This window comes from Canis lupus, chromosome 28 (genome assembly GCF_011100685.1).
Source record: "Canis lupus familiaris isolate Mischka breed German Shepherd chromosome 28, alternate assembly UU_Cfam_GSD_1.0, whole genome shotgun sequence".
NCBI lineage: Eukaryota > Metazoa > Chordata > Mammalia > Carnivora > Canidae > Canis > Canis lupus.
This window is the reverse complement of record NC_049249.1, coordinates 14,117,114-14,379,250: the sequence shown is the minus strand read 5'-3', so window position 1 is coordinate 14,379,250 and position 262,137 is coordinate 14,117,114. Positions and strand designations below refer to the sequence as shown.

Below are 262,137 nucleotides of genomic sequence, written 5' to 3'. Positions count from 1 at the left end.
AGGGAAATGCCTGCCTGTTGAGGGATGACTAAAGAACGTGCTTTAGGGAGGATGCTTCTGCCCAAGCCAGGAGAAGGCCAGATGGATGGGGCCAGAGGATGGGGAGTCAGGCTAAGGGGCTTAGTTTGAGAGAGCAGGTAGGAGCCAGTCAGCTGGCGAGACCAGGATGGTGCCCGGAACTTGGCCTTTGCAGGATGGAGAATTTGGTGATGGGAGCAGAGGGTGGGGAAGAAGGTTTGGGCCTACCAAGTGTGAAGAATAATGAGCACAGGGCAGGAGCGGGCAGCTGTGTTGGAGGAGCCTGGAGAGGCCTGGGGGCATGGGGGTTTGGAGGCTTCAAGGATAGGCTTAAGCTGGAGCACGCTGGCCAGGAGGCGGGGCGGGGGGCAGGTGCTGAGTCCTGTACCTCCGTCAGTAACTTGAGAGTCCCAGAGCTGGTCTCTGTTGGTGTGATTTTCGTCAGGGGATCCTGGCAGTCTCCCAAGAAGGCACCCTAGTTCAGAAGCCTGAAGTCCAAACCTTGGGGCCCACCTGCATGCGTCATGCTGGGGAAGGAATCCAGAGCTCATGGAGTCTGGGGCCCTTCCACAGCTTTGTACCAACCAAAGAGTCACATCAATTCCACAACTTCGAACAAACCAGAGTCACGTCAAAGGCCTAGAAGTCTTTGAGGGGTAACTTCCTCAGAGCTGCTACTCCCAGGAGGTGTGGCTGACTGGGGCCTGGAATGAAGAAACTGGGCAAGTTCCTGGGCCCCCGAGGCTGCTTCTGGCCCCCCCTCACAAGCTCTGCCAGTTCTACTCGGGACTGGGCCCCCAGCATCTGCCGTTATTCCCAGCAAAGTCAGAGTCGGTAGGATCCCAAAGCCTGGAGTGTCTGGGTCCGGATGTGGAAGTTGCTTCTCTCTTGCTCCCCACTTCAGTGCCCTGGCCTGCTTAACAGCCTCTTCAGGCCCCGAGAAGAGGGCTTCCTGGGCTACAGGAGGGAACCCGGGGGTCATGGGGTAACTTGGCCAGTTAACCCCTTCCCACACACAGGAAGTCCCCAGAACCACTGGAAGGACAGTGCTGATTTCTGGGTCTGAGAACAGGGACCTCGCACCGCCGCCTCCTCCTCCCAGCAGATTCAGAATTCGGGAGATGACCTTCAAACCATGTGAATTCGTGTTTCTACCTCCTGGCAAGGACAACAGGAAGTCAGGATAGAAAGGGAGAGCGCCCACACCCTCCAGAGAGCCCCGCCGCGGAGGTGGTGGGTTTACTCTTGGCTGCTCAGTCTGACCCAAGCCCAGGAGAAGAGCTGCTGGAGGGATTTCTATCCTGAGAAAGGCTGCCCAGTCTGAGTCCAAACTAAGCACAGTGTGTTGGAAGGTTCTCCAAGTACTTCAGAGTCCAAACTTGGTTTCTGAGCAGGCTTGCAGCCTCATGTCCCATTCTACTGGAAAGGGAAACTGAATTTTGGACACCTGGTGGGAACTGGCATCCTGTCTAGCAACTGAGTACCCCCAAAACTACCACCCAGCTTCTGCATGGTCCTGAGGAGAAGGGGAAGGGCCCCACAAGCCTACTTTCTGCCCCTAGCCCAGCCATCATCACTCTACCCCTGTGCCAGAGTTGTCCCTGGCCAGACCACATGAATGGTAGGCACAATAGCTGTCCCCCAAAGATGTCCTCATCCTAACCCTTAGACCTTGTGACTATGTTACTTTGCTTGGCAAAGGACATTGGAGATATGATTAGGTTTAAGGATTTTGAAATGATATCATCCTGTGGACCCAATCTAATTATGAGTCCTTGAAGTGGAAGGAGAGAGGTGTGACAACAGGAGGATGGTGAGAGAGATGTGATGCTTCTGATTTTGAAGATAGAGAAAGGGGACCACCAGCCAAGGGATGTGGGCAGCCTCTAGAAACTGGAAGAGGCAAGGCAATAGATTCTACTCTAGAGCCTCCATAAGGGAACACAGTCCTGCCAACACCTCAATTTTATGCCAGCGAAACCTGTGTCAGACTTCTAAACAGTAGTACTGAGTGGTGATAACTTTGTTTTAAGTCACTACGGGTTACTGCCACTGCAGGGAACCAGTAACCTGGGTATGTCTTGGTCTCCTTTTATAGTGAGTGGAAGGGCCTTCTGTGAGGTAGAGGAGGTCTCCCCACAAGTGCAGCCGGGTGTGGGGAAGGATGGGAGCTTCATATGCCTGGAGTGGGGGAGGGTCAGGTGGTGGGCAAGGCGGTGGGTCCCAGCCCTCTCGGACTGGCCTGCCGCTTGGTCAGTGTGAGCCTCCCTTAATTTCCGTTTCCCTCTGATGCTTTGTGACCAAGATACAGACCTTTCTAAACTGCTCTGCCCCAACCCCACCAAGCTGGGAGCCTCGTCTTTTCCCAGGGGCTGGGGGAGTGACATTGGCCTTGGCCCCAGACTTGCACTGAAAGTGGAACAAGGAGAAGTTCAACCTCTCCTCCTGGGTTCTGGGTGCTCACGGGGGAGCAGATGTGGGCACAGGAGCCTCCTGCCCTAGAGTGGACACGGCAAAGGTGGGCGAGTCCAGCTGTGTCCTACCCTCCAGGTTTCGAGGGCTGGGAATGGAAACTCCAGGCCCTTTGTCTTGCTTCTCCAGGACAGTTATGGGATTTTCGTCCCTTTAAATGGGATGTGCTGGGGGCACCTGGGTGGCTCAGCCGGTTAAGCAGTTAAGCAGTTAAGTGTGTGCCTTGGGCTCAGGTCATGATCCCAGAGTCGTAGGATTGAGCCCCACCTTGGGCTCCCTGCTCAGTGGGGAGCCTGTTTCTCCCTCTCCCTCTGCATCTGCCCCTGCTTGTGCTTTCCCTCTCTCAAACAAAATTCTTTAAAATGAAGAATGTGATGGGCTGCCTTTTGTCAGGACTAGGGACTACAACATGGAGAAGATGTTGGCCTCACTCTCTTCACTCCAACAGGAGAGCCCCTTCAGCCCCTCTCACCATCTCAGAGATTAGCGGTTAGGGCACCTGCTGCTGCCCTGACTCTGCAAATACCCAGGAGCTGCCCTGGGCCTTAGTTCAGCCCTGAGACCATTAGCCACATTTCCACTTTGCCCTTCCGCCCAAACACCAGCCAGCTAGCTTTCTAGAACCCCCTAGAAAAGGGCAGCTCTGCTCTGAGCTCTGGAATAGGGGGACCCTGAGGGCTGAAGCCCCGAAGCTAGCCTGCAACTCTGGGCCACGCCTCATTCCTGTCGTCTGAACCCAGCCCTCCACAAGCCCTGGCCGTCCCTGCCGGAGGTCAGTGCAGATGCTGAGTCCCCGTGAAAGACCCAAAGGGGTCAGCCCGGGTGGCTTAGCGGTTTGGCGCCGCCTTTGGTCCAGGGCGGGATCCTGGACCCGCAGGATCGAGTCCCATGTCAGGCCCCCTGCATGGAGCCTGCTTCTCCCTCTGCCTGTGTCTCTGCCTCTCTCTCTCTCTCTGTATCTCTAATAATAAATAAAATCTTAAAAAAAAAAAAAAAAGACCCAAAGGGAACAATCCCGAAGAAGAGCTTGAAGATGAGGACAGGACAGGATGCCCTGGAGGACACCTCCTGTATCCAGGGGCACCACATAAGGGGCCACTGCTTGCTGTTTGAGTGGCTGTGGACCTCACTGGGCCCTTGGCTCCGCAGCCTCTGGCCTGGCCCTGACCAAGCAGACCCATAGCCCTAGACACAGTGGTCCTGCCAGAGAGAACCCTCACCCACCAGGCTCCAAGTCCCTCAGTAGAGCTGTCCCTGTGCCTGTGTCCCTTCTACTGTATGTTCATTTGCCCGTGTGTCCCATGTGCATCCTGGGCCGTGTGTTTGTGCTCTGCGCATTGGGGATTTTGTATCCGTGTGTGTGTTGGGGGGGGGGGGGGCGGGAGGCAGCCCCGCGTGTGTGTCAGCGCGCACGGATCCAGACCTCAACGTGCAGGCCTCAGGGTCGTCAGGGGCTGCGGCAGGGCCTGGGGCTGGAAGGGTGGTCCTTGGAGCCCCCGTGGCGCGGGCAGGGACTGCAGAGGGTGGTGGAGCCCGGGCTGGCTCCGGACGCCGGTCCTCGTGTCCGCGGAGGCGGCCGCAGGGCGGGCCGGCGGCGTCAGCCTTGAGCGGCCATCAATAGCGCGCGGTTAATTAATTTGATGGGAACAGCAGGGACCGCCGTTTGCATTTAGTGAAGTTCCAGGAACTTCCAACCTCATCTTCATAATTGGCCTCATAAATTGTAAGAAAGAGAGAGATCAGCAAAGCGGGAGGGAGGAGGGGTTGCTCGTCCGTCCTTATTTAATTTTATTGCTGAAATTCATCTTTTTAGCCTCCTCCGGAATCGGCTCTCCCTGCCGGATTTGCCTAATCATGATAAATTAATATTCATTTCCCCGCCTCTTACCCGGCTCCCGCGCTTGGATGGAGTCGGATGCAGTCGGGGAGGGTCTCCCTCCAGCCCCTTGGCCAGGCCTTGGTGGGAGCCCCCAAGGGGAACTTGTGTGAAGAAAGGGAAGTGGAGCCTGGGAGTGGGGCTGGTGGGGAGCCCCCCCCCCGTTACCCTGGGGGGTGGGGGGTGCAGGGTGATGGACTGGGGCTCCCAGATGAGGGGCTCTTGAGGCCCCCTGCAGGTGCCTGGGCAGACAGCCCAAAGAGTCCAGGGTGTGAGGCTCAACCACCCCTGCCCAGGTAGGGTTAGGTGGGAGGGGCTGGAAAAGTCTGAGAAGGCCCTTCTGGAGGCCCAGAGGCCCAGACTGGGGCAGACAGGATAGCTAGTTCCCATTGAGAAGTGGGAGGGGGGGGGGACGCTGGGGGGAGAGAAGGGATGGCTGCCCGCCTGACCTGGTCTCTGCAGCACACCTCTGCTGACGAGGGGTGCCCCAGGAAGACTCCAGTGGGAACCTGGCCTCCTCTGTGGGGCCTCACAGGTGCCCAGGGTCTCTGGGCAGCAGAAGTGGCACCTCTGCTTCTCTACAGCCTAGGTCAGCTGGGTGGCAGACCTCTGACATCTCTGACGCTGGATACTTTGGCTAGGCCACGTGATTGCCCCAGCTCCCTGTTCTTCCTTGGTGAGGCCCTTTCCTGTGGCCTGCAGCAAAAGTGGTTGGAAGGGTAACGCAGGGCTGCTCTTCTCAGTGGGGTCTCATGGTCCGAAGGGGCAGAATTCTCTGTCTTCTTTAATCACAATTAGTATGTGAAACTAGGAGGGATTTAGACTATATCCAGCTCCTTGCCCTATCATACAGACAAGGAAACTGAGGACCAGAGATTAGAGGTGACTGGCCCAGCCAGAGTCTCACAGAAGTCAGGGGAGTGGGATGAGGAGTGAGGGATGCTTTGGAGGCTGGGTGTGATGGGCAGGATTTGAAAGAAGACCCTCAGTAACCTTCACCCCCTCTCTCTTGAGTGTGGGTAGAGCCTTCAACTATGATGAGGTTATGTTAAGTGAAGGTGCAGTCAGATTTGAAGCATGATGAGGAGTCAACATGCCTTTGCTAGCTCTGAGGATGGAGGGGGCTGCATGCATGGAGTTGCTGAGAGTAGCCTCCAGCTGACAGCCACAAGGAAACGGGACTATAGTCCTACAACCACAAGGAACTGAATTCTGCCAACAGTGAGAATGAGCAAGGAAGCTGATCTTGCCCAGAGCTTACAGCCTTGTGGGGCTGTATGCAGACAATTCAGCTGAGCCTTCCTGGACTTCCAGCCTAAAGAACTGAAAGTAAAGGACTTTGTTTTTAAGGGCTAAATTTGTGATGATTTGTTGTACAACAATAGAAAACTAATACACAGACTTAGGGGAAGGGTGTCTTGGGGGGCTTCTATGATGGGAAGGAGGGAGATGAGGTTGGAAGAAGTCTAGGGCTCTATCCTAATGCCATTTCCCTTTCCCCATATTCCCCACAGGGCAACATTGAGTGGAGCTGCTCCCCAGCTGCCAAAGTCTTCACCACTCCCTATTGTTTTACCTGAGACCCAACCCTTAGAAGCATTTAAATCTGTGTGACTCCTGCCAGGTGAAGCCTGGATCCCTGAGTTATGAGGAGCAGGGATTCACCTCTCACAGGAAAGGGTCTTTGACAGGAGAAACTTCTATGGAATTGCCTCAGGGAGAGCCTTTCAGGATGTAGGTAGTGGCGGGCTGATAATTCAATATACTTGCAAACCAGAGATTCCCTCCCTATCCCAAATCTGAGTTTTAAAAAATATTTATTCATGGGGCCTGGGTGGGTGCTGGGAGGAGATATTTTTGATTCCTACTGGAAGGCATTAGCTTCTCTATCAATTGGAGAAGATTGGTTGACCTTTTGCAAGTTATGGCAAGAGTCTCCAGTGAGGAGGCATAGCTGCACCATATATCTGGTTTGTTTTAGCAACATTTTAGCAGTGTTTATTGATTGAGCCTGGCCAGTCCACCTCTAACCTAGGCCTGCATATATCATGTAAGCTTCCCAACAGTGCCGTGGGTTATTGTATTATCCTCATTTTGCAGAGGAGGAAAGGGAGACCCAGAGAGGTGCATTCACTTGTGCTCAGTCACACAGCACGTGAGGAACAGAGCTAGGTTTTAGCTTTGATCTCTGTGACCCAGAAAGCCCAGTTGGTTTCCCTGGCTGTTCTCTAGCCAGATCTCACTGGGCCTTCTTTTAACCTCTCTGTCCTCCCATGTATCTAAATCCAAAGTTGTCAGTCTGTGGAGGGTTCCTAATACTGCTGTTGAAGGACATAACTGCTGGCCCTGAGTCCTGGGATTTTGAATCAGCCAATGCCCCCTTGCCCCCAGATGGGAGCCCCTGATCTCTAACCTCCATTAGGGAATTAGTGGTGTGGGAGGCACAGACTCTAATCTCCAATCCTGCTGGAAGCAGGGGTCTTGGCTGTATAGCTCACATATATCCCTATACATGCCTGACAGATGGCCCCACACATGTCCCTGCACACACCTGACCCTTCTCTGTCAGCTCCCACCTCAGAGCTTGAGAGCCAAGGTCCCCCACCCACCCACCCACCTGGCGGTCCTCCATGACCCTTCATCCAAGTGGCGATGGAAGCTGTGGGACCAAGTGAAGGAGGAGAGCTCCAGGAAGATGCACTGGAGAAGCCCTGCTTGCTGCTGCCCAGTCTGTAGTATGCAACCATGCAGCTTCTCAGTCTCTACTGTGAAGTACAGACTCAGACCACAGATGCCCGCCCCCCGGAACCTGACTCCATGAGCAAGAGGAAAGCTCTCTCTTCTCCATGCTTCAAGTCCTATTTTTCTGGACCTCACTCCCTCCACCTAGAAGGAACAATCAGGCTTCTCTGGGATCTGGAATGGGAGCGGCTGTCCCGACGCAGAGGGATGGTGAGACAGAGGAATGCTCCAGGAGTCATCTTTAGGGACAGGGGTATCGCCGCAAACGGGTATCCTGCCGGACGGCCTTCGGGTGAGCTGGGTGGCCGCTGCCAGGTGTCCAGGGCGCGGACTGGGCAGGTATTGAGGCCGATGGGCGCGTTTCCCAGAATAGGCCAGCAGAGGGCGCGCGAGGACCAACGAAGAGGACCCTTCGGAGAAGCGGGGTAGTGTGCGCAGGCCGAGTTGGGGGTGTGGCAGAGAGGGCTCCAGCTACCGCCCAGCGGAGCTTCTCTGAGGTCCAGGAAGGCGAGGAGGAGGCTAGGGCCGGAAGGGTCCAGAATAAGCTGCGGCTACACAGTCCCTCGCTCCTCCTCTGGAGGCAGCCACTGGGGATGTGGCCTAGCACCCCTTCTTGGTTGGCTAGACCCTCCCCATCACCTGGCAGGGAGCAGGGTCCTGGACTGGTGGGTGACCTTGACGCTGAATCGGGTGGGACCCTTTCCCCAGACTCACCTCTGGCCCGGATTCTGTGCCTCAGTTTCCCCTTGGGTGAGTTCTGTCCTTGCTTCTGGAAGCTCCAAACTGGGAGACCAGGTGAGATGAGACCACTCAGTAAGAGGGTCCCAGGAAGACCACTACCTCCCCACTCCCCCCCCACTTCCTTCCTGAACCTTGTACTCTGAGCTTGGGGGAAAATAGAAAACGATGGAGAGAGAAGAGTGAGTGATGGAGGGAGAGGTGGTGCTGGAGAAGCAAATGGAAGGGAAGCAAATGGAGTGGGAGGGCGGTGGTGGTAAGAGCAGGTATGAAGAGGGGTCTAGTCTCTGGGCAGAAGCCCTCCCAGGGCTTGGGCAATCTGTGACTCTCCTGGCTGTCCTGGGGGCTGAGCTCCCCACTGCATCCCGGGAACCATTGCTCCGCCCGCCGGAAGCTCGGCTCCAGCCACCAAGATTTATAGCTAGGCCAGGCCCAGCGACCTTGGACGGATAACTAATGACAGGTCAGTAACGCTACAGAAAAAGTGAACTGGTAGGGGAGGAGGGACAAGGCCTATCAGCCCACATTTCTTACTAGTGCTGCTGCCTCTCACTGCAGTCTCCTTGCTGGGGGTTTCTCTGTGGGCCTCCCTGAAGGGTGATGGTTAACGGCTAAAATAGGAGAGAACAGGGAGGAGGAACCAATGTGGGTCACGTGACAGTGAGGGAGCCAAGTGTCCTGTCCTGGAATACTTTCACTCCCCGCATTCCAGAGAGAGAAAGTCACATATGCTTGGGGAGCCCAGGTTAGCAGGTCAGTTCCTGTCAGGCGGAAGGCAGAGCGCCCTGGGAGAGACATGGTGGGGGGGTACCTAATATTTGGCCTGTGTTCCTGCTTGTAGGTGGGTTGGGGAGGCAGGGAGGGGCCTGGGTCTCAACAGCTAGGTCATCTGGTCCCTAGTGATAGTGGACCAAAGCCTTTTCCTCCAGCCTGGCAACTCCCCTCCCCCTCTTTGAGGTCACCTGGGTCATCCTCCAGGTTCCCAGTCTATTTCTGACACCCCAGGAACTCCAGAGTTGAGAGGAAGGAAGCAACTCTCTCAATACCTGGCCTCATAGATCTCCCCTAATAATCTCTGTGGGCATCAAGGTGCTTGTACAAATGCTTTTCCACTTTATAGTCCCATTTTATGGGTGGAGAAGTTGAAGCTCAGAAGCAGTCACCAGAGGTAGGAGCTGAGACTTGAATTCAGGTCCTCTGGCTCCAAATCATAGCCTCTCCCTACCCTGTTACCCTCAGGTCCTGGGCTCCTCCCCAGTCAGCTCGTCCAGAACTCCTGCCCCACTTTGTCGTCAAAGGAGACACCTAATAAAGGGACCACTGTGGAAAGGGTGTTCTTTTGCCAAAGTAGATACAGGGTAACATAACAACCCTGGACAAAGTATAGGGCAGTCGCAGTGGGATAGGGGAACATATCTGGGCTGCATATACCCTTCATCTTGGGGGACTTGATGCCCAGTGTTTGTACATGTGGAGTCCTGTGTGCTCATTCACACTATTACTTATTCCTTCAACAAACAGGTATTGAGTGGAAACCATGTGCCATGCCCTGGGGATATAGGGGCGGCACTGGGGAGCTTATATTCTAGCACAGGGAGTACATAGAATAGGTATGTTTATGGTGTGTGGTAATGAGTGGATTCCCTGCAGAGTAGAAGCAAGCATGAGCAGAGACATATGCAAGGCACCAACTCTCCTTCTGGGATAGAGACTAAATCTTCACCCATCACCTCAGCCCCTTAGTCCACATCCAGACCCTCACATAACCAAAACCTGCTCCTTATACTGTTTTACTCGATCAACTTGGAAACCTGAGAGATCCTTGACTCCAGGAGTGGCTACATAATTTCCAGGGCCCGTGGCCAAATGAAAAATTCAGACTCCTTATTATAAAATTATAAAGAATTTCAAGAGAGCATTAAACCAAGTATGGGGTCCTTCTAAATGCAGGGGGCCCCCCTGGGACTGTGCAGTTCATATGCCTATGAAGTTGGCCTAGTCTGGCACTTTCCCATTCATTGACCTCCTGGTCCTCTCCATTTTTTTTTTTTTTTTAAGATCTTATTTGAGAGAGAGAGAGCACATGCAGAGGGGGGAGGGAGAGGAAGAAGCAGATTCCCCACTGAGCAGGGAGTCCTAACATGGGGCTTGATCCCAGGACCCCGAGATCATGACCTGAGCCAAAGGCAGGCACTTAACTAAGCCACCCAGGCACCCTTCCTTATTTTTTTAAGTTTATTATTATTATTTTTTAGTAGTTTCTACATCCAACGTGGGCTTGAACTCATGATCCCAGAGATCAAGAGTCACATCTTCTTTGGTCTAAGCCAACCAGGTGCTCTGGTCTTCTCCTTTTCTATGTCTGTGCTGGCTCAGGCCTCACAGGTCACATTCCTGTGGACCTGCCCCAGCCTCCTTGGGGGCCTTCTAGCCTAAAGCCTCTTCCCAGCTCCAGCATCCTGATCCTCATTTATGTAATGAGTCTCATTCCCACCATACTCAGTGCCATTCTCTTGGACTCTTGACCCCTTAGACTCCATGGCCCTAAACACCACTCCCTACAGGTTCCTATTTCCATACTTTTTTTTTTTTTTTTTTAAACAGAATTCAATTCCTTTTAAGAATTTATTCTTCCTTTAGCCACCTCCTCCAGGTTGGCTCCAAAAATCTTTCTGATTTTTGTGTTGGAAATCTCACATCACAACTAGGTACTCGGATCAAAGCACAAATCATCTTTCGCCTTCACTCAGAGCCATTTGTCTGCTCCTTCGAGTAGACTTAAAATTCCGGAAGACAGGGATGGTGTCATATTCATCATTGTAACTCCACAGCACCTAGCTGACACATAACTGAGGGGCTCAGTTAATATTTGTTGATACAGTTTGTATGTGTTTGTAAGCCCTGAATTGTGTGTGCAGGGCTGTGTCCACAAATAAGCATTTCTGCTTATGTGTGTATATACTTCCATATCCATGCATGCACAGGGGTATTGGGATCGTATGTGTGCACAGACATAAGGGTTGTTTCTGTAGGCATGTGTACTGATCACAGATGCATGGCTATGCATGCTCCGTGTTGCATGCGTTTATGTTAGTGGATGTGTACCTAGATCTGGGTGGCAGATGCAGAAAAACATGTGTCTGTGGTCCTGTGAGGTGGGGGTTATGCCTGGACAGGAGCTGCAGGTGCACCGTGCAAGGACACAGGCGGCTGGCGCGTGTGCGGGCCATGTGTGTGCACAGCTGCGTGTCCTGGCCGCGGGCAGGCCTGCCGCCCAGTGGGCCCAGCGCTCCCGCTGAGCTCGCCGCTTTGTTCCTCCGCCGCGGGCGGCTGCGTGGGCTCCTGGCTCCTGGGCCCCGGCGTCTCGGCCCCGCCGTGATTGGCGGCCGGGTGGGCAGCTCGGCTCCCTCCAGGGCGGGCGGAGCCGGATCGGCTCCCGTTACCGCGCAGGGGGTAGGGGTGGGGGTGGGGGTGCGCCAAGCCATCCATCTTCTGTTATTACAGCGTAATGGGGCTGCTCGGGCGCCCGCCCATTTGTCATCGGCCTCGTTCGCTGATAACGGGCATTTGTCATCACTTTCCTCTGCGCCAATGTCATCAGCGCCGCTGACAGGCAGGGCGGGGGTGGAGGGGGGAGTGTCGTGTGTATGAGCACAGGCGCGTACACATGCGCATGGGCCTGCTGGACACACAGTCCTGCACACACAAACAGGCACACCCCCAAGAGGGCACACCAAACCTGTGGGGACACATGCCCCTGTGTGTGGATCAAAGCTCCCCAGAGACGGATACACACATGCACACACACACTCAGAACAGCCTCATCTGTCAAGCAGCTATTCCCAGCTGGAGATCTCTTCCCCAGTCGAGGAGACCCGGGCTGGGGGAGGTGCTGGTTCGTGGTTAATGGCAGCTTGAGTGCAGGTGGCCCTCTGCCAGCTCCCTGTGTGCACACGTGTGACATCAGCCACCAACATTTACTAAGCCCCTTACAGTCTCTACAGGCTTGTGTGGGACTGTGTGTTCTATTGGCAAAGTGTGACAGCGCAGGTACCGCCACATAGACTCTCAGACACAAGGACTTTGGGGAAGTCTGCAGGGCTGGGTGGTGGGATGGTGGGTGGTGGGAATATAGGTGGTGGTCCCCATGATGCCTTCTTCCTGACCCTCCAGAGACAGTGTAGCTTGGGAGTCATCTTCTTTGACCAGACTCTGAGCCTAGGCTGATTTGCAGCAAGAGGGACTCAGGAAAGACTCCAGAAAGAACTTCCTCTCTGGACCGGGTGTGAAGCAGTTTGGAGTAGGCATGACACTGGTAGCCAAGAAGGGAGCTTGGAAGGGAGAGACCTCTTGCCCATATCCTATGCCCTCTGGACTGGCTCAGGTACCAGCCCAGCTGGGGCATCGATGATGTGTTTCCTGGTGCTGCCTTCTGGCATAGTCACTTCAGGATGGCATAGGGGACTCCATTAGCCCATATCAGTCTCTCTCCCCAATCTCTCTGGTTCCTAGTTGTCTGGCACATATTAGGTGCTCAATAAATAACTGTTGAATGACTAAATGATTGAAGATAGGGTATGTGGAGGTAGGGAGTCTTCCTAGTCCCTTCCACCTGCCACTGATGGGCCAGATCTCATCTCTTGCCTACCCCCCTAACTCCTTTCCTCATTCCTTTGTAGTCCCCCCAATTCCCCTTCTCCCCCAGCTTCTCCCTCCTGGGCTGAGGGGGAGGGGGTGGGGGCAAGGTCCCCTGGCAGAGCAGGGCTCGCTTGTTCCTTGTAAATGAAGACCATAATTAACATTAAATTAAGGTAATACAAATGAAGGCAACATAGAGGCTGACAAGATGAGCGTTTGGGGAGGCAGTGGGGAGAAGTGATTCATATTTTTAATTTACTGTACGGATGGGCCGTGTGGCTGGGGAGCGGGCGGCTCGCGTGGAGGGGGTGTCGCCCCGCAATGTTTGCTGGGCTCTGAGCAAGCACACAATGACTATTAAACTCAACTGTCCATATAATGGGACAGATTCGACATGACGCCCACTGGAGCACCAGGAGCCTGGCCGGCCAGGCTGTAAATCCTGCCCACACAGCGCCTGGCTGTCCACTTGCTGACCTAGCCCGGCTTGGCCCAGGCCTGTGGTCTGGTGGGCACAATTCCGAAAGGGCCTGAGAGGGGTGTTTGACCTAGGCAGTCACAGGGGCCAAGAGGGTGCTGGCCCTTGGCCCTGACTGAGCTCAGGGTTGGGGCAAGGTGTCACTGGCAGGTCATGTCTTAATCATGCTGGCGTTGAGGTGGGTGCTGGTAATGCCCTCTCAGCTCAGGACCTTGGTGCCGGGATGGGGCCGGAGCTCTGTGGTCCCACATGTGGTCTGATCCAGGAAATGAAGACACTGGTGTCCTCTTTCAAAGAGGGGAGCTAATTGTTTGCATTATCACCATCATAGCACATTTACCAAGCACCTACTCTGCACTGGCCCCCCACTTCTGACTCATTAACTGACGCCTCACAACCATCCTATGAGGAAGAATTATCCCCATTTTACACATGGGTTAACTGAAGCTGAAAGACAGGGAGTAACTTGGTTCCAGAGCAAGCAAGTGGCTACTGCCCCATCCCATCCCTCCAAACCTCAGAGCCCGGGTCTACCCCCCTTGATCTTGTAAACTCTGTATACAGAATGAAGGCTGCATCCCAGGCAGCCCTCACCCACCGGACCCTGGAGCCTTCAACACGGAGTTCTCTGGGGACTTGGGTGTGGGTGCCCATCCGCCACCCTCCCTCCAGGAGTAGAAAGGTGCCAACAAGTCCCAGGCAGGCAAGGAGGGATCCCTGCTTACTCACTCTGCAAACAGAGCCTAAAGATGCTCATCCCTGGGATGAGAGACGCAAGTGTAATTTAGGTTTTGATATTATGAAAGTCTCGCTGCTCTAAAACAGCAGGGCACTCGGTGCCTCATTAATAAAGGATAAACTCGGAGTCTATTTACAAGGCGCTTTTTGGGGTTATTTACTCTCCAATATACATATGTAATGTTGCGCATACTTACCGCTAGGTATGGCTCATCTTTCCAGCCTGGGCCTTGGAGTTACCCTGGGGAGAAAGGGTCCCTGCAAGGTGGAGAGGATCACTGGGGACGAGGGACTCCATAGGGAGCCACCCCTGGCTGTAGGGAGGCTCTGTGAAAGATGACAGGGCCCCATTGAGGGAGGGAAGTCATAGAATTTTAGAGCTGGGAGGTAGAAGGGGCAGAGGGTGGACTTCATCTGTTTCCCCTTCCCTTCCTCCACCCCGAAGCTTAGTACCCTTAATGATAAGGTATAGGCCAGGCTCCCCTGCTGGGCCCCCAGGCTCTCCCTCCCTCCCAGCCCCTCCTATGTGAGGCCAGGGCATGCTGGCCTCCCTCATTAGGGCCCCTACTCTGACCAGATTCTGACCACACTGGGGAAGAGCCCCTGAAGTTGTGAAAGGCAGTCAGCCAATTCCTATCAGCAAGCATGTCCTGGGCAACTGCTGTGCACCTTAACACCACCCTTATCACAGCCCTCCCGCTCCTCCCACCGTGCCCAACAGTGCCTATAGTGGGCAAGGCCTTCCTCAAACCAAGATGGAAGCTACCTCCTAGCTCCTGGTGCCATTAGCTTGCCACAGTAGAGGTGGGTTCTCTGCAGCTGCTCAGTTGCCACCCTTCCTTGCAGCTGCTACCACCTTAGCCTAGACTTGATGTGCAGTAGCTTCGTGAATCTGCAGTCATCTTGTGCAATAGGGCACTGCTTTCATCTCCATTTTATGAGTAAACTGAGACATAGGTTAGGGAACTCACCCAATGTCATATAGCCAGTAGGTACCACGCTGGAATTATAACTCAGATTAGGGTTTTTAATCTCCCGAGGCCTCAGGAGCTCAAGAGGCCTGGGCCTTAACTGCCCATCCTGGCCCCTCTGCGAAGCTGGGTTTCCAACCAGCCCAGTGCATCTAAGCCCTGCCTTCCCAGAACACATCTCCCCTCACTGACTGATGGGTCATTCATGGAGTCATTGAGCATCCACCACCACATGCAGACTTGGGCCTGGATCTATCGCCTGGACTAGTGTAAGCTTATGGCAGTGGAGGCCTTGGTTGGAGATCCTGGTTAATGTACAGGAGAGCATGGAGATAAGACTGCCCACCCATATATTCCACAGCTTAGAGTTGGAAGGCTCTCTGCTGGTCAGCCTAATGGATGATGAATGCGTGGCCCAGGGCCCAGTCTAGAGGTAAAGATGAGCAACACTGCACCACCTCCTTCCCAACCCAGCCAGTTTGGACCACGGAGATATCTGGTGGCCTCACCTTTTTGTAAGGGAGCCCTGGGTAGAAGTACCAGGGTCCAACCAGTCCCTTAGGAGTCCCCAGGGGTCTAAAGGGACATAATCATTATTGGGGTGGAGCTAATGGCTGCTCTGGGCCTCAGTGAGATAAGAGCAGGTTTTCATATTCTTCCCAATCTCAGAGTCGGGGGAGAGCTGACCTGGATGGTGCTGGACAGAGGGAGGATGGCAAGCAGGAGGATCTGATCCATCATTGTTGGTGAACAATGAGCCGTCACCACCCTAATTAAAGATGTAATTACAGCAAATACATTCCAGGCTGAGAATGAATGACGGATGGTAGGAAGGCACCTTGTAGCCAGCAGCCAGGACATGCTGCCCCTGAAAAGCTCCCTACTCTAAGCTGGGAAACCCTCCTCTCAGCAGCATCCCCCAGTGGGTACAGGATGTCCTGGTGCCTCCTGGCAGGACAGACAGGCAGAGACTGAGGCTGGGGCTGACGGGACAAGCAAGGGCCAGGGGCTGGGAACTTGTTGGAGGATTGAAGGTGGAAGGAGGCCAAGAAGCCAGCATGAGGGAGTATGGGATGGTGTGCAGCAGGCAAGGGAGCCGGGTCAGGGAAGAGCAGGTATCTCTGTGAGAGTTATCACACATTCCTCATTGGGGAGCACAAAATAGGATTTCAGGGCATATCAGCTTGGGGGTAATCAGGCCCCTGCAAAGGCCAGAGGGACCCATGACATTGACCCTTGGGCCAGGGGCAGGCAAAGGGGACTCAGTGTGGATACGGTAACCATAATGGGGAATCTGGTGGGCCATATTGGCTTTTAGGTCTGGCTCAGGTATCAGGGACTGGGGTGGGGGGGAACTATCCTGAGGGCTTATTTGTCCTTATCTGGGGTCAGGGCAGGGGACTGGTCACATGAAGAGAAGAGAGGGGAACTCCTCCCAGTGACTTGGCTGCTGCTGCTCCCTCCTTCAGGAGGAAAGGCCTCCACCTACTCCCTCCACATCCCCTATTGCTGCCCAGGGCCACCTCAAAAGCTGTGGGCACTGGCTGTCCAGAATGCCTGGCCTCAGGACATCTTGTTTTGGGATCTGAGCATCTGGATTCCAAGGCCTGTTAGCCCTGGGCCCCCACCCTCACTTACTTTCAGGGAATAGGAAACACTAAGCACAGGGTCAGGTCACTCTGAGGCCAACCTGAGCTGTGACCGTCCTAGGGTCAAGGCAGGAATGCCAGCCTGGATTGGGAGCTCGATGGCTCTAGCCTCCTGGCTCTGTCTGCTGGGGTGGCCCCTGGCCAGGGTCCCTTGGGGTGTGTGGGCTGACCCCAGGGGAGACCGAGCTTGGGGTGGGGAGGGTGGAGAGTCCAGGCAGGCAGGCAGAGGGGAGGGAGGGAAGACCACTGACAGCAGAACAAATGCTTGTAATTTTATAACCAATCTCAGTGTGTCCGTGGGGGGCCGTTTGTGCCTCCACTCAGGACCAATCAGCCTGACAGAGCTATGAGTCTGCCTGAGTGAATGTGAGCAGCTTCCCCCCCCAACACCACTTACTGCAATCTCATTACCCGCCCAGCCCAAGACTGGCCAGAGTGGAGGGGAGGCAGGGACGAGGGATCCAGCCCACGCTAGAGCATAGCCAGGCCAGAGCCAGGGCTGGGCCTGGGGCTAGGAGGGCAGGTGGGCGGCCTCCAAGGTCCAGGGGCTCAAGGGGAGGATGGGGAGGCAGGCTTAGGAAACATTTACTGAACCCATTGGTGGTTGGGCATGTAGAAGTGGGCAGGGCACAAACCCCTGCCCTCAAGGGGCTTGCAGTCTGCTGGGAGCAGATAGAAAGATTACAGAGGGATGGGCCCTGGTGAAGGTGGAGATGGCAAAGTGACCCGAGAATGAGGAGGGGTAAAGCCCTAGAACAGAACTGGCACTGGGCACGGGGCGGGAAGGTGAATGTAAGAAAATCAAGGGAAGAGGAACCAGAGGAACCTCAGTAGTCCATGTAGAGCCCTGGCAGAGAGGTACAGGGCACAGGAGAGAAATGCCCACTTGGGGAAAGAGGAGGGCGGCCAGAAGGAGCCGGCTGGGCAGTGGTGGATATTAAAAGACAGCCTTGCTGGATATCTGGCTCTGGGGATGGCTATGTGCCCATTAGTCTCTCTAATTGTCAAAAATCTAATTTAGTGTCTGGAGCCCGGGCCGGCCTCGGGTTAAATGGAGGGAGGCAGGCCTAGCCATAAATCTGCCCTCCCAGTCTGGGCTGGTGCTAATTCTACAGTTAAGTGAGGGGGTGAGGAGGGCAGCAAGATGGGACAGGGAGGGTTCTGGAGAGGGGCTAACTCTGACTCTGCATGCCAGACCCCGTGTGCTAAGTCATAGCCAGGCCCTCCTCTCTTGCTGGAGGAAGGGGACTTGCCTGGGCTCATTTGGACCATGCAAGGCAAGTGCCTCAATGTGTGATGAACTCAGGACTAAAGTCCTCTCAGATCTTTGTGGCTGGGATTGTATACCCATCAGCCCCTCCTCCCCACCGGGCCCACTCTGGGTCTATGGGGGCTCAGCTCCTGCAAAGTGATCAGTAGGAACATTACACTTCCTAATAACATAGTGAGAGGCCTTTGGTGAGGAAGGGGGCATGGGGATTCACATCATGTGATCAAGTGACCAGTCATCCTATTCACCAGGTGACCACAAATAGCAGCCTCAGTGATGGGGACCTGCGGGCCATTCCTCATTAGGAAGAACAAACACAAACCTTTGGGTGGCCTAGCCTCTCCTTGACTGGGTCACTCCAAACATGGTGCATGGACAGACGGGCAGCTGGACTCCCCAAGGGCCTCATGTGTCCTTAGGCAGGGGAGGGCTCTCCACCTGGGCTTGGTAATGACCTCACTCCCCTCAGAGCTGCTAATTGAAAGCAAGGGGTGTGGCAGGCGCAGCAGGAAATGTTGGGGGGACTGAGAGGGCTCCCTGAGAGGCTCTGCTTCCGTGGGGGGAGGAAAACAATTTCTCCTGGCTTCAGCTCCATCTCACCAGGCACCCACCCGGCCTCTCCCGCTGCTAACGAAGTGCCTTTAATTAGCAGCCTAATAAAATGCTCTTAATTGGCAAGAGCCAATCAGGAAGAAGAGAGGTCTCCTCCCTTAGTCATTGCCAAGGGTGGTGCAGTTCTAGGTTTCAAGGCAGAGGGATTCCAGACCAGTCCTGCTTTAGGACAGTGACTTCTGGGCTGAGTCTTCCAAGGGTATGCCCTAAATGCCAGCTCTCCTGACACTGGTTTGAAGGTGAGACCCATAATACCCAGGCCCAGCCTCTGCTCAATTATGGGCTCAGGAGACTGGCTGGTGAGTGACAGCTGAGTAGATGCCAATGGCCTGGGTGGTCTAGTTGTTAGGGAGGAGACTCTAGTGTCCTCTCAAGCAATGTGAAGAGCCCCCTTTCTTGCTACCCAGGTTCCCCACCTGCAAAATGCCAGGTGCATCTGAGGCTCTGACGTGTCTTTGGTTCTCACAGGGCAGTTCTGCACTGGAGCCTGGATATTTAACAGTCTGAGAGCTCCCATACCCATGTTGTCACTCCAGGTAAGACAGGCACCGAGTCCAGAGGCTAACAGATCCAAGGAGTCTCTAGTCAAGCACTGAGGAGCACTACCACTAAAAGCCCACAGATGTAAAACAAGAGGGAGTAGAGGGGGTCTGTCTATGCCTAGAACCATGTACCCATCTGCCAAGATTTGGTTTAAGGAGGGAAGGGGGTGGGTCCACCTGGAGTAGCAGTGTTCTCCCTCAGATGGTCAATGTTCCTCCCTTCATTAAAAAAAAAATTTCTTTTAAAGGTTTTATTTTTAACTAATCTCTACACCCAACATGAGGCTCCAACTTAAAACCCCAAGATCAAGAGTCACATGCTCTACCTACTGTGCCAGCCAGGAGCCCCAGTCCCTTCATTTTTTGTAGCTTGTTGGAGTTTGCTCCTGAATGTGAGCTCATCTTTCCAGAAACTGATCAAATGGGATGCAGGGGGAACCCATCTTCTCAGTCCCTGAGGAAGCAGAGGAAAATCTAAGTTCTGGGCCCTGGTTGGGTTGTGGCAGGCTGAGGCTATAGTGACCAGTTCCTAAATTAGACATCACTTTGGCTTCAATTTAATTCATCATGGACCATTACTTGTCTGCCAGGGGTCCCGTATTTTTTCACACCATTTGGCCCTGACTTCTCTAAATGTTTTCCCATGTCAGATTATCTTAAAAGGTATCTGTGTACTCTGTTCAATTTATATATCAAAACTCATTGTCATCTTGATGTTGGGGCAAAGAGACAAGACACTTAGAAAACTCACTTTAATCTTATATTTGTAATTTAAGTTACTTTTTTTGGAACAGTTAAAAAAATTCAGAACACACTATTTTACCATGATCCTAGGTTGTGAACATATTTGTACCTTGACTACACATCACGATAACATAACCACAAAAGTCAAAGCAGTCAGTACTTAAGAGTCTAGAGAACAGAGGGCTGAGCCAAACCAACTGAAAGCTCTCAGGGAAGCTCACACTCGTTGCCAGGCCTGCCCCACAGCTGAAGTCCAGCGAACATGCCTTACAACAGTCTGGATGGGCTTGGGTGATCACTGATTTGGGAAGGTGTTAGTTTCCTTGGTACCCAAAGGTCTAACCCTCCTTGTTGGTCTTTTCCTTCAGTGTCCAAGAAGAGAAATGGATAAGAGAGGAAGGGACACTTTATAATGCCATTTACCACCCTGATCCTTAAATATACACACAGCCAACCAGAAGCTGGGTGAGCTGGAGAGCATATTTTAGAGGTCATCTGACTTCAGGAAATTGTAGATCAATTTTGCACTCAATTTCTAACAGAAGAGGTTTCTGGATATCAATGCATTAAGTTCCACTAGAAATCAGGCAGCCATAATTGTGCTCTTTTGGTTTCTCTCCTCAGTTCCAAGTATCCTTAAGTCACAAATGAACTACAGACAGAACCAGCAAAACTCAGCTTTATTACCCTAAGAGATGGCTATCTTTCTGACACTGATTATGTTGTGCCAATGTTAAGTAAGCAGCTCTGGTCTGTACGTGATTAGCTGTGTAAATGAAGCCCAGAGAGATGAAGTCAGCCTGCAGGCTTTAGGTGTGCTGATTGTAAGTGAGAGTTATTCTAGGAGGGAAAAGAGGAAGGCAAGAAGAAGCAAGGGCACCTTTTCATGTTTTCCAGCTCTTGGGATATCTGTTCAGCTCATCCAAATAGGGAAGGAGATCAGAAATGTGGATTAAAGTCATATGGTAAACCTGATCATCAAAGAGTGTGATGGTCACAGGTGGTGGGTATCTAAGCATCCCTTTTTCCACTAAGAAGTACCTTTGGATTCCTCCCAAATTAAGCTTGCAGCCTAGGCTCTCATGCCTGCACCATTCTGGGTTGGACTGCTCGCACTTCAGACAGGAAGATGTTACATCTAAAATGGAAGATGCCAAGAAGGTCAACAATACCAAGGTATCTAATCTACTTCTAGGAAAGAAAAAAAACCACTCTATTTTCAATATCCCTCACCACCCTCCACCCCAAGCCCTTGGTTTCCACATACAGTCAAGTGCTAAGCAAGGAGTAGACCAACCACAGCTGTTCTGACCAATGGGTACCAGGAGACGGCAGAGGAGAAAAGAGTGCATATTTTCTTCTCTTCAGCTTATGACTTTACAAAAGAAAAATAAAAAAGATTTTTCTTAAGCAGAAAACAGAATGATTTAGGGGCCTAAGGGTTTTTTTTTTTCCAGTTCAGAAACAAGTTATGAGGGCCAGACTTTATTACTTGACAATAGAGTTCCAGAGAGTCCTGTCTCTGAAATTTCTGGTGAAGAGTCTCCAGAAAAAATTTTGCCAAGGGACAAGTGTAAAAGGCCTCCATTCACAATTCATGTCCACTTTCCAATTGCACATAAGAAAGGAAAAGGGTGTTCTCAGCAGTGAAAATACATATATGTGCAGCAAGGCATGCTGGTTTTGTCCAAGCAGCCCCAGTGTGACTGGAGAGCTCCTGGGTGCAGATGCATGCACATGCTCCTTGTGTGCCCACCTTTGAAGGGGTTTCCTCCCATCTTTAAGAAACACCGTTTTCAGGCCCACACTGGAATTTTAGTGAGAAGTGACTAATCTACAATGGAGACATGCCATTTCAGAGCCAAGAGACTCCTTCAGCTCCTTTTCTACCATTCCTTTTAGTTGTATTGAGACTTTCTTTGTTTCTCTTTTCTTTTTAAAAAGGTCAAACTTTACATTTATTCTAGCCCAGTTGGGGATTAGTGATAATCAATTCCCACCGAAATCATGCAGAGATGGTAAGTGGGGTTTACCTTCTCTGGAAATGAACTTCTACTTACCTGATTATTTCTTCTACAATGAACTGGTAAATGACCCCCAGAGCTGAGAAATGTGACTGACTCAGTTTTTCAGACCACTTAACTTCATTCCCATTTCCATCAGCAGCAAAGGACAACTTGGGGAGAACATGCTTGATGGAGCTAACGGCTCCAGACTGCAGGCTCCACCCTCAATCTCATTTGTGATCGTACTGGACAAGCTTCAAAACAATCTTAGAAATTATCTACCTTCAACTGAACCTAAATGGGAGAGCAAAACCCCGGGCACCAATGAATATTCAACAGCTCCCACTTTTAAATAGCAGCATATAAGAGAAGGGCTAGTAAAGTTATGGCTATTGGACAATATTTTCAAACAGCTTGAAATCCATGCCTCTTTAATGCCTGATCTTACTCAGGGCTGATGAGTTTTACTCCCGGCTGATGGCCCTCTGCCTCACCTGTAGCAAAATCTGTAACCAATCAAAAAGCCAAAAGTAGCCAACACAATAGACAAGGAACTCTGATGATGGCTACATAGAAACATTTCTCTGTAGCATTTGGGTAGTTGGGAAGAGAAGATACTTCCCAGGCAATGCCATATTATACTGGGAAATATTTCCTGAATATATCCTGGAATGAAAAGCTTAAAAGCACTCATGAAGTTGGAAAGGAAAAATGCATGTGCATAACTTGCCTCTCAATACATAACAACAACATTCAGTTAAATCAGAAGGGAAGGGGGAAGATGGCGTTCTCTTCCTCTCCCCCTTGCTGAACTAAAGGTAGTCTGGGTTAGAGGTCATCTGCAACTGGCTCCCATTCTGATGCTTTTACAGCAGCTGGTTAAAAAGAGGCTTTCTTTTACTCAACTGCTTTGCTTGGGAACAGAAACAGACCTGATTGACTGCTCAGCTTCCAAGAGAAAGTAGAGACTGCAGTGTGGCCTTGGGCCGGTGATGGGTGTGCCCATGCTACACGAGAGGGCTGATGCAGCTCCGTGCTGCCCTGGGAAACAAGCTGGGCACATGCTGGTAGTAAGAACTGTGTTCCCAAGTTGGGGTGGCATATGTGCCCTGCCCGACACTCATACAGCTGCCTTTTAAGCGGTCAGGGTGGCCTGGCCCTTGCTGAGGTCCATTTGTTTATGTTGTTTACCAACTTCCAGAGAAATTTTATTGACTGGGGAAAGTGGAGAGTTAAATAAGGCCAGGGAAGGAATAAAAGGAAAGAGAAGGCAGTTTCTGCCCCATTTAGCAAACCCTGTGTGCCAAACTTCACCCTGATCCTCTTTCTGGCAGATTTGCCCTTTTGTAAAATACCATGTTTGGGAAAAGCAGGAGGAAGGTTCTGCAGTATAAGGTTGAGATGATTAGCTTGCTTTCTGAGAGATGATATATTTACTATTCTAAATGAGAAAGAAATCCACTTTTACCCCTGACTACCTCTTTAGCTTCTCTGATTGTGGTCTTGGCAAAGACACAGGTGCTGGGTGCTCACAGACCCCGATGAGCAAATCAGAGGTGTGAACCATTATGCAGAATGCACCCAGAAGCTGGCTCTGGCCATTTCAAACCTTTCAGCTGAACCTTACCAGTGATTTAAGATGAAGTACAATGCTTTTTATTACACATCTAATTGTTAATGAGAGGAAATGCAATCAGCAACTCTTTTCTAAACTCTACATGGAATCGAGGAGACTGCTGAGTCCAGAAAAGATGCGGCCATTGATGGAGCCCAGGCAATTTCTGCCCTTGCCCCCACCATTTTTGGAGGGGGGGTGGTGTTAGAAGAGAGAGAGAAGAGTTGCAAATATGATGGGAGTACCTTCTAAGAACCCACTGCTGCCATACAAGGTCACCTGCAGCAAAAGCCTGCATTTGAAATTTCGACTGAACAGCATTTATCTCTTCCAAGTGTGGCATTTTCTCACTGATTTGCCTCATGTTAACTGAGAACCTCTCTTCATACTCTTTCTTCTCAGGTGCAGCAGAGAAACAGGTTGAAGGAGAGTGGGGGATAAGGGAAGAGGGACAGAAACAGAAAGAGATTTAAGGAAAGAGGCCCAGATCTTCCAGTGTGTATTTTTGTTTTCTTTCTCTCTCTCCTCAAAGGCTATATAGACAGACAGCTCCTCCTAAGCACAGTGGGGCTGGGCTGATACTGCCGGGTGCTGGGCATTCCTAGGTGCTGTCTGGCTTGAAGTTATACCCCCTGTACCATAGAAGTTGGTCTCCCAGAAGGCTATATAGGGAAACTAGTTCTTCTGCTTAACAGCAAAGCAAGAGAGATTCTGGCAAAACACTAAATATATTTATAAGTCATCTTTGTCTGGAACCAAATAAGGAAAAACAGGTGCAGAGGAAAGGAGAGGAGGTGAGGTGAGGTTTAAAAGTTCCAATCATTCACAAAAGATAAAGACATCTTCTGATAGCAGCACGGAAGCAGTCAGCTGTGCTGAGTAGACCATCCTGGGTCGACTGCAGACCAACTGTGTCCCAACAGGAGTCTCAAAGCCCCATTCCTCGGCTAGTCCGGGGAAGTGGGTAGTAGTTTGATTGTTACTGTTGTTGCTCATCCTGGTATTGGCAGATATGTTAAATACCGCAACTTTAATGAGTCCTGTGTGAAAACAGAGCACAGTCATTAGTCCCTTTCCCTACATTCCTCACTTGCTCTAAGAGGAGAAGAATGGTAACTTAGCTGTCAATTGGGAGAAAGGCTCAGAGGTCCTTCCAACACCTGCTCTCTGCCCATGTTCAAAGCAGGAGCTTCTGTCAAAGGCTACATAGCCTGCCTGGGGTCATGGTGGGGCTCACTGACATGCTCAGGCTGCAGCACTCATGCAGAGTAGTTACTCTGACATCGTGAGATTAAGAGTGACTCTGGTGGGTATATCAAGATCTCACCTGCTCCCTGTAATGATGGAGTAGGCAAGGCCAGCTCTGAGGTTCTGGCCCTGAATGGCCAGAAGCACAGCTGTGCCATCAGCAGAAGTGGGGCAGCTGGGTAAAGCTGTCTGGCCACTTGGCTGGAGGGTCCTGGCACAACAGATGTGGAGAAAGTCTGATTGTTAAAAATGTGCACTAGACACACTCCTGGTACCTTCAAGAACAGATGTATAGATGGTGGCTGGTAATGTGGCCTGGAGATTAAGACAGAAGTTGGGATTTGAGATATAAATTTGAGAGTCATCTACACTGAGATGAGAGCTGAAGCCTCGGGAAGAGAAAAAGCAGCCAAAGCAGGAAGCTTTGATAAGGAAGAAAAGCCCGAGACACACTCTTAGGGGTGAGAGGAGAAAGGAGACATAAACAATCAAAGAGTCAGGAAGAATATTAAAAATGGCAAAATGCCATAGCAATCTAATGAAGAGAAAATTTTGGCAAAAAGGGGATAGGTACATGACGATTACAGTATTACTAACAATGACCACTTTTTACTGAGGGCTTGTTCTGAGCTAGGTACTGTGCTAAGCACTAAGAATTTTACATAGGACATTTCAAAGCAGTCCTTACCACAACTTGGTGAGGTAGGGACTGTAACCCATCTTACCAATAAGTAATCTAAGGCTCTGGAAGTTGCTTGCACAGGGGCACACATCTGGATTTTCACCTGAGCCTGCCTGTGTGACCTGGCTGAGGGATAGGAAGCAGTGTGTCCTCTGTGAGAACTGTAAGCACTAAAGTGAGCCCAGCAGGGCCTGGACCACCACACTTAGAACCTCTACAAAAGATGTGCAGAAAAGTGAACTAAATCTGTACTTCTGCCATAGAGCTAAGGTAAGTGTGGGAAATAAGCAATCATAATGACAGCAACATTCCCTAGTAGTGCAGTTTTCCCAACCCAGTGATATCCTAATTAGTGGATTTGAACTGGTTGACACTGGGTGTTATCTGAATATATCATCACATAGATAAAGATGAGATGTAAACTGTTCTCCTGCCTCAGAGGGAGGTTGGAGACTTGAGTGGGAGAATACACGGAGTTTTATCAACCCCAGAGCTACTTTCAAGGTCAAAAGACAGTTTCTTTTATTTTTTGGAAGGGGTGGGGAGTGGAGATGAGGGATAAAAAAGCCACATTTTGTAATCAAATGACACTGACAAGGCAGAGCTGTAAGAAGTCAGCCAAGAGATGTCACCAAGAAAATTGTCTACTCACACATTGTTTACTTGGTTTAAAGGGTGTCTGTTACATAAACTGGTTTGATCTAGGAACTACAAAGTCACAGGCTTATAGGTCATTACTCTTAGTTTTGAAGCTGCTTTAAATATTATTTTAACAATCCTATTAGGTAACTGGGGCAGAAATTATTCTTTCTACTACACAAAGATCATTTAGATCTAGATCAAAAATCATCTAGAACTAGCTACCTTGATGAAAGACACTGTCCAGTGTGCAGCCCCAACCCTGTCTCATGTTGGCTTCACCTGCTTTATAGGAACTGGAGGGCTAGCAACAGCCAATATTCCATCTCCCACTCACAGTGCTATGTATACAATTCTTTTTTCGTACCTGGGCAAGTATGAGGTCACTGTATGATTATTTATCTGGAGATATAGGTGTATGTTCGAGAAGGGGAGCGAGGGGGTTCAGCTTGGGCAGCTGGATCGTTTAGGAAGTCCCAGATGAGGATTGTGTCATCATGTGAACTACTGACAATCTGGAATTCATCAAACTGGAGTCGGAATACTCTTCCAGAATGCTCCTAAAGCAGCAGAAACAAAAACTTTTGAACTACTCAAAATCAAAAGGACCCAAATTCAGCAACATATCAAAAGAAGTCTATAGAAAGACTACGGTATGATGATAATTTTCTCTAATATTTAGCTGTTTCAAGAACAGAGAAAAAGCAATTTGGAGTAAAGGCAGAATGGAAAAAGTCAAATATTGGGTAGCTGATTTTGTACAAAGTTATATTCACTAGACCTGAGCCATGCCAAAGAGTATGCTAGCTTCTCACTGCTAACTCTCCTTGGTTTAGGCTGAATGAGAACATTCCTCAGTACCTTCCTGGTCTTTCTGTATCTGTTGGATTCTTCTACAATCAGAAGCCAAGAATTGATGAGCAGTAATACGAGGTGTGCTGGTAAATGTTTATCAACTAATTATCCCCAATTTGTAAAAGTATTCACCTATTTTTATGCTGTAAAAATTCCTACAGTGCCTAATTTCAAACTACCCATGTGAGGTAAAATTCCTGAAAGCCTGACAAGTGTCTTTCATAAGCAGGTACAAGCCTGCTCTAGCACACACTGGCAGTAACTACCACCTTGATCAAGATGTAGAATATTTCCAGCACCCTGGAAAGTGCTCTCATGCTCCTTCCTTCTCAATACTACCTTCATCCCAATGCTTTCATCGTGAATTCATGGATTTCTGTTCCTGAATTTCATATAAATACACTCATATAGCATGTATTCTCTGGTGCCTGGTTTTTCTTACTCAACAATGCAAGGTGCCTTTTTGTTACTGCATGTAATGGTCTTTTTAAAAATTACTGGTTGCCATGCCCTTATATGAACACACTGCATTTTATCTTTTCTCCTGTGGCAGACATAAAGGCTGACTGTAGTTTTGGCTATTTAATAAAGCTGCTCTGAACATTTATGCCCATGTTTTTTGAAGGATATATGCTTTCATTTCACCTAGAACTGCAGGGCTATGAAGTAGGTATATATTTAGCTTCAGCATGTATAGAGAAACAGTTTTATTTACTTTTTCAGTTTTATAAAAGCTGTGCCAATTTATACTCCCACCAGCAATATATCAGAGTTCAAGTTGCTCCACATCTTCACCAACAAACTCATGCTGTCAATCTATTAAATTTTAGACATGGTGGTATGTTATTGGAGTTTCAATTTGCAGTTTTCTTTATGAAATTGAGGAAGTTCCCCTCTATTCCTGCTTGTTGAGAGTTTTTATCATGAATGGATAATGGATTTTGCCAAATGCCTTTTCTGCATGTACTTATATAACAATGTGATTTTTCTTCTTTAGCTTTCTGATGTGAATTAAATAGTTGATTTTTTTTTTTGAATATTAAACCAGTTCTGTATACCTGGAATAAATACCACTTGGTCATGGTGTATATGTGTATTTTTGTGTTGTTGGATTTAGTTTGCTAATACTTTGATGAGGATTTATTTTATTTTTAAAAGATTTTATTTATTTGAGAGAGGGAGAGAGAACACATGCACAGGCAGGGAGGAGAGGAAGAAGCAGGCTCTCCACTGAGCAGCCAGCCCAATGTGGGGCTGGATCCCAGGACCCTGAGTTCATGAACTGAGCTGAACGCAGATGCTTAACCAACTAAGCCACCCAGGCACTACAAGAATTTTTTTAAAGAGTTACTTCATTTTATTGGCATACTGCTGTCTTTTAAATGAGTTTAGAAATTTTCTTTATTGTGAAATAACTAAATATAGGGAGAGTGACAAGACTACACTTAGATTTTAAGGAAAGTGTTTGAAATATTACCAAAAAAATCCTGCCTAATAAACTCACCTTAGTCATACAATTGTGTTTGCCTATTACCTTATCTAATACTTTATTTTGAATTATGGTAAAAACCACATAAAATTTACTATCTTACCCATTGTTAAGTGTACAGTTCAGTGTTGCTAGGTACATTTACACTGTTGTACAATCAATCTCCAGAACTTGTTCATCTTGCAAAACTGAAATTCTATATCCATTAAACAACAATTCTCTATTTCTCTCCCCCTCAACCTCTGAGAACCATCATTCTACTTTCTGGGTTTGACTACTGTAGATACTTCATGTAAGTGGAAGAATACAGTATTTGTCTTTTGTGACTGGCTTGTTTCACTTAATGTCCTCAAGTTTTATTCATGTTGTAGCATGTGACAGTACATCCTTTCTTTTCAAGGCTGAATCATATTCTATTGTACAAATATACCACATTTTTTCATGCATTCATCTGCTGATGAACACTTGGGTTGCTTCCACCTCTTGGCTACTGTGAATAATATTGATATGAAGATGGGTGTGCATATCACCTTGAGATCCTGCTTTCAATTCTTTCACTCAGAAGTGAGGGTGCTGGATCATATGGTAATTCTATCTTTAATAGTTTCAGAAACCCATACTGCTTTCTTTCTAAAAAATATTTTATTTATTCATGAGAGATACAGAGGCAGAGACATAGGCAGAGGGAGAAGCAGGGATGTGGGACTTAATCCGAGGACCGCAGGATCATACCCTGAGTCAAAGACAGGCACTCAACTGCTGAACCACCCAGGCGTCCCCCCATACTGCTTTCTGTACAGGATGCACCATTTTACATTCTTTACAAGAAGTAAATGAGCTCGCAGATGAGACATACTGATCTGTACTTTTCTTTCTTTTTTTGCTTTTGGTATGAGGGTAATGCTAGCCTCATAGGATGAGTTAGGAACTATTCACTTCTATCTTCTGTAAAAGACTGTGAAGAACTGGTATAATTTCTTAATTTCCTTAAACATTTGGTAGAATTCACTAGTGAACTCATTTGGGCCTGATGCTTTGTTTTGTAAGGTTATTAATTATTGATTCAATTTCTTTAATAGGTATAGGCCCATTCAGATTGTCTATCTCTTATGTCAGTTGTAGAAGATTGTATCTTTCAAGGAATTGATCCACTTCATCTAGGTTATTAAATTTGGGGGCATAGAGTTGTTCATAGTATTCCTTGATTACTAACCTTTTTTTTGTTCATGGGATCTATAGCGATGCAAAATTGGGTTTAACATTTGGATACACATAAAAGGGGTTAGCAAAATCTATTCCTAATAAAACAAAATCCATTCCTAGTAAAAACTCCCAGCAATCTAGGAACTCAAAGAAACTTGCTAATCCCCTGATAATGGGTTATCTACAAAAACCTACAGCCAACACAGATCTACGTATATATGTGTAAACAAAATGGTGAAAGACCAACTGTTGTTTCGCCAAGATAAGGACATCCACTCTTACCAATTCTTTTGAACATTGTATTGAAGGTCTTGATCAGTACAAGAGGACAAAAGAAGTGAAAGGTATACTATTGCAAAAAAGTGTATTTCTATATGCTTGTAATGTACAACTCAGAAATTAAAAATTTTAAATACCAAAAAATTAAAGTATCATTTACAATAGCATTAAAAATATGAAATACTTGGGGATAAATATGACAAAAGATGTGTCAGACCTTTACAGTGAAGGCTATAAAACACTGTTGAAAAATTTAAAGACCTGAACAAATGGAGAGAGATAACTGTTTCATGGACCAGAAAAAAGTGTTAAGAACTTAATTCTCTCCAAACTGATCAAGATTCATCACAATCCCAGTGAAAATCTCATTTTTGTTGTTGTTGCAACTGGCAAACAGATTCTAAAATTCACATGAAAATTCAAAGGACCTTTTCAAACTTTGAAGAAGAATGAAGTTGAAAGACTAATCCTTCAAAAGTTAATAAAAAGCTGCAGTAACCAAGAGAGTATAATACTGGCACCATGAAAGACAAAAAGATCAATGGAACTGAATAGGTCCTTAAGTAGACTCACGTAAAGGAGAGTCTTTTGAATAAATAGTGCTGGAACAACTAGATATCCATATGAACTTTGATCCATACCTGTATGATCTACAAAAATGAACTCAAAATGTAAAGCCTATGGGACGCCTGGATGGCTCAGTGGTTGAGCGTTTGCCTTTGACTCAGGGCATGATCCCAGGGTCTGGGATTAAGTCCCATATTGGGCTCCTGCGGAGAGCCTGCTTCTCCCTCTGCCTATGTCTCTGCATTTCTCTCTCTCTCTCTCATGAATAAATAAAATCTTAAAACAAAACAAAATGTAAAGCCTAAAACTATAAAAATTCTAGAAGAAAACAAATGGGAAGATCTTTGTGATTTGGGATTAGGGAAAGATTTTTTTAGATATAATTGCAAATTACACAATCCATAATAGAAAAAGTTGATACATTGGACTTAACAAAAATTAAAAACTTTCAAAAGGTACTTTTAAGAGAATGAAAAACAGGGATCCCTGGGTGGCGCAGCGGTCTGGCGCCTGCCTTTGGCCCAGGGCGCGATCCTGGAGACCCGGGATCGAATCCCACGTCGGGCTCCCGGTGCATGGGGCCTGCTTCTCCCTCTGCCTGTGTCTCTGCCTCTCTCTCTCTCTCTCTCTCTCTGTATGACTATCATAAATTTAAAAAAAAAAAAAAAAAAGAAGAGAATGAAAAACAAAACATAGACTGGGAGAATAGATTTGTGAATCACCTATCTCATAAAGGACTTGTATCCTGAATATGTTAAAAGAAATCTCAAAACTCAATGAGAAACCCAGTTAATTAAAAAAATTGGCAAAAGATTCAGATACTTTACCAAAGTAGATATACAGACAGCAAATAAATGCATAAGAAGATAACATTATTAACATTAGGTATATGCAAATTAAAATCACAATGAGATACCATGACGGGTGTGCACACCAGGCAGCGTGTAAACAGGTGGCGGGCACGCACACCACGTGGTGGGTGTGCACACCAGCGCAGGTGGGTTAACCTGTATTTATTAGAATGACTCAAAAAAAAAGACTGTACTAAGTATTAGTGAGGATGTGGAGTAACTGGTACTCTAATGCACTGTCACATGATACAACTGCTTTGGAAAACAGTTTGGGGGACACCTGGGTGGTTCAGCGAGTGGTTGAGTGTCTGCCTTCAGCTCAGGGCATGATTCCGGAGTCTGAGATCCAGTCCCACATCAGGCTCCTTGCGAGAAGCCTGCTTCTCCCTCTGCCTATGTCTCTGCCTCTCTTTCTGTGTCTCTCATAAGTAAATAAATGAAATATTTTTTTAAAAAAAGAGTCTGGCAGTTTCTAAAAATATGAAACATACACTTAACATACAACTTAACTATTCTGCTCCTATGAATTACCCCAGAGAAACTGAAGCATTTCATTGTACATAAATGTTTACAGAAATTTTATTTATAATTGCCCCAAAATGGACACAACCTAAATTTTCATCAACCAGCAAAAGGATAAATAAATTATGGTAAAACCATATAGTGGAGTACCTACTCAGCCAATTTTAAAAAGAAGTGAACTATTGATATAAATCAACAACAAGGGTGAACCTCAAAATAACTATGCTTAGCGAAAAGAGATAGACAAAAAAGAGTAAATACTGTACTGTATGATTTCGTTTATAAAACCTAGAAAATGTTGGGACTCCTGGCTGGCTCAGGAGTTAAGTGTCTGTCTTCGGCTCAGGGCATGATCCTGGAATCCCGGGATGGGAATTCCACACTGGGCTCCCTGCGTGGAGCCTGCTTCTCCCTCTGCCCCCAAGTCTCTGCCTCTCTCTCTCTGTCTTTCATGAATGAATAAATAAAATCTTAAAAACAAACAAACAAGCAAACCTAGAAAATGCAACCTAATCAATATTCACAAAAAATAGATCAGTATTTGCCTGGGGATTGGAGTAATAGGAAGTGGTGTGGGATGGGAAGGAGAGATTAGAGGAGGGATATGAACATATGAAGATATGTTCATATCTTGGTTGAAGTAGATGGTTTCACTGGTGTGTATACACATCAAAATTTATTGAGTTGCACATTTTAAATATCTTGATTACATACCAATAAGTCAGTTTTTATTTTTATCTTTATTTTTATTTTTATTTTTTTTAATAAGTCAGTTTTTAAAAACTTAAGACAACTCAATAAATAAATGAGGACAAGACTTGAACAGACACTTCATAAAAGATAAGCAAATAAAAAGATGTTCTACACCATAAAATTTCAAAGAAATGCAAATTAAAACTACAACCGCTACACACTCAGTCAAATGGCTATAATTCTTAAAAAACTGACAATACCAAGTGCTGTCAAGGATGTAGAAAAATGGAAAAATGGGACTCTCAAACATTACGTCGGTGGAAATACACAATGATTTGCATTTGTGAACTCCCAAAATGCCACTTTGGGAAACAGCTTGGTAGTTTCTTTTAAATTTGAACACACACAAAAAAATAAAAATTAAAAATAAATAAATAAATTTGAACACACACACACTTTTATGATGGGATTCAGAAACTGCACTCCTAGGTATTTACCTAAGAGGAATGAAAACAGTATGTATACACAAAAACCTGTATGGGAATGTTTTCAGCATCACCCTAAACTGGAAGTATTCCAAATGTCCTTCAACTGGTAAGTGCATAAACAAACTGGCTCATTCACACAGTGGAATACTACTCAGCAATACAAAAGAACTAAGCACGAACACATGCAACAACATGAATGACTCTCAAATGAAGTGAATAAAGCCAAATGCAAAAAGCTACATACTGTATGACTTTATAGGACATTCATAAAATGGCAAAAATCAGAATAGTGGCTAGGGGTGTGGGAGAGGGTAGTGCTATGAAGCGGTATAATTTTTGGGGTGTTAGAAATGTTCTAGATCTCGATCAAGGTGTTTACACACTGCAAAATTCAGAAAAACACACTGAAAAAGGGTAAATTTTGCTGTATGTAAATTACACCTCATTTAGACTTAGATTAATTTTAAATGAATGAAAGTATACATTTTAAAAAACATGTCTGAAACATGCAGGTAAAGTAGGTCTGATGCTGCAACAATGAGCTTTAAATCCAATCAGGAAGACAAAGAAACATCTCTCTCTCTCTTCTCCAGAGCAGAGGCTGCCAAATGTTGAGAGTTAGGATTCAGAACACTGGGCTTCAAATGCTAGCTCTCATCTTTACCCTGAGTTGTGCTCCCTGGTGCCCCACCTAATTTTCTTTTTCCAATGGCAGCAGCTTTTAACCTTAGGCCATTTTCTCATCCGGGCCTTTGGTGAACACCATGATAAAGAATTTAGCACTTTCAAAGGTGACTTTCTTCCTTTTGAGTCACTTCTTTCCTCAAATGTCAAGATGTTTATGGCAAGGAATAAAAGAGATGGGATTCATGTTGCTGGAGGCAGCATGCCTTGAATAGGCTGCAGAGCCAGGGGGCTGACCGGGGGTTCACACAGACTCCCATGACACTTTTTGCAGGCACAGGTGTGTAGGTCCTCAGCTTCTGGACAGGTTCCAATTTGAGTAATTATGTTCTCTCTCCCTAAGTACCCCCTACTGTTTCTGGTGGATACAGAATCCTTATTCACTTCCTGTACTAAACTGTGGTGTAGAGTTGCTGTGCAGCTGTTAAACAGCTGCCACATTCCTTTCTATACATAGTCTCTAAAGCACTTTTGGATGAAAGGCGCTAAAAAAACATATTTTATTGTCATGTATTAGTTGCCTTTCCACTTAGTAGTAGGTTTCGTGAGCTTCTAACTATCAAATCCAGATCTGTATTCCATACCACATCAATGTTTCATTTCTTTCCCTTCCTGTTCCCCAACCCCCTCTAAACAGCAAGGTTCTTACCACAAGGGTCCGTAGACAGAGAGTCCCTGCAGGAGCACGGGGGTCCAAAGCAGCTACAAGATCCCACACTTTAATTTTTCTAAAGATCCAAAAGGGGACAAAAATCTTAATTAAAAGCAAAATTAAGGGACCATGGGAAAAATAGCAAAAAGTCATGGCAATAAATAGGTATGATGAATGTAATTTTTTTTTTGATGAATGTAATTTATATGATAAATGCAGCTCACAAGAATATATAAGAACTTTTTTTTGTTTTGGAGACTTGGTTTTTGCATTCATTCTTGGGTAGAGGTTATTGGTCTTAACAGGGGAAAAATGTACAGGTTTAACCTAAAAATGAGAAATAGGTTAGCTCTAACCAAGCTTAAGTGAATGGTAAAGTTATACCATACTTTGGGGCCAGGAAGAGATCTTATATATTAGACTCTTAAAGACTGATAGAAGAGATCACTTAGACCTAGAAACCTACAATTGTGAAGTATCTTCTTTCTGGTCAATTCTAAGAATGGCCCAGGTAACCTGAACCAGAGGACTAGAGCCCATTGAAATACTCTGGAGTTTATACAAATTCCCATATTTTGATTAAAATAAGAAAAGTTTAGCTCTTCCAAGAACCAAACATATGGTCATGTCTCCTCAAGGTAAATAACAGACAAAACCCAAGAAAGGTGGGTACAGATAAAAACCAGGGCAATCAGAAAATACCATGTAACTGGAGTATGTTCTCACACCCTGAACAATCTCCCACAGGGTAGAACAGTGATGGATGACTCAAAGCAGAGAAAATGGTCTGTTCCTACTGTATGAGTTGTCTTAATCACTGCCAGCTCCTAAACTAAGGTAATGTAGTAAGGTAGTTTCTAATATTTAAAAAGCTGCCAAGATGTGAACTATAGCCTTCCACTCCCTCATGTCAGGCATCCTGACAAGAAGAAATAATAAAGAGGCCTTCATAAGTAAATACACTTTTATGTGAGTTTACTATGTGCTTAGCATTGCCGGACATGGGATCCATTCACAACATGAATGGATTTTAAAACCATTGGAAATTAGACCGAAGAAAATAAAGATTACTGAACTTGTCACTAAAATGTTAAGAGAAGTGAAGACAAGAGAGCTGCGCTTTTAGGAATTACTCAAAGACATCAAATTCAAGAGCCTACCACATTATGCCCCAAAGATACTGCCTCCAATATTTCAGTTTTATTAATAAGTCATTATTTTACACACATATCCTGGCATACTGTGTTTTCCTAGTTCTTTGCTTTATAGGTGAATCAAAACAGATGAATGCATAACTAAATAACTAAACTGTTAATGAAAATCACCAGGAAACAAGTGCAATTAAATGACTGGGAAAAATATCTTAGAAAAGTAAACAAAGGAGAGGGGAATACATAGATGAGACACAAGAAATATTGTATCAGATCCTTTCTGTAAAATCTATAATCTTTTAGAGTCAGGGAAATACTGTATTTAACATCCTCCGGTAGGAGGAATCAAGATGTACATTTTGTTTTTTAAACCCTGTTAGCAAACTCACCCATCATAGGCCCCACTGACTATCCTCTTGTTATCAAATCGAATACAACGCACCAGTTCCTCGTGGCCTTCTAACACTCGTAAACATGCACCACATTCTATGTCCCATAATCTGGAAGAGAAAATTGAGTCAAGTGAATTTTCATGTATTCTTTTCTAAGCTTGGCATGTTATAATACACTTCATATGTCTTCAAAAAATTCCACAAAAATAAAATCAATCAATACTCATACCAAATGTATTGCTTTCAATGTAATTTATTTCCTTTCTGCTGTATAACTCAGACAGAAAAATGTATGATTTAAGTTAAAATGAAATATATATTTTCAAAGCACAATGCTTTATATAAGTCTGTAACCAGGGTCTCCAAGGCATAAAAAGGATGAATTCAATGTACCCAGTTGCCTGTGAAGGAAATGACCAAGAAAAGAAAAGTAATGCTTCCTGAAATCACCAGTAAGAATGAGATACATGGGGTAGCCCGGGTGGCTCAGCGGTTTAATGCCTCCTTCAGCCCAGGGCGTGACCCTGGAGACCTGGGGTCGAGTCCCACATCGGGCTCCCCGTGAGGAGCCTGCTTCTCCCTCTGCCTGTGTCTCTGTCTCTCATTCTCTCTATGTCTCTATGAATAAATAAATAAAATCTTAAAAAAAGAATGAGATACATAGTGTCAGTGATATCCTGCCCTCACAAAGTATGTCCACCTCTGTTACTAATGACACTTTCTCTTTTCACCCATTGTTCAGGACAATTTTTCTCTATAATGGAAACAAAAGCAAGTTCTCAAAAATGCTTACATGCTAATTAAAAAAACTGGGGGCACCTGGCTGGTTCAGTCAGAAGAACGTACAACTCTTGATTAATCTCAGGCTTGAGTTTGAGCCCCATGTTGGGTATAGAAATTACTTTAAAAAAATAAAATCTTAAAACTATATGCTTTTGGACCAATCCAAATGAAATGAAAATTTCCTTAGACCTAACAGTAGCTCTGTTGTTTTCTAAAGGAGCCTTTTTATCTTCTTAGTACTTTTTGAAGGAAGGGAAAGGATTGATAAATCTTCCAAATTCTATTCATATCTCTCATTCATCTTTGTGAAGGGAAAACACCAAAAAGTACTTCAATCTGTGGATTCTTCATAATTTCAAAGGCTAGAAACTCCCTGGATAATTATGTAATGTGAAGAAAACAGTGTACAATTTCTAGTAGGGAAACAAATCTTTTTTCTTTCTTTCTTTTTTTAAGAATATTGGTGGAGAGAAAAGGCCTTTGGCTAGTTATTAGCACTTTTTAACTGTACACAGGAGGAATTTAAAGAGGAAGGCCTTCAACCTCCATCTACTTATCACTCTTGTCCACTTCCTCGTTACCTTTAAAACAGGTAATAAAACTATTATAGAAAGGAAACCCATCAACAAAAGGCTTTGCTGTGCTATCTTTCTGCTTGGGGCAAACTTTATTTTTTTGTGGCAAACTTTTAACCTAGAAGAAGCTACAGAAAGGAAAAACACCTGGGATGCCCAGCTAGTGTTTGACTCTTGATCTCACAGTTTTAAATTGGAGTCCCATGCTGGGGTAGAGATTACTTGAAAATAAAAATCTTTAAAAAAGAAAAGAAAAACGTTATAAATATCATACACTTGAAAATTTGTTTCCTCTCTCTAACAATGAATGGCAGGGTAAAAGTGATCCCTTCTGGGTAAAGGCACTTGCTGCTCACCTGATAGTATTGTCAGATGAGCCACTCACAACCAGTCTGTCTCTGTACTGCAAACAGGCAATGCCACGTTTGTGTCCATTTAAGGTCCTTACAAATTCACAAGTACTTGTGTTCCATACCTAAAAGAGAAATTGCATTTGGCAGTAGATTTGATGCTTTTACTAGTAAGATCTATGGCAACTGGAGTCTTGGAGAAGCAGAAAACAGCACTGAGCCAACAGCAGTAAGTCAACTTCTCAAACCAAACCAAACCAAATCAAAAAGAGAAAAGAAAAAAAGGACAAGTTTAATTCACAATAACATAGGGCTAATTTGTACCTGGCTGCTATCACATGAGAATTCCTCAAATTAATTTACTCTTAGGGGGTTAGTCTGGTTGGCAGACAAATTTTCTTAAAGCTAAATTTACCCCTGCCCTTCTAAACTCACCATTATTTATAGGAATAGACACCAACCAAAATTTTCACACAGCTTGTCTCACTTGTTGCCTTTTTACACATAGACTAGTATCTGAATTAAATATTAAATTACTCTACACTGACATTTAATATGAAATTTCCTTGGACCAGATTTTTTTTTTTTGGACCAGATTTTTACATGAACTCCCTTACTCTAAGTTGGGGACTTACTGAAAAATGCCTCATTACCTTTATAGTCCTATCTCCAGATGCAGAAACGATGTACTTGTCATCAAAGTCTACAACATTGACAGCAGCTCGATGTCCAACTAGTACCCTCCGGAGGGTAATGTCAGTTGGGGAGGCCATATCCCATACAGCAATGGAACGGTCTTTAGAGCAGGTCACCATCATGCCATTATTGAAACGTAAGTGCAGAACTGCTTCACAATGGTGAATTAGCGTGTTTAGCATTTCACCTGTATTTACATCCCACACCCTGGAACAAAGACATTTAGAAGGTTATCTGAGGTTTCGATGGTGTTCCTGGCTATAATCTATTTGACCACCACATTCCCTACCCTTCCAGAGAGCAGAGTGTACTTTAAGGCTGAGCTGAGGTGAAGAGTTTTGATGGCCAATGCGGAACTGATAGATAGAGGGCTGGACTAGGAGAGTAGGAAAAGGAAGGGATAGGATGTTGCCAATGTGAAATTCTTCAGACACACTACTGAGTGTGAGTTATGAGGGTTATGAATGAGGATGTAACCACCATCACCTATAAGTTGGGCCCAGATTTCAAGGTTATTATAAAACTTGACATTCAATCTGCTATCTTTAATGAGATACATTTTAAAATAGGAATCTGAGTAATAGCAGTAGCATTAGTGTCCCATCAATAGCCCTCAGGAAATAGAACTGACATAGGCCAAGAAGCTTCTGTAACAGACTGACGTAGTACTGTGGATTCGAGCTTAATAATGCTGGGTTTTCAGTCTCACCATACAGGTCAGCGCCAAGATGAGCTATACTCTAAATCTAAGGCCCCATTTCTGTGCCTTGAATGGGGGTAAAGATCAAGAATAGCCATCCCATTGTAAATGGGGGCTTCCAGCAGCAGAGTGTGGGACCTTTGGATAGCTTGAGAATTTTGTGTAATGATATATTTTACTTTGATTACTCTATTTTTGTATTTTTACTTTGATTTCATAACACATTTCCTTTTTCAATTTAACCCCATTTTTAGAAAATAATTTTGTCCCTTACCCTATAAATGATGTTAGTCTCTACAATGTTTTGGCTTCCTTGAGGCACTCCACAGCATCAATAAATGTTAAATGTCGATAACTCTAAGAACTGAGTTTGCTATGCCTTTAAGTCAAAAGATAAGAAACAGGAGCAGCCTTTCCTATTCACAGAGGATAATTTTGAATGGTAAACATTTAACTTCAGAGAATCTAACAATGCAGTTAACTGCCTTTTTTTCTTTTTTCTTTTTTTTAAGTTACTTTTGATGCATTATGTTTGCTAAATCCTTTGGCTTAAGGCAAAACTCCTAACAGAGGGTTCCAGCAGTGCTGCTGGTACCCAGAACTCAAGCTACACTGGACTCCAGCAGCATAATGGCTGCGTCATCAAGTCACTAACGCCTCTGGAAATTGAGGGCCCCTCCCTGAATAAAGCTTGCAATTAAAAACTGCAGGGATAACATGGGAGGTGCTGGCAAAGAGAGCGCAGTGCTCACCTGTACACATTTCAAAGGAGATAATGCATGCCTATACCACAGTTATAACCACCTAAAAGGAAGCTTTATTCCATTCACATCATTTCCCTGTGAGGTGGTTTTTCTAACAAATGCAAGGTTTACCAAGTTTCTATAATGGATGATTCCCCCAAATTAAAATAGAATATGTAGTTTCTTCAATGGGAAAAAAATGTAAACTTGCCTTAATCATTCCTAAATCAAGTTTTCTAGTTCTAGGTGGACAATGATGTGGAGAGCTGATGGTTTATTCTTCTTAAGTTATGAAGTTTCAGAACTGTGTTCAGGCAGCTATACACAAAATTACTAACTTTCTATGACAAAAAACAGAGGAGATATGGTATTCCAGAGTTCAAAAGATCATTTGAAATTTTCTACCTGACCGTAGAATCCGATGATCCCGTTATGATCACCCTCTCATCATACTGGAGACACAGGACAGAACCCGTGTGGCCTGTGAGAATTCGCTTGCATTCCAACGTGCTTTTATCCCAGATCTAGGATGGCAAACAAGATCCTTTTGATCAATGTGATAATGGGGTGCTGCTGAGACTTGTTGGCTCTATTACGTGTTTGATTCCCCGAAAGAATCAAAGCCCAGAGCAATGTGGAATGCATTCTTTTCTATAGGTATAGCAAAGCACCTATATATATGTGGCTTCAATACTAATGCAGACTTTATCCTTTTCATTAAGGAACAGAGATAGCCTATAATTATGTGAGGCCCAAAGGAGTAATAGCACACTCAGTGCACTTTAAGAAGAGAATTTAACCCAGGACGTGCTTCTGGCAAGAAGCAGGTAACTGTCCTTTAAGGAAATGATTCTGGCTTTGGGACTGAAAAGAACCTAAAACTCTCATTTACTTTCTTGAAATAATGCTTAGAGATGATGCTTGGACTGCTTTATTAATGTGGACACTCTTGCTCATTCGGCTACCCTCCCATAACTGAACAGACCTCACCTTGATTGTGTTGTCTCGAAGGCCGCTTACTATCTTCTGATCATCATACTGTAAACAGTAAACTCCTTTACTTGTTTCACTTCGGCAGTGGATTCTCTGTAAACTATGTCTTCCACATCTCCAATTAGATTCTATTGTCTGAGGAGAAGGAACAGTAAAGAGGCAGTAATTAGGAAAGGACCAGGACTAAATTCTTATCTGACCTTCTTGGCAACCAATGACAAATGTTCAATGCTTCACTCTATTAAATATATAAACCTTAAGGCAAACTAAAAATGTTTTTAAAAAGCTACTGTTTAAAACTGCATAACATTTTTCCATTTGCAAAACTATTAAAGATTTATTTTCTAGAACTCTCCCACATATAACTCAATTAAATGATAAACCTGGTGAAAAGAGGGCAACAGAGGGCAAGCTATATATGTACTACATGAGATTATGTACTTAGTGCTTCTCATACATATGTGGTAGCCATTTCTACTAGTGAACTTCCAAAGAGGCTCAATTCAGAAGATATTTGAATATCAGATAATAAGTGCAACTTCAACAGTCTTACTGCTATAACATTCTTTAAACTTTTAACCTGGCAATTTACTATATTTTACCTCCTCTATTTACTTAAATTTATTTTTAACCCACATTAATAAACCTTAATGGGTTTGCAGAAACAATGCTGTTACTGAAGAATGTTGATGATTCTCTAGTATTTGGCAAATACCCAAATATACATACATACATAGATTCTTACCTCAATGTCTTGTATAATTTTAGGATAAAGTGCTCTATAAAAAGAGTTGGGAGGAGCGTTCCCATCAGGAGGTTTGTTTTTGAACAAATACTGTCCCCTAAAAAAACAACAAATATTTCCCAATAAAAATCACAAAATTACACATTTACAGGGAGCTTCATTCATATTGCTTCAAAGTATTTTCACAGTTAAAAATCCATATAATCGCTATAACTAGCCTGGAAAAGTGTGAGGTTAAGCCTAATTTAAATACTGTCCCCTAAAAAAAAAAAAAACAAATATTTCCCAATAAAAATCACAAAATTACACATTTATAGGGAGCTTCATTCATATTTCTTCCAAAGTGTTTTCACAGTTAAAATTCCATATAATCGCTATAACTAGCCTGGAAAGGTGTGAGGTTAAGCCTAATTTTAGGAGTCCTATGTTAAGGAGTAACTTTCTGGGTTCTAAGGAACTTGGTCAATACTGATTGTAAACACAATGATTTGCAATGCAGCCATCAGAGTATAATGTTATTAAGGTAAACAAATAGCATACGTATAATCAGAATTTATCAACTGATCTATCAGACATCTGTACACAAAGATTCATTAGTCTTATCTTTTGAAAATTTTATTAGTGATGATAACTACTACCTCTGAACTGGGCAAATGCCCCACAGTTTGTTTTTCTTTCTTTCCCCCATTGGGTAAAGCTGTGCCCATGTCAGTAAAGCCTAGCATTGTGGGCAGTTAAGAATGCCTCTGTGTTGGGGATCATGTTTTCTAGTCTTCATTTACATGGGGTAAGGTGTAGTGGCAGCTCAGGCACCCAGGCTGATGGTTATTGGTGTAGCTAAGCTTTAAAGGAGCAATTCATTTTGACAGCAAGCGAAAGGAACAAAGGAGTACCCAGCAGTAGGTATAGAAGAAGATGAAAAGATGCCTAAGAGCACTGTGCTGTCAAGTCTAAGGCATGACATTCTTTCACAGGTGTGTTCCTGGCTATGTACATACATACATGCATTTTACTGCCTATCCTTGATTCCAGTGAGCAACATTTGTTACCATCTCCTTCCTTATGACAGCACATCTCTGTAATACTCATATCCCAAGCTAGATCTTTGCTACAAAAAAAAAATCAGTAAATGGCAATCACTTCCTGCTGGGTAAAAAATTTAATTCCTCATCCTGAAGTTAAGAACCCACCAAACACGGTGTGGAAGCTAGTAAACCCCACTATGGGTGTACTAACTGCTGTTCTCACTGGCACTGTGCCTTGCAAAGTGGAGATAGGCAGAAATGCCTCTGAGTGTAATCCTGGCACCAGAGAAATCATGTTTTCTCTGGGCCAGTCATCCACTCCTCCCTCTATAGCTCCATTACAATATAATTAATTGTTCAATGTCTCCAGGAGCGCTTCTCCCCTGCCCTCTTCCTATTATACACCTTGAAAATTAGTTGAGAAAATTTCCTGTCAGGAAGGTAACTGCCTTTCACTTCTATGTTAATACAGGAAGGGAAATTTACAATGGTGGTGACGCTAAAATAATAGTTTTTAAAGAGGAGCTAATAGGAGCAAGAAACATGATACATCAACATAAAGGGCAAACAAGACACATTATGAAATAATTCTGGGTCACAAGTACACTTCTCTGAACAATGTTTTTTTTTTTTTTTAAGATTTTATGTATTTATTCATGAGACACACACACAGAGAGAGAGAGAGAGAGAGAGAGAGAGAGAGAGACGCGGAGACACAGGCAGAGGGAAAAGCAGGCTCCATGCAGGGAGCCCGATGTGGGACTCGATCCCGGGTCTCCAGGATCAGGCCCTGGGCTGAAGGTGGCGCTAAACCGCCGAGCCACTCCAGCTGCTCTTCTCTGAACAATCTTATTCTGCAAACATACCGCAAGCAAACAACAGATTTTGAATTAAGAGATTTTAAATCTGGTTAATAATTATAAGTTGATCATTTCAATTCCAACATCCTTTCATGAGGTGAGAAGCACTACAATTATTATTATGCAAATAAAGAAATCAAATGTCACGGAGGTCAGGTAACCTGTTCAAGGTCACATATAACCAGCTGAGTAGACCTGGAATTTGAATCTAAGTCTGACTTCAGAGCCTATGTTCTTAACTATTTTATTGTCTTCCAGGGCCTACCATCCCTCGTATATTCCTGTCCTCCTTTTTATCTCTGGCAGTTGAATACCAGCACCCCAAGATTTTTTTTCATATATAATGAAACTACATTCTAAGAAAAGAAAAACCATCTAAGAGTCTGATCTCATTTTTTTTACCCCAATGTATTTTTCATGCCTTGCTAAAGCATCTGAATTTTTTCTTAAGTTTCTGAATTTCTTTCAAATTAAATGTGCTACAAAAAAGGGGTGGCTAGGTGTTGAAAACCAGTTTTTCAGTCTAGATCTGTGTTGTAGGTCAAAACCTTTTTTGGATGGAAGCTCCTTCACAACATGGACCACTTCTATGCAAAATGCCTAATACCTTTGAGAATGTGAGTACCTGATAAGTGCTCAATATTAAATTCAGAATGTTATCATAAAACGTGATCTGCTGATTAAGAAAATGGAATTCCCCAAGTGATCTTTTATTATACTTTTAAGAGTTACCATTACTGAGCAGAGAGAGCACATTCAATATTATTGAAAATCAAAAACGACAGAGTTCTTGTCATGAACTGTCAAATTCATCTAGATACAAAATACAACAGTGGAATAGAAGTTAAACCCAAAGCTTCATTAGAGAATTATATTTATTTATTTACTTTTGGTTGGAGGAAACTTTCAAAGCCAGCATTTGGGGAAAGGTAGGACAGATTTTATTGACACAGTAGGCTTAGTAAAGCAATCTGAAAGAAGATGAGAAAGTGATCATACATTAAAAAATTTTTTAAGGGGGAGGACACTAACACAAGAAGAAAGGCAAGATTTAAAAATAGAAGCAGCCAGAGAAAGTCAAGGGGATATTAAAGGAGGTCTTCATGGGGTGGACACTTGTAATTTCACAGGACTCTATTAAGCTAAGATGGCAAATGTAGCTTAAGACAGGAATATGGTCTAAACTTCGAAGGATACTCAAAAGAACAGGAATGGGTTCCTGTGGTTGAATAGATAGAGGAAAGAGTGATAATTACTATGGGATTCTAGGTTATTTCTCAGCCATTCCTTTATATACTCCTCTTAAAAGGCCAAAAGGCCATCTTTTCAATGATCTAGTTTGTTTTCTTTCTTTCTAACTAATATAACAGATCTTGCTTCTTACTGCCACCCCCAACTAAAACTGTGGAGCCTACTCTTATCTTTGGCATTTTCACATGCATCTGTCCAAATCTGCCACCTATTCCTTGTTCTTCTTGCCTTCAAATAAAGAACCTGGAACTCCCAATGTCTGATAAAGGTTTATTGTTATTCACAGTCCAAATGGGAGCAAAGTATATTTTATCACTATGGGAGTGAATCTCTGTAATAGAGATTTCAGGCCAGATGTTCCAATTTGGAAGCAAGGGTTTTTCCCTTTCCTTTTTTTTCCCCCATGAGGGATAGTGGAATATTCCTAGCTACCCTAAAATTCTCCCATGTATGTCAGCAACTGCTCTCTATCTAAGGCTGGTCCTGACACACTTAGCAAAATGATGAACTCTGAATCCTATACAACTATATACTTTTTTGCTTTCTTTATATTATAAGGAATTTATTTCCAAAGTATAAGGTAAGTTATGAAAGGTTTTGATTTTTCTATATAGTGAAATAAGTGAGAATAAGAAAAACATATTTGGGAAGAATAACACTGTGCTTTCATTTATTCATTTTTATACAGCCAAAGAATTGCCTGACATTTGCTTCATTTAACTGAATTTGAGAGAAATTTTTAAGTCTTCCTAATAGCCAGAATGACAGAAATTTCTTGAAGCATTTGGTATAATATTTAGGTAATTATGTTTATTATATATTAATGAATTTCAAAGATGCAAAAAAAAAAAAAGAAGCCAACTATATTTTAATGAAAATTGCTAAGAAAAGCTAATCCTTTTTTCTTAACTGTTTTGTATCTCTTTATGGTCCAAGATAAATAATTGATAAAATTAATTGCTTAGGATATCCCTGAGCACACATATGGCTGCTGGTGCATATCTATCAGCTAAAATACTTAATATGTCACCTTTATTTTACTTATGAAATATTCACACCTGACTTTCTTATAGTGACATTCTAGTAACATCCTCTAAGAGCAAAGTACATATAGAAGGTATCTTCCAGAAGTTTGAATGAAATGGTACCTTTATGTTAAAAGAACAACAGCAAAATTGGTGAAATCTCTTAGGTTGCTAACTATATAATGCCTTAAGGAATTTAGGATTAAGCAGTAAAATCTTGAGAAAATATGGGTGGGCCTTATGAAGAAATGGTGGCTAGAGTTCTTTCTCTAGTTGAGTATAAAAGTAATTTTGATTACAAAGGTGAGAAACCACCTTAGACATGAATTAAAGATAAGAAATTTTCTGAATGAGAAAATACTTATTTGTATTTGTCCGGAACTGTTTCAGGTATCTGATGGCTTCTGTGTGATTTAAAGTCATCTGTCTTACAAACTGCCAACAGCCCTTTGTCAGGACACTAGTTTCTGCTCAGAAAACAAAATGCTCTCAACAGAAGTCAGTTTTTACAAAGTAGTATTAACATATTATTATGTCACTTATGAGTGGTCAGAAGAAAAACTGCTAAGTACCTGTACAACTATTTTATTTTACATTTTGTGCTATAAACCAGGTAAACATCATATTAAATGATAAGCAGTCTCACTGGTTCCCAGTGTTATTCCAATGATTCTGAATGGGCAGGTCCTGAAGATGATCTGTAATAGTAAGAAAGTTAAAAGGCTCACCACCCTCTTCGTTCTGCCAGGCCTCTCCACAGAGAATCTGTCCTGACCATTCTCTCGATGAGCTTCTTCCATAACATGCCATCAGAGGTCACTCGGTACCATTCCTTACATACAAGTTCAGCAGCACATAGCGATTTGGCATCCAGGTATGACAGAATGTTCTCAGCAATGTGATCCAAACCCCGGGCTGTTGGTAGGGGGTGGAGGCAAAGAAGAATATAGGTGGTGAATGATTTTTTACAAAAAGTCCTTGAAAACAGAATAGCATTTATTCTGCTCTGAAGGCACATCACTGTCCCTAGTGTGGTCCAGTTTCTTTTTCAAACAGAAACTTGGGTAAAATGAGTGTCAATAATTTTTCCATAAGGTTACAGAAATGAACAGTATTTTCCATCTTCCTTTAGATAAGGAAGTTAAAGCTAACAACCAGCAAACCCCCCAAGACATTAAAAATAAAAAGGATTCCAGAAAACAATTCACATCTATCTATATGGATTTCAGCACTAGGGGATGTTCTATGGATGGCATCTCAAAGTCTGTGATTCAGACCCCCCCAAATCTCTATATTAGGTCCATTTCTCATTCTGTTTCTATTACTGCTGCAGTTCCAAAGCTGTTCAGTAAAAGAAATATCCTTTAAACGTACTAGGGGAGAGGCACTAAGTCAGAATGTGCTGGGTTATAGAATTTTGGGCATGCAGAAGGAGAGAAGAAGGAAATACAGATTGGTAAAGGAACATCCCAAGAGGAAAGACAGAGAGGTATGTTTAAGTTCGAGTTTAATTTCAGATGCTTAAAAAAAGTATGTTTGAGAGTAGTTGCTGTTATAAAACCTAAATGACAATTAACCAAAAAATGAAAAAGCCCAGACCAATAAATAATTTGGTTAGAATTTCAGAGACCATTTTGTAGGATGTCTGACGGAAAACAGTGCAACTAGATCTTGGACTGCCTAAACTGGATGAGCTTCCCAATTAAAATATTCTATCACTCAAATCTGTACTGAGGCCTCAGAGGAATAGACCCCATAAAATAGGATGATCATAGTAATAAAGCTTTTGGCTGATATTCTAATTCACAAGTGAGACAAACATATTCAAAGTTATTCCTCTTTCAGTTTACTGATCAAAGGTTTGCTAAAGATTTAAATAGTGCAGAAGGATTCCTTCATACTTTGACTCCCTGAGGCAAAAAACTTAACAAATAGGAAAGAGAATACCACATTTCATTTTGTGCCTTTCCCCTGAATCATGCAAAGACACACTTGGACGCGATTAGCAACAATCCAAATGTGCTTAAACATTATTCTAATTATGAAATTGTATGGATATCAGTCACATTTTTCAGCAGATTTAGAAAAAAAAAGCATTAAATGGATTTTGTTTGGCTGGCATCACATGTTCATATTTAAGCATAAGCAGATGGAGACATCCATCACCTAATTCTTATTAAAGGAAAATGACTATAAGCCAATTAAAGATATAATAATTAGTTCTTCATGCAAAAAAACAGCGATGGTACAATTCCTGCATGTTTAAATTTGTTTTTTTTGTTTTTTTAATGACAGGTCTTTTTTTTTTTTTTTAAGATTTTATTTATTTATTTATGAGACAGACAGAGAGAGAGAGAGAGAGAGAGAGAGAGAGGCAGAGACACAGGCAGAGGGAGAAGCAGGCTCCATGCAGGGAGCCCGATGTGGGACTCGATCCCGGGACTCCAGGATCAGGCCCTGGGCCAAAGGCAGGCGCTCAACTGCTGAGCCACCCAGGGATCCCCTGCATGTTTAAATTTGAAACTTTCTACGCTGTCAGAAGTTTCCAAAATCCATTCCTGTTTTTTTAATGGCTATCATCAAATTGTTCCTGATCTTTCACTATGTCCGTATAGTAAGTCTTTGGAAGTAATTTCACCTAACACTCCAAAGAAACCCATTACATTAATGGATTATAGGCATTTTTTGAAGTAGTTTGGTTTACTAAATGTAGCCAGATGGTGTAGGTTTATAAGTTAAAATGGCTGTAAAACATTAGACTGATGATTTAATATTTTATAAAATGGTCAGCAGACAGACACAGGCATCAGGATTGGGCAAAGGATACACAGGTCTAATCAACCCCTGTTCAATTCTTCATGGTATATGCTTTACATAGTAGCATGCCTTGGTTATTGGGGAGACCACAATAATGAGGTACACAAAGATTGTTCACACAATGAAAACTGTTTGCGTATGGCTAAAACAAAATCCAGCGAGTAAAGCAGGGGCAGAAGTCTATTCTATTTAACAAAAGAAATATAGGTATAAATTTAGCTTTATGTTTAATTTTTAAAAAAATATTTTATTTATTCATGAGAGATAGAGAAAGAGAGGCAGAGAAACAGGCAGAGGGAGAAGTAGGGTCCCTGAGGGGAGCCTGATGGAAAACTCGATCCCAGGACCGCAGGATCATTCCCTGAGCTGAAGGCACATGCTCAACTGCTGAGCTACCCAGGCATCCCAAATTTAGCCTTAAAATAGTTATTTATTTAAAAAGAAAAAAAAAGTTATTTCTAAGCTATACATAGGTACTTTTTGCTTTAAAGGGTGGTTTAAATTCCAATTTTGGAAAAACAAATTTTAAAAAAGAACTGGCAAAGATTAAGCAAAGTAGTAACACAGTTTTGCAGAGGGTGGTATATTTTTCGTAGGACAGTTTGGTGCAAGTATTAGAAGCCTTGAAATGTACAGAATTAATATAGGAATCCCACTGCTGTTATTTTTTCCTAGGATGCCCAAAAGATTAGTGAGTAAGAATGTCCACCACAGCAAAGTTTGTAATAGGAAAAATATTCTTAACTACCTTAAAAAAAAAGGGTTAAATAATTATGTTTGAAAGAAACATTTAGGAAAATACATTGAGAGAACATAGTAAGAAACAATGTTACAAACACTTATGATCCCAGCTTTAGAAGGAAACATACACAGCTAGAAAAAATATTAAGGCTACAGGCCAAAATATTATATGAGCAGCACTCTCTGAATGGTGGGATTCTGGGAAATTTCATTTTCATATTTTAAACTGTTTTGAATTTCCTAAATTTCTTATAAATTCTATAATCAGGAAACTGAAAAAATTAAAATGATACTATATTTTAGAGATTCACTCATCTTTTATACTCTATTTTCTTCTTCTTCTTCTTCTTCTTCTTCTTCTTCTTCTTCTTCTTCTTCTTCCTTCTTTCTTCTTCTTCTTCTTCTTCTTCTTTTTTTTTTTTTTTTTTTTTTGTGAGAGAGTGCATGCATGCCAGCATGGAGGAGAGGCAGAGGGGAAGGGAGAGAGAATCTTAAGCAGACTCCACACTCAGCATGGAGCCCAATGCAGGGCTTGATCTCCCAACGCAGAGATCATGACCCAAGCTAAAATCAAAAGTTGGGCATTTAACCAACGGAGCTTCTCAGGCACCTCCACACTCCCTTTTCTTCTAAAATAAAGAGGACTACTTTAGGTTTTCTTGAGATAGTATATGCCCCAAATACTGATGTCTACAGAGTGTCCTAGGATCACTACCAAGCATTCAGTAAAATATCATATCATTTCCCCCACAAAAAAGTATTTTAAGTGTGTGTGTGCAAGTATATATTTAAACATATATAGTTTATGAGCTATTATTTGGTTACTAAGACCAGTGAGAATGCAAAGCCTGGAGTTTACATATTTACTGTCAGAAGGCTCCTGAGATATTTTGCGTTCTAAAATACTCAATTAAAAATGTTTCTTATTCAGTTCTATAATTAAATATTGTTGATAAATTCCTATAGAAATCCAAATCCCAAATACATGAGTTTGCATCTTACAAAACTTAGACATATAAAAAACTCAAACTAAAACAAAGACATGTTATTGATATGACATCTTAGAAAAAATATTATTTGCATCTCTCAGTGGGTAAAAACAGGATGACTAGAAGGGCATGAGATGGAGAAGACAGGGAAAAGAGGAGTCTCTATTTCCAGAGTGTAACTTTGGTTATTTATACCCCAAGAAGGCATGATAAAGGATGCAGTTTGTAAAAATCAAGCCAATAAAGACTCTCAAAAAAAAAAAAAAAGAGATGAAGATCCAGTTCCATTAGCATTGTAACATATCTTCCAGGCAAATTAATGGCTCACAAATACCCACAGACATACCTGGCAGAGCAGTTATGAAATCCCTCTGCAACATAGGTTTAAGATATGAGTTTATGTGCCCATGTTGGTAATGACACATTTGGGATATAAGATGTTCCACAAATTCCACTTGATCGGACTCTGACCACTGCTCAAAATATTTGACACACAGTTCCTTTTCCTTCTCATAGCTTGCTGAGAGTTTTCGTTGCTTGGGCACAATCATACTGGAAGTGCCATTGGCAAGTTTTGTCTGCAGAAGGGGTGGATTAAGAGAAACATAAAAAGTAAGTCTTGAAAATGAGGGAAATCTATAATTTTCTGGTCTGGCAAGCTATGTTATGTCTATATGATGGAGCTCACTCTGTTACTCATTAGTAATCGGATTTTTGTTATTATATGGAAAGCAACACAAATACCACAGTAAGTTGGTAAATCAGGAATATTGCTGGACAACTACGCATCCACTGCTAAAAGTTCACAGGAAGGTATTATTTGGAGATCTATAGATGAAAACTGAAAGCTGAAAGCATGTTAAGTTATTATTACTAGCAAGCCAAAAAGCTATTTTGCTTTTCCTTGTATATACCAGTTACTGGACATTTATACGATTACTTATTCACAACTTATTTTTTAATAGTCAAATAAGAAATCTTCTATGCAAAGAAAGGCTGATGAATAATTTGAGACTCTAGTACCTTTCGAGATAAAGCTTAACTGTAACATTTATAGGTTCAATCTACCCTTTTCCTTCTAAAAAGGAAATCAAAATTAAAAATCTTTTTATCAATTAGTTCATTCAGTAAACATCAAATGAGCATCTACAATGTGTCAAACACTGTCCTAGGTGCTAGGAATACAACACTGAACAAAAAATAAGTCTCTATCATCAGGCATTATATTGTAGTGTGTACAGTAAGATAAAACCATAAACAAATACATAGAAAATTTAATGTAGATAGTGCTATTAAGAAAAATAAGGAGATAGAAAAAAAGTATGTTATTGCAGTAGGCAAAATTCTAAGATTCTAAGATTCTTGGCCCCTGGCGTACATACATCTTCTCTCAGCTACTCAAACAAACACAGTTATTTTGATTTAATTAAGGTGCCAAATTAGCTGACTTTAAGATATGGAGATTACTGTGAGGGGCCTGACCTATCAAATGTGCTCTTTAAAGATTTTATTTATTTATTCATCACACACACACACACACACACACACACACACACACACAGGCAGAGACACAGGCAGAGGGAGAAGCAGGCTCCATGCAGGGAGCCCAACGTGGGACTTGATCCTGGGTCTCCGGGATCACACCCTGAGCTTCTGAAGGTGGCGCTAAACTGCTGAGCCACCCGGGCTGCCCCAAGTGTGCCCTTTAAAAGCAGAGAGTTTGCTCCAAATGGTTGAAGAAGGAGGATCACATGGTAAAGGACGTGGTCAGCCTCTGGGAGCTGCCAGTTAGGAAATAGGGACCTCAATCCTACAAAGGCAAGGAACTGGCTTCTGGCAACAACAATGATCTGATATGAGGATTTTTCCCCCAGAGCCTCCCCATGTGAACTCAGGCCTGGTCAGCATCCTCATTTCAGCCTTGAGATACTAGGAGCAGAGGGCTTCCAGCCATGTTGTATCAGAATTCTGACTGAGAAAACCATGAGCTGATGAATGGGTGTTATTTTAACTTGGTAATCTGTTAAGTAGCAATTAAAAAAACACAAAAAACCAATATAATTATTTAAGTCCAAGCGGTCAGAGACAGTTTCCCCGAAGGGATGACATTTAAACTGAGACATGAAGGAAATGAGGGAACTAGACATTTTGCTACATGGGGGGAGAAACGTCTAGGGCAAAGGGAATTTGAAGGCAAAGGTCCTGGGTGGCAGTCAGTACATTCAAGGAACATTCAAGAGGCCCAGGATAGTTTGAAACAAATGAACAAGGAGAAGAAAAGTTGTAGTAATTCAAGTCAGCTCATCTAGGTCATGTAGGTGGTGGTAGCTTATCTCCAATGATGGTTGAAACAACTCCATCCCTCCCTGAATATGAATGCCATTCCTCCCATCAAAAGGTAGAGTTTGACCTAGTCTTTGAATCTGGGATTTGGCTCACAGAATATGGAGAAAGTGACATTCTAGGACTCCTGAGCCCAGGCAGCTTACTTCTTAGAGCCCTGAGCCACCATATAAGAAATTCAGGCTACTTTGCTGGAGAGGGAAGTCGGGAAGATGAGAAGCTACACAGAGAGAGAGGTTACATAGAAAATCACCTAGAAGTCTGAGACTAGCATGATCTGACACCTTTTAAAAGGATCACTGTAAGAGACATGAATGAAAATCAGGAGACTAATTGAGAAACTACTTTACAATAGTCCCTGGAAGAGAACAACCTTTTGAGTGGTAGCAGTAGAGGGGGTCAGAAATAATTGAGACTTAATGTATATTTTGAAGGCAGAGCAAATTGGTTTTGCTGAAAGATTGGATATGGGGTATGACAGAAAAAAGGAGATGAGGGTCATATACATATGAAGTTGGGGACAATATGGAAAGATTTAGAAATCAACTGAAACTTCTACTACTCTGAAGAAACTTGGCTTTCTTTAAAGGATAACCACAAAAGTGGTACAACAGGGTACTTTTCAAAGTAATTTTATAGATCTTCAGCATATTTGCCTGAGGCAATCCCAATCAGCAGGAAGGCCAATGTTACTATGGAGCTCATACCTGCCTGGACATATTGAATGTGCCATAAAACTATCAAATTTGGATAATCAATTTCTGTTATCTAAGGCATAGGCTAGCTTAATTTCTAAATGTTAAATTCCGCCCATAGACTTCTTTACAAATGATTCCTGATACACATATCTGAAAGTATATTTTCAAAAATGGCATTAGCCATTCTGTTTACACAGAAAGAGCTGTAAGCAGCAAGCCCTGGTGTATGGACTTGGATGTTTTCTAGCATAAATGCCATTGTTGTCTATGATATAGACTAAAAATGATTAATAATAACCTTGTTGGACACAGGCCCTGGGGGACTTCAGAGCTGCTTTTTGTGTAGGTTATTTGTTTGCATTTCAGAAAAGGAAAACTTGTGAAATATGGAGTAAGACTGAGTGAGCTAATGAATAAGTGGGAGTACAAGCTTGACCAAATGCCACTTCAAATCTCAACAACCCAAACCTCCCATTTCATCATCTTTTGTAAATTTGTCCCTTTGTCTTTTAAAGGGTGGAAATGGACTGGAGCTGGATGCTACCCAGGGTATTGTTTTCTGGCTAAAGACCAGAAATGTCAGTAACAGAGAACAATAATCAGCATGGTAATGAAATGATTCTATTTATAACCTTCAACAAACCAGCTGTTTCTACAATCACAGGGAATCGTGCTTTGATCAGTAGTTATTCAGACTATTAGCAGATAAATATGCCTAAGGATTTCACAAGTTTGGTTATCCTACTGCAGAAGCTAAAGTTCAGTCAGGACCTTCATATATATATGCATATATGTATATGTAGTATATATATATTTAAAAGATTTTATTTACCTGAGAGAAAGTGAGGGCAAGAGAGATCAGAGGGAGAGGGAGACTCTTCACTGAGCAGAGAACCTGACTTGGATCTTGATCCCAGGACCCCAAGGTCCTGACTGGAGCTGAAGGCAGACATCCAACCTACTGAGTCACCCAGGCACCCCAGGACTTTCTTATATTTTCAATTATTGAATCATAAATGGAACCTGAAACATTTGGCTATTAGAAATGAAGTATAAACTGAGAGTTCATGAATTTACTAACTGTCTGGGCTACTCTAGCTGGTACTGCATTGTAGTTACCACCCTCAAAACAGAGTATTTCTTTATGAAGTAGAAAGACACACAGCTCAGATCCAACATCACTTTGAATGAGTTACTTACTCTTAACGACTACACCACACTTCATAAAGAGCTTTGGTCCTACAGTACAAATACCTGGTTTCAAATTCTAGTTCCTCAATTTACTAGCTATGTGTCATGGCATAAAAAATTTGATTTTTTTTTCCCAGAGTCTCTTTTTCCCTCATCTGCCAAATTCTAAGATCTATTTCACTGGGTTTTTGTGAGGATCAAATAGAATAATCTAAGAAAAGCATGCTTAGCTCACCACCTGACACACAGTGAAGTGCTCAATAAATCAACACTCTTAAAGAACTTCTGACATGGCTGGAGTTGCACTTTCGCTCTCCTTTTGAAAATTCATCCTTCTTTCTTACTAGGTATTATATATTTTTTTCTTTCGTTTTCAAGATTTTATTTATTTATTTGACAGAGAGAGAGAGAGAGAGCGCGCGCACACACAAGCAGGGGGAAAGGCAGAGTAAGAGGGAGAAGCCTAGCAAAGAGCCTGATGCGAGACTTGATCCCAGAACCCTGGGATCACGACCTGGGCCAAAGGCAGATACTAAACTGACTGAGCTACCCAGGCACTCATAATATATATTTTTCTATCTTAATTTTCACTGCAGTATAATACACATAAAAGTGCATAATCTCAAGTGTTGATGAATTTTCAAAATGTCAACATACCCATGTAACTAGCATCTTGATCAAGAAACAGATTATCATGAGCCTTATAAACCTTGCCTTGTGTTCCTTTTGCTTGGGTCACTAGCCCCACTCATTTATTATTTTTTTTTTGAAATGTACCTTTAAAAACTGTCTGCCTATACAATTTACCATAGCATTTGAAAAACTATAATACTTAGGAATAACTTTACAACATATGTGTTAATACCTATAAAAGTGAAAACAACAGAACAGTGCTAAGGGGAATTTTAAAAGTTCTAAATAAATGGAAAGAGATACTATCTTCACAAATGGGACTCAATATGGTTAAGATGTTCACTCTTTCCAATTAATCCACTGATAAGAGTCAATGTAGTATCAATGGAATTCAGCAAGCAAACTAACAAGTGGATTCTAAAATTTGAATGGAAATGCAAAGGACCTAAAAGTTAGCCAAGTGATCTTGCAAAATAAAAACAAAGATGGAGGACTCACACCATTGAACTTTAACAATAAAGTAATACTAAATAGGTAGTGTGACTTTGGTATAAGGATAAACATGTAGAACATCAATGAAACAAAAGACAGACTCCACAGAGACTTACATATGGCTAGTTGATTTTTGAGAAAGGTGCCAAGATTATTCAATAAGGACAAAATAATCTTTTCAAAAGATGATGTTGAAACATCTGGATATCCATATGGAAACAGTGGACTTTGTTCTTTACTTTCTTTAAAAAAAAAAAAAAAAGATGAGAGAGAGCAATACACGTGCGTACATACACAAATTGGGGGAGGGGCAGAGGGAGAAGCAGACTCCTCACTGAGCAGGGAGTCCAACAAGCGGCTTGATCCCAGGACTCCAGTGTTCTTTACTTTCAACCATGTAGAAAAATTAACTTAAGTGGATTCTGGATTTATATGTAGGAGCTAAAACAGAAATGTCTAGAAGCAAGCATAGGAGAAAATCTATGTACTCTTGAAACAGGCAAACTTTTGGTACACAGGGGACAAAAGCACATGGCATGTGGCAAAAATGTAAACTTCTGGTTTCTAAAATAAACAGTAGGGCAGCCCCAGTGGCGCAGCGGTTTAGCATCGCCTGCAGCCTGGGGTGTGGTCCTGGAGACCCTGGATCGAGTCCCACATCGGGCTCCCTGCATGGAGCCTGCTTCTCCCTCTGCCTGTGTCTCTGTCTCTCTTTCTCCCCCTCTCTGTGTGTGTCTCTCATTAATAAATAAATAAAATCTTAAAAAATAAAATAAAATAAAATAAACAGTAAAATAAAAATACAAACTACAAACTAGGAGAAAATACTTGCAATATATATACATTTGACAAAAGACTTGAATCCAGAATATATAAAGAACTCCTAGAACTTAAAAAAGAAAACAAATAACCCTAGTCTTTTTTTAATGAGCCAAAAATTTGATTAGACATTTCATAAGAAAAGAATACGGATGGCCAATAAGCCCATGGAAAGATGTTCAACATCATTAGTCACTAGGGATATACAAATTAAAATCACAATGAGATACTACTGCACACTTATGAGAATGGCTAAAATTAGAAAGACTGATCATACCATGTATTGGCAAGAATAAGGAGCAACTGGGTCTCTCACATATTGCTGGCAGTAATAGTTAAAGACACAATCACTTGAAAACACAGGGAGCAGTTTCTTATAAAATTGAACACATACTTATCATATGACCCAGCAATTCTACTCCTAGACATTTACTTCCCTTGCAAAATGGAAATGTATTTTTTAAATTTATTTTTAATATTTTTTAAGATTTTATTTATTTATTCATGAGAGACAGAGAGAGAGAGAGAGAGAGAGAGAGACAGGCAGAGGGAGAAGCAGGCTCCATGCGGGGAGCCCGATATGGGCCTTGATCCCCGGCCTCCAGGATCAGGCCCTGGGCTGAAGGTGGCGCTAAACCGCTGAGCCACCCGGCTGCCCTGAAATGTATTTTTATACAAAGACTTGTACATATATGTTCATGGCTGCTTTATTCATAATAGCCCCAAGCTGGAAAAATCTCAATGTCCACCAAGAGTTGATAAGAAGAAAAAAAAAGAATTCATAAGCAAATTGAGATATCTATAAAATGGAATAGTTTGTGTGTGTGTGTATATATATACATATATATATATACACACACACACACATATATATGAATTATAAATCTCAAACAGATGCTGAACAAAAGAAGCCAGGCACCAAAACTCATATTTTACGACTCTATTTATGTGAAACTCTAGGACAACAAATCTAATTTATGATAAGAACAGATCAGTGGCTGACTGAAGCTGGATGTGGGGATGGAATTGATTGAGTAAGGGTGCAAGATAAGTTTCTGGGGCAATAAACATGTTCTACAGCTTGATTGTTACACAAGTGTTTGTACACATTTGCCAAAATTCAAACTGTATACGTAAAGTAGGTGCATTTTATTGTATGTAAATTATATTTTAATAAAAGTAAAACTAAGGATAGAGTATTCCTTTTTTTTTTTTTTTGGATAGAGTATTCCTAAGGATAAACATTACTGCAATATTAATTTCATTTGTAACTAAGATATTACATTTATAGAGAGTTCAGGAGATAAAGGTCTTTGTTATCAAGCCTCTTCTCTCTATCATTCTCCCATACATATTTTTCTACTAATGGCTTAAGTAAAAGTAGCAAAATTTCAATTTGAGAACCTTTAAAAATCCACAAGGGCACAGTGAAAAGTTCAATTATTAAAAAATCAAAAGGCTGTATATTAGAGTGTATGGGAGAAAGGGTAATGGTTACTGGTGGCAATAGAATTGATTTGGCTTTCCCAACAAAAGCTTGATGACTCAACCACTACTGTTCAAATGTCTAGGAAAGCTGACAAACAACCTCTGTTTAATGGTAACACTAACTTTCTGTCACCCCTGCACATCTCTTCTGCTTTTCTGTTTACAATGAACAGTTAGCTCCAAAAGAAAGAAAGGAAGAAGCTGTCAGGTGACAGGTACATGAAATGACTTAAGTATTTATTTATAAGACTGTCCTTAGCTTAGTCCTCAAAGGCTAAAGGCTAACATTCCCCCCAACCTTCACCCCCCAAAACATATTATAAGCACCACTTTGAAATTACCATGAATTTATTTGAAGCTGCTGCCTGGGCCAGGAAGGATAAATATATACTTGCAGACATCAACTAGCTTAACCACCACCACTGCAATATCAAGTGTGCTGGCTTTGCTAACTGTATTGTGTATAGGTTGGAAGATGCAGTACAGACTGGCTGAACTTGATGGTGAAATGATAGATGTTTTTAGCTGGCAGTCAAACCCTGCTTTAACCACAGGGAAAGGTATGGTAAATAGAGAAAGAAAAACATTCCAGACAGACACCATTTGGAATTGGGAATGCAAGGACTAGATAAAGAGAGTAACAGTTATGACTAGAGAGAAGCAAATAATATTTAAAGATTCTGATGGTCCTTAATAAGGCCTTTGAGGAGGGGGGCTTGAAATAGTTAATGGGGATCAAGGAGTGCACTTGGTGGGATGAACACTGGAAGACAAAATAAAAACTTTAAAACAAGAAGGGCTTTGAGGAAAGATTCTGGCATTGAAACCATGGTAGAAGAAAGGGGATATAATGATTAAGATGATGAGTGAGTCTAAGAACAAAATGGGCAAGGGTTGTGCTGGGGATAAGGCTGTAGCCTAAGATGGGTAGGACAAGAACTTTGACTAAGGCTGGAACTTTAGAGTTATCAATTAACCAACAACCATTTACTGAATGACTACTCTGGGCACTTTTCTAGGTGATAGAAAAATTGTGGCACAGTTTCTTTACCTTCTCTAGGAAGGAGTGGAGGAAGAATATATAATAAATGTTAACTTCAGAAACCAATAAATATTGTCAAGATAATGAAATAAGGTAATATTAAAAAGGGAGGGAACAGTATATAACTGAGGTGGTCATGAAATGACACAGAAGGAGTTAACATTGGAGATGAGATCAGAATATGAGGGCCAGTCTAGTTAATATTTGGGGATAGCCCCTCACCCCCCACCCCAGAAATGAAGGAGACAAAGGTATGTTCAAGTGAAAGACAGAAAGAAGTCTAGTATGGCATGAGCAGAATGAATGTTGGGAAATGAGGTTAGTCAGGTGGCCTAGGCCCAGATCACAAAGGTTTTCTGGGCCACAGTAAGAAGTTTGGATTTCATCCTAAGTCTAAAGGAGAACCCCTGGAGGTTCTGAAGTAGTCAACCAAGACATCATCTGATTTATCCTTTAGAAATATTTATACAGCTGCCAGGTAGAGAATGGTGAGAGGAGAACAAGAACAAATTAAATGAACAGAGGAAGACCAATTAGTAGGCTGATAAAATAATCCAGGCAAGAGGTCCTCATGACTAAGATTAAAGGAGGTAGATTAGGAAGTACTAGGAAGAGAGATATTTTATCATCACAAGGAGGACCTGTTGAGAATTGTTAAATTTTGGTTATAATACACATTTACTTCAGTGTAATAATTTACTTCCTCAATAGTGCTGATCCTTCAAATATTTGATCTAGCATATTAACCTGGAAGGGGACAGAACTAGGGTTCTTGTTCCTGTGGCCAGAAGAAACAAGGTAAAACATTCAAGAGTTTCGAGGGAGGAAAAGGAGGATTTTTTAAAGGTCTATAACTATACTTTCCATTGGCTATTGCCAAGTTTTAGTTAAATAAGAATCTAAAAGCACTGACTTTAAAGTTTTTTGTTTTTTCCTTGATTTCTTTGTAAAAATATCTTATGGAAGTTCAATACTGTCTTGATTAAATTCAAAGGAAATGGTATTGTCTGCATTTTGATAAGGACGGAAAGAGATTAAGTAAGTACACAGAAAGATGGGGACATGGTGATGGCAGAATGGCTCTGGAGCCCTCAAAGAGTTAGGATAGAAACAAAGAGGAACCCAGAAGGGTTAGGGCCCACTGGCATTTGGGTTATCTTTATTTAACAGAATATTTCAAGAGAAACTCAAAGGACTTGGCCATAAATTGTACAGAATGAAAGGTAATGAGTGTTCAAAAGTGGGATCATAGCTTTTATTGTTCTGGTTTTCAGTTAAAAAACCTATATTATAACTTTCAGTGACCAAAGAAGTAGTCCATTATCCTATTCTCTTTTGGGAGGGAGGGTGAGGTGAGAGTGCAAATGAAAAGAAATTGGTGGCTCTACATATAGAATGGGACATGCATTTTAACAGAAGTAAACATCACATTTCTCAGTGGGATTATTATATTAATATTTTAACAGCTTCTACTAAATATGATTACATATTAGGTGAACTCATAAATATGTCAGATCTGATTAGTGAACATGGAAGACAGGAAGGGGTATATTATTCAGCAGAAGGAAAGTTCACATTATAAATCTGACTAGTTTCTAATAACCAACAAGAAAAAGCCTACAATCACTTCAATTCTTTCAAATAAAACTCACTAGAAACAAACTCACAAATATCTCAGTATATATGATTATTTAATGACTGGACACTTGACAATCTTTTTTCTATTTACTAAATATAGGAAAAGCCATATAAAAAATGCACAAGATCAAAACAAAGCCATTTTGATTATTTTCAGGCTCCTGGGGGGGGGCAGTTAAAGAGATAAGACAGTTACTTAACATTGTTAGGTTTCAAAAGTGGGGCTCTTGTTTCTGTACTGGGTTCCCTCATGCAACTTCATAGCTTCCAGGGCAATAGGTTCTTTTGTTCTAAACCAAGAAACTCACAGCAGTTTAATTTACTGCTGCATTATTGTAGCTACTAACTACACACATCTTGAAGGCTGGTAAACCCATTGATGTAGGCAGCGCCACCTTAAAAGGATTTTTGGATGGGTCTTAGTGATGGGGGGGGGGGGTAAGGACATAATGTTTAATTATAAGAAATGATTGAAATAGGCACAGACATACCCCGGGTGCCTCTGCACTGCAGCAAGCTCTAAACTTGTTATCGTTAATGGTTTAAATTTCACTGTGCTAATCATTTCAGGACACAAGCCTTTCTTGATAATCTAATGAATTATTCCAACATCCTTCAGCAAAAAAAAAATCCTCCATGACAGCACTAATTACAAGACGTTTTCCCAGAGCTTATGTAAAATATGACAGAGCAGCAGCTTAGGGAATTGCAGAAAACTGCTTCTAATTTCCACTGAGAAACTGACAAACACCTCTCTTTCATCTCTCCCAGCTCTCAAGTAAGATTTAACTTTCTCATTTAGTTAATTACCGAGTGAGGATCATCATTTCCCCGGATCGGAGCGGCACAGAGCCTTTATCGTGTTAACTTGTGAACTTGATCGATGGCTGCTGCTAAAACTTAATAACTTCACCCCCTGGCAAATTGTAAGATAAATATAATAGGAGAAACTCTGACAGTAAAAACCTGCCAGAAATGAGCGCTGTGTTTATGTTTCTTTGCAGGCAGCAAAAAAACAACCGACAGCTTATTACTGGTTGCGTGTTACTTATATTTAAAAGACTCCAGGCAGTTAACTTTCTATGTACTGTTAAAACTTTGCTCACAAGATGGGGAAAAATGGGAAAAAGCACAGTAATGCAGACTTGGAGAAGTGAGGAAATAGGAAGAAAACAATAAAACAAAAGGAACAAACCAAACAAACTGAGAGAAAGACAAGGAGAAAACAAATATACTGTGTAAAGTCTTTTAAAATGTCATGTTCATTGTATAAAATGTCCAACCTGCATATATAGGCATAAAATCCTTAAAAAGAATTCAGGACTTCTAATACACTGTATGAACCATATCTAGGAGCCAAGCAAGAGAATTTTGCTCACGCACATGTTTTCAAGTCCATGCCTGAAGAATTCAATTAACTGCATAATTCCTAGATCTCTTTTCGAAAACCCCTGCAGCTAGAAAACCATTCACGAACTACACCACCATTTAACCCTTTCTTAAATGAACACCCTATAGCTAGGAAATGTGTGAGTTTGTCTCAAATAGTTCATCTAATTTTACGTTCACCTTCCACACCTCAGCTAGCCAATGAGAAGGAAATCATCTGGAAGTTTTTCTTTTGGGTCAAACTTGAATTTGAACTTGGAATTTTAACATTTAAACTCTGTGAAGGGTTGGTATCACAGCCAGGTACAGCATGAAATTCATGCCTTTTATAACCAACAGTACTAAGGGCAGTAAACAAGGTCCAATAATGAGGTATTACAAAAATAGAATGGCTGTTCACCAATGCCAGTTCCGTCTATCCTCTAAAACTGGTAACAGGGCTGAAAACAAATCTATGTACAAATCAGCAAGTCTGTCACACTGATCACCCTCATAGCATAGAAGGAGTATGAAAAATAAAATATGAACTAAATTTTGGGGAGTGCAGAGAAAGGCAGAAAAGACTTAGGACTTAAAGTTAACCCAACTTGTGACAGTATTTACCATCCATCATGTGCTATGACAGTTGTCAATAACTGAAGGCTTCATGCTGCAGTCCAAGGGCCCACAGATTTGAAAGCTAAAAGGATTTGGAAAACTAAACATCAAAATAGCAAACCAAATTCATACTTGCTAGAGGGACAAATCTGATTCTTCATTGTTTTATTTTCCTTTTCATTAAATAAGGATGTAGTGGGGTCAAGTAGAGAAAGACTGATTTGTTTTTAAAAAACAGCATTTATAATAGACATATTAGACAATATGAAAAACAAAGACTCACAAAGAACATAAAAATTACCCATAATTGCCACTATCAACAAATAAAGAATGATTACATTTTGGTGGCTATGTATCTTTCTGGTTTTTAAAAATATATATACTAGTCAATTATTTGATGTATAGGGGAAGACCATATTTCTGTGTCATCTAGAGGATTTTTTTTCTATAACATCAAATTAATCAGGGCAGGCAAAATTTATCTCCTTTGCCTCAGAGAGGTCAAGATCTGATCCTGGAGGATACAGAATTACAGATCACTGTGACTGTGGAAAGGAGGAGAGAGATGAGGAAGAGGAAAACAGAAGAGGCAGGAGGGGAGAGAAGGTTGGAGGAAAGGGAAGAAGGGGAAAGAGAGAAGGGTCGTGAGAGAAGGGGGAGAGGGAGGAGGAGAGAAGGAAGAGGAATGACGACAGTGCCTGGGGACATAAGAAAGGAGAGAGTTGGGTGCTGGGAGGGGGGTAGGTGAGCCCTGAAAGAGTTGGGAGAGATAAGCAGGGGTAGTGAGAGATGGGAAGGGGGAGAAAGACAAGGGGCTACAGAAGAGATGGGGAGGTAAGTAGGGAGCAGGAGTGAGGTGGAGAGAGATGAGGAGGGACAAGAATAAATATAACCAAATGCAACAGGGACCCAGCATTACCAAGTTCACCTGCAATATGCTTGTTGGACAAACAGGTCCTCTCCCACACAATAAACAATAAACAGCAAGAGGGAGAAAAGATGAAAAACCATTTTCCTAAACCACTACTTAATGTTTCAGGCAGAGTAATAAAGTTTAATTGTCTGGAATCTGGTTGCTCTTTCTGTAAACTTCCTCAAATAAAGGTTGCTCATCTGGATGTTAAATAATGTTAATATTACCAAAATAAAATTTATGTTATGGAGAAAGTTTACACTAAGAGTCTTCTCCCCAACTTCCCCCTCACATTCTCCTCTTTATTTTAGCATTTGAAAGTTAAGTCCTACCACAAATAACAGGGAATGATGGAGGCATTGGTTGCCAGAGGAAAACAGCTTATAGCACAATTTAAAAGTACATGGGGAAAATATAGCCAGTTTTAAATAAAGAAAAAAACTGCTCCTCCTCTTTGTGCTCTAATCCTTACATTTTTGTGTCCAATAAAAAGGTCTCAATGACTTGGTAACACTTGCTTCTGAAGAAAGCCTTTGAGAAGGTATATCTAAAACCTGGATTAGAAAAATACAAGATTTTTGGATAGGATCTTAAGAAGCCAACTCAGCTTTCCAGAAGAAATTCAACTCTTTCCAAATGCTTGTTAATGCATGTTAAATGCAGCAGGAAATAATCCTATGAGGCAGCAGCACAGGCCTCTCTTAGCTGCAGTGAATGAAGTAAATGACTTGTAACTTCTGGAAGTATTGGTTATCTTCAGGTAAAACTTTAATAACCCTTGGAGCATCAAGGGACTAAAGACATTTCTCTCTAGAATACTTGGGTAATTGTTTTCTTAATTTATCCAGGAGAAGCTTAGTTTGGATGCAGCATCTGTTTTTTTAGCAGAGGTGATCAAAATAACTCGTGTAAGTTAGTTGAGTTCAGACTGAATTTCAAAATGCAGTTGTTATGTAAGGTGAACAGTTTTTCTAAAATGAAATTTTGGCCCTTCCTCTTTTTAATGACAATAAAGCTCCAAGTCAATGACTAAGACTAAATGTAAAAGACCAAGACTGCTTTGTACAGATGGATAAATACATTTTCTACAGTCAAAAGTGTTTTACATGAGTACCAAGACCTCAAGTGCCACACTGAAGCTAGTTCAAATGTAGTTTTGAAGGAATTTATATTTATGTAACGGAATATCATTGAAAAATGACACTGTAATTTGGCACTGATTCTATCCCAGCTCTACCATTTGCTCAATATGTGATCTTGGGTAAATTACTTAATTTATCTGTGCCTTAATCTCCTCACTTGTAAAAAGGGAATTCTTACAGTACTAGTTGGAGGGGTTACTGTTAGGATTAAAAATAAAATAATACATGTAAAGGCATTTAGAAGAGTACCTGGCACACAGTAAGGACATTGACTGTCATGCTTCTAACTAGGGAGGACTGCAATATACTTAGTTGTTGATTATAATTAGCTTAATGCTTTATCAAATACAATCTTCTTTGCTTTTACAATAATTTTATATTCAGAAATCTTCACTTTCACATTAGATTTTCAACTCTGAAAAATAGAAATTAACATAAAATGGAAGCTCAAAAATATTTGGTAGACTGAATTTTTAATCCAAACTAATATAAAGAGTAAATATCGCTTTTTGGGAGTACAGAGGTAAAACATATTTGGAGTTCCCCTGTCTCACCACAAAGATGCTACTATCAGTACACTGACACTTTGTCTATAAGTACTCTGATGTGGCAATCTTTAATCCATTGTTTTCTAAGGTTCGTTTCAATGTTTTTGTGTAGTAAAATACATAAAAAATTACTATGCAAAAATCTAAAAATCAAGGTAAGACTGAAGTTCCAAAAGGAATGACAATTGCCATTAGGTTGATGTTTCCATCAAATATAAGAGTTGGAAAGAAAGAGAAGAGCAAAAGAAAGACCTGGAAAAAAGTTCTACAATATGAATAAAAGGCATGTGCGCATGGATTTTTTTTTTCATTTCCAATCTTTCAGAGCAATTGTCAAAACATTCCCATAGCACTCCAATTTAGTGAGGGAAGAGCAATAAGGAAATTATTAGAATAGTAACAAGACTCTCAATACATTACTCTAATTTCTAAAATCCACTTTACTGGTATCTACCAAAGAGCTAACATCCTGTGTACAGAGTACATTTTGCTTCCTTCAGACTTTGTACTTAGTTTTAGTGATCAGCAAAGATAGTGCTAGCACTGAAACCAGACTGAAATTCCAGCTGTCATCAGCACCCACCCTCCTCTCTCTCAAAAACTGGCAGAAAGGGGTGCCTCAGTGGCTCTGTCAGTTAAGCAACCAACTCTTGACTTCAGCTGAGGTCATGATCTCAGAGTCATGAGACTGGGCCAAGTGCTGGGCTCCATGCTGGATATGGAACCTGCTTAGGAGTCTCTCTCCCTTTCCATCTGCCCCTCCACCACCTCAAACAAAACAAAACAAAACAAAACAAAACAAAACAAAAACAATAACAATAAAAACAAAAAACAACAACAACAAAAAACACGTGGCAGAAAAACTATTACCATGTAATTTTGTCAAAATAGTAGGGCTGCATGAAGAGTCTGCAAACAGATATGAAAAACCTATTGGGATCGTTCTCAATGCTTTATCAAGGTTATTGTGCTCATGATCAGGTTATTTAACTCTTCCCCACCAAGGGTACTATTTTTAATGGGGTTTTGTGGGCCAGTGACTATAGATTTTTTATGTTTTTGAGGAGAGAGTCACAAAAAATTTCTTTTCAGAAGACGACAAACTTCCACCAAGGATTTTGTGTGTGTATTTGTTGGGGGTGGAAGATGAAAATGAACTCAGTAAGAAATGAAAATCAAGATAGTTACTTCATAATATTTATGTACTTGATTTAGAAATAGAAATCATATCCTTTCTTTGTAAAATGAGCCTTTCTTAAAGCATGAAATGGCTTCCTAGTTTACTACTCAACTTTTTAACTTTACCTGGGTGTCACACTCACATGGAACCTATAAATATGAAACTCAAGGGTACCAACTTTTTCTCACAAGATTTTTCTGTGTCAAATGTTCTGAAGTTACTCTATTTTTATTTTCTGTTGAAGGAACTGAACTTGGATGCTCTGGAAACAAATCATTATGAAAAGTTTTCTATAGTTGACAGACATAAATAGCCCCATAGCAACAGTGAGGCAGCATGATGGCTCAGCCCTATCACTAATTAGCTATGTGATAATGGGTAAATTTCTCCTGTCATGGGACCACATCTGTAATATGAGTAGGTGGACGGGATAATCTGAGGCTCAGTCTGGCTTTTAGATTTTGAGTCTATATATGATTCAGTTCCATGGTAAATTAAAACAGAGATCCAGGGCAGCCCGGGTGGCTTAGTGGTTTAGCACCGCTTTCAGCCCAGGACCTGGTCCTGGAGACCCAGGATCAAATCCCACGTCAGGCTCCCTGCATGGAGCCTGCTTCTCCCTCTGCCTGTGTCTCTGCCTCTCTCTTTCTCTCTCTCTGTCTCTGTCTCTGTCTCTCATGAATAAATAAAATCTTAAAAAAAAAATAGAGATCCATTCTTTGTATTTTCTTACTAAAAAATTAACATATTAGAATTTAAGTGAATTAAATTCCCTCAAGTGAAAAGACATTATTTTCATAATATTATTTGGACAAGCAATATTTTCCAGAATCTGAAGAATGTCGACCTTTTCTTAAATGATTGAATTTTTAATGCAATGAAATGCTATCATTCTGAGTGACAGGTACACAGGTAACATTATTATCTTTTCAATTTTATACCTGCTAAAATATTCCATAATTAAGAAATTAACACTTTAAAAGGAATAACCTTTCTCAGGCTGACAGTAAAAACTGAAGACCTAATAATGTCATCTTGAAGTTTTCTGTGTCTTAATGTAACTTATTCTTTCATACTTACTCTCATTTCCTCCATCTACTCTCTCCATGGTTGCCAATATTTAAGGAAAGGTTTTCTAGAAAAATGTCAATAAATGAATGTATCTCTCTATTAAAAATCCCTTCATGCATTAGTAAAAAAATTTATCAATGTAACACACTGACTTGTCTTATTTAGGGGCAAATCAAAATAGTAGGGCTACATGAATAGATATGAAAAACCTATTGGGATCTTCTCAATGCTTTATCAAGGTTATAGTGCTCATGATCTGTTGTTCTCTACAAGTTTAATTTTCAGCACTATATAGCCCATAGCTCACTCTATCTTAGAGACCTTTATCTTTCAAATTCCAAAAGCCATCAAGTGTCCTCAAGGTCAAGGGGGTGTATTAGCTACTGTAATAAAAAGATAAATAAATATGGAAAAGAACTGGGCCTTAATTTCCATTTGAAAGATTAAGTTTCACTGGAAGTGGACAGCCCAGGTGGCTCAACGGTTTAGTGCCTGCTTTCGGCCTGGAGTGATCCTGGAGTCCAGGGATTGGGTCCCACATCGTTCTCCCTACATGGGGCTTGTTTATCCCTTTGCCTGTGTCTCTGCCTCTCTCTCTCTGTATCTCTCATGAATAAATAAAATCTTTAAAAAAAAAAAGTTTCACTGGAAGTTACAAACAGAATTTGTAGCACATCTTCCATGGAGATAGTATCTTTCAATGGTGAACAAACTAACAAGCATACATTGTAAGTTAAGTAAGGCTGTGAGAATAGGCTGGTATCAGAGTGGACATGGACCTACAGAATAGCAGTGACAATATGGGATGAGATAGGGAAAAAGACAGACTCAAGACATCTTGGTAGATACATTCTTAGGGATAACAACAAGGAGCCTGGGTTATTACTTAAGGACTAAGTAAAACAACTTACTATTTTAAACATAGTGTCAGACAAGCCTTAGAGCAAGCCTGTGTCTGCAATTCACAAATTATGTACATAGGCTTGAATGAGCTGGTTACCCTCTTTAAGCCTCAAGTTTTTTCACCCGCAAAGGGGAACAAATATTACCATCTATTTCCCAGGGTTATTAAAAGAAATAACAGGAGATTATGTGTAAAATGCTAAGCACAGGGTATAGCACATAAACACTCAATAAAGGCAGCTGTTATTGTTCACTAGCACATAAGAGCCATCTCAGCAATTCAGGTTGCATCAGCATCTGCCCACCAAACTTTGAAACTAAACTTTAATTTTTTTTTTAAAGATTTTATTTGCTTATTCATGAGAGACACAGAAAGTGGCAGAGACACAGGCAGAGGGAGAAGCAGGCTCCCCGTAGGAAGCCCTATGTGGGATTCAATCCAGGAACCCTGGGATCACACTCTGAGCCAAAGGAAGATGCTCAACTGCTGAGCTATTCAGGCATCTCTTGAAATTAAACTTTTAACCGAAACTCCATTATCAAATTCCCTAGGAAGGGAAATTATGAATTGGAATATTTTAAAACATGCTAACTTGTCTGGTCACCATTAGTTGATATGATTGGGGACAGAACTGTAAGGAAAGAACTAAAATTTAGATGTGATTAGATTGTAAGTGCAGCCCAGTAGAGCCAGGATCAAAGGCTCTGGGTGAAATCAGAAGAAACTACAATTCCAGGAATTTCCAAATGTACTGAGTTATCTTTTTTAAACAAATATATTAAAGACTTTCTATGTGTAAGTGCTCTACTAGGTGATGCAAATAGAGGGTAAATATTGACAAGTTGATTCTAAAATTTATATGGAAATGCAAATAGCCAATAATCATCAAGGTAATATTTAAGAATAACAACAAAACTGGAGGGCTTTTTGAATAACAAAACTGGAGGGCTTTGAACTTAGAGTTCAAGATTTGACAAGGACCTATACACACATGGTCATGTAATTTATGACAAAGGAAACTGCAGTAGAGAGGGAAATACACATTGTAATAAATAGTACTAGGTCAATGGATTATCACATACCAACAAAAAAGAACTCTTACCTCTACCTAATAATACCCAAACAAACAAAAATCAAATGGATCGTACATCCAAATGTAAAAGGTAAAACAATAACAATTTTAGAAGAAAACAGAGTATCTTCAAGACAGTGGAGTAGGCACAGATTTAAGTAGAACGTAAAAATCCTAACTATATATGGCAAAGATTGATAAATTAGACTATACTAAAGGACCTCTGTTCATCAGTAGACAACATTAATAAAAGTGCAAAGACAAGGCACAGAGTAGAAGAATATATTTACAACACAAATATCAAAGGATTTTGGATTCAGAATTTATATAGAACTCCTAGAAATCATTAAGAAAAATACATAAAACTCAATAGAAAAACTGGCAGAAAACCTGAACATCACTTCACATCTAAATGGTCAATCACCATATAAAAAGATGCTCAATTTTAGCTTTAAAGGGAAATTTAAATTAAAAAACACAATGTGACAGTATGCATAGACTTAACGCTACTGAACTATACACTTGAAAAAAATGTAGTTAAATTTTTTTTTTCATTTTTAACGACAATGGAAAAAAAATGAAAGAAGCCCACAACCAGATTCTGCTACACACTGTCAGAATGCTACAATGAAAAAGCCAAAAATCAGGTGTTGGTTAGTGAGGAAAAGGAACAATGGAACTTTCATTCACTATTGTCAGGAGTATAAATTGGTACGCCAGTTGGTGTCCTGGAAATTCCAATTCCACTCCTAGATACATACCCAAGAGGATACATGTATTCATTGTACATATTTACCAACAAATATACATAAAATTTTTGTGGTTGTCAAAATCTGAAAGCAAATCAAATGTTCATCTACGGCCAATGGGATAAATTTGGTATATTTATATAAGGAAATACTACACATCAATGAAAAATTAAAAATTACAACTACATACACTGTGACTCTCAAAAACATTATGTTGGGTGAAATAAGTCAGATAGTAAAGAATATGTGTTGTATGATTCCATTCATACGAGGTTTAAAAACCAGCAAAGCTAATGAATGATGTCAGAAGTGAGGATAATGTTACCCTTGGGAGGGGAGTGACAAAGAGGACAGAAATGGGCTTCTGGTAATGTTCTTTTTCTTTTTTTTTTTTTTCCTTAAAAAACTAACAAACTCAGGAAGCCTGGGTGGCTCAGCGGTTCAGTGCCACCTTCAGCCCAGGGCGTGATCCTGGGGGCCCAGGATCGAGTCCGCGTCAGGCTCCCTGCAGGGAGCCTGCTTCTCCCTCTGCCTGTGTCTGTGCCTCTCTTTCAATCTGTGTCTCTCATGAATAAATAAATAAAATCTTGAAAAAAAAAAACCCAACAAACTCAGTGGTAATTACCCAGGTGTGTTCACTTTGTGGAAATTCACTAAGCCAACTTCAGGGTCTCTTGAATACTCTATTAGAAGGAGATGATTATATTCATAGGAAGAGGGATAAGGGTGAATAAAGTCCTGTTTGATTACAAATAGGCAGTCCTAATCCTTATTTTCTAATATAAAAGAAGCAGGGAGTTCTAATAAAGATTTAAATTTTTGCCACGTAATAGCCTTAGCCTCTAGCTTCACTTGCGACCCTATGGCCACATACAGACAATTGTTCCCATATGCCACAACTCTGAACAAGGTTAGAGCTCCCTCTAGCACTTTTAACTTAGGAAACACCACAGGCCCTTCCAGAGCTGACACAGTTTGGCGCTGCCCACAGTTAAATGCAATATGGCGATTTTTATTTTTAATTTGCTTTAATTGTTGCTATGATATGAATAATTAATAGGCTGCCTAAGCCAGTTTTGTAAAGTTCACAACACAGAAAGCCAGGAGAGAAATATCTACTTAGAAAGGAGGCTTAAAAATGGTTATAACTGCTATATTATTAGGGAATTCAGAATATTCATTCATGATTTGTGGCAACATTATGTCTAACCAACAAAGAAACATGCTACCAAGCACTTCTTACTACAAAATTCTTCTGGTCTTCATCTATTTTTCTCTTCATGGCTGCATAACCATTGTATCTACAGTACCGTATAAGAGCAAAGTAGGTCAGTGCTAGGAGTAACCTTGCTCTTCAATGGAGAAGAGAAAGGTTTGGCTGTAAACACTTAACCTAGTTCCATCTATTCTAAAACAAGTATTTATTAGCATTAAATAAATCCCTGGACAATGGAGACCTATTCAAATTGGAGCCTGTACTTTTTTCCCATGCTTGTAAACTCCCTTCTCCACTGACACCTTAATCACTAGAAATTATGATATCAATGTTTCCACTTAGCAATATCTATTTCACATTTAAATACTGTCAGAAAGTATAATTTAGATATGATGTTGTAATCCTACACAATCCAGACAGAATGTGAGCAGGCTGTAAAAGTTCAGTGATTGTGATACACACAATCATCTGGGAATGCAGCCAGAAATGAAAGGGACTTCATTTTTCATTATTGGATTTCAAATCTTCCCCACCCTGAAACAAACACTGCATTTCAACATTCTTGTTAAAATACAAATATAAAACCTGCTAATGAATTAAGTTCCTTGAATGAAGGAGTGAGGATTAAAGAATGAAAGAATGTAAAGAGTCACCTTAAAAGTAAATTTATTTTAGCAAAGAATGTTATGTGTTATTCATTACTCTGCATTCTAAAAATTAAGAAACAGTTTTTTGAGTGATAATATGAAAACATTTCCTATCAACATTTTTTTTTTCTTTTTAAGCTTATGGGTTCCTCAAAAAAAAAAAAAGTGTGTCTATAATTAAAGGAGACTTTAGCAATTTCCAAGGGGATTTTTACCATTTTGTTTTTCAGCATTCTAAATAAAAATTAATACAAGTCAGTAGGATGTTCTCTCTTGTGCTCTGGTTACAGAGACAAGCACCTTTCAGCCAATGACAGTACACTATGGACATTAGCCTGGGCCTTTCCTGCACGTACCACAAAGCCATGATGCCACGTCACCAATTACTTTGGTTTTTGCATCACGTTATGCTGGTCACATGAACACAGCCACATTCATTCCAAGGGCAGCTCAAACTAGGGGTGAAATATTGTCTGAAAACAGTTCTTCATTAACCTACTGAGAGCCTCAGTCATGACTTGCGTTTTTCCTAAGACAAGATTCACTATTGCTTCTCTTCAATTCACCTAGTATCTGTTGGGAGCCTTATATCATGAAGTGAGACAAGAATGACAGATCTAAATTAACATGACAGAAAAGCTATTTGATGCTACCTCTTGGTTTCTACATTTCACTCTCTTTTGTGGCATCCAAAGGCTTCAGAACCCTGGCATTAATTAAGCAACAGTTTTATTACACACAATCAAAGCCTGCAAAGAAAAACCTAACAGACAGCAAGAGGAGATTACAAGGTTCAATTAACAGTTTTACTTTTTTGTGGTTGCTAATTGAGGTATTTTTAATTTTTATCATCTCGCATGAAAAGGAAAAAACACTACGTGAGAGAAGATTACAAACCTAAAATATATTACTATGTAATAATTTTATAGAACCAATTTTCATACTTCTGTGTTTTCCAAATCCTGACTACTTATTAGTAAATTGTTAACATTTTTTTAAAGATTTTATTTATTTATTCATAAGAGACACAGAAAGAGAGGCAGAGACACAGGCAGAGGGAGAAGAAGTAGGCTCCATGCAAGGAGCCCAATGTGGAATTTGATCCCGGGCAAACACTCAACCACTGAGCCACCCAGGCATCCCATAAATTGTTAACATTTAATAGGCACCACAGAGAACTTTTTTCAATTACCTACACACACACACACCCTAATTTCTGTGTACCACAAACCACAGTGGTTGAAAGTACACAGCTATAGGGCCGGTCTGGGTTCAAATTCCAGTTCTGCAACATGGGCAAGTTGCTCCTCTCTCTGAATTCTAATTTATTTGTATGCAAAATAGGGGTTGTACACTTCATGAGACTGTTGTGAGGATTTTTTTTTTTAAGATTTTATTTATTTATTCATGAGACACACACACACACACACACACACAGAGTGAGAGAGAGAGAGAGAGAGAGAGAGAGAGAGGCAGAGACACAGGCAGAGGGAGAAGCGGCCTCCATGCAGGGAGCCCGATGCGGGACTCAATCCTAGGACTCGCCCTGGGCCGAAGGCAGGTGCCAAACCGCTGAGCCACCCAAGGATCCCCTGTTGTGAGGATTTATGTGAGAGTGTAATGCCTTTAACCCATCATCTGGCACATTGTAAACATTCAATAAATAATGGTGCAAAAGGCTATCAAATTTGAAATTACAATCTCAATACTAAAAAAAAACAATTTACAGTTTTGTTTAAAAGTCAATTAGACTCAACAAATAGAATTTGAGAATTGATCTTCTGCAAGTGAACATTAGTTCCATTCAAACTCTACAATGAAGGAAATTTACTTTTGCATACCATTTGCCTTTGAAAAGAACGTGTTTTGCACATTTTTCAATTGAGAGGAAGCAGAGAATATATAATAATCTAAGTCTCAAACTTCTGAAGTTTCAAGAGCACTAAATAATAATATTAATTGGCAATCCACAGCAACCTAAAGAGTTGATCAAAAAATTAGTTATAAAAAGTTCTCACAATTTAACCTTACTGCATGTTCTCATGTTACAATGTTCAGATAATAGCTCCTGTAAGTGTTTCAGGCTAGCTGTAACTGTTTATATTACTCAGTACCCAAACCTTTCAAAACATCCTATATTCACAAAATTGTTATCACTGAAAATGGAATCTACTGCAATGTGGATACATGTGGAGCCTGTACCAACCCCTTAGTGTTCATAACAAAATATAAAAGATAGCTGTATTTCTTGGACTTAATTTCAGTATCAACCTCTTTCCCTTAAATATCACCCAGAGAAAAAGTTAACAAAAACTCCTCCAACCTATCGATTTTAAAGTCTAAAATGACACTATATTAATTCTACAAAAAACACATAAGGCAAGATCCAAGGAAACTAACTGATTTTTTTTTTTTGAAGTTCCCTAATAAAACTGTCAGGTTTGTAAGTACTCCAATCATAATAGAAAATACACAAAATGAAAAAGAACCTCACACATAGATGTAAATAAAACCACTCTTTAGGTTGCCCATTAATCCACAAGTGGCATATTCATCTTATTTACAGTATTATACCCCCTGCCACGATATTCCATTACAGAGTCACGCTACACACTCCATAGTTAACACTGTAGGAACCATCTCTTTTTAAACATGTTTTTCTCTATATATTTCCCTTTTGGCTTGCTCTCAGGTTAAAAAAAACAAAACAAAACAAAACTTTACAATTAAATTCCTTATGCTATTAGATATTCTAAGAAAATATGTATAAAGTTAAAGAAATGATATCTGACATATAAAACATAATTACATTTAGTTCACTCTTCTAGAAGTATTTCGACATTCCTGTTTGTCATGGTTTTAGTGTTCCACGTGAGCAAGTACTTCTCACATATTTTTATAAGTCCAAGCATAAAATTTATGTCAATCATAACTATCAAAAACTTCTATTCCTTCCATTAAAGAATATGCAGGGATCCCTGGGTGGTGCAGCGGTTTGGCGCCTGCCTTTGGCCCAGGGCGCGATCCTGGAGACCCGGGATCGAATCCCACGTCGGGCTCCCGGTGCATGGAGCCTGCTTCTCCCTCTGCCTGTGTCTCTGCCTCTCTCTCTGTGTGTGTGACTATCATAAAGAAATAAAAAAAAAAAAAAAAAAAAAAAATAAATTCTATGTGTGTGCATATGCTAATAGCCATGTTTGTTTGCTTTTTGTTTTCATTTGCTTTCAATGAACCTGTTTCTTTACAATGATTCATTCCTCTCCCAAGCTGCTTCTCTCTTCTCTGAAACAGGATTTTAAGGTCCAACTATTAATTCTGATACCTTACCATGTTTTGCAATCACCAATCTGTCTAGAGCATGCAAACAAATATAAAAATATTTACTGAAGTGTAATCACAGCCTGAGCTTGGAAGCCTTAAGGGACATTTTTTTAATTGACAAAATTAATTACCAAGCTTAGTCAGGAAAAATACATTTTTGGTATAAAAGGACTGCCAATATATACTTACAATGTAAACTCTAACACGGATAGTAGGATGAGATCTGTATTCTAAAATAATTAGGAAGGTGTGAGTCACCACCTTGAACTAGCTATATAGGACTCATACTGTCCTACTCATTTTATATGTAGAACAATGGATCATGGAGCCATGGAGCCATATGGTCATCTTAGATACTTTAAAGACCTATGTTTATAAGGTAGGTGATTATTGTTGAGTAACATTTAAAGTTACATAAGAGGATTACTGACTAGGTAGCCCAGAAGAGAGACACTTAAGTTTTCTGAATACAAGGTTTGGCTCAGTTCAGTCAGAACAACATTTCTGGGGCACCTGGGTGGCTCAGTGGGTTAAACGTCTACCTTTAGCCCAGGTCATGATCCTAGGGTCCTGGGATTCAGCCTGGTGTCAGGTTCCCCAATCAGTGGGGAGCCTGCTTCTCCCTCTCCCCCTGCTGCTCCCCCTGCTTGTGCTCTCTGTCAAATAAATAAATAAAATCTTTTTTTTTTAAATAAATAAAATCTTAAAAAAAAAGACAACATATCTTACAAGCAGTCAAGGAGACAGGGGAGATGAAGAAATAACATTTGCTAGATGTCAAAAGTGTTATAGAAATGAAATAAAAAAAAGCTATAGGTGCTTTGTAATATGAAGCCAAGTATAATGGTAGAAGAGATATAAAGGGCCTCCAAATACTATTTGAAAGGCAACCTGGTATAGTACAGAAGTGACTCTGTAGTCAGAGATCTGAGTTCAAACTTTGACCCTATAAATTAGAGATGTGAAAACTTGGGAAAAGGTTCAACTTCTATAAGTTTCAGGTATCTCATCTATAAAATAACGACTATGCATCCATCTTATCAGGTTCACTTAAGTTTTGAAATAGCTAACACAGCTAGCACTATAGTGCCTAAACACAGGTCTTAATAATTTTTTTTTAAGATTTTATTTATTTACTCATGAGAGACACAGAGAGGCAGAGACACAGGCAGAGGGAGAAACAGGCTCCATGTACGGAGCCTGACGTGGGACTCGATCCTGGGTCTCCAGGATCACACCCCTGGACTGAAGACGGTGTTAAACCGCTGAGCCACCCGGGCTGCCCACAGGTCTTAATAAATATTAACATATTTTCTCTCCTCTTCGAACTCTTGAGTATAAAGAGGAAGGGAAAAAAAAAAAAGATAAAGGTCTTCCATCCTGTAGATGAGTAAAAAAATGGACATTTTCCAATTTTTTTTTAAGATTTTGAGAGAGAGAGAGAGAGAGAGAGAGAGCATGAGCTGGGGTAGGGGGACAGAGAGTGAAGCAGACTACCCACTGGGCTTAAGCCCAGGACCCCAGGATCATGACCTGAGCCAAAGGGTGACGCTTAACTAACCTTACCACCCAGGCAACCCTTCCAATTCGTTATATAGGAACATATCCCTAAACTAAAAATGAGGCGATGGGGAACTTAGGAAGGATTATAACAGCATCAGAGATTCAACTGGTTCCATACATAAGAACTTTAAATAAGGGTGTACTGGGTGAGCTCCAAAGGAGTAGACTAATGAAAATTTCTCTAACATGAACCCTATTCATGAGATTTGGGATTAGTAGAATCTAGGGTGACTTGATAATTCTATCTCTGTTAGGAAACAAAAAGGAGTTTCTTGGTCATTCAGCCAGTTAGACTTCTCTGTAATTACTATATAAACAAAAAAAAGATGCCCTCAAAAAAGAGACATTTATTTTAACACTGATCTTAAAAGAGCCAATTTTACTGGAAAAGAACTCTAACAATAAGAACAAATATTGGCAAGATCACTAGGTCAGATGGAAATCCAGAATCATAGGGAAAAAGGGAGAAACACCAATGTTATTTTGTAGAAAGTTGATATAGAGTAGCACAGTTACTTAAATTCATAGATCATTTGCCTTACAAGCTGGAGTCATGACATAAGAATAAGATTTTACATGTATGGATCCTGAGCTCATGAGTACTGGGAGGTTTAAAAGGGAGAGCTCAAGTTACACTTGAGCTTTTTAAGTGATCTATTTACACCATATGACTAAGAATGTATTCCATGGAGAGCTTATGAGCCCAGGCTTCTGAAACTGTCAAACTAAGAGAAAGGAAAATGAACGGCCACAAAAATCCATAAAAGCTATAAGTATAAAAATCTCTCTTCCAGATTAAGTATTGTAGAAAAGTATCATGAAAAATTCTACAAGTGGGCTTTAAAATATTAATATGCACAGTAGCACCATTCCCTTAGAATGTATGTTTGGGGAGGTAAGGGCAAGTCCTACAGATTAGTACTAAGTCACTGATCCTAAAATACTGAATAGGAATATTTTCAAGAGAAGCTATCAATCAAAAATAAACAAAACAAAACCAAAAATAAGGTTTCTGACAGAATTCCAAAATGAATACTAAAGATTTTAGGGGCAAGGGGTAAGGTGATGGGTACTACACAGAAGTAAAGTACATTTATTCTATGAGTTTTGCACAGGGGTATAGTATTAGGGGCTTACCTTCTGTAAATATAGTATCTTAGGGCTGCAAGGATAGACTCTCCATTGGTTATACACATTTTGAAAAAAAAAATGAAAAAATTTCTATTAACTATGACGAGAAAAGATCACCTTACACCTAACCATAATATTTGATACTGTACTTTAGGCTCTTTACTGTTAATTCTGTACTCAGATGGGTACCTGATAACTGTTTTTTTATGTATTAGTATTTTATTTTTTTAAAAAAGATTTTATTGATTTATTTCAGAGAGTGAGCAAACGTTAGAGCATAAGCAGGGGAAGAGGGAGAAGCAGACTTCCCTGCTGAGCACAAAGCCCAACGTGGTGTCTTATCCAAGGACCCCAGGATCATAACTTGAGCTGAAGGCAGACACTTAACTCACTGAGCTGCCCAGGCATTCCTATGTATTAGTATTTTAAATAAATGCCTAAGTCAATTAATTATTAATATAAAAACCCCAAATTTATTTTACATATCTTTGGAAGATAACTGGATTCATTTACATAGAGTATATTATATTCTTGCTTTTACAGTGAGCAACAAAGCTTAAGGTATAAAGATTAAAATCCTGAAAACCTCATATTTTTCCCAAAGCTAGAGCCTATCAAAGTAGGTCTAGAAACAGACACTGATTTGGCAGAGAAAATCTGACTCATTAATGTCTTCCATAGCTTTATACCACATTTTCCAATATTACAGGGCTAATTAACAAGGTTTCAATTTTAGTATAACTGAGCTTTAAATGGATGAATCAGCCTTTAGTCCCAGTCACTGCATAGATTTCCACCTCCTTCCTCCTATAAACACTATACTTCATTGATATTCAATTCTTAATTATATAAATTGAAATAACACAGCCCTCAATACTAAGAAGTCAGGGACATGTGGGGGGAAAAGTGATTTTCCTAAAAAGCAGAATCGAGAAAGAATACAATTTAAATACACCACAGCTTACTGCCTGGACTTTGCTCCTCTTTTAAACAACTCAAAGTGACAAAAGTGCTCCAAACCAGAAAACTCTCATGCTACTTGCAAGAAAAACTCTATAGACTGGAGGGATTGGGTGGTGGGAGGCTGACAAGGCAGATCTTCTTAAAATTTAATTTCTTTACTTACTTGATTAAAAAAATTAAAAATTAAAACCCAATGTGCAATGCCAAAGAAAGTATACCGATATTCAAAACCCTGAATGACCCCTGAAAGAATTACAGCCTATAGATCACTAACACATCAAACATATTTATGACATTGTGTTGCAAAGTAGGCATTATTTGTTTAAAAGTCTATATGTGAGCTCTAGAATGGAAACACAATGCCTGTATAGAGCAAGAAAAGTATGATGTAAAACCCACAGATTTTTTCTTCTTTCTTTCCCCTTCCAGGAATTGTGCCTGGCATTGTGCAGCTGTGGTGCTGCCTTCATCACTCCCTGCTTCCAATCTTGCTAATTAAAAGGTTGATCACAGAACAATGCTCTTCTCATTAATTTCAGTGTTCCGATTGGGCAGGATCCCTGCTTACCCCACCTGATCTTTTCACACTGCTGAAGTTAATGTGACAGGAGCCCGAAGATGGATTACCTGCTGCCATATTGCCCATCGCCTCCAATCAGGAGCTATCTGTGTAAACTGATTGTTCTAATTTGCTCTCATTATTTTTACAATATCAGGAGAAAATAACGCACACAGCTCACTGTCAAAGCCATGAAAATCAGCCATTAGTTAAACCCAGACACTGAGTGGCTTTATTAGAGGCACTGCAGTTTATTGATGTAGCTCCAGTCAAACAAGGCAGCATTTGCCTCAGTAGAAGGAAATGTTTATACTGAAAGTAAATATTTATTGTAATAATACCCACAGAAGTATGATATTTTTGAGTGATTCTATTCTTATTTCAGAAGCTTTGTTTTGACACAAATTAACAACAATAAAGAGTTGGGTTGGCATAAGAAAGTAGATAACATTTAATACATATTCAGTAGCCTGAAAATCTGTCTATTAACTCAAATCTATGAGCACTCCTCACTTCCTATACCTTGTATAAATAAACTCTATTCTGTGAGCATAAATGCTAGTCAATCAATAAATAATGGAGGTTCTATTCTGCTCCACACAACAAATATTTTTCCAAAACAGAAATTTTATGACTTAGGAATCAAAATTATTTCTACAATGATCATACAGGTATAGTCTTAAATAAGAAAAACTGTATCCTTATACAATGTAAACATTCAACAAGAAAGATTACTAATCCTAGTATCATGGACATTCACAATATATTGTGGAATAGAAAATAAGCAATGAGTGAAGCCAGCTAAGCAAACAAGCTAGTTTTTAAACCCTCAGTAAGAGATGGTTTCAAAAACCAGAAGGCAGAACTCTACCGAAAGGTTTGCTATTCAGTGAGATAATATCTTTAAAAGATTTATTTGGGGCACAAAGAAAATCTATTTTCCTGTTGTAAAGAAAATGCTAAACTCTAGAAAAAAATAGATTTAAATCTGGCATTTCTAGTCTTACATGGCTATGGACATTTTTGTAAAAATGTTAGCTAAATGCTGCCCGAACAGCATTTTGGGGAGCTGGAGAAGGGGGTATAAATAATAGAAACTGATGCCTTTTAAATAAAGGAATTTAGTCCACATACTCTTCCCCCTCCCCCCCTTTAGTATTGAAGGAAACATGGCTTCCTCCTGTTTTCTTTCTACAGGAAGATTCCTAGGTAATGTGAAGGCATGAGTGTATGCCCTTCTTGCTGCTCCCCTTTTAATGGCCACTTTTCTTTTTCTAAGAAACGTGTGCCATGCTTTTCTCCTTAAAATTCCTGCACTAAAAGACTGCACCATACTGCACTCCGCAAAACGTGCTGATGGCGCCAATTACAAGCCCCCAGCCGAACGCTCCAGCCCCCACCATTCGGGCAGATTTATGCGGACTCTTGCCGACGTTATTACAAGTCAGAGTTTATTGGGAAATTGTTACATTATGCGGAGTGTCTAACAAATTGCTTATGCTGCTATAATTGGATTACAACAGCCGCTTGCTCCCACCGGTAAGATTAGGCAAGTAGGACTCCTGCCGATCTCTGAGCGTTAGCAGTAATTTTATTTGCCTTGCCTCTCTCTTTCCTAACAACATGCCTCTCTCCCTGCCAGCTGTCTGCTGAAAAGGCACAGGCTTGTTCCTTGGCCCTAACAATGCAATTACAGCCCCGCAGATCGCACTGTTTGTGCATTAAGTACAGAGCCAAAACGAGGCGAATTGATCGTTTGACTTTTGGAGAAGCCATGTGATCTCTCGATGCGGGTGATCCGACATGCATCAGCAGGCAATACTGCAGTCAATTCTTGATGAAGAACTTTCTTCCTTTACCCCTCTCTCTCCCAACCTTTCCTTTTTCACTGAAGAAAACACTGACTGGGCTCATCTCCTGCTAATCTGGACCAATCCACAAAGAGAAACTTAATCTTATTAGCTCCCTGGCTAGATAGAAATGTGAATAGGTTCTAGCATCTTGAAGTGCCTGAGTCAGATATACCAGTGATTCCCAACAGTTGAACCACTGCTGCTATCTTTAAAAAAAAAAAAAAAAAAAAAAAAAGGTTCATAAAGAGTTCACTGAGGGGAAAAAAGTTTACAGAAACACTGTAGTTCAAAAGAACTACAGAAAGTTTCAGGTTTTGGCAAATAAAACTGCCTTGGAAAGGCTTTGTTTGAAGCTCTGTCTCTATTCAAGGGCCCATCAAGAATCAGCACGGAAGCACGTGTCTGCCTTTCTCTGCAGGTCTGCCCTGCTGGAAGATGCTAGCGGCTAACACGTAGAATCAACGCAGCTGACTTCAGGCTTAAAAGAGCCAGTCTGATCCTTACTTGTGGCAAAGTTTTACACATATTTTGTTGACAGCTTTCTGCTTATCTCTTTCTTCTGTTTGTTTAGCAATGAGTGCAGGTAGTAAGGAGACTGCGCAAGCAGTTCTCTCAATCAAGGGCATAATTCAAGAAGATTCTCACTGGGGTCTGGACTTCTCTTTTTTTCTTTTGAAATTAACTCTCTTGAAATGGTTGAAAATGACTTTTAATTTTATCAAATTAATACAGACCAGGATTCCTGTTCATACTGTTCTCTCCAATAGCATATGCTGCTTAGGGTTCCTGATGATGATTATACAACAAATGTGCAGTCAATCCACTGATCCATTTTGGTGTCCCACGTCTGCATTCCTAAATATCATACACATCTAGGAGGTTATGTGTTCTTGTATCCTTAATCTGACAACACACAAATTCTTGTTTATAACAATGGTCCTTGATTATTACCTCAAAGTGAGCTGGGAAAAGTCACTTTACCAGTACTTCTCAGAACCTCTCTATAACTCCCATTAGCACTCATTAAAATCATATGAACATATGAAAATGAAAGAAAAAATAGTACTTCTGAACTTTATTCCTGACTTTTTGAAATAGTGATATGCTAATGTGTAACAACATTATATTCCAGAATTTTTCCAACCTCACTGGCCTCGATGATATGGTTAAATCTTAATATATCCTTCACAAAGCTAATGTTTTGACCCGATAGAGAGGCTGGTGCAAAGAATGGCCCATCTGACATGCTACTTGTGGAAGAGTATATTAAAGAAGCCTGTTAACATGTAGTTTAAAACTCAAAAGAAACTCTGAACAGCTGAAATGCCTTATAAATAGCGCAGACCCAGAGGAAGTGCAAACGTCTGCATTGTGAATTGTAGATCTTAATTACCGACGATGGCTGGTACAGCAAGTAGCACAGAAAAAAAGTGAAACAGTTGCACTGTTCATGGTTGGCAATAATTCTTCAGGAAAATATTTACTATCAATCAGTTATGAGAAAAGGGACTCTGTGCTCGTAAAACAGCACGTTGCTTCTCATACCAGGACCATTTTGCTTCAGCATAATCTGAATTTAAACAGCTTGTTTCCTGCGGATATAATTTTGGAAATAAATAAAACAAGTCTTCTATCAAAATCTGGAGTGAGTGGAAAAGGAACATCACATTTTTCTGTCTCAGTCAGTTGCAAACAGATTATTAGTCTCAAGTAAAAAAACAAGAACAACAACCAACCACAATACAGACTATCTACAAAGGACTACTGAAGAGGTTTATTTTCCAAACATAAAGAGGCAGAACTTTTCCTATCTGAGCAGAAATCTAGGTAGATGTGTTCAAACAACTCATTTTTAATTCTGTGCATGTGCACACACACACGTGTGTGTGTGTAAAAAGTAAATTAGGAAAAACATGAAACCAAAATTTTCAGTAAATATTTAAATAAAGTCAGCAAAAAGATAACAAAAATTAATGCTCTTCATTTTTTTTTTTGCTCTTCATTTTTCTAGTTAGTTTTCTTTATGAATTAAAAAACATCATGAAGGTTGACAATTAGGTACAATGTGATTATTGATTTTAAAGACTAAGTTGGCAGTCAATAATGACTGTCTGTTTAAAGCTACAATAAATACAGAGCTCATCATGTTCCAAACAAATCTCATGAACCATGGGGCTATAATTAGTAAAAGAAAGGCTTTGGAAGAAAATAAAAGACATTTCAATGCCTCCAAATATTACTTGGACTAAGTTACACTGCTAAAACAATCCCTCCTGCACTTTTATTTTTAAATCCTTTCTTAGATCTCATTCTTCAAGTTAGAAATTCAGAAAATTATTATTAACCTAGAGTCTTACCACTTTGTTTTCTTATATTCTAAAGAGGACAAATGGCTCCCTTTTCATAGGCCTATTATAAAACATTTATGGTAAGGTATTTCTAGCAAAGAAGATTCACATACCATATACTATAGGGTCTGAACGTAACAACTTTGCTGTTTTTCAGGGAATGACTGGTATTAATGTCTTCTCTAAAACTCATAATAAACAATATTCAGTAATAATAATGACTATCTTCACCCAAACCAAAGTCACTCTTTCAGCAATTAGCTCCTTTAAACTAGAGGACAAAAATGTTATCATTATATTATAGTTGCTCTCACAATGGAGATGTTGGACATTCAAGGCCACTTTGGAGTCCAACCCGAATCAACAACAGACACTTGTACCAACTTAAAAGCTACTGCAGGCATATCAAGTGTAGCAGATGAGACTATTCAGGTAAGGGCTAAAGGTGGAGAGCAGGAAACAGGGACAGGCTTGCAGACCTACAAAAACAATGGCAAGTCATTACCTTTCAAAGGTCAAGCAATAAAAGAGGCCAATAGAAACAGCACAGAATCATGAGATACATTCAATACATGTAAATAGAAAAGGGAAAACTTGTTGTCTATTCCCATGTTATTGGTACCTCACTGGAGGCTGTTACAAAAAATAATTTTTTTTTAGCTACGTATGTTTTTATTTGCCATTGTCCAACTGATTATTCCACTCAAATCTGAAGCAATGAACCAGAAGCCAGGATATGGACCAATAAAAGAAACCAAAAGTTAGGTGGGTTTCAAAGGAAATGATAGAAATCATTTTTAAATTAGGGTATTTAATGAGACGATGAAAGGATATAGGTGTCAGAATAGTGTTAAAATAAGCAAGAATGGGATGAGAGGGTCACCATCTGGGAGCAAAGGAAACAGACAGATGAGCAGCAATGAGCAAACTTATTTCCTCACCCAAGAGCATAGAAGAAATTATGCCATTATGCCAGATGCCAGAAGATTTCTAACCATGCACCACTGAAGTAGAGGGTGGGAGAAAAACAAAACACATCATACAGACACACACCAACATGACTATATAGCTTAGAGATCCTGGCTTACAAAGTATGGAGAAAACAAAAGGAACAGATGCTCACTTGGCCAGCTCTCAATGAAACTCATTAAAATTGTCACCCTGTCCTTGGATCGGTGCTCATGCTAAGATTTTACCTTGTTTAGCCAGAAGTCACCCACTTGTGATGAAACTAAGCAACACGGCCAAAAAGGAGAAAGATTATTTTTAAAAGCCCAAATAACTGGTCCCCCATTTCAATGTACAAATGCTGGGTACAATGAAAAAAAAAAAAAAAAAACAAAAAACAAATGCTGGGTACAAAATAGGGTCAATTAGTACTTGCTAGTTGTGACTAAATGACTGCAAAAATAAATATATGTAATTTGCTATTTTCATATTTTACAGCAAATTGCTAAGACACTCTAAGAAACACTTAACCAACTCTACCTTTTTAAATTATAATTTTAAACAAATTTTGACATTTCTTATATGGATCATTTCTAATGGTTATAGTTCATATGATATAGTTTCATTGATTAAGTAGATCCAGGAACTACTGCAAGTTTTCAGAAATAAAATAAAAATAATAACAAATACTACTGTCCTTTTATTTTTGCAGCAAAGGATGGAGACTGCCTGATGACCAGCTCCAGCTCTTATAATAACAGTAAGTAACTGAGAGACTGAGTGTATAATAAAATAGACTAAAGTAGTTAAAGTTGGAAATGTTCTAAGTGACAAAACTGAATAGTTACTAAGGTGGTAATTTTGCATATATGCAAGGTAAATGTCTAGAAACAGAGCCCATACTGGAATTTTATACTACTCTTGGAATAATCAAAATTGCTATTATCTAAATTTAGGTCAAAGTTCCTACATAGTTAGAGATACTTGAAAGATCAGAGCCATAGTTTATTATTATTAGACTGGAAGATTTCTAATTATTAGACTGGAAGATCTCTAATATGTGATTACTTTTGCATCTATAGATATGTATCTATAGAAATACATGAGAAAAGGTAGCTCATATGCATGATAAAACATACTTGTCCACTCAGATCAAAATCACCAAAAGCAATATTTCTATCACTGACCACTCAACAAATAATAATAGTGATAGAATATTTGGATTTTTCTCTAGCATATTTCTCAATCCTTGTAATGGTTACTCTATTCTCAATTATATTTAAAATCCATGAACAACCTTATAAAAATAACTGTATATTTTCTTTCATGAATCTTACTTATTTGTAATAATCCATAGCTAGTGTCAAGTAACAAATGTGAATTAGATGGGAGTGTGACCAGAATGCAGAACCAAAAATTCTTTTGCAAATCAAGAGATGAAGACTCCAACTTACAATCTGCTTTGGAAATGATGCCTGCTGTATTCTACTTTAAATACAAAATCCTGTGATAATCTTTAATAGCAATACTAAGTGAAGATGTTTATAGATAAAGCATTGTTATGATGCCATATAATAATATTGATGAGTAAAATTACTTACTTTGGCCACACAATTTTCAGTCTTCATAGCAGTACTTGCTAGACATACTGTTTCTTGGTTTAAGCAGAGTCTGGCACAGCTGTTATAAGTCTGTAAAGAGAATTTTTTGGAAACAGATTTAAATACCGAAATGCAGTCATGTAAAGTTTTCAAATTATTCTGTCCTATTATCAAAATCAACACATGAATAGACTTATGTATAAATTCCAGACTTACGAGAACTGGAAACAAAGAAAGAAAGGTGGAAGCAAAGAAAGTGAGAGCCCACAAGAGCCACTGATGAGTTCACAAACAAGGATGTGAGCAGCAGTGGTCTCACTGTATGTATGGAAGATGGGGTGCTACTCAAAAATGTGCAAAGGACTTGAACAGACATTTCTCCAAAGAAGATATACAAATAGCCAACAAGCACATGACAAGATGCTCAACATCACTAATCACTTCAGAAATGCAAACCAAATCCACAAAGATACCACCTCATACCCACTAGGATGGTTACTATTACAAAACAAAAAAAAACAAAATGTTGGATAGGATGTAGAGAGACTGGAACCACTGTGCAGTGACGGTGGAATGTAAAAGTATACAGCTGCTGTGGAAAACAGCATGGTGGTGGTTCCTCAAAAAATTAAAATTGGAATTACCACAGGATCCAACAATGCCACTTCTGGGTATATACCCAAAAGAACTGAAAGCAGAATCTTGAAAAGATATTTGTATATCCATGTTCCTAGCAGCATTATTCACAATAGCCAAAACACAGAAATGACCCAAGTGTCCAATGACACATGAAGGGACACACAAAATGTGGCATAAACATCAAATGAAATAGCATTCAGCCTTAAAAAGGAAGGAATTCGGACATATGCTACAATATGGGTGAACCTTGAGGACATTATGGTAGGTGAAATAAGCCAGTCATAAAAAGATAAATACGAAAAAAAAAAAAAGAGATAAATACGGTATGATTCTACTTATATGAAATACTTGGAGTAAGCAAAATCAAGAGAGACAAAAAGTGGAACAATAGTTGCCAGAGATGGGAGAAGAAATAGGGTGTTATTGTTTGATGAGTATGGGGGTTTCAGTTTTACAAAATGAAAAGACTGAGGGATGGATGGTGGTGACAGTTATGTAACAATGTGAATGTATTTAATACACTGAACTGTACATTTAATAATGGTTAAGATGGTAAATGTTATGTCACATGTATTGTATCACTATTTTAAAAAATGGCTATACTTTATGGTAAGCAAACATTATTAACAACAATATAGTAAAACAATGTTTTTTTTTAATAATCAAAGTTTTCACTAATGGTATAAATCATGGTTCTAAAACTTTAGCATATATCAGAATCATCTGGAAGGCTCGTTAAAGCACAGATTGTTGGAGTGCCTGGGTGGCTCAATCGGTTGGGTGACCAATTCTTGGTTTCGGCTGGGGTCATGGGATGGAGCCCCATGTCAGGCTCCGTGCTCAGCATAAAGTCTGTTTGGGATTCTTTCTCCCTCTCCTTCTGACTCTGCACCCCCCCCCCCCCGACTCCCTCTCTCTAAAATAAAATAAATAAAATCTGTTAAAAAAAACAAAACAAAACACCATACAAATTGTTAGGTCCCATCCCTAGGCTTCTGAGCTTTAATAATGAGCCCCCAGTTGATGCTAATGCAGTTTAGGAACACTCTTTGAGAACAATTATGTTGCAGAACTATACGTGTTGGAATTAAAAAGAAAAATCTTAAGACATAGGCAGGCAATCTCTTATAACCAACAATAGGAAAGAATCTATTTTTTAAATTTCTAGGTTACAGAATAGTTGCAAAAATGAGTTTCTGTATACCCTTCCCCCAGCTTCCCCTTACGTTAATGACTTACATAACCACAGAACATTTATCAAAACTAAGTAATCAACTAGGTAGAATATAAAGAATTCCTTTCGAGTTTCACCAATTTCCCTACTAATATCCTTTTTTCTGTTCAGGATCTAACCCAAAGATGCTGCACTGAATTTAGTTATCATGTCTCTGAAGTATCCTCTAATCTGTGACAATTTCTCAGTCTTGTCTTTTTATTTATTTTTTTTTAAAAAAATCTACGATAGTCACACACACACACACACACACACACACACACACACACAGAGGCAGAGACACAGGCAGAGGGAGAAGCAGGCTCCATGCACCGGGAGCCTGACGTGGGATTTGATCCCGGGGTCTCCAGAATCACGCCCTGGGCCAAAGGCAGGCGCCAAACCACTGCGCCACCCAGGGATCCCCTCAGTCTTGTCTTTTATGACTATCACCCTTCTGAAGAGTACTGATTGGTCTAGATAATGTCTCTCAATTTGGCTTTGTCTCATATTTTCTCATGATCACATGGGGGTTATACAATATTGGGAAAGATGTACCCTTCTCAATATATCAAATCAGGAGACATGTTAATAAGCATTTTCAGTGATGTTAACCTGTATCATTTGCCTAGGGTCCATGTCTGCCAAGATTCTCCAATATAAGTTTATTATTTTTTCCTTTAGGAATTACTAAATATATTGGGGGAAATAATCTGAGGCTACCCAAATTCTTGGTTTCTATTGCAACTTTTGCCTGCTAATTTAAGCATCCATTGGTTGATCTTGCCTATGGTAATTTTTACTGTGATGTTCTGATGTTTTTAAATTTCCCTCTTTCCTTCCACATTTATGAAATAGAATTTTTTTCTGTGAAGAAAAGCTATGATTTCTCTTATGTACTTACTTATGCTAGCAATGGATTCATAGATATTTTAAACTATTCATTTCTGGTCAATTATCATTCTTTGGAAAAACATAGGTTAAAAAAATAAGAACATGGAGAAAAAGTATTATAAAATTGATTTTCCATTTAGACAATTTAAACTTTTAAAAATTTATCCACTTAACTGTTTTATTCTTATATCATTTAAGTTGAAATTATTTCAAAACATATTTTAAAGGAATAAACTGGATCATTTGATCTCTGTGTGTAACAGCTACTGGTGCATTTATGTTCTGGGCTCAGGGTTCAGTACTTCTTTTCCAACTACTAATACCACAAACATTATTCATGTATAACAACATACAAGTTTTTAAATGAAACTTCCTATATTTTTAAAAGACACTTATGAAGTAATTGGTATATACTGAATAACAAAAAAAGTAAACCAAAGAATCCAAGTTCCAATAAAGGCAGAGATGCGTACATTGAATTAACCCTCATAACAATCATAAACCATGGGAAAAATTAATAATAACTATTTAAAGGCACTGGAGAATCACCTAAAGTACTAAGAAACTGGGGGGAGAGTAGCTTGAGCTTAAAAAAGGAGAAACACATGGGGTAACATCCACGTTTATGTGCTTTTTTCCTGAGGGTACTCACCAATCTACTTGGTGCAGGGTAACCGAAATTCAATTAGAAAACCAGTTTATTGGGGCAACTGGGTAGCTTAGTGGTTGAGTGTCTGCCTTTGGCTCAGGGGTGATCTCGGGGTCCTGGGATCGAGTGCCTCATCAGGCTCCCTCTGGGAAGCTTGCTTCTCCCTCTGCCTATGTCTCGGCCTCTCTGTGTTCCTCATAAGTAAATAAAATCTTTTTTTTTTTTTTTTAAAGCCAGTTTATTGGCTTGATATGCCAAAGGATGGACTTCAAGGCTGCCATAGTGGCTGGAGATTGAGAAGAGAAATCACAGAAAATAGAGAGAGCCATAAGTGAGGCTCAATTCTACTCTAATCCATGGCTAATACCCAAATTACATATATGAATGGGAGACTCTAAGGATTCCAGTGAGATTGGAGCAGGGATTCCAGCTGCTGCCCATGAGGGGAGACAGAATTTAGAACTTGATTAAGTTGGAACTTAAAGGTATCTCAAACTTTCACTGAAAACTTGGAATGACCCTGCAGTAAGAGTAAACAGGAAGTCTTAGGAGTAAGGGATCTACCTTGGGGGGCACGGGGTGTAAAATCAAAATGTACCTGCCATAACAAATGTAAAACCAACATTCTGTGAAGTCACAGTGATCAGGCACTAAGTTAATCAGTGAAAATAAAAGAATCCAGAGTCTCTGCAATGAGTCATTTATAATGTCTGCTATATAATGTAAAATTGCTAGGGATGCCCTGTGGCTCAGGAGTTGAGCATCTGCCTTTGGCTCAGGGCATGATCCCAGTGTCCCAGAATCGAGTTCCACATCGGGATCCCTGCATGGAACCTACTTCTCCCTCTGCCAGTGTCTCTGCCTCTCACTCTGTGTCTCTCATGAATAAATAAAATCTTAAACACACACACAAAACAAAACTGCTAGATGTAAGAAGAAGCAGATAAAAGAAACCCATAGTCAAGAGAAAAAAGAACCAGTAGAAAATGACCCTGAGATGATCTAGTATGGGAATCAGCATATAAAGGCTTTATAGAAGCTGTAATGAACACATTCAATATCTTAAATGAACGATATAGTCATAACAAGTAAACCAATAGAAATTTTCAACAGAAAAAATGAAAATCTAAAATGAACCAGATCAAAATGGAAAAGTATATTATCTCAAATGGAGAGTATATTATCTGAAAATAAAAATTTATTAGGTGGGCTTAAAAGCAGATTGGAGATGGTAGAAGAAAAGCTCAATGAACTAAAGACAGATCAACTGAAATTATCTAAACTGAAAGAGAGAATAAAAGAAAAAAAATGAACAGAAACCCAGTTATCTGTGGGATAAATGTTCAATGATTTAACATATGCATAAACTGGAAACCCAGAAGAGAAGTGAGGATGGGGCACAAAAAAGGTTACAAAAGTAGCAATCAAATATTTCTCAAATTTGGTGAAAACCACTGGTTTACTGATCTGAGATCAGCAAACTCTTAGGGAGATTAAATACAAAGAAAAGAACTAGGCACAAACAGTCAAAACTGCTAGAAATCAGTAACAAACACAAAACCTTGAGAGTAGCCAAACAAAAAAGGGATACTCCATACCTGACGTCAATAATATAAAGGCATGCATGAAAAGTTTCACTATAAACAATGAAGGCTAGAAGAAACAACATGTTTAAAGTGCTAAAAGGGAAAAAAATCTCAAACCAGGTTTCTTACTATAAGAAAAAAGAATTATAAATATGGAAAGGGAGAGTTTCTAAAAGAAACTCTATGGTACTGAATTAGAATTGCAGGTACCAATGTAAATCCATGGTTTTCAAAATATATTAATATAGATGTAAAATATAAGTTAAGGTATAAATCTTGGCTTCTAAATACCATTTTATGTTGAAAGGAACCATTTCTCTGGAGAAATGGCTGATTCTAAGATTGGACAGTGAAAATATAAGATGAAACTGGAGATATACAGGGAATGATGGAGATATGTCAGAGCGGTACAGGTGACAACCTAAAGGGGCTTGCATTAGCCCAATACAGAATAATCTGAGTACTAAAATAAAAAAAAATATGAACAGTTCACAATCTGTTGAATAAAATAGGGCACATTTCTTGAAAGACACAAATTACCCAAACTGACACAATAAAAAATAGAAAATCTGAATAGCTCTGTATCTGTTAAAGAAATTGACATTGTAAGTGAAAATTATTCGACATAAATTAAAAAAAAAAAATCTTCCCAAAAAGAAAACTTCTAGTCCAGATAGTTTCACTGGTGAATTCTATTAAATATTAGGGAAGAAATAACACCCGGACCATACACAAACACCTTTAGAAAATAGAGGAGGAGAGGAAGACTTCTCATCTCATTTTATGAGGGCAGCATAAACCTGACACCAAAATCTGACACAGATATTAGAAAGAAAAATACAGGGGTGTCTAGGTGACTATGTTAAGGATTTGACTCAATCTCAGCTCAGGTCTTGATTTCAGGGTTGAGAGTTCAAGCCCTGCACTGGGCTCCAAGCTGTGTGTGGAGCCGACTTTTTAAAATTTTTTTTTAAATGTGGGAAGCCTGGGTGGCTTAGCAGTTGAGCATCTGCCTTTTTGGCCCATGGCGTGATCCCGGGATCCAGGATCGAGCCCCACATCAAGGCTCCTTGCAGGGAGCCTGCTTCTCCCTCAGCCTATGTCTCTGCCTCTCTCTTACTGTGTCTCTCATGAATAAATAAATAAAAATCTTTTTAAAAGATTTTTTTAAAAAGAAGGAAGGAAGGGAGGGAGGGAGGGAGGGAGAGGGGGAGGAAGAAGAAGGAAGGAAGAAAGAAATCTATAGACCGTTATCTCCCATGAACACGGACACAAAAGTTCTTAATAAAGTCAACTAATGTAATTCACCATATTAACAGATTAAGTGTGGAGGGGAGCATTTGACAAAATTAAACATTTATTCATGATGACAATAACTACAAAAGCAAAATCTCAGCAAGCTAGAAATAAAAGAGAACTTTCTTAATCCCATAAAGGGAATCTAAAAAAATTTCAACTAACACCATACTTATTGGTGAAAGACCAAACACAGTCCCTCTGAGACTGAGAAAAAGGCAAAGATGTTCTCTTACTACATCTATTCAACATTATTTTGGAGGCCACTGCCATTCAAATAAAGCAAAAAAGGGAAACAAAAGGCAAATAACTTGGAAAGAAGAAATAAAATTGTCTTTATTCACAAATGACAGGAAACAAGGTCAAGTCAAAAATCAAATGAAAACATTTACAATAGCATTGGAAAACAATAAATAGGAATAAATATACGTGAGAAATATACACAGAAAACTAAAAACCACTGTTTAGAAAAATTTAAAAAGGCAATTAAATGGAGATATATACCATGTTTACAGACTGGAAGACTCAATATTATTGAGAGGTTAATTCTACTCAAAGGAATATATAGTTTCAATAAAAGCTAAATCAAAATCCTGCAAACTTCTTAAAAGAAATTGCTAAGTTGATTCTAAAATTTATATAGAAATGCAAAGTATCTATGATAGCCAAAACAATATTAAAATTAAGAATGTTGGGGATTCCTAGGTGGCTCAGCGGTTTAGTGCCTGCCTTCGGCATGATCCTGGAGTCCCCAGGATCGAGTCCCACATCAGGCTCCCCGCATGGAGCCTGCTTCTCCCTCTGCCCGTGTCTCTGCCTTTCTCTCTCTTTCATGAATAAATAAATAAAATCTTAAAAAAAAAAAAAAAAGAAATGTGTATAGGATACTCAGGGGAACATTATATAGATTTAGGAAACCAGTTCTAGACCTGGAAGAGTTTCCAGTAATGATATACATAAGCTTTTATTTTCTAGCCATCCCATCTGTAAAATGGGTATATTATCTTGCTTACCACTCAAGAAAGTCACATAAATTAGTAAACTAAAACTTGTCACAGTCCTAAAATCACTCTGGAATAAAAAGTTTAAAAATTCAGTATTTTACGTTCAATATTTTACTATTACAAGACTCCTTCCAGGCTAAAATTAAACTAGTGAGTCTAATTGCCCCTGGCAAGATAGGCTCTGCCCCATGAAACATTTGAAAAGGTAGCTTACATTGCTGAACCAGAGGCAGAGAGTTTTGCGTTGGAGTACTTTAATACATTTTTATATTGCATATAAAGCACATAAGCATAAACCAGTAAGATGCCTTGCTGAAAACTACCTTCTTTGTGAAAGCAGGCTGTAATTCTGAACAAGTTTTCAATTTTCACAGTGCTGCTAGGGTAAAACATTTTAAAGAGTTTAATTTTTTACAATGGATTCAATGACATAGGATTATCTAACAAAGTAATGGCTAATCAATAGAAGGTTTAGTTGTCAGGTGAAACATATAACACACTAAAAGGGATTGATTGCCAGACTTCTCCTTATTTACTAGAAGGTATATATTTAAAATGACACAAACTTGTTACCAAGCTGCATTCTTTTAACCTTGCAAAAAGCTGCTTAAAAAATCTGTTCAGCAGCCCTATAGCAAAACAAGATACAGTATAATGAAAATGGCTAGTGATTGGGGGGCAAGAAGAGGGGGAGACAGGGACCTTCAGATATATGGTAACATCAAATCAAGTCCCCAGGAAGAATATGGAATAGAAAAAGCAAACTACAAGGCAACATCTAGGGAAGCTAGAACGGGGCTTTAAAAATGCCACAATGATGCTACCCAATCTCATTCAATGGATGCAATGCTACATCTGATCTCATTCCAAGTTACTCTTAGGGAAGATTTCTAAAAGACTCCTACAAAAGGGCACAATAGGACTTCCCCAACCCCATCTTTTTCTTTTTTCTTTTTTTTTTTTTAAGTGGTACATCCACATTAAGCACTGAACACAAAATGAGGTCTATATGGACTTCGACCAGCATATAAGCTGTTTCCTTTATAATTTATTCACAATATCTCAAGTCTCTATATGAAAATACACTTTTTATGGTCATTGCAACCCAGGAGTTCAATAATATTTTTTTTACTAAGTCAGTGATTACACAATTCATCAAAGAATGATTACACTGAAATAAAAATAAAACAAAACACCAACCCCCTATACAGTCTTCCTTCCTCAAAGTAATTTTAAGAAGGCTGGTTATTAAATTGCTTCTTTTTCAAGAAGGGTTTTTGTAGCTAGACACAAATTGCCAAACCATGTTTAAAAAAAAAAAAAAGTTATTAGACTCTGAAGGATTCAGCCAAAGTGGGAAGTTAAATAAACAAATCACTTCATCAGACTTGGAAAGATCACTTTTGTCTTACTTAAGAGACCTACATTAATTACCTTTAAGGTCTTTTACATGGACTATTTAAAATAAGTACAATTTATTTATTTATTTCAAATGAGGTGCTTCTTCCAAAGTATTAAATAATGTCTACAAATGCAAAAGCATTTTTATAAATAGGTAATTAAAACAGATGACTAAAATTAAGTCAAGCTGCAAAACATTACCCAGGATGCACTGTGATTTTTTTTTTTTTTTTTTTTTTTTAATAAACATCTCTGGCAATTTTTTTCCATCCAAAGCCCAAAGCACTTGTGGGGAGGGTGGGGGGGAGATAGGACGTTTCATAGGGAAAAAAACACACATATATAATGAAATAATGCCAAACCCCAAACTGAAGTATTTACAAGATAGTCCCTTAAGCATAGTTTGTCATATTGCAATTACACCTTGCCTACTGCCAAGTCAAAGTGCTTACTATTGCCACTAGAGGGAGAAATGTCTTAACACAAAGCAACAGCAGATAGGGAATCGGTTTTCTTGAGCAATTATCAGAACAAAGCTCCCCTGGCTGTGTGTACCTTCTAATTACTCAATACAATTAAAATGACTAACCTAAAACAAATAGGAAAAAAAAAAAAAAAACTTGCCTGGCTAATATCAGAGACTTCATTAAACCCTTTCCCCTCATCAATCAAATCAAAAAGAAGGGAATGCCTTCATATACAAACATTATAGAGATATTAAAAGAAGTAAAATTTAGTGGGTTTCTTTTTTTTTTTTTTCTTTTTTTTTTCTAAGAAGAAAAGAAGTGTCTCTCTTGAAAAAAGAAATGTCGTGGTATTTACCCATCTGGATGCTGCCTGAAAACAAATTGTCCTCCAAAGAGCAGAAATACAGTGTGTTTTCTTTCAGTTCACTGGCTTATGAATGACTTGTTGTTGTTGTTGTTTTGTTAATACACACTATAATGTCATTTTCTGTCAGTGATGTGCTTTTTCCTCCTACTCATTCAACTGTATAAAGGAGCTATGCCAATCAGACCTCCATGCTTATATGGGGCTGTTTAAGTTCTTCACGGCTGTTTTTTTATGGATCTACTCTAAGGTAATGTTTAGAACAGCATAGGAATTTGGGGACATGGCGATAGGAAAGGAAAACATCTACTTATTCCTTCTACAAGGCTTATGTAGTTCCCTTTATAAGGCCCAGTCATTAACAGAAGATGACAACAGAGTCATTTTTCTTTCAGCTGACAATTGTGACATTTTTCCAGCAGCGTGCAAGGTGTTGAAAACCTGGCAGCTGTTACCTCCTGGGATGAAGATACTTTTTTATCCTCCCTTGACAGTTTAACTCAGTGGGTCAGCACCTTTAAAGACTGCAAAGTATCCTTGAAGAGGATGGAAGCTTGAATTACTGCTCCCTCCCTAATCAATGTAAACCCTCACTGCAGGTGAAGTCTCCATCTATAGAGGTGCATGGGGGAGGAAAATGTAATGCCCTGAGCCAGATGGTTTTTATCTTGTTTTTAAAGAATAAAGGAACAAGCTAACAAGGGAGACAGCTACTTTGTTAGCTTCTTGGCCTCTCTCATGGCTTTGCATCCCCAGGGTTCCAGCTACACAAGAGAAAGAATACAGAAAAACGTAAACACTTAAAGAAATATAACTAGAGGGCTGGCATCATGCTGCTTTCAAAGAGTTGAGAGAGCTCTACTCAATACTTTATTTATCACTGCCCACGTTCTCAGGATGGTAAGTGGACACATACACAAAGGGAATGGGGGATGGGGGAAGGATTAGACAGAGGTCACAATTTACTCAATTACAGAGAAAAGCAGGGCTGACAGATCCTATTAGCACCAATGTGAAGCAAAGAAGGAGTTGCATGTTGTAAGGCTACATTTTCAAAAAGTAATGAGTACTTTCATGTACCCTCCCAGGCCTTTGCCCTTGTTTGCAGATATGAATAAAAGCTATGAAAACAGTTGCTATGGTTTCCTTGGCTTCACATTTTAGAAACAAAAGAAGAAAGAAAATTGCACCCACTGTGTACATTCTTTAAACAAAAGTTCACACTTTACTTAAGGCAGGGAGGTAAGAAGATTATTCCAAAACTCAGAAATTTAAAAGGTTACATTGCTTCTCTCTCCCCAACAACTCTCCTGCCTTCTGATAGTGGAAATTAGATGGAAAGACAGGTATACAAAATGGCTTGGTGAGACAGAGTGTAGTGTCTCCTGACTTTTTCCTTCAATACTTTCTTTTTCTGCTAAATGTCTGTCAACCAGGTTTTGGAATTATGGTTATGGTGGCCTGCTTCACAATACAATCAGGAAGTGTTCTTTCCTTCTCTATTTTCTGAGTTTGTACAAGAGTGCATTATTTGATAGAATTCACCTGTGAAACCATTTGGAGTCTTTTGATGTGATTCCTTTAATAAACATCAGACAATGGTCATTTGTTTCACCTTTCAGTAAGCTGTATTTTTCAAGGAATTTGTCCATTTCATCTAAATTGCCAAAACTGTGGATTACAGTTGTTTATAATATTCCCTCATTATTCTTTAAATGTCTTAAGAATTGTTTGATGACTCTTTTTTCAGCTTCTCCAATTTATCGATAAAATAACTCAAAGTTACCACGCACTGGTCACAGTCTATCATCACCTGTGAAACTATACTTAGTTAGAACAACAAATGTAAACTATAAAATCAGTTTAAAACAATACTAAACTTGTTAGAATGTAACCATGCATTTTAAAATCAATAGTGTAAGAGTTCCTGAAATCCCATTAGAAATCTGGGAAAAGAACCTGCAAAAGAATCTCAAGAGATTGGTCTATATGATGCAAATCCTACTCACATCAACACTAGGTAAAAGGCAGCTTTGACATCCTTTTATCTGTATAACTTGAATAAAGTGGGGGAGGGGGGAATGGCCCTTCATTATTGTCATGCAACAGAGAAAAGAGGGAGTTTAAACAGCTTATATATTATGTCCTACATTTAAAAAATCAGCAGTGGGGTAATCAAGTTCAGGGCAGTCCTGGACAGCTGCCCTGTGACCTGCTTCTATTGACCCCTGCTATTCATCACTCTTCCCTAAGATTGAGAGGGCAAGCTCCTAGGGAGTGACCACCACAATAGACAGACACAAGCCAACAGTAATCTGGTTGGAGCAAAAAACCAGATGGCACTGCAATAAATTTACAAATCTGCATTCATGGGGCTGTTAAAACACCCAGAAGCTAAAAGATTCAGAGGGCCCCAGGAGGATCTCCTACTTCCCTGTTTCTAAAGGCCATTTCTCTTTCCAAGAACACCGAGTTCATGCTCTTCATAAAGAGAATAGAGATAAAACCCTTTACAAAGAGAGGAGGGGAAAAAGCCTCATGACCTAATTAATCTCCAGAGCCTGGATCTCAACACTGAATGACAGATATTAGAAAAACCATTTTGGAGCACTAAGAGGAAAACCAAAAACAAAAACAAAATGGTTGTTATATTAAAGTGGAGAGGGTGAAGTGAACCCTATAAAGGCAATGAAAAGGCCACATCAAATCTCTTTCAAATACTGCACACAACAGATCTTGCAAGTAGAAAATGATTCAATAATGTATGCATTTATTTTTAAAATGAATCAGATTAGTCCCATGTGTGACCTGCTGGTCCATCTGTATGTGCTGGACTTAATAGGCACGATTCTCTCTCTTGCTTCAGTTTGAAGTATGAGAGAGATAAATTTAGTTTAATTTTCAACAGATCAGCCTATCCATTTTCCAAATGGACCATCTGGATCAGCCTATTAAAATTAATTTATAACTTTGCAGAGTGAAAATTCGTTTGTTAGCTTAAATAAAGTTGCCAAAACTTTTTTTCGTGTCATTGTTTTCTGACAGTTGTTTCTGTATAGCGGGCATAGTCTTTCCACCTCTAAATTTATCTTACTCAATAACTGTTCTGTTTATTTAGACTTATAGATCAGGTGCTTGTCTCCAAATAGTTAAAGATGTAACTGCACAATGTCCATTACTGATCATCCAGGGTTCTTACAATGCTTCCTGAATGGATTCAATTCTACTTACTAAGCAATTATTTTTACAAAAAAGGAAAAGTGCCCATCCCCAAATTTTTAGCATACAGTAAATAAAAAATGAGTATATCAGAGTTTCACATATTCTTCCCCTATATTATCACTGTATACAAACTGGAATCAGAAGGAAGAAGCAGAAATGCTTGAGCTGAGCAACACTGAGATGTGGATTTTAAATCACTGACTACCTAATGAGCAAGTCATCCAACCTCCCTAAGTCTCCATTTTTTTCATCTATAGGAGACCCCATCTAGCAACTTTGTAGGGTGATTATGAGGCTAGAATGGAACAAATAGCGGGTTCGTGGTGGGTACTCTACCTCTTCTCCTTTTTCTTGGAATAATGCCATAAGTAAGGTAAATTAAAATTATTTTTGCTACTGCTGGTGCTCATCTTATCCAACTTTATATTAAAAGTGAAGAGGTGGTATACTTATTCTCTGGCAACACCGTACGAACCTGTTTCTATGTTACTGGGAGACAGAAGATGTAAGAGCTTGCAGCAGCAGGCAGTAAGAAGAGCAAATTTTTTAAACATAGTGTTTGGACCTTTTAATTTTAAAAAAGAGAGCACCATGGAATTAACCTTCCAAGTAAAATGTGTTACCTTTGGGGAGTGGGGTATGATGAGGAATAAAAATTTTTTTAAGTTATCATCAATAATGGCCTTTACTTTTTAGAAAAGGCAAACAAATACTGAGGTAACTTCACTAGAGGCAGATCCCTTTTGGTTAATTTTTTAAAAATGTATTAAGAATCTCAAAAAGAAAATAAGGTTTAAAGCCAACTATTCTACTATCTGCACTTAAGCACTTCAAGTTATTTTTCCTGAACAAGAAAACTTTTCTTTGGTGTTGTTTTCACTACTTGTAAGCAACCAACTTGTCCTACACTTGTACACCTAGGATATTTTTAAATGACTGGGAAAACAATGTTACCTGATTGAAATTGATGGCTATAGCCATCTCAACTTCAGAGTACTCTTAATTTAAGCTCCAGTGTTTAACGAATGGCAAATTGAGGGTTTCCTGTCTTTTGTTTTGTTGTTGGTAGCTTTTTATTTTAAGACAGACTGAATTTCATACCTGTCTAAGTGAATTCTTCTCTGGTATTATCTTCCTAGGGGGTTCGCCATTATTACAGTCTTCTCTCTCTGAGGAATTCTGTGAAAGAAAGTAAGCTTTAATTCAGTTCTCATTATCTTCAATCTTATTCTATGGGAGTAAACTGAATTACATTTATAATTCTGTAAGCTAGAATACCATGTATATTTATGCATTTATTCATTTGAAGATTTATATACATATAGACATACACTTAGGTAAAGGGAAAATATGCCCATGTATATAAATAAATGTAAGCAGGGACCTAGGTGCAAAGTATTTCATCTATATTTAAGCACTGCCCAGCAGATCACAGTCATTAGAAATTTAGTTTATTGCCCTTTGAAAATGCGGGTTGACACTGGACTCAACAAAGCTCCAGTTTATACTTAGCTGATAACAACTTAAACCATGATTATTATCTTCTCTTTTAAATAATTAAACTATAGTAAATATTTGGTCACTAGAAATTGTCAAAGTCTGGATCCTAGGGGGAAAAAAGTTCTTTCACTTCTTCCTCTTCTCATATTTGATTTTCTGTCATTAAGAATAACATTGGGGATCCCTGGGTGGCGCAGCGGTTTGGCGCCTGCCTTTGGCCCAGGGCACGATCCTGGAGACCCGGGATCGAATCCCACGTCAGGTTCCCGGTGCATGGAGCCTGCTTCTCCCTCTGCCTGTGTCTCTGCCTCTCTCTCCCTCTCTCTGTGTGACTATCATAAATAAATAAAAATTAAAAAAAAAAAGAATAACATTGTACTTAGCTCAAAACAATATCATTTTATCAATGGTTTAGGATTAGAGACCATTCTTGCCACTATTATCTCAAACAGCACCTAGAAGACCAGTAGGATTTTTTAAATATTTAAGAAGAGGGGAAAAAACAATCCAACTGAAAGAGAGTTCATAATTCTAAATATCAACAGAATAATAAGATAGCAACCCATGGGATGCAAGAAAATATTTGCAAATCATGTATCTGATGAAAGATTAATATCCAGAATATATAGGGGCACCTGGGTGGCTCAATAGGTTAAACAGCTAACTCATGATTTCAGCTCACATCATGATCTTGGGGTCCTGGGATAAGCCCAAATTAGGTTTCACGCTCAACAAGGAGTATGCTTTAGGATTCTCTTTCTTCCTCTCCCTGTGTCCCTCCTCCAGCTCATGAGTGCATGCGTGCACACACACACTCTCCCTCTAAAATAAATACATCTTGTTTAAAAATCCAGAATATATAGATAAATTGTAAAACTAAACAAACAAAAAAACCCCACACAACTCAATTCAAAAATGCACAAAGGACCTGGATAGACATTTCTCTAAAGAAGATATACAAATGGCCAACAGCACATAAAAAGATGTTCAACATCACTAACCATTTCAGGAATGTAAATCAAAACTACACAGAGATACCATATCACATTCATTAAGAAGGCTACTATCAAAAACAGACAAAAACCAAAATATAAATTGGCAAGGATGTTGGAAATTGGAACTCTTATGCACTGTTAGTAGGAATGTAAAATGATACAGCTGCTGACGAAAACAGTGTGGTGCTTCCTCAAAAAATTAAAAATAGAATTATCATATGATCCAACAATTCCACTTCTGGGTATATAGTCAAAAGAACTAAAAGCAGAGTTTCAAGAGCCATTTGTACACCCATATTCATAGCAGCATTCACCAAAACAGCTAAAACGTGGAAGCAATCCAAGCTTCCAATGACCGATGAAGCAATAGATAAAATGTGATGTATATACATCATGGAATAGTATTCAGCGTTAAAAAGGAAGAAAATTCTAGTATATACTACAAAATGGATGAACCTTAAGGACCTTATGCTGAAGTGAAATATACCAGTCACAAAAAGATAATTACTGTACGAATTCACTTATATGCGATACTTAGAGTAGTCAAAATCATACAGAAAGCAGAATGGTGATGGCCAGGGGCTCAGAGAAGTGGAGGAATGGAGAATTATTGTTTAACGAGTATAGAGTTTCAGTCTTACCAGAAGGAAAGAGTTATGGAGATGGGTGAGGGTGATGCATGCATAACATTATGAATGTATTTAATACCACTAAACTGTACACTTAAAAAAATGGTTAAGACAATAAATTTTATGTTATATGTATTTCACCACAATACAAGATAATTGGGGGAAATACTTTGGTAATCAACACAGGTAAGTCACTATCTGCAAGGCAAAATACAGAAAATACAAATACAAACTATTTGGGTTCTATTTTCTACAATTACATTTGTAGTGTTTAATATTTTAAAATTTGCAAGCTTAAAAATTTTTTGATATAGTCATTACATTACCTATATTCATCACATTCTAGCTGAGGAGCTACTTTATTTTTATCTATTTATTTATTTATTTTTAATATTTTATTTATTTGTTCATGAGGGACAGAGAGAGAGAGGTAGAGACACAGGCAGAGGGAGAAGCAGGGTCCTTGAGGGAAGCCCAATGTGGGACTCAATCCTGGGATTCCGGGACCACGCCCTGAGCAGAAGCCAGATGCTCAACCACTAAGCCACCCAGGCATCCCAGGAGCTACTTTATTTTTAGATCCAGAAATTATTTCTAACATGAGTTTATCTGAAAATTTTCATACAATTATGAAATTATTACTATAGGATCGTAACTGTATTTTAAGCTTAGATATATCTTTTGTGGTTTCTATCAAATTATATATTTTTAAATATTAAAGGATAAGTAGCATGAATATAGTATCATTTTAAGACCCTTGTACCTCTGTGGCTAACATTTATGTCCCTTGTATATTGCCAGTAGTTGGTGTGACAGGCCAGTACTATAAGACGTTCCTTTTGGGCAGAGATTTAACTTGATATTTTACATTTGTGATGACCACTTTAAGGTAATGGTTCCTAAAATTAAGACAAAGAAGAAGAAACATGCTATGCTACAAGCAAGGCACAGAGACTCAATAACTTCAGAGTTCTAGTGGTTTTTCTCCCCATTTTGGAAAAAAAATAATTTAGTCAATCTACAAAAAAATTAGAGAGAGATACAGTTGAATTAATGACTGTAAAGCAATCCAAAAAAAGGAAACTAGCAATATAATGTCACTGTAAAATAAACAAAGGAGGGAAAAGGTCAACATTAAACCCACAAAATCAACTTGTATATTTAACTTTTAAGAAAAATAAAGTACAAATCAATGTTTTAAATGCTAAAATTATTTTATGTAATACAAATGTAAGCCAGTATTCAACTATAAATTAAACTTAAAATTTGCAAGTAGCTACTCCTCAGTCCATGAAATTCTACCCCTATTTAAATAAAATATCATTTATAATCCAAACTGGCTTAATTCAATGTTAAAGTTCTATATTTCAACATCAATTACGTTTTGTTAAAATGTCATCATAATAAACTTGGAAGCCTTGTTACTTTTTGGTAGAAGTTTGTAATAGTGACGTTATTATAAATCACATTTTAAATAAATAAATAAACAAATCACATTTTTACCCAATAGGTGACTGGGTGAAAATTGATGGTAAACTTAGGTACTAAATTACATAGTGAAAACAGCAATGAGAAACTAATAGAGCGAGCAGCATCTAGCTCATAATCCACATTTTTCTTCCTTCCAACCCTCTATTTTATCTGATTTTGATGAGGAACCATTGAGTGGGTATCACTAAATTTGACTCTATTGTTACCATAAAATAGAGATAGGGAGGATAAATAGTCATGATATGTAAGGAGCAAGGTGTAAGGTACCCTCCTAACAATGAAGAGAAGAGCCAGAAAGCCAGCAAATAAGAGATGAACAGTTTACAGTCTTGAGGGTAGAGTGAAATAATGAAACATCCATTGTACTTAAGTGATCACGTCAGTGGTTCTCAAAGCCTGAATGCTCTCCAACACCCACGAGAGCTCAGCAGCACAGTTATCCCTTGTATCATATACCTATGATACATCCAATAAGCAATGTTCATAACTGCCCTGGGTCAATCAAGCTAAATTATGCCCAGTAAATTCTATTCAAGGGTCACTACCTGATGCAAGCAAGACTCATCCCACATATTGGTGGATTAAAGACAAATAACAGGATAATTACATAACCTTAAAATACTTCTCCAGAAGATATATAAGAATTACAAAAGGAAAAATAATAACCTCACAGTAGGAAGATCTGGTAGACACCACCTTAACATTATATGTCTCTTGATAGGTTGTACTGAGAACATTATGACTTCTGAGGTAACCTTGCCAAAAACATAAAATCTCAATTTGATCATAAGAAAACATGAGACTAAACCCCAAATTGAGGGATATTCTAAAAAAAAATTACTAGTCTGTGATTAACAAAAAATGTAAGAGTCATGAAATACAAAGAAAGACTAAGGATCTGTTTCAGGTGAAAGGAAACCTCTGATCTGAGATTATTGGGGGGGGGTGTAAATCAAAATTGATGGTAATCTCCTCTGTACAGCATTCTATAGTGAAAAATAATGATCTGCACCTAACAAGATGAGTAGTGCCTCTCTAGCCCATACCAACAATTTTCTTCCTCTTGATCCTCAGTTTCATTTGATTTTGATGGGTAAATATTGGGTCAGTATCAGGACATAAAGGACGTTATTGGAACAACTGGGAAATTTTGAATAAGTTCTAAAGATGAGCTAATAACATTACAGCTATGTTAATTTCCTGATTGTTTCCCCACTTTTAAAACTTACATATAGACAAATTCACTTGTTTTGGTGTAGAACTATATGAGTTTTGGCAAAAAACATACAGTTATGTAACTATAATCTAGATGTAAAAGCAGTTATCATTTCCCATATTCTTTTACACTGCCCCTTTATAGTCAATCCCTTTCCCTTGTAATCAGATTTTTTGTCTCAATAATTTTCTTTTCACAAAATGGAATCATACAGTATATAATTTTTTGAGTATATAAATTATATAAATTTTTCTACCCAGCTTAATACATCTGAGATTCATTTGTGTTGTTGTATATTACCAATAATCCTTTCCTTTAAAAAAAAAAAAACTTTTAAAAATCTTTTTTTTTTTTTAAGATTTTATTTATTTATTTTAGAGAGAGAGAAAAAGAGTAGTGTGCAAGCAGGAGGAGGGAGAGGGACAGGGAGACTCCACAATGAGTGCAGAATCCGACGTGGGGCTGGATGTCACAACACTGAGATTATGACCTGGGCCAAAACCAAGAATTGGATGCTTAAACCGACTGAGCCCCCCAGGCCCCCCAGTAGTCCTTTCCTTTTTATTGCCAAGTAGTATCACTGTATGGATGTACCACAATTTGTTTATATATTCAATTTCCTGATTTTGATAATTTGTACTGTAGTTATTTAAAAGAATGTCCCTGTTTTTAGGAATCATAAAACGAAACACTTAATGTCGGTAACAGGATATTATGTCTGTAACTTTCAAAATGGTTCAGAGAAAAGTAAATGGGTGTGAGCATACACTTGTATATATAAATAGAGATAAAGCAAATGTGGCAACATGTTAACATATGGAGAATCTGTGTGAAGAGTAGAAGGGGATGCTTTGCACTATTCTTTCAAACTGTTCTATAAATCTGAAACTATGTAAAAATGAAAATTAACTAGTAAAATAGATGAAATCTAGAAGAAAATGTCAAAAATGGAAAAACAGTGTAAATGAAAAATGAATAGTAGGGGGAGGGAATCCCCTCAAATATAAATAACAAAAGTCATATTCTACCACTTCATCCTGAGACAATTAGAAAACCCTGACTGCTTAGGACAACTCATTTGCAACACTCAGACTGAACACTTCATTATAGTAAATACATTTGCAGAATGTATTTGTAGTCCTAGAGTAACAATATGGTATAAATAGTAGCTTTATATTAAAAGATTTCTAAAAAAGATGCTACATAATTTGTTACCTTTCATATTAACTCAAATATTTCTCTCTTAGCCCAGCGTTTACTAGTTTAGAACTAAAAGAAGCAGAATAAAAGTCTGGCTGATAACTGAAGTTTAGCTTCAAACTGGACACATTTGGGTTGTAACACCTACAGACATTATAAGAGACGTCTGGGTAGGAAAAAGTCAATAAAGTGAAATAATGCTACAACTTGTACATTAGATCTCAGGGATGTATTTTGCACAAAATGTTTCTAGGAGTAACCTGGGAGTGAATAAAAAAGAAAAAGAAATCACCTCAAAGGAAGTATTCAGATAAATTTAAATAGTCTCAAAATCAACATATCTAAATTTAAAGTAGTCTTTTACCATTCTGACCCATCCTAAGCCATCCCCTTCCCTCCCAATTTTTCTTTCCATCCCAGACTTAAGTCCTCTGCCAATTTTTACTCTTTCTTCCGACCCCCTTCTGCCTTTTTTTCTTGGAATGTATCTAATCAATTTCAACTCTTCCATTTTTCCTTTCAATCATCTATTTTTAATAGATCTGACCCTCAGTTTGTATTTCCATAACCTCTACTCTAGTCTAGACCCCAACGCCTATTACACTACCAGTGCTGTTACTATTGAGATAGCTTCCTGATACCCCTGCCTAAATCCATACCTGATCCATTCTATATACTACTGTCCAGAATCATGTTCTTAAAAGACTTACTTCACCCTACCCCACACCATGCTCAAAATTTTATTATTTTTTTAAGATTGATTTATTGATTTATTTATTCATGAGACACAAGCAGAAAGAGAAGCAGGCTTCTCACAGGGAACCGATGTAGGACTTGATCCCAGGACCCTGGGATCACGACCTGAGCCCAAGGCAGTTGCTCAACCTCTGAGCCACCCAGGTGCCCTAAAAAATCTTTTATAGCTCTTTGTCCTATTAGATTGAGTCCACACTTCTTACTATATAGCACCCATAATCTGGCCATTTTGCCTTTCATCAGTCTGTGGAACCACTTATTTTAATATTCTTCAAAGTATGAAAAGTACTCTTTCATCCCTGTGCTTTTTCTCTCTTTTTTTTTTTTTAAGATTTTATTTATTTATTCATGAGAGACACACAGAGAGAGGCAGAGACACAGGCAGAGGGAGAAGCAGGCTCCCCGCAAAGAGCCCAATGTTGGACTTGATCCCAGATGCTGGGATCATGCCCTGAGCCAAAGGCAGACGCTCAAACGCTGAGCCACACAGGTGTCCCTTCCCTGTGCTTTTTCTTTTTCTTTTTTTTTAAGATTTTACTTATTTATTCATAGAGACACACAGAGAGAGAGAGAGAGAGAGAGAGAGAGAGAGAGAGGCAGAGACACAGGCAGAGGGAGAAGGAGGCTCCACGCAGGGAGCCCGACGTGAGACTGGATCCTGGGTCTCCAGGATCACACCCCAGGCCACAAGCGGCGCTAAACCGCTAAGCCACCAGGGTTGCCCTGCTTTTTCTAATTCTATTTCCTCAATGTGTAATATAGCCCCCTTTCCTGGGACTCCTGGGTGACTCAGTTGGTTAAGCGTCTGACTCCTGGTTTTCGGTTTAGGTCATGATCTCAGTCAGGGTTGTGAGATTAAGCTTCATGGCAGGCTCTGCTCAGAGCAGTCTGCTTATGATTCTCTCTCCCTTTCCTTCTCCCTCTCCCCCTGCTCACTCATTCTCTCTCTCTCTCTCTAATATCAAAAAAAAAAAAAAAAAAAAAAAAGATTCCTTTCCTGATCTCTTCATTATTACAATCCTGACTTGAGTCAACTAAAATGATACTTTCTCTGAAAAGCCTATGCATATCCCATCCCCTCTTCCACCTACTCCTGCCCGACTTACCCCCAGCTGGAACTGAATACTCTGAATTAGCGTTTTATTTCTATTTTGGCCCCAATGCCTTATATCTCTCTACATTTTATTTCTCTATGAACAAGCTTCCCACTCCTACCCTGCACTATAAAATTCCTTCTGGGCGGGGCTGGTTTCTTTTTCATCTTCATTTTCCAGTGGCTCAGCACAAAGTTTGAGAATGTAATATGAGTTTTTAAGTGTTTGTTGGATTGAATGCAATTGCCAGATTAATCTTTCTTAAATACCACTAATGTCATAGTGGTCTTTTTTCCTCAAAAACTTTTCATGACCCTTTCTAGATAAGAAATTCTAGGCCTGGTTTCCACCAGATAAGAAATTCTAGGCATGGTTTCCAAAACCTTCCAAAATTTTCTGCTATATTACATCAAGTTATTTGCATCTGCAAACATTTTCTGCCTTAGTTAAGCAAGTCTCTTCATACATAGTCTTATAAACGTGATACAATCTCAACATTTTCAGGCTGGAAGGATCCTTAATTTTAGTGTTGTTCACTAAACAATTATAAATACAAGAACATTTTTTAATCTATTCAAGCCCAACCATTCTTTTTTTTTTTTTTTTTTAAGATTTTATTTATCTATTCATGGGACACATAGAGAGGCAGAGACATAGGCAGGGGGAGAAGCAGACTCCCCAAAGGGAGCCTGATGTATGACTGGATCCCAGGACTCCAGGATCATGACCCGAGCCAAAGGCAGACGCTCGACCACTGAGCCACCCAGATGCCCTAGTCCCATCCATTCTTGAAATGAATTTTAAATGTCATATACTCTAAGAAACCATATAACTATTCCATCTTTCTCTCCTGGAAATTCCTTATCATTTTTATCTTGGCCCACACAATTTAGCAATTAGATAAATGTTTGCATGTTATTCTCAACTACCCAACAACACTGAAAGCTTACTAGAGAAAAGCCTTTGAGGCCCCCTCTACTTCCCAACATGTTACATAATATATGGATATGTGCTTAATAAATAATTGAAGCCCTATACCCACACTGTCCAACTAGTTTTTAAAAAAAGTTTTCAAAGCAAAAAATCTTCACAGTTATACCTCAACTACAGTCTACTATCCTATCACCTATATGCCATTATGACAATTTAGAATTAGTAAGCTCCTGCTCCAAAGAGTTTCTGCAAATAATATTTTCCTGAAACTTAGCCATCTCCACTCATTTACCTTTCATCTATGACAACCTGATACAAATGGCAAAGGTGAGTAATCATGGCAGAAGTCCTATGGTCCAGAAAGCCTCAAATGTTTATCGTCTGGTCCTATTTTACAGTTAAAGTTTGCCGACCCTTGATTAAGAAAGAAAAGTTCTTCTGTAGATATGCAAAGCATTACTAATTCTTCAGAGCTGGATTTTTTGTTTTTGTTTTATTTTGGTTTGTTTTGGTATCTAAAATAAGAAGTAAACAGATTTTGATGATAGCACACAGCAGGTTTATGGCTAGGGCAATATTCTCCATGACCTAGTAAGTGGCTTATTTACTGTTTTCAGTTATCTATCTGAACACACAACTCCTGATGACATGGATAATCAAGAGTTGATTATATAATCAAATGAAAAACTAAACTAATTTACACAGTGATGAAAAGTCAAGCCACTCATAATGACTTACCATAATCTTTGAATAAGCATCTTGCTCAAGGTTGGATGGTACAACAGAGCCTAAGCCTGTCTGAAGAGACATCTGTTATAAATAAAATAATCAGCTCCAACACTAGAAGTAACATTTTCCACCTATGCCACTTTCCTCACTGAGAAAATTCAAAAGGATTCTGTAACCAGGAAAGTTATACTATTTTAGTGAAGCAGATAAATTGTGGTTAATTATAACTCTGATTTGAACACATTTAAAAAATGGAGTCATTTGATCATCATCATGTAGAATGACAACCACAGGAAGAAAACAATTTTGAGACCAATTTCTAGTAGCTAGTTGCAAACATCATACAGTAGGCTTAACTGGTAAATTAGTAATAGAATTAATATTTTTTTCCCATTAACTGATTTTATCCTTTGGAGCTAATCATAGCCTCCAAATATATATACAATTCTTAAAAATAGGAATAATTATTCTTTTACAGGATTAAAAGTAACCTAACTACATGGATAAAAATCATTCAAACTCCTCAGTGAAAGGTGACTTAAATAAAATATTCTGTGTATCTAAACAAATTCTAATTAAGCCTTCTAGGATACTAAAATGGGGAAAAATATAGGTTAAGTTCAGAAGCTTACTGAAGAATCCTATTCAAAGACCAGTTTTAGGGAGGACCTGAAGTGTCCTCCTAAGATAATATTCTCTGGCATGTTTTCATGCACACTGCTTCTCCAGCACGTTTATCATTTGACATACTCGATTAAACCACAACCACATCAAAGCCTCCCCATCCTGCTAAACTTCAACAAGATCTACCAGTTAAAGCTTTCAAGCAGTGATATTTTGTAGTAGTATACCAATCCAAGCACAGTACTAAGAACCAGATATAAGGGAAAGCACTCTCAGACAACCAAATACACAGGACTTCCACTAGTACTGCCTTACTTTCTATGACAGAAGTAAAAAATAATAATAATAAAATAAAACAAAACAAAAAAACCCAACTAGATTTTTTTTTCCTCCTGCTACACTGTCCGACACTAATCATAAAACACTACAGATGCAGCCTTTCTCAAAATGCAAAGGGATTGTGTATATTTGCAAAGAACAACTATTTTTTATGCTTCCAAATTCTTAATCCTGTTTGGAGCTGTCAGTGGGGGTTAATGGAAGCCTTGGATAGGAGAATTCCAATCTGGTTGGCAGATGGATAGGTTGGTTATAGCTGCATAACTATGTCTTGCCTGCAGGCACAATTCAGAACACTGTTAAAGCAATATAAAGTCTCTGTCAAGCTGAACCATTTGGATCAGTAGCAAGGAGAAATAATAATAAAAAAGAAGTTCATTTCTGGGCCTTGTGCATTTATGCTAGTATGCAGAAACTGATTAATTGTCATAGTGTGCTGGTCTTCTATACTTCAGATTTCTACTTCTGGAGTAGATTTTGCATGCTAATATAATCATTCTCCCTCTTGAGACATTAGCAAATAATCAAATGAAAAACAGGATCATAATTTACTGAGATTCAAGCAATTCTCTATGCAAATTTGACTTGTTATTGCTGCTGCCTCGTTAATCTGAATGCCTTTGACAAACTCCTTTGATTTATGAACTCGTGACAACTCCAATGTGTATATATTTTGCTAGATTGACATTATCATTAAGAGTGGGTGGACTGAGCTCACATGAATGGCTGATTTTATTCGCTGGTGTCTGCTGCTCAACAGCTGAGCATCTCCTCCTCACAAAGCCCCTGAGCGTCAGGCTCTTCCCATCTTCCCATCCATTCATCATCTCGATGTTAATTGGCCCAGGCTTTAAGCAAATTTTCAACACGATTTAAAGGCACGATGACACTGATTACTGACCCTCTGCCATACGGTGCCTATTGATTAACCTGACAGAGATGATGAGCTTGAGGGAAACTAGGTGTGTGGGGACCTTAGGGGGAAAAATATATTGTCTATGCAGGCAAACACTTGTCATTACCTCACAAGCCAGAATTTGCACTGCACACATTCTTAAGACACACTACTGCTTTAACACCTACAGCTAACACAAGAAGTGCTTTCTGTATTCAGAGATATTACAGATATGTCATGTCAAAGCACATGACACATTCGGTATTTAGAAGAACTCCCCAGATAGATGGCTGCCTTTCAACCAATTATACTTGTGCTAGCCGATGTATATACTTTAGGTTAAATTCAAAGAAAGTGCTGGGTGGCTTGGTAGTGTTATATCATATAAGAAAAGAATAGAATAGGAAAATGAACTAGGTTCTTAAAATAGAGAAATGAAAAAAGGAAGGAGTAAAACTGCTGTCATTCCACCACTACTATAATAAGCTCCCATTCTATCACTATTAAAATAAGAGATACTCTAAAAAAAACAACAAAACAACAAATTCTATTTTCTGTTCTTTAAATACTGCTACCTTCACTCCAACTGTCAAAGTATTCCTGGCACAGGAATTAATCAATAACTGAGTATTTTAAAATAAACCTGAGTAATATTTAAGTCTAACAAACATTACCCTTAAATTCTTACTTGCCCATTTTCAACAACTGCTATCCAAACTGCTATGTTTAGGGAAATTGTGCAGGACATCTGAAGTTAAGCTTCATAAGAAAACTAAAATGCTTCATTATTTGAGAAAAAAAAAAAGTCCATAACTAATAGTTACTGAACTCACAGATTAGTCACAAAATTCTCCTTTAAAATATTGCTGTGTCTATAAATTTACACAACCAAAGTCATGCAGCATACCATCAGGGATCAGACAAAAACCACCTTTAGATAGGGAAGGTTCTTATTTAAAACAAAGCTAACAAAATATGCTCCCTCTGGCCACACATATCACCATGTTTACTTACGAGTCCTGGGGGGACAGCCAATATACAATTTTAAACACGGAGATTTTGGAGCAGCACTAACAGTTACTCTAAAGCTAAAATAACAGAAAAGCGAACAACAGCCCAACTGTAGTCTCTATTACAGTGACATGGGCTGTTAATGTAAGAGATCAAATGTTTTTCAAGTCAAACAGCATTGGTGCCTGTTATACTGGAACATGTAGCTTACTCCCTAAAAGCCTGCCTCCTGCTCTTTTAAGATAAACAAGCTCAACTAAGCACTGAGATACTCTGATAAGAAGAATGGAAGAGATGGAGCTGCACCAGGGAGTGACAAGGCAAGGGCATGAAGGAGCAGCAAGCATGCTTTTGTTAACTTTCAAGTTAAAGAATATATCCTGATACAGCATTTTAATACTTCACCATTAAAAGTATAGCTATAGGAGAAGGATACAGGGTCAATATGTATAGGGGTCAAAAACAAAAAAAAGCTAAAACAGTTACCTGTTTCATGAATAGAGAGATACCACACAGCGTCTGAACACATTGAGCATTGTGACTTAATCAAAGGTTTCCTCAACTTAGGAACTGTGAGTATGTAAGAGTTTGTAATTATGTTAATATGTGCCACATCAGAAGTCATAGTCTATTTAAGGTTTTTTATTTGAAAGGCTTGATTTAAAAATGAAAAACTTCATACCTTGCCCTATCAAGTAGTTTATGTGTTTGTTTTTTTACATTTTATTCTGCTTAACATCACCAAACCACATCTATTTGTAACAATATGGTTTAGTATTTTAAAAATCCAAACAGGGGAACCCTGGGTGGCGCAGTGGTTTAGCGCCTGCCTTTGGCCCAGGGCGTGATCCTGGAGACCCAGGATCGAATCCCATGTTGGGCTCCCGGTGCATGGAGCCTGCTTCTCCCTCTGCCTGTGTCTCTGCCTCTCTCTCTCTATGTGTGACTATCATAAATAAATAAAAATTTAAAAAAAATAAATAAATAAAAATAAAAATAAAAATCCAAACAGCCTTGCAAGGGGGCATTTATATACTACTGTAGGTTGTTTTTCTTGACAGAAGACATCTATCATTCATTCAGGAAAAACAGGAGTTTCATGCATATGCTTTCATTTTTTAAAATACAATGACAATGTACAAAGTAGCTAAACTAGGACGGTAAAATAAAAATTCATCAGGGGATTTGGGATTAAAAGACACACATAATAAAAAACCAAACTCACCTGTCATGTGAACAAAAGTGTAACTAGCTTAATCTGTCTCTCTTACCTTTAAATCTACATGAATCTTAAAGAATTTTTTTTTCCTGTTCACCAAATTACCTTTATGATTATGTGTTTAGGACAGAGTCTTTCATGCCATAATTTTTCCAGCCGTATTTATACAATATTTCATCCAGAGATCCTCTGCATGTAGTTGGTGTGAATTAAGAGGCAAACATTTGCTTCTACTAATAAGGACATCTGGTTATTTTTGTAACCCAAAGACATCTGCATTCTGTAGATTTTTTTGATTTCTCAAAATGGGGTTGAGAACTACAGAACCCCTTAGGATGTATGCCAAAATCCTTTCTCTCTGCAGATTAGTTATTTCTGACATCCTTGTTCCTGATTTTTTTCTGCTAAATTTACTTTTGTTACCTTGGATGTCTTCCCTGCTTTGGTGTTCCCATTTTATAAAAATTCAATAATGTCATGAAAAAAATTAAAGCTAATAAACTATGATATCCCCAACATCTACCCATTGTGGAGTAAAAATGAAATCATTCCACATAAATAAGTAATTTCTGAAAACCAGATTGGACTGAGTTATTTCAATTGTGAACTGTCCCTTTAATCACTCTTCTTTTCTAATTATTATTTAAAAATTACTATTTTGTGGGCTTATCTTCTGGGCTTTTCCACTAAGTCTTCATGAATTTTCAGGTCTTTAAAATTACAAATATCATCTCCTCTTACATAGACTTATATAGATTTTTGGTTCCCAAGGGTGGAAAAACATGGTCCAACATAGGTCTTGAAGGACATGCCTTAAAGAACTTTAACATATCAATTAGAAATCAAAAATTACATTTTTATATCCCTTGCTTTCTTCTTAAAACTGCCAAAGGGACTAACTATATTCCTTATTCAAGATACTTGAGTTTAAGCTGTAACTTTTGCTTTTACTGTAAATTCTGCTTTCTTATTTTCTGCTTATCTCCACCACAGAGGTTTAAAAAACTACAATAAGGGGAAAATATGTTTTCAACAGAAAACAGCTAACATAATTTACACTGACTGCATTCTCATAGGTCTTTAAGTAGCTAAATACCAAGGTAGTACTGGCCTGAAGGGTTTAAAATTTAAGTGAGAGGGCTTCTATTTCTGAAGGGTCAAAGGTTATAAATACCAATTCACGTCTTCAATTTTTCATTTGTTAGTTAATATTACCAAACTACAAAATAAAAGTAAAACCAAAACAGATTAACTTGGGAGTTCTACCAGGAACAGTTTAACAAACTTACTTGGAAAGATGGCTAATTTTACTGCCCCAGGCATAAACAACCTTGTAGGTTTGTTGTAGTTGCTTTAACAATGCTTTTTGGGATGCCTGGGTGGCTCAGGGGTTGAGTGCCTGCCTTTGGCTCAGGGTGTGATCCTGGGGTCCAGAAATCGAGTCCCACATTGGGCTCCCTATGGGGAGCCTGCTTCACCTTTTGCCTATGTCTCTGCCTCCCTCTGTGTGTCTCTCATGAATAAATAAAATCTTTTTTAAAAAAATGCTCCTTGATGTATAACAAATTTAAAAAGTTTTTTTCTCCAATAAAAGATTTATTTTCATAACAATGCAAATGTCTTCTACTTTTTTTGTCTTCTACTTTTAAAATATGGTTCTGTGTTATTCTAACAAAATTATTTCTCAAGCGTACAGTCTTAAATTATTGGAATGCTAGAGAATGGTTATATACCTTAAATTTTCCATTCTGCTAAGTACACAGAATTTTTTTTATGCATTGCTGACAAATCCTACAAATAATCTGTCATTACTTTCCACACTATAACTGTTCTTAATCTAAAGAATCACAAGAAATCTACATTATTTCCTCTTCTCACAATTACTTGAAAAGTCACTACAATTTTAGAATAGAAGTTTTACTATCATTTAGCAGTAAATGATAAAGTAAAGTTTTCTTTGGAAATATTAATGATTCTTTGTTGACTGAAGAGAAAGCAAGTGAGAAACATTAATCCAAATGTTTCAGAATTATTCAATCATGGATCAGCATCTTAACGTTAAAGTGATCTTTTTATCTAAATAATCATGCTAAAATGATAAAAAATTATAATAATTAGCCAATTAAATTAGCTAATTTAATTAAAATTAATTTTAACCAGTCATTTTTAAAAATATGTTATTAGAATCATCAATAGCATGTTGTTGTGTTATGGATGAAAAATTGCTTTACTGGGACACCTGGGTGGCTCAGTGGTTGAGCATCTGCCTTTGGCTCAGGGCATGATCCTGGGATCCGGGATCAAGTCCCACATCGGGCTCCCTGCATGGAGCCTGCTTCTCCCTCTGCCTATGTCTCTGCCTTTCTCTATGTATATCTCATGAATAAACAAAATCTTTAAAAAAAAAAAAAGGAATAAAAGAAAAATTGCTTTACTAACTTCAGAGTTTTGTAACGGATGACTGGTTTGACAGAGATCAAACATTAGTTCTAATACCATAGTACTTGGTCTTGCAGCATAGAACCTGTGAATACCCTAACCACCAACTTTGGTATTAAAGTTTATTTTGCCACAATTCCTTCTTGTGGGATCCAATGTACCTCTTGCTCCTGCAATGAAGACAATGAAAGAATAGTTGACTTCAATACCAGTTGCCTATCACTGACTGCTGTACAAAAGACATTCTGGGTAGTGGTTGGTAAAGAAAGCATAGCCATTTCTAAATGCCAGTAGTTCCCAGCATCTCTTTTCCTTCTGAGTGGAATGAAGTCTGCAAGCACTGACTGGTGGGTCATTCAACCCACGAGGGCCTGGAAAGGTTTCAAGAATAACAGAGGTCATGTAATTGCCAAAAGAGCATTAGCCACTCAATCATAATGGATAATTAAATGACCTACATGATTCCTGAAATAGCTGCTCTATATTTGGTCTATTACTTGCGTCCCTCAAGATAAGCTACTCGTCTGGTCTGTCTTGACCCGCAGAAGTCCAACCTGTGCCTGAAAACTAGCTGCATGCTTCTATTGCTTTGTAAATCCACCCCCCCCTCCCCGTCCGCACCTCCAATAGTCATGCCCCCACACTATGCTTTCAAGAGGACACACATAAAAAAAATCAATCTTGTATCCTTCTCCCTATTGTGCTCTCTAGAATACAAATGACTAAAGCAAAGAAAAAAAATTAGTAAATTCCTGGTTTTAGATCTTTAGAGGATAGAAGGAAGAAACATAAGAACCACAAAGAAGGAAAGTCGTGATAAATTTTTTTTTTTTTTAAGTTTTGCCCAATACGCCTCCAAAGAATTTTACATTTGATTATAAAGCTAGTCAGAGCAGCAAGTCATTAAACTCCAACTGTCTGGACTGCATTTTTGATGGTGTGGGCTATCAGAATTTTTCCTGGCCTAATTTTTTTGTCCATACAGAAAGCAAACTACCTCTCAACAAAATGAAATATATCAAGAACCAACTGTTTATATAAAAGAAGTAGCAAAAGTAACAAGAATCTCTATGCTTCACGTTTTCATCTTTCTAAACAGTTCAACAATCTCACTATATTTGATCAGAACTACAACCAAATAGAAGCCAACAGCATGAAATGGCAAAAATTTACAGAAGTATATGCTTCTTTAGAAGAAAAAGGTCTGCCTGTGGCCTTAGAGTAGCTGCATATCAAGCAAACACAACAGAAAGAGGCAAGAAACAAGTAACCAAAGACAACTACACAATAATGGCAAGGAATAAGGCATGTGAGGGACAAAAGAGCTCACATTTAGAATACCTTGGAGGCTAGTGGGATTTTTCCGTTTCCACAGGAAATTATGTAGCTTGAGGCTACTGACTACCCTGATCTCTTACTAGTACATGAATGGCTTATTAAACCTAGAACATATCTGTTTTAGTTAACTTCTGGGCAGGGAGGGGGCTAGAAAGGGAGAAGAGAACAAAATGTACTTAAATGCTGAATTTTTTCTCCAGGCTGAATGCCTTTCATCCAATAAGACATTCAAAGCAGTGACCCAGCAAATGGATTGAAAAAGCAATCTTCCGTCCCAGTGCCACATTATCATTCCTATTCAGTATTCTCCATGAGATATCTCAATCAGCTGTGTGTAAGTGACAACGCAGCCCATTGCTGGGTTAATTAAACATTTGACTTTAACACCCTCCCCGTCATTAAGCAAATAAAAACAGATAATTCAAACTGCACTTCATCCTCAGGGTACACAACACACATGTCAAAATTAAGAGAGTCCAAGGCCTCTGGGGAATTCTGTTGGGGCTATAATCAGTTTAAATCTTATCTGGTTTATCAATTATTCTATTGATTAAACCAAACCAGTTATATACAACTCCTCTGCCACATGGGATTGATGTCAGCAGAGCAAGAAAATAACTCCAGGAGGTTCCAAACTGATTTAAAAAGAGACCAACAGACAGACCAATAACAGTCGATTATTACATACCAGTGATCCATACACCAAAAAGTTGATTCTTAGTTTCAGGCGGGTGAAGTGAACTGTTACCAATCACTATGTCCTCCTTGCTATACCTCAGAGTTGGCTTACATAAATTTATTTCTTAGAAGATCAACATATTTTCTACGGATTTAAACAGAAACTACCGTGCTCAGCAGCTGAAATATTTTATAGATACTAACCCTAAACTGTAACAGAATCTCAAACGAGGAAAACTAACATTTTTTCTCATCTTCTTACCTGCCTGCATGTGACCAGGAACACGCAAAGATGAAGAAGACATACTTGAAAGTTGATGCTTCTAAAAATATGCAATTACCCAACTATTTCAGTGTCCCCAAACACTATATTTTTTTTTAAAAGAGAATCTAAGAAACATAGATCTTTACCATAGATACAAAGACATGACTCCTTTTATTAATTCCAAAGGTAAACATCTTCAAAGCCGTTAATAACAATGAAAATACAGAGCTGTATTTTCAAACAAATTGTTGATAACTGAACCCCAACATACCAAGTTTCTACCAGATTTTTAAAAACACAATTTAGATATTCTCCTGCCCAATTCATCGTGTAATATCCTTCAAATGTCCAGTAAGTATTCTTACCACAAGGCCATGCCCTACTGTATATGAGAAAAGGAGTAATAAAACCTACTAGCAAAAAAGGAAGTTGGGGGAAGAGGCTACTATACACCTAATATTTGTACACTTGTATCTATGCTCTTCGAAACAAAATTTGTTTACTGCTATGTTGGCACCACATGTGCAATCAACCATAATTTAACTTATCTCCTTCAGATTTTTTGTTTTCAGGCAGACTAAGTAAGAAACCTGCATTAGCATGCTGTATTCTACACTCACCACTAGAAATACTGAGAGTGCTATTTGTAATTGTATTCTTTTTAAGAGGTTTGTTCTCTGCAGCTGTTTTCTGCTTGCAGTGTATTTTGTGTAATCAGCACATCATCATAAATACATTGGCTGTTCCCCTGAGGGTAGCTGTCAGTGTTTAATTTACAGAACAACCTGGCCAATGTGAATTTTAACACTACAGCACTATGGCAAGGAGTTACCACATTCTGTGAAAAACAGGTTTCTATGAATTTTTATATCAAGAGCTGGTCCCAGGACAATTTAGGTTCTAGAAATAGACTGTTTAAAGAAGCATTTTATACCTTGTATGCAATGGACTCTTTCCCACTTACAGCCTCAGAACCGGCCCTGAACTAACTACCAAACCACAGTTGGGCACTAGCCATTCTAGAGACAAGAGTTGTAAATCTATGATCTACCAGCAGGAGGCACTGTCATGTTACCCATCTCTTCTTAAGCTAAAACTACCAAAAACAATACTGCTCCCTTAGAAGGGATCTAAAGGCGGAAGGGAAAGCCATTTAAAAGACAGACTAGCCTGAAATATGCATATCCCTTTTTGCTGAGATGAGTTATATGTGATCTGAACATGAGTATACTGCTTCCTTAGGGCTGCTGTTAAGCCAGACCTCTAGCTCAATGAATGGGAAAAATACATTAAACTAATGGTTATTCACGGTAGTAGTCCCCTCAAATTATATGCACAGTGCCTGGTACATAGGTTCTCAATAAATGTCTAATAAATAACTATAAGCTCCTTGAGGACAGGATCTGACTCTTAGTTTATGCCTAATACTTTGTACAGTACCTGGCAAATAGAAGGTGCTCTATATATGAATTAAATGGAATTGTGTCTAGTTATGAATGGCAATGTTGTTTGTAAAGCTCTAGATCTATATGATGTCAACATGCATTTTCTGAACAAGTAAAATGGGGCAGCCCAGGTGGCTCAGCGGTTTAACGTCGCCTTCAGCCCAGGGCATGATCCTGGAGACCCGGAATCGAGTCCCGTGTCGGGCTCCCTGCATGGAGCCTGTTTCTCCCTCTGCCTGTGTCTCTGCCTCTCTCTCTCTCTCTCTGTGTCTCTCATGAATTAATAAATAATAAAATCTTTAAAAAATAAAATAAACAAGTAAAATTCCCTTAAAGCCTATATAGAGTGCATATCAGATATTTCATTTTCGTCAAAGCCATTTGTACAAAAAAACCTTAAGTAGCCCAATCTTTCAATAAAAAACAAACTCACGTACAAAAAACCTCACCTACTCAACTTTTTTATAATACTTTGTTTCTTTCATACAATAAAATTAAAAGATCATTTTAAATGCTCAGAAAGGTAACCAATAGCACATCTCTATTAGTGAAGTGGTATTATGTGCACATATACACATTCTATAAATCAAGTGATTAAACATAAGTATTTTTCTTTGAAGGGCTATTTTACAAGTTAGAATGCTTAAACTGAATCAAAACAGTTCACGCTGAGTTCTGTGTGTTTGCTTTTAAAGTTGTACAGAATTAAACTTTCATGGTGTTTTACAAAAATAATTAAATTGTAACTAACAGATTCTTTTCTTAGAAAAGGAAGAGAATTACCTACTTCACTTGAGAATTTCAAACTTGCCCAAATTTATGGTAAAGTTAAATTTTAAATGACAGAGCAACAGAGATTTGTAGAACTTGCTCTGATACTACTAAAATTAAAATGTTTTCCTATAACAATATTTTAAATTTTATGTAAGCACAGATTTGTAGAATTTTCTGATATTGCTATAATTAAAATGTTTTTCCTATAACCATTTTTTAATTTTACAAAGCATACTCATGTACCACAAAATTTAACACTCTTAAATAGACTGATCTCAGTATTTTTTAACCACAAATAAATTTTATTTAAGAACCCAAACCCCCCCCAAAAAAACCCAAACCCTCTATTATTCTTCCTTTTTTTAAAAAAGAAGATTTTATTAATTTATTCATGAGATACACAAAAAGAGAGGCAGAGACATAGAGGGAGAAGTGGGCTCCCAGGTGCTCCTTTATTCTTCTTCCTTTCTGTGATACTAAGATATTTCCAAAATGTAATTAATTCTTCTTTACATTTGTATCATATGAAAGGCTTAATAAGAAAGAACATGATCCATTAACTCAGTATATTTAGATTTGTTTTCACCCATTAAATGAGACATTAGAAGTTTTAAATTCAGCTGAATATTTACAACTTAATACTTCTTTAAAATTTTTGTGCCTAATAAAACCTATCTTAATTTTTAAAGGAGAAATTAATCACATTCTTTCTTCTTAAATTTACAATTACAAAAATACATCCTGAGACCTTTTGAACTAAAGTGGATGGGGTTAGACTGAGGTCACACCAGAGCAGAAGGCTGCATTCTCTCTTCCCTGGAGACCATGCGGTAATTCCATAGGCTGCCATTAGATAGCAGCACAGTACACACCATCAGTCACATCTCCCAAAATCTCTACCGAGAAGGCTGGAATTATCTCAGTTATACACACACACACACACACACACACACACACACACAGATTCTAATTCAATTAGTGCAGTCGGCAACTCCAGAAAAGAGTAATTCAATTAGTGCATTGTGGAGCTCTACAATACCTCTAAGCAGATGTTCACCATCTTCAGGAACTGGAGCTAGGTTTAAAATACCTGTACCAGATATGCCACTACATTATGTCATTTTTCAAAATGCTTACATACGCTTTTCTGGCTTCAAAGAAAAGGCGAGGAAACAAACCCAGGCTAAGTTCCTAGAGATTTTTCTATCCCCTACACCAAAGAAGGATTTCAGTTTTAGGCTGCAGTAATTAAATTATAATCCAAATTATGTTCAAAACAAGATGTTTCCCTGTATACTACATTATTACCCACTTTTACAGCACTGTCTCTAGTTATGCATGCCACACTATAATGAGGACACTGTCAAGGTGGAAGTCACTCACAAGGAAGGACAACCAGAATGATAATACCCTCCACCAAAATAGGAGGTTGTAAAAATGGCAGGAATGAATACTGCTATTTTCCAAAGAAACACTAAAAGAACCAGAAATATTCACCCTGAGAACAAAAAATATAAACATGATAGTTATCCTCAAACATATAAATATATGAACATGAAAACAATTACTCTATATTACTACAAAAGTCAGAATTCTAATCACTAAATGAACAAAAAGTTTGACTCCTTGAGAGAACACTTGCTTATATAGAACCAACAGTGAAAAAGAAAACAAGATGCCTCAACAAGTTCAGCTTGGCAGTGATCAAGCAGAGATTACATGACCCCCTGCCAAACATTTCATAAAGGATTCCTATATGCAACAAAATGGCCTTCTATAGCCCTCCTTCAGAATGCTGAAATTCTTTAAAGGTTTTACTTATTTGTTTATTTATTTAAGAGAGAGAACAAGCAGGGAGAGCAGCAGGCAGAGACAGAGGGAGAAGCAGGTTTCCCGCTGAGGAGGGAGCCCGATGTAGGGCTTGGTCCCAGGACCGTGGATCAAGACCTGAGCCAAAGGCAGACGCTTAATCAACTAAGCCACCTCAGGTGCCACCTGCAATGCTGAAATTCTAAGGTTCTATGAATACACAGATTTTTGCTTTTAAGGCAAGCCTGGGCTTTAGGTAATAAAGCTAATCATTATTATGGAGGTGTGGCTGTATAAAAGCCCATGGGCTGAGGCATTTGCACAATAATTGATGCATTAATAATACACCAAGAGAAAAAAAAAACACACCAAGAGAAGAAGAAATTTTGTACAGTTTCTCTGTGTTAAGATTTAGGAGATTTCATAAATGTACATATTTACAGCCTTATTTCTTTGATAAGCACTTGCATACCTCTTATTCTTCCAGATTGAAAAGAATGGTTTGTTTTTATTCATCCTCAAGAAATCAGACAATGAGAAATCAAGTTCTGTAAGAATGATTTTTGAACTCCTCCACCTCAACTGAGTCAAGATAGTGGGTTCTCATAGCTTAAATGTAAATCTACATCAATATTTATGCTTTAAAAATAGAGAGCAATACTTAAAACAACAGTAACTAATTGTCAATATTCCTCCCTTTGGTCTTACACTGCATTTTGTAAATGAGGGCATAATTCTGGGCACAAGGGAGCAAGGCATTATTTTACAAATATTATCTCCTCTCCAGTATGACCTCAAAGGAGGGAATTAAAAAATGTCAAAAATGATTACCACTATTTTTCCAGTGCATTTCACTATTTATTTATGACAGAAAATAGCTCTCTGCCTTTCATATTTGTAAAGAGAGAGAGCTAAACGAAACAGCTGTCCTTTAAATACATCAATAGTGTTAAAACACCACCATCAATAGTGTTAATTCAAGTACTTTCAACACAAACTTCTACTTTCTCATTCTCCAGAATTACAAAAGGTCATTCTCCCTTAAAACTTTACTAGTAAGGTTTATGCCCCCAAAATGGATTAAGATAATAGCACACATCTATCAATAGTGCTGTTTTCCTAGGAAGAAAAATTTTAAGGGGGCACCTGGATGGCTCAGCGGTTAAGCATCTGCCTTTGGCTCAGGTTGTGATCTCAGAGTCCTGGGATTGAGTCCCACATCAGGCTCCCTCTGCCTGTATCTCTGCCTCTGAGTGTCTCTCATGAATTAAAAAAAAAAAAAAAAAAAAAAAAAAAGGATACACTGCAATACACTTAAATAGCAATAGAAAATACGTTCTACTACTAGAAAATATTTACCAAGAAATCTATGGTTTGGCGTTTTCAACAAAGATTTTCTATTCATGTGCCATTAAGTTGCACTAATACAAACATAATGGTTCTTCCACATGACCTATTGATCAACCTTATTATAAATGTGAATTTTGCACATTAAAAAGGTTTTTTCTTGCTAAAACTTTAAATCTTACATAATGAGCCACTTCCCAAAGATACTGGATAATTAGAGCAATAAATAACAGAGTTGGGTTAATTTTGATGTGACTGACAAGTTTAACAAACATGTTATTCCATTTCTTCTCTTTAACCACTACTGCTTCCCCAACCTCCTGCCTCTACAGAAACAGCGGAGACGTAAACTGAGACTTCCTTACAGCAGAGTGTTCCATAAACCCCCAGATTAATGAACTAACTCAACTTTCATCTCCTTTTGCCCATGCCTCACAGCCTACACTTATGTTCCAGTGGTGAGTTTATTTGGCTCCATCAGCACCACTTCTCTTTAACATTGTCCCTTTTCATGCATTTAAGGCAACTACCTCCAACCCTATCAATGAGAGCAGACAAATGGGGGAGAAAGGAATGAACTGCAAACACCTCAAACAAGAAAGGTTGCTTAAAAAACCAAGTGTCACATTCTGACAGTTCAATATTTCATAGCCAATACAAGGAATGTGCAACGACACTGCAACTTTAAATCTTTTCCTCCTATGTCAGTCTCTCTTTCTCTCATTGTAATGCCAAAGGGAACAGCAATCAGAGTGGAGATGTTCAACGTGATAGAGGTCAGGACACCATCGGATCAACGTACCAGAAACACGACCTTGTTTATTTTTTTTTCCACAGTATTATTGTTTACAGGGTGCTTTGCTCATGTACCTTGTGGTTCTTAGCTAAAAGATGAAATTACAGCCCAGGATGAAGCGCTCAGGCACACATCCAATTTGTGTTTCCATCTCAGAAAACAAAAAGCTTCTAAGGCCCTCAGGCTGCCATTCAAACTTGGAGGCTGACATTTTTAACAGCATGAACCAGAGACTGGCAGAGAGAATGATATAATGCATTTCTGACTTGTCAATCAAAGACCTCACCTCTGCTGTCTTGTAAACAGTTGGGGGCCATCTAACTACATTCATAAACCTAGGGAGAGCTTACTGCCAGCTGGGGTGCTGGAGCCACATGCTCTGGCTTATATTCACCAAAACCATGATTCAGTTTTATAATCTCACTGTAAATAGTCCATAGGCGCATTTCCAGGACTACTGGAAAAGAACCAGAGTAGGGAATACAAAAGAGATTTTGGTCAAATACTGCGTTATTTTCAAGCTGTTGGAAACCTGTACCCATTTTATCCTCATTTTACCAATTCCCCCCAAAGGACTGCACTATGCTGCAACGGAAATGCTTAAAAAAATTAATGGCCTGCCAATTAACAAATCTAGGGGATATATACAAATATTATACTAGGAATTTCCCTTATGTTTTATCACCAGTAAAGAAGCAGGCACTCGCCTAAAAACATGGCTCATGTAAAGGGCAGAAACTATAATGAACAATAGCAACTATATTTAGTAAAACTAATCATGTTACTTTCTTTCTATATAACATTATATGCTATACAAAAGCTTTATATTTACTAGTTTGAAGTAGTACACTATATATATTTGTGTATGTGTGAAACATAAAAATGAGTACCTATCCTTCTACTCTTTCCCTTCTGTTTACGACCTCTAACACAAAAAAATTAGACCAAATCAGGCTAAGACTTAACTTTTTGCTGAAGGATCATATACAAAAATGCATATATGCTTTTTTAATATCAACTTTACAGGGCACAGAATTCCAAAATAATTCATATCCAGACACGGATACTAGCTTTGCAACAAAGGTCTTCAGGATTTGAATGGTACAGCTGAGAACTTTAAAAGGCAGATGACATATAACTCAGCAAGGGAAGGTACACTGCAACATGCCATTTCATAATGATGTACTACATCTTAGACCCAAATAACTATTTCAAAAATATAATAGACTTGGTCTCCAGAGGACTGGGCCAGAGAATATAGAAAAGCTCAAGGCTACTCAACATCACTCTTAGGAAAAACAAAACTCATGGGTATCACCTCCCAATGGTAAAGTATTACAATTCTTAAGAGGCCAATGCAGCTAAACAAGTGAAGAGATGCGTCTTTTTTCCCCCTATTAAGGCTGTCATAAATAACCTGGGTTTCTCTCTCTTGTCATGAAAAAGGACAAAAAAGTTTCCTAAATGCTGCTTATCTACCAAGATTGCACATCTTGACAGTCCACATAAAATACCAAGTCTAGAACTAACACAAGGAAGAACAGCAAAACAATAAAACACTACCACATAAAGCAGAACAATAGTGAAAGAAGGTACAAATGGCTGTGGCAGTCACAAAACAACCAACAATGACGCCTGAATAGCAGAGAAAGAACTCCTATGATACTCTGGCCTCTACTCAGCACAAAGATAAGAATAACAAGAAGGTAATCTTGGAATATAAGGAAAGTAATATGTACCTCAGAGGATACAGGTCTTAACTGCCCACGGTAACAATCTGTCCGATGAGGACAGTGCAATCACAGAAGTTCCCAATACCCTTCAAGTTTTCATCAGTTCCATTGTTCTGGTCTGTGCTTCCTACCCTGGGGCAAACTCCGGTCCCTTGGGGTATCTATATTCTCTCTCTTGCCACTAGGGCTCACATTGAATTTAGAGCAATTGGGATTGATAATCCAAGATTATTTAACCTAAACAAAAACTAAGCCCTATTTATGGAGTAAAGAGCTAAACTTCTCAGAACGATTAGGGAAAAAAAAAAAATTTTAAGGAAATCTGATTGGCTCACAATAAAATAATTTGGTTTACTCTAAACGTTAGATGACAATGCACATTGGCCTGTAAATGAACATTCCCAGCATCACAGATAGGCATGTCAAAATACTCAGCAATGGAGGAATCTATTATTACAAAACTTGAAATAACTGGAGTATTTAAATAACCCAAGTGGGCACCTTGAAAGATAAATCGGTCTTAATGATTCCTCCAAGAAAGACTATTTTTTCCAGGATAAGGTAAAATGCAGCAAATTCAGTTCATTTCTCCTTTTCTTAGTGAAATTCCTCTAGACAAACATTGAAAGGGTAGAAGCTGAACAATACAGTCCAATGTTAGTTAAATGTGTTTTTAATCTATAAAACTTTCTTTTTAAGAAATGATCTTCAATAATATACTTCCAACATTTTGCATGTACTTTAATTTTGTGCCTAATCAAGCCTAAAGGGTCACTTTCAATATGCTTAATGAATTCCATCTTTTCTCTATAGACTGTGTTTATCACTACTATCATCATTTTAATTTTCCCAGTGTCTATTCTTTCATAGAATAAGAGTAAAGGGCAATAAAATAGTCAAATAATTGGACAAACATACACTGCTGTGAAGATAAAGAAGTTGACATCATTGAAACTGAACTGTTAACTGGCTGGCAGTGCCACTATTAAATAGCTTGAAATATGCATTTGTTCATCAACAAGAGTCCAAATTCAGCACACAAAATCTAACTCAGAGGGGATCATCATAGTATGAGCTGTATGACAGCCAAATGTATAAAATTTGAGGACTGCCAATAAATCAGATTCAGCATGTTCTCATTTTTTCCATGTCAATGTGTGATCTTTGGAATATTTAATTATCATGACTTCTTTCTGAATACAGTATGTGTAGGCCTACACATACATGTAGGCATCATCAGCAATTCAATGCTTGCTCTCCTCCCACTCTATGTATATTGAAAGTTTTCTTCAAATGATTTAAGTCTATTCATTCCTTCAGCAAAAATTCATCAAGTACATACTTTGTATCAAGCACTGTACTTGATACTGGAAATATAAAATGAGCAAAACATAGTCCTACTCTCAAGAAACTCAGTCTAGTGAGAGAACAGTTGAAATAGCAGATCAGTGCTATGACAGGGGTATCTATTGCATGCCCTGGGTACATTTGCTCTGATGAGGTTAAGGGGGAGGGTGAAAAGATCTGCGAGGACCTTTATCCTAGAGGTAAAACTACTTGAGTTGAATCATGGAGATGAGTAAGTAGCCAGGTAGATAAATGTGGGAGGTAGGGGTTAGGGAGGATAGGTGATTTCTGTAGGGTTTTCTGTAGGGTTTTCTACGGAGAACAAAATTTGCAAAGACACAGATACATAAGAGAACACAGCACCTTTGGCGAACTATAAATTTGAAATGGCTAGAATTACATGAGAGGGAAGTGGTGGCAAGCTGCTAATCAATTACATGAATGGTAAACCAAGTTCAAATTATGTTTAATTTACAAAGATGAGCGACTGGCCATGAGGTAAAGAGTGACAGAAATCAATGTAACTGGCTAATAATGAATGTAGAATTTGGACAAGAATAAGTCATAGTTAAAATTCAAAAGTATTAGTTTCAATAAAGTGGTAATATCTAGGAGGACACTTAAAATATTTCCTTTATTCTATTTGTCTGTATATAATATCAAAACTAATTTTTATATAATTTCATAATAAAATGGAATAGAAAATATTTTGAAACTAAACTACATTTGCCCAGACATGCCTGTGTGTGTATACACAGGCATGCACAAAGAGATGTCATTCTGGATTAAAGGAAACTAACATGATGATTATCTTAAAGTGTAAGGATTATGGGTGACACTTCCTTATGTATATATTTACCAAATAATGTATATATTCTACAATAAGCAATAAAATAGTTTTATAAGCAGGGGAAAATGTGTTTTCCCACACAACAAAATAAAAGCATTTTTTATTTGTCCCTAAATGTGAACTAATGTAAAGGCTATAGCTGGGATAGCATAGATCAAATGTCAACATATGCACAAAAAAGAACTGATATTTTATTAAACAGAAATTATGCTGTACTGAGATTATTCATGTACAATGGGGGAGTATTACCTAGGGCTTGATAAGCACTTTTGTAATGGGAAAATATTTCTTAATGATATTATTTTCTGATAAGATTTGAATGTTAGTTGATATTCAGTATGGTAAGCCATATTGCCCTAAAACTGCAAATGTAAAATGAAGATTTACATACATACATTCTGAATAATGCTTAATTTTTCTAGTATTGTTCCATTCTAACATTTCATTTAACAGATGGTTAAGATTTAGTAAACCTCTAAATATTGCTAAACAATAAAATACACTGTATTTCCTAAAGTCAACCCCCAACAATTTTAACCTTGGACAAGGGACCCTTGCTAATATTAAAATATTATATGGTTCATTTAGCTCAAGATTTCCCTAAAATACTATAGCTATACTTGACACCTATTCTAAGTGGTGTCAAGTCATATAAATCTAGTTATATTCTTACTGTTAGAATTTCTCTTCTCTTTCAGTGTCTAAAGAAAATAAAGAATCTTAATTACTCAGCTATTTTCAAGTACTTTCTCTCTATTGCTCATTCTCATTTAATATCAGACAATAAGATCACCACTTGCTGAGGATGAGCAAATGATTCTAAATACATCCACTGTTAATCAACAGAAATCCTCTTAATCACCCATATACTCTCCAGGACAAACTAATGGAATGATGAAAATGAAAATATATTCAAATTATCTACGTCCTTATCTAGGTCCTCACAGGATCTATTTAAACAATATTTTCAGCATCTTTTCTAAAGTCACTTGTTTAAAATGTATGGCGTGAAATACTAATAATCAAACCATTGCAATGTTAACACTTCATCTGAGTTACTGATGATAACCCAACAAACTCAATAATGAGTCCAAGGCTCTTCTTTTTCTATTGTCACAGAATTTTGGCTTTGAAAGTATTTCAAACTTATTAAAGAATGCAATAATTTCAAAGAAAAAAATACAAGGAAGCTATTACCAGTTCACTTCCTTAAACACATTTGACCATATTACTTAAAAGAAGTATTTCTTCTGGGATAACGACTTTGAAGAACTACTTGATGTCTCTCTTCTTTAAGTTTTTTTTTTTTAATTTATTTATGATAGTCACAGAAAGAGAGAGAGAGGCAGAGACACAGGCAGAGGGAGAAGCAGGCTCCATGCACCGGGAGCCCAATGTGGAATTCGATCCCGGGTCTCCAGGATCGTGCCCTGGGCCAAAGGCAGGCGCCAAACCGCTGCACCACCCAGGGATCCCTCTTCTTTAAGTTTTTATTTAAATTCCAGTTAGTTAATATACAGTGTAATATTAGTTTCAGTGTACAATATAGTGATTCAACACTTCCATATAATACCCAGTGCTCATCATAGCAAGTGCATTCCTTAATACTCATCACCATCCCCCACCTTCCCTCTGGTAACCAATTTTTCTCTATATATAATCTATTTCTTTATTTGCTTCTCTCTCCCTCTCCTTTGCTCATTTGTTCTGTTTCTTACATGAATGAAATCATACGGTATTTGTCTTTCTGCATTATTTCATGTAGGCTAATACTCTCTAGCTCCATCCATGTTGCTGCAAATGGCAAGACTTCTTTTTTTTTTTAAGACTTCTTTTTTATAGCTGAGTAATATCCCATTGTTTATGTATGTGTATAGATAGATAGATAGATAGATAGATATACTGAGGCAAATGGTAAGATTTCATTCTTTTTTATAGCTAAGTAATATCCCATTGTGTGTGTATGCGTGTATGCGTGTGTGTGTGTGTGTGTGTGTGTGGATAAAGAAGATGTGACCATTCATCAGTTAATGGACACTTGGGCTATTTCCACTTGACTGTCTCTTTAACAGTTAAAAATATACTTTATTTTATGACCCAGTAATTCCATTCTTAGGCATTTACCAAGAGAAATAAAAACACAGGTCCACAAAAAGATTCGTACAAACTATAAATAGTAGCTTTATTCATAATAGTAAAAAAAAATGGAAACAATCCAAATGTCTATCAATAAACAAATGGATAAACACACTGTGGTACAGTAATACAATGGAACATATTCAACAATAAGAAAATAAATTACTGATAAACCTAACAAAATGAACAAATGTCAAAAACATCTTGATAAAAAAAAGACACAAAATAATGTATCCTAATATGAGTTTATTTATATGAAGTTGAAGAATAGGTAAAAACTAATCTTTGGCGGCAAATCAGAATAGTCATTGCATAGTGGAGAGGAGTACTAATTGGAAAAAGTTACAAAGGAACTTTCTCAGATTATGAAAATGTTCTGTATCTTGAGAAAGAAGTTACATAAACATACAGATTTGTGAAACTCATCCAAGAGTACACTTTAGATCAGTGTATTTCACCAGGTGTAAATTTTACATTAACAAAAATCTAAATAGGTAAATAAAATAAAACCCAAATTAGAAAGATGTAAATGTACTAAGACTGTTGTAATTCTTGTAATGGGAACAGGAAAGAACAGATTTAAATCCTGTTACCTGCTAACTTAGCCAGGAATCTTGAGCATGTGTGCACACTGAACCTGACAGAACTGATTGAATTTACAGAATAAAATCAGAATATAAGCATTTCTTCCATTTTTTTAAAAGATTTTATTTATTTATTCATGAGAGAGAGAGAGAGAGAGACAGAGAGAGAGGCAGAGACACAGGCAGAGGGAGAAGCAGGCTCTATGCAGGGAGCCCAACGTGAGACTGGATCCTGGGTCTCCAGGATCACGCCCTGGGCTGAAAGCAGCGCTAAACCGCTGAGCCACCCAGGCTGCCCCATTTCTTCCATTTTTGCTACATAAGACATAATGATGAGAAAAATAAACATTCATACCTATAGCAATATTGAGAAAAGTAAAATTTTCTTATCAATACCTGAACCAAGAGTAGGCTTCCCTGTAACACAAAACTGGGGTACAAAGAATGAAAAAAAATAAGACTTTATTTAATAGTATATCATTTTATACCAAGGTGAAAAACAGCCTCCAAACCTATCCTCTGTGCACTTTTCCAATAATGTAAAACCCATTCGTTGCCAGACACTATTCTAAACTTAAGTCATTTAATTTTAACAGCTCAATAAGAGATCATGCCCATTTTACTGACAAAAAAAAAAAAAAAAACAACAACAACAACAAAAAACACCCTAGGTAGAAAGAGGTCAAATACTTGCCCAAAGTCATATCCAACAGAGCCGGGCTCAAATCTCAAGCAGTCTGGCATCAGGGCCCAAGCTCATAACCTCTACGCTATAAAACAGCCTTTGGTCTACTTTTCTTTTCTTTTCTTTCTTTCTTTCTTTCTTTCTTTCTTTCTTTCTTTCTTTCTTTCTTTCTTTCTTTCTTTCTTTCTTTCTCTCTCTTTCTCTCTCTCTCTTTCTCTCTCTTTCTTTCTTTCTTTCTTTCTTTCTTTCTTTCTTTCTTTCTTTCTTTCTTTCTTTCTTTCTTTCTTTCTTTCTTTCTTTATGATAGTCACACAGAGAGAGAGAGAGAGAGAGGCAGAGACACAGGCAGAGGGAGAAGCAGGCTCCATGCACCGGGAGCCCGACGTGGGACTCGATCCCGGTCTCCAGGATCGCGCCCCAGGCCAAAGGCAGGCGCCAACCCACTGCGCCACCCAGGGATCCCCTGGTCTACTTTTCTAACATGTTTCTTAAGCACCTCTTTCCTGCCTGTGCAACACAGTTTCATTCCTGCAATATACTTCAAGGCCCATGTACCAAATCTATCCCTGATTTTTCCAGCAAAATCTCTAAACTGACTTTTCTCCAAATATATCCTAGAAGTAATAACTTACAAGGGGACTCAAAAACATTCTTAAAATAGGTATTTGTTGATATTTAAGACCAAACAGAGAAAGTCCTGCATTACAGGGACAAATTTCAGAATTCTTTCCTAATGACTTGAAATTTAAGATTGCTTTAGACCAAATGAAAATTTGAATTTTTTTTCATATCTTGGTGTTGAAGTCAGAGGAATTTGTACAATTTTTAATTGTATATGATTATCTTTACCACTGATCTAATATAGTTCAAATCATCAGTATTTACTGGGCCCCAAATACTAAAAAACACTCTACAGAACACTGTGCAGGTCGATTGATAAATACAAGAGATTGCTTCTTCTTTCAAGGAATTTTCTAGCACAGCATTTTTCATGCTAAGCTAGAATATGTTAACTACCTAGAGTCTACCAAATTTCCAGTCCCTACATCCCAGGGTGAAAAGAAGCATCTCACTGCGATCTGCCAAACCCAAAGTCATAATGATTTTTTTCTCCCTCATTTCCTCCTATCGATTTTGTAACTGTAGCTCATATGTAGGTCTATGATCCAATCTGAGTTAATTTTTTATATTTATGCTATGTACATTTATTTGTATATATATGTTATATAATAGTTGAGGTTCATTATTTTGCACATAGATGTTCCAGCATGATTTGCTGAAAAGATTGAGACCAATGCATTTTAATCTAACAGAGCACAAAATTTGATATGGTTTCAGATTCTATACTGCAACTAATCTTTAAGAATTACAAGATTAAGCCTCTGCCTACTCAGCAGGGACTCTGCTTCTCCCCACCCTACTCATGTGCATATGCACTCTCTCTCTCTCAACCTCTCAAATAAATAAATAAATCTTTATACATAATAAAAAAAATAAATGCAAATCTGATCAGGTCAAACTTGTGTTTAAGTCCAACTTTTCAATAGCTTACCGCTCTTCTTAGCATCAAGGCTAAGATGCCCCACAAATCCCGCATGATCAAGCTTCTCAATCTTTCCTAGCTCCATTCTCCTTCTTCTCTGAAATAATAGTATTTTTCCAGTAAAGTCCTTAAATGTACCAAGCTCCATTTGGCCCCAAGGTCTTTGCATTGCCTCTTTCTCAGGCCTGAAATGTTTCTCCCTTCCTCCCTTGTGCTTAGTTAATTCCTACTCATCCTGGAGATTTTAACTCAAACATTTTTTTTTAAGATTTTATTTATTCATTCATGAGACACAGAGAGTCAGAGACATAGGCAGAGGGAGAGGCAGGCTCCTCACAGGGAGCCCAATGCAGAACTCGATCCTGGGACTCCAGGATCACACCCTGAATCGAAGGCAGACACTTAACCACTGAGCCACCTAGGCACCCCAACTCAAAAATTTATTATCTGATCTTCCTTACTCCCACCCTTGGGTTAGATCAGATTCATTTATATATTCTTATGGCTGCCTGCACATTTCTCTCATAGGATTTTTCAGTTTGGGAGTTTATACTCTGGGTATTATGTGATTTAAAAGAAATATAGCGGGATCCCTGGGTGGCGCAGCGGTTTGGCGCCTGCCTTTGGCCCAGGGCGCGATCCTGGAGACCCAGGATCGAATCCCACATCAGGCTCCCGGTGCATGGAGCCTGCTTCTCCCTCTGCCTATGTCTCTGCCTCTCTCTCTCTCTCTGTGACTATCATAAATAAATAAAAATTAAAAAAAAAAATTTATAAAAAAAAAATAAAAAAAATAAAAGAAATATAGCAATTATACACATAACTATTAAATAAAATTTTGTCTATGTGTTATATGCATTTTTTTAAAGATCTATAGTTCTCATCAGATACTCAAAGGAGTCCCTGACCCCTGTGTAGTAATGAATTAACCTCATCCAAAGACAGGTCTGGTCTTTGTTTTGGCTAATGGAAGGTATATCTAGGCCTCTGGAACTTATTACCTAGGAGGACAGTCTTTCTTTCCCTGAGGATTTTGGCCACTGGACAAATTTGATTTATAGTGGGGGCCTTGAGCCATACTTTCCAGTTCCAATCTCAAGAGGAAATGAAGGCTGAAAGAATTAGTTGACCACAGAAGGGGCTAGAGACTAAGAGACAGCCATGCAGGCAGTTTGTAATTGGGCCCCCAAACAAAAACTCCAGACATCAAAGACTTGGGTAAATCTCCCTAGTTGGCTGTGCCCTGTGTGTACTGTCATATACTGTGGCCAGGGCATGAATCTATGGGGAGATAATGATAGGAACTTCTATATTTGGTCCCTTCGAAAATCTGCCCATATGTCTCTCTTTTGGCTAATTTTAACCTGTTTCTCACCCTGTAATAAGCTAAGTATAACAACTTTCAGAGTTCTGTTGAGTCCTTTCTAGTTAACTATCAAACATAAATGGGGTCATGGGGCTCCTGAACTTGCAACTGGTGTCTGAAACGAGGACAGTCTTGAAGTGACTGTTGTCTTAGACTTTGTAGTTTAGCTAAACTTATTACAACCCTAAAAAGATTAAAAACCCACAGGTTAGACCATGAGTTCTTCAAGAGCAGAAACTTTACCAATACAATATGCAGCCAAAAAATTTAAATACTTGAAATAAATGGATACTGACAGGATGACAACATTCTCTAATAACAACAATAATATTAATGATGATGAAGACAATAAAAACAGCAGCCATTTACTGCATGCCTTTACTGTAGTCCCCATGTACAGACGAGGAACATAAGGATGAAGGTGAAATGACTTGCTCAAGATCATACTAGTCACAAAGACAGTATAGAAGCTCTGATTTAACTAATATTAAGTGCATTTTCATATATTGTATCTCCTAAGGCAAGCAAAGGAAGTTTAATATCATGTTTTACAAAGGACAAACAGAAATAGGTACCTAGCATTATCACCACTAAATAGTATCATTAAAGACTAGCAATTGTTAGCACAGTTCAGGAATGTAGAATACTGAATTTCCTCTCTTTTAACTAAGACTACAGTCATAAGCACTCTGATGCTTGCTTAAAGCTTGCATTTGAAATTCTTCTAAATAGAATATGAGCTACATAGGTTAAAAACAAACAAAAAGTTAACTCGTGTATTATTATCAAATGCTAAAACACAAATTGAAATACCTCAGGTGGACAGATAACATTTCTGCCAAGAAAATCACTATATATAGACCCAAATCTGTAAACTATGGGCATCAAGCTCTTTCTTAGATTTTTCTCTACAAATGTTCCATTCTCTCTAAAGATTTCTCTCACAACCTAGAAATGTCCTAATTGCCTCTAAGAAAGGCTAAAGGAAACTAGAATCTGTCAGTTCATGTAAGACCAGCTGCACTATTTCAAGGAATATTGTACTCAAAGGTCTTAAAAGGCCTTTCTACCTTGAAACTAGACCTGTTAATTAAGAGACAAATAAATGCAGATCTTACCCCAAAATATATAAAGGAGGATAGTAACCAGGAAACACTCTGAATTAGAGCACTGTTTATTTTTAATAATTATAAGAAAAACACAAGAAGGTGTTCAATTAGTTGTGATTAATTAAAATTAATTACATTAATTAATTACATTAATTGGCTTTCTATAGATCCAGAGCAAACATTACATAATAAATGCTATTTGTTGAAATTATTTTAAAATTCACTATCATAGTTGTACTAAATATGAAAACCAATAGTCATGTTGTGCTATGTCAATTCTGGCAAACCAATTACAATAATAAAAACGTCTTAAGAGTGGATTAGTCCGGGTCTACATTAAAAAATGAATCATTAAAGGAGTACTGAGTGATGTGAAATACAGGCAATATGAAAGAGAAAGTGAACAGAAGTAAAGCATAGGAAAGAAGGAGGACACACTAATGAATTAGACATACACTAATGCCCGCAAATAACCCACAGAGACAGAGAAAGTACCTGGAAAGCTGTGAGTGCGCCAGTCCCTGGGTTATACAGGCATCGCAGCGAAGGCATGCTGTCCGCCAGGCTGGAGCAGCCCAGCCACAGAGACCTGGGCATAGAGCACTGCAGAGAGAGGACAACTATGAGATGGGACAGTATGAGACAGGATGGCACAGATTACAGGAATTTTCAAGGCTTGGCTGAATGCAATATTCCAGTTGCAGTTGGCCTTTCTGATAGAAACATATTCAAGAAACATACTGCTTACTAGTCCTAACCCCAGAGAGTACCTTGAAAGAGACACCAGTAGCCAAAAGGCAAAGGGAAAGAAAGGAGGTTAAAGGTCAAAAAAAACATAAATATTTAGTAAAAATTTTTGTCTCTGTTCTTTTATGTATGAGTCTAAAGAAAATCTACTTCTTAATCCAATTAATCAATTATTTTCCTCTGTACACTTCATCTCTCATAAATTCACCACAGGGTGAAATACTGTATAAACTAAACAGAAAAAGGAACACTTCACAGTAATTTCATTATTAGGAAGGTTAAATTAGAAAGTAAAATACAATAGGAAAGTTTTGTTTTGTTTTAGAAGGTGGGGAGAAGGAAAGAGAACGCGTTATACCCCCACAGTTTTGACAGCAACTAACTCTGCAGTTTGCATATGTTTTATGTATCTTGTTAGTCTGCTATTCATTAACCAAAATGCATAGTTACCAGAGCAGCTGCCTCTTCATCTTTCCAGATGGATTGGGGAGGGGGAGGGGGCAACCCAAACAGAAGGGAAAACAACAACAAAGAAAGAAAAAGTGACAAGGACAGAAAAAGAGAGAACCCCAAAAAGTTGCTGGTATTAAAATCTTCTAAATAAAAAGGTATGTGTGAGTGTAAGTATACATATAATGTATTCACTAGGGAAAAAAGGTAGGAATGATTTCTAGTAACACTAAACAGTTTTAGTGTTGTTGCTCCTATAATCTTATAAAACACTCCATCTTTTTAAAAGAATTTTTACATTCTTCAAGTTTCTCTAAATGTATCCCAAGCTAAGGTTTTTTTTTCCCCCAAGCTAAGGTTTAATCCATCAACAATCTAAGAGTACCACATAAACTAAATACCTGATCAAACCACATATAAAAACAAGAATACATATTTTAAAACATAGCAGTCAATATACATAATATTAAAATTGAAATTTTAAGTCTTAAAATATTTAATATCATGATGGGAGTTTTTTATTCTTAAAATGTTCTAGTTATAGAAATTAATATTAGAAAACAAAATATGGTATTCATTGTTCATACTGTCTGTAACTGATATTAAGGATAGTGTGCTACAAAGACTCCAAAAAAATGATCTGGTCTAGATCCTGCTTTGAGGTCATTATTTCCTCATTTTAAGTTAAGGTGATTAATGCCCAGGAAAAATCGAAGTTTGTATCCGTGAACATGTATTTAAAAAGTAGAGAAGTAGGAACTGGAATGCTGGCCCATTGCTTCTTTAGTGCAGAACTCTTCTTCCTGCCTCCATGCATCCCTAGGTCATGATGTGGAGATATCAGACTTCGAAGAAGGCTATTTGCTGAAGACATTACTGGATAGCACACCAACCACAACAGCTACACTGCTTTAAACTACTACAACAACCTCCTAACTTTGTTCACTGTTTCCAATGTTTCTTCACCTCAAGCTATAATCCATTTTACAAACAGCAGCTAAATAGAATAATTGTGTTCACCTTACTATCATGTCACTATCACCAATAATTCATAATGGCTCCCTGTATCTATTGTATGAAATCCAAGCACTCTATTGATCGGATCTTTCCCTACTGCCTACATTAACTCACCTTCTCTGTCCTTCTAATTGGTCCTGGTGCTCTAGCTAATACCTAACTTGGTATCTTGTTTAAATACCCATCTTACTTCCATCCTGTGAACTTGTAATTTCCTTCTCCCTTTTACCCTGCCAATGTACGTCTCTCATTTACTTCAACTCTCCTTAGAACTATTTATACTAATTTCAGTCTTATTCAGTAGTTCTCAGGAGACAGTCTCATGTTGTCAGAAGGCAATAGGAGAATAAGAGAGAGTAGGACAAAAAATTGTTTTCCTTAAGAATCACTGTTCTCTGAAAAAAAAAAAATAACTGTTCTCCTATTACAGCTCTACATTGGAAGCAAGTTCTTTGCTAAAATAATTTTTATAAGTAAACGATGTTAAAAATTTCTAAATCTAATGTTTTTAGTCATTCATTCAACAAGGATTTATTGAGCATTTTCCTTGTACTGTTCTAGGCATGAGGAATAGAACAATGAACAAGAGACAAAAATCCATTCTAGTGACATTCTCTCAAACTTAAATTCTTCTATGTTTAAAATCATTAATATAAAAAAAACAATTTGTTGTTAGTTCCTCTTGTGGTTAATGAAAGACATTGCATATTATTAAGCAGTTGGTTAAAGTTCTCTGGATGTTAGGCAGAAGAAAAGTCTCATTCTGAAGGTGGGACTGAATTTCAGAAAAGTAGGGGAGTGAATCGAAGTGAAAATAAATTTAAAAAGAAAATGAAAATACAGAAGAGGAAAAAAAGAAATGGTACAAAGAAAAAGCAATAGGCATAAGAAGACAGTTTCCCTTCCTCTCTTCCCTTCAAAAGAGGTAGATGGCTCATATACTTTTAGCCATACTGAAGCCATCTGCAAAATCTCTTCTTTTTATTAAATATATTTATATTTGTGAACACTCCTTGGTAAGTTTTTAAAATATTCCTCTTTGCAACATTTCATCTCCTTCATTTTATATTAGATCCTGTGTTATTGCTGCAGTATGTCCTTGATTAATTACTATGTCTTTCCTTACTATTGGTCATCTTTATGCTCTTCCTTACTCATTCATTCTATCCTCCATCAACACTCCTAACTAAGAATTTGAAAGGACTTACCTCATCCCTTAAACTAAAATTTCAAGATAAAACTATAATCAATAATGAGCCACAAACACCCAAGAAAGCCACTAGAAATACTGGTGTGATTTCTAAAATAGCATTAACTTGCAAACACCACACAGAGGATGCATTTTCGATTATTACAAGACAATTGGTGTGGATCTGAAAACTGCGCTTGCATATAGTCAGATCTGCACATTATCATAAGATTTTATATATTATAGCTCAATTTAAAAACCAATTTTCAAATTGGTTTGTATTGTAACAATTAATCTTGTCTATACTGGTAAATGTCACTTAAAAACATTGAGGAAAAAAATATAATCACAAAATTAATGGAATAGGCTATAACTCCTACACTACTACCTCTTTCCCTTCTACACATTTAGGAGCATTTTCTAAAGGAAGGGGAAAATCAAAAGAAATTTGGGCAAGAAGTAACAGGGTGGAAAGTAGTGATATTTTGGTTACTATTCTTATATTTCTATATATTTTAGGGACATCCTGATTCATCAATTTCTGACAAAGATCTACATCCGTTCTATTCTCCCCATGTTTAATACACAATCCCCTTTAAAACTTACCTTTAACCTGAAAAGCACAAATAGTTTTCTACTTAAAACACAAAAGTTGGGATCCCTGGGTGGTTCATTGAGCCTGGGTGGCTCAATGGTTGCCTGCCTTTGGCCCGGAGTGTGGTCCTGGAGACCGGGGATCGAATCCCATGTCAGGCTCCCTGCATGGAGCCTGCTTCTCCCTCTGCCTGTGTCTCTGCCTTTCACTCTGTGTCTATCATGAATAAATAGATAAAATCTTAAAAAAAAAAACCACACACACATACACACAAAAGTTTAGGCTGCAAAATATTTAAATTTCTAAGGTTTCCTCTCTAGATCTAAAAAAATTTAATTAAAAAAAAAGCAGGTTCTAAACCAAACTGTAACCTAACAACTATAGTTTCATGTTTAAATATTTAACTTTTATTAACTGTTAAAAGACTTGTGAATGACCTATTCCTTAAATGTTTCTCCTACACAATCTCAAAAGCTACAACCAAGTTTATATCACATATGTGCCTTCATCCTATACAAATCCAGCCCTACACTGCATATAATCTGTCTTGTCAGCTCATTCCCCACTTGACCTCACTCCAAACTAACTCTACTTTGCAAAAATCAAAGAAAGTTGAAGACTATATTATTACAACTAAATTTTATTAACCAATTGAATACGTTTACTAGCTTTTGAAAAGCAGACACAGCATTTTAAAAAATGCTTGAACATGTTTTCTACTACTTGGAAGAATCAGAAAGAGATTGAAATGTTGCAACAAAGGGCCTCCAGTGCTTCAAGAAGAATATACTATCTAGTGCCCTTCAGGTTCAACAGTACAAATTCATTTTCACAGAGAACAGTTGAAAACCTTGACTCCTCCCCGCACTTGGCTGCCTGGAGAAAAGTCACAGTTCCTCTTCACTGACAGAGGGCCCTGCAGGCAAAGGGCTGGCCTCAGCATTTACTATATGAAAGCTGAATGACAAAATCTCCTAAACTCAGGTCCCTGTTGGTCAACTTCTAGGAGTAATAGAAGCTATAATAATCAACAATAAAAAGATTGCTGCATTGAGAGTTTATGTATCCTTAAGCCATGGAATAGAAGAATTCCCTTTTCACTACTATATCAACTAAAAGTCAGGCCAAGAGAACTATAGTATTCCATAGGCCATATAATATATTCAGACTCTATCTATTCAAATTCAATGATTGCCTCTTCAGAATCCCAATTTAGTTCACTTTAAAAATGAAACTCCCACCTGTCACATAGGACAGTCCTATCTGCCTAGCCTTATTGTACAAGGTCATGGTAAAATTGAAATAAGAATGCAAAAGAAAAAAAAAAAGAAAAAAGGAAAAAAAAGAATGCAAAAGAAAAAAAAATGTGATGTCATAACTAAGGCTTCCATGAATGTCACTTGTACTTCAAAATGTTCGGGGACAAAAAAAAATAAAAATTAAAAAAAAAATGTTCGGGGAAGCCATTATGAACTGCAAGCCACAGAATCAATAAATTCATCCATCAAGTACTTACTGTTCTTTACCAGAATGGATACACATGGAGTATAAGGAGAAGAGAACCAAAACTTATCAGGTATAAACTGTGCTAGATCCGTTAAATACATTATTTCATTTAATGATTACAAACCTTGTCAAAGAGTCATTAATATTTTCATTTTAAAGGGAGAGTGAACTCAAGTTGGGAAGAGTTGTTACAGTGACTACATGGTAATGATGGAAGACCCCAATGTGTTTATCTCCCCCAAACACAAAGATTTACCTATATAAAGACTTGTTCTCAAGTAGTTTATAATCTATCTTGGGGAAATAAATTAACCAACACAAACAGTAACTGCAAGGAAAAATACAATAAATATACTAAATTGTGTTTAACAATAGCTGCTATATTAGTTTAATTAAAATTTAGAAAAGTTCAGGCACAGGCTTTAATTTTATTGTAGCACTTGTTACTGTATGTAAATTAATTACGTATTTGTTTCCTCCACCAGACCATATTCCTTAAATCTTTTTTAATCTCCAGTATATGGTCATAGTAGATACTCCATAAACATGAGCTTAATGGTGAGAGATCACTGGGATGCCTGGGTGGCTCAGTGGTTGAGCATCTGCCTTTGGCTCAGGGCGTGGTCCTGGAATCCCAAGATCAAGTCCCCCATCAGGCTCCCTGCATGGAGCCTGCTTCTCCCTCTGCCTGTGTCTCTGCTTCTCTCTGTATGTCTCTCATGAATAAATAAATAAAATCTTAAAAAAAGAAATAAGAGATCACTGAGAGCTACATACCAAAAAGAAGAAAGTAATTTTTACTTATGGAACAGTAAAAATACTGATAAAATAATAACAGTTACTTTATTAAGACCAATCTTACCAGACTGGAAGGTCTTACTAGAATGGTACTGGATAAAGCTCTTTCATAATCATCTTACTCACCTGTAAAACAATCTAGCAAGGTAAATAAGATCCAGAGAGGTTAGATAAACTAACAAAAGTTGATAGGCACCCAGCAAGCAATAAAGATGGGATTCAGAACTAGATATTCTGAGTACCTAGGACAGTGCCCAATACAAATGACACTTAAAAAGGACTTAACAGGACTTAACAACCAACTGACTATAAGGAAAGGAGGATGAATCAGAAATAATTGAGTTTTCAAACTTGAATGACTAGAAGGATGGTGGTAGCACTCGTAGACACAATGGGAGGAAAGTGAGCTAGATATGCTCAGAAATCATTAATGTGACATAATAATACAACTCTGGTATGTCAGTAAAAACTTAGCATGAAAGCTTGGATAGAAGCCTAGTGTATGGATTATATAGGTGTGAGAATCACTGGTTTCTGTATAAGGTGCAATGTACTAGGTTAAAAGCATTTGCTATAAAAATACTAGTGAGGGTTTTTGGTTTTTTTATTTGATTCCTCTTTCTTTGTGTCCTTTCCTACTTGAAAAACTCAATCTTGGGACGCCTGGGTGGCTCAGCGGTTTAGTGCCTGCCTTCAGCCCAGGGCCTGATCCTGGGGACCCAGGATCGAGTCCACATTGGGCTCCCTGCATGGAGACTGCTTCTCCCTCTGCCTTTGTCTCTGCCTCTCTCTCTCTCTCTCTTTCTCTTTCTCTGTCTCTCATGAATAAATAAGTAAAATCTTTAAAAAAAAAAATAAAGAAAAGAAAAAGAAAAACTCAATCTGACAGACATTAAGTGAGTATAGGCTAAGTACAGGCATCAAACTGAATGGTAGAAGTAGCTGCAGATTTTTTAAATAAATTTAAGAGGGCAGCCCTGGTGGCCCAGCAGTTTAGCGCCGCCTTCAGCCCAGGGTGTGATCCTGGAGACCGGGGATCGAGTCCCACATTGGGCTCCCTGCATGGAGCCTGCTTCTCCCTCTGCCTCTCTCTCTCTGTCTGTCATGAATAAATAAATAAAAATCTTTAAAAAAAATAAATAAAATTTAAGAAAAAGAAAAAGAATATACTATCCTGCCCAATACAGGCTTTTGGAGTTGAAGAGGTGTGAGAAAGGTGTCCCTGAGGAGGAAGAGGCCTGGCATAGTTTCAGAGCCTAAGCTAGGTGAGGAAAAAAATCTGCACAAGAGGGTGGCCTGGCATGGGGTAATACAGGCCTAGTGGAATAAGGATAAGGAAGGCTACCCCATGGGGGACCAGAATGGCAGTGAGCGGTATGATGAGGAATGTGATGAGGGGGCAGGATGGGGGTGGGGGGGGGGGAGCAGGGCAGCCAGGGTTCCCAAAGTAAACAGAAGACATTCATTGAGAGTGGACATATATTGGCCTAGCACTGAGTTTCAGACCCAGTGGGATAAGCATGGTAGAGCAGCAGTGGTCCAACACAGTGTTTCAGATCCAGTGGGAGAGGAGCCCAATGCAAATAAATAGTCAGAAACCAAAAGGGTAAGGAAAGCATCCACATAGATGCTTAATGAGGACTTCATTCCCCACATAGAGTATGGGGTGGGGAATGACAACCACTCTACCAGCAACAGTAGATGAGTTACATAGGAGAATGGATCAAATAAGGGGATAGATCAAATACTGAGGATAATAAGAGCAAGATCTCACCTAAGCAAAAAAAAAAGTTACAAATACAGAAAGGAAGAAAAATAGAATGAATGCTATGCTACTAAACTAGAATTGAAGATAGTATTCTGAATTCAAAGCTTACAGTACACATAGAAGTTTCTAGGTAAATGATATATGTGTATTCATATGCACACATACAGGTTTCCCTTGCATTCCAAAAGTAGAGTGGTTCCTGGGGTACCTGGGTGGCTCAGTCAGTTAAGCATCCAATTCTTGGTTTCAACTCAGGTTGTGATCTCGTGGGTTATGGGTAGCCTATAGTCAAGCCCCCCACTCACCAGGGAGTCTGCTTGAAGATTCTCTCCTGCTGCCCCTCCCCTCACTAGCATGTGCAAACATATATACTCTCTCTGAAATAGATAAATATAAATCTTTTTTAAAAATACAGTGTTTCTATATAAACTTTCAAAATCCAAAATGGCATAAAGCAAGGAAGCAATTGCCATTTATTTATATGGAAACATTTTTTTAGTTTCAGACCCAAAAAATAACCTCTTAAGATTTTCTAATACCTTAGGACATATCTTGCTAATGGACACACAAAATAAATGGAGAGAAAGCACAAATGTTCACACACACATTTCAAGCTATGGAGACTTGATGCTGAGATGCTGACGGGAGTTCTAGAGAGAAGGAGCTTAGCAGTGCCACTCTAACTGTTCAGGGTGTATGCTGCCTCTACAATATATGACTACAAAACAAACACTAAATGCTATTTTCATTTTTCTCCTTTTTTCATAAAAAAAGATATCTTCAGATATCTTTTGATTAGTGAAAACAGGTACTATTGTAATAGTTCTTTCATAAAAGCAAAGTGGTATAAAGCAGAGGATACCTGTATACAAAACAAACTCCCCAGCTCTATCAACTGAGAAAGCCCAGTAACAGTAACACCCTAACAGCAATGAATACATTTAATGACACTAAATAACACTTTCTAAACTGCTTAGAACAATGGCTAATTCCAGGATTTGGGGAGGGAAATGTTTAAAATGAGGCCAGAAAAAAAAAAAAAAAAAAAAAAAACAGAAAAAATAAAATAAAATAAATGGAGGCCAGAACATGTTCTTGTGGTACTAAGGATGATGGAGACATAGCAAGATGACACAGGGGACAGCATGAAAGACTCTCACAAATCTCGGAGATGACACAGGGGACAGCATGAAAGACTCTCACAAATCTCGGACAAACTGAGTATCAAAATAAATAATGACAATAATGGATTAAATAATGACAATAATAACTGTGGTAGGCGGGATCCCTGGGTGGCGCAGCGGTTTAGCGCCTGCCTTTGGCCCAGGGCGCGATCCTGGAGACCCAGGATCGAATCCCACGTCGGGCTCCCGGTGCATGGAGCCTGCTTCTCCCTCTGCCTGTGTCTCTGCCTCTCTCTCTCACTGTGTGCCTATCATAAATAAATAATAAAAAAAAAAAATTAAAAAAAAAAAAAATAACTGTGGTAGGCAAACTCTAACATGGCCCCCAATGATCCCCACCTCCTGACATTCATAATCCTTGTATAATCCCATCCCTTGAGTGTGGGACAGCCTAATACGTTCTAAATTACACAAGATTGTAACTTCCATCTTGCTAACAGACACTATTACCATCTTGGCTTGGATATTTTAATGAGGCAAGTAGTCCATGTGGCGAGGAACTAAGGGTGGCCTCCAGCCAACAGCCAGCTAGGAATTGAGGCTCTCAGTCCAGTGGCCCTTGAAGAATAAACTCTACCAAAAAAAAAACCATGTTAAGTTTAGAAGTAGACTTTTCCTTGATCAAGTCTTCAAATGAGGCTCAGCTTTGGTCAACATCTTGATTACAGCCTTATGAGAGACGTTGTAGCAGAGGACCCAGATTAGCAATGCCCAGACTTCTGACCCAAAGAAAGTACAAGATAATAGACATATGTTGCATGTTACTGTTAGCCACTAAATCTGTAATATCTGGTATGCAGCAAAAGCAAACTAATACAGTAAGCCACTGAGCAAAATAAAAACCCATGACTCTATTAGTAATAGAATAAACTGAAAGTTTGATGAAAAACATGATACTTGAATAGTCTCAAAGTATCTCACCACATAAATACTTATTACAAATGAAAAAAGAGTAACTTCCAGTGTAAAAACCTGACTGACATCTTAACAAGTGGTCAGCATTAATATCACCAATACTGAAATAAATTAAAATCATATGTCATCTGATAGGATATAATAACAACACAGCATCACCTCTGTGATATTCCACGAAGATATATAATTTGCATCTAATCATAAAAAAGCATCAGAAAAACCCAAACAAAATAATGGGCCTATAGTCTCCAAAAATGTCAATGTCATCAAAGTCAAAGAAAGACTGAAAAACCATCCCAGACTGAAAGAGACTAAAGAGACATGACAACTAAATGCAACATGTGATCCTGAAGAAGATCCTTTTGCTACAAAGGACATTTACTGGGATTGCTAGAAAAACATGAATAGGGTCTACAGATTAGTTGACAGTCACGTATCAATATTAATTTCCTTATTTTGATGATTATTAACAGATTATGTAGAAGAATGCCCTTGTTAGAAAATACACATCAAAGAATTCAGGAGTGATGAAAAATCTTGTCTGTACCTTAAAATGATTTAGGGAAAAATGTTATTTGCATTCTACTTACAACTTTTCTGTAAGCTTGAGAATGTTTTTAAAATAATATGAAAATTTAATTAATGGAAATAATATTGGGATTTTCCTCCAGCTATGGTGTATTGTTATCAGACTAAATTTTATGCAGAAAAAAACTATAAAAACTGAATATAAAAAGCTGTTTGAAGGCATCTGAGAACAACTAATGCAGTTAAGACTTTAAGAGCCAAAATTCTAGGCAGAAGGGAAATGCATTGTGGTGAACCTGGCATTCTATATGCAATTTCCCCCTGGATATTTGCTGTTTGGTCCTATGTTTTGTATGCAGAGAGTCAGATCTGAAAAACCAAATTTAAAGCATACTTCAGCAATCTCATGGTACTAAGGTGCCAAAAACTGGAATATAGAGCCCATCAAGGACAAGGTACTCTGATGAAAAAAGGTTAGGCTTTCAGTTGACACCATGGGAAGGCATCAGAAATAACACAGCCTTAATCAAATCAAAGGGATATGTCTATGAAAATATTAAACCCTCTGAAGGAAGCTATCATCTAGAGTCTCCACCATTTTTATTTTTTTAAATGTTCAGCATTCAATACAAAGTATCAAGAATTCAAAGAAAAGGGAACAAATGTCACCCCACCCCACCCCCAAAAAAACCTTGGAAATAAAAACTAAAAACAGATCCAAATAGCCAGAAAGTGTCTACCAATAGATGGATAAATGTGATATACACACATAATGGAATACTATTCAGCCTTAAAAAGGAAAAGTTCTGATGTGTTCTACAATATGGATGAACATTAAAAATATTATGTTAAGTGAAATAAGCCAGTTAGAAAAAGCAAAATACTGTACGTTTCCACTCATAAGGTACCAAGAGTAATCAAATTTAGAAGAGTGCTGGTTGCCAGTGGCTAGAAGGGAGAAAATGGGGAGTTGTTAACAGGTCTAGAGTTTTACAAGATAAAAAAGTTCTGGAGGAAAAAAAAAAAAAAAAAGTTCTGGAGACTGGCTGCACAACAATGTGAATGTAAAACTATTGAACTGTACAATTTAAAATGATTAAGATCATAAATTTTGTTATGTACATTTTAACATAATTTTTAAAGTCCCCAAAAGTGTTAAGTATTAGAATTCCTAAATATAGGCTTTAAAACAACCATGTTTAAGACATTCAAGATGAGGGGCACATGGGTGGCTCAGTCGGCCACCGACTTAATTTTGGCTCAGAGATCGATCTCAGGCTCAGAGATCAAGCCCTGTGTCAGGCTCTGCCCTGGGTGTAGAGCCTGCTTAAGATTCTCTCTCTCCCTCTCCCACTGCCTCTCTCCCCACAACTGACTCTCTCTCTCTCTCTCAAAAAAGATATTGGGGCAGCCCAGGTGGCTCAGCAGTTTAGCGCCGCCTTTGGCCCAGGACGTGACCCTGGAGACCCAGGATCAAGTCCCATGTCAGGCTCCCTGCATGGAGCCTGCTTCTCTCTCTGCCTATGTCTCTGCCTCTCTCTCTCTGTGTCTCTCATGAATAAATAAAATCTTTTAAAAAAAAAAGATATTAAAGATGAAAATATGAAGAATTCCATCAGAAAACTGAAATCTGTAACAGAAAATATTTAATATGGAAATTAATTTTAAAAATACAAGAGGTGAATTTAAGAATTCTTTATGTTGGTTTAAGAGAAGATTAGAGGGATGCCTGGGTGGCTCAGCGCTTTAGTGCCTGCCTTTAGCCCAGGGCATGATCCTGGAGTCCCAGGATCGAGTCCCACATCAGGCTTCCTGCAGGGAGCCTGCTTCTCCCTCTGCCTGTGTCTCTGCCTCTCTGTGCTTCTCGTGAATAAATAAATAAAATCTTAAAAAGAGAGAGAGAGAGAGAGAGAGAGAGAGAGAGAGAAGATTAGAAACAAGTGAGAATTAGTGAACAAAAAGATAGGTCAACAGAAAAATCACTAAATTGAAACAGAGATAAGGATAGAAAAATACTGAAAAGACTATAAAACATATAAGTGACACTGATAAGTAAACATATGTATATTTGGATTTCTAGAAGAGAATAATAGAGAAAAAAATAAGGCATAAGGAACCTTTAAGGAGATACTAACAATTTTCAAAACCTGATGAAAATAATCAAGCCATAGAGTTAAGAATCTCTACAAACATGAAAAGCAAACATCATTTCTATGCCTTGGCAAACTGTCACTCTAGGTTTGATTAGCTTCAACCTTCACACTTTCAATGATGTGAAACATCCTGAAGAGCTCCTTTAATATAAAAATTTTTTGCACTTAATGTGAAGTTTTTCCTCTGGGACATTTTCATCTTTTTGTCACACCACTTTCCTCATTTAGGTTAATAAGTTCACTCACTAAGATCCTCTAGCTGCATATCTAGAGTCTATCAGATGGTGTCAGTATCAACATTTCCATGGTCAGCTGTATCTTTTGATTCCATAACTTCATCTCAAATTTCAATTAAAACTATTATTACTTTTTTGTTACTTTGTTTCTTCTTTGTGGCCAACTGCCCCTTTGATTATCCATTTTTGTAAAATATCTAGTGGATTTAACACTAGGAGAGGAGACAACACAACTATATTTCATGTTGTCCGTGCATAAACTTAATAGCAGATGTGCAGTGACTAATTAACAACAGACTTTGGAAGAAGTGACTGATCATGATGTGCATCTGTTTTGCCCATAGTGACTGGCACGCTGAAGAGCTAGCAATGAAGTTTGTACTTTACAAAAATCAGCTAAAAACCAAAAAGTGAAATTTGAGCTGTGTTTGGGGGGGGGGGGAGGCAGTGTTACTTAACTGTAGTAATTGAAATTTGTGCATATCAGAACAATGTAAAGTGAGAACTTCCAGTACGTTAAATTTAAATAAAATTAGAACTCTTAGTAAAAGTATATTAGATTTCAGCTTTCACCATAAGGTAGTAAGCTAATATCAAAATTGGACAGAATATGCGAAAACACATATTTGAAGACACTGGACAACAGGCAATGTCAGAGTGTAATCCCTGAAAGACAGGAAATAATTGAGATGACCCTCATAAGCATCTTAAGTCTTATACTTAAAAGCATTTCCCAGTCTATAGCACAAGAAAGGGAGAATCCAAGCAGAGCAAAATAGGGCCATTTATTGAGGAAGTAGAGAATAGGATTTGGGGAGACGAAAGAGAAAAGAATTGGTGAGACAGACTACTGGAGAACGGATTACGTACAAAAAAGCTTCAGATATCTAAACATTAAGTCAGTTTCTGAACACTAAGTCCTGTTTGCATAAGGTGAACTTCTATAAGGCCAAGCAAAGAACTATAAAGGAATATAAGCTCAAAAACTCCTAGAATCCACACAGAGCTGGGGACCAGTCAGACTGCAGAAGCCTAGCTAAACACCTGGGACATTCAAACAGGAGACCCAGAAAGCTCACACATCACTTATGAGGATAAACGACACAAGTATAAAGGTTACATTAAACCTACCTTAATAAAGGTTAAAATCAAGCCACAGCAGCATCAAGCTGATCTGTAAGAAGCTTAACTCCCAGGGTGGGGGGTGGGGGTGAATGGGTGACGGGCACTGAGGGGGGCACTTGACTACTTGACAGGATGAGCACTGGGTGTTATTCTGTATGTTGGCAAATTGAACACCAATAAAAAATAAATTTATTATTAAAAAAAAGAAGCTTAACTCCCCACTGAAATAATGTAATGTACACAATGTCTAAATCTAAAATTACTAGATGAAACAAGCACCAATAAAATCTGACCTATAATCAGGAAGAATATCAATCAACAGAAACAGATCCAGAAAGAACACAGATGACATAATCAGCAGACCAAAATATTAAAATACCTATTATAAAATGAACGATAGTGAAAGGAACCGTAGGATATAAAAAAAAATGAATGAAATAGGACTTCCAGGGAAAAAAACTCACAATGTCTAAAATGATAATTTCACGAGATGGGATTAACAGCTATAGAAGAAAAGATCAGTGAACTTGAATTGAAGAAATAGCAATATGCCAAATAAAGCACTAAGAAAAAAAAACTGGAAAAAACTAAACATTTCAATGACCTGTGGAAACTAATTAAGTGATCCAACATACCAATAATTGATGTTCCATAAAGCAAATTGGGGGAGGAAGGAAGCATAAAATATATTTGGAAAAGGATACTAGATACAATCTATTAATGAGGACATGGAGGAAAAGGAACCCTGTGCACTGTTGGTGCAGCCACTGTGGAAAACAGTATGGATGTTTCTCAAAAATTTTAAAATAGAAAAAAAAATTTTAAATAGAAGCACCATATGATCCAGTAATTTCACTGCTTGGTATTTACCCAAAGAAAACAGAAATACTAATTCAAAAAGATATATACACTCCTATGTTTATGGCAGCATTATATACAATGGCCAAGATGTAGAAGCAACCCAAATGTCCATCGATAGATGAATGGATAAAGAAGATGCAGCATATACATACAATGGAATATTACTCAGCCATAAGAAAGAATGAAATCTTGCCATTTGCAAAAATGTAGATGGACCTAGACAGTATAATGTTAAGTGAAACAAATCAGGGAAAGACAAGTATCATAAAACTTCACTCATATGTGGAATTAAAGAAACAAAACAATGAATAAACAAAGGAAAAAGGAGACAAATTGGACTGCCAAAGGGGAGATGGGTGGAAGAATGGGTGAAAAAGATAAAGGGAATTAAAAGTATATTTATCTTGATGAGGGTGGAGAAATGCCCAGAATTTTGAATTATATTGTACACTTAAAGCCAACGTAACACTGTATGTTATCATACTTAAGTTTTAAAAAGTATATAGGGGTACCTGGGTGGCTCAGTTGGTTAAGCATCTGCTTACAGCTCAGCTCAGGTGATGATCTCAGAGTCCTAGAATCGAGCCCCACATTGGCCTCCCTGCTCAGTAGGGAGTCTGCTTTCTCTCTCTCTGCCCCACCTCTCCCTGCTCATGTGTGCACTCTCTCAAATATTTAAATAAATTTTTAAAAATATATGAAATATATTAAGTACATGAAAATTGCCAGGAATATTAAATATCAGTAAATATTTCATTTTTCTGTAATTAAATATTTTTTAAATCCTTCTTTAAAATTTATTTTTAGGGATCCCTGGGTGGCGCAGTGGTTTAGTGCCTGCCTTTGGCCCAGGGCGCAATCTTGGAGACCCAGGATCGAATCCCACGTTGGGCTCCCGGTGCATGGAGCCTGCTTCTCCCTCTGCCTGTGTCTCTGCCTCTCTCTCTCTGTGTGACTATCATAAATAAATAAAAATTAAAAAATAAATAAATAAATAAAATTATTTTTAAAATAATCTGAACAATGAATTATGATATTCATAATATGTATGAAAATAACAAGAATAGGAGAAGAAAATGGAAATACATGAGAAGTAGAATATTATTTCAGGAAGTGTGTAGTAAGTTAAAGATACCTATTGTTTTGCATATCACATACCTATAAGGATCTATTATCAATAATTTATAAAGAATTTTTGCAACTCAACAATAAAAACACAACCCAATTCAGGGTGCCTAGTTGGATCAGTCACTTAAGCATCTGACTCTTGATTTTAGCTCAGGTCATGATCTCTCGGTCTTAAGATTGAGCTCCACATCAGGCTCTGTGTCAGTCCAAAGTCTGATGAAGATTCTCTCTCTCTCCCTCTCCTTCTCCTCTCCCCTTGGTCTCTCTTTCTCTCTCAAATAAATAAATAAATCTTAAAAAAAAAAAAAGATAACCCAAATCAAAAATGGACAAAAGGACTCATATGGATATTTCTCCAAAGATACATAAATGAAGAACAAGCACATAAAACAGGTGCCTAACATCATTAGTTATCAGGAAAATGAAAACCAAAACCACATGAGGTGCCCTTCACCTTAAAAGAAAACAAAAACAAACCAAAAAACCCAAAAAAACAAAAAAAAACACCAAAGCCACCTGGATACTTCAGAAGAAACACATGCCAGGAAATGCAGCTGCACTGGAAGGAATTTTATCATCAAAGTCCCGCCCAGTCTCAAAAGCTTTTGAAGCCTTAATAATGAAAACAAAACAAAACACAAAAAAACAGGGACACCTGGGTGGCTCCGCAGTTAAGCGCCTGCCTTTGGCTCAGGGCGTGATCCCATGGTTGTGTGATCTAGTCTTGGATTGGGCTCCCTCTGTGGAGCCTGCTTCTCCCTCTACCTAGGTCTCTGCCCCTCTCTCTCTCTGTGTCTCTCATGAATAAATAAATAAATCTAAAAAAAAACCACACAAAACCACACACATAGAAAATACAGGTTGTGTGTGGTGAGGATGCAGAGAAGCTGTAACCCTCATTGCTAGTGGGAATATAAAAAAAGGTCAGCCATTACAGAAAACAGCTTGGCAATTCCTCAAAAAGTTAAATTACCATGTGATCACTTCTAGCAATTCCACTACTGAGTATATTCTCAAAAGAACTGGACATAGGTAATTAAATAAATATTATGTACATGTGTTCCTAGCAACCTTATTCACAATAACGAAAAGGTAGAAACAACCTAAATGTTTATCAACAAATGAAGAGAGAAACTGTGGTGTAAGGGTGCCTGGATAGCTCAGTTGGTTGAGGTCCAACTTTTGGTTTCAGCTTAGCTCATGATCTCAAGGTACTGGGATTGAGCTTCATGTCAGGATCCGTGCTCAGTGCAGAGATGGCTTGAGATTCTTGTTCCCTGCCCCTCTGCTCCTCTCTCTCTGCTTGCTCATGCTCTCTCTAAAATAAACATCTTTAAAAAAAAAAAAAAAAGTAATTTTGGTATATTCATGCCATGGAATATTATTCAGCCCTAAAAAGGAATGAAGTACTGGCACATGCTACAACATGGATAACTCTCAAAAATATTATGCTTAGTGAAAAAAGCCAGACATAATAGATTCCATTGTGTGAGTCTATATATATAAAATATCCCAAATAAGTGAATGTAGATTGGTAACTGCCAGGGGCTGAAAGGAGGATTAGAGAAAAATTGCTTGATGGCTAAGAAATTTTACCTGAAGTATATGTTTTGCAACTAGATTGAGATGGTGATTGCACAACACTCCAAGTATATTAAATGACACTAAACTGTTCACTTTAATGTGGTTAATTTTATGTCATGTGAATTTTACTTCAATAAATAAGCTGACTCTTGAACACAAGTTTGAATTGTGTGGGTCAACTTATACGCAGACTTTTTTTGATAACTACAATATAGTACTATAAATATATTTTCTCTTGATTTTCTTAATAAAATTTTCTTTTCTCTAGCTTACTTTATTCTAAGAATACAATATATAATACATGTAACATGCAAAATAGTGTCAATCAACTGTTTATGTCACTGATAAGGCTTCCAGTCAATAGTAAGTTATTAGTAGTTAAGTTTTGGAGGAGTCAAAGTTTTTTTGTTTGTTTGTTTGTTTTTTGTTTTTAATTTTATTTATTTATTCATAGAGACACACAGAGAGAGAGGGGGGCAGAGGAACAGGCAGAGGGAGAAGCAGGCTCCATGCAGGGAGCCCGATGTGGGACTCGACCCAGGGTCTCCAGGATCACACCCCAGGCTGCAGGCGGTGCTAAACCACTGCGCCACCAGGGCTGCCCGAGGAGTCAAAGTTATACATGGATTTTCAACTGTGCAAGAAGGGGTGTCCACTCCCATTGCCCCCTTGTTCAAGGATGAACTGCATTTTAAAATGCATATTGTAGAGATGCCTGGGCGGCTCAGTGGTTGAGCATCTGCCTTTGGGTCAGGGCATGATCCTGGAGTCCTGGGATCGAGTCCTACATCAGGCTCCCCACAGGGAGCCTGCTCTTCCCTCTGCCTGTCTCTGACTCTCTTTCTCTCTGTGTCTCTCATGAATAGATAAAATCTTTAAAAAAATAAATAAAATAAATAAAATGCATATTGTAGTCTCTAGAGTGACCACTAGAACAAAACAAAAAAAGGCACTTACTTAATAAGGCAATAGAGGAGATAAAATGGAATAGTAAAACAAAACAAAAACAAAAAAGTAATCCAAAAGAGCAGGAAAATTTGAATCAAAAGGTAAAAAGAGGGCAGCCTGGGTGGCTCAGCAGTTTAGCATCTGCCTTTGGCCCAGGGCGTGATCCTCGAGTCCCAGGAACGAGTCCCGCATCGGGCTCCCTGCATGGAGCCTGCTTCTCCCTCTGCCTGTGTCTCTGCCTCTCTCTGTCTCTCATGAATAAATAAATAAAATCTTAAAAAAAAAAAAAAGGTAAAAAGAACAGTTGGAACAGAAACAAATACAAAAAATGGTAAATTTAAATTTAATCATTCTAATAACTACATTAAATATAAATGGTCTAAATCCACATTTTTCAAATAGTGACCAATAGTTATATGAGGCCACTGAGCAACTGAGTGATGGCTAGTCCAAATTGAGATGTGCTTCACTGTAAAATCACAAGATTTTGAAGACGAAAAAAAATATCTTAATAACTTTATATTGATTACATGTTAACATAATACTTAAAATATACTGGGCTAAATCAAAAGCACTATGAAGATTTCTATGGTTTCTTTTTATTTTTTTGATATGAAAATTTAAGTGATATTCTTGGTTAAGATCTGTGGCTAACATATTTCTATTGGATAGTGCAAGTCCAAACACTGACAGACTGTTGAACTAAATTAAAAAGATACAACTATAAATTAATATATACAGATAAAAGTAAAAGCTTGAAAAAGATATCACAAAAGGTAATCATCATAAGGAAGCTGAAATGGCTTTACTAATATCAAAGTATACTTCTGAACAAGGAATATTAACAGGGATAAAGAGAGCCATTTCATAATGATAGCGGTCAATTAATCAAGAAGTCTTAAAAGTATATGTGCTTTTAACAAAATTTCAAAATATAACAAGCAAAATACACAGAACTAAAGGGTCAATACAATCTACAATCACAGTTGGCAGTTTTAACCCCTTCCTCAGCTACTGGATAGAATAAGCAAAAAAGTATTGAAGAGCATAATTAATGAACTTGACCTAATGACTTTTCTAAAACACTGTACCCAAGAATTGTAGTTGTTTCTAAGCACACTTGCTACAAAATAGAACTTAAGATGGACCATGAAGCAAGTATCAACAAATTTCAAAGGACTGAACTTGCACAGAGTATGTTGTTTACTAGCTATATAAAACAGTATCAAAAAGATAACAGGGATTCTAGCTCCAGTTAAAATGGAATAAGCACATTCCCTTCTCCAAATCCCATTGAATATAGCTACGAAAAATGGACAGACTGCATGGTACAACTATCTGGGGACTCTGAAAAGTAAACAATAGGCAGATTATGGAAGACTTCAATACACCACCAAATCAACAATGAATTTACCTTTTTTTTTTTTAAATTACTCTAATATCCACCAGCCTAGACTACAGCCTGAAACCCAAAAGGAAACAAAAATAGATCCAGGTGTAGGCAAAGATAGATCCAGGAAAAGCCCTCTAGTGTTGGCCCAAGGAGTGTAAAAGGGTATTTAACACTCAGAGAAAAAGGTGGAAAACTTCCATCTTTCTTTAAAGTTCTCTCTACTGCCTCCAACCAATCCCAGGATGAAAGCCATTGTAAAAGAAGGGGCCCTTGGGAACATAAAACTCTGAAGTAAGGAAACTCTCTTTGTTCAAAGGAGCTGTAATCCTAAAAGGCTGAGGTGAAACCTCATTGTTTCTTTTCCCTCTTTATTCTCCTATCACTTAGCCCCAGATACAGTGACATATTCAAGTTGCAAAGCAGATTTTTTAAAAGCTCCAGTTTTCTGGGTTTGAAATAGGGAATCTTAAAGAACTAGATAGTACTGAGGCGATCATGGAGAGGAAGGAGCTCAGGAGAGCAAGCCCATAAAATAGTTTATGAACTAAACTATGCTCACTCGCAAGCTTCACATATGTGGATATGTCCTAAAGCAGCAAGCCATAGACTCTAAGAACTGAACTACAAAAAAAAAAAAGGAAGAAGAAGAAGAAGAAGAAAGAAGAAGAAGAAGAAAGAAGAAGAAGAAAGAAGGAAGAAGGAAGAAGGAAGAAGGAAGAAGGAAGAAGGAAGAAGGAAGAAGGAAGAAGAAGAAGAAGAAGAAGAAGAAGAAGAAGAAGAAGAAGAAGAACTGAACTACAAGATAGACTACCATCCAGATCACAGACTGGCCACTGACTGGCATACACATAGACTTCAATAGCAATGCAAAGGCTTTAAAAATGGAATAGACTTTGAGATCATACCCCCACAGAAGGCTGTTTGGACTTGTAGACTGAATTCAACTGGGTTGTGAGAGCCTACTAAAACAAAAACATATACATTTTCAATAGGATATAAACAAAATTCAGAGTCATATAATATTTTAAAATGTCCAGGATACAACCCAAAAATTACATAGTATACAAAAAAAAAAAGAGGGTAATTTCAGTTTATTATCAACAGATGCCAATTCTAAACTGACACAAATGTTGGAATTACCTTTAGAGACAAAGACTTCAACTATTATAAAACTGTTCCAGGGATCCCTGGGTGGCGCAGCGGTTTAGTGCCTGCCTTTAGCCCAGGGCGCGATCCTGGAGACCCGGGATCGAATCCCACGTCGGGCTCCTGGTGCATGGAGCCTGCTTCTCCCTCTGCCTATGTCTCTGCCTCTCTCTCTCTCTCTCTCTCTCTGTGTGACTATCATAAATAAATAAATAAATAAATAAATAAATAAATAAATAAATATTTTTAAAAAATAAATAAAACTGTTCCAATATCAAAAGGTAAACACTCTTGAAAGAAATATAAAAATAAAAGTCTCAGCAAAGAAACAATAGATGTACCATAGAACCAAATGGAAATCTAGAAGCCAAAAACAACCGAAATTCCAAAACTCATTGGATAAACTCAATAGCAGAAGATTACAGACCAATACTCCCTAAGAAATACAGGTAAAGGGATCCCTGGGTGGCGCAGCAGTTTAGCGCCTGCCTTTGGCCCAGGGCGTGATCCTGGAGACCTGGGATCGAATCCCACGTCGGGCTCCCGGTGCATGGAGCCTGCTTTTCCCTCTGCCTGTGTCTCTGCCTCTCTCTCTCTCTGTGTGACTATCATAAATAAAAATAGAAAGAGAAAGAAAGAGAAAGAAAGAGAAAGAGGAAGGGAGGAAGGGAGGAAGGAAGGAAGGGAGGAAGGAAGGAAGGAAGGAAGGAAGGAAGGAAGGAAGGAGGAAAGAAAGAAGGAAGAAAGAAAGAAAGAAAGAAAGAAAGAAAGAAAGAAAGAAAGAAAGAAAGAAAGAAAGAAAGAAAGAAAGAAAGAAAAAGAAATCAATCAATCAATCTTGGGCAGCCCCGGTGGCGCAGCCCCAGGGTGTGATCCTGGAGACCCGGGATCGAGTCCCACATCAGGCTCCCTGCATGGTGCCTGCTTCTCCCTCTGCCTGTGTCTCTGCCTCTCTCTCTCTAGCTGTGTCTCTATGAATAAATAAATAAAATCTTTAAAAAAAGAAAGAAAGAGAAATCTTGTCATTTGCATGATGTGAATGGAACTAGATATTATGCTAAGCAGGTAAGTCAATCAAAGAAAGACAATTATCATAGGATCTCCCTCATATGTGGAATTTAAGCAACAAAACAAAGGATCATAGGGGAAGAGAAGAGAAAATAAAACAAGATGAAATCAGGGGGATCCCTGGGTGGCTCAGCGGTTTGGCGCTTGCCTTTGGCCCAGGGTGTGAGCGCTTGCCTTTGGCCCAGGGTGTGATCCTGGAGACCCGAGATCGAGTCTCATGTCAGGCTCCAGGCATGGAGCCTGCTTCTCCCTCCTCCTGTGTCTCTGCCTCTCTCTCTCTCTGTCTATCATAAATAAATAAATAAATCTTAAAAAAACAAAACAAAACAAGAAATCAGAGAGGGAGACAAATCATAAGAGACTCTTAATCATAGGAACAAACTGAGGGTCGCTGGAGGGGCAAGGGGATTGGGTGATTGGGTAATTGGGTGATAGACATTAAGGAGGGCACGTGGTGTAATGAGTACTGGATATTATGTAAGACTGATGAATCACTGACCTCTACCTCTGAAACCAATAAACATTATATTAACTAAGTAAATTTCATTTTTTAAATAAATAAATAAATAAATAAAACAAACAAACCCAGAAACATACAAAAAGGTTATACATCAATGACCAAATGGGATTTACCCCAGGAATGCAAGTGTGGCTACTCAGATTCCTAAAGGTGTTCTAACGCCTGTCTCCCTGTCTTTGTGGTACCTGATTGCACATCTTCCCCTTTAGTTCCATGAGTTAAGTTATCTCTGTGCCCTAAAATAGTTGCCTCTTCTTGCTTACGGGGGGACTGATACAATCTGTTACACGAAACAAAAAGTACTTGATGAAGACAGAAATATAATTCTAAAATTAGTACTATCCCCAGAGTAGACACCATGGGAAGCTTATTACAATGATGCCATCAATGCTTGAATTTTTTTTTAATTTAAGCCTTCCAAAATGACTAGATTAACTTTATGAAAACAAAACCAGTCCTGCCTTTAAGATGATTATAATTTAGTAAATAATTAGATTTAAAGATTTAGCTACCACATTAATATTTATAAAAACACTGGAAAACACTAAATAAATTAAAATTTGAAATGTAAAATATTATGTTTGCTATCATTATTGTTAGATCATATAAACTCACACTTTTTATATAATACCTGGATGCCTAGGCCAGTGCTGTACACATAACAAAAGTGCTCAAGAAATCCCTGGTGAAATGAACTGTTGAACTATCATGACAACTGAGAGGAAATGTGATACTAACCCAGAAGAAAAGACATCAGGTTCTGGTGCAGACTTATCTTCAAATCAATTGTAAGTTCTTGGGCAATTCGCTTAATTCATGCACCTCAGCTTCTCCACTGGTAAAATGGAATAGATTAAAATATTCCTGACAGTACCTTGCAGCAATTCCATAATTCTGTGATTTATTTAAGCCCATCAATAACACTTCTAATATTGAATTCTTTTTCTTTAATACAGATTTTTCTTAGGAATTATTACATTCACCACAAAATCTGGACTAAAGAGTTCAAAATCCCTTTTAACAGTAAGGTGAAGGGGAAGTAAGATAGTAGCTCCTGATGCTTATTTAGAACTACTAAAATTCAAACATGGATACTTTCTAAAATAATTTTTATTCATTATTATCTATTAAGCATGCAATTAGTCAAATATAACACTGATAAACTAGAATTTTGAACAAACAAATGCTTTAAAATTCTAATAACTATGCATAAGCAGTAAATTATTCTTACTTGAATTTCTACTGCTGTGTAGCACAGGGTTACTAAGTACATAATTACATAAGAGAATCACCCTACTTCCAAAGGAGCCATTCCAGTGAATTGTGTAAATAATATGCTTTAAAAAAACATAACCTCCTCACATACGAATTTAGATTTACCAGATATGGAGTAGCTGTGTACCTGTGAGACTAGAACATTGTCTTTAAAAGGCCTTCCTAATTATGAATTTACCAGAGAGACTAGAATGACCCAAAGCAAATTAATATAGACTTCTTTTCATAACTTTCTATAAAAACACTGTCACTAGTCTGTTTCAGTAAACAAAACAAAAGCTCTTAAAAGTCACTGGCTTGAGGGGATCCCTGGGTGACTCGATGGTTTAGCGCCTGCCTTCTGCCCAGAGCATGAACTGGAGTCCCAGGATTGAGTCCAGTGTCGGGCTCCCTGCATGGAGTCTGCTTCTCCCTTTGCCTGTGTCTCTGCCTCTCTCTCTGTGTCTTTCATGAATAAATAGATAGAATCTTTAAAAAAAAAAAAAAAAAAAAAGTCACTGGCTTGGGCAGCCCAGGTGGCTCAGCGGTTTAGCACCGCCTTCAGCCCAGGACCTGATTCTAGAGACCTGGGATCGAGTCCTACGTCAGGCTCCCTGCATGGAGCCTGGTTCTCCCTCTGCCTGTGTCTCTGCCTCTCTCTCTCTCTCTCTCTCTCTCTCTCTCTCTCTCTCTGTGTGTGTGTGTGTGTGTGCTCTCAGGAATAAATAAATAAAATCTTAAAAAAAAAAAAGAAAGTCACTGGCTTGAGAGAACTCCAGAGTAGAAGACTATAGTCAAATTTTTCTAACATTGACATTCTGGTTTTCTTTAATTACCAAATAATTTTGTTTTTCTCTCATTTATATCAATATAACAAATCTTAAATATTTGGTCTGTAGCTGATCTTACTGTGAGATTGCTGAACTTGAAACTAAGAACAATTTTGGGTTTTTTTTTTTAAATCACATAAAATATTCAACATTAGCAGGCAGCAGGGTATCATAATACCTAGATGCCACATGTTTTCTGTACTGAAAAAGTCATTTTTAATACCCATCTACAGGAAATCAACCAACTTAGTAAACAAATTTATGCATGCAGCCAGGTGGTATCTTTATTCTCCCCATAACAGAACAAAAAGTAAGGATGTTCACTTACATTTCTTACATTTTCTTTGCTACATTATTAAAAATCACCTTATGCTAAGTAAAAAGAATTCCTCTATTTCTGTAGTCCTCATTTACTCACTAAGAGTAAAACTGCAATTACCTCAGATTAAGTTTTACAAACTCCTCTCCTATACCTGTACTTAAAGACCTTTTAAATCATGCCACAAAGAAATTATTTGGTTATACTGGAATTCCATTGAATTGAATTAAATTCAAGTCAAATCCCATTGTAATTAACTCTTGAGACTGTCCAAATTATTTTTTTTGCCCTAGAATGTACTGCATTAAATATTATTTGAAATAACAGGCCCCCAGTTAAGGGCTAGGAATCATGGGGTTAACACAATTTTTGATGATGTGGGTTTGGCCTATACAAATTTCAAATGACTGCAGCGCTCACTGGAAGGGTTAGGCTTTATATATCTCTGGGAGAGAGAAGGAGGGAAGAATAAGGGAGAGGAATGGTAGGGGAAAGGGAAAAAGGGGTGGAGGAAGAAAGGAAAGAAAAAGCTTGATTGTAACTAGAGAAGTAAAGAGTTGAAGCAGTCTGCCATCTTGAAGAAAAACATTTGTAACACTTCCTTTCCAGTATGATCTATGACTCAACTGAGGCTGGTGCCATGTTAATAATCCACATATCAAGGCAGACTGGCTGCCATGTGAGCAACAAGAGCTCTTATCCCTCACTTGGCAGGCAAAAAAAGCAAAAGAAGACACAGAGTAAAATCCTTTAATTGGGAGGTCAGGGGAGAGGAGACAAACCCTCACACTTCCAGATTATCCCCTTCTCTACAGATGTGTTTGCTCTAATAATGAGTTCAAAAGGATAACTATTTGGAGCTTTCTTCTTAGCTAAGAGGGAAACTCTGCTCATGAAAAGGGTACCCAGATACCAAACAGTATTTCAGTGACTGCAAATCAAGTATCCCAGCCTTCTTGGGTACTCCTTAATTTAACTTTTGTGTAGGGGTAGAGAAAAGAAAATTACTTGCTCATTAGAAAGAGAGTAAAAGACTACATAAATAAATGTAGGCATATTACACCTGACTTCCTAGGCACCACAGACCAGCAGAGAAGAAACTTGTTTTCTGCACTGTGTTTACTCCACTATTTGCAAATGGCTGGCTGATTGGCAGCTACAATATATGAAAATAAATAACCATTTCAAAGATCAAGTATCCTGTTCCCTGGTAAGTAACAAAAATGAAGATTATCTACCCTCCCCATCCAGTTTATGGAATTTAGCAGAATAGGTTTACTGGCTACTTGATTGCTTGATGTGTTATGAGGACATTTTCTGTGATGGTGTGGTTATTATTTAGGTAAGATCAGAAATTCCCCTTCCTCTCAGGACATCAGTATTAAGAATTAGGGATCCCTGGGTGGCGCAGTGGTTTGGCGCCTGCCTTTGGCCCAGGGCACGATCCTGGAGACTCGGGATCGAATCCCACGTCGGGCTCTCGGTGCGTGGAGCCTGCTTCTCTCTCTGCCTGTGTCTCTGCCCCTCTCTCTCTCTGTGTGGCTATCATAAATAAATAAACTTAAAAAAAAAAAAAAAAAAAGAATTACATATTCACAAAAAGGATCCAAAATGATATTTCTGAAGCAAGTGAAATGTGACAAGAAACTGTGAAATGGGGAGTGATGAATACACCTAATATTTTTTTTTCTTCCAGGAAAATAAAGTACCTAATCTTACAATCCAATTTATCACAAGCCAAGACACAAATCAGTAAGTCTCAAATGTACAACCTGATGGTACTGCCCACTTTAAGACACCAATCTAAAAATCAGTGCATCAGATTTTAATAGAATACATTTTACATATTTACAAAGAAACCTTTAAAAATGTCTGTTCCAAGATAAGTTAGGAGAAAGGGAGGTTCAAATTCATGGGATACCTCCCAGTGGTATTATGGTCTCTAGGCACAACGGGATATGGGCACTTATGTTCCACTTTCATTTTCAAACTCCTTTACGAAATGTTAGCTAACTTGTTGATGGAGTCATTAAAGGGCTTGCTATATCTGAACCATTTAATAACTGAAGTTGTCTGATCTATATCACATGAGTCATACATGACCTCCTACTATTAAGTAACAGCAGAAGGGGATGCGTATTTTACAAATCTTTCAAAACAAACAAAAAAACCCTAGCTCTCTCTTCTTTCCTGCCATCTTTTCCTGCTTTTTATTTTTTTTAAAAAAGATTTTATTTATTCATGAGAGACACAAAAAGAGAGACAGAGACACAGGCAGAGGGAGGAGAAGCAGGCTCCATGCAAGGAGACTGATATGGGACTTGATCCCGGGAATCCAGGATCACGCCCTGAGCCGAAGGCAGATGCTCAACCGTTGAGCCACCCAGGTGTCCCTTTTTCTGCTTTTTAAAAAGAGGTTCCTTCCATATGCCTATATGAAGGAACAGATTTTGATTAGTCAGGCAAAATTGGGCAATGCTTAAAGTACAGAGCTTATTTATGAAAACCAAGGAAATTAACATTAATATTTGGATTGTGACTGAAAATAATAGATTACTTATGGTCAATATTATCTCTCATAACTGACTTATATTCACACTACAACACAAGAACATTAAATATAAAAACCTCTACAAAAGGTCAAAAGGGTAATGGCATTAGTGTACTCAGGTTCAGGTAGTATTTGACTATTTGCAATTAAATATAGACAAAAATACGGGTATTTAGACACTGCAGTTTTTAGATAAGGCCCTTAGTTTTACAGGTATTTATAGCATGTGCCCAGTCTTGCAGAACTCCATCTTCCTGCACCTCATTTGTAACATAAACTGCTCTTAAACCACTTCAATACATTGTTACTGAGATACTTCTTTTACACAGTACCTACAACGCAGCAGATCGATACTCTAATACAGAGATGCCAATTCCATTACCACAAAAATCTGTGCAAGCAGCCAGATGCTGAACAAAGAGCATGGCTTTCCTCAGCTTTATTCCTAACATGTCTCCACTTTACCAGGATGAAATATTTTGCTATGGTGGGCAACTAGAAGTTAGGAAAGAAATAATGGCATTTAAAATAACAATTAAGAAGCTTTGATTACAGAGAAAGTTTGAAAGATATAGCTAAAATAAATTTCTCCACACCTACAGGATGCTTATCATGTATCATCAAACCCATCTGTTCATCTACAATCATGCTGCACTTGATGCTTTACAAACTGCCACGACATTAGGTGTTTATGCCACAGTTCAACACAAGACTAAAATGATACAGAGAGAGGTTATGGAAAAGGATGGAAATAAAGTCCTGGGTAAGAAACGGGGAAAAGGAACAAAACACCACTTTCGGTAACACAATTTCGACTTCAACTTCTAAATTTGCTACCAAAAAATCTTTATTCACAAGCTTTTCATATAGCTATTACATTTATCTTCCTTTAGACCATCATTATGATCTGAGGCAATAAAAGGGAGTTGAAATATCATTAGAAAGGACAGGTATCTGTCTACATGCAGTGGTACTAGCAACTTGTGGCACTAGAGGGATTTAACTTTTGTCTAAAACCAATTCTCGCTGTCTTTTCTTACACTATTTACTTCCAATGGACTAATGTTGCAATACATCCTTTCTAGACTAGCTTTAATCATTTTCACAACTATGGTTGCTATGACAACAGGATACAGCTTATCTGTGCTGTTTTCATTTTCCCCATCTGAGTTGCCATAACAACACAATTATTCTCCTTTTCTCCAATATGTGACAACTTTATTTTAGTATTGTAATCTTAAGAACACTAGATTTCCCCATGAAGAAAGTGAATAATAGAATTTATAAGAATTTTATTTAGGGATGCCTGGGTGGCTCAGTGGTTGACTGTCTTCTGCCTTTGGCTCAGGGCATGATCCCAGAGTCCTGGGATAGAGTCCCACATTGGGCTCTCTGCATGGAGCCTGTTTCTCCTTCTGCCTATGTCTCTGCCTCTCTGAATAAATAAAATCCTAAAAAAAAATTATTTAAATAATACCCAATTTTAAAATCTTTCGAGGTGTTATTTTGATATTTTTATCATAGGAAAACAAACAACATTAAAAACCTTGATATCTGCTGAAATCTAAAGACTGTCTGCCATTAATAGTGACTGATTTTCATACAGACTTCCACAAAAAACAACATCATCATGATTATGAGCTGCAGGAAAGTGTCAATTAATACCTGTCCCAAGTAGATCAAGAATGAAGATAGTTCTACACCACCTACCTTGCTGTGGTAATCCCACATCAATTGGTATGAATACATCAGCTTGGAGTAGCGGGCTTTATACTATGTAAACTATACTTAAAAATCTTTTTACCTCTTATCAAAGGTTTTCTATGATAGTAGAATCCTGCTTCAGTTCAAATTCTTTTAGAGTATAAATTGAGTATTTATAAAAACTCACATTCATACAAAAGATAAAAACATTTATTGGGACACCTGGGTGGCTCAGCAGTTGAGCATCTGCCTTTGGCTCAGGGCGTGATCCCATGGTCCCAGGATCGAATCCCACATCGGGCTCCCTGCACGGCGCCTGCTCCTCCCTCTGCCTACGTCTCTGCTTCTTCTCTGTGTCTCTCATGAATAAATAAAATCTTTAAAAAGGAGGGGGGGAAACATTTATTATTCTAAACCAACAACGAAAAAATTTTAAGTATTTTGGCTAATGGGCCACCATCTCCATTACTAGGACCATCATGCTGGGACATGAAAGTATGTTTTTAAAAAACCCAATTGTTATAAACCCTTTGTTGTACTAGTATTTGCTATAACAGGACTTTGTATATGCAAAAGGTTATCTTAATTTAATAGCTTACATCACTAAGTTCAGATCTTTTAGCCCCTTGATCAGGTGACAAAATATACTAAAAAAACTTCTCCCACAGCATAAATATCCATGAATATCCATGAATATATATACATATTTATTGCTTACAAACAAAACATGGAAATATTACTATTTAAGGAGAAAATATGCAAATGTTACTAAATTCTCCTTTACTTCCCTACAGGCATATAAAAGATTATTTATAATATTATAGTATTTTTACAGGATAGATATCACATATTAATGTAACGACACATTTTAATGTTGATCACAGCTGAGATAATTTAACAAATTTTGTAGTTTGCGATGATCTAAAAGATAGAATTATTTAACTAAACCTGTGGATCAGAAGAAAACTTAGTCTTTCATAGTACAATCATTTTCTTAAGTTCATTTTTCAAAGGAAAAAATCCACTATTTACCTAAACTCTGAAATAACAATTTAACAAATTGGTTTTTAGCCACCTGTGTTTTTAAGGACTATAGGTGACAGAGTCTGCAAATGTTAAGAGCAAAAATGATTGGCTCAAGATCTTTCCTTTAAAATCCTTTCCAATAAGGAAAACTCCAAGACAATGATAATGAAAATAAAGCCACTGGAGCAACAGTGGGGTTACACTGCCTACAAGAGAAGTTCAAGAAGGGGTAGGAACAGCATAGAAGCTGAAAAAAAGAGAGAGACTAGCACAAAATAGATTCCAATCTAAGTGAACTGGTTAGACCCTCTAATGAAAATTAAACAAGCAAACTGGGCTAAAATCATATATGACATGCCATCTCTCCAACCCAGCTTTCTTATTTCCTTAAATTGTTTTACTGGTAGGGAACCTCAAGAAAATCCTCCTTTGCAAAGCCTACACAACCCTAAGACATGCTACCTTCCAATGACTTCCAAGTTAGCTGAAGCCAGTAGGTCCTAGGCTGTAAGCAAGATGATATAATTTTATTAGACTGTAATAATGTGAATTTAGGCACTAATGCTGTTCAAATTATGTGTCTCAAAACTGGATTGTTGTGATGCACTTTGACAGAATCAGTTAATTATTTGTGCATGTGTAGCCTAGCATTTTTGGCAAAAGCTATGACTCATCCAGAATATCCCTTAAAAGAAAGCCTTTGGCTTCATCTCCAGGGCAGTCGGCTATGAGCTGACATGCATTCAGATCTGTGCTACTGCTGTTACACCTGCTGGAACTCAGTGGTGGAATTGCTATTCCTGCCCTGATCTGACATGTCTAGCCATGTACTCCATAGGGACTTACAGGCTACTGGGACATGTCCCTACCACTCTTCTCAGGAATGTGTTGTACCCTGTCAAGAGTGGTAAGAATTTTAACCCTTACTCCGTCTGGGCTAGGGACTTCCTTATTTCTCCTCTCTGCTCCTAAAGAAAGAGGTAGTTTGCTTTTGTTTTACTCATAACTAAGTCTATGATCTCTATGTGTTTTGTGGAAAGAAGATTAGAGGAAGAACCTGCTTTTAGCTTTACCTTTGATACTAGGCAACTGAGTCTTTAAAGAGACAAAAGCTCTTATCTCAGGAATAAACTAGTGACCATTATTAGAAGCAAAGTGGAATTCACAAGCCCAGCCAGTTGTCTGATGCAAAAAGTACAAAAGTGTAAGTGTAAGAATTTCATATATGTGTAGGAGATCTATATGTACTCTCATGCTCCAAGATATAATGCAGTGATTTCTAAAGTTCTTCCAAATTGAACTGAGATGAAAATATCTCCCTTTGTCCCACTAAACAATGTCCATATTCCATAAAATCTTTAGAATAAAGGAAGACCTAGGTACAAAATCCTAGGCACACAGTTAGTTTTAGAAGGACATACTATACAATGTAGTATACTGGTAATGCTTCTTCTAAGGATTAGTTTTCTCATTCAAGTGCCTTTCAATGATGTATGAAATTTGAAGAGAATGTGAAAAAAGGCAAAGAACTCAATTCTGCCACAATTAGGCCAGTTGTGTTAGGCCAGTTGTTTCCCAAAGTGAGTTGTACACATGCCAGGTGATAAGCAAGATAATCCTTTCAGATCCCTTCAGAAGGGAAAGGTTTTTATTCAAATTAATTTAGCTTTAAAAAAATATCTTGATTTTTATAATATAGATTGACACTAGTTCCCTCATTTGATCTGATGTTAGATGCCCAAATGTAACTTGTAAACTGGGAAGGAAGGGAGACTGGGAGTCCACAACACAAACAGGTTAGAAAGAGCGCCCCCCCCAACTCCCATTTATTCTTTTAACATACTGCAAAAAACTGTAGTGTTCAGGATTTAAGAATATAAGAAGAAAGAAAAGAAAAGAAAAGAAAAAAGAAAAGAAAAGAAAAGAAAAGAAAAGAAAAGAAAGAAAAGAAAAGAAAAGAAAAGAAAAGAAAGAAAAGAAAAGAAAAGAAAAAAGAAAGAGAAAAGAAAGAAAAGAAAAGAAAAAGAAAAGAAAAGAAAAGAAAAGAAAAGAAAAGAAAAAAGAAAAGAACCTAGTGTTAAATAAACTGTCAAGTAATCCTCTAATTCCTTGCAGGAGCCCTTCACTAGTCACTTTACAAGATAAAAATACTATACTAACCATACATGAAAAAAGCGAGCCAAAGACAATATCAAAGTAACCATCTAAAATATGAATTTATGTACACTATTTATATGCATGTATATACACTACTCACAATTTATATCCAGAAAGTATATATAATGCACATACCCTGCTGTAAGTATATATACTGTGCCTTGATATAATAGCTAATGATAGTAATGCATGAATACAATTTGCAATTTGTAACTTAACAAATAAAAATACCTACCGATGGGTACTCAAAATTATTTTCTGGTTAGGCCACTGTTCTAAATAACAAGATACTTGGATTTATTTATTTTTAATTGTGATATAATTAACATATAACATTGTATAAGTTTAAGATCTACAAAATATTGATGAGACTTTTTATATTGCAATATGACTGCCATTGTAGTGTTAGCTAACACCTCTCCTCACATAACTATCAATTCTCACATAATTATCATGTCTTCTGCAGAAGCAGGAACAATTAAGATCACTTGGATTTGTTTTTAAAGAATTTAGCAAAATAAGGCACATGTCAACCTTGCCATTTTTATAGAGTCCCTGAATCAGTTCCAACTTACACCTGGTGAACAAGAAGGGGTTCTACTTTGTGATGCTTGAACTAGGAGGGCTGAAATCATGCTAAGAAACAAAGGTAATTTTCCTTTTGGTATTAATCATAACAATTGACTCAGGACAATGTGGGCAGTACCATGTTTTAGTATTATAAATTCCATTTGCTAGCAAATTAGGTCTTTAGTTCCAAAGACGAGATGTTTCAAATGATTAGTCTCTAGTTCCAACGGGTAGTCTCTTTATACACTCCAAAATAATAAATTTCAAAAAAGTAGTTCACCCACTTGAATACACTTCTAATCCAAAGATATGTTCCAAGGGCTTCAAATTACATGATTTTCCAAACCTAATTCTTCAAGTATTACTTTAATCTAACCTAATTCCTCAAGTGTTATAATACTTTTTTAAAGATTTTATTTATTTATTCATAGAGACACACAGAGAGAGAGAGAAGCAGAGAGAGAAGCAGGCTCCATGCAGAGAGCCTGACGTGGGACTCGATCCAGGGTCTCCAGGATCACGCCCTGGGCTGCAGGCAGTGCTAAACTGCTGCACCACCGGGGCTGCCCAAGTGTTATAATATTTAATAGATAAAAAGGTTCCAGAACAAACAGAAACTAAAAAAACTTAAAGTATTTAATATTTTCTTAATATTTTATACGGCAGGAGCTATAGTTGGCATATAGGATAAATAGTGACTTCTTCAAGTTGTTTTAAATATAAATCAGATTGCATGCCATATCAAGAAATCCTGGTTATATACAGATAGTTTCAGGAAAATTTCTCTAGGCAAAATGTTCATTAAAACTTTAATAATCAGGGATGCATGGGTGCCTCAGATGTTGAGCTGAGCCTTTGGCTCAGGGTGTGATCCCGGAACCCCAGGATCGAGTCCTACATCAGGCTCCCTGCATGGGATCTGCTTCTCCCTCAGCCTGTGCCTCTTACCTCTCTTTCTGTATCTCTCATGAATAAATAAAATCTTAAAAAAAAAAACTTTAATAATCAAGAGTACAATTTCTCAATATGATGTAGAACCATTTATATTTACCTCTTTTCACACAAGCATCCAAATACACATTTGAATTACCCACATGACTTCAAAAGTATAAAGTTACTGTGTTCTACCTGATGTGATCACTTGAAAAATGTTTGGAAGTTGCTAGGGACAGAAAAATTAGAAAAGAGATAGTATATAAATCGTTACAAGTGTTTTATTTTTTTTTATTTTTTAAGATTGATTGATTGATTTATTGATTTATTTATTTATTTATTTATTTATTTATTTATGACGGAGGGGGGGAGGCAGAGACACAGGCAGAGGGAGAAGCAGGCTCCATGCAGGGAACCTGATGTGGGATTCGATCCCTGGTCTCCAGGATCACACCCTGGGCTGAAGGTGGAGCTAAACCACTGAGCCATCCGGGCTGCCCCCTTACAAGTGTTTTAAAAAATAAATAAATAAATGAAGTTCAAAAAAGTGGTCATGTAGGGTGACAGGATTTTAAAATTTTTACTTTCTCAAATCTGTTCTAATGCCTTGAAAAAAACAAAAGAAAGCTCAATTATTCAAAGTTATATGGGACATCAAAACTAAAGCAGTAATATCAAGACTTATTTACTCTGAGGAGTCTAAAATAGACTTCATGAGGTAGGATGGGCTATTTACCATTACCTCCATTTTGGAAGATGAGAAATATGGAAGATAAATGATTTTATACATATTTATTTGCTGCCTAACATGTGCCATGCACTGAGATATACTGGAGAGCAAAACAATTAAAACTTTACCTGCATGTAGTTTATTTTCTAGTTGAAACAACAGTGGAAGAGTATTTGCTTTAGTTAGGATAGTCTCTAAGGAGCTGACATCTGAACTGAGACACAAAAGATACAATAAGGATTTAAGTAAAAAACCAGGGTCAAAGAAAACAGTAAACAAAAACGCTTTATAGTTGTCTTGCCAAGAGTTTGGCAAAATGCCAGTGTAACTAGACCATAATTGAAGAGTGGGAGTACTGGCATTAGATAGTGAAAGAGGTAGGAAGAACCAGATCTGCCTGGCAGAACAAAAGTCAGGTTTATCCTGCGTGGCCTAAGTGCAAAGAAAAGATAATGAAAAGTTTTATATTTAGATTTTTGAAAGATCACTAGGACTCCTTATGGAAATTGGATTTAATGATTATAATAGTTAGAAAAATATTATACATTAAAAGTAATGGAGTGCCCACCTGGCTTTGACGATAGAGCATGTGACTCCTCAGGGTTGTAAGTTTGAGGCCCATGTGGGATGTCGGGATTACTTAAAAATAAAATCTGGAAAAAAAAAAAAAAAGAGGAGGCACACAAACACACCCCCAACCAATAAAAATAGGTCAACACCCCCAACATATAATAGTGAAACTTGCAAATCTCAAAGAGAAAATTCTGAAAGCAGCTCATGACAAGAGGTCTGTAACCTACAAGGACAGAAACGTTAGACTGGCAGCAGACCTATCTGGAGAGATCCACCAGGCCAGAAGGAATGGCATGATATATTCAGGGTGCTAAATGAGAAAAATATGCAGCCAAGAATATTGTATCCAGCTAGGCTGTCATTCAAAATAGAAGGATAGATAAAAAAGGTTCCAGGACAAACAGAAACTAAAAGAATTTGTGATTACTAAACCAGCCCTGCAAGAAATATTAAAAAGGATCTTTTAAGCAAAGAGTGAGCCCCAAAGTAACACAGACCAGAAAGGAACAGAGACAATATACAGAAACAGTGACTTTATAGGTAATACAATGGCACTAAACTCATACTTTTAATAGTTACTCTTAATGTAAATGGGCTAAATGCCCCAACCAAAAGACATAGGGTATCAGACTGGATAAAGAAGCAAGACCCATTGATATGCTGTCTGCAAGAAATCATTTTAGACCCAAAGACACCTCCATATTTATTTTTTTTTTTTGACACCTCCATTTTTCAAGTGAGGAGGTGGAAAACCATTTATCATGCTAATGGACATCAAAAGAAAGCTGGGGTGGCAATTCTTATCAGACAAATTAGATTTTAAACCAGAGACTGTAATAAGAGATGAGGAAGGACATTATATTATAATGTAAGCTGTTTCAAAAAATAGAAATGGAAGGAAAACTTCCAAACTCTTTCTGGGGCCAGCATTACCTTGATCCCAAAACCAAAGACCCAAAAAGGAGAATTACAGACCAATATCCCTGATGAACATGGATGCAAAAATCTTCACCAAGATACTAGCCAATAGGATCTAACAGTACATGAAAAGGATTACTCAAAAAAAAAAAAAAAAAAAAGGATTACTCACCACAACCAACAACTAAGTGGGATTTATTCCTGGGCTGCAAGAATGGTTCAATATCCTCAAATCAATCAACGTGATACACTACATTAATAAAAGGACAAGAACCATAGGATCATCTCAATAGATATATGAAAAGCAGCTGACAAAGTATAGCATCCTTTCCTGATTAAAACTCTTCACAGTGTAGGGATAGAGGGAACATACCCATATCATAAAAGCCATATATGAAAAGCCCACAGCAAACATCATTCTCAATAGAGAAAAATAGAGGGCAGCCCCAGTGGCGCAGCGGTTAAGCGCCACCTGCAGCCCACGGCGTGATCCTGGAGACCCGGGATGGAGTCCCACATCAGGCTCTCTGCGTGGAGCTTGCTTCTCCCTGTGTCTCTATGAATAAATAAATAAAAATCTTTAAAAAAAAAAAAAAAAGAGAGAAAAACAGAGCTTTTCCCCTAAGATCAGGAACACAGCAGGGATATCCACTGTTCTTCAACATAGTACTAAAAGTCCTAGCCTCAGCAATAAGACAACAAAAAAGAAATAAAAGGCCTCCAAATTGGCAAAGAAGTCAAACTCTCACTCTTCACAGATAACATGATACTCTATGTGGAAAACCCAAAAGACTTCACCCTAAAATTGCTGGAACTCAGCAAAGTGGCAGGATATAAAATCAATGCGCAGAAATCAGTTGTATTTCTATACAATAACAATGAGACAGAAGAGAAATTAAAGAGTCGATCCCATTTACAATTGCACCAAAAACCGTAAGATACTTAGGAATAACCCTAACCAAAGAGGCAAAGGATATGTACTCAGAATACTACAAAAGATTCATGAAAGAAATTAAAGAAGACACAAAGAAATGGAAAAATGTTCCATGCTCACGGGTTGGAAGAACAAATACTGTTAAAATGTCTATGCTACCCAGAGCAATTCAATGCAATCCCTACCAAAATACCACCAACTTTTTTTCACAGAGCGGAACAAACCATCCTAAAATCTGTATGGAACCAAAAAAGACTCCAAATAGCCAAAGGAATGTTGAAAAAGAAAATCAAACCTGGTGGCATCACAATTCTGGACTTCAAGCTCTATTACAAAGCTATAATCATCAAGACCGTATGGTACTGGCACAAAAAACAGAAAAGAAAACCCAGAAATGGGCCCTCAACTCTATGGTCAACTAATCTTCAACAAAGCACTAAAGAATATTTAATAGAGAAAAGACAGTCTAGTCTTTTCAGCAAATGTTGAAATAATTGGACAGCCACATGCAGAAGAACAAAACCAACCATTTCCTTATACCATAAACAAAAATAGACTCAAAATGGATGAAGACCTAAATGTGAGACAAGAATCCATCAAAATCCTAGGGAACATAGGCAGCAACTTCTGTGATCTTGGCCACAGCAACTTCTTGTTAGACATGTCTCCAAAGGCAAGGGAAACAAGGTAAAAATGAACTATCTTGATTTCACCAAGATAAAAATCTTTTGCACAGCAAAGGAAACAGTCAACAAAGCCAAAAGACAACTGAAAGAATGGGAAAAGATATTTGCAAATGTCTTATCAGATAAAGGGCTACTATCCAAAATCTATAAAGAACTTACCAAACTCAACACCCAAAGAACAAATAACCAAGAAATGGGCAGAAGACTTGAACAGATATTTTTCCACAGGAGATATACAAATAGCCAAAAGACACATAAAAAAAAAAAATGTTCAACATCACTTGGCATCAGGGAAATACAGATCAAAACCACAATGAGATACCACCTCACACCAGTCAGAGTGGCCAAAATTAACAAGTCAGGAAATGATAGATGTTGGCGAGGATGCATGGAAAGGGAAACCCTCTTACACTGCTGGTGGGAATGCAAGCTGGTGTAGCCTAGCCATTCTGGAAAACAGTATGAAAGTTCTCCAAAACTTGAAAATAGAGCTACCCGATGGCCTGGCAGTTGCACTACTGGGTATTTACTCTAAAGATACAAATTAGTCATCTAAAAGGGAATCTGCACCCCAATGTTTATAGGAGCAATGTCCACAATAACAAAACTATGGAAAGAGCCCAATGTCCACTGACTGATGAATGGCTGAAGAGTGACATATGTATACAATGGAATACCACTCAACCATCAAAAAAAATGAAATCTTGCCATTTGCAACAACGTGGATGGAACTAGATAGGGGGTATGATGCTGAGGGTAATAAGTCAATCAGACAATTATCATAGGATATCAATCATGTGGAATTTAAGAAAGATAACAGAGGATCATGCGGGAAGAGAGGAAAATATAAAACAAGATGAAATCAGAGAGGGAGACAAACCACAAGAGACTCTTAATCATGGAAACAAACTGAGGGTTGCTGGAGGGGACGGGGGAGAGGGATGGAGTATCAGGTGAAACGCATTAAGGAGGGGCATGTGATAATAATGAGCACTGGATATTATATAAGACTGACGAATCACTGACCACTATCTCTGAAACTAATAATACATTATGTTAATTAATGGAATTTAAAGAAAAATTGAAAAAAAAGAAAAACAATAATTTATAGTAAGTTGATGGTAGTAAATGCAGAGAGAAGTGGAAGATTTTGAGATCTATTTTGGAAATGACTATGCAACATTCAAGTGGATAGTAAGTTAAATATATAAATCTAGGGGTCAGAATAAAAGGATGAGTTGGTATCACTGGTATATTAGGAGTCATCAGCACAGATGGTATAGTAGCCCCCGCCACTTACCATGGTGAAAACATTCCAAAAAAAAAAAAAAAGAAAACATTCCAAGACCTTCAGTGCATGCCTGAAACCCTATCTATACTATGCTTTCTCCTATACATATATACCTTTAAGTTTAGTTTATAAATTAGGCATAGTAAGATATTAACAAATAACTAGTAATAAAATAGAACAATTATAACAATACACTATAACAGGTATGTTAATGTTTTCTCTTTCAAAACATCTTCTTGTACTGTACTCACCCTTCTTGTGATACTGTAAGAGGACAAAATGCATATGTGATAAGATGAAGTGAGGTGAATTATGTAGGCATTTTGAGGTAGTGCTGGGCTACTACTGATCTTCTGACAACATATCAGAAGGAAGAATTGACCACAGGTAACTGAAACTGTGGAAAACCAAGGAAACAGATGAAATCACCTAGGAAGAAACTATGAGAAGAAATGGGAGAGGCCCCAGAACTAAGAACTAAGAAACGCTAGATTTATCTAAGGGTCAAATGCTTATTAAATGGTCTAACTCAACAAGCAAAATGTTCTTTCATTAAATCCCATTGCTATTAACATAAAAAAAAAAAAGCCATTTCCCTGGCCAAAGGTTATCAAAATTTAGTATTTAACTAATTTTAGGTGTCTCTAGTTGAGTCCTAGAAAAATTACTTTAAAAACCTTGCAAAAGGGGATCCCTGGTTGGCTCAGCGATTTGGTGCCTGCCTTCAGCCCAGGGCGTGATCCTGGAGTCCTGGGATCAAGTCCCACATCGGGCTCCTTGCATGGAGCCTGCCTCTCCCTCTCTCTCTCTCTGTGTCTCTCATGAATAAATGAATAAAATCTTAAAATAAAATAAAATAAAATAAAATAAAATAAAATAAAATAAAATAAATAAAATAAAATAAAATAAAATAAAATAAAATAAAATAAAATAAAATAAAATAAAATATAAACCTGGCAAAATAATAAGATATGAGAAAAAATGGTAGCCTCTGGGGAGGGAAACTCAATGATAAGAAATGGGTAAGAAAGGGAAGCCTGGGGATGCCTGTGTGGCTCAGTGGTTGAGAGTCTGCCTTTAGCTCAGGGCATGATCCCGTGGTCCTGGGATCAAGTCCCACACTGGGTTCCCTGCATGGAGCCTGCTTCTCCCTCTGCCTGTGTCTCTGCCTCTCTCTGTCTCTCTCATGAATAAATAAATAAAATCCTTAAAAAAAAAAATGCAGATTCTTGAGACCTACCAAATTAAGTGGAGGGAGAGGAGCTGCCTATGTCTCTGCCTCTCTTTGTCTCTCATGAATAAATAAATAAAATCTTTAAAAAAAATGGGTAAGAAAGTTTTCTGATATATATCCTTTTCTACTTTTTAAATTCTGTATTATATTACATGTTTCACACATCCAAAAATAAATACTTTTAAAATAACTTGATATTTCAGCTTCTATCAATAATTAAATCAAACATCAGTGGGTTTATTACTGTTTGACTTTATGTTGCTGTTGTTGAACTTGACATGTTATCTAATATTTATGAAGGTATAAAAAGCCACAAATAACCAACTCCTGAAGAAACACAAGGTATGAGAACTTAACTACCATATATCACAGCTTATTATAAAGCTACATGAATAAGGCTGTATGATTCTGACACTGGGATAAATACATAAGAGAACAAAATAATGAGTCCAAAAACAAATCAATACATGTAAGAACATAAATTATGATGGAGGGAGCACAGCAGATCACTCTTCTATTGGAAGAATATGTAGATAACATATTCTTCCAATAGATGGTGCTGGGGGGCATTGGAAATCCATATGGATAAAAATGAAATGGAACCCCTTCCTCACATCAAACACAAAAATCAATTCTAGAGAGACTAAAGTTCTAAATATAAAAGATAAAACTATAAAGCTTCTAGTTGAAAATATGAGATTCTGCTCATGACTGTAGAAAAGGTTCTCTTAAGTCCAAGAAGTACTGACACACACACTTCATCTATCAATCATAATCCCTCCAGTGGAGGAAACAACAAATAAGTCAAAAGAGCACCAACTAGGTTTGGATAAGGAAAACGAGGGCTCTAATACCGGCTGTCATCAACTGTTAAATTGGGGCAAGGCACATGACCTCTTTGGGTCTCTGTTTGCTAGTTTTTAATAGGAAGGAGTCATACTTTATGATCCAAACAAAGTTTTTACCCAAAGTAATCTAAAATGATAATGAACTAGTTTCTTGAATGAGCTAACCAAGTGGACAGCATTACCAATGCTGATAACTTAAGGGAATGAAGAAAAAGAGAAAATGATGTTTCCCAGTCCTCCCAGGACTGTACAGTATAAATAACTGAACATGGTGACAAGTGTTTACAGCTGACCTTGACAGAAAAGTGTTTTCCAAATACTCTTAGATATAAAGTGCACTCATTGGGGTAAACTGTCCTTGCTGGGCATTTGCTTTGTCATACTATTTCTTTTATATATATATATACTATTTCTTTAATAAAAGTAATAAAAATGGAAAGATCTTGGAAATATCAGTAAGGCCAGCAATCAAAGGCTTTAAGTGTATCTCTCCATATATCCCTGACAAGTAAAATTCCATCATCATAGACAGGGATAAATTATGGCTGCTTGCCTGGGTGGCTAAGGGAATGAGAAAATTAAGAACAGGACATCCTGTGGGATTTTTGATAATCACTAGCCAAGTCATTTCGGTGCCATTTTTCCTAACACTACAAAATAACATATTCAACATTTCATTGGCTTCTCAAAATGACATTTTATGATAAACCTCAGATCTGATAGTCATACTCTTATTAAAAGTCAGAACTAGTTATATTGAAATAATGACCAACCACAGAAGATTTTTCATTAAAATATATTATATAATAACATTAAAATAAGGCTCGATCAGGGTCTCAATCGAGGATCCAGGAATAGGATTCATTGATCCCTGAACCTCATAAAATTGTGTGTGTGGGGGATCCCTGGGTGGCGCAGCGGTTTGGCTCCTGCCTTTGGCCCAGGGCGCGATCCTGGAGACCTGGGATTGAATCCCACGTCGGGCTCCCAGTGCATGGAGCCTGCTTCTCCCTCTGCCTATGTCTCTGCCTCTCTCTCTCTCTCTCTCGATCTCTCTCTCTCTCTGTGACTATCCTAAATAAATAAAAATAAAAATAAAAAAATTGTGTCTGTGTTTTGTACACAATATGTAGGGAGAGTATCTCATGACATACAAAAGATTTTTAGTGAGGTCCATGATTAAAAAAGATTATGAAATCTTTAATTAGATGATACCTGCAGACTCTTAAAGCCTATGACCCCACACAGATTTGATATTTTAGTTAAGGCAAATAATTGGCCCACTTATGAAGGAAATAGAAATTTACCTCTGATTCATCACTCTTTCTTAATCCAAGTACAACAAAAGTCAGTCTCACTTTAAAACAAATAAAAATAGGGACACCTGGGTGTCTCAGTGGTTGAGCATCAGCCTTTGGCTCAGGGCATGATCCTGGGGTCCAGGATCCAGTCCTGGGTCGGGCTCCTTGTGAGGAGCCTGCTTCTCCCTCTGCCTATGTCTCTGCCTCTCTCTCTCTCTCTCTCATAAATGAATAAATAAAATATTTTTAAAAAATAAAAATAAGAATAAAATTAAATAAATAAAAATAAAAACTAAATTAGGGATGCCTGGGTGGCTCAGCATCGGCCTTCTGTCCAGGGATCAAGTCCCACACTGGGCTCCCTGAGAGAAGCCTGCTTCTTCTATGTCTCTGCCTCTCTCTCTCTCTCTCTTATGAATAAATAAATAAAATATTTTTTTAAAATAGATAAATAAATACTAAATTAAATTTTTAAAGATAAAAAATTTTTAAATGGGGGGCACCTGGCTGGCTCAGTGGGTAGAGCATTATGACTCTTAATCTCATGATTGTGAGTTCAAGTCCCACATTTGGTGTGGAGCCTACTCAAAAAACAAACAAAATAAATAAAAATTTAAAATTTAAAACTTCATGGCTTCAATTAAACAATTAAAAATTGAGTTCAGGGATGCCTGGTGGCTCAGCAGTTGAGTGCCTGCCTTCAGCTCAGGGCGTGATCCCAGGATTCGAGGATCGAGTCCCACATCTGGCTCTTTGCAGGGAGCCTGCATATGCATCTCCCTTTGCCTATGTCTCTGCCTCTCTCTGTGTGTCTCTCATAAATAAATAAAATCTTAAAAAAAAAATGAGTTCAATAATGTACTATCTCAAAATCTTCAGTTTATCTCCTTACTTTTAAGCCTTTCTATACACTCAAATTTTAACTACAATATATTCCATTTCTCAGTAAGAAAGATAATCTATTCTTTGATCTTTTTCACCAAGCATCACTCTTCCTAGGTCCTGAGTAGATTTTCACATTAAGTGAAACCAAGATCTCACTCTTTCCTACTGCTTTACATAATTAATTGGGACTGCTCAAATTCATCAATCCTGGAGCCTTTGAAAAAAAGCTATTAGTTCAATCCTAGACCAGCCAAAATATGGTGACTGATTCCCACTCACTTCATAAATACATACTTAAACACACACACACACACACATACACACACACACAAAACTTACTAATGAGAACTATAATTTACCACCAACTACTCGTAAGAAATTATAGCTCTGCTGACTGGCAAGTAATTTGCAAAAGCAGATCAGTTTAGCTGCATAAAATAAATATCCACCTGCACATACTAGCACTAATCAGGGCGTGAAATTAAACTTTTTATTCGGAAGGAAATAACTGCTTCAAAGCTGGGATTTAGCCTGGAAAGCAAATATTAAGGTCATCCTTTTCTCTCTGACGTTTAAAAGTATTTCTAATGGAAGCAAGGGAAGAGAGCTGACTGGCCAAATTCCGTAAAAGTGAAAATATCTCTATGACATAACAAACATTCCACTTACTTTACTAATTGCACAGACTTAACAGACCAAATTGCTGAAATGTATGCAGAGATCACTTAAGATATGAAAGCCCAAACAGACCACTAGTCATCTAATTCCATCAAAACTAAGGGATCAGTGTTTCATTAAGTAAAATAAAGAAAATTCAACAACCATAAATGTCACAATAAGCTTTTAAATAGCCTATAGCCTTTTTTATTACAATACAGTCAATACAGGATTAGCCAGGTTAATGAGATCCTATTCAGTAATAGTAGCCAATTATAGCCAATAGAAGCCAATTCCCACAATTCTTCCAACATTTATCAAAATTAGCTAATACTTCGGATGCCTGGGTGGCTCAACGGCTGGGGCCTGCCTTTGGCCCAGGGTGTGATCCTGGAGTCCCAAGATCGAGTCCCACACTGGGTTCCCGGCATGAAGCCTGCTTCTTTCTCTGTCTGTGTCTCTGCCTCTCTCTGTATGTGTCTCTCATGAATAAATAAATAAAATCTGGGATCCCTGGGTGGCGCAGCGGTTTGGCGCCTGCCTTTGGCCCAGGGCGCGATCCCAGAGACCCGGGATCGAATCCCACGTCGGGCTCCCGGTGCATGGAGCCTGCTTCTCCCTCTGCCTGTGTCTCTGCCTCTCTCTCTCTCTCTCTGTGACTATCATAAAAAATAAATAAATAAATAAATAAATAAATAAGTAAATCTTTTAAAAAGATTAATACAAACTTCCTCCTGAAGCCAATATTACCTGATATGTATGTAACTAAGTAGAATTTAAATAGAAACTTGAAACAAAAAAATTAACTAATGCAAACTTCAACTTATTCCACTATTCTATATCCACACTACTCTCATGTCTACCAGAGAAACCTAACAAGTGTAAAAGAGCCCAAATTATTATGAGCAAAATGCTGACTTGATTGGCCTATAAAAGCCACCATAGCACTCAACCTGTGGTCCCACAACCAGCAGCAGCATCTGGAAACTAGAAATGCAAATTTTCAGGCCCCACCCCAGGTCTACTGAATGGAAAATACAAACGTTCCAGGAAATCCTGATGCAGTTTGTACTACCACAAGCCTTTAAAAACTGAACCTAATTCGCAGCTTTAGACTTTTCTACTAAAGATAAAAATTATAAAACATATAACTTGCAAATCAGAATATAAAATGTACATTTAATTAGTCTAAGTTCAAAAACAAAAATAAAAGTAAAAGTGATGAAGTCTACACAGTATCTTCCCCAAATATAAAACAGTCACCATGGGGCAGCCCAGGTGGCTCAGCAGTTTAGCACGGCCTTCAGCCCAGGGCCTGATCCTGGAGACCCAGGATCAAGTCCCACGTCAGGCTCTCTGCATGGAGCCTGCTTCTCCCTCTGCCTGTGTCTTTGCCTCTCTCTCTCTCTCTCTCTCTCTTTCTCTCTCTCTGTCTCTCATGAATAAATAAATAAAAACTTAAAAAAAAAAAGTCACCGTTTCAGTCATGCAGAAAGAAAAAATGATTTGGAACGGCATAAGGATAAATGGGCTAATTTTACAACTACCACAGAAGAATCATCATCAATGGATATTAAAACTATAGGGATAAACAGTGCTAAGAAGTAGGATATTTACAGTTTCCAAATTTCACTCCACTAGGCACTTATTAATTACAAATACACCTTAATAAAATGATCAAACTTAGTATCACCAATAAAGGAACAAATTGACATGATGTACCTTCTCATGGAATGCACTGAGAAAGAAATCACAACATGTATTCCTGCCAAATTTTTTTAACCTGCATCTAATAATGATGGAGAAATAATTAGACAAATTCAAAAGAGACATTCTGTAAAAACTAGCCTGCACTCTTCAAATGTCAATTTCACGAAAAAAAAAAAAAAAAGACTAGGGAACTGTTATAAATTAAAAGAGACTAAAGAGACATAACTATATATAATGTCATTGTATCCCACAACACACATACAAAATGGAGTTTAGAAGAAGAAGCTATAAAGGAAATCACTGGACAATTAGGGAAATATGAATATGAACTGTATATTGAATAATAAAATGTTATCACTATTAAATTTCCTGAGTGATATCTTGCACTGTGGTTATGAAAGACGATGCTCTTATTCTTAGGAAATATATGTTGAGGGATCCCTGGGTGGCGCAGCGGTTTAGCGCCTGCCTTTGGCCCAGGGCACGATCCTGGAGACCCAGGATCGAATCCCACGTTGGGTTCCCGGTGCATGGAGCCTGCTTCTCCCTCTGCCTGTGTATGTGTGACTATCATAAATAAATTAAAAAAAAAAAAAAAAAGGAAATATATGTTGAAAGTGAAATAAAGATGTCTACAATGCTCAAATGATGTAAAAATACAAGTACAGTCATACAGAGAAAGAAAACTCAAGGTGGCAAGATGTAAACAACTGGTCAATCCAGGTGAAGAGGTATATCATTATGTTTTTCTCGCTATTTTTCTATAGATTTGAAAAAAGATTGATACCATCCTTACCCTCTTCAAAACCATATTCCTCAAAAAAAAAAAAAAAAAAAAAAAAAACCATATTCCTCAACTGCATGATCTTGAGTAAATAACCTCTTTGTGCCTCACTTTCCACATTTATAAATCAGGGATAATAATAATACATACCTAATAAGATGAGAGGATCAAATGAGTTAATAAATGACAAATGCCTAGGAAACTAGCTTGGTACATATTGAGCTTTAAGTGTCTGCTATCAATATTACTGCTGTTACGACTACTATTACAATCACCACCCAAGGTCATAAAGAATCATAGCTTGGATGTTCACAGTCCTATAGAATTTCTAAAATATTTTCACTACAATAGTTTAAGTTAGTCTCCATAACAGCTCTTTGAAGTAGGAAGAGCATTATTATCTCTGTTTTCCAGATGAAGAAAATGAGACTTAGAGAAGTTAAGCAACTTGCCTAATATTATATGACTTCTACAAAGTAGTGTGAGATGGGAACCAGGTCTTGTTTTCACTGTAGCACAACATAAAATTTACATTCTAACCTACACTGCTTACAAGTATTTCAAGGAAAACACACCAAGAAGACAGGTAGAACTCCTGTACTGTTATAGAAAAAAGTAATCACTAGCCCATTCAGTAAAACAGATGTCACTTTGCAGAGCTTTGATATTTTTCTTAAATACCCTTGAAAACAAGGATCAAAAAATATGAACTCTTATAAAAAGGGATTTATTGTATTTTTATAGCTTATTACATACCTTGTAACAATCATTTTGTTAAATGTGAATGTCAGTTTTATTTTCGGTCCCTTTTTCCCTGGCTATTTACAAGCTTTGTAAGAATCGTTCCTTAATTAAGTCTAAACATAGTTTTATATAAATGGATTCCTGGAAATAAAACGTTCAGACTTAAGAAATGATTGTTACAGAGACTGTAACAGGCCGTAAAAAAAGAATGCCACTTTAAACAAAGATTTCTCATTTTAATTAAAAAGATAATCATCAGAACATTCCTACACTTAACAGAACCATTTAAAGAAGCTTCTTTGAAAAAAAAAAAAGTAGCATCTTATGCAGCTTTCCATGTATAATTTATAATATATTTAAATCAAAGTCTCAGTTGATCCTCTACGCATGAATTCTTATATACTGTGCCTACACTTTAAGGACACATTGCAAGAGAAATAGGCCCAAATGAAGTTAACATCATTTCTAATTCTTTTTAACATGAACACTTTCAAAGATTATATTTTTCCATAAATATTGGTAAAACACATTTAAGAATACTTAAGAAACATTTAACAAGGGCAGCCCCGGTGGCGCAGCGGTTTAGCGCCACCTGCAGCCCAGGGCGTGATCCTGGAGACCCAGGATCGAGTCCCACGTCAGGCTCTCTGCGGGGAGCCTGCTTCTCCCTCTGCCTGTGTCTCTGCCTCTTTCTCTCCCTGCATCTCTATGAATAAATAAATACAATCTTTAAAAAAAAAAAAAAAAGAAACATTTAACATGACCACCTATGAACAGAACAAGGATCATATAATTTACTGATGCAGTAAAAAGCTAAAAGTGTTGGGTAAAGGGATATTCAGAACATTACCATATAATCAAAGATGACACATACCTACATAAAGAGTTTCTATTCTCAAACTCTGATAAAAACTGAAGCATCATTCTCATTTTCAAAATGTCAAAGCTGGATATCACTGGAGGGTGTGAAAAACCTTTACAAGTATGATTTGATAACCAGGATTCTTTTCAACTAATTCACTTGGATAACTTTTAAACTGTCCATTCTTGGGACACCTGGGTGGCTCAGTTGGTTGGGCATCTGACTGATTTCAGCTCAGGTCATATCAGGGTCCTGGGATGGAGCCCCATGTGGGGCTCCGTGCTCAGCAGGGAATCATCTTGAGATTCCCTCTCTCCCTCTGCTCCTCCCCCAGCTCTCTCTCTCTCTCAAATAAATAAATAAGGGTGCTGGGGTGGCTCAGTCAGTTAAGAGTCCAACTCTTGATTTCAGCTCAGGTCATAATCTCAGGGTTCTGAGATTGAGCCCCTGGCAGACTCCCCACTGGGCATGGAGCCTGCTTAAGATTCTCCCTCTTTCTTTGCCCTCCCCATCTCATGCAAGTGCATACTCTCTTTCAAAAAAAAATAAATAAAACAAAATAAATCTTTTTAAAAATTGTCCATTCTTAACTCAAATCTCATATAAAATTTGTATATGTAGGCAAGAGTCCAAGAGAGAATGAAGTAGATCTTATAAGCTGTCATTATAATTAACTGCAATTTGAAAAACAGATGCATCAATGTTCTTCTACTTTAAGTCACCTTTTCTAAATTACACTGGAGCCATTACTTGACAGTCTATTTCTGCAGCAATATATTACTGGAAACTGCTTCAAAGTGGACTATATTTTCCCAGGAAAATAAGTTATAATCAGGAAGCTATTTCCTAACTGAGGACTTGGTAACAAAGAAAAGTACTCACATGCCTACTAACATCAAAACAAAGAGTCAGTAACTGTAAACTTCTACAGTCATTAAAAATAAGGAAATTACAGGGCAGCCCGGGTGGCCTCAGCAGTTTAGCGCCACCTTCAGCCCAGGGCGTGATCCTGGAGACTCAGGATCAAGTCCCACGTCGGGCTCCCAGCAAGAAGCCTGCTTCTCCCTCTGCCTGTGTCTCTGCCTCTCTCTCTGCGTCTCTCATGAATAAAGTACTTTTTTAAAAAAAAATTAAAAAATAAGGAAATTACATTCCAGCTTCAAGAAATAGAGTAACATACCAAAGATCAGCAAGCATTTGTCCAAAGTGTAAAAAAACCCATAACTCTTCCATATTTACTCATGAAACAAATTTGACCTCAAGCTAATAATCAACTAAAATAAACACTAAACATTTAATTAGCAGTACTTGGTTTGCTTCTTAAAATACAGACTGCTGCTTGAGATGATTTATAAAGAAAAGAGAAGAAGCAGGAGAGGGTCAAATATTATTACTCAAGGGAATATCCTCCTTTCCTTTATCTAAGTTATTTTTCTGAATAAGCAAGTTATTAAAAATCATACCACTGACCTATGCTACCAGAATTAGGAAATCGGTGAATGTTGATCATGACGACAAGTGTTTCTCACTTATTTTGCTTTATTTTAAAAATTATAGGTTGACCAGATATTTTTATTTTTCATTTGCTTATCTCCTCAGTTTAATAAAATCTACAAGTGTTTTATAGAAGACCTAAGGCCACCAGAAAAAAAATACTCTCTCATTTTGTCACAGGGCTTACTTGAGACTTTATAGATTTCACAGTATCTCACTCTTAATTAAGAACCACGAAGATTTATTAGCACAAGCTCCTTTTTAAAACAATTACAGAGGGGCGCCTGGGTGGCTCAGTTGGTTAAGTGTCTGCCTTTGGCTAAGGTCATAATCCCAGGGTCCTGGGATCGAGTCCCGCATCCAGCTCCCTGCTCAGTTTGCCTCTCCCTATGCCCTTCCCCGCAGCTCGTGATCTCTGTCTCTCTCAAATAAATAAAAATCTTAATAAATAAATATTCACAGAATATCTTTCATAGAATGCTAAATGTAAGGCATATTCTGATGACCATTCTTCTGATTCTTCTTTTTTTTTTTTTTCTTCTGATTCTTCTGATGGGGACTATCTTTTGTATTTGATCCCAACAGATAAAATCATCAAGAACTGAGGCATTCATTAGGGAAATGCAAATTAAAACCGCAATAAGGGGCAGCCCCATCTGCTCAGCTGTTTGGCGATGCCTTCGGCCCAGGGCATGATCCTGGAGACCTGGGATCGAGTCCCAGGTCGGGCTCCCTGCATGGAGCCTGCTTCTCCCTCTGCCTGCCTGCCTCTCTCTCTCTCTCTCTCTCTCTCTCTCTGCCTCTCATGAATAAATAAATAAAATCTTTAAAAAAAATAAAAATAAAAATAAATAAAACCGCAATAAGATACTACTATACGTCTATTCAAATGGCTAAAATAAAAAATAGTGAGCAACCATAACTTTCATACATTGCTGCAGAAATACAAAACAGTACAGCCACAGATGAAATAGGGGAAGGGGATTAGGTACAATCTTCCAGTTATAAAATAAATAAGGCAAAGGGATGTAATGTACAGCAATAGGGAATATAGTCACTTAAACTATAATAACTTTGTATTGTGACGGACTGCAATTAGATTTATTGTGGCGACCACATTGTAATTTATGTAAATATCAAATCACTACATTGTACACCTGAAACTAATATAATTTGTATGTCAATTATTCTTCAATTTAATAAAAATGGTATAGTCACTCTTGAAAATAGTGTGGCAGTTTCTTATAAAGTTAAACATACGCTTACCATATGATCCAGCAACTCCACTCCTGGGTTATTTACCCTACAGAAATAAAAATTTACATCACACAAAACCTATACACAAGTATATAAAGCAGCTCTATTTATAGTCCCCAAAAACCAGAAACACTTCACATGTCCTTCAACAGGTAAATGTATAAACAAAATGTGATACAATCCATTCAATGGATTCTACTAAACAATTCTACTAAACAATAAAAAGGAACAGGAAATACGCAACAACTTGAACAAATCTATCTCAAGGGCATTGTGCTCAGTGAAAGAAGAGCAAAAGATTACATATTGTATGATTTCATTTATATAACATTCTCAAAAAGTTAAAACTAAAATAAGGGAGAACAAATCAGCTCCTACAAGTTAGACACGGGGTGGGGGAAATATAGTACAAGGGAGTTCGGGGAGGGGTAACGAACTGTTCTTTAACCTGATCGTGGTAGTAGTTAAATATAATTACATCTATTAAAATTCTGAGACCTATAGACTAAAAAACCCTCAATTTTACTGGATGTTAATAAAAAGTCTGAACTTGCAACAGCAAGCATAAATAAATGTACATGTAAAAAGTAAAATGGAATAAGGGTGGAATGCCTATTCAATAAACCTTGGAAGTCTGCTTAAACTATTCTATGTTAGAGATTTGTTGTAAAAGTACCACCACCACCACCACCACCATATCCTTATGGCCTAGAAAGCACCATCACATTTACCTCATTTAATTGTATCAAATTATGTCTTCTATTTTAAAGATGCTGTGGGGGATGGTAATGATGATCCAAGTGATAGAGATAAAAAGACATTTTCAGGGCAGCCCGGTGGCTCAGCGGTTTAGCACCGCCTTCAGCCCAGGGCGTGATCCTGGAGACCTGGGATCAAGTCCCACATCAGGCTTCCTGCATGGAGCCTACTTCTCCCTCTGCCTGTCTCTGCCTCTCTCTCTCTCTTTCTGTGTGTCTCATGAATAAATAAATAAAATCTTAAAAAAAAAAAAAAAAAAAGACAGAATTTCTAACTGACCAGACAATCTGTGCCTGTGTGACTGTCACTTGCGGTCAGGTTGAGGCCCTTGCTTAAAAGAACTCCAGACTATGTAACTATAACAGAGACTAATCTTTCCTCATAAATTTCCCTCCATTTAGTTATGCCTTGTTGCTATAAGCAACACTTCACTGATTCCTCAAAAATTTTCCTTCACTCCTTGACATTACTTCTCCTTAAGAGGTCTATAAAGCAACTGGTGTGGGGCACCTGGGTGGCTCAGTTGGTTAAGCATCTGACTCTTGATTTTAGCTTAGGTCATGATCTCAGGGTGGTGAGATCGAGCTCCAAGACAGGATCCCTGATCAGCCAGGGGTCTGCTGGAGATTCTGTGTTTCCCTCTCCTTCTGCCCCTCCTCAAACTCATGCTCTCTCTCTAATAAATAAATCCTTAAAAACAAATAACTGGTGAGGTTGTCTGTTGTCTTTTATTCTCAAATATGTGATAGGGTCATAAAATATTAACAATAAAAGTAACATCAGAACTATCCACAGTATTTTCACAGCATCAGGAGGGACTACCAGTTGTACTGTGATGTAATTTTAACATACCTAGAATGTCCATATTTTGGGATGTTGCTATTGTTCTTCTACTAGATATACCTCTTGTAAATGGCATACCTTATTTTTCTGGCCCCATAGGTCACCAATTTCTCCAACTGCAAACACTTAGCCCTCAGAATAAATTCTTTTTAGAAAGCTACTACTAATCCTTTAGAATTCGAAGAAATTCCAAGCCTCTGCAATGAAGTTTGTGTCACTCTGCTTTCACTCTTTTTTCCCCAGCTCTACTGAGATATAACTGGCATATACAATTGTGCAAGTTTAAGGTGTACAATATGTTTATTTAATACTTATATATTGTATTATAAAATGATTACCATCTGCCTTCACTTTTTTTTTTTTTTCAGGTTTGCCTTCTCTCTTGATTTCAGTTAGCTCAGCTCCTTCCTGCTATGTTCCCCAGGTACAAGGCTTCACTTTTTACATTGGTTCTAGCCACAATATACCCCCACTCCCTCTTTGCTGATACATTGGCCAGGACACAGTGGACTAGACATTTTGTCAAACCTAATCTGAGAAATATCTGTATCAGAAACACTGAGATGCTTGTTAAACATGCAGATTCTTGGGATGCCTGGGTGGCTCAGGGGTTGAGCATCTGCCTTTGGCTCAGGGCATGATCCTGGGGTCCAGGATTGAGTCCCACATCAGGCTCCTTGCAGGGAGCCTGCTTCTCCCTCTTCCTGTGTCTCTACCTCTCTCTGTCTCTCTCATGAGTAAATAAATAAAAACCTTAAAAAAAATGCAGATTCTTGAGACCTACCAAATTAAATGGAGGGAAAGGGGCTGAGAATCTGCACTATATTTTAACATGTTTTCCAAATAATTTACAATAGTAAAGTATAGGACAACTGTAGTGGGCACTAATTACAGGCTGAATGATTAAATGAACTGAATGAATGAATTCTTTAGTTCCTTGCTGAGTATTCCAGTTTGATTTTTGATCCCAAACTTTAATCAGGGTCCTTGCTACCTGTTTTCAGTACTTACTGATGCTGTCTGCCTATCTGGATCTCCCCAGAATATCTGCACCCAGACTCCTTGTCACTATTCTCCCCCTGAAAGAATATCTTGCCCTTGCAAAACTTCCCTGAGTCCACAAATCCGGTTGAGTTGCCAATAAATGCCATGTTCCATCTGCCTAGCTAAATTTCCTCCCCTTAACTCCTAGCCACATCCAAGCACTTAGCCTATCTCAGCTAGCATGAAAAGCCTCTGTAGCTTTGAGCTTCCTTATCTGGCTAATCTTGATAAAACAGTGTTCCCAATACAAGATAGTGACATGAAATTACTCAAAAACCAAATACAATGTTTAGAAGAATCCTGATCTCTCTATCACATATGAAGTGGAGCTGAGTGGTCCTGAGAACTTCAACTTGGCTCACTCTCTAAGTGGATAATCTTTCTCTTTTAACCTGTTATTATGGATACTTTTAAATACACAGTATAGAAGAGTACATAATGAATTCCCATCAGCCAGCTTTCCACCTTCCAAATCCCAAGGCAAATCTCAAATATTATATCCATATGCCCATTTTTATCTATATGAATATATCTTAAATTTAGTCTCCTTGTTAAAATTAGGGACTATTCCAATATCTTTATCCACCAAATATTCATTTTTCCCTATGCTATGACAACCTTCTCTTTAGGTAATTGCCGCCAACAGTCTGATGCCTTTTTTTACTCTTTATTTCTCTTATTCCACTCCAGGCAAACCTGATTCATTCTATCTCAAGAATATTCCTTAAATGTCTTTCCTTCTTTCATACTTACCGCCCTGGCTCAAGCCCAGATGGCTTCTTGCCTGGACTATTACACAGCCTTTAAGTGGCCTCTCTGCCTGCCTCTGTCTATTCCATCCTCCCTAGTTCAATCCACTCTAAGTGAAACCACTACAGTGGTCTTTAATCTTTGCTGTTATTGCCCTCAATGGGAATCAGATTCAGATGAAAATTATAGATCTTTCAGAAAAAAGTACTTGCATGTATCTATATCTTGAATGGGGACCATGGACCTCAGATTAAAAACCTTTGCACTATCAGCAACAAATAGAGTATTAAAATTTTAAAACATCATCTAGGGGCAGCCCCGGTGGCGCAGCGGTTTAGTGTCTCCTGCAGCCTGGGGCGTGATCCTGGAGACCCTGGATCGAGTCCCACATCAGGCTCTCTGCATGGAGCCTGCTTCTCCCTCTGCCTGTGTCTCTGCCTCTCATTCTCTCTCTGTGTCTCTATGAATAAATAAATAAAATCTTAAAAAAAAATCATCTAAACAACAACAACAACAAAAAAAAACCCAACATCTAAAAAACCAAATACCTAGGAATAAACAAAAAATGTACAAAGACCTCTACACAGAAATTAAAGATCCTAATAAATGGAAAGATATACCATTTCATGGCTACACCATTTTCTAATTGTAGAACTCAATAGTGTTATGATCTTAATACTTACCCAAACTCAGAGATTCAATGCAATGCCAATAAAAATCAGAGCAGTATGCTTCATGAACAGTGACAAAGCGGATTCCAATATATATAGAAATACAAAGGGCCGAGAATAGCTAATGCAATCTTAAGGGGGGTGGGGAGCTAAAGGACATAGACTATCAGATATCAAGAACTGGTATAAAAATATAGTAATTAAGAAAGTATGATACTGGCACAAGAATAAACAGAACAATGGAACAGAAATGAGTCCTAGAACTGTCCCATGGATATATATAAACAGGTGGTACATGGCAAAAGTGACCCTACAATGGATAAGAGAAAGAATAATCCTTTCAATAAATGACATTGGATCAACTGGATTTAAAAAAACAAAAACTGAATTCTGTCCTCTACCTCACACCAGACATTAATTCTACATGGACTATAGATCGAAATGCAAAAGGTAAAAAACAGCAAGGCTTGTCAGGGTCTTAAGATATTTAAAGACTCATGTTCATAGTATTATTCACAATTGCCAAAAGGCAGAAGGATCCCAAGTGTCTGGCAAGAGATTAATGGACAAACAAAATGTGATGTTTAAATATGACAGAATATTATTCAGCCTTAAAAAGTAAGGAAATTCTGATACATGCTACAACGTGGATAAACCCTGAGGACATTATGTTAAGAAAAGCTATTCACAAAAAGACAAATACTATATGGTTCCACTTAGATAAGATATAAGTAGCCAAATAACCAAACTCATAGAAACAAAGTAGAATGGTGATTGTCAGGGGCTGGGGGGAGAGGGAAGTGGAAAATTGTTGTTTAACAGGTACAGAGTTTGAGTTTTGCAAGATAAAAAACATGTATTCAGTTTAGTTAGGGCCAAGCAAAACAGGTGTTTACACAAGATAGGGTGGTAGAAACAGCAGTGATCTACGGCAGCCAGTCAGCGCCCTAGCAGGATAAAAAGAATGTCCATACAGGAATATGGCAGCCTTGGCAGTCATGCATAGGATGCTGGAGTCCAAATGAACTGAGAAGAGCAACATAGTGCAGGCCAAAAGATCCTGAAGTGAAAAACGATGTTCAAACGGGAGCAGGGGCAGCAGCCTCCTATGGGATTTTGGAGCCTGAATAAGGTGAGGATGGCATCCACGTGGTAGATGTCAGGAACAGCAGCAACAGGACTGGTCACATCCAGGAAAACTGGTTAATAAAATATGTTGATGATAATGAAAATCAAGTTAATGTCAGAAAAGGGAGTTATAATTATGGAAAGGGAATTAGTAAATGAACCCTGTGGTATTAGACTAGAACTGGAGTTATCAGTGCACACTCATGGTTTTAAAGAAATATCTAGATAAAATTAAAATAGTGATATAAATGCATGTGTACATGTTTATATACATACATATATTCCCTACCTCTATCCAACAAGAGGACCTGGGAACAGTGACACCCCAATAACAATGAGCACACCTAAGACCCAGATCTTGACTTCTAAATATCGTTCTCTATCCAAAAAAAATAAGGCTCCTTGGAGAAATCAGCAATTCCAGGGTTGAGGGGAAATACAAGATGAGACTTTTTAAATACAAGAATGTCTTCTTTAACCAGGAAGTAAGAAAATGCTCAAAGAATGAAATAAAAAGATAAAGCAGCCTTAAAGCACTGGCCAAAGAGGGAATAATTTAAGCATTAAAATAAATGACAGGATTGGATTATACTCCATCAAATAAAACAGGAATTCCTAAGCCCATTCTATGATAATAGATTGAAAATCTGATGAGGAACAGGATAGTGACCTGGTTTCAACGTAGCTTTCCATAAAATATGTATTACAAAAAGAAAAATGTGTTTTATTTTTTTTTTGAAAAATGTATTTTAAAAGAAACTGGTAGGTGCCACCTTAATCAAGTAAACAAACGATAACAAAAACCATGTGTCACCTGATAGGAGGCAATGAGCAAAACTATAGTATCACTTCTGTGATATTTCTGCCAAAAATACATAACCTGGATCCAATCATGAGGAAAAAAATCGATAAACCCAAATTGAGGGACCATTCTACAAAATAACTAGCCTATAATGTTCAAAAGTGCCATAGTCACAAGAGTCAAAGACTAATGAACTGTTCTACATTGAAGGAGACTAAAGAGATATGACAACTAAATTCAATATATGATTCTGGATTAGATCCTTTTGCTATAAAGAACATTACTGGAACAACTGGCAAAGTTTAAATGGGGTCTGAGAGTTAGATATGTAATTATACTATACATTAATTTCTGAATTTTGAGGGTTATATTATAGTTATGTAGAATGTCCTCATTTGTAGAAAATACATACTGAAGCATTTAGTGATGTGACAACTTACACTCAAATGAATCAGGAAAAAATACCATTTGTGTTTTACATGAAACTCTTCTGTAATTTCGAGATCAATTCAAAATAAAATGTTAAGAAAAAGAAAGGACTGCACTAGTGGTTACCAAACTCTAAAAACAAAGATACTGATATTATGTATGTGTGTGTATCAACATAAACACCCCAATTTAGGTGTAACTATTTTCCCTGGACAAAGACTATATATTAGTTTTCCATGGCTGCTATAACAAATTACCACATACTTAGTGGCTTAAAATAACATCAATTTATTATTTTAGGGGCTGCCCAGGTGGCTCGGGCTGCCTTCAGCCCAGGGCCTGATCCTGGAGAACTGGTATCATGTCCCACATCGGGCTCCCTGCATGGAGCCTGCTTCTCCCTCTGCCTGTGTCTCTGCCTCTCACTCACTCTGTCTCTGTGCCTCTCATGAATAAATAAATAAACTGCAGGCGGCGCTAAACCGCTGCGCCACTGGGGCTGCTCCAAATAAAATCTTTAAAAAAATATATTTTATAGTCTGTAGTTCAGAAGTCTGAAATGGTTCTCACTGAGCCAAAAATCAAGGTTGTTGGGATTGTGTTCTCTTCGGGAAGCTCTAGCTTGTCCTATCAAACTTCTAGAGGTTGCTCACATTCCTTAGCTCTGTCTCTCTTCTCTCGTCTTCAAAGCCAGGACGGTGGATTGAATTCTCACGTGGCATCACTCTGAACTGTTGTTCTCCCTTCCTCTTACACATTTAGGGTCCCTTGTGATTAACACGGGGCCCAACACATATAATCCAGGATAATGTCCCTATTTTAAAGTCAATTGATTAGCAATCCTAATTCCATCTGTTACTTTAACTCCCCCATATAATATAACATATCTTGGGATTGGTGAGGCAGGAGGTGCTTAACTCTGCTTACCCCAAAGAGTTTTTTTCCTTTATACTGAGATTATATCCTTGCTACTTTTGTGGCATTAGAGTGCTCTTTCTTCCTTTTATAAAATGATGATGCTAACTGCATCATTCTTTTTAAACTATTGCTATATAGAGAAAAAGGAAAAACAACCTGAATGAATGGTCTTACAAACAATGTGGGACTAAGGAAGGCAGACACCAAAGTGTATATACTAGAAGGATTCCATTTATATGAGGCTAAATACAAATAAAAGTAAAAACTAACCTATACTGATTAGATAAGGCTTACACAGAAGTGATAACTAGGTAAAATTTTAATGAGCTATATACTTAGGATTTGTACACCTTTTTGTATAATTTTACTTCTTTAAAAAGCTTACATACACACACAAAATACACGAGAATATGATTTTTAAATACAAGGCGGATTCAGTCCAAACTCCCCAGTCCTCAGTCTCTTTTTTTTCTTGTCTGCTATGCACTCAATGTTCAAGTCATATCTATCTACTCAACCCATGCCTGCCCATCTCTTGATTTTCTGGCCTTTACCCAAACTACTCCCTCTTCCTGGAACTGTCCACCTCAAAAACAACTCTGTCAAAACCTATCTATTCTATAAAATCCAATATGAAGCTTTCTTCTTCCACAAAGTATTCAAAGATCTCTCCAGTTAAAAACTGATTTCCAAAAAAAAAAAAAAAAAAAATGATTTCCCTTCTGACAACTTCTATAGCACTTTATGCCTCTATTTTGGCACTTATTGGTGTGCTTTAAGAAATATAAATTCCAGGGATCCCTGGGTGGCTCAGCGGTGTAGCGCCTGCCTTCAGTCTGGGGCGTGATCCTGGAGTCCCGGGATCGTGTCCCGCATCAGGCTCCCTGCATGGAGCCTGCTTCTCCCTCTGCTGTGTCTCTGCCTCTCTCTCTCTGTCTCTCATGAATAAATAATAAAGTAAAATATTTAATAATAATAATAATTTTGTATCTTCATCCCCTCCTACCCCCTAACTACCTCTCTCCACATATAACACAACGTTTTGCAACTCAGTTTATGTTCACATTTTTATCGAATCCCGTTGCAAGCCAACTATCATTATGGCCTCATCTTCAGTTGTCAAGCCACTGATTTTGCCAAGTACTATTTAAAAGGAAAATGCAGTTCTCCAGCACAATTTAGGAACATATAGTCCTAAATTTCCAATGAAAATCGTGGATACAAAAAGGAGTTTAATGGTATAAATGATCAATTAACACATACGTGGCAATTCACAATTTAAAATGAACTGAGAAGGGGGAAAAGAGAACCTTTTCAAGTAGGTAAGACTAACAATTGCCCATTTTCCAGTTAAGAAAATGAGCTTGGGGGATCCCTGGGTGGCGCAGTGGTTTGGCACCTGCCTTTGGCCCGGGGTGCAATCCTGGAGACCCGGGATCGAATCCCACGTCAGGCTCCCGGTGCATGGAGCCTGCTTCTCCCTCTGCCTGTGTCTCTGCCTCTCTCTCTCTCTCTGTGTGACTATTATAAATAAATAAATATATAAAAAAAAAAAGAAAAGAAAAGAAAATGAGCTTGGCTACACTGCAGTCCATGATCAGTGCAGGTCTTCATTTGGGTACTTATTTTCTAAATATATGAACTCAGTATACTAAATTTAAATTTTTCAGATTAAAAACAATACAGGGATCCCTGGGTGGCGCAGCGGTTTGGCACCTGCCTTTGGCCCGGGGCACGATCCTGGAGACCTGGGATCGAATCCCACATCGGGCTCCCTGCATGGAGCCTGCTTCTCCCTCTGCCTGTGTCTCTGCCTCTCTGTCTTTCTCTCTGTAACTATCATGAATAAATAAAATCTTTAAAAAATAAAAAAATAAAAAAATAAAAAATAAAAATACATATTTGCTACAGAAAATGTAGAAAGCATTAAAGAATGCAGAGAAAAGAAAAATCACCTAAGTAATGCTTTTGTGTGTTTACTAGCATATTTTCAGATGCTGTTAAATATTTTGAAATATTACCCATAATCCAACAATCCATAAATAACCACATTAACAGATTAGTGTTACTGTGTTAGCTCCTGAGTACAAGGATTTGTACATCTGTGTTGCAAAAGTATTATCCACATGCTATAACTCCTGGATTTCTGCTTCCATGACTTTTCAGTGAAAGCCTGTATACCCCCCAGACATCTGAAGATATCAGTACCGTATCTTTGCAACCGCAAATTTTGGTGCAGAAGGGATTTAAGAGCTCTAAACCTGCTTCCAAAGGAGTTGTCAGAGCATTATGTATGACCTTGATTCAAATTCTGTTATAGTTCAAATTCTGTCACAAATGCCATGGGAATGACATCAATTTTATCCTTCCCAAAGATAGAAGAATAGCTTGTAATACTGATGAACTTTTCAGGGCATCACTGTGGATTAATGTCAATAATCTAATTTTCTCTTTATGCCTTTTTTTTTATTTCACATAACATGATGCAAAGATACCTGCTATATTAAGTAATGATTCTGAAAGTATCTAACCCAGAGGTATTGTTCAGTAACCAAAGTGAGAAGTGCTAGTCAGGGCAGTACAACAACAAACAGAATGAAAGCTGTCACAGTAAGCATTTCATCGTTCCTCTATAAATCAAGTATCCTAGAGTATATTATAGACTGTTACTGTAGTACATTAATTATGCAAGTTACTCCCTCCCCCACACCTTCTATGGGCAAAATATACTTTCCTGCCCTTTGACTCTGGGCTTGCCCATGTGGACTTGCTTTGGTTAATGGAATACTGGTCAGTGTGACACAACCAATAACTGAAAGGTACTTTAATAATTTAATAACTGGACTTGCTCTTTTGTGTATTTGCTATAAGAGCTTTGCCTGGTAAGTCACCATTTCTTTAGTCTGAGTCCCAGAATATCATATGTAACAGTAGTCCTCAGTGAGCAGCCAAGTCCAGTTTCCCAACTAAGCCCAGTCTATACTATCCAATACTCAGCAAATCCACATATTCGTGAGAATAAATATATATCACTGAATGCCATATTTTGTGGTTTTATTACTCAGCAAAAGCTGACTGATGCAATGATACTATGACAACTATAAAGTACTATTCCATTTCCTCAATAATTCAAATGATTAGAAAATCTACATGGAAGTCTGGACAGTAACTCTTCCACTCCAGCCATCAAGTGACTAGCAAAGAAATATGCCATCATATTCCATTGTTTCTCTGCTCTTCAAGGATTAAATATAGTGTAAGTCAGGGTACTGGGTGAGACTGCATGGGTTTGATGTCAGGCTCCTTGCTAAAGTGTGATTTTGTACAAGTTACTTATTCTCTCCAGAATCAGTTTCCCTACCTGAAAATGGGAGTAACAACAGTACTGAATCTATTATTGGAAGAATTAAATGAAATAATATATGCAAAGAATTTAGGGGTGCCAGGCTGGCTCAGTCAGAAGAGCATGCTACTCTTAATCTCGGGATCATGAGTTCAAGGCTCAGATTGCGTATAGAGATTTTTTTTAAAGATTTAAAAAAAAGAATCTAGAATTTGAATAGCACATAGTAAATACTAAATGATAACTGTTAGCTATTTGTGGCTAAGTATATTTTAAAAAAAAAACATTTAAAAAGCATAACTCTCCCACTTCTACTGGTTATCCATTATTGACAGTCTGGTCAGGTAAGAACACAAGCTTGGAAATAAGAAGGCAGTATCGTGAAGGGAGAGCCAAATCTCAGGAAGGAGCAAGAAAATTCCAACGCAGAAGGTTCATCTCAGCAGGAAGGAATCCTCTCCCAGCTCTGTGGCTTTTGTTCCCTTGCTTCCCATCCCCACCCTGGCCACATTATGAAGGCGATCCAAGAACTATGATGGTAGTATCCCAGGGAACAAAAATCACAGTCTTTTTTTTTTTTTTTTAAGATTTTATTTATTTATTCACAAGAGACACACACAGAAAGAAGGCAGAGACATAGGCATAGGGAGAAGCAGGCTCCCTGCAGGAAGCCTGATGCAGGACTGGATCCTGGGGACTCCAGGATCACTCCCTGAGCCAAAGGCTGAGCCACCCAGGTGTCCCCAAAATCACAGTCTTAAGTCAACTTTACTCTCAGTATTTACTTCACTTGTTATCTCTGAGCCTTCAAAGATAGTTGTTTTGCTCTGTCTCAGTTGGGCTTTGGAGAAAGTAAAGGGAATTATCCAGAGATTCTCAAAGTACAAGGTGAATCTTGTGGAATACTAGTCAAAATGGTAAGATCCAGTGGAACTTTCCCACATTTTTTCCATCCTCTATTCCAACTTAAGGATGCTGGATTATTAAGCAAAGAAGCAGTTTTCTTTATAGTGACCATTAAACATTAACCATTAAACATTGAAAAATAATTCATCTTCAATGAATTATTATACACTTAGAAAGCACTTCCTGTGCTATATTAAAATATTGCTACAAAGTAGATGAGATTTGGGGCACTTGAGTGCCTTAGTCAGTTAAGCGTCTGCCTTGGGCTCAGGTCATGATCCTGGGGGCCTGGGATGGAGTCCTCCTCCCTGCTCAGCAGGGAGCCTGCTTCTCTCTCTTTCTCTCTTTCTCTCTCTCTCTCTCTCTCTCTCTCTCTGTCCCTTCTCCTCCTCAAGAGTGTGCATGTGCTTTCTCTCTCTCAAATAAATAAATCTTTAAAAAAAAAAGTAGATGGGGTTTAAGATACTTCAACAGCATAGATCTCTTTTTTCATTCTTTTATATTTTAATGCATTTCCCATAAAATAATATTTTTCTATACATGATCAAGATCTTATATATGTCCCACCTCCCTTTACCAAGGGAAAAAAAAATTCCCATCTGCTTCCTTTCTTTCAGGATTTAAGCACTATACAAATAATGTAGAATAATAAGTGGTCTCTTTTATAATTTCATTTTCTAATTTAGCAATAAAAAATTTCTGACAATCATTCAAAGTAGAATTTTCTCTACATCTAATAATTTCACTTCCAATGTTATGTACAGCTATTAAAAACGTGAATTTTAAAAATTAGCACAAAGAATTATCACTAACTCCTAATTTCATACCTTAATACCTATATAAGTATCCAGAAAAGAAAGTGAAGGCTAATTTAAATTGAGAACAGGTAAGAGATACATAGAAACTCTGACACCTTAAACTAAGAACTTGTTTCAAATGTTCACCCAACCAGCTGGTAATCAATCTCACTGACTCAAAGAAAAGCCCATCAGAGTGAAAAATCTGAGTATTTATTTTAAAATGCAATTTCTTGCTTTTAGATACATACACTTCTCGAGCAAATAAGAAAAGTTACTGAGTCATATTAATTCACCAAGTATTATCTCTGCAGTGACATTAAGGCAAGTCATGCAGGAGATCACATTAGTTCCTTAAGAAGTTAACCTCAAAAAAGAGATGCTTCAAAGCTAAACCTGGTGTTGTTATTCACAAATTTGGCTTATTCCATTTGTATTTTTAGTGTGAATCTCTAACTAGAATAACATCCCTGGTAGCCAGTCTCAAAAGGGCATGGCCCCCAACAATTTCCCTGTTTATGGATGTTATTCTTCTGGTCTACAGGTAGATTATTTCCTTTCCCTCTAACTCTGGCCTGGCCTTGACTGTCTTTGACCAAGAGGGACACTCTCAGACTTCCAATCCAAGGACATAAGAGAACTGGCTGAATGCCTTCTATTTCCTGTCTCTTGGAATACTCCTTCTTAGAATCTAGGCACCAAGCATAAGAAATCAAAAGGCCATGTGGAGAAAGGAGGCCCACATAAAGCAGGACTGAAGGCCTTAGGATAACTAAACTCTCAGAAAGTGGTCAGCTATGTGAGTGTGGCCATTGTGAACATTCCAGCCATGCTGGCACCCCAACCAATATCAAGTGTAACAGAAAACCCATCAGTCAACCACAAATTTGAGAGAAATAATAAATTGTTTAAGCTACTAAATTGTGGGGTGGTCTATTACACTGCCAAGTTACCTTTTACAGTTTCACTTATCAATTCTATTAAAAACTATTTTATATGCCCTAAAATTATTCATACAGATTTCAAATGTTTCCCCAGATTTAATATTCTGGGACTGGTTTATCCTGTTCATTTTTTTTTTAAGATTTGTATTTATTTATTCATGAGAGAGACAGAGAGAGAGGCAGAGACATAGGCAGAGGGAGAAGCAGGCTCCCTCTGAGGAGCCTAATGTGGGACTCAATCCCAGGATCTTGGGATCACGACCTGAGCCAAAGGCAAATGCTCAACCACTGAGCCATCCAGGTGCCCCCATCCTGTTCATTTTTAAAAATAAACTTCAAATTCATCCCTCAACTCATCTTTCTATCCCCCATATATATTTTTCTAATATCTGCTTATAAATGATACCTACATTCCCTCAATCATTTTCATTTTTCTTTTCAGATCCTCTTCCAGTTCCCATTTATCTTTTCTGGATTATAATTTCGTTGACCAAAGAAGTATTAGTTAAGAAGGTGCCTGGGTGGCTCAAGGGTTAAGTGTCTGCTCTGGCTCAGGGCGTGATCCTGGAGTCCCAAGACTGAGTCCCACATCGGACTCCCTCCATGGAGCCTGCTTCTTCCTCTGCCTGTATCTCTGCCTCTCTCTGCCTCTCTCTCTCTCTGTCTCAGTGTCTCTCATGAATGAATGAATGAATGAATGAATGAATGAATAAATAAATAAATAAATAAATAAATAAATAAATAAATAAATAAATGAAAGGTGCTTGAGGCCCTACTATGGCTAAACGAGATATTTGCATACCAGTTACTTAATGTAAACTACTGCTTTAATATCATTTGCTTCTAGGGACGCCTGGGTGGCTCAGCCTGGGTGGCTCAGCAGTTGGGCTGCTGCCTTCCACTCAGGCGGTGATCTCAAGATCTGGGGTCAAATCCCACATCGGGCTCCTGCGAAGGGCCTGCTTCTCCTTCTGCCTGTGTCTCTGCCTCTCTCTCTGTCTCTCTCTGTGTCTCACATGAATAAATAAATCTTTAAAAAAAAATCATTTGTTTTTAGAAATTAAGCATTCTACTTCAACTATTTTTCATAAGTATCCGAAGGTAAACTTTAAATCTAGACTATGTGTGAACCATGGTCAACTCTGAATTAGCAGTCTTGTTAATAATATTTTATTATAAAATTCCTAATCAAAGCACTATACATTAATGTTGTGATAAGCAAAATTCATGAAAGACAGTATCTTTTTATGTTGGCATTTTTAATAAATTTTACATTTCTTTAAACCATGGAAATCAGGGCATCCGAACAAAAACTGCCATTCACAATTGAAGGAAGCAGTTAAGGTCAAAACAAAGCCAAATACTATACAAAAATCTTAATTTGATTAAGAGGATCATTCTTCCATGTGTACTATGCATTAATTACTTGATGCAATCACAAATAAAACATCTTCCTATCTCAAAACTGAGTAAAGACAGACGCATATTACAGCAGGGTAAATGGGACCAAAGGTATTTGTGACTTACTCAAATTCATAGTAAGACTGTGAGTGGAAAAATATGAAATCTCTAACTCTCCATTCTCTGTTTCAGTTATTAAGGTGTCCTTCTTAGTGACTCTCTTCCAGTTGGCCCTTTCCCAAACAGTAGCCAAAATAGCAAGCAAAGTCAAAAATAAAAGTAACTAAAATTAAAGAAAAAAATTGGTTTCTCCCTACAGAAACTGACTCAATATTTAATAATGTGTGGTGCCCTAAAAGCTGCAAACTACTACATAGCCATCTCCAGGTCCACTTTAACTCAATCAGGAGATCATTATCTATCCAAACATTAACTCACTTGTACAAAGCAGGGATCAAGTTCCAGGCTGAGGTCTAATGAGGAGTAAAGAAGATGATTTCATGTCTCTTTATGATCTATAAGTCACATTATTCCATAAATCTGACACAAGTATCAAGATTAGGACGCAGTCAACCTCTAAGTAGAAAAACAAAAATAAGCAGCTGCCAGTTTTCTGACTTACACGTAGAGGCTGGCATACAGGTTATTTAACATAGAGATTATGCAAAATAACGTAAAATATAAAGCAATTTCCTCTTATTTCTAAAGTCCAAAAAAATTTAACATTTTATAATTTCAAGAACCTTCTTCAGGCATAATGGTATTTTGTTAATGATATATTCAAACTTTAGTTAGATGTTTTTGAAAGCACTAATACAAAATAAAATTTTAGTAAATTTGACCAGTTTCTGAAGAAGTATTTTTATAAATGTGGTAGTTTAAAGCCAAATTTCAATTGGGATAGTGTCCATGTTTATTTGGATATGTTTTGGTATTTCAAGCAAAAACAAAAATAACTATCAAAGAAACAAGATTTGGAGTGACAAGTTACAATTACTTCTGAAAAAGCAAGATTCCACTGCAAATAATATCCCCAAGGCCACCTGTTAAAATAGCACTCTATGCATTCCATCATTCTTTAGCTGTAACCACAAAGACTGGTTTTACACCTAGGATATACAAGAAGCATCAGATTAAAAGCATCAAATACCAGCCTATACAAATTTGCCAAACAAGCATAGCAAAAGGAAAGCATGACACAAAGTTAAAAGAACTGGGCTCCAAAGGGAGTTAAATAAGCCCAAACAAATTCCAATCCAAATTCATACTGTGCTTCAACCTAAAACTGGTAAGAACCACCAATTCTGACATCTCCTATTTCCCACTAGTTACATCTCCCCGTTGCCTCCTGAAATTTCTCCACTGATCCCATCACTTCTTAGGAGCCTTGCGGTTGTAATCTCCATGGCCCTTCTTTTCTCAGAAAGTTGATATAGCACCAGGTCCCCACATTTTACTATCTTTGCAATTTAGCACTATGTTTTGTTCTACCCTATTATATATTAATTTTTCCCCAATCTCCTGTACCCAGGTCTTCCTGATGGATCAACCTCTTGCTCTTTATCACTGTGTCCTCGCTACAATATTTAGCTTCTCCTTTCAGAGTAGAGTATCTCTTTTCCTGACATTTGTAATTCTGGCTCACCATCAACACCCCCTTCCTTCCCTAGAGATTACCATAGTCCCAGGTCTCCATTCCTAGCCCTTATCCTCCTAAGTTAGACCTCTTCCTTTCCAGAGTTTGTGAACATTAGTTTGGCCAAACTGGGATTGTACCCTGAAGGCACAGGCTGTCTCCCCTCCTCCCCACCCCCACCCCACAAAACTAAAAGTCTCTCACCGGCGCTGGCCTGATCTCCACCCCCTTAGATCCATCTGCACCCCTCCCTGCCCGTCACACCAGGCCCCCCACCCCGTAGCTCTCCTTCCACTATCCCGCGCTCCTCTTCCCCACTCCTGAACGCATCTCCTAAGCTGGGCCTTACCCGTAACCCTGACACCGAGAAGGCCCTGCCAGCACCCCCACGGCGTCTCTCCTCCGGGCTTCCTCCGCTCCTCAGTAACTGTCCCCACGCCCCTTTCCCTCTAGGGCCCCGCGCGCCGTCCAGAGCCCCCTCCCCGATTAAGCTCCCGCTGTCACTTGGCCTCTCATCCACAAGATGGCGGAGCTGTTGCCCCCACCCCCGGGTCCTCTCCGCAACCCCTCCCGCCTCCCCGGAACTCCCGTCCGGTCCCTTCAGCAGCCCCCGCCGCCAGCCTCGGCCCAGGGTCCCGCTGCCCCTTCCTCCGGCGGGCGGGCGGCCCAGGCCCGAGCCTCAGCAACGTCGCCAACGCCACCGCCTCCACCGTTCCCCGGCCTGCGCCTCCTCCTCACCATAAACTTGAGCGCTTTTTCCTGCAGCACCGCCTCGGCCGGGTCCATAATCACCGGGGGCCGCTGGGTCTGCACTCCGCCGGGGCCGCCCCCTTGGTGCCAGGCCGCAGCCAACGCAGCGCCCGGATCCGCCTCCTCTTCCTTGCCCCCCGCCCTCCCTTACCTCTCAGCCACCGGCAGGGGGCCAGGGACGACCCGCTGTTCCGTGCACATGCGTGATCCCGCTGGCTCACGGGATTTGTAGTGCCGGAGTTTCCCGCGGCAAAAAATGAGGCCTCGCAGCGAACCGCAATTCCCGCGGTTCACTGCGGCACGGTCGCGGTGGCCGAGAGCCACATCTAGACAACTCGCCATCAAATAGGGAAAATCGGCTGATGGGAATCGTAGTTTACTGCCTCTACGGATGGGAAACGGGAGGGGGCACGGGTGTCTCCGTGGTTACCGAGCGACGCTAATGGCTGTTTGCCTGGCATTTGATATCAAGATGGCGACCATTGCCTCACCTGTAGCCCAAATACTGGAAAAAACTGAGAGGACTTAGAGGTCCTGGCAGCACCTCACAGGCCAAAGCAGAATTCCAGGGTCCTTCTAACCTATTATCCCACACTGCTCCTGAGGACCTTATTCTACCCCCACAAGAAGTCAGGGCCAGAGAGAACTCCGCTCAGAAAATTCTTAGGTGTTTAGTACTCAGAAGTCATGGCCTGTTACTGCTAACCCTGGGATTTAAGCCTTGCAGTAACGGTCAGAAAGTGCTTACAAAAGGCCTTCAATGATGGGATATAATGGCCATCCAGCAAGTAAAGCTTATAAGTATTTATTTTGGTCTTGAAAGAGATTGGTTGATTGTGTTTTGAAGATGGGATCTACCCTAATCTCTCAACACTAGGGTTGGGCTAAAAGTGATAGACTAGTACAGAATATCTGAATTGATAAAATAAATGGATTGGGGAAATGGCTTTTCACTTACAGGAAAAATTTCCATTGTAAACTATTTTATTCATCTATTCAGTGAACAGTAGGCACATAACTGTGTCCGGACATCATCCTAAGAAATGGGGATTCATTGGTGAACATGATAGATCCAATCTTGTGGACCTCGCATTTCTAGTATACTGATACTTTATTCTAGTCATCTCTATGTCCACAGAACTCACCACAATATCTAATACATGACAGGCTTTCACTTAACAAAAAAAGTTTTACTTTTTTTTTTTTTAAGTTTTACTCTTTAATAAAAAAAGTTCTACACAAGTGCAAAATGGAGAACTTCAAATTCATAAACGTGAAAACTACCTGGAAGTTTTCATAGGACTAAGGCGGTATGTGACTCAATTGCCAAAAATGCTAACAGGGGGTGGGGGCAGCCTGGGTGGCTCAGTGGTTTAGCACTGCCTTCGGACCAGGGTGTGATCCTGGAGACCCCGGATGGAGTCCCACATCGGGTTCCCTGCATGGAGCCTGCTTCTCCCTCTGCCTGTGTCTCTGCCTCTCTCTCTCTCTCTCTGTCTTTCATGAATAAATAAATGAAATCTTTTTTAAAAATGCTAAAAGGGCTGTAGGCAACTTGAAGAAGTGTCTGGAAAATAGAGGCTTATGGTCTTTGTTTTGAAGCAGTCAGACCACACCTGGAACATTTTGTTCAGTTATGGGCACCATGTCTCACAAAGATGGTATGCAGGAGCATAGCCAAGGCCAGAATGAGCATGGGAGAAAATACTGATAGATGATTATTCTAAGAAAAAGATCACTTAGGAATACTGTGACAATGAAATTCAAGTGTTTGAAAGTATTTGAAAGGCATATGACAATAATAACAATTATCACTATATTAGCTCTTTGTGCCAGGCATGTACTAGGAATTTTATATTCATAATCTCAAATATGGGGCACCTGGGTGGCTCAGTCAGTTAAGTGTCTGCCTTTGGCTTAGCTCATCATCCTAGGGTCCTGGGATCAAACTGCATGACAGGCTCCCAGCTCAGCAGAAGTAGGGAGCCTGCTTCTCCCCCTGCTCATGCTCTCTCTCTCTCAAATGAATAAAATCTTTTTTAAAAATTTACATAATCTCTAATATTCATAATTACTCTGTAAAATAGGCATTACTATCCCTAATTTACAGATGAAGAAACTGATAGATGATGATTTGCACAGGTCATACAGCAAGTCACATTGCAGAATTCTAACCCAAGTCTGCTGGACTCCAAGGCCTGTGCTATTTTCACTGAACCACACTTCAGTGGCATAGGACTCAGACTCAGCTTTCTAGTAATCAGAGCTGAACTGACAAAGGAATGGACCATCCCATTCCTGAAAACATATAGAGGCCAGGTGACTATCTGTAGGGTAATGTGTATAAGATATTGATTTGGGTGGGAGGATCTTTTAAACCCTAAGATTCTATTCTGCTGAGAAGTCATTCAATTTATTTTGTTATCCAAAGAGGAGTAGGGATCTCTGGGTGGCTCAGTGGTTTGGTGCCTGCCTTTGGCCCAGGGCATTATCCTGGAGTCTCAGGATCAAGTCTTACATCAGACTCCCTGCATGGAGCCTGTTTCTCCCTCTGTCTCTCTCTCTCTGTGTCTCTCATGAATAAATAAATAAAATCTTAAAAAAAAAAAAAAAAGAGGAGTAAATAAGAAAACACTGCCAGATGAGGCTTGTAGTGACAATCCTCACTTTGTCCAGCCGTGTAGAAGTAAGGATTTGTAAAACAAATCCAAGTTTTTGTTTGAAAGCTCAACCAGCAAGACAGTTCATATGCATATGGTTTGAAAGTGAGCTGGCAGAGACTGGGTACAGAAAGGGTAAATCCTCTTTTTTGAAAATTGACTACTTAAGGTCAGGCAAACTGAGAAATCCAAGTATAAACTGCTTTGATTTTGAAGCCTCTCATATCCAACAAAGTTTAGGAAAGTTCATTGTTAAGAGGTCTAGTTCTAGCCCATCCTTTCTCCAGTTAATTGGTTGACTCAACAATTAATTGAAGCTCTCTGGTCCTCTCTCTTGTCATCTGGAAAACAAAGATCTCTGCCAACTCTAAAATGGATACACTCATGAGCCTGTTTATAGTGCAGTTGCTCGAGAAGAACACTGAATCATTAGAACCTTTTAAAGCTTCGCTTTACTGAAAAATTCTATTTCTAGTATGAGAAATCACAGCTACTATTGGACCTAATTTCTTCCCAACCTCCTGGTTTAAGACCTCAACGTACTCTGACTCATCCTTGTCTCTTAGTGTCTGTACTCAGCTGATAATCTCTCAAAATGTCTCTTCCAGCCTCTATCTCCAATGCTAGTCTTTCCAGACTATCACCTTCTTTTTTGCTTAGTTCCCCATATTTACCTCCAATCCAGTTCTCTGACTCTAGGCTATCATTCCACTTCCTCAGATATTGTCTTTTAGACTTTATTTGCATCACAATTCTTCCCAGCTCAATCCTAGTTTGGCTATTTTATCTCTGTTATCTTTGTTTAAATTCTCTTGTCTGGCTTTCCAGAACTTCACAATCTTATCTAGTTCCCTCTCAATCTTACTTCCCACTTTGCTTTAATATGTCCCTCTGCTCCAATCAAACATTTCTCCTACACACCTGTTCAGCATACTCCTGCCTCCTGGCTTTAGCTTGTGGTATTCATTTCTGACTTCCAGAAGTCTTTCCTTTTCTCCCTCTTTCCTACTCATCCTTCAAGGTCTGATTTAAATCTTAAAAAAAAAAAAAAAAATCATCTAGGGATGCCTGGTTGGCTAGGTGGTTGTCTGCCTTTGGCTCAGGGCATGATCCTGGAGTCCTGGGATCGAGTGCCACATCGAGCTCCCTGCATGGAGCCTGCTTCTCCCTTTGCCTGTGCCTCTGCTTCTCTCTCTCTCTCTTTCTCTCTCTCTCTCTCTCTCTGTCTCTCATGAATAAATAAATAAAATCTTTAAAAAAATATTACGTAGGGGCACCTGGGAGGCTCAGTCTGTGAAGTGCTGGACTCTTGGTATCAGCTCAGGTCTTGATCTCGGGGTTGTGAGTTCAAGCCCTACATTGGGCTCCACGCTGGGCTTGGAGCCTATTTAAAAAAAAAAGTTGTCTAGTTAATTATTCTCTTTTAGCACATAGCTTGTTCCCTTCCTTTATCTTTCCCCCATAGACAATTTTTACCTTTTTGATTGTATGGTTCTTGCAAAATAGTTATTCATGTGCTACAATTTTAATTCTATTAAATGTTGTTTGTATATCTCATTATATATCATATTATATAATATTGTTTTTATGTCCCATTATGTTGCATATTTTTTCACCCAGCGCCAATGGGGTTTTGTTTGTTTGTTCTAAGATTTTATTAATTTATTCATGAGAGACACAGAGAGAGAGGCAGAGACATAGGCAGAGGGAGAGGCAGGCTACCTGTGGGAAGTGGCAGTGCTGATGCCAAAAGAAAGCTCTGGAAGGATGCCAGGAGTCAGCAGTGCTCTGTTCTGGGAGGGGACAGCATGCCACCCATGGTGGCCCCCATGGCCCTCTTAGCCTACCCCGCATGTCCTCAATGGCAGTGACCAGACACTTGGTCCCTGAGAGCATCTTTCATCGACCTGCTGTCCAGGTTGTCTCTATGCACATTTACAACTGTCCATCAGCTGTAACATCATACCTTAGGCAGGGGTCCCATGTAAGTGGACTAGATCCGACATCTGAGAGGGGGACAGGACATAGATATGCAAAGTCGCATACAATTCCACGAGACCTAAAATAGCAAGTTGTTCACATAGCATTTGTGTAAGGAGATCTAGTCACAGTAAGATGGCAGATGAACCAGAGCAACCCCAGTCTAACAAATAAAGGATTTCAGGTATGGTAAAAAACAAACAAATGCGGGACTTGATCCTGGGGCACCGAGATCACGACCTGAACCAAACAAACCAATGAGCAGCCCAGTGCCTATGGTTTTAAGATCCATTCATGTTGCTATGTGTACATCTAACCTGTTGCTTCTAAATGCTGCATAGTAGCTTGATGATGTGTATGCCCCATGTTTTACCCATCCACTGTCCCAGCGAAGCCTACAGTTCCCAATCACCCCTGATAATGCTGCAGAAGAAATCAACCTCCTACATACCCCCTGAGTAAGAATATCTTTGGGAATACATATCTAAGATTATACTTGCTGGTTCATAGGCTATTAAGGACACTTAATTGGACATGTAGTGCCAAACTGAAGTACAGAAAGACCAGAACAGTCTATACTTCCACCACATTATCCCACCACACTTGGCATTATCCAGCTTTCTACACTTTTTTCTCCCAGTCTATACATCTTACCTTCTTTAAGAAAGCCCACAAGGGGGGCACCTGGGTGGCTCAGTGAGTCTGCCTTTGGCTCAGGTCATGGTCCCAGGGTACTGGGATTGAGTCCCTCATCAAGTTCCCCACAGGGAGCCTGCTTCTCCCTCTGCCTGTGTCTCTGTCTCTTTCTGTGTGTCTCTAATTAATAAATTAATAAAATATTTAAAAAGAAAGAAAGAAAGCCCACAGGGGCAGCACCTCTTGATTTAGGATCAGGTCATGAGATCAAGCCCTGCATTGACTGGGTGTGGAAACTGCTTAGGATTCTTTCTCTCAGGTGCCTGAGTGGCTCAGGGGTTGAGTGTCTGCCTTTGGCTCAGGGCATGATCCTGGAGTCCCAAGATCAAGTCCCACATCAGGCTTCCTGCATGGAGCCTGCTTCTCTCTCTGCCTATGTCTCTGCCTCTTTCTCTGTGTGTTTCATGAATAAATACATAAAATCTTAAAAAAAAAAAAAAAAAAGATTCTCTCTCTCTCCCTCTGCCCCTCCCACCCCCTCATACACCCTCTCTAAAAGGAAAAGAAAGAAGATCCGCAGGGATCGTGCTCATCTTTAAGCACACTGCTCTACTCTTCTAATCTTTATCCCCGTAATGTGTGATCGTAACACATAGCAGGCTGGAGCCAGAAATAGACCACATATGCCTTCACTTTCTTTCTCATTCCATGGCATTCCCTTCTACTATACCCAATAGGGGTCTCAGTCCTGATTGCACTTAAGAGTCATTTGAAGGGTGAGGTGCCTGGGTGGCACAGTCAGTTAAGTGTCTGACTTTTGATCTCAGCTCAGGGGCTTCATTTATTTGTTTGTTTGTTTATTCTTAAGTAGGCTACATGCCCAGTGTGGAGCCCAACACAGGGCTTGAACTCACAACCCTGAGTTCAAGACCTGTGCTGAGGGGTGCCTGGGTGGCTTAGTCAATCAAGCTTCTGACTCTCAGTTTTGGCTCAGGTCATAATCTCAGGGTTGTGAGAGCCCCATGTTGGGCTCCACACTCAGCACAGAATCTGCTTGAGATTCTCTCCCTGAAAAAAAATTAAAAAAAAAAAAAAAGAGATTCTCTCCCTGTCCTTCCCTCTCTTTCCCTCTCCCTGCTTGCTCACATGTGCTGTCTCTCAAACTAAATCTTTTTTCTCTGTCTATGAATAAATAAACAAAATCTTAAAAAAAAAAAAAAAAAAAAAAAGAGTCAAACTAAATCTTTTTTTAGGGACGCCTGGGTGGCTCAGTGGTTGAGCATCTGCCTTCAGCTCAGAGCGTGATCCTGGAGTCCCGAGATCAAGTCCCACATCGGGCTCCCTGCATGGAGTCCTGCTTCTCCCTCTGCCTGTGTCTCTGCCTCTCTCTCTCTCTCTCTCTGTGTGTGTGTGTGTCTCTCATGAATAAATAAAATCTTTAAAAAAAAAAAAAAAAGCTTTTTTAAAGAAAAGACCTGAGCTGAGATCAAGAGTCAGCTGCTTAGCCAACTGAGCCACCCAAGCAATCCAGCTGCTGAGGGGCTTTATAAAAAAACATTAATGTCCAAGCTCTCTACTCCCCAGGTACCTTGGCAATGGTAATTGTAAAAGGTGCCCAGATGAAAAAAAAAAAAGTGCCCAGATGGATCTAATCTGTAGCCAGATTTGAGAGCACTCACTGCCTTGGAGTTTAGATGCCCAGTGCCTTGCTGACCTCTGGCCACCCAGAGTCTCCCTTCCATGCCTAACTTGTCTTCAAAACTCTAGAATTACTTCTCCCACCCTCAACCCCTGTTTTCCATGGATAGCCAATCAAAGCTCAAAGTTGACTGGAAGCAAAGTGATAAATTGATTAAAACCCCAACAATTATCTGATATCTGATAGGCTTATCCTTAAGGTCAAGACCTCCAGCGGAGGTGGGAAAGATTATTTGTATTTCAGTTGGCAGGAAAGACACTGCTTTAGTTGTGGTCTAAAGAAACTTCCCAGTTCCCCTCACTTCCTTATTCTTATATAAGAGGTCAAGAGTCAGTGACTTCTGAGTCTGTTGGCCTCATTGGGGTTCTATAGTCTTATACCTAAGTGGAAATAGTCCCTATTAAGAGGGATCCAGGGGTACCTGGGTGGCTCAGTCAGTTAAGTAACTGCCTTGGGCTCAGGTCATGATCCCAGGGTCCTGGGCTAGAGAGCCCCACCTTTGGGCTCTCTGCTTAGTGCGGAGTCTGCTTTGTTGTGCCCCAGATTGCGAATCCGAGAAACCACCAAGGAGCTGACACCGATGCAAACATACGAGGGTTTATTTACAAACTCAAGGTTGGGTCCAAGTATACCCAACACAGCGAAGCAGGGACTTGGACCCCGAAGTGGGATACAGCTAGTTTTTTTATAGGCTGGTCTAGGGGATTTTCAGAAGGGGTGGAGGAATTTCTCAAGTTCTGTTTACATTGATATGGGGCTTAAGGGCATTGAGCTCTGTTCTCATTCTAATATGAGACTTTCTACCATGGGCATGGCCTCTGTTGTCTTTCTGATATGGGATTACCTGCTGAGGACATTGAGGACATTCTGCAGTTTTTCCCGTAAAGTTCAGCTCTTATTCACAGGGGCCTAAAATGGCTGTACTTGTGCTAATGCTAAATGGCCTTAATTTTTCTCGGCCTCCACAGCTTCTTCCTCTCCCTCTGCTCTTCCCCCCACTTGTGCTCTCTTTCTCTCGCTCACTCTCTCAAATAAATAAATAAAATATATATATTTTTAAAAGTGATGCAGATTTGGTTCACAACTGTTATCACTATCACAGTCTTAGGCCATCCTTATCTAGACAGAGCAGTCAGTCCACTTCATGGCAGTTCTGAGGAGTGGGGATGGTGGCGGTGGAGCCACCAGAAAGTGTTCCAGACAAAGGTAACTGCATTTTTGGGCAAATGCAACCACGCATTCTGAGAACCCAGACAAGGCCAGGTGACTTTAGGGGAATCGTGCCACTAGATGAGACTGCAGAGGACAGTAGCATCGGCTCTACAGGCAAGCCATTACTCAGCCAACATATTCTGGTCAGGTGAACCAGCTGACATCCTTTCAAACTGAGGTCATTACCTATGCCCTACCAGCTATAAAATATTTTGACTTTCACCCTAGTTTATAGGCCACATTAAGGTATTTAGACTTTATCCGGAGGGCTGTAAGAAACTGATAAATTTTAAGCAGGGCTGCAGCATGGTCAAATTTGTATTTTTAGAAAATCATTTATGGCTGGAGGCTGGGAAAAGGATTATGAGGTTGCTGGAATCTTCCTAGGAGAGATGATGGAGGCCTGATGAGGGAGATGATGAGAACACAAAGAAGTAAATAGATTCCAGAGATATCGAGGAGGCAGAATCTGTAGGACTTGGTGATTAATTGGATATGTCATAGATGATGTCAAAGGGATATGTCAAAGATGACTTCTAGGTATCTAGCTCAGGAAACAGGATGAATGAGGAGTGCCATTATTTGAGACAAGGAACACAATAGAAGGAACAGGGGGTAGGAGGATAATCCGTTCTTTTTTGGACATATTGCTTTAAGGTGCCTGTGAGACCTATACATGGATTCAGATGTTGAGGAGGCAGTTGAATATTTGGAACTGAAGCTGGAGCAAAGGCCTGGGCTACAGATAGGGATCGTCAGCATATATTGGTAATTGCAGCACCTGCCCCCCACCCCCACCCTTGAAAGGATGAAATCACCCAGGTAAAAGTGTAAGTGTAAAGAGTAGCAAGTCCAAGAGTCCTGAAGAACTTTGAGATTTGCAGGATGAGCAGAAGAGGAGATGGCAAAAGAGCCCAAGAAATGACCAGAGAGGCAGGAGGAAAAACCAGTGAGTGTGGATCTTCTTAGTGGGAGGCAGATACCATACTGCAGTGAGTTGAGTGGCTCTCAAGAGAAGAGATAGCATAAAAGAGGTAGAAGTTGAGGACCTAGAGAAAGTGTTCATGTTTTGTTTAAAAAAAGGAAGACTTGGAGCACCTAGGTGGCTCAGTTGGTTAAGCATCTGCTTTCGGCTTAGGTCATGATCCCAGGGTCCTGGGTTTGTGCCTCATGTTGGGCTTCCTGCTTAGTGGGGAGCCTGCTTCTTCCTCTCCTTCTGCCTCCCTCTCCCTCTGCCTGCACTCCGCCTGCTTGTGCTAGCTCTCTGTCTGTCAAATCAAGAAATAAAATCTTAAAAAAAAAAAAAAAAAAGGAGACCTTAGTTCAACGGAAAACTGAAGAGGTGTGACGACTAAATGCAATGACTTCTCTCTGATTGGACCATAGAATAGCATACACACACTGACACACAACAGAGAAAACCCCTATACAAGATGGTAGTGGGACAATCAGGGAAAACTGAATATAGGTTGCATATTAGTTAATAGTATTATACCAGTGTTACATTTCCTGAGTGTGAGGATTTTATTGTGAGAATCAGAAAATCAGAAGATACCCCAGTTCTTAGGATATATGCTAAAGTATTTAGGATGAAATGCTGTGATGTCTGCAACTAAATCTCAAATGGTTTAGGGAAAAAAGCATGTGTGTGTGTGCGTGTGTGTGTATGTGTGTATGGAGAGAGAAAGAGAGAGAGAGAGAGAGAGAGGAGGTAGAAAACTAAAGCAAATGTGGCAAAAAGTAATTTGTGGATCCAGGCGAAGGGTTATGGGTTTTCACTGTACTCTTCTTGCAACTTTTCCCAATTCAGGCTCTGCACTGAGCACAGAACCTGCTTAAGATTCTCTCTCTCTCTCCCCCCCTCCGCCCCCATCCTGCTCGTGTGCATGGAACCCTCTCTCTAAAATTAATAATAATAATAATAATAATAATAATAATAACTTAAGGGATGCCTGGGTGGCTCAGCCTGCCCAAAGCGTGATCCTGGAGTCCCAGGATCGAGTCCCACATCGGGCCTCTTATGAATAAATAAATAAATTAAATCTTTAAAAAACAATAATAATAAGGAATAAAAAGAAGTGAGAATTGAGCATATTTAAATACTGATGGAAAGAATCCATTAGAAAGGTTGAGGGTAAGAGAAGGGATAATGATAGAGTTAGGTCCTGAGCAGATAGAGAAAACAAGATCCAGCTGGAGGGATTAGCCTCCTGTGACAAAAGGAAGGAGGAGAGTATGGGTATCTCATTTATTAACAATTATCTGAAGAAATCAGGTTGGGTATGGAGCTGGAGGAAAGAGATTAAGGAAATGCCCTTCTGATGGATGTTGGAATAGGCACTAGTAATCTTTGCCACATAAAGAAATTAGATTTTTGCATTTCCTGCTTTTCTAGATTTTGTTATCCCCTTTCTTTCATTCATTAGCACAATCAAAAAGTAGCTTTTCTGAGATTTTTTTTTTTTTTTAATTTATGATAGTCACACACACACACAGAGAGAGGCAGAGACACAGGCAGAAGGAGAAGCAGGCTCCATGCACCGGGAGCCCGATGTGGGATTCGATCCTGGGAGCCCAATGTGGGATTTGATCCTGGGTCTCCAGGATCATGCCCTGGGCCAAAGGCAGGTGCTAAACCGCTGCGCCACCCAGGGATCCCCTGAGATAAGTTGAACGCTCTTCTAGACTAGTGGTTCTCAACTGGGGGCAATTTTGTTCCCTAGAGGACAGTTAGCAACATTTGTGCTCCAAGCCTATATAGCAGGAGGATGCCGTGGAGGACACAGGATATCTGACCCCTTTTAAGGATACATTCTAGACATCCAATAAAACATTTCTGCTGTATCTCAATTGGTAACTGTGTGACTTTGGACAAGTTACTTGACCTCTCCATGCCTCAATCAATAAAATAGGGACCACAATACCTCCTATCTCATTCGGCTGCCCTGAGCATTCATAGAAAGTCCTTAGAGTATTACCTGGCAATAATATGTATTCAATAAATGTTAGCAACTAATAGGGCTAAATTTCACAATTTGCATATCCAGTACAATCAAGATGGGCTGGATTTACTTGCACCTTCTTCCTCCTGAACAACTTAGTTTTAAAACCCTTACATTATGTAGGGCAGGACAAGGTTGATATCTATGCGTCATCCATGTGGAGGAAGAGACTAGCAGCAATGACATAAGATTGGCTATATGCATACATACATTCCCTAGTTCTGCCCACTGAGAGGGCCTTGGAGCAGGAATACCCAATAACAATGAGTACATGTGGCATCCAGATCTTAGCTTCTAAATGCCATTCTCCACTAAAAGAAATCAATACTTCTTGGGGAAATGGCTGATTCCAGGGCTAGGACAAGGAAAGTACAAGATGAGTCCAGAATATTTTGTGCCAGAACACAAGAAAGTGCTCAAAGAATACAGAAGATATGTCAAAGGATATTGTTTCATAGTATTTCCTCTGCAAATACTTGATGATTTGAAAAAGAAAAGGGTGGGATGCCTGGGTGGTTCAGCAGTTGGGCATCTGCCTTCAGCCCATGGCGTGATTCCAGGATGCCTAGATGGAGTCCTGCATGGGGCTCCCTGCATGGAGCCTGCTTCTCCTTTGCCTATATCTCAGCCTCTCTCTGTGTGTGTCTCTCATGAATAAATAAATAAAATCTTTTAAAAAATGAAAAAGAAAATGGTAAGTTCACAGTGAAGAAGACTGGCAGACAAAACTTTAAGTGATCAAAGTGAACCTCAGAATGGGGCAAATTGAAATTTTGTGCCCCAGATAGAATGCAATGAGAAAAACAAAGATGTGTTGGTTACCTCCAATAATTCTTGCCTCCTGGTATTCACATCCCTCCTATATTGAATAGAGTTGACTTATGTAACCTATAAGATATTCCAGAAATGATGGAGGGTAACTCTCAAGGCTAGATTATAAAAAGCTCTTGTGTTTTCTGCCTTACTCACTTGAATCCCTTGCTCTGGAAGAAATAAGGTGCTGTGTTGTGAGGACTCTCAAGCAGCCCTATGGAGAGATCCACATGGCAGGGAACTAAAGCCTTCTGCCAAGAGTCAGCACCAAATAGCCAGTAATATGAGTGAGCCATCATACAGAGGATCTAAGAGCCCCCGTTAAGCCTTCAGATGACTACAACCCCAGCCAACACCTTGACTACAACATCATGAGACACTAGATAGAAGACTCAGCTAGAGCTGTTTCTGAATTCCTGACCCGTGTAAGATAATGTTTGTTATTGTTTTAAGCTCTTAAGTTTGGGGGTTATTTGTTATGTAGCAATATATAACTAATACCCATTCTCCCATAGATAATCCCACACCAGCACCTAAATACAGTGATAGTATCTCATTTATTAACAAGAGTATCCAAATCAGGAAACCTTGTCTTAAAAAAAAAAAAAAAAAAAAAAAAAGGAAACCTTGTCTTAGACAAAAAGAGTATTCACTTTAGTTATAAAAAGATACTTCAGGGGGATCCCTGGGTGGCTCAGTGGTTTAGCGCCTGTCTTTGGCCTGGGGCGTGATCCTGGAGTCCCGAGATGGAGTCCTGCATCCGGCTCCCTACATGGAGCCTGCTTCTCTCTCTGCCTGTGTCTCTGCGTCTCTCTCTCTCTGTCTCTCAGGAATAAATAAATAAAATATTTAAAATAAATAAAAAGATACTTTATATATTTGCTGCATATTTTTCCCAGTTTGGGAGTTAATCAGACTTTTGTGTCAACAAAGCTATCTTTACCATGATCTCTTTGCTTAGGTTTGTTAGACATTGACCAATAGTATTTACCACACTTCACTTTGTAGTTTTCAGCTGAAGTTTATACAGGCAGGTTTTTCCTTCATTGGTTTCTGTCCAGATCCCCTCACCACAATTCCTTCAGCTTGAAGATTTCCTTTAACTGGCTGCTGTCATTTCCCAAACATTTACATTATCTGAAGCTATTTTTCATTTGATTCTCTTCCCTTCCAAAAAAAATGCCATTGAGAAAAAGTGATCAGGGCCAGGATTAGTTCAATCAGTGAGAATTAAACACTCCTTATCCTTTATCACTCTGTAGATGATAAGAGGTGGGCCCTGCCTTCAGAAGTTTTCTGTTTTATAAAGGAAACAGGGACACCTGGGTGGCTTAGCAGTTGAGCATTTGCCTTCGGCCCGGAGTGTGATCCCGGGACTCCAGGATCAAGTCCCACATTGGGCTCCCTGCATGGAGCCTGCTTCTCCCTCTGCCTATGTCTCTGCCTCTCTCTCTCTCTGTGTGTCTCTCATGAATAAATAAATAAAATCCTAAAAACATATATAAGGGAAACAAAACATTAAATATATACTAGCCAGGGCTCTCTTGCTAACAGTGTGGGTCTCTAACTTTCAGGGTCCTGGCACATATAAACCTAATTTGAGGAGGGCTTAATTCAGGGCCTATTTTTCCAAGGTGTAGGCAGGATTTAGGGAGACCAACAAGGGATAGTGTACTCCTTGGATGTACACTGCAAAGCAGGGACCCTACCACTCCTAGGTCTGAAGGGTTGAGGGGAGGGAGTGGTTACCTAGATACTAAGAAGCCAGCTTTAGGTAAGGACCATTGACAAGAGCCGAGGCCCTCACAAGGGGAAGCAGCCCTTCCAGTGACTCAACAAAGAAGGATATGGAATGATTTATACTTAGCATCACTCTCCTCCCACCCCCTAATCTTCTTATATCTCCTGTTGGCCAAACAGGAGCCAGAGGGCAAGATGCAGTTCATGAAGGTTGTTTCCCAGGGTCCAGAGCAGGGTGGGAAAGGATGGAGAAGGTGTCTGGAAAGAAGGACAAATGGAAGATTTCCTCATGGGAATCCTTTAGGGGTGGATGAGATCTAGGAACAGGACAGGGCAGATCATTCAGGGAGGCCCCAGGAAAAAATTCAGGGGAATTTTCAGCTGGAAGGAACTTCCACACCGGGCACATTAGTCAGTAGGCTGACTAGAGAACAACCTAGACGGCCGGGCTGATAGCCTCAGAGAGATCTGGGAGCACACTAGGACAGAAGGTAGGGGACAGGCAGAACTTTAATGTCAGGAAATCTCCCCTTTAATCAGATACAGTCTCCTTTATGCATGAAGAGATCATTTTTCAGGGGAGCAATTCTAAGAAGGGGTGGGAGAGTAGCGGAGGATTCCAGGACAGCTCTACGAAAAGGTCTGGCCTATCTCAGACTTTGTGTCTTCTTGGGGTTCTGCCACAACCCTCCCTTCTATCATCACTGCATCTGGATCCTAGGAGCCCTTTTCTCACTGGCCCAAATGCAAGTTAAACCCACTTGACTTGGTTTGTCCTTTCCACAGCTATACTAGACTGACATTTAAAATAAAATTTTAGGGGGATCCCTGGGTGGCTCAGTGGTTTAACACCTGCCTTTGGCCCAGGGTGTGATCCTGGACACCCGGGATCTAGTCCCACATCGGGCTCCCTGCATGGAGCCTGCTTCTCCCTCTGCCTGTGTCTCTGCCTCTCTCTCTCTGTATCTCTCATGAATAAAAAAAATCTTTAAAAAAATGAAGCTATATAAATTTTAAAAATAAAAAATAAAATAAATAAAAATTTAAAAAACCCACATTACTTCAGAAGCAATAACAAAACAACTGAGAAATAGAAAACACCCATAAGTAAACACACACACAAAGAAAGAAAAGGTGGAAAAAATATAGTATAGGTGTATGTATGTGTGTGTGTGTGTGTGTATTTAACTTTCAATTATGTAAACTTTCAAACCTATACAAAGGTAAAAAGAAGAATACAATGAACTCTTCTTACTCATTACTCAGCTTCAAAAATATTGACTTATGGAAAGTGGACTTTACCTCCATTTTGACCTCAAACTTTCTAGTTCTTCTTCCCAGCTTATCTCTTAACTCAGGCCGAAGGCCTTACAGGCAAAGCATGTGATGGGAACTGAAACTACCCCTCAAGCCTTAAGAACTGCCCTCAGCCAGCGATACCCTGCCCGTGATTGACCCTAAGATAATGATTGGCCTGGCCTTTACTGCCCACCTGCATGTACCCACCCACCTTTGTCCCACATTTTCCTTATATAAACGCAGTAGTATTTTCAACACTCTGGAGACAGTCTTTGAGATGTTAGTCCATTCTTCTCAGTGTTGGCCTCACTGAAACAGACCCTTTCTTATTTCACCATCATTCATCTCTCTGCCTTTGGATTTTGTCAGCAGTGAGTGGGTGAACCTGATCTGTTTGGGAGCCCCCAAACCATGTGCCCTTGCACCACTGCACCCCAGCTACATGTGACCAATTTTGTTTCATGCGTACTCCCCCTCCTCCCCCACTTCTTTCCTCTGTCCTCTGGATTGTAGTGATGCAAATCTCAGATATATCATTTATTCATGAATATGTTAATAGCTTGCAGTAAATAAGATCATAAATCCTCTGTCCTGATTTCTGATCTCAGGGCTTTCCTGAGAATAGAACTCCTTTATCCTAAGCTAGTATCTTTCTACATAGTTATTAAATGGACTCATGATTGTATGCTACTACTCTCTAGTCTGTCAGGGAACTGTTGCAAAACATGTCCCAACCCTCAGAGAACAACCTATCTATACTTTGTCCCCAAGCCCTTGGTTCCCCCTGCTCATTCCAGTGCTGGCCTGAGGGTCTGCCTCATTCACAGCAGAGCCCCGGAGAAACACTATCCTGGTTCAAGCTGAACAGTCCAGGCTAGCTGGACCAGGGGGAAGAGATGCATATATAGCTCATGCTGGGGACTTAGTAAATGTTGGAGGGTGGTGCTGGTAATGGTGATGACAAGGACCTAACAGAATCCTGTCAAGGATTTAGGTCCAGAGAAGACTTAACAAAGATTCATTTAGGGACACCTGGGTGGCTCAACGGTTGGGAGCCTACCTTCAGCTCCCATCATGATCCCAGGATCCAGGATCAAGTTCCACGTCAGGCTCCCTATGGGAAGCCTACTTCTCCCTCAGTCTGTGTCTCTGCCTCTCTCTCTGTCTCTCTCTCTGTCTCTCATGAATAAATAAATAAATCTTAAAAACCAAAGATTCATTTACCATAATTCAGCTTTGAGGACTTAACTTGAATCTAAGTATGACAGAGTAATTTTTTTGTTGTTGTTTGTTTTAATTTATCTTCTCCAAAAGATGAGGAATTTAGCAGAAGGAGATGCTCTATCACATCACACTGGAGATGTGTGAAGGATTGTACAGCTGGGTTTTTTTTTTAAGATTTTATTTATTCATGAGAGACACAGAGAGAGAGGCAGAGACATAGGCATAGAGAGAAATAGGCTCCATTCAGGGAGCCCGATGTGGGACTCGATCCTGGGTCTCCAGGATTATGCCCTGAGCTGAAGGCAGATGTTTCAGTAACACTGAAACATCCAGGCGTCTCACAGCTGGGTTTTTGTTATGAGGGCTCACCTCCCAATGTTCTCTCCAACTCAATCACCTGTCAGGGACTCTGACTGATTACAGAAGGGGTCAGACCCTGGGAAAAAGGATGGCAAGAGGTTCTGAGGATGGGCTGAGGGTGGAGGTGGAAAGGGCAGAGAAGAGGCAAATAGAAGGACATGTTCTGCTTCCTTCCAGGGTCACAGAACATTTTGGCCTCATACTGAGTTGGGCAGGAAGAGAAACTAGATAGATGACAGAACCATTGAGCCACTCCGGAATCTTCAGGACTCCGCATTCCTTGTGGTTGTAAAACATTTTTATTCAAGTTATTAGAACTAGGTGAGAACTCATTCGTAACCAAACTCTTCAGGGCGCAGATTGTGTTGCCCCCCCCCCCCCCCCCCCCCCCGCCTTCAATCCTGGGGTATCTCTCCATGGAGCGTTACCTCAGGAACAAAGCAGTTAGCTGCAGAAACCACCCATGAGATTTCCGGATTCCAAACTTCTGAGCACCTGAGCAGAACTCCTCTGTGATGCTCCCAGTGATAACTGTAAGAAACCAGAGGAAGGAGGCAACTCAGAGGCTTCCTCTGGACTTAGTTTAAGGACAAACGCCATTGAAGATGGACTGAGGATTGATTCCAAAGAGCAGGTGGATAAATCCTACCCAAATATTTCTGTGGGATCAAAATCAATCAAACAATCAATCAATCAATCAATCAAAATGCAAGTTCACATTCTTTCTCCATTCTCTATGCTCCTAAGGCACTGGAGTTTGTGTTGATGAGCCTTTATTATGCTAAGAAAAATTAGTAAATTGTTCTGTGTAAAAAAGGCACACAGAAAAAAAAAAGGCACACAGGGTAGAAAGGGTCTGGTGGGAAAGAAGAGATGCTGAAGGTGGGAGGAGGGACTGAAGAAAGGCCACCAAAGTCAGAGGAGAAAGGAAAGAGTTTCTCTAGAGCCAGAGTGTGTCCCACCCCAGAGTCTTTGCTCATTTCTCCCGCATGAGATTGTAAGTGCCCCCCCACCGAAAGCAGGACTCAGGGGATCTTGTTTGGCATTGTCTACCCAGTACCCAGTGTGGCAGATGCCAATGAGTATCTGTGAAAGGAAAGAAGAGAAGGGAAGAAGGGAGAAAGATTTTGATGGGGAGAAGCTTCTGTAAGGAGAGGACTTTAAGCAGTGATACATAGTGGAATTTCCCTTTTTTGCTGTTCCTTTAAGAGATTTAGACTTAAATTACTTTTCAGTGCTATTTAGAGTCAAATTTGTGCTCAAAAAAAAAAAAAAAGAGAGAGAGAGAGAGAGAAAGACTTCATGCTGGCTACACGGGTATATTCACTTTGAAAAAATTCATTGAGCTGTAACCTTATTATTCGGTGCACTTTTCCGTATGCATATTACACTTAAATAAAAATTACATTAAAAAGGAAGAGCGAGCAAGGAAAGAGGCCATACCAGGCCCAGGTGCGTAAAACCCAAATCCAGGTGAGGAGTGGAGGGGAAGGCATTGATGAGAGTGAGGACCAGGGTGAGTTAGAATGAAGACAGAAGAACATAGCTGGCAAGTATGAAAGACATGCATGGAAAGATCAGGGACAGTAGAGGTGAGGGCCACCTATAGTCCTACTGGTGGCCTGGATGCCATGGTGGGGGCTTTGAGTCTGTTTAGAAAATATTGGCGGCCAGTGTTCAGTTTATCGCATGTTTGGATGCATAATCATCTGGAGAGCTTGTTAAACAGCAGACTCATGAGACCCTTATTCAGAGATTCTGATCAAAAAGATAGGATGGGGGTCATGAACCTGTATTTTAACAAGCTTCCCAGGTGATTTAGTTAAAGATTGTCTTTTGGTCATAATTTGAGAAACACAGGACAGTCCCTCACTCTCCCATTGGGCCCAGGATCCTGGGTTCTTGTCAGATATTTGTTGATTCTGATGAAGATCAAGCACAGTATCAAAATGAGCATAAATCTGAGGTTAGATGTCCTGTTTCTAGCTTAGATCATAATTTAGATCCTGCTGCAGAAAGACCCTTTTTTTTTTGTACTTAGAATCATTTGGCAGTTTTCATTGGTTTTGCAGTTAATAGCACAGGCTCTAGAACCCAAACTTGGGTTCGATCCCTGGAGCTGTTATTAAATTCTCGAAGTTTCTTCAACTGTAAAATGGGGATAGATAATGGGCTCTACTTCACAGAGGATGAGGATTAAATAAATTACCAAGTGAAAACACTTAATCCAGAGCCTGGCACATGATAAATTCTCCTTCAACAGTAACAACAATCCTTATTCCCTTTACAGTCTTCCTCTCCCAGCCCTTCCTCCTGCAGTCTTCTTCTCCAACACTGATAATAGAAATAACTGGAGCAGACAGGGCCCCAGATATCTTGCAGCTTCCTGCCCTCACTAGTGCCAGGGCAGCCAGGCAGGGAGAAGTCTGGCCTCCACAGACCTCTATCAGCACCTGTGTGGGAGAGCTTTACCTGCCCCCCAATTTTACTAGTGCTAGGTCTAGCTTAGGCCCTGGATTTGTGATTCCTAAGTAGTTAATGAGTTTATATAGTTTTGCCCCATGAGAATATAGGCCTCCTGGATTTTCTCGAACAGGAGATTGAGAAATCAGTGAAACCAGGAAAATTCTCCAGAGGTAGCAGCAGGGCAAGACGATAATCTTTTTTTATTGTCTTTCAGAAGCACACCTAGCACCCATTCCTCATCACCCCTCCACCCATGGGGCTTGAGTGCCAGTGCCCCAGCATGCTAGAACTCAAGGGCTGGACTTCGCAAGCAGGCAATGGCTGGACTTCGCAGAAACCCCCTCCTTCCCATGGCGGGGCTTCAGCTAGCGGATCTGGCAGTTTATTTGTCAATATTATTTTTTGTTAGCTTAATTGTAGGAAAATTGAAAAGTGTAATGCATAGCCATGAAACCCTTAAGGCTGGTTAATCTTTTTGGATTGTAACCAAGGTAATTTTTATTAGCTGATCCCATCTTGATTATAATATGTAGAGCCCTGGAAAAGTTGCTGAAGACTCCAAGTCATGATGTGCACAGGAAAAGACAGGCTCCATCATCTGCATTTTCTGCCAACGAGAGAGAAGGGGCAGAGGTGGCTGGGTTGAAAGAACTGGGTTTGGGATATCAGTGGGAAGAGAACATCTTCAGCATCGATGCAGAAATGATCCTGGCAATCCCATGAGGAGAGAGGCGAGGCTAAACCCCGTTAGGTCCTGTGCCTTAAGCAGTGCGCTGCCACGGGAACATTCCCCTAAGGGCTACGGCTCAGAATTAGGAGGAATAGGAGACAAATCCAAAAGGCCATCAGCATTGGTTTATTTTTGATTATCTGAAGAATCTTTCTTCAATAGTTCAAGTATGGTGGCCTCAAGAATTGGAATGATATCTACAACTAATAATTTGAAATGTGTCAAGGTTGATGCTAATAGTCTCTGGTCCCCCTCTGGACTTTGATTTTCTGTGCCAGAGACATTCTTGTCCATTCTACGGCCTCTTCTCAGCTCTGCCATACAAGGAGATCTCTTTCATGGCTTTGGCATCTCCAGAGAAGGAAGGAGTCTTGCATTCTCTTGGGTACTTCTAAATACCCAGTCTCTCACTGATCCCCCTTCAGAAGGTGAAGTTGCAGGCCAGAAACACTGGGATTCTACTGACACTTGACTGATGCCCCTGACCTCCCAACCACACAGTAAATGATCCAGCAACCTATTCTAAACAAATGGGGAGCCTAGAGGCAGCACATGGGCATTTTTTCCCCTTAGCCCTTTTATGAATATAAATATTTAGTGCATGGTGTTTTGCAGAATTAAATCTGAGCCTAGATTAGCCTGGTAATATCATTATGTAGATACCAGGGATGAGCTACCTGTGACTGCTGTGTGTCTTCTCATTCGAGGATGCCTGTGATGACTTGATGCACTTACATTTGCCAGGGCACTCATTAATTGCATATGAAACAGTTGGCGTTTGGCTTTAAGGGAAGCTGATTGGGTCAGTCACCGAGTGTTTGGCTCAGTGATCTACAGCTGGCTCTTTGCTCCTGAGCTCCTGCTTTCTTTTGAAAGCATTCTCACTCTGTTTTGGGGACCCCCTGAGGAAGAGGCAGTGAAACATAGGGGGGTTTAATCTGTGTTTTCCTTTGGGCATTATAGCTTTAATTTTAATATTTTGGATAATAAAGAATGATTTTAAATTAAATTTGCGAGTCTGCCATCTGTGATTGTTTGGACTTTTTCCTCCTTTCTGGCGGGTGTTTTTATTCCATTCTTTCCAAACATTAGCAAGAGTGGGTTGAGGGCAGGTAAAGCAAGAGGCAACAGAGTAGCAGGTGAGCCCAAAGAACTTACAGAAATGGGGAAAGTCTTTGATCCTTGGTCTCTGGCCCCCAGGTGGTGGTGGGAAAAGCTCGGTGCCTTGCATCAAAATCACCAAAGTTAACTAGGATGGAGTTGCAGCTTCCTGTCATTTCCTCTTAATTTGACTTTGAGAAGGTAATTTGCCAGAGTTGTGCCTCAGTTGCTATAGTTTTGAGACAGTTCTTTGAGAAAAGCTACTGAGACCCTGTCATTATCACTATCTACCGAAGGCTAAAAGGGTCTGAGGGGTTCTGTATGTTTCCATAATTAGAGTTAAATCCAAGAGATCTCTATCTAGAAATAGGTTCTTAATCTTGTCAGTGAAATCCAGGAGGAAGAATTTTTTACCCTTTCAAGGGGAGTGAGGACACATCACCCTCACCACTGCAGACTATGGCATTAATGAGTCAGTGCCACGGAACACACATATGCTGAGTGAATGCCAGAAAAAAATGAAAAAGCTCCTGCCAGGGGACGGGTTGGTACGATGAGTGGGGTTGGCTAAGGAAGGTGCAATGAGGGATCCCTGGGTGGCGCAGCGGTTTGGCGCCTGCCTTTGGCCCAGGGCGCGATCCTGGAGACCCAGGATCGAATCCCACGTCGGGCTCCTGGTGCATGGAGCCTGCTTCTCTCTCTGCCTCTCTCTCTCACTGTGTGCCTATCATAAATAAATAAAAAAATTAAAAAAAAAAAAGGAAGGTGCAATGGGGGGCAAGGCAGGTAACTCCTTTTTTAACAGAAGGTGGCTTCTTGGAGGGGTCACATTTTGCATTTGGGGGAAGAGAGTTTGAGAAGCAGTGCAGGGAGGGTATTCCGGGCAGAGAGTGTGGGCCGGGCTGTCTGAGCAGAAGCCTTACAGAGAGGAGAGTGCAGAAGGCCTGAGAGGTTTGGGGGGTGGGGGGTGAAGGGAAGGAGATATAAACCCGGATGGGGAGGGAGGGAAATGACCAGGAGGGTGAGGAAAGCTACCTTAAGTGCTTTCCGGAGTGAAAATGGGGTCTAAACAAATTACCAGGAAGCTGCTAAAGGCCTGAAGTCCTGTGTAGGTCAGAGGCTTTGTTAGCATCAGAGTGGTTTCCTTTCCTTTACCCCAAACTCTGCTTTTATCAGATCCAGATGGGGCTCCCAGCCACTTCCCTACACAGAGGAGGGCCAAAGTCACTGCTGCACGGGTCAGAAAACAAAGGTTCATGAAATGACCTTGAAGGTCAGAGAGGCAATAACCATGGCTCTGAGCAGGATGGAAGCTCAGTAAACAAGTATTTGTCATGTTTTTAAGGCTTCTTCACATGAGCATCCTTTGTCCCACATGACGCCTAGACTAAGAGATAAGCTTAGAATCTCAATCAATCTCTCTCTCTCTCTCTCTCTCTCTCTCACACACACACACACACACACACACACACACACACACACATATTCTCTCCCACTTCCTCTTCCTCTCCCCTCTCCAAAATCCCTGGTTCTCCTAAATCCAACCTTGGTATCCCCCCAATAGCAGAAAACAACCCCAACAAGTGCCTATGAAAAAAGCCTTTAAGATTCATGAATATTTAGCTCGTCCTCATGTAAAATATATGACTTTGTGTAAGGATCAGGCGAACGAGGTGCATGATTTTTTTCTGATTTATGGGCCTGGAGACGGATTATTCATAGCAGAGCAGCTGTGTGGAAAGATTCATCCGCTGCAAAATGTGATTGTACATCAGGCAGTGTGTGGGAACGGGGCTATGACTAATGGCTGCTTTACATATAAATGAGAAGGTTTGTGCTAGGAACTGTAAAAAAATACAATCACTCAGCTGCCGGGCGGGCTCCTTATCGTGAGTGCAGGAGAGGGACCGAAGGAAAGGCAGGCAAATGAATGCCTTGCCCCGAAAGCCAGGTGGGGGGGTGGGGAGGGAGGAAGAGTCAGGAGCAGGGAGGGGGATGTCAGGAGTTGGGAGAAGCAGCCAGGTCTCCCGATCTGGCCTCCGGCCCTAGTCAGTCTCTGTGTTGGTGACTCTATCTTCCAGGCCCCTGCTGTGACCTCTGAGAGCCTGTCAGGGCAGAGCTGTGGGCCAGCGGAAGTAGTCGCATTGCCAATACATCCAGGGGTGATGACCGGGTCCCGAACTCTCCGGAGCTTGGCGTTAGTCTGCTGAAGATTCAGATCCATTTCAGAAGTCAGCACAGGATTCATCTGGGTAAAACCTCAGACAAGAAAAATTGTGCAAATCTGAGATCTCTCCTTGCCACTCCTCACGTCTCCCTTGCTTTCGCCTGTTCATCTCTCTCCTCTCTTGTAGCTGAGACAGGCTGTCTAGACACTGCAGATGTGGACAGATGTTGGGTCTGTAATTTATAACAACGGCCTCCAGAAGGCAATTCCAATTTGTTTCGGTAAGGCTTTGAGTTACAGGCAGAAAAAATATCCTGTAAATACCGTTGACTTACATGGTAAGTACACCAAGGGTTTACTTAGTGAACAACCACTAACTACAGCATAATTACATATCCCTGCAGATTACTGGAGAATTTAACAACACTGAGCAGGTAATGACCACCAAACCGGTTTTGGCAGGGTGGGTGGACCTGGAGAGCAAGGGAGTTAAGGCATACTTAACAGGAATTTATGCCTGTTTCTTCAAGTCATCAATTAGTCTCCATTTTGAGGGCCTTTCAGTTTTATCTACACATTAGACATCCCCTCACTATTCCACGGATCAACCTGAACTCCTGGCAGGCTGGATCCTCTTTGCTGCTTTCCACGGACGCAGTTTTAAACCGTGTGGTATCTGGAGGTACTCACAAAGCCCTCAGACAAGCTAGGAGGCTGGAAAAGTACCTGTGCTGTTATCATCATGAGTCGTGCACTCAGCAGCAGGGCTGAGCTGTACTGACCCACTCTCTCTCTCCTGCTGGCCCATGACTACACAGCTGTCCAGGCCAACAGTGAAGGGGACCAGCCCACCCAAGATCAAGCTGATCCTCGTGGGGACTAAATTCTGATTGAATAATTGCAATGGGAAATGAAAGGTGAATTTCTAGTATAGTGTTTCAAGAAATTCAGGGTGCTTCCTACTATCACCTGAGGTGGCGTGTGTTCAGGGGGAGCAGGAGGCTAATATTAAGGCCAATGCATGGAAAAGTTTGGTAATCTGGCCAGGATTAGTCTGTTGGTAGCAGAGGCCAAATTTGCACTTGGGGTCTGCCGTCCCTGAGAACTCTGACCAGCTGGTCCCCCTGAGATTAGAGGATCAGAGTTGGCCAGCAGCTGGGGAGCTCAGGCTTCCCTGAGCATATAGGGTTGCAGCTGAAATAGCCATCAGGGTATCATTTATGTCCATCTGGGGGAAGGGGAAAGAGGAATGGGAATAAAGGAGGTAGGAAAATGTGGAAATCAAATGAACGCATTGGCAAGATTGGATTCCAAGTTTTAATCCATCACCAACCTCTTCTAGTTTATCTGTGCCATAGAATCTTCCTCTCCTCTTTTGTCTGTTCAAAGACAGTCAAACAAAACTTAACATACCCCTAGGTATAGACTCCTGGGTTTTCACAGACCATGAAAGGAAAAACTGATGCCAATTTAAGGACAGATACCGTCTGGAGAATCCGCATTCTTTGTGAGGGTTGCTGTGTCCTCCCCTTCTCATTCTTCCTTTGCCCTGGCCCTGCTTTGTATCCAACCAACTTCAGTGATATCTGGCTTCACCTGAAGAAGTATGTCCGGTTTAGAATGTCAGCTCCTGGCAGAGCCACAACACTGATCACTAGCTAGGAGGCTAAGCCACCTGGGCCAAAGGAAAGCAGGTTAGGAGTATCAGGCATCACAACTGAAATTGCTCTTGTCTGGAGGGCATTGGCCAGGGGGGTTCTGGCCTCAGGTCCCACCCAGGAGAAAAGGTGTCAGCTGCAGAAGAATGGGTTTAGGAAACAATATTTGTCTTAGGAGTTTAAGGTTTTAGATGCAATATCTAAAGAGACTCTTGAGACTTCTTTTATGGAGACTTTAAAAAATATGAGTGACTCCTACTTGCCAGGAGTGTGTGAGATTTTTGTCCTACTGAGAGATATAGATGACAATGGCCCGGAGCCCTCTAAACCCAAGAGATCCTTGTAAGTGCACCAAGCTTCACACCACTCCCTGGCAGGAGTGGATAGGGATATTTGAACTTCCAGCTCTGGGAGGGCTATGGAAAGAAGGAGGGAACACCCTCTGGTCAGGGAGGACAAATGAGCTATAATAATGTTAATATCTGACATGAATTGAGAGATTACTCTGTGCCAGGCATATATTTTCTCTTTGATAATACATCTATGCATTAGCTCTTTGAGAAAGAAAACATTACCCACTGCCAGGGAGCAGAACTTCTTCAAAATAAGAGGAAGCACATGGTACACAATCCCACCCCGTGGCTTGCCAGCATTAGCTGGAGGGTTACATAATCTTGGGGTGGGGGGGGGGACAGAAGAAAGAGGAAAAGTCAGCTATAGAGACATATATCCAAAGACATCTGTGGAGAGGGAACTTCACGGGTACAGATTCAGGGGTCTGTATACTGGGACACTAGATATCATGGGACATGAGAAAGCTAATGAAAGAACAGGATCACTGACACACGCATATATACCTCCATGAACACATATCCACACACAGCATGTACACATAGATACATATCTTCTGGTGAGTAAATATCTCTGAATCCATAAGAAAGGATCACATAGCTTAGTCAAAAGGGACATATTACAAGCCATGGTTAATTCTATGCACACAGGAATAATGTTCCATCTCCCACAAAGACCTTTCCAGACTTCTTAGTAAGCTAACACTAGCCGGAGGTGTTAGAGGAAGGACAGGACAGGATGGGGAAGGGTTCACCTTATGAGCGTCTCCCCAGAGAGATTCAGTCTGGTCTTCTCTAAACCTAATCTTCCTGCTGGCCAGGCCTGGAACCTGATGTGTCATGTGGGAGGCTGTGGGTGGACAGACTAGGGTCTGGGTCAGGGGAAGCATGGGTCTAGAGTGCAACTTCTGTTTATTTCTCCAGTACACACCAGACCCTGAGAGTCCAAAAATTGCTGCCTGAAATAAATAGTAAAAAGACCAGGGGCTTTGGAATCAGAAAGTCTAGCTTTGATTCCTCTTTTACTTATTAATGTCTCATTCATTGATTAATCCACTCAAAAAATATTTCTTGAACATCCATTGTGTGCCAAGTGTGTGAACTTTTTTGGGCAAGCTATTTAAACTGAATTGACTTCAGGGCACTTGGATGGCTCAGTCACTTAAGTGTCTGCCTTCAGCTCAGGTCACAATCCTGGGGTCCTAGGATCGAGTCCTCTGTCTGGCCCATAGGAGACATTCAGTAGATGTTTGCTCAATCAATGAAAGAAAGCAGGAGCAGGGTTTCCATCCCTGTAGTGGTTGTGAGGGCCCCTCACTTCTTCATTCAACAAATATTTACTGAGCAGCTACAATGTCCCCCAGTACTCTGCCAGGTGTTGGTTATATGATGGTGAGCAAAACAGACATGGTCCCTGCCCTCATGGAGCTCAGAGTCCAGGGGAAGAATACAGATTATAATCAAACAGTTGTATGAAAATCAGGGGGAGAAAGAAAGAAAGAAGAAAGAAAGAAAACCAGGGTCTGGGCAAGCCGGGTGGCTCCGTGGTTTAGCACCTGCCCTCGGCCCAGGGTGTGATCCTGGAGACCCGGGATCAAGTCCCACATCAGGCTCCCTGCCTGGAGCCTGCTTCTCCTTCTGCCTATGTCTCTGCTTCTTTCTCTCTCTGTCTCTCAAGAATAAATAAATAAAATCTTAAAAAAAAAAAGAAAAGAAAAAAGAAAACCAGGGTCTTACAATGTGTGACCTGTGTTGGAAGAAGAGGTAAATGATGCTAAGAATGTATATCAAGGAAGAAAGAGCTAACCAAGTCTGGGTAGGCACAGAGGGCTTCCCCCAGGATGCAGCATTCTGACTGACACCTGAAGTGGGGGTAGGAGTTAAGGCCATGCTGGGGTGGTGCTGCTGTCACCAACAGGAATCTTCCAAGGAGAGGCTACTTCATGTGCACAGCCCCAGTGGCTGGTCAGAACATGAGGCATTCAGACAACAGGAAAAGGCCAATGTGGCTGGAGCATGGCTTACAACTGAGAGTGTAGAGCACAGATGTTAGAGTCATGGGTTCCAGTCTTCATCTAAAGAGCAATCGGAAACCATGGCAGGGACAGCAGTAGTGACCTGACCACCACCCGGCCCGGCTGAGGGGGCAAGGCAGCATGCATGTGGGGAGACTACAGTTGGGGGGTGGGGGTGGGCGGTGGTTTGAGTCTGCCAGGCAACAGATGGTAGTGGCCTTGGACTGAAGTGATGGAGAAAGGGCAGGGGAGGAAAACACTCTCAAGTGGAGGCAACAGGGCTCCCTGACAGTCAGACCTGCAGTAGTGGATGAGGGGGGTAACTCCTAGGTCTGTAAAACTTGCTCCTAGCATCGGTCTGCTCCATGTTTACTTCTAGAAAAGCCCTCCTCAATTTTCCACCCAAGAGTTTAGTTCTGATAGCCTTCGGAGGTGGATGGATTTCCACTTCCAGAGAATGAGAGGGACTGAGAGGTGCCCCGTGGTGTCTGGGAGGCACCTAGAGGGTCATTTTCCCAAGCAAGCCCCTTGCCACCAAGGCACTCATTTATCTGCCCAAACTCACCCAAACCCAAACATACTCTCAGATTCTCTGGCTCCCCACACTTCCACAGACCTCCAAACACTCCCTCCAGACCACTTCATCCTACACTTATTTATCCTTGCCTCCCAACGCCCTCCACACCCCTCCCCCTGCTCATCTCCCTAGCCCCCCGCCCCAGCCCCTACCTCCCTCAGCCTCCACTTCACCCTATTAAGAAACAACAACCCCCCAGAACGCCTGCCCCCGGCTTCTGCTCCCTGAGCCCCGCCCGCCCTCCCTCCTCCTGCTCCTCTCCCTGACAGATGCCTCAGAGCCCCGGGCCGCAGTTAAGGTGACGAGATGCAGCAATTCTTTATGAACATTTCATTCCTGCTCGCTACACGACGTAAATTAGATGGTGTGTTACATTCGGGCAATAAGAGAGATATGTCACCACGACGCTGGCCCATTGGATGGAGAGGGTAATCCTGCCGTGAATTTCATTACTGCTTTTATATAGACAGAATTAGCTCGGTGACAGCGAGCCTGATTGTCTTTCACTAGGGGTTTGGAGAAGAGCTGAAAGGATTTCACCCTGATGTGCACACTACTGAGTGACCCTGCTCACCAGCGGCTCCGCTGATTGCTTTGCACCTTGCAGACCCGCGATTGGCTCAGCCTCGCCGCCGCCTCGCCTCCCTCCCTGGTCCCAAGCCCTCCCTGCCTGGCTTTTTCTTGAAGCAAGAAGAAAGGAGACCTAATGGAGGAGTCACAAGGTCATGAGGGGAAATTTGTGCATGGGCAGGGGGCACGTTGGTGGAGTTAAAAAATACCCAACAATCCCTTTCGGATCAGAGTCTCCTGGACAAAAGCTGTGGCCGCTCGCTCTTTCCTCCCAGGAGAGGGTGAGAAGGAGCTTGGGCCACATGCCCAGTGCCCTCGGGGCAAAGGAGGGACTGGGTAGGGACTGGGAGTCTCCCCAGTAGAGACTCTGGAGTTGCCCTTCCCTTTGCCTCTGGTGCCTTTGTGTCCTTCCCCTGTGATGCTCTTTCCCACCTCCTAGGCAGGAAGAGTTGGAAGAAACAAGAATCATTGTCACTCCTGCCTGGCCCATGAACTCAGCGATTCCAATGTGGAAGGTGAGGGAGGGGCGTGGATTCTCTTTTTTCTGTCTCCCACACTCACCCTCAGGTCTCCCGCCCATCCCCAGCACAGCTACGCACAACACTCTTCAATGATCTCTGAAATCCTTACTGGGACCTAGATGGCCCAGTCCGGCTGCCTGCAGACAAGCCCAGACTGGGGACCTCCTTCCTTCAGTTTCTTTTCTTTCTTTTTTTTTTTTTTAATTTATTTATTACAGTCACACAGAGAGAGAGAGAAAGGCAGAGACACAGGCAGAGGGAGAAGCAGGCTCCATGCACCAGGAGCCCGACGTGGGATTCGATCCCAGGTCTCCAGGATCACACCCTGGGCCAAAGGCAGGCGCTAAACCGCTGCGCCACCCAGGGATCCCCTTCCTTCAGTTTCTTTAGTGGGAATGGCTAGTTCTGAGACAGCCAGCCCCTCCTGTTCTCTGGGTCTCCGACTTGGTATCCCTCACCTCTGTCCCCTTGTCCACTCCCTCCTTCCCCTCTCTCAATCCCTCAGCAAACATCTTCTGCCAGGCTTTCCAGAGGCAGCTGGTTGCCCCTTGGGCCGGCCAGGGAGGACAACCATTTGGACGCTGCTGCCGCCTCTGCCGCCTTTCAAAAGCCCTCCAGGGAGACCTCCATTCTCTTCCAATGGGTCATTCCAATCTCTCTGCAAGAGATTCCATTCCTTGCAGGCCCAAGGGCCAGGCATCAAGCAAGCAGAATAATCTCCTCAAAGCCCCTCATCTTTTGGCCAATCCGACACATCTGTCAGGAAAGTTTCTCTTGCAGCCCAGATTAGCCAGCTCTGTGGCCTGTGCCGAGAGAGATTAAGGCCACAGTCACCACTTTCCAGAGGAGGAGGAAGGCTCCGTGGACTCAGTAGAGCTGAGCAGGCCCTCCAGAGTCCTGGCCCGGGGTCTCTGCATGCTGACTCTGTCTGCCCCGTGGGTTAGTGCTCCGAGCTCCCCTTCCAGCCCCTTTCCCTGCACGGCACCCCAGCTGCCACTGCCTATCCTCCATGGAGCCCAGGGAGAAGGGTCCCCCCATGATTTACTCATGAAGTCACTCTGGAAAAGCTTTACACTGAAACCCCTTCTCCATGAAACGAAGACTAAGTCTACGATGCTGAACCTATAACCTAACCCCACCTCTATGACAGGGCAGCTCCTCACCCCCTCTGAGCTTCAGCTTCAAAAGGAGAGTCATAACTGCTGTGGGGGGCTGTGGTGCAAGCCTGCGTTTCCCTCGGTGCTGAGGGAGGGTCTCCAACCATCACCCTGCCCTGTCACACTTCCTTGGACTTGTCTCTGCTGAAGAGAGCTGTTCCACCTAAGATCATGCCTTTCCCCGGGCAGCCTGTATCCACTGCCTTGTCATCATGCGCATACGAAGGCCCAGCCACCTCTCTGTACCTTGGGACACTTCAAAAGGGCCATCCCTGCCTCAAAGTCCCTCTTGAAGTTGGCAAAGGCCTTTTTGGAGACTGCAGCACTGCCCAATTTCTTCCTCTGTCCCATCCTGCTTCTTTCCAGCTCCTTCTTTTGCACTAGTGATAATTCCAAGGGCACTCCCCAATAAAGTTCCAGCATCATGGTCGCCATCCCAAAGTCTGCTTTCAGATCCAACCTGCAGACAAGTCCTGCCTACCTAGCCATGGGCTACTGCAGGACAAAGGGGTTTCATAAAGTGCCACATAGCTGTTGCTGCCTATCATCATCATTGTCCTCCTCCTCATCATCATCATCATTGTTATAGAAGGCTCTGCCTAGCTGATGTGATGAGGTCAGCATATTTTGGCCAAGAAGTCCAGGGAAAGAACACTCAGTCTTCTTTTTTCTCCTAAGGACAAGGTTCTTTACACTCTGCCTTTTGTCATCTGATTAGACTGACATTTCCAGATTGACCAGACTATACCTCAGGAAGCACAGCCATGGTCCCAAGGATCTAGGGGTTCAAACTGCCGAGGTTCCATTACCCATATCTCATTCTTTGCCCCAAGAATCAGGAGCTAAGTGCCCACTGTATATCTGTCCTATACCCTCTGGATGTATTCCTAGCTGGGCTCCCTACCCTTTTATTTAAAGCATGTACTTTCCTCCCATGGACCAAAATCTCCAGTGGGGTGACAACAGTTCTCATGAGACCTGAGAACAGGGTCTCCTCTTCTTTCAGCCAAGACTTACTTCCTTCTTGGCCTTGTTTACAGCCTCCCTACCCCCACCAAAATAAAGCAAGCCCAGGATCCCTCTCCTAGGGAATAGGGAGGAGCATAGGCAACAGTCTTAGATTATTGTTACCCTTCTAAGTATGCCCACAGTCTGACTACTGGGCCCACAGCCTTGTCAGCATTTTGGAGTCACGTGGCAGGTAGGGACACTGCCGGGTGAATCAGATCTTCTACTCTGTCCCTGCTCCTGGGCCCTGACCTAGAATGTGTGCTTCTCAGGAGTGCAGTATCCTGCATCTCTTCTAGAGCTTTCCCTGCAAAGCTGCAGACACTGAGCCAGGAGCCAGGGATGTGGGGGATGGAAGTTTCTCATCCTACCCTTCATTCTGACATCACAGGCCTCACTTTCTGACACTAATTGGTTGCCATGGAAACCAGTTCCTTAAAGTACACGACAACTTGAGGTGGAGGGAGGGAGGGCTACAGGAGCCAGCCCTGCCACAAAGAACCCACAGAGTCCCTCAGCATCAAGCAGGGCTGCCCAGAGTCCCTATCCTCTGCCAGTACGTATGCTTTGCGCATAAGGAGAAAAGTCCACCAGCTCAGGAAAATGCCCCACAACTGCACAAAAATAATCCTAATTCACCACTCCTACCATTTCCCACTACATTCGGAAGTCTGTCTTATCTTTGAGTGGTGAGATCTTGCTGTAAAGTCGTAGTCCAAACAAGAAAAGTCAGCCACAGGGGATTCCTGGGTGGCTCAGCGGTTTAGCGCCTGCCTTCGGCCCAGGGCATGATCCTGGAGACCCAGGATCGAGTCCCACATCGGGCTCCCTGCATGGAGCCTGCTTCTTCCTCTGCCTGAGTCTCTGCCTTTCTCTCTCTCTCTGTGTCTCTCATGAATAAATAAAATCTTAAAAAAAAAAAAAAAGAAAGAAAAAGAAAAGTCAGCCACTTACCTTGGAAAAAATGGATATCAGATGTGATGTGGGCCTCTCTCTCCCAGTCCTAGACCAGAAGTCATCTTTTCTAAGAAACTGTCCTTAACTAGCTAATCTCCCATCCTCAACGTCATCCCCGTCACACACACACACACACACACACACACACACACACACATTTACTCCTCTTACCACTTACTCTAGAGCTTACACATTCTTTTTTTTTTTTTAAGATTTATTTGAGAGAGAGAGAATGAGAGAGAGAGGGAGGGAGGGGAAGCAGAGGAAGAGAGAGAATCCTGAAGCAGACTCCTGCTGAGCACGAAGCCTGACACAGGGCTTGATCCCAGTACCCTGAGATCCTGACCTGAGCCAAAACCAAGAGTCTGGCTGCCTAATCAACTGAGCCACCCAGACTCCCCTTACACATTCTTTTAGTCATTCATTCATTCAACAAATATTTACAAGCCTCTGTGTGTTGTAGATCCTGTGCTAGGTATGAGGGATACAGCCGAGAGCTGATAGGAACCTGTCTGATAGGAGCTCACTGTCAGCATCTTCTATACTCATTCTCATCCCTTTAGTAAGTATCTCTGGGTTTTCTTTTTTTATTCTAGTCCCCCAGTGCGGTAAGCCATCTAGCAGCTGATAGGGTGGGGTGCAATTTGCTTAGTAATCCCCTTCCACCCCTGGGCTTTCCAAGAGTGGAGACCTAGAGCCTATCAATATACATCTTTGCCTGACACTAGCTCCAAGATTTGGGGCCCCTCAGCCTTCCATGTCACCCCATTGCTCTCAGAACCAACCTCTCAAGGACCCTGGATTCTTCCACTGTCTTTCAAGACCAAGAAGCAGAAGAATGGATGGGACTTGAGGATGGAAGCAGAAAGGTATGTCTCCTGTGTGTCACTGTGTGTCCACTGGAATGGGTGCATGGGCATCAGATAAACAACCATGCCTTCATCCATCTGCATCTGCTGTCACTCACATGCACTTATGTTGGCTATATCTGTGACTTCTCCCAAATCAGCCAGTATGGGGATGTGAGCATGTGTGTGATTCCACTTATGAGCGTGAGTGAGCATGTGTTCAGGGGAAGGCGAATTTAGGGGTATGTCTCTATGTGTGTTTTTTCCAAATGCTTGGCTTTTTTCAAAATGGCTTAGAGCACTACTGTCATTTATGGGGTTTAAAATGTCAGAACAGGGCCCGTGGGGAGGCAGGGGAGATTAAACTGCAAACAGTGAAGGTTATAGATGACGTTTCTGATAGGCTGACAGGCAGACTCAAATGATGCTGCACTTTAGCAATCATTTAAACACACACACACACACACACGTGCGCGCGCATGCACACACACACACACACACACCAGATCATCTCTCCATATTTTAATGGCACATTCTGAAGGCTGAAAACATAAAAGGCCATATCTAGAAAACCACAGCTCTGCTTTCAGGACCCTCAGGTGACTGGGGTGTGTGTGTGTGTGTGTGTACTCAAGTGCATCTACCTGCCCCAAATGAACACACATGCTTATTTGTATTTTAGAGTCTATATAGGTTAATTCCACCTCATTTTTACATAGTGCCCTACATAATTAACAACATATATCACATCTGACAGACTATCTGACCATTGTAACTACTTGTATAAAGTAGGCAGGGGCAAGATTACTACCCCTATTTTACAGATAAAAGAATACTGAGGCTCAAAGAGGTCCAATGGGTTTCCCAAGACCACTCAATGGGAAGTAACAAAACTAAGGTTCTCAACCCAGGCAATATTTTAGAATCACCTGTAGAGCTTTGAAATCCCATCATGCCCCCAGAGATTCCAATTCAGTTGCTCTGGAGGTGCCCTTATAGTATGTTTTTGAAGACCCCTGGTAATTCTAACAGGTAGGGTATAACCCAGGTGTCTGATTATGCTCACATCCCTTCCATGTGAATGTGGATTCCAGTCTCCTTCCTTCTCAAGGCCTATCTCTGCATCTACTTCCCAGAAGACTTACTTCCCAAGAGGAACAGATCCTCTATTTCTTCTGTATCACCCTGACTCCCCACCCCTCCCTTTCCCACCCCTTTCTAAGACTGTGGAGGCTTTAAAAAATGCTCAGCTCAGCCTGGTGAGTGAATACACTATTGGCTGTGTGCCCACAGTTGTGGCAACCTGATAAGGGGCAGACTGTGTTGTCTCAACAAGAGGGAAGGAGGAAAACTAGCCCCACTTGGCCTGTCAGCCAGAAGAAGGCCAAGGGGGAGAGGAGCAGGCCTAGGTGACCTAGGGTGAGAGGAAAAAGGGAAAGAGATGGAAAAAAGAGAAAGGAGAAGAAGAGAAGGAGACCCCTTGGAAGATTATTCCAACCAGCTACATGTTTAAACTACCTCACTTGGCCACTGCCAGAGTGGTGGCCTAGCACAGCCATGAGGAGCCCCCTGCCTGGGCTTGAATCCTAGTTTCTTCTTACTAGTTGCAACTTTGGGCAACTACTTAACATCTCTGTGCCTCAGTTTCCTTATCATTAAAATACTGATTATAATAATAGTACCTGCTTCATAGGATCTCCAGGAGGATTCAGAGAATTCATGTAAAGTCCCTGAAATAGCATTAAGTACTAGGTAGAGGTTAACTTATTATTCTGCAAAATTTGATGCTTTGGAACTCTCCCTCCTTGAAACTCTTCCTATCTTCCTGAACATTCCTTCTCAGTCTCCCTTGCTAGCCCTGTTTCTCTGCCCTCCCTCTGAGTCACTAGTTCTCAGCCGGAGGAACTCTTACAGCTTACTCCCAGAGATTCAGGTTGTCTATCTGGGGTAGGGCCTACATATGGGTGTTTTTCAAGCTCCCTGGCTGATCCAAATGTGTCACCAAGGTTGACACCACCCCTTTGAGTGCTATTCCTCCCTAAGTCTCTGCTCTTACCCCCTCTCTCCTCACTTGTTCTTCCCAAGTAACTGACCTTCCCATGGCCTTAATTACCATCCAAAAGCCAGTGACTCCCCAGTCCATGTCTTCTGATAGGACTTCTTTTCTGAACTCCATGAGCTATTTTTGGCTCCCTACCAGACACCTTAATTTCCACATATGTGACCATCAAGTTCTTAATGGCCTCTTAGCCTCCTGCATATCTGCACTGAGATGTTCTCTAGATGACTCCCCCCTCCCCGCCCCAAGTACAAGTCCCAATCAAAACTCAATAATTTGCACTTTCCACCCAAACCTACTCTATACCTCCTCTATTCCCCATCTGTGTCACTTCAGATTGTTCACCCAGGCTAGAACTGGCAGCCAGCCAGGGATCCCCTCCCTCATCCCCACACCTGGTCAGGTAGAAAATTCTGTCAGTTTTCCAAAGACACTCTGAAGCCTCACTCCTTGATATCCCCACCCTGCCACCATGCACAGGTCTAAGAGCCACCTCACCCCTCTCCCACCTCCAGTTATTCTGGATGCACCTTTCCCCCATTTTCTTCATCATCCTCAGAGCTATTTTTATTTTTATTTTTGGAAATACAAATCACTCCACTACTAAAGCCCTTCCGGATAGAAGTCAACTTGCACAGCCACAGCCTTTTATTACCTGTCCCCTTCCACTGGCATCCCTCGAAGTGACCCCACCCTCTGTGCTTTGGTTCTCCCAGTGTGGCAGGCTGTCGGACACCTCAAGGCTTTTGCATCTGCCATTCCCCCAGCCTGAAATGCTCTTCTCTTCCCCTGCCATTCTGCCCACATTTACAAATGAGCTGAAGTACCACCTCCTCTAGGAAGTCCTACTTGACTGACCACTCTCTTTTTGTCCCCATCACACCCTGTTGTGTTGGCTTCTCACTGTGCCTTCTGTTGCTTCGTTTTCATGTCTGTCTCCCGCACTGGACTGTGATTATCTGGAAGGCATGAGCCCTGTCTTATTTGTCCTTGAGGAGTACAGTGAGTAGGGATGAGGTCAGACTCCAAGTTCTATAGGGGGTGTTAATAGACTGTTTGGTTCCCTTGACTAATGCACTTAGTGAAGAATACTTTGGGTTATGCTCTGGATTTTGTGTATTTATTTGGGTTGTTTGGTTGTTGCGTTTTGTTTTTAAGAAGGACGCCTGGGTGGCTCAGGGTGTGATCCTGGGATCCGGGATTGAGTCCCACATTGGGCTCCTTGCAGAGAGCCTGCTTCTCCCTCTGCCTGTGTCTCCGCCTCTCTCTCTCTCTCTCTCTCTCCCTCTCTCTCTCAGGAATAAAGAAATAAAAAAAAATTTTTTTAAAGGGACACCCTGGTGGCTCAGTGGTTGAGCATCTGCCTTTGGCTCAGGATGTGATCCTAGGGTCCAGGATCGAGCCCCGCATTGGGCTCCTTGAGGGGAGCCTGCTTCTCCCTCTGCCTATGTCTCTGCCTCTCTCTGTGTCTCTCATAGATAAATAAATCTTTTAAAAAAGGTTTTATTTATAGAGACAGAGAGACAGCACAAGTGTGAGGGGCAGAGGGAGAGGGAGAGAGAAAAGTATCAAGCAGATTCCATGTAGAGCATAGAGTCTGATGTGGGGCTCGATCCCAGGACTCTGAGATCATGACTTGAGCTGAAACCAAGAGTCAGTGCTTAACTGACTGAGCTACCCAGGCACACCTATTTATTTTTGGTTGTTGTTATTGTTGTTGTTTTAAGTAGGCTCCATGCCCATTGTGGGGCTTGAACTCACAAACCTGATATTAAGAGTTGCATGCTCAGGATGCCTGGGTGGATCAGTGGTTGAGTATCTGCCTTTGGCTCAGGTCATGATCCCAGGGTCTTGGGATTGAGTCCCACATCAGGCTCCCTGCAGAAAGCCTGCTTTGCCTCTCTCTGTGTGTCTCTCATGAATAAATAAATAAAATCTAAAAACAAACAAAAAAAGAGTTGCATGCTCTCCTGGCTGAGCCAGCCAAGTACTCCTAGTCTCTGGATTTTGAAGGGTAGCTTCCTTGCTCCCAGAGCCAAGCAGAGACTAGGTATGAGCAAAGTGACCCAAATAAGCCATTCGCCTGACACTGTACCCTAAAGTTCCTCCCCTGGGTCTGCCTCTCCAGGCCCCAGAATTAGGAGCTCTGACCATCATAACGCCTGGTGCCCTTTTGTGGCCCAACCGAAGTGAGTGGAGGCTTCTCTCCTCTCTTTCATTTGAGATCAGGCTGGAATGCTGCCAAAGGATCCTTCAGAGAGAAACCAAGAAAAGCAAGCAAGCAAATAGACCTATAAATACTTAGAAATGCAGAAATGGTCAGAATGTAAGTGTCTGTTTCTAATTTGTCACCAGTGCCTAACGGAGAACATTCAAGAGTTACCTTCTGGGGGCACCTCAGTGGCTCAGCCAATTAAGTGTCTGACTTGATTTCAGCTCACGTCATGATCTCAGGGTCCTGGGATTGAGCCCTGTGTGAGCCCCTGCTCTTCGGGGAGGCTACTTGTCTCCCTCTCCCTCTGCCCCTTCCCCCCTTTCTTCCCCACCCCCAAATAAATAAATACATCTTAAAAAAAAAAAAGAATTGCCTTCTGGACCTTGTAACCCTTGCCTAAGAGAGTGCAGTCAAAAGCCACCTTCTTGAGGTGCTTGGGTGGCTCAGTCAGTTAAATGTTTGCCTTCGGCTCAGGTCATGATCCCAGGGTTCTGGGATCCAGTCCCACCTCAGGCTCCCTGCTTAGCTGGGAGTCTGCTGGTCCATCTGCTTGTGTATTCTCTTTTTCTCCCCTACCCCCGTCAAATAAATAAGTGAAATCTTTAAAACAAGACAAAAAAAAAAAAAAAAAAAAAAAAAGAAGACACCCTCTCTTCCCACCATTGCCCAAGGAAGGCACTAGGCAGGAATCCTAGTCCCATCCCAGGCAGATGGGCAGCTGAAAAGTCACAATTCTTATAGCCAGCGAAATTGAGGGCTCGAAATTGAAGCAAGCTCTCAATCTCCACAGAAGTGGAAGGTGAAGGCCATCAATGGTCTAGAGCAACGGGAAAAGTCAGGGTCCCAGAGACTAGCCAGCAGACAGAATGTGGTCTCTGGGACAATCAGAGCAGTGTTTGCCTCACAAATGGCTGGATTTGCCCTGCCAGACCCCTGCTTGCTAATATTCCTAGAGCCCTTGCCATGTGTCGGCCCTGTGCCAAACACTAGATTAGTCTGAGCAGCTTTCACCATAACCCTATGAAATAGGGACTATTATTATTCCTGCTACAGATGAGGAAACTGACTGTGAGTGAGGCTAAGTGACTTTCCCACGGTCACAAAGCTGGTAAGTGGCTAAGCTAGGATTCAAATTCAGACAGTCTGACTCCAAAACTATAGGTTCTTTACCTCCATGGTGTACTGCCTAACACATACAGCAGGTGATTATTCAATATTTGCTAATGGTAATAATAGCTAACATTTATTGAACATTTAACATGTGCTGAGTACTGTGTTAAGCACTTTATAGGCATTATTTTATTCACTAGCAGGTACTATTATTATCCCTGTATTATAGATGAGAACACTGAGGCTTTAAAAAGTTAAGAGCATTGTCCATGGCCCCAAAACTGGTAGGTGAAAGAACTGGAATACAAACCCAGGGGGATGGATAAGTGAATGACCAGAAATGACCAGAGAGGCACAGATAATTCCCCCCACCAGCACCACTACCACCCTGGAGTGTCCTTGAAGGCAAGAGGCCTTTCCAGGAGCTCTGACAAGGTGGCTAACACCTTGGTAAAGGCTGTCTGTAAGCTTTTATCTATTTTTAAAAATATTTTATTTATTTGAGAGAGAAAGAAGCCCTAGAGAGACAGATCAAGCACAAGTGGGGGGCAGGGGGAAAGGGAGAAACAGGCTCCCTGCTCAGCAGGCAGCACAACATGGGGTTCTTTCCTGGGACTCTGGGATCATGACCTGAGCCAAAGGCAGATGCTTAATCGACTGAGCCACCCAGGTACCCCTGTGAGCTTTAGCTAAAACTACGTCCTGGTAGACACCTCCAGTCTGGATAGCTTTACCAAGTTTAGGGCCCAGTGTACTCAGAAGTAGCACTAGAAGTCTGGGCCAGTTCCTTCTTTCTCCCAGGCCTCTCCAGACATCCTCTCACCAGCTGTATCCACTCACAATAGTCTGGCACTTGGAATCTGGTTGTGTATGAGGACCCCCAAATCCAGAAAACCAGAGCCTCCAGGACCTTCCCCTTCAGCAATTCCTGGCGGATGCTTTTAGTTGCTGAGTCTCCGGCTTTGGCTCCTGGTAGGAATCCTTACACAGCCATCGGGGTACCTAAGGAAAGAGGGATAGAGGAGGGAAGAAGCCCATTCCTAGCCTCTCCTCCCCATCTCCTCACCCTCCCCAAAGCCTTGCAGGCGGCCCCCACCACCTCCAAGCCCGCAGAGTTTCTCACCTCAGGCAAAGGCAGATGATGGCAGAGCTGGGGAGCAGAACTTAACTGAGCCTGGGGCACTGCAAATCCCTGTCATTAGTATTTAGGGAATGGGGGGGGGGGGGGATGGAGAGCAGGAAGGAGGGAGGCAGGGAGAGAAAGGTCGAGATGCTTGGAGATGCAGAGATAGAGATGGAGACGGATACCCGGAGAGGTTGCAGAGAGAGGAGAGGAGGGAGTGAGGGAGGAAAAGGAAGAAGGCTGAGGAGGGTGGCAGAGAGGCAGAGGAAGGGGGGAGGAGAGAGACAGAGCCAGTTGCTTTATTCATGGCTGGTGATATTATAGACTGAGTGAAAATCACATTATCGTAATGGGAAAGTTAGAGTTGCTGAGATGATGCCCTGAAGCCTCGGCGCTGATTGGGGTGTGATTGCTATCTGTATTTATATGTAGAAAGCAAAGTTCACTGCCAGTTCAAGATGGTGGCGGCTGCTTTATGCAACATAATTCTTCAGTAGGGAGACGCCCGGAGCGAGCGGAGCCAGGCGCGCCGGGAGTGGCCAGGCGAGCCCGGCCGGACGCCGGACGCCGGACGCCGGAGCGCGCGCTGGAGCCGGCGCTGGAGCCTGGGCCCGAGCCGCGCCGTCCGCCCGCAGAGCTGCGGGGACGCGCCCGCGGGGACGCCCGGCCCAGTCCCCGGCCGGACCCCAGGTGCGGCCACAGCCCGGCTCGAGGCCCAGGGCGGGCGGGGGCCAGCGGGGCGCCAGCAGGAGCAGCCCCCGCCCCCGCTCCTCCCGGGCCCGCCTACGGTGCGGCCCACGGCCCCGCGGTCCGAGCGCTTGAACCGATTGCTCGGGACTCCCGCACCCCAGCCCCTCCCGCACTCCCGTGATAGAATTCTGACCCTAAAATAAATGTCAGGACGTTTTTTTCCCCCCAGGATAACTGCTTGGATGCTTTTTCTGACATCTCAGATTTCTTGACGTTTTCCCTCTTCAATTTTTTTTTTTTTTTTTAGGGACCTCTCCTGTGCTGGTGCCTCGCCCCCCGCCAACTCCACCCCACTAGTGGTCTCCGCTGCCACTGCCCGTGGAGCAGCCCAGTGCTGGGATGAGAAAGGACCCGTCCCTACCGATGGGTGAATGGGTGCGATCCTGAACTGCGGGGCAGGCAGATCCCCACACCCCAGGCCCTGCCCCACTCTTGAGGATCATCCAGTCAGGGAGAGGGATGAGGGTTGTCAGGGCTGCCAGAGCCATCTTTTGAGCTCAGACCACCTTTTGCTTGAGGCCTATTTCCCTCAAGGCTTTGGGGGAAAAATGGGGCAGGGCTGGGCCCCACCCTAGAATTGCCAGATAAAATGCAGGGTGGTGGTCAGCCTGGGTGGCTCAGCGGTTTGGCGCCTGCTTTCGGCCCAGGGCCTGATCCCGGAGACCTGGGATGGGGTCCCGCGACGGGTTCCCTGCGTGGGGCTCCCTGCGTGGGGCCCGCTCCTCCCTCTGCCTGTGTCTCTGCCCCTCCCTCTCTCTTTCTCTCTCTGTGTTTCTCATGAATAAATAAAAAAATAAAATCTTAAAAAAATGCAGGATGACCATTACATTTGAATTTCAGGTAAACAACAAATAGCTTTTTAGTATAAGTATATCCCAAATACTGCATAAGATATACTTGAACTAAATTTGTTGTTTATCTGAATTTCAAATTTAACTGGGCATCCTGAATTTTTATTTGCTGAATCTGGTAAGCTGCCCTACTCCCACCTTGCCTACTGACCTCAGGTTTTGGGGTTTGGTTTTTGTTGTTGTTGTTGTTGTTGTTTCAGATTTATTTATTTGAAAGAGAGGAGAGAGAAAAAGGGGGTGGGGAGGAGCAAAGGGAGAGGGAGAGAGAATCTCAAGCAGACACCCTGCTGAGCCCCTAGAGGGATGCTGGGCTCCATCTCATGACCCTGAGACTGTGACCTGAGCTGAAATCGAGTCTGATGCTTAACAGACTGAGCCATTCAGGCACCCCTATTGACCTCAGCTTTTATATTGATTTACTGAAGGGGAGGCAGTGCCCTTGAATGGAAAGAGCCAGATTAATAGCTGTGTGGCTTTGGGCCAGTTTTTAATCTGGACCATCAATCCCCTTATCTGATCAGTAGGAGATAATAATACCTACTTTACAGGATGGTTGTAGCCATTAATGAGATATAACGTGTAAGTGTAAAATACCTGGCATAAAATAAACATTCATTAAATGATGACTATAAAATATCAATACTCATATTCCCTGAAGGTGCCCTCTTTATTCCCTTCTCATGTCTATTCTAGGCTTCTTGGAAGTCAAAAGGCTTGTAATCAGGATCTCTACTCTGGAAGTTGCTGCCAGAATGGGGGAATCCCAGGGACAGACTTATCATAGGATGGTTGCCCTCAGCAGCCTGACCCTACCAGGTCCACTGAGAGTTCTGGAAAGCTGGAAAGCTGCAAGGGTGAAGTAGGCACTAAGAACAAGCCCTATCCCCAGCCCCTCATCAAGCCCCACACATTCCAGGTAACTCTCCTAAGTGTAAAGGACGCACTAGAGTCTACCTTCCTTGGGACTGATAAATCTCCCTTTCTCCTGGGAAGATGGAGGGTGGGGTGGGGTAGCTATAAAATGCTGAACAGGAAGGCGGGGAGGTCTGCCTATCTGTGAGGCCACAGAATGGGCCATCCCATCAGGCCAAACCCCTCTCCATCCTCTGGCAGAGGCCCATGTTGAGGACTCATCAACCGGAAATTAGTAATCCCTCAGGGTCTCTGTCCCCCCCACCCCGCCGGCCCCCGCTCTCGTATCTCAGCCTCAGCTCAGAACTGACTTGGCAAAGTTGAAGAGACAGTGTGCAAAGTTCTGAGTCCCACTGAGGCAGACTGGATTCCAGTATCTTCTGTATGATCTTTTGCTCCTCTCCCTCATAGAAGGATGGGATTGTTTTCCTCCCCTCAGTTCAGGTGTTACTGATACTGAAGAGGAACAAATAAATGGCTCCCAGTACCCCTGAGTCCCAGAGAATTTGGTAGCCAGACCCCAGCCTTGTCTCTGAAGGAAGCCAATTCATGGGTGGGCAAATAGTAGCATATTGCCTTCTCCTTCAAGAGGTGACAGAGTCAGCATTACAGTGCCAGGCAGATTATGTAAATGTGAAGCAACCAGCAAAATGCAATAGGGAGTGGTAGGGTCTGTAGCTGCACCTCAAAAGCACATGCCTCTCCTAAAGGCATTCCACTTCATATTCCTTTGCTTGGGTTTTTTTGGGTTTTTTTTTGTTTTTGTTTTTGTTTTTTTTGTTTGTTTGTTTGTTTTTAATTCATGAGAGACACTGAGAGAGAGAGAGGCAGAGACATAGGCAGAGGGAGAAGTAGGCTCCATGCAGGGAGCTCCATGCAGAACTGGATCCTGGGACTCTGGGATCACACCCTGAGCCAAAGGCAGACACTCAACGACTGAGCCACCCAGGCGGTCCCCTTTGCTTGTCTTAAACACTGTGCTCAGGGCAGCCCCGGTGGCGCAGCGGTTTAGCGCCGCCTGCAGCCCAGGGTGTGATCCTGGGGACCCCGGGATACAGTCCCACGTCGGGCTCCCTGAACGGGGCCTGCTTCTCCCTCTGCCTGTGTCTCTGCCTCTCTCTGTGTCTCTCATGAATGAATAAATAAATAAAAATTTAAAAATAAATAAATAAACGCTATGCTCAGGTCGCTTGGGTGGCTCAGCCATTGAGTGTCTGCCTTTGGCTCAGGGTGGGATTCCAGAGTCCGAGGATCGAGTTCTGCATGGAGCTCCCTGGGTGGAGCCTACTTCTCCCTCTGCCTGTGTCTCTGCCTCTCTCTCGCTCAGTGTCTCTCATGAATAAATAAATAAATTTAGAGAAAATAATAATATAAAATAGTGTGCTCAGCAAAGACTCAAGATGCCCTGATTTGGTCTTTTGGGTAACCCCCTAGTTTCTTGATCTTTCTAGTGACACACCTATCCCTAGCTATAGGGTCATGAAGTATTAACACAGAGTAGAGATACAATATGTACAGAGACACATTGACCTATAAAGATGCACAGGGTCAGGCAGCCCCGGTGGCCCAGCAGTTTAGCGCTGCCTTCGGTCCGGGATGTGATCCTGGAGTCCCAGGATCAAGTCCCATGTCGGGCTCCCTGCATGGAGCCTGCTTCTCCCTCTGCCTGTGTCTCTGCCCCACCGCTGTCTCTCATGAATAAATAAATAAAATCTAAAAAAAAAAAAGATGCACAGGGTCACCTGTGTATACATCAATATCAGACAGCAAAGAAGCAGAGCATCTGTAAGAAAGCATAAGGACACTCACAGAGGAGCTCCCTATCGCCAGCTTGCTTTTCTCCCCTCTATCTCCTCTTCCTCCTCCTTGTTCACTCACTGGGACAAAGGTCCGTTGCTTACACTGTCTCAGTCCCTCTCTCATCTCCCTGGTAATGGTACTCTGTAGAGCCCAAAGGATGTGCTTGGAAATGGGGTGGAAGGCACTCTGCACAGTTGACCCATAAGGTAGAGCCAACACATTTGCATGTGGGGCCTCTGGAACGCCCCTGCTACTTTTGAGCCTCATGATTCGCCTGCAATGGGGCAGGAAACTGACAAGGAGTTCCACAGACTCCTTGATATCAGGAAGTTGAACTCCAATCCTAGTGGTTTAAGGCCATGTTTGTTATGGACTCCATCAGGATGTATGGTGATCCTCTCCCAAGGCTAAACCAGGCAGTCCTCAGACTTCCTGGGGACTGAGCCATAAGGTAGAAGAGGCCTTACAAACTCGGGCTACCGATGCTAGAATGATCCGGATATGGAATGTAGAGTCTGGAGCTTTTTCCCTGCTCCTTCTGACCCATTCTATCTTTGGCCATCAGTACTAGAACCTAGGTAGCCTCCTTTTAGACTTGGTCATTTCAGCAAAACAGAAGTAGATCAGTCAGTTGCAATAAATAAAAGAAATTAAAATCCAGTGCTCTTAAAAAAATAAAAATGAAATCCAGTGCTCTTTCAAAGATTCTGGAGAACTGATTTTCAGATCGTTTGCTGTTTGGAAGTATCTGTGTTCCTGTCCCTTCCCTTCCAGAATTATAAGTAACACTTGTCACTGCAAGCATCTTATCAAAGCTGGGATGTCCAAATCACACAGGCATCAGGAGAGGACTCCTCAGATGAGGTTTTGTCATCTGAGAGCTGCAAGAGGGAGTCCAAAGAAATGATCTCTGTCCTGTCTTGAAGACACGAGTCTCTGAGAATGAAAGTGAGACCTCTCCAAGGGTAGGAATCTTGGGTGGCAGCTGGTTTATTCAGATTCCTCTGAGGTTCCAGCTTTACATCCCTTTGGGCTTGTGTCTGTGCAGCTATGTTGGGGGGGAGGGATTGTGCATATGTCCTTGATCCCTAGAATGACCCAGCAAGAGGAACTGAGGTTTGGGGGAGAACACTCTTTTCATGGTGAAGGGAAAAAAGATGAGGCACCTGCCCCAGAACACCACCCTCCTTGCTTCATCAGGGAAGAGAGAGCAAAAGATCACCCAGTGCCCCCAGGACAGACAGAGGAAGGGGCTCATCTGCTTAAAAGCTGGAGGCTGAATAAAATGACCCCTGTCCGGGATGGGTATCTAAGGAATGTCTCTAAGGAAATATCACTCTACTCCCCTGGAGGGCCCTGGAGGTAGTTGGTAATCCACCCGTCTCCCCCCACTCCTGTCCCCTATCAACACACACACACACACACACACACACACACACACACATAAATCTTAATTGTGTCCGGGGCTTTTTACAACATTAATTAATCATATTTAGGGCTGTTTCCAGCTGTTGCTGAGGGAAAGAAGGTCCCACACGCCTGTGACTTAGGGTAAATCCAATCAGACAGAGGAATTCTTTGATTCTGGAGGAGCAGAGCATGGGAAAGACACCTCTAATCCCAGAGCCTCTCAGATCCCTGCCTGCTGCCTCCCCCATCACTGCCCTTGCAAACTGATCTGGGCTAGGAAAGGGGAGGGGCTGGGCACTAGGGAGGAGAGGAGGGGAGGGAGGGAAGAGAGGATTAGGAAGGGGCAGGAGGAGCCCTGCTCAAGATGACTGTGGGTTGACTAGAGTGAGGGCCTAGGTCCACCATGCTGACTTGGAGCTTCTGCCCTGTGCTTGGGCTACTTAGTGGGCTCCAGGAAGCCCATGACTCCTGAATAGCCACTGGGCCTGGACTCGTCAGACCAGCAGGTGGGCAGCACTGACCTAATTACAGTTCTGTGCAGCCAGTTTGGTCTAAGAAAGGGCCTCACCCAAGCCTTTCTCTTCCTGTGACTTTTCCCGGACGCCAATGGCATCTCTCCCAGCTCCCTCAGGCTCTCATGTATCTCTGTTTTTGGGTCTGTTTCTCTCTCTTCCTAGGGTTGCATAGCATGATTCTAATGTTCACTGGTATCTGTCTCTGTCTTTCTCTGCCAGTATCTCTAAAATCCTAGCCTACCACCTTGAATCTTCACAGAGGTGTACTTTAAGACAGACATCTTAAGGGGAGGGGGCCTGCCAGGGTGGTGCCAGTGACCTCTTTGGTTTCTGCTGGTAGCCCATTGCTATTCATATGAAGCAGACAAGATGAGAAGTGGGCATGAAAAAGGGGAGGAGCTGCTGCTGAGGGTGGGGGCAGCAAGGGACTGTCCCACCCCTTAGAGACCAGATGGGGGGGCTCCCCCGGGGTGGAAAGTGAGGGTATAGGGCTGTGAGGAAGCCAAACAGACCAAATGGTGGAGACCCTATGCTCCACTCTGTGATGACCCCACCTCAGCATAATCCCTTGTCGAGGCCTTCTGGGTCCTGGCCTAACTGGGCCTAAATAATTGAGAAGCCCATTACAGCTTTGCTGTTTCCTCACTGTCAAGTGTAAACGCTGTACTGGTCGGGTGGGGAAATGGGGCTAATTTGAATTGATAATAGGAAACTCAGGGAAAAGTCATCTATAGTGAGTGAGGAGCGAGCAATCCCCGAGCAGATGCTAAATCTTGTATAATGAAAGAATCTGCCGATGTCAATTATGTACGAGCGTCTTTGCAGTGGTTGGAGGCGGTGGGCGGGTGAGGGAACGGAGGGCTGGGTGCATCCCATAAACCCAAACACCCATCAAAGGCTCATACATATGGAGCGGCAGAGATTACGGCATAAATTTGAATGTTATGAATGTGCATGAGGGACAGGCAGGAAGCCTACCTCGTAAGGGGGTAGGAAAGGAGCTGGTTTTCCGTGCATGTGGACAAGGCAGCTTTTGTCCTCTTGGTCCCTCAGCAGAGTCTCCTCTGTCTCTGCTGTCCCTTTTGCACCAGGTTGTGTGGCAGGATAAAAATGAATGTCAGGATCTGGAGGTGCTGGGCAAGGTATGATTAGCTGTTTTCCTGGGTCCTGGATGTGGGTTCCTGGGGGGCCTTTGGGCCCGAGTTGACCTTGACCCACTGGGAATGTTTCCAGGATGAGATCTTGAGATTGACATGGCCAGAGATAGAGGCATATCTCAAAACACCTGTGACATGAACACAGCTTTCCCTCTCTTCTAATGGGAGAAACAGGTGAGACCTATGTAGGTACTGACGCCCACTATAGAACGGGCACAGTGAACCTGGAAGACAGCCTGGAGGAAGAGATCGCAAACTGTGCTACCAAGAGGGCCAACAGCTCAGAACAGGAACAGCCGGGGCCCATCTCCTATTCCTAGATACAAGTCCACACCATGGACGGCAGTGTGTGCTTGGGAGTGTGTGCAGGGCCCGGACCCCTCCATCAGTTCCCAACCTGCAGCCGCTTCCTGAGTGCACACTGTGATTTGTGGTGCAGGCCACCCAGGGACTTTAATCTTCACCGTGACAAATGCAATAAAAGGAACAATTTGGAGATCAGAGCTAAGGAAGACACATTTACAAACCCTTCCCCAAAGGTTGGATGGGGCTGTCACCATGTGATTTGTGCTGGAGATGAAGTGGGGAGGGGAAGCCGGGGAGACAGAGTTGGAGAAGGCAGGCTGAGAAGAGGAAGCATCACCACCTCTCCCCTCCTCACACTCTCTGCTGGATCACAGTGGGGTGGGCTAAGCCAGGAGGAGGAGGACCAGACCCAGGCTGCCACTGCCTCCCTCCCCCACCACTACTTGGGAGAACAGCTCAATTACTAAGAAGAGGCCAGAACCATGGCTTGAGAGATTCATCTCAGCAGTTCAGAGGCTCTATCTAAAGGAGGGGTTAGTGGCTGGGGGGGAGGGGGGCGGGGCTGGAGAAGAGAGAAAGAGGGAGAGGCAGAGGCAGAGTGGGAGAGACACTTTCATAGAAAGACGAGAGACATCTCAAGTTGCAAAGGGAGCCCCTAAGAAGCCCCAGTCTGGAATAGGAAAGGAAGGGGAGGTTTTCCAACCAGGGCTCCTCAGACAGGCAGATCTGGAGGGATCTAAACATAGAACAGCAACAGGGCAAATGGAGGAGGGAGAACTTAATCAGGGAATAAATCTATGGGGTGGGCAGCTCAGCATGGAGTTCCGTATGATGAGGCGGATGTGGGGTCTGGGAACTAGGCTGGTGGCTGGCCAGTCGTACACCCTGGGACCCAGTGCCACCCTACCCCTCTGAGCCTCTCTTTTCTACCTGTAAAATGGGTTATGAGCTAGGTGACCTATAAGGTGCCCACCGCCTTACATCTTGGATGCTCTGAACTCCAGGATTCTTTGACACCAATAGCAAGAGATGAGGTAAGAGAGAAAAGCGCCATCCCGCCACTCCCCAACTCTGCCTCTCTGCTTCTCAGGGTTCAGGTCTTCAGTTCTCTCAGCCACTCATACCCTGACAAGGGCTCACAATAACTCCTTGGCCCTCTTCTTCTCAAGAACCCTGTTCCGCCTTACCTTCCTCTTGGGTAAGATATCCTCAAATTAAGGCCATTCTGTCCCTAGCTCCTCCAACCCCATGCTCAGGCAGCCCCTCAAGGCACGTTTTCTCTGCTCAGGCTTTACATTTAAGCTTCTGGTTTCCTTCTAGTTTCCTAACTCTGAGCTGCCAGCAACTGAGATGTTAGTCCCTTGACCAGTGTCCTCTCCTCCCCTCTACTATTCACTTTCCCTCCCTGCCTATGCTCCCTGCTGCACCCCACTCCTCCCTGATGACTTCCAGACAGGCTGAGGGACCATGGAGGTGCCATGCCAGGAGGGAGGGGAATGTTTCTAGACTTGGAGGCATTGGTTTTTCAACTCTAGGCCACATCTCAGATCTCCTCCACCTAGCTGCTGCCCCCAGACCAGCCTGGCCCACAGCATGAGGGACTGTCTCCTGTGTATCCCCAGGTCCAGATGTGGTCCCCATACCCAAGTAATTGGGCCTGGTGAGCGGGTAGGAGAAGAGAGACATCAAGAGTATGAACCTCACTCAAAACTCTCTAGGAAAGATTGGGAATCAGATGGAAACAATGTCTAGTGGTAGCTCCCTTGAATAGAACGAGCCTCTTCAGGTGGTGACTCAGGGCTGGGTCATGGCCCCCAAGTGGATGTGCGTGATAAGGAATTGGGAGGTTGGGGGTGAGGAATGTAAGGGGATGGGAGAATGAACAAAAGTATGTTTTCTAAGCTCCAGACATGGGGATCCCTGGGTGGCACAGCGGTTTGGCGCCTGCCTTTGGCCCAGGGCGTGATCCTGGAGACCCGGGATCGAATCCCACGTCCGGCTCCCGGTGCATGGAGCCTGCTTCTCCTTCTGCCTATGTCTCTGCCTCTCTCTCTCTCTCTCTCTCTCTCTCTCTCTCTGTGACTATCATAAATAAATAAAAATTAAAAAAAAAAAAAGATTAAAAAAAAAAATAAGCTCCAGACATGAAGGAAATGAGCCTCTGCTTAGGAATGAATGGAGGGGCTTGTGGAGGCCAAATCAAGGACAGGCTGACTTGCCCCTTCTCTCTCCAGCAGAGGGGCAGGGGCTGGAGGTGTGAAACTTTCAAACCAGGTGAGTCCCTTAGGATGGTGGCTAGAGGTCCCAAAGGCAACTGAACTGCCAATCACTGAACAGGGCAGTTCCCATGGTCCTCTGCTGCCTCCCTCTGGGAGAGGGCAAGAGGGCAAGCTCCGTCCTCCTTCCAGCCCCGTACAGGTCCTCCTGGCTCCTCTCCACCCCACCCCAGCCCCACCCAGTTCCTCAGACCCATCCTCCCACCTGATCTATGTCTTGCTAGATGCCCCCTTCCTCCATCCCACAGAAGGCGCCAGGTAAAAAGTAGACTAGAAGTGACTGAAAAGGACTCTCTGGACTCTGGAATCTTATCCACTTCCTGTCTCCCCTCCTCAGAGAAGGAAAAGACTGTGATTTGCCTATCTACCTCTGTGGGCTGGGCTAGGAAAGGGGGAGGGAGGAGTGGGCCTGAGAATGAGCCCATCCCCCCTGGGAACCTCCTCTTTTCCCTGGAGTATTACTTTACCCAGAGCCCTAATTCCTCTCTGTGGACTGATAATTCAGTGTCCTTAGTGCCCCTCTTCCCACTAGAGGACTGGCTCCAGCTGGGCAACCCCTGGCTCCCAGCTCTGCCTGTCCCAAACCATGTTTAGTCCACTCCTGAGGGGTCTAAGGCCCATGATGTTGATGGGGAAGGGAGGGCCACGGGAGGGCCAGAAATGGCTACCGGGTCACCCTGGCCCTCAAGTTTGGTCTAGCAGACTAAAGATTGATGAGAAATAACAAAACAGTCAAGGAGAAGGTCATTCTGGGTTTCTCTTCTCTTTCATGTTCACACCTATTCAGCCTGTGACTTGTGACTCTGTCCACCTACCCAGCACATTCTTATACACACACACACACACACACACACACACACACACAGAGAACTGAGCTATGTCTAGCCTTAATGCTCATATGATAAATCATGTGCAGAGGGCTTGGGGGAAAGTTCACAGCAGGAGGCTGGAAGAGTCACAGCAGAAGGAGCAGGGACAGCAGGCACAGTGTGGGGCACTTTGGGGGGAGAAGTGGGATGAGAACAAACAGGAGGAGAACACACAGGAGATGGAAGGAAATAGGCAATGGAGAGGACCGTGAAGCAGAGGGCCAGCCAGAGGCTGACGAGGGTGCCTCTAAAGGGAAGGATTTGGGCAACGAGCTGCTCTAGCATAATCCCATGGTGACTGGTGGCCCAGGCACTGGGTACTCCACCAGCGTACCCTGTCCTAAGTGAGAGGTGGACCAGCTCAGGCTTCCAAAGGCCCCCAAACACAAGCAGGGGCCAGGAGTGCTCCAGGTCTGATTCTCTTTTTTCCCTTCTGCTAAGTGGATGGGCAAGTGGGAGCTGGGCTGCAGACACCCTTTCTGGATTTACCCACTCTCTCCAAATTCCAGCACTCCTTGAAGAGATCCACCCTCCCACACCAAGCTTCCCTACCCCACCCCAACAGGAAATCAAAACAAAACAAATCAGGTCCTATTGAACTTGTTCCAGCTCTTAAACTGGACAAGCTCAGGGTAGGAAAAGAGAGCCAAAGAGGTAATTGTGGCTTCCTGTTCATCTCTTCTTTGCCTGAGACTGGCCTTGTGATCTCTTGCCCTTTAGTGGGTTATAAGCTTAGCAGCGGTGGGAGGGTGGCCATTTTGACCTTGGGAGGCCTGCCCTTGTCTTTATCCATGCCCTGCCAGCTCTTAGTGCCCTTTGGAGGTTTATAGTCATATAAATCGCAGAGTCCCATGCCAGGCTTGGAGCCTGTAACTATAAATAGGCACGAGGTAAACAAGGTGGCAGATGCAGGGGCTTGGGACAAGTCAGAAAATATGCCCCTCTTTGCCTGGGCAGGGGCCAAGGCACAACCGTGGAAAGGGATATCTTCCCTCCCTTCTCCTCCCCTCTCCTCCCTTGCCCGTTGGCTTCTCGCTGCCTGTGCTCTGGGCTTCTAGTCTTTTCCCTCTGAAGTTTATCCTCCAAGGCAGCTTTCTGCTGCAAGGCTTCTCTGGTCACCTGCTGTATCTCTTCAGAGTTAAGATGGGAGGGGGGTGGTATCTCCATTACCAAGGGTACCCCCTATCTCCTCCCCGCCTCACATTGTGTCTCCTGTTCCCACAGGAAGTCTTGAGGAGGTCCTGCTGCCACCAATCACCATACTCTGCCACTAGGGGGGCCCTGATCCCTTCTCTGTCCTAATAGCCAAGGTGATACTAACATTTCTGAACAAGAAAACTTTGCTAAAAAACTCTGGAGATGCCAAGCAAAGGCCCTCACCAAACACCGCTTACAAACATAAAAGTGCATGGATTTCCTGTCGTTTGGATTGACCAACAGCTTGGGTTTTTTCCCCAAGACCTCTGGGCCACACGAGCTAGATTCTAAGCATGAGACAATTTCAGTGACACTGCCTTCTGGATCTGCCCCTGGCTTCCCTCTACCCCAAGGCTTGGCTGCTTCCCTGCTCTGTACTTGTTTGGGGCCCAGCAAGAGTCCTCAAAGCAACAGCAGGACCCGCTGGCCCCATGACTACATTCCTTCATCCTGCTTGGAAGACCCCAGATCTTCAACCCTGCAATTCCTTCTTTCATCCTAAGTTGGGCTCTCTGAACATATTCACTCACCACTTTAGAATCACAGAAATTAGCCATCACAGAGAATGAAATCTTGCCATTTGCAACAACATGGATGGAGCTGCAGAGTATAATGCTAAGCAAGATAAGTCAGAGAAAGACAAATACCATATGATTTTATTCATATGTGCAATTTAAGAAAACAAAACAAATGAGCAAAGGGACAAAAAAGAGAGAGACAAAGAGAGACAAATCAAGAAATAGACGCTTAACTCTAGAGAACACACTGATGGTTACCAGAGGGGAGACAGATGGGGAGGATGGATGAAACAGGTGACAGAGATGAAGGAGGGCACTTGTGGTGATGAGCACTGGGTGATATATGGAGTTGTTGAATCGCTGTATTGTACACCTGAAACTAATATAATGCTGTATGTTAACTATACTACAATTAAAATAAAAACTTAATTAAAAAATGTATCACAGAAATTAGAGCTGAAAAATACCTTAATTTTTTCATTTAACAGATGAGGATCTGAATCTTGGAGAGGTAAGGTGACTCTCACCACAGTCATGGAGCTAACATTGGCTTTGTTGCTACGGCTGGAAATGCTCCTCTGTGAGGCCTGGCTTTCCCTGCCAGGCTTCCAACTTCCAGTTGCTAATGGCTGCCTAGGCCCCCCCCCCCCCGAAACAGACTTCCTATCTCCTTTTTCTTCCTTTTTAAGGTTGGCTCTATGTCAATGTGGAGATTGAACTCACGAATCTGAGATCAAGAGTCACGTGCTCTACTGATTGAGCCAGCCAGGCGCCCCAGGCTTTCTATCTTTAAAAGGTCCATTCTCTTTGGAACCCCACCTCCAGCGGGCTTCTTACATAGGGAGAAGGAGAGAACAGACTCTGAATCACAACAAATGATTGAGCTTTACATGGCTCTGTTTCTAGTACCTTCAACCCCTCCATTTCCCTGGATCCTTTCTGATGGCTTACTGGCAGATGATCCCAGAAGAATGACTTTCTAGAATCCCACCTTGAAGTGACTAGAAGATTGAGAGGCATCCTTCGTACTGTGGAGAGTCACTTTCTGGCCTTTCTTTTTTTTTTTCTGATGTCAATTTCCTAATTTAAAAGGTACGGTGGGGGGCATCTGGGCGGCCCAGTGGTTGAGCATCTGCCTTTGGCTCAGGTTGTGATCCTGAGATCCCAGGATCGAGTCCTGCATCAGGCTCCTCAGAGGGAGCCTGCTTCTCCCTCTGCCTATGTCTCTGCCTCTCTCTGTGTGTCGTTCATGAATAAATAAATAAAATATTAAAAAAAAAGGCAGGGTGGAACCAGTCCTGCTTCATGAATGGTGTCCCCTGTACCCTGGGCATGCAATGCCCAAGTGAACACAGGTGTATGCACACACACATACTCATGTTCTCATTGACAACCTATTCAAGGAATCCTAGACTGGGAGTGAGATGGGAATCTCAGAGTCCATTTGTAAAATGAGTCACAAGGAAGGGAATATAATCCCAGGAACAGATTTTGGGGGGCGGAGAGTGAGGACATAAGTTCCCATTGCTCTCCTACAGCAGAAGTGAGAAGGCAAAGTTAATTAGGGCAAGTGGGAGTGGCCTGGCTCCCTGATAGCTGGGAAGGGTCTCCCTCCCCGATGGCTGTCAGGGTGAATGTAATCCATAAGAGAGAAAGAAGATGCTGATGGAGGTCAGGCAGGCAGTCCTGTTACCCAAGAATACCCCCATCCTCCAGCTGGACTAGAGCTCCCAGATGCCAGCTAGGAGTGCCTGAGATGTGTTTGGGGCAGCTGGAGGGATGGCCATGATCTACCCAGCATCTGTCCTGTTCCTGTAGGCTGATGATGTAACAGTATAACAATGTGGCAGAAGACGAGGGGGCTTTGGAATCTGGGGGAGTACTGGTCCAGTGTTCAGTGATGTGGCTAGAATAAAGCAGCTGCTGTCTCTGAGCTCAGAAGGAGCCCCTGACCCTTCAGTGAGCATTCTGAGTCTGGTTACCCACCTTAATACCAGTCCTGCAGTCATGGGATGGCTCACGAGGAGACCTCCTTCCAAGAAAAAAAGCTGTCAACTACATGGACTCTAATGAGATATCGGACAAGGAAGGCACATAAAAGATCCTGCCCGTGACTAAAATGGAGGCCCCTCTCTGAAGACAGGGGCATTCAAACCCGGGAGGATTCTTTATCCTAGGCTTCCAAACACCTACTCCCTCCTTCCCACACCCAAATCCTACTTCCCTGGTCATCAGGTACCCTACATTTGCCCATATGCCTTTAATTTAGGCCACCCACAAAGAGGTCCCTCGTGCGGACCCTCTTCATACCTTGTCCCTGGCCTCTCCCAAAGGCCTTACTTGATCCTTGATGACCATCACTGGAGCCCTCAGAGTTTCACCAGGATTCACTGCAACACCTTGGATGTGAACCTGCCTATAGATTTGGTGGCCACAATGATCTAACTGTTCTCTGGAGGATCTCTGCTAACCAGGCCCAGGACAGAGACACTGAAGGTTTGGTAGGGTCCTCATCTCCCCCAGCAGACCAACTTCCCTTCTGCTTCTTCCTCTAGCTTCCCTGGATGATCTGGTCCAGCTCCCACTTCCTCACCTTTCCCTTTCCTTGTCCCTAACCTGAAAGCCCAGGTCATCATTCTCCCAACTGTCCCTGAAAAGCAGCAGTCATGTCTAACTTACTCCTGTGCCCAAAACACAAACCCTCACAAGTTAAGGTTCAATAAATATTTATCCAATCGGTCCTCAAACTTCACCAGTCTATTTCTTTCTTTTCTCAGTGTACAGTCTCATGCTTTTTTATTCCCAAGGTAGCTTTTGAGATGCCGTTCAGAGGCATTGACCTCTTTTAGTCCCAGATGATGAGGGGGAAATGCACTGACGTCCAGGTCTGGGACCCAGAGCTGAGCACATGGAACGCCTGCCTCCCCTGAGCCTCCAGGCCCCAGGCGGGATTGTCTCGCCTCACTCATCCTTGGTGCCAAGGCCTCCTCGGCTGTATTTATATACACTAAAGCCTCTGCCCGAATAAAACATCCATGTAAAATCCAATTTCCTCAGAATCTCTTTTGGAGTCTGGGCCTGAGATGGAGTAGGTAACCCTGGCAGTAACCGCCTGAACCACTCCTGCTGGCTGCAAAGGTGAGGCCCATTTTTCAATTATCTATCTGCTGTGACAGCAGCGGTCCAGCCACCCAGCCAAGGAAAGGGGAGGGGGGAGGCAGAGCTGAGGAGGGAGCAAGAGGGCAAGGGCACCGTGGGGGAGAAGGAGAGGGAGAAACCTAGAGACAGAGGCACCCAGGAGAGACCCTTGCACGCGGCACCCAGTAGGTGCTCATGGTGGAAAATGAGTGACTGGAAGAGTAAATGGGGAGGGTGGGGGTGAGGCGAGCAGAGGGGGAGAGCTGGAGAGACACGGAGTGGGTGGAGAGGGGGGGGGAGGGGAGGCGAGCGTGGATGGAGCCAACAAGAGGCTCCTGTGTCAATCCGTGGAAACGGGAGGCAGAGTGATGCGGTCACAGCTCCTGCCATCAATATCCTCTAATATAAATGTCAGTGATGCTATTTTCCGCGCAGTCATTTCGCACACTGCTGATTACATTAACGTATAATGGAGGGGCGCCGGCTCCACTGCTTTCTCCCCTAACCCTCCCCCCGGTGATGTGTCAATAGCCGCCTCCATGAACAAGTCAATTTTCTGCAGGCTTGGCAGCGGAATAAATCTGCCCGGCTATGGGGAGAGCTGGAGATATTTATATACCCGGCTCCTGCCCTGCGTGTGCGCGCGTGCGTGTGCGCGGCGGGCGCGGGCGCGGGCGCGGGCGCGGGCGGGCGGGCGGGCGGCTGGGGGAGGGGGGCGCGCCGCCGAGCTGAATGATTTCCAGCCCGGACTCAATAAGAGCAGAATTTAGAGCGGTCCCTGAGCTGGGCTCCCAGAAACAGCCTTACACGTTTATTTTCCTTAGCTGAACAGGAAAGGCGAGAATTATGTGTGGATTTATAGGACAGGCGCAGCTCAACCCAAATGCTCCCGCTCCGGGAGGGGGGCGGGGAGCGCGGGGGCGGGGGTGCGGAGGGAGGGAGGCGGCGGCCGAGGGCGGGCCGCTGGGACCCCGACTCGCGCCGGTGCTGGTAGGGGCGCAGCCCCCCTCGCCGGTCGCTTTAATTACATTTGTTCTTGTCCTTCGCGAGGGCGAGACTTCTGCACGGCCCGCGTGGGGGTGGGAGGTGGGGGGAGGCGCAGGCCCGGACTGCCTGGAGATGGGGGGGCCGCCGGGAATGGGGACATGGGGAGACTGGGAAGGGGGGCTGCCAGCTCCGGCTCAGAAGCGGATCAATAGTACGAGATCTAATGGGCTAACTGCCAGGCGGGCGCATCGAGGCGCTGCCCCGCGGGGGCCGGAGGGGGTGGGCTGAGGACGAGAGAAAGGAAGGGGGGTAGGAGAGGGAGTGAGGACAGGGGAGAGGGAAGGGCAGAGAGAGGGAGAGATGCGGGGAGGTGGAGGAGGAGAGAAAAAACGGAGAAAGGGACTGAGCGACAGCGGAGGGGAAAGGACAGGATGGGACAGTCTTCGAGGGGCCTCTATTCAACACCCTTCCCTCCCTGCTCCCCCCCCCCCCCCCCCCGCAGTCCCCAACGCTGGGAAGGAGGAACCGTCCCGGAGCGACCAGACTCCGCAGCCGCCCGCCCCTGTGGCCTCAACTCTGCTATTGAGCCGCCAGGGGGCGGCGCGACCCTGTGCAGTCCCCGCGGATCTACGCGCCTCCAAGCTGGGGCTCCAGTGACCTGTCTTCTCCGATACCTGGCCCCTGCGCGGTGCCCTCTGCCCTCTCTCGAGACCTTCCCGTGTGACAGAAGTGGGGGTAGAGCATCTCGTCACCCACCCCCGCCCCAAATAGAGGCAACCTTCTGGCTTTCATAGTGTTGAGCATAGATGGCACCCTGGCACCTTGGGACCCTGGACCGGGAGGTGCCCCAGGGGCTGGATGGTCAGACCTGGGGTCTGGCCAGTGTCCTCCAAAGATACCCAAGGCTGTAACCGACGCGGCTTCAGAAGGGGCATGAGATTTGGGTCTTTGCATCCTGGTGGCGGGGCACCAGAGTCTCCGGGACAGTTCTAGCATCCTGGGTCCTTCGTGTGCTTTGCAGCGCTAACCGCTAACGAGGCCAACCAAGGTCGCTGGCGGGACAGGGGTGGGGGGTGGGGGTGGAATCAGTGCCCAGTTTTAACTCTTTCCTGGCCATTGTCTGACCCCCAATCTCTTGCACACAGATCCTTTTCTCAGCTCCTGCTTGTCCTTTCCCAAACTGAATGAGAAAATAAAATATAACCCATCACCCCTACCAGCAAATTCTGCCACCAAGTGAAGGGGAGATTGGTGGTATCAGTTCAATGGTTCTCAAATGGGGGGTCGGGTGTGGGGTGTGGTGCATATCAGAATTACTTGAGGAAGCTTTTCAACATAAGCTGTCTGCCCACATTCGTTCATATTGTTAAGAAGTATGTATGGACTGTCAGGGGTTCCTGGAAATATGCATTTTGTCAAAGCACCCCCAGGTAATTCTGATATACTCCTACATGGGCACAGCCTGAAGAAAGGTATTACTACAGCACATTTTTTCATGTTGGGTGTGGTAGCTCAGCCTGGGCTATTTGCCCTTGTGGATGGATGTGTCTGTTCATGTATCACTAAGTGTATGTCCTTGGGTACCTGTGTCTTTGAGTAAGCATTGTTTTTGTGCATCTGTGTGTCCTCGGAATGTAGATGTCACACTCGTTGTCCTATGTGTCTTTGGTGTTATCAACATTTATTGAGAGCACCTATTGTGTGCACGTTGTTGTACATGCCTGTCCAGATGACAGCGAGTGCGGGTCCCCGTGGTGTGTTTGTGTCGTGTTGAGCACATCTCTGTGGGCTCCATTGTTGGGCACAGCCATTGTCTCCATGTCACTGGGAGGCGAGAGCTCATGACACAAATGGAACGAAGCTGATCTGCCCCAGAAGCAAAGGCAGCAATGACCTTCTTTTTCCAATTATATCCTGGTCAGAGGTGAGCGACCTCTTCCCACTGAGGCTGCTTCTTGTCATGCAAACTGAGCAGAAGGATGGAGATTAGAGGAATGCCATGGAGTCACGTGTGAAAACAATCAGCTATCAATGGGCCCGGATCAATGCCCCAGATTCCAGATGAGCCCAGGGCAAGCAGTCACTTTGGAGTTTTTCCCAAGGAAGAGAAAACACGGTATACACCGTTTGCAGCCAACTGCCACACACATGTCCAACACCAGGAGAGACCCACATGCGCTTTTACAGCCTGGGGACCAAGTAGGAAGTGGGTTGGGAAGAGCTGAGCAAATGAATGGCCCACCACCCACTCTGAATTGGTGGGCAACTATTATTAGTAGTGGGCGGTTATTTTGTTTTTGCTAAAGATGCAACCTTTATTCAGTAGCCGGTAGCGGGAAGTGTAAAAGCTTGTGTTGAGTGTTTTCTATTTTAAGTCTGGAGAGTTAGGATTCTAAGTGGGTCACAGGAGGCAGTGTGGGGATTTGGAGGAAACTCTCACGTCAGGAACAGAGCAACAGAGGGCTAGTGCTGAAGGGGTGGCCAAAGAAAGTCTTT

The 262,137-nt window shown here is 40.6% G+C and overlaps 1 protein-coding gene and 1 long non-coding RNA gene across 17 annotated transcripts; one reads left to right on the top strand and one right to left on the bottom strand.

Moving 5' to 3' along the window:
- Positions 1-19,482: 19,482 nt before the first annotated feature.
- BTRC (beta-transducin repeat containing E3 ubiquitin protein ligase) lies at positions 19,483-203,843 on the bottom strand. 11 transcript variants are annotated; one of them, XM_038578564.1, is made up of 16 exons: positions 203,687-203,824; positions 186,587-186,623; positions 135,962-136,069; positions 99,693-99,770; positions 85,857-85,946; positions 50,144-50,375; positions 45,979-46,165; positions 41,090-41,186; positions 40,342-40,479; positions 39,757-39,875; positions 37,866-38,115; positions 37,219-37,337; positions 35,502-35,612; positions 33,959-34,037; positions 26,046-26,238; positions 19,483-24,149 (listed from the first exon to the last, which is right to left on the bottom strand). In XM_038578564.1, exons 2-15 carry the CDS (start codon positions 186,587-186,589, stop codon positions 26,077-26,079), a joined length of 1,773 nt encoding a protein of 590 aa, XP_038434492.1. In that variant the 5' UTR covers positions 186,590-186,623; positions 203,687-203,824; the 3' UTR covers positions 19,483-24,149; positions 26,046-26,076. The 11 variants fall into 11 exon arrangements, with proteins under 11 accessions (XP_038434492.1, XP_038434494.1, XP_038434491.1 ...); XM_038578566.1 differs by lacking the exon at positions 203,687-203,824 and adding an exon at positions 203,298-203,368; XM_038578563.1 differs by lacking the exon at positions 186,587-186,623 and having other exon boundaries at positions 203,687-203,843.
- A 31,245-nt stretch (positions 203,844-235,088) lies between these two features.
- On the top strand, positions 235,089-246,210 carry LOC111093036. Of its 6 annotated transcripts, XR_005380517.1 has the most exons (6): positions 235,089-235,199; positions 236,064-236,162; positions 236,379-236,469; positions 242,678-242,804; positions 243,953-244,080; positions 245,250-246,210. It is a non-coding gene; the product is annotated as an uncharacterized LOC111093036 (long non-coding RNA). The 6 variants fall into 6 exon arrangements; XR_005380514.1 differs by lacking the exon at positions 245,250-246,210 and having other exon boundaries at positions 243,953-244,391; XR_005380516.1 differs by lacking the exon at positions 245,250-246,210 and having other exon boundaries at positions 242,634-242,804; positions 243,953-244,391.
- The last annotated feature ends 15,927 nt before the right edge of the window (positions 246,211-262,137 follow it).

Excerpts from the sequence above, each read along its gene's own strand:
- BTRC (XM_038578563.1), bottom strand. The coding sequence starts at position 203,734 with ATGGACCCGGCCGAGGCGGTGCTGCAGGAAAAAGCGCTCAAGTTTATG. Across the intron at positions 50,376-85,856 it reads CTGAAAATTGTGTGGCCAAA|ACAAAACTTGCCAATGGCAC; the intron begins GTAAGTAATTTT and ends CCCCTTCTGCAG. Across the intron at positions 34,038-35,501 it reads GTCAGTGGGGCCTATGATGG|AAAAATTAAAGTGTGGGATC; the intron begins GTGAGTTTGCTA and ends TTGGATCTTTAG.